At 42.1% G+C, this 223,747-nt stretch overlaps 2 protein-coding genes across 3 annotated transcripts in view; one reads left to right on the forward strand and one right to left on the reverse strand.

Annotated features, from left to right (window-relative positions):
* ACKR3 (atypical chemokine receptor 3) overlaps positions 1 to 51,533 on the reverse strand; it is an 87,395-nt gene extending 35,862 nt beyond the window's left edge. Inside the window, exon 1 of the mRNA XM_060783983.2 lies at positions 51,468 to 51,533. The gene's annotated coding sequence lies outside the window, so the exon portion shown is untranslated. The remainder of the gene's footprint in view (positions 1 to 51,467) is intronic.
* Positions 51,534 to 80,858: 29,325 nt separating this feature from the next.
* On the forward strand, positions 80,859 to 196,285 carry IQCA1 (IQ motif containing with AAA domain 1). 2 transcript variants are annotated; one of them, XM_060783944.2, is made up of 19 exons: positions 80,859 to 81,104; positions 83,221 to 83,548; positions 85,394 to 85,513; positions 88,498 to 88,689; positions 92,512 to 92,583; positions 120,352 to 120,557; positions 132,037 to 132,121; positions 133,507 to 133,653; positions 139,302 to 139,377; positions 143,777 to 143,883; positions 146,661 to 146,753; positions 153,618 to 153,688; positions 156,618 to 156,700; positions 163,637 to 163,744; positions 167,685 to 167,884; positions 186,587 to 186,673; positions 190,888 to 191,065; positions 192,490 to 192,728; positions 195,282 to 196,285. In XM_060783944.2, exons 1-19 carry the CDS (start codon positions 81,094 to 81,096, stop codon positions 195,441 to 195,443), a joined length of 2,565 nt encoding a protein of 854 aa, XP_060639927.2. In that variant the 5' UTR covers positions 80,859 to 81,093; the 3' UTR covers positions 195,444 to 196,285. The 2 variants fall into 2 exon arrangements, with proteins under 2 accessions (XP_060639927.2, XP_060639945.2); XM_060783962.2 differs by lacking the exons at positions 190,888 to 191,065; positions 192,490 to 192,728.
* Positions 196,286 to 223,747: the final 27,462 nt, after the last annotated feature.

The following is a 223,747-nucleotide window of genomic DNA, read 5'->3' on the forward strand; positions in this document are numbered from 1 at the left end:
TATTGTCCTCCCGACCCTGCTATATGCCTGTGAAACGTGGACTGTCTACAGGCGTCACATGCAGCTCCTGGAACGATTCCATCAGCGCTGCCTCCGGAAAATCCTGCAAATCTCCTGGGAAGACAAGCGGACAAACGTCAGTGTGCTGGAAGAAGCAAAGACCACCAGCATTGAAGCGATGGTCCTCCAACATCAACTCCGCTGGACCGGCCACGTTGTCCGGATGCCTGACCACCGTCTCCCAAAGCAGTTGCTCTACTCTGAACTTAAGAATGGAAAATGGAAAACATTGGTGGACAGGAAAAGAGATTTAAAGATGGGCTCAAAGCCAAGCTTAAAAACTCTGGCATAGACACTGAGAACTGGGAAGCCCTGGCCCTTGAGCGCTCCAGCTGGAGGTCAGCTGTGACCAGCAGTGCTGCAGAATTCGAGGAGGCAGGAGTGAAGGATGAAAGAGAGAAACGTGCCAGGAGGAAGGCACGTCAAGCCAACCCCAACTGGGACCGCCTTCCACCTGGAAACCAATACCCTCACTGAGGAAGAAGATGCAGAGCAAGAATAGGGCTCCACAGCCACATACGGACCCACAGGGAAACCCATGATGGAAGACCATCTTACTCGTCCAACGAGGGATCGCCTAAGTAAGTAAGTCAGAGATATAAAAAGACAGAAGTTATGTGTGAAAATGTTGTGCTATATATTTTAATGTCATTTTAAATGGATGTTTCATAATCAGGCAGACAGCCTGATTATGAAACCACAGAAAGCAGTCAATTCAGGCCACCTAATTCTAAAGAACAACATGGTTTTTCTGTCTCTAGACTGTATTTTTGTGATATTGAAATGAAATAAGAGAGAAAGCGGAAGGGAGGGAGAGAGAGAGGAAGACATCTGAATTAGAATTTGAAAATTGCTTCGCAATCACATCAATAAAATGTCAACAGAAAGAATTAAGTAGTGGGACCGCAAAGGATCTGTATTACATCTGGTACATATAGTACAAGGGGGTTACTGGCAATGTGGTGGGGAGAGACCTAAATTAGTTAACATAAATAATTTCAATCAAGAATCAACTCATATGGAGAAGCAAATGATATTAAACAGGTTGTTGTTGTTCATTCGTTCAGTTGTCTCCGACTCTTCATGACCTCATGGACCAGTCCACGCCAGAGCTCCTTGTCGGCCGTCATCACCCCCAGCTCCTTCAAGGTCAGTCCAGTCACTTCAAGGATGCCATCCATCCATCTTGCCCTTGGTCGGCCCCTCTTCCTTTTCCCTTCCATTTCCCCCAGCATCATTGTCTTATCTAGGCTTTGCTGTCTCCTCATGATGTGGCCAGAGTACTTCAACTTTGTTTCTAGTATCCTTCCCTCCAGTGAGCAGTCGGGCTTTATTTCCTGGAGGATGGACTGGTTGGATCTTCTCGCAGTCCAAGGCACTCTCAGCACTTTCCTCCAACACCACAGCTCAAAAGCATCGATCTTCCTTCGCTCAGCCTTCCCTAAGGTCCAGCTCTCACATCCGTAGGTGACTACAGGGAATACCATGGCTTTGACTAGGCGGATCTTTGTTGCCAGTCTGATGTCTCTACTCTTCCCTGAATCTACAATTTGGTGATGGATCTGGACATTGTATGTTTTTACCCTGTTTCCCCTTCTGCTCCCTCACCCATATTGTGTTTTTAGTAGTTGTATTTATATTTTTAATGTACCAAACATGCCAGGTTTGTAAGGAAACGTGACACTATTTCCTGTGCTGGTCAATGACCGAAATAAATGTTTTGACTTGACTACTCTTCACTATTTTATCGAGACTGGACATTGCTCTCCTCCCAAGAAGTAAGCGTCTTCTGATTTCCTGGCCACAGTCTGCGTCTGCAGTAATCTTTGCACCTAGAAATACAAAGTCTGTCACGGCCTCCACATTTTCTCCCTCTATTTTCCAGTTGTCAATCATTCTTGTTGCCATAATCTTGGTTTTTTTGACGTTTAGCTGCAACCCAGCTTTTGCGCTTTCTTCTTTCACCTTGATTAGAAGGCTCCTCAGCTCCTCCTCGCTTTCGGCCATCAGAGTGGTGTCGTCTGCATATCTGAGGTTGTTAATGTTCCAGCAATTTTCACCCCAGCTTTGCATTCCTCAAGCCCCGCACATCGCATGATATGTTCTGCATACAAGTTAAAAAGGTTGGGTGAGAGGATGCAGCCTTGCCGTACGCCTTTCCCAATCTTGAACCAGTCTGTTGTTCCGTGGTCAGTTCTTACTGTTGCTACTTGGTCCTTGTACAGATTCCTCAGGAGAGAGACAAGGTGGCTTGGTATGCCCATCCCACCAAGAACTTGCCACAATTTATTATGATCCACACAGTCAAAGGCTTTAGAATAGTCAATGAAGCAGAAGTAGATGTTTTTCTGAAACTCCCTGCCTTTCTCCATTATCCAGCGGATATTGGCAATCTGGTCTCTCGTTCCTCTGCCTTTTCTAAACCCAGCTTGAACATCTGGCAACTCTCGCTCCATCAACTCATATGGAGAGGCAAATGATATTAAACAGGATATAGTTGTATTTACAGAACTCATCAGAAATGCAAACTTTCCCTAAAACAGATGGTCGCTATAGAGAGGAACACAAAAGGGTTGTGTATACATTTTTTTACTAATCTTCGGAACAACTAATGCCAAAAGGATAGTTTCAACTGTGGCGTTCATACTATATCCTAAACAAAGTTGGAGAGGACAGTTTACAAACAGGGGAGTCTCTCAATACAATATTTCTCTGGGGTCATGGTATAGTAGCCAATGCAGAAATATTCTTAGCAGTACAACACACTTCCTTCCCCTGATCTTCTTTGAAAACCAAAAAGAAACCTATGGGATCTTGTTTTTATGGCATCTATATTGGCATTTTAGGGGCAAAACTACAGGCAGCAAAAGCTTCATTGGAAACGCCACTAGCATTTTCTCCTTTGACTGGCAATGGTGGGAGGGAGATGGAATGTTGAATTACTTCAGGCATACTTTTAAAAATCCAACATAAACCTGCCAGTTCCTACCCCAGTTTATTTCAGAGGAAAGGAATTTGACCATGTCTCAGTGCTGGCTTTTCCCAAAAGACAAACTCTGAGCTCATAAATATATTAGTTTTTTTTTTTAAGGGGGATCGTTTTGAAGGTGATATCACTGAACTGATACTATATTATTTGGGAGACTGAGTGAACAGTTTGCCAACATCTCAGCAAGTTAATGAAAAGTGTCTAAATGTGGCTGCTGCGGGCAAATGAGTGACAAAGATTATTTTAATATAAAATCTTACACACACACAAAACAGAACAAAATGTCCAAACCAAAGATAAACTCCAATTTTCAGTGTCTAAATTGGGTGAAACTAACCAAAGCCATGGAAGTGCAGGATAGGTAAGAAATGAATGTAATGTTAGCATGTTAGCATGTTTGTTTGTTTTTTTTAAAAAAGAGGTGAGCTCAATGTAAGAAAAAACGTGTGTGTTTAGGGTTTTTATATCCTGTCCCTAAGTCAAAAAGGCTCACAGGCTGTGTCTATATGGCAAAGTAAGCTGGACTCACCACTCACTGCTGCTGGGAGTTTACACAAAGCATATCTGGCATTGTAGAAAAAATGTTGCATTTCATAGAATCAAAGAGTTGGAAGAGACCTCATGGGCCATCCAGTCCAACCCCCTGCCAAGAAGCAGGAATATTGCATTCAAATCACCCCTGACAGATGGCCATCCAGCCCCTGTTTAAAAGCTTCCAAAGAAGGAGCCTCCACTACACTCAGTGGCAGAGAGTTCCACTGGTGAACGGCTCTCACAGTCAGGAAGTTCTTCCTCATATTCAGATGGAATCTCCTCTCTTGTAGTTTGAAGCCATTGTTCCGCGTCCTAGTCTCCAGGGAAGCAGAAAACAAGCTTGCTCCCTCCTCCCTGTGGCTTCCTCTCACATATTTATACATGGCTATCATATCTCCTCTCAGCCTTCTCTTCTTCAGGCTAAACATGCCCAGCTCCTTAAGCCGCTCCTCATAGGGCTTGTTCTCCAGACCCTTGATCATTTTAGTCGCCCTCCTCTGCACACATTCCAGCTTGTCAATATCTCTCTTGAATTGTGGTGCCCAGAATTGGACACAATATTCCAGGTGTGGTCTAACCAAAGCAGAATAGAGGGTAGCATTACTTCCCTGGACCTAGACACCATTCTCCTATTGATGCAGGCCAAAATCCCATTGGCTTTTTTTGCCGCCACATCACATTGTTGGCTCATGTTTAACTTGTTGTCCACGAGGACTCCAAGATCCTTTTCACACGTACTGCTCTCGAGCCAGGCATTGTCCCCCATTCTGTATCTTTGCATTTCGTTTTTTCTGCCTAAGGTGGAGTATCTTGCATTTGTCACTGTTGAACTTCATTTTGTTAGTTGTGGCCCATCTCTCTAATCTGTCAAGATCGTTTTGAATCCTGCTCCTGTCCTCTGGAGTATTGGCTATCCCTCCCAATTTGGTGTCGTCTGCAAACTTGATGATCATGCCTTCTAGCCCTTCATCTAAGTCATTAATAAAGATGTTGAACAGGACCGGGCCCAGGACGGAACCCTGCGGCACTCCACTTGTCACTTCTTTCCAGGATGAAGAGGAAGCATTGGGGAGAATCACACTCTGGTATCTTGCATTTGTCACTGTTAAACTTCATTTTGTTAGTTTTGGCCCATCTCTCTAATCCGTCAAGATCGTTTTGAATTCTGCTCCTGTCCTCTGTTAAGTTTGGTCAAGGGAACATGGGGTTTACTACTTGCAGAAAGCTCCAGAGTGACCCCAGAGTTTCAGATGTGTAAACAGCTATATTGAGCAGAATCTGACCTGATCTACTATCCACACATCCAACAAACCCACTGGTATGTCACCAACAACAACTAGTTCTCTGCTAGAGAATTGCTGCTGACTTCACATTCCTGGTGATTTCACAACAGAGCATCCAGAAATGTGATGTTACCTGCAAGCCTCTAGAAGGAAGTGGCCCCAATGCACCTCTGTCCCAAATGACCATGTAATCTGCCAAAGGACTACAAGGATGCTTGAAGGCTTCAGGGAGCAACTCCAGAGTGCTTTAGCTCAGCTTATTTAGGTAGGTGTAGACATGGCACTGTGTGTAATTTTAGTCAACTGGTCATTGAATTTTTGAAAAGCAAATACATAACAGCATTGTGTTTGCATTACACATTAATTTCCTCCTTTCTTTATTGATTTTGTGTCCAGGGGGGAAAACCTTCTGACTATATTTTTCTAGATGAGAAGACTTCCTGCAGCTACCATTATAGGAGGTGCCACTTGAATACAAAAAAAGTCACCCCCTCTTACAAGTTGCCCTTGCTAGTTGTTGGCATGAAAACTCTGGATCTTGGAATTCACTGCACTTTGAAACTCTAATCATGATCCAAGAGATGCTTTTGATTCTTATAGCCTTGGCCTTGTAATTGCTAACCTCGAGGGACTCTCAAAAAGCAAGAAATTGTTTTATAAAAATCTAAGGAAACTAGGCTTTAGGTAAACAGTCAGCAGATACACGATTTTTTTGGCTCATTAGCACAATGCGTATGTATTTAATTAAAAAATCTGTTTATTTAATTAAATACTCTGGAATTAAGTTAATTCCAGTGCCTATTAATTGCATTCCCCAACTTATCTGGAAAGGGCAAAACTACGGTGAGGTGGATCTGTAATTGGTTAAATGGACGAACCCAGAGGGTGCTCACCAATGCTTCCTCTTCATCTTGGAAAAAAGAAAGTGGAGTGCCGCAGGTTTCCGTCCTGGGCCCAGTCCTGTTCAACATCTAATGACTTAGATGAAGGGTTAGAAGGCAGGATCATCAAGTTTGCAGATGACACCAAATTGGGAGGGATAGCCAATACTCCAGAGGACAGGAGCAGGATTCAAAACGATCTTGACAGATTAGAGAGATGGGCCAAAATTAACAAAATGAAGTTCAACAGGGAGGAGGGAGCAAGCTTGTTTTCTGCTTCCCTGGAGACTAGGACACGGAACAATGGCTTCAAACTACAAGAGAGGAGATTCCATCTGAACATGAGGAAGAACTTCCTGACTGTGGGAGCCGTTCAGCAGTGGAACTCTCTGCCCCGGAGTGTGGTGGAGGCTCCTTCTTTGGAAGCTTTTAAGCAGAGGCTGGATGGCCATCTGTCAGGGGTGATTTGAATGCAATATTCCTGCTTCTTGGCAGAATGGGGTTGGACTGGATGGCCCATGAGGTCTCTTCCAACTCTTTGATTCTATGATTCTAGGGGGGAAAGCCCAGCAACCCCTCAGCTGATAGATAGATAGATGTGTATGCATACACACACACACACACAGTAAAATACTGTACAGTACTTGCATTACCCAATTGATACATTGACACAAGTTTTTCAGATTGATTTTTAAACTAAAATTTCTAGATTTTTATTTATTTATTTATTTATGGTATTTCTATCCCACCTTTCACCGCAACACGGACCCAAGGCGGCTTACAAACATTTATACATAAAAATAATCACTTCTTTTTGTTCAACTTCAATGATAATTAATTGATTTTAACTAATTAGTTTCCCACTCTGGCTTTGGAAAATGCCTCTTGGGTGCGGAGGAATATTGAGAGGGAATGTTATGTAATTCCAAAGACACACTTATCCATGGCAACTTCCTATACAGCTAATCTCTTCTCCTTTTCATGGGTATCAGGCATGCCATTTTTAGTCTAGAATGCAACGGATGAGAGCAATTTGAAAAATTTCGATTGGCATATAGGGCAGGGCGCAATCACTCTCTTTCTTCACTCACACTTGCACTGCTGCTTTTCCGATTCAGATTTCTTATACAAAATTGATTTGGCTTCAGTGGGCACAACTGTCAGTATTTCCTAATGCACATTTTTGTATCCTGTGCAGTTTTTCACGAACAACACAATAGAAATCCATAAAAGTATGAACCATGTGAATAGATAGACACCTCTTTTCACATAACAAATGAGACTATATGGAAGTCAAATATAGAAGTCAGCCAATTAATTTGATTGGCAGTAGGCTGGGAATTTGCTGTCATAGGACCTAATACTGTTTCACACAGGATTAGAGACAAACTGAATGTGCATAGGGTTTTCTCATGCAGGATAATGAGAGCGTAGCTGACAAGCACTCATCTGTATTTTTGCCAGGTGAAGCAATTTACAACTTCTTCACATGGCCCATGGGGATGTATTGTTTCTCCAGCAGTTACTGGGGAAACAGCAGGTGCCAGTGGCTGTTAATGGCTACCTTTGTCTTCCTTTCCAGATAGCCAAATGCCAGTCTTCATTTATTTACAATTTATCTCAAGGCACACAACAACAACAACAACAACAACAACAACAACAACTTAATGGAATTGGAGAATTGCAAGAAATAACGTTTTCCACCCTGGGTAGCCATTGCTAGTTTGCTGCTACTTTTCGACGTAAGATTTCTACAACACTTTACTAGTTAATGAATCCCACAGTTCATAAATGCCCCCATCACTGTTGTGTAAATGAAATGTGCAAGTTAGAATCTTTCTTAAAGTTAATCAGAAATCTCTCCTTAAATGTATTGTCGAAGGCTTTCATGGCTGGAATCACTCAGTTCTTGTGGGTTTTTTTCGGGCTATAGGGCCATGTTCTAGAGGCATTTCTCCTGACGTTTCGCCTGCATCTATGGCAAGCATCCTCAGAGGTGAGGTCTGCTGGAAATGGGGAAAAAAGGGGGTTTATATATCTGTGGAATGGCCAGGGTGAGACAAAGGGGCCTTTGTAAGTTGGGCTGGGTGTGAATCTTTCCACTGACCACCTTGATTAGCATACAATGGGCTGACTGTGCCTGGAGCAAACTCTTCTTGAAAGGTGATTAGATGTCCCTGCCTGCTTTTCTCTCTGCTCTTTTGCTGTTGTAATTTTAGAATTCTTTAATACTGGTAGCCAGATTTTGTTCATTTTCATGGTTTCTTCCTTTCTGTTGAAATTGTCCACATGCTTGTAGATTTCAATGGCTTCTCTGTGTAGTCTGACATGGTGGTTGTGAGAGTGGTCCAGCATTTCTGTGTTCTCAAATAATATGCTGTGTCCAGGCTGGTTCATCAGATGCTCTGCTATGGCTGATTTCTCTGGTTGGAGTAGTCAGTGCCTTTCATGTTCCTGGATTCTTATTTGGGTGCTGCATTTGGTAGTCCCTATGTAGACTTGTCCACAGCTGCATGGTATACGGTAGACTCCTGCAGAGGTGAGAGGCTCCCTCTTGTCCTTTGCTGAACGTAGCATTTGTTGGATTTTCTTGGTGGGTTTGTAGATTGTTTATATGTTGTGTTTCCTCATCAGCTTCCCTATGCGGTCAGTGGTTCCCTTGATGTATGGCAGGAACACTTTTCCTCTGGGTGGATCTTCATCTTTACTCTCGTGGCTTGTTCTTGGTCTTGAAGCTCTTCTGATGTCTGAGGTGGAGTATCCATTGGCCTGGAGAGCCCAGTTGAGGTGTTCAGTTCATCTTGGAGGAGGTGGGGTTCGCAGATTCTTTTTGCACGGTCTGCCAAGGCTTTAATGGTGCTTCTTTTTTGACTTGGGTGATGGTTGGAGTTTTTATGTGGATATCTATCTGTGTGTGTGGGTTTTCTGTAAATGGTGTGACCCAATTGTTGATCTGGTTTACGGATGACTAGAACATCTAGAAAAGGCAGTACTTACAAAGGCCCCTTTGTCTCACCCTGGCCATTCCACAGATATATAAACCCCTTTTTTCCCATTTCCAGCAGACCTCACCTCTGAGGATGCTTGCCATAGATTCAGGCGAAACGTCAGGAGAAATGCCTCTAGAACATGGCCATATAGCCCGAAAAAACCCACAAGAACTGAATCTCTCCTTAATCAACATAGTTAATTTGTTCATCTTGTCTAATTCACAGATCTTTATCAGCCATTGTTCTTGTATTGAAATAATTGTTCTTGCATTGACACAAGTCTCTGAGCATGCACAGTTCTTGCAGGGACATGCAATTCCTTACATGACCAATAATAGGAAGCATTTGGGAGTTGCAACATCTGGAGAGTCCTGATGTAGACTTGGGTAAATGGCCTGACTTTCACAATGGATATTCAGATTGCCCATAGAGAATTATGAGGGGCATTCATTAAAGATTTCCCCTGACCTACTTTTATCTATTACAGGATGCTGAAACCGCACATGTGTAATGATATAAGTCTCCATAGGTTACGTGCCAATTTACAACTCAGAACTGATAACGGTCATGCTATCTCTCTATTTTCCTTGGTCAGACCACATCTGGAATACAGTGTCCAGTTCTGGGCACCGCAACTGAAGGGAGATGTTGACAAGCTGGAATATGTCCAGAGGAGGGCAACTAAAATGTTCAAGGGTCTGAAAAACAAGCTCTATGAGGAGTGGCTCAAAGAGCTGGGCTTGTTTACCCTGCAGAATAGAAGGCTGAGAGGAGATATGATGAGATCCATGTATAAATATGTGAGGGGAAGTGATAGGGAGGAGGCAGCAAGCTTGTTTTCTGCTGCCCTGGAGACTAGGATGCAGAACAATGGCTTCAAACTACAAGAAGGGAGATTCCATCTGAACATTAAGAACTTCCTGACTGTGAGAGCTATTCAGGAGTGGAACTCTCCTGAGTGTGGTGGAGGCTCCTTCTTTGGAGGCTTTTAAACAGATGGCCATATGTTGGGGGTGCTTTGAATGCGATTTTCCTGCTTCTTGGCAGGGGGTTGGACTGGATGGCCCACAAGGGCTCTTCCAACTCAATGATTCTATGATTCTATGATTTTGCAGGTGCTGAAGTGGTGTGAGGTTTGTTAATGGACCCAGTGGAATACAGAGAAGTCATCAAGTTCCTACTTGAAAGGCGGCACACCAAAGGAGACATTTGATGAGATGAAAGAGGTTTATGGTGATGATTCCCCATCATATGATGTAGTCAAGAACTGGCATAGTCAGTTCAAATGTGGTCAGATTGTGGTGGAAACAGCTCCAATTTCAGGAGGACCTTTTCAACAGATGGATCACACAGGATGAAAGCTGGGTCTATCACTATGATCCTGAGACTAAAGTCCAGTCAATGCAATGGAAGCATCATGACTCACTGCCTCCAATGAAGGTACATGCCCAACTCTCAGCAGACAAGGTCATGCTCACAGTATTTTGGGACCAGCACGGAATAGTATTGGTGGATAGTATTGGAAGCAACGGGTGCCATGATCACTGGGGCATATTATGCTTCACTGCTGCGGAAATTGCAGGAGACAATCAAAACCAAGAGGCCTGGCATGCTCACCAAAGGTGTCTGCCTTCTCAAGACAATGCACCAGTTCACAGCTCACATGTTGCTCAAATGGAAGCATGCTCTTGAGGCTTTGAAATTCTACTACATCCTCCATATTCACCCAACCTCGCACCATTTGACTTCCACTTGTTACCAACAATGAAGGTTTTGAAGGGCAAGCGTTTTTTAGGTGATTTCCAAAGTCACAACGTTGTTTGTTTGTCAACTTCTGAGGCAGAGTTTGCCAGTTTGACAGAAGCATGTAAGGAGATGTTGTGGGTCAAGAAGTTAGTTGAAGATGCTGGTATTAGGTTGGAAGATAAAGTTCAAGTTTTTGTAGATTCACAAACGTGTATAGAATTAGCAAAGATGGAGTGTCTGAAAGCTAGGTCTAGATATGTTGGTGTTAGGCATGCGTATGTAAGAGAATTAGTTAGCGAAGGTGAGGTGTGTCTAAACTATGTAAGAAGTGAGGAAAATTTTGCAGATGTGTTGACGAAAGCTTTAGGTGAAGAAAAGTTTCTAAGGTTTTCAGAAATGTTGGGTTTAGTCAGTGCATGAGGAGGGGTGTCAGGTTTTACAATGTATTGTAATGTAATAAACTGAGTCATGCACTGCTAATAGGCTTCTGTTGGGAATGCTGTCATGCATTGATTGTATATGGGGAATCATTTGAGGAATGTGTTCTGGCCCACTCCAGGTGATTGTGAATGATGCAATCCTAGGTTGGGGTTGGGTCAATTAGTTGGTAACCAATCAGAGATTGCTATGTGTAAATGAATTGTATATAAAGAAACCATGTACAGTGTATATCTCTCCTTGTGCTGTGATGTTGTTTTGTTGAAGGCTATATGTAATTAAAGAACCTGTCTGCTAGGACAAGATATGGCTGCATGCTGTGGTGAGTCTGTAATATCATCTAGACTGGGGGAAAGACAATGGTAAAACTGACAATGGCCAGGCATGTGCTCAAATGTTTGTAAAAGGTTCCAGCGTGGCTGCAGGCTGTGGGAGCAGTTGACTGAAATACTGTGCAAGAAGAAGCTACTGGAAAGCGCTGAAGTTGTGCAACTGATCTGCTGCTGAACTGTGAAATTAATCTCAACAAGTTCCTTTGATTCTTATCCAGATGCTTTCAAGCTGGTTTCCTGGATTGCTGTCTTGCATCTCTTTTGCAGCGTAACAGTTTTTGACATATAAGGCTACTCAGCCTCCTTTCCCCTTTGTTCGATTTCTGTGAAAGAGGTTATAGCCCCCGATGTCTACATTCCAGCGATAGGAGTCATCTCACCAGGTTTCAGTGATGCCTATGACATCATATTTGTGGTGTTGTGCTAAGTTGGAGTTCGTCTTGTTTATTTTCCATGCTCTGTGCATTAGTGTAAAGACATGCGAGCCCCCAAGATATTTCCCTGAGCTGTTCATTTGGGATTATTGTGCTTTCGGTACTTGGTCCTTGTTGTGTTTGTGCAGCCCTCCATTTAGCCTTCTGGCGATTCCCTGATACTGTAGGTAAAGTACTGTTTGCAAGGCTGTTGTCACCCTCCCCCGGTGGACCTAGTTTAAAGTGCGCCTAATGAAGTTTGCGAGTCTGTGAGCAAAAAGGTGTTTTCCTACTTGTATGAAATGCACCCCATCCCTTGCCAGTAGGCCATCCTCCTGGAAAAGCAGGCCATGGGCGAGGAAGCCAAAGCGTTCCTCCTGACACCATTTTCTAAGACAGTTATTGACCTGTACTATTTTTCTGGCCCTTGTAGGACCGTGTCTTACAACTGGGAGGAGGGATGAAAAGACCACCTGTACATTAAATTGTTTAAGCCTTGTTCCGAGAGCTCGTTACACTTCTCATTCTCCTTCCTCACCTTGTCTCTTGTGTATTTGAACTGATTTGCTTGCATGCAAGTCTGTGTATGTATAACTGAATTATATGTTGTCGATTCTTCACAAGTCATTGCTCAGTAAGTCAGGTTAGTTGTCTATAAGAATAAGGTAGTTTTCGGAACCTGCAGATAGGCTTGGGATATTAGCTATGTTTTAAAAAGTAAATAAGGACTTAAATTGATTTTTTTAAAGGCCATTGTTTTGACCCCTCAAGACATCATGCATTCATGTGTTAAATATATTTGTCTATATCAACAAAGTGCAGTTCTGAAAGCCACCTTGGGTCCTATCCTAGAAAAAAATGAGGCATATAAATTAAGTAATAAATAAATAAATAAATAAATAATACAAATGACAACACATATTCTTTTGAAGGAGTGTATATTGCAACTGCTTGCACATATGTTAGCACCAAGAACAGAAAGAATCAGCATAATATGAGGAGAAAGTCTCTGTCATACAACAGAAGGGAAGAAAAAAGGAAGGAAGAAAAGAAGCAAATATTACACCATGTAAAACAATGTTTCTTCCTGGATTATAAATGCCATTTCCTAATTGGTTCTATAATAAAAACATGGAAAGCGTTATTAAACTGCAAAAACTTTGTGTTTGCGGGACATCCTGCAGTACATTTAGCTATAGTTTATCAATGAATCTCTCATAAGAGTCTCAGCCAATTTAACATAGTTTTTGGCAGCCATAAAAACAAAGGTTCTGGAGCATAGCAACTACTTTCAGAGTAAGTACCACACAAATAAACAGAGTAAGTACCACACAAGTACCACACAAATAAACTGTCAAATCAGGAACAGAACATTTTTCAAATTTTGTTACATAGCGTTGTCAAACAAACGGAAGAGCAATATACTTGACTAGAAAATCTGAAAATATAATTGATTAGAAAATCTGAGGAAAAAAAATGTAAAATTGAAAATGAAAAACTTTTCTTCTACATGCATTACACGGTAATAAGGAATAATAGATTGTTAATTACTCCAGCTTACTTATTGAAGAACTGAAATAAAAACAAGCAGGATATTATACATAATAACAAAGCTTTATAAAAGTGCTGACATGTATACTATTTACTGTGAAGCTGTAGCTGAAATATCACCAAAATATTCATTTTAGTGACAATATAAATTGCATGGCACAAACCAAGCATTATGCTTTTGAAGTAGTGCAGATAGCTTAGGGATTCCTTGACCCATACCATGGAGGGCACACCTGTGCATTTTAACAAGTATTTATAGTGCCTTTTTACTATTATGGGAATATTTTTAGAAGGACTTGCGATTCAAAATGAGCAAATATTATGGTATGAAATGTAACTCTCATAAATGCATATACAGTCAGCTCTCCACAGTCACTGGGGTTAAGGGCACAAGACCCCTGTGAAAATGAAAACCATGAATAAAAAAAGGCTAATATGTATGTATGTATGTATGTATGTATGTATGCATATATGCTCTCCAGCATGACTGTATGGCCAACCTCTGCAGCAAACTCAAACACAGAATCACACTCAATGACTGAGATTCCTAGAGAGAATGTTTAAACAAATCAATGAATAATTACATCCACACAAGTTCAAACCCACAGATGTGGAGTGCTGACTGTACTGAAAAATATAAGAGGCACTTTGTTTCTTTGCCTCTTTTGAAAACTGTTCTAGTGTTCAATGTGATTTTCCTGCTTCTTGGCAGGAGGTTGGACTGGATGGCCCACGAGGTCTCTTCCAGTTCTACGATTCTATGGAAATATTGCACAAATGTGTTAGAAAAATAGACTTAACTCTTTATATCACTAGCCCATGTAGCTTTGTACTCCTAAGTTGCTTTTAATGACTTAACTCTTACTGAGTGGAACTTTAACATGGAGATTTTTGTATACGTGCCCAATATTTTACTTTATCTGGATGATAACCCCACTTCCAGCTTATATGGTTTTATTTACTTCATCTCTCACTCTCCCAAAAGATGACTGACTTAATATATAGATAGATGGTAGGTAGGTAAAGATAGAGCTATATCACTGATTGATGCTGGAAATTTGGAGTTTTTCTAAGTTCAGTGGATACCGAGGGATGCCTGGCAAGCTTCGCTAATTGCAGATATCACAAACCAGGAATCAGGAACCTGGAATCTTAGCAGGTTGAAGGCAAATGACAGAGACTTCATTCAATTTGCCTCAAAGGGACACTCATACAGCATGGATGCTCAAAGGGTACAAGTGTAAAAGCATACGAAGACATTTTTATACACAAGAATTCTCATACATTAATATTGCTACATTTTGGAAACTTCCTCCCGTTCGTCTTCCATCTTGGCTGGAGAGAAGGGAGAGGGTAAGATGGGTGATCTGGTAAGTCCCGCAAGTCACGGACTTCAGGTGGCAGAGTATTCCAGAGTGATGGTGCCACTGCTGTGAAGGCTCTGTGTCTGGTTGCTGTTAGACGCAAGGTCTTGACACTGGGAATTTCCAATAGATCTTGGTCCTCAGAACGGAGGGATCTCTGGGGTTGGTAGGGGGTGAGGCAATCCCTCAGGTACATTGGCCCCAGACTATGCAAGGCCTTAAAGGTAAGTACCATCACTTTGAAAGTGATCCGGTGCTCAATTGGTAACCAATGCAGCTGTAGTAAGATTGGTGTTATGTGGCATCTCATCAGAATTCCCGCAAGAAGCCGAGCAGCTGCGTTTTGTACCAACTTGAGCTTCCGGATCACCGACAGAGGGAGGCCAATGTAGAGGGCGTTACAGTAGTCCAGTCTTGAGATGACCGTGGCCTGGATCACCGTAGCTAGGTCGTCCCTGGACAGGTAGGGGGCCAGCCGTCTGGCCTGCCGCAGATGAAAAAAGGTGGTTCTGCTAACGGCGGATACCTGGGCCTCCATCGTTTATATATCTGTGGAATGGCTGGGGTGGGGCAAAGAGCTCTTCTCTGCTAGAGCTAGGTGTGAATGTTTCAACTGACCACCTTCATTAAGGTTTCAACTGACCACCTTCATCAACCCATTGTCCTATTTCCAACAGACCTCACTACCTCTGAGGATGCTTGCCATAGATGCAGGCGAAACGTCAGGAGAAATACCTCTAGAACATGGCCCTATAGCCTGAAAAAACCCACAAGAACCTAGTGATTCCAGCCATGAAAGCCTTCGACAATACATCTTAGTGTATTGTTTATTGCTTGTTGTTTATATTGCTTTAATTGTTTTTAATTTGCTTTAGGTTTTGTATTGTTATATTGTGTGTTGAGGCCTTGGCCTTTGTAAGCCGCATCGAGTCCTTCGGGAGATGCTAGTGGGGTACAAATAAAGTTTAATAATAATAATAATGGGGGATATAAGGGGATATAAGTTGATTTTTTCCAGTCTGATGGCCATTCTTGTGTTTTCCATATTTGCTGGCAAATGGCATGCATCACCTTGACAGCATGCCGTTTTCCATATTTGCTGGCAAATGGCATGCTGTCAAGGTGATGCATGCCATTTGCCAGCAAATATGGAAAACACAAGAATGGCCATCAGACTGGAAAAAATCAACTTATATCCCCATACCAAAAAAGGGAAATGCGAAAGACTGCTCCAACTTCCGTACAGTGGCCCTTATTTCTCATGCCAGTAAGGTAATGCTCAAGATCCTGCAAGGAAGACTCCAGCAATACATGGAGCGAGAGTTGCCAGATGTTCAAGCTGGGTTTAGAAAAGGTAGAGGAACGAGAGACCAAATTGCCAATATCCGCTGGATAATGGAGAAAGGCAGGGAGTTTCAGAAAAACATCTACTTCTGCTTCATTGACTATTCTAAAGCCTTTGACTGTGTGGATCATAATAAATTGTGGCAAGTTCTTAGTGGGATGGGCATCCCAAGCCACCTTGTCTCTCTCCTGAGGAATCTGTACAAGGACCAAGTAGCAACAGTCAGAACTGACCACGGAACAACAGACTGGTTCAAGATTGGGAAAGGCGTACGGCAAGGCTGCATCCTCTCTCCCAACCTTTTTAACTTGTATGCAGAACACATCATGCGATGTGCGGGGCTGGATGAATGCAAAGCTGGGGTGAAAATTGCTGGAAGAAACATTAGCAACCTCAGATATGCAGATGACACCACTCTGATGGCCGAAAGCGAGGAGGAGTTGAGGAGCCTTTTAATCAAGGTGAAAGAAGAAAGCGCAAAAGCCGGGTTGCAGCTAAACGTCAAAAAAACCAAGATTATGGCAACAAGAATGATTGACAACTGGAAAATAGAGGGAGAAACCGTGGAGGCCGTGACAGACTTTGTATTTCTAGGTGCAAAGATTACTGCAGATGCAGACTGTGGCCAGGAAATCAGAAGACGCTTACTTCTTGGGAGGAGAGCAATGTCCAGTCTCGATAAAATAGTAAAGAGTAGAGACATCAGACTGGCAACAAAGATCCGCCTAGTCAAAGCCATGGTCTTCCCTGTAGTAACCTACGGATGTGAGAGCTGGACCTTAGGGAAGGCTGAGCGAAGGAAGATCGATGCTTTTGAGCTGTGGTGTTGGAGGAAAGTTCTGAGAGTGCCTTGGACTGCGAGAAGATCCAACCAGTCCATCCTCCAGGAAATAAAGCCTGACTGCTCACTGGAGGGAAAGATACTAGAGACAAAGTTGAAGTACTTTGGCCACATCATGAGGAGACAGGAAAGCCTAGAGAAGACAATTATGCTGGGGAAAGTGGAAGGCAAAAGGAAGAGGGGCCGACCAAGGGCAAGATGGATGGATGGCATCCTTGAAGTGACTGGACTGACCTTGAGGGAGCTGGGGGTGGTAACGGCCGACAGGGAGCTCTGGCGTGGGCTGGTCCATGAGGTCACGAAGAGTCGGAGACGACTGAACGAATGAACAACAACAATAATAATAATAATAATAATAATAATAGTGGGGCTGGGCACCGGGCTGTGGAGCATCGTTAACATTTAGCAAGAAGGAATGATGCCCTGCCTGCCTTCTGCTGCTGCTGGAGAAGTTAGAGGACGGGGCCAACAGGGGAAAAGAGAGAATGTTTATAAGGAAAAAGAAAGAAAATCCCTAAAAATTGCGGAATGACACAAATGTTATAAAACTTGGCGGGCTAAAAGTGAAAGATGTGTCCTCCAGGTATGGTGATTTTCACACCTCTAGCTCTAAAACTGAGGAAAGGGGAGCCAGGGAAAGCCCGCCGGTTGGCCAATGGTCCGAAAAGTTTCAGTTTTTTGGATGCAGAATGGAAGAGTTCATTTGGAAAGGTGTCCGTTTTTGGAAGGCATGAAAAAATGAAAATGTGGGGAGGGGGCTACAGAGGAAACAAACAGAAATGAATGGCGATTCTATACAGATGCAAAAGACTAGTGGGAAGTAGTGGTGGCAACATAGATGACAATGGGACGGCCAAGTGTAGACAATGTAGCCTTGATCCACCTAGCCCAGCTGGACACCAACACATCACTGCACAACCTGGTGTAAATAGCTGTCATCATAGTTTATATGGGGCCAATTAAGAGTATAATGCAAAATCAGAAATAAACAGTCTACCTACATACATTCCCATCCATTTTGCCTTAGACAGAAGCCAATCTGAGTGATAAAGTATTTTGATATTGTGTACAGAGAAGCAAGTTTCCATCTCGGTCTTCTCCATTTCTTTCTGGAAGGGCAAAAGGAGAGTAACGGATGAACTATTTCCCTGTGCTGTTAAAGCTTTGGCATAATTAGAAATCTTTCCCATGTAACTAATTATTGTAGATGACCCCACTTTGTAATACATTCACCTCATCTAAGCCTTTGCCCTCCAAATAAAAGTGGAACCTATGGATGTCATTGGTACTTCCATAATCTGCTGTCACTGACATAATTTACTTGAAAAGGCAATGGACTGTGACAGCCATTTTGTCTGGGATAAAGGAGGATACTGAGTGAGCATGAAATTCTGTCACCAGCAGTTATTGCACTTAGCTAAGAAAATCTTTAGAGTAACCAGTTTATAATATAATCATTATTTCTAAAAGGTTTCACTGCCACTCAAAATTACTTTGGAAAGAGGCTCCAATTAGTGAACTGTCGTATTGTGGCACTCCAGAAAATGTTAGGGCTACAAGGGGCCCACCAGATTATTGGGTCTGAAACCCCAATTATAATATCTGTCAGACTCTTGTCTGCATTAGGCGATTTGATGGGAGATCCATTGACAGGAAACAGTTTCAAACACATTATTAGCAAATAATTTATTAGTTTATTTTATAGTATGAAAATGAGATAGATCTCAGGGTTGAGCTGCTTATTTTCATTAGGTAAATGGAAGGTTCTTAAAATCACAATCATTTAATCACAAAACACCCACTTAGTACTAATCTTATCCTTCTTTACTAAGTGTAAAGGTGGAGTACATGGACATATTGGATTTCCTTTGCCAAAATTGAAAAATTGTTTCACCTTTACATGCTCGAATTATAGCTCTGACAAATTTAGTTGTGGGTAGATACCCGGTAAAGACAATCAGACATCCAGTTAGCAAGTAATTCATTGCATTTGAGAATTCATAGCACCATGCTTTGCATTGTTCCCTTAAAGTTGTGGGAGCTGGTTCATAGTGTAGCATTGTGATTGTGTGAAATGAGACTTGAATTCCCACGGAGCCACTGGGAATTCAGACTCCTTCAACCTGAGCCGAAGACAAAGGCGACACTCCTTAGAATCATAGAATCAAAGAGTTGGAAGAGACCTCATGGGCCATCCAGTCCAACCCCCTGCCAAGAAGCAGGAATATTGCATTCAAATCACCCCTGACAGATGGCCATCCAGCCTCTGTTTAAAAGCTTCCAAAGAAGGAGCCTCCACCACACTCCGGGGCAGAGAGTTCCACTGCTGAACGGCTCTCACAGTCAGGAAGTTCTTCCTCGTGTTCAGAAGGAATCTCCTCTCTTGTAGTTTGAAGCCATTGTTCCGCATCCTAGTCTCCAGGGAAGCAGAAAACAAGCTTGCTCCCTCCTCCCTGTGGCTTCCTCTCACATATTTATTAGGGCTGGGCGGTTTCGTTCGTTAATTTCGTAATTCGTTATTGATTCGTATTTAAATTAGCTTACAATCCGATATTGAGCCATGCAGGAGTAATTAAAAATTGAAACGAATTTTTTCAATTTATTTTGTAATTGTTTCGTAATTGTTTCGTAATTGTTTCAAAATCATTTCGTTATTGTTTCGAAATCGTTTCGTTATTGTCTGGTGCAAGTTTTATGGTTGTTGTTTGTTTTATCAGTGATAAAAAATAAATTATCACACCAACAGTCAACAACAGAGGGAGAGGGAAGCTTCAGAAGTTCACCCTGTCCCATTTGGAGGGTTTTTTAGCATATTGCGCAATCGCGTCCGCCATAACGAATCGATTCGTAATCGTTTCGAAATCGTTTCGAAATCGTTTCGTAATTTTACGAAATTTCATATATTTCAAACTTTTTTAAAGGAAAATTTCGGAATTCTTTTAAAAAACGAAACACAAAAACCCCCTAAAAACAAATCGAGTTTAGAAAAAAAAAATTCCGTGGTTACCCAGGCCTAATATTTATACATGGCTATCATATCCCCTCTCAGCCTTCTCTTCTTCAGGCTAAACATGCCCAGCTCCTTAAGCCGCTCCTCATAGGGCTATGCTCCTCATAGACATCTGTGGGCGCATGGCTGCAGATGGGATGGAAAAGCACCTAAACCCACCCCATCCCTTTAAACTTGCTTGATTAGAGAGCATTTTATGCCCAGCTCCTTAAGCCGCTTCTCATAGGGCTTGTTCTCCAGACCCTTGATCATTTTAGTCGCCCTCCTCTGGACACATTCCAGCTTGTCAACATCTCTCTTGAATTGTGGTGCCCAGAATTGGACACAATATTCCAGGTGTGGTCTAACCAAAGCGGCATAGAGGGGTAGCATGACTTCCCTAGATCTAGACACTGTGCTCCTATTGATGCAGGCCAAAATCCCATTGGCTTTTTTTGTTGCCACATCACATTGTTGGCTCGTGTTTAACTTGTTGTCCATGAGGACTCCAAGACCTTTTTCACACGTACTGCTCTCGAGCCAGGCGTCCCCCATCTTGCCAAGAAAATCTCAGGTAAGATTGCTATAAGTTTGAGTTGACCTAGAGGTACATATAACAACAATAATGAAAGTGGACTGCCAGCAAAAGTCCCATTTTAGCAAAATGATTTGCATGGATAACCTCTTCAAAAACTTTTAGTACTTATTGTGTTAGTACAGGCATAAGCAAACTTCAGTATTTAGTACAGTCTATGACAGTGGAATGAAAAAGTAATGGCTAGCACGGACAAGGGCAAACTTCAGCCCTCCAGGTGTTTTGAACTGGCTAGGATTTCTGAGAGTTGAAGTCCAAAACACCTGGAGGGCTGAAGTTTGCCCTTGTCCGTGCTAGCCATTACTTTTTCATTCCACTGTCATAGACTGTACTAAATAAAATGTTTATCCATAAAGAGAATAATCCAATTTATAGTGATGGATTTGCAGTTTATTTATTTACTGTATTCATATACCGCCTTTCTCATCCCGAAGGCAACTCAAGGCGGTTTATAATCGGCATAATTCAATGCCCACAACAACATAAAATATAATTAGAAACATTAACATATAATATAAACCATATAAAAACAATAGGAACAATAGGAACAATAAAACACAAGTCCTCGGCTTCTCATTACTAAAATCATTTTCCAGTCGCATCATCCAATCATTCCATGGATCTAAATTAGCCTTTTACACTGCATTTGCAAATGCTTGCTCAAAAAGCCAGGTTTTAACTCTTTTTCAAAATTTTAGGAGGGAGGGGGCCGATCTAATATCCCTAGGAAGGGTGTTCTGTAGCCCAGGGGCCACAGTTGAGAAGGCCCTGTCTCTCGTTCCCGCCAATCGCATCTGTGAAGAAGGCAGGACCGAGAGCAGGGCCTCCCCAGATGATCTTAGAGACCTAGATGGTTCATAGGGAGAGATACATTCGGACAGGTTAACAATATTTCCAGATCTGCAAAGAACTAATTAAGGACTTCTTTAACACAAACGATACAGCAGACGTATCGCCCCAGACAGTTTGGGACACCCTCAAGGCAGTTGTGAGAGGCAACCTAATTCAACAAAATGCCGTGAAGAACAAAAAAAGAAACAAGGAAGTGAAGGAGATCGTGAAACAAATTGAAGAAAATGAACAAGCCCTAAAGAAGGATCCGAAGAAATATACAATAACGAAGAAGCTGAATTTATTGAAAAAGAGAAAACACCACCTAGAACTGGAAACACTAGCTAAAAAATATAAATATATCAAACAACAAGACTTTGAAAATGCTGGTAAGCCCAGTAAATGGCTGGCTAGAAAGATAAGGAAAAAGAAACAAACAAAATATATAACAATGATTAAAAAGGGAGAGAAATTTCTCACAACGAACAAGGATATCCAGGAAGAATTTCAAAACTTCTTTGCAAGATTATACACTAAGGAGGAAATACATGAAGCTTGTGCGCCAGCTGCGCCCGTACCTTGGGAAGTCTGACTTGGCCACGGTAGTCCACGCTCGTTACATCCCGTTTAGACTACTGCAACGCTCCCTACGTGGGGTTGCCATTGAAGACGGCTCGGAAGCTTCAATTGGTCCAGCGTGTGGCAGCCATGATACTAACAGGGGCGGCACACAGGGAGCATACAACCCCTCTGTTGCGCCAGCTCCATTGGCTACCAATCTGCTACCGGGCCCAATTCAAAGTGCTGGCTTTGGCCTATAAAGCCCTAAATGGTTCTGGCCCAAGTTACCTATCTGATCGCATCTCCACCTATGAACCCACTAGGACTTTGAGATCTTCCGGGGAGGTCCTGCTCTCGATCCCGCCTGCAACACAGGCACGACTGGCGGGGACAAGAGACAGGGCCTTCTCGGTGGTGGCCCCTCGGCTGTGGAATGCCCTTCCCACAGACATCAGATTGGCTCCCTCTTTGTTGGTATTCCGGAGAAAAGTGAAAACATGGCTATTCGAACAGGCGTTTGAATAAGCAGTGCAATGACTTCAGGAATGGAACTACAACAGACGAGTTTGGATCATGATTCTAGTTATGAGATGCCACTTGAATGTTTATTACTATTAAATTGTTTAATTTGTTTCTGTGTTAATTGTTTTTAAGTATCTGTTGATGCCGCATTGAATTTTTGCCTTGATTGTTGCTTTGTTCTTGCTTGATTGTTGTAAACCGCTATGAGTTGCCTTAGGGCTGAGAATGGCGTTATACAAATGAAGTAAATAAATAAATAAATAAATAAATGAAGAAAAGATAACCCACTATCTAGCCAGATTAAAATTGGAAAAATTAACGGAAGATCAAAGGGAAGGCCTCAACAGAGAAATTACAACACAGGAAATAGAATGCGACCTAGACCCAAGTAAAGCGCCAGGACCTGATGGGTATACTGCAGTATTTTACAAAACCATGAAGAAATAACACCTTTCCTCAAAAAAAATGATGAACTTAGCGTTACAAACCAGTATAATACCAGATTCCTGGAAAGAAGCCGAAATAGTACTAATAAGCAAAGAAAAAGCAGATCCTTAAGAAACACAAATTTATAGACCAATCTCCCTACTAAACTCCAATTACAAAATTTATGCTAACACCTTAGCAAAGAGGTTAAAAAAGCTATTAAAGGATTGGATCGGAGAGGAGCAAGCGGGCTTCTTACCGAACAGGGGAGTGAAAGAAAATATAAGAACTATTGTAAATATTATAGAATATTATGATATTAATATCCAAAAGGAAGTGGCTTGGCTTTCTCTGGATGCAGAGAAAGCCTTTGATAATCTGAGTTGGACTGTCTTTAAATTACTTCTCGATGAAATAAACATTGGGTTTTTCTTTAAAAATGCAATAAATGCAATCTATACAGATCAGTCAGCCAGAATACAAATTAATAATCAAAGAACAGAAAAAATACCCATTACAAAGGGTACCAGGCAGGGGTGCCTGCTATCCTCTCTGCTATTTATATTAGCACTAGAAACACTCTTAAGATCGATCAGGGAGGACAGGGAGGTCATCAGGCTGAAAATAGCGAAGCAGGATTATAAGATAAAAGCGTTTGCTGATGACATCATCTGCATAGTAGAAGACCCTATCAAGAATATAAGGAAATGGTTAAACAAAATAGAGGAGTTTGGGGAGGTGGCAGGCTTTAAATAGAATAAAAACAAAACAATGATTTTAACGAAAAATATGTCAAAATTAAAGCAAGAAGAACTAAATAAAATGACCGGCTTTAAAATCTGCACCAAAATCAAATACTTGGGAATCTGGCTAATGGCAAAAAATGCCCAATTACTTAAAAACAACTATAAGGTAACATGGGCAAAAGTAAAGAAATACCTAACTAACTGGAGATTCTTAAAGCTCTCTCTGTTAGGGAGAATTACCCTAATTAAAATGAATGTTCTACCCAGACTTTTGTATTTGTTCCAGAACCTCCCAATTATAAGAAATGCCAGAATATTCGAACAATGGAACAAGGATGTGGGAAATTTGTTTGGAACGGAAAAAGGCCGAGAATTAAGTATAAAATCATGGTAAATAAAAAGGAGAGAGGGGGCTTCGGCCTCCCAAACTTTAAAACTTATTTTGGGGCTTGTGCATTACTCTGGATAAAGGAGTGGTCACTACTAAGAAATGAAAAAACACAGGGCTTAGAGGGATTCAATCTGAGAGTTGGCTGGCACGCATACATGTGGTATGGAAAAACAGGTATTGAAAAGAGATTCGAGAATCACTTTGTAAGGTCTGCATTAGTAAAGGTATGGGATAAATATAAGAGCTATTTCTACACCAAAACGCCACTTTGGATCTCGCCGATTGAGGCAAGGCAGAGAAGACTCCTTGGTTGGCACAAGTGGCCAATATACAAAGATTTACTAGAACAAAACAACATCAACAACACCTGGACCCTGAAATCCCAAACAGATTTGGCAAAAAGTATAGGGAACATAACATGGTTACAATATTACCAGATAAATGACACATTCAAACAAGATCAAAAGAAAGGATTTGAAGAAAAAGATACAATATAGGGAAAAATACTAAAACTAGAAAAGAAAAATATAACAAAAATATATAACCAACTGCTAGAATGAGAAACTGAAACAGAGGGAGTCAAAAACTGTATGATCCTATGGGCTAAAAACATAGGTAGCCAGATAAAAATTCAAAAATGGCAACATATCTTGCAGAAAAAAATAAAATATACCTACTCAACCTCATTAAAGGAGAACTGGCTTAAAATTTTTCATAGATAGTACATGACACCACAAAAACTAAGTTTGATGTATAAGGATTATAAAAACACCTGCTGGAAATGTAAAAAACTGGTAGGAAGCTACTTCCACATGTGGTGGTCATGTCCAGTTTTATATCTTCTGGAAAGATATAAAAGAAGAAACCCAGAAAATCCTAAAAAAAAAAAAAAGATCCCTTTCAAACTGGAAATCTTCCTACTAGGGCTAACAGAAGAAGACTTAAAATTAGAAAACAATGAGGACATTATCTTCACTTATATAACCACAGCGGTGAGAATTATGTTTGCGAAACACTGGAAAGAGGAACAGACGCCCACAACCGAGCAATGGCTCAACAAACTTATAGATATTAAAGACATGGACAAACTAACGTTCTACTTGAAAAAATGTTCAGGGAAACCCATGAAACAAACAGATTGGAAAGCGGTAGAGGAATACGAAATAAAGAGAGTGGAAGAAAGAACTGCTTAAAGATTGTATCATAGAGGTCAAAAAAACTACACTATTAAAACAACGGGTCACAAAGGCATTAGGATCTCAACCTCGAATAAAGAGGAGAAATGGGGAGACTATAAGCAACAAATAACAAAACCGATGGGACACAAAAAGGAAGTCAATTTTAACTTTGTATATTGTTCGATGTTATGTGTGGTTGTTTTTTTTTCTTTTTTCCTTTTCTTTTTCCTTTTCTTTTCTTACCCTTCCTCCCTCTCTCTTCCTTCTTCCCCCTCCTTCAGAAATGTGTGGATGCAGGTACAGAGGTGTAATGTAAGTGCGGGTGAATGTGAATATGCAAGGGTCTATTCTATTCCCATATTCCCATCCTTTTTTCTTTCTTTCTTTCTTCTTTTTATGTATTTTTACGTTTTAATACTTGGAAAATGTAATAAAGATTATTATAAAAAAAAGCAGTTGAAAAACCATCTGAAAATTAATCTTCATGTCTTCACATAGCCAATTCAACACTTCTAGCTATTTACTGAAGACAATTCTCCACAATAATAGCAATCCATACCTATGGCTAAACAGTTTGAGGACTTCTGAGTTAGATAATGCATTCCTCACAGGAGGACCTAACATGGAGAAAGAATCATAAGTACTCATCACCAAATTTGCCAGGAGTTCCAAAAAGCTGCAAGAGAAACTGTGACCTCTATGATTGAATCCAGACAAGACAGAGGTACTCCTGGTCAGTCGCAAGGCCGAACAGGGTATAGGGTTACAGCCTGTGTTGGATGGGGTTGCACTCCCCTTGAAGACGCAGGTTCGCAGCTTGGGTGTGACCCTGGACTCATCGCTGAGCCTGGAACCCCAGGGGAGTATTTGCACAGCTAAAGCTTGTGCGCCAGTTGCGCCCGTACCTTGGGAAGTCTGACTTGGCCACGGTAGTCCATGCTCTGGTTACATCCCGTTTAGACTACTGCAACGCTCTCTACGTGGGGTTGCCTTTGAAGACCGCTCGGAAGCTCCAACTAGTCCAACGCTCGGCAGCCATGATTTTAACAGGAGCAGAGCACAGGGAGCATACAACCCCCCTGTTGCGCCAACTCCACTGGCTATTGATTTGCTACCGGGCCCAATTCAAAGTGCTGGCGTTGGCCTTTAAAGCCCTAAACGGTTCCGGCCCAAGCTACCTATCCGACCGCATCTCTGCCTATGAGCCCACCAGGACTTTGAGATCTTCCGGAGAGGCCCTGCTCTCGATCCCTGCTCTCGATCCCGCCTGCTTCTCAAGCACGTCTGGCGGGGACAAGAGATAGGGCCTTCTCGGTGGTGGCCCCTCGGCTGTGGAACGCCTTTCCTACCGACATTAGATTAGCACCATCGCTAATGGTATTCCGCAAAAAAGTCAAGACCTGGCTGTTTGAGCAGGCGTTCGAATAATTAGTGCAATGAGTGATTAATGAACACTGGAATGGATCAATGGATGACGAATTTGGATCATGTTTTGGATGATGAGACGATAGTGAATGGCTACTGTAATAACCGTTAATTGTTTATTGTTATTAACTGTGCAATGGATTAGGTTGTTAATTGTTTTTATACTGTACATTGAATTTCTGCTGTCTCTTATTGTTGTGAACCGCCGTGAGTCGCCTTTGGGCTGAGAACAGCGGTATATAAGCAAAGTAAATAAATAAATAAATAAATAAATGATGACAAATCAATTACTGTCACTCTTGGTTCTCAAGGCCTATGATGTAAGGACATTGCAGCACCTTTCCCAGATTGTGATCTTGGAGTCCTCGTGGACAACAAGTTAAACATGAGCCAACAATGTGATGTGGCGGCAAAAAAAGCCAATGGGATTTTGGCCTGCATCAATAGGAGCATAGTGTCTAGATCTAAGGAAGTAATGCTACCCCTCTATTCCGCTTTGGTTAGACCACACCTGGAATATTGTGTCCAATTCTGGGCACCACAATTCAAGAGAGATATTGACAAGCTGGAATGTGTCCAGAGGAGGGCGACTAAAATGATCAAGGGTCTGGAGAACAAGCCCTATGAGGAGCGGCTTAGGGAACTGGGCATGTTTAGCCTGAAGAAGAGAAGGCTGAGAGGAGATATGATAGCCATGTATAAATATGTGAGAGGAAGCCACAGGGAGGAGGGAGCAAGCTTGTTTTCTGCTTCCTTGGAGACTAGGACGCAGAACAATGGCTTCAAACTACAAGAGAGGAGATTCCATCTGAACATGAGGAAGAACTTCCTGACTGTGAGAGCCGTTCAGCAGTGGAACTCTCTGTCCCAGAGTGTGGTGGAGGCTCCTACTTTGGAAGCTTTTAAACAGAGGCTGGATGGCCATTTGTCAGGGATGATTTGAATGCAATATTCCTGCTTCTTGGCAGGATTCTATGATTCTAAGTCTATCTTCCATTTATGCTCTAAGCAATTCTTTTATTCCCCCCTCCCCTTTTCTTCTTCTACATTTTACAAAGTATGTCCAATACCACAAAATGTGATCCTTAGGCTGTAAGGAGCATAACCTATTAGGCTATTGTTTGAGAACAAATGTAACACAGCCAACACTAACACTATTTGGTTAATAAAATGTTCACATTGTATAATAATTATCAAAGATATCCACAAATCCATCATCTTCATGCTCTGGTAAATAAGTAGATGTTTCACTGAAAACATTCCTGTTACAATGGTATGTAAGAAACTGGATAGATGCCTATTTGCGAGAGTTGTTTTTACTGTTATGCTGGGAGCCAAATACTTGAACAGGCTAATATTTCAAAGGAGACAGAAGCTATCTGAGGAATGAAGAAGAGCCCCCCCCCCCCCGCCTCTTTACACAGCAAATTGACATTTCTGTAAAAGTGTATTTCAAATGTTTTTGCTCTGAATGCTTTTGCTTTTGTATGCGTGTGTTCAAAACAAAACAAAAATTGAATGAAGGCGATCTGAACAATTTAATAATCTTAATGTGACTAAAAACCTTAAAGGTACAAAACCTAATGATAAAACCAAATTAAGAGTCAAGAAGCTGCAGAATGCATGAAGAGAGTACTTTTATGATCACCCATGTTAAATTAATCTGAGGGAGCATCTACACCGGGGTCTTCAAACTAAGGCCTGAGGGCTGGATGTGACCCTCCAAGGTAATTTACCTGGCCCTCGCTCAAGGTCAACCTAAGTCTGAAATTACTTGAAAGCACACAACAACTACAACAACTACTACAACAATCCTATCTCATCAGCCAAAAGCAGGCCCACACTTCCCATTGAAATACTAATAAGTTTATATTTGTTAAAATTGTTCTTCAATTAAAATATTGTATTGTTTTAAAGCAGGGGTCCTCAAACTTTTTAAACAGAGGGCCAGGTCACAATCCCTCAAACTGATGGAGGGCCGGATTATAATTTGGAAAAAAAAATGAATGAATTCCTATGCCCACTGCACATATCTGATTTGTAGTGCAAAATACACTTAAAAACAATAAAATAATTAAGATGAAGAACAATTTAACAAGTGTAAACTTATTATTATTTCAATGGGAAGTGTGGGCCTGCTTTTGGCTAATGAGATAGGGTTGTTGTTGTTACTGTTTTGTGCTTTCAAGTCATTTCAGACTTAGGTTGACCCTGATCGAGGGCCGGGTAAATGACCTTGGAGGGCCGCATCCGGCCCGCGAGCCTAAGTTTGAGGACCCCTGTTTTAAAGTTTTGATATGTGCAAATTCTTTTTTTTTTTTCAAATTATAATCCGGCCCTCCAACAGTTTGAAGGACTGTGACCTGGCCCTCTCTTTAAAAAGTTTGAGGACCCCTGATCTACACTGTAGATTGCACCTTCAGATCAATTTTACTGACATGGATCAATGCTATAGAATCTTAGGAGCTGTAGATTTGCAAGGCCTCTAGTTTGGGGGAGGTTAAGGAGTGCCGATACCTCACCAAACTACAACTCCCAGGATTCCATAGTATTGAACTATGCCAGTTAACTGGAGTCGAACTGAATCATTTTACAGGGTAAGTACACACAGGGTTACCAGATGATATAACAGACTGCCTACATGTGAAATAAAAGAAAATAAGCTTCAATGTTGGTATTGTCTAGCTTCAACCTTATGTCAAACATTAATCATTTCAGTTTTATTCCCTTCTCCACAAAAAGATATTGCATATTTCAGATGCCTAATTGGAGCACTGGACTATATTTTCCATCACAGAGCCTCTCACCATCAACTCCAAGTAAGGCTACTGTCAATCTTGACAATTCTTGATGATTTATCACTGTTAACCAGCCCCTTCCGTTGGAGGTCAAAGAACACTCGATGAGAAGAATGGTCCCTGGCTCGGGACGCCTGGCTTGAGAGCAGTACGTGTGAAAAAGATCTTGGAGTCCTCGTGGACAACAAGTTAAACATGAGCCAACAATGTGATGTGGTGGCAAAAAAAGCCAATGGGATTTTGGCCTGCATCAATAGGAGCATAGTGTCTAGATCTAGGGAAGTAATGCTACCCCTCTATTCCGCTTTGGTTAGACCACACCTGGAATATTGTGTCCAATTCTGGGCACCACAATTCAAGAGAGATATTGACAAGCTGGAAAGTGTCCAGAGGAAGGCGACTAAAATGATCAAAGGTCTGGAGAACAAGCCCTATGAGGAGCGGCTTAAGGAGCTGGGCATGTTTAGCCTGAAGAAGAGAAGGCTGAGAGGAGACATAATAGCCATGTATAAATATGTGAGAGGAAGCCACAGGGAGGAGGGAACAAGCTTGTTTTCTGCTGCTCTGGAGACTAGGATGCAGAACAATGGCTTCAAACTACAAGAGAGGAGATTCCATCTGAACACGAGGAAGAACTTCCTGACTGTGAGAGCCGTTCAGCAGTGGAACTCTCTGCCCCGGAGTGTGGTGGAGGCTCCTTCTTTGGAAGGTTTTGAACAGAGGCTGGATGGCCATCTGTCAGGGGTGATTTGAATGCAACATTCCTGCTTCTTGGCAGGGGGTTGGACTGGATGGCCCATGAGGTCTCTTCCAACTCTTTGATTCTATGATTCTATGATTCTCTTCTTCAGCTTTCACCAAATCCACGCAGTTTATGCTTTCTATCTTTGGGAAACTCCCTGGAGGATGTGCTTTGACAAAACAGTTTCCAAAAACTGTTCTCTCAGGGACATAACATTTTCTTACTGGGGAAGGTCAGCTCACCAATCTCCTAGCTGAAGAAAAAACATTCAGGGGGAAGAAAAGCTATGCAACTGGCCAACCTTCTGTGCTAAACCTATGGCGCAATCAGAATTTGTCATGGTTAAAAAGGAACAACACAAAAAGGAAGTGGAATGAGGTCAAGGAAAATTTCCTTGTTAAAAATGTAAAACCATCTGAAACTTGATCTCTGAAGACACAAATTTCATTTCATATGGCCATACAAATGGTAACTTGAAAGACTACATGTACTAGTAACAGTCTTCTGGCTAGATGCCTGGCTTGAGAGCAGTACGTGTGAAAAAGATCTTGGAGTCCTCATGGACAACAAGTTAAACATGAGCCAACAATGTGATGTGGCGGCAAAAAAAGCCAATGGGATTTTGGCCTGCGTCAATAGGAGCATAGTGTCTAGATCTAGGGAGGTCATGCTACCCCTCTATTCTGCTTTGGTTAGACCACACCTGGAATATTGTGTCCAATTCTGGGCACCACAATACAAGAGAGATATTGACAAGCTGGAATGTGTCCAGAGGAGGGCGACTAAAATGATCAAGGGTCTGGAGAACAAGCCCTATGAGGAGTGGCTTAAGGAGCTGGGCATGTTTAGCCTGAAGAAGAGAAGGCTGAGAGGGGATATGATAGACATGTATAAATATGTGAGAGGAAGCCACAGGGAGGAGGGAGCAAGCTTGTTTTCTGCTTCCCTGGAGACTAGGACGCGGAACAATGGCTTCAAACTACAAGAAAGGAGATTCCATCTGAACATGAGGAAGACCTTCCTGACTGTGAGAGCCGTTCAGCAGTGGAACTCTCTGCCCCGGAGTGTGATGGAGGCTCCTTCTTTGGAAGCTTTTAAACAGAGGCTCGATGGCCACCTCTCAGGGGTGATTTGAATGCAATATTCCTGCTTCTTGGCAGGGGGTTGGACTGGATGGCCCATGAGGTCTCTTCCAACTCTATGATTCTATGATTCTTTCAGCGGATTGGACATGAGGCATCTTGGTTTCATGCAACAATGATCCTGGAAAGGAGTGATCAATACACTATCAAAGCAAATACAGAAAATGAGATGATTTTTTAAAAAATCATGGAGAACAGTGAGATTAATAGAAAATAGGCTAATTCAACTAGCTGGCCATTCCTACTATACTGAAATACAGGTTGTATCCTGATTGTAGACTAGAGCTGAAGGTAAGACATTTAGATAAGGTAGAGTTGACTCCCCCTCATCATGCACACTCCTTTAGATGTAAACATCAGTCTTCCTCTCCTCACACCCTTCAACACGTGTTACATGACAGACATAAACTATCAACATTGCTGCCACAGCTATGTCTCTTTGGCCTTTAGGCCTCCTTACAAAATCATCTGGCCTTCTAATCTCACTTAAGGTGATTAATGTTTCTTGCCTGGCAAATGCCTTGCCAGCTCTGCCTTTTAACAGCACACCACGGGCAGAAATTCCAACATCTGGGCTATTTTTTTGTGGCAGAGATAAAGGAGAAAAAGTTGGTCTGCTTAATTTCTGCATTATCAAGCCACTGTTTAAAATGTATACTACATATGTAGGTGGACTGATACTATTCCCTGGATTGTTTCAAGGTGGGATGAATATGCTTTCCTTTGATACTGGAGGGGAGGGGAGTTCAAAATGGCATTCTCGGCAAGTCCTATCAGCGTACCAGTAAAATTTTCTGATTCAAAGTCAATCAGGAGATAGACTATGGAACATTAAAGCAACAAGAGGAACAACAATATCAGTACACTGTTCCCTCACTTATCGTGGGGGTTACGTTCCAAGACCACCTGCAATAAGTGAAAAACCATATAATAGGGACACCCCTCCCCTTCCCTCCTCACCCTCTTTACCTTCATCTTTTTTCTCCTTGTCGCCGCCTGGACCTCTTGCCGCTGCTTGGGCCCTGCGATTGAGGAGGCGGCTGAGGTGTCACAGGGCATAAGCAGTGGCAAGAGGCCGCAGTGGCAACCAGGAGGAGGAGGAGGACGGTAAAGAGGGCGAGGAGGGAGGAAGAGCCGCCCCCTCACCCTCTTCACCTTCCTCCTCTTAGTCGTCGCTGGGACCTCTTTCTGCCAAGCAGCAGCAAGAAACCCTGGCAGTGACCAGGGCTTATTATGAAAAAAACATAGACAAAGAATGTGCATTGCTCGCGTTAGATGCCGAAAAGGCTTTCGACAGAGTAAATTGGGAGTTCTTCCTAGCTTCGATGCAGGAAATCGACATGGGATATCACTTCATTAACTCAATAAAAGCGATATACAATACCCAGGAAGCCAAAATATGTATAAATGGGTCAACAACAGAGAACATAAAAACACAAAAAGGTACTCGGCAAGGTTGCCCATTATCCCTGTTACTTTTCATAATGACACTGGAGACACTGCTAAACAACATTAGGAATGATAATATACTTAAGGGAACGAAAATAAGAAAACACTCCTATAAGTTAAGAGCGTTTGCGGACAATATAATTTGTATGATAGAGGACCTAATAGAAAACTGGAAAAGTGGATGAATAAAATTGAAGAATTTAGCGCACTGACAGGATTTAATATAAACAGAACTAAAACAAAAATACTAACAAAAAATATAACGAAAGAACGTCAAAAAGTCCTTGAAGGAAAAAGTGGGATACAAGTAGTTGAAAAGATCAAGTACCTGGGCATAACTCTAACCACAAAAAAATCACATCTATTAAAGAATAATTACGAAACAAAGTGGAAAGAAATTAGTAAAGAAATGGCGAAATGGAGACACTTAAATCTCTCGATGCTAGGAAAGATATCAGCTATAAAAATGATGGTTCTGCCAAAGCTCCTCTTCTTATTTCAAGCTATCCCAATAATTAGGAATACACAAGTAATAAAAAAACTGGAACAGAGAAATTACGAAATTTATATGGGTAGGAAAGAAACCTAGAATAAAATTCACAAGTCTGATCGATGACAAAGAAAAAGGCGGATTGGGACTCCCAGACCTACAAACATATCACAATGCGTGTGGCCTCATCTGGATAAAAGAATGGGCCAACATTAACAAACCCAAATTATTGGCGTTAGAAGGACACGATCTACGCAGCGGATGGCACGCCTATCTTTGGTATGCTCAAGTCGCTGCTGCCAGCAAACAGGCCTTTTTCCATCTACGACAAGCGAGGCAACTGGCACCCTACCTATCTGACGAGGCTCTGGCAACTGTCATCCATGCCACGGTCACATCTAGGCTGGACTATTGCAACACCCTGTATGTGGGCCTTCCGATGTCTATGACCCGAAAGCTTCGTATTGTTTAGAATGCGGCAGCCAAGTTACTCTCAAGAACGCCCATGAAATGCCATATAACACCAGTGCTGCAACATTTACATTAGCTTCCAACTGAGTACCGTGGCCTGTATAAGATGCTAGTTCTGACCTTTAAAACTCTTTACGGCCAGGGTCCATCATACCTTAGGGACCGCCTCTCCTTTTCCCATCATCGGAGGTTGCAACGACCAGTCCAACGTGACTTACTCTATATACCGGGTCCTAGAGAAGTGCACTTGGAAAGTACCAGATGCAGGGCTTTCTCTATTTCTGCCCCTGCCTTATGGAATTCCTTGCCGCCCTACATGAGAGCCATGCGTGACTTAGGGCCTTTTACTCTCACACTTAAGACCTGGCTTTTTACTAGAGCATTCGATCTCTGTTAATTTTTAATTTTTGTATATATGTATTTTATCTTTTATCATTTAGCTGTAAATTGCCTAGAGCATTCTCGGATGGAGGGCGATTAACACGTTTATTAAATTATGATGATGATGATGATGATGATGATGATGATGATAAAAAAATGGACGGCTAATTTAGGACACACCATCGGAATATCGGAATGGGAAAAGATCTGGAAGATTAAACTAAAATTGATAAATTCTTACAACCTGAGAGAGAATTGGATTAAAATGATGTTTCAGTGGTACCTCACACCAAGTAAACTAGCAAAATATTATAAAAATGTGTCTGAAGACTGTTGGAAATGCAAGGAAAAAAAAGAATGTGGACCTGTGAGAAAGTCAAACAATTCTGGACAGAGATTCATGGGATAACAAATAAAATACTCGAATTAAGAAAAGAAATGAAAGCCGAGTATTGTTTACAAGGTATATTAGATTTTGAAGTGGAAAAGAATGAAGAGGAAGGTAAAGAGGGCGAGGAGGGAGGAAGAGCCACCCCCTTGCCACCTTTACCTCCTCCTGGTTGCCGCCGGGGCCTCTTGCTTCCAAGTGGCAGCAGGAAACCCCAGCGTCGACCATGAGGAAGAAGAGGAAGGTAAGGAAGGCAAGAAGGGAGGAAGAGCCGGACCCTCACCCTCTTTACCTTCCTCCTCCTGGTCGCTGCCGGGGCCTCTTGCTGCCATGGTGTAAAGTGTTCCCTCGCTACTTATATGTGTGTGTGTGTGTGTAAACCGCAAAGCAGCAAGTCTGCAGTGAGTGAACCATGCAGTAATGAGGGAACCCTGTATGGCTCTTTTTTATGTAGTTAAGGGGGATTGTGTCTCAAATATTTGGTGAAACCATCAGTTCTGAAGCCAAAGCTTTGGTGGGAGTAAACAACTATGTTCCTCACCCAGAAGGCTACTTAATTATAATGTATTTCTTTGAGGATACCCTGGAGAGCAGGCTAGATCAGATTCACATGCATCTGCAATATACTTTGAGATCATCCTTACAGAATGGGTGGAAGACTGAACGTAAGTAAACACACAGAGAGAGACATATTCTATTAAAACTAACATTTTGCTCACCACTACAACACCACTCTGATGGCCGAAAGCGAGGAGGAGCTGAGGAGCCTTCTAATCAAGAAGAAAGCGCAAAAGCTGGGTTGCAGCTAAACATAAAAAAACCAAGATTATGGCAACAAGAATGATTGACAACTGGGAAATAGAGGGAGAAAACGTGGAGGCCGTGACAGACTTTGTATTTCTAGGTACAAAGATTACTGCAGATGCAGACTGTGGCCAGGAAATCAGAAGACGCTCACTTCTTGGGAGGAGAGCAATGTCCAGTCTCGATAAAATAGTAAAGAGTAGAGACATCAGACTGGCAACAAAGATCCGCCTAGTCAAAGCCATGGTATTCCCTGTAGTCACCTACGGATGTGAGAGCTGGACCTTAGGGAAGGCTGAGCGAAGGAAGATCGATGCTTTTGAGCTGTGGTGTTGGAGGAAAGTTCTGAGAGTGCCTTGGACTGCGAGAAGATCCAAGCAGTCCATCCTCCAGGAAATAAAGCCCGACTGCTCATTGGAGGGAAGGATACTAGAGACAAAGTTGAAGTACTTTGGCCACATCATGAGGAGAGAGCAAAGCCTAGAGAAAACAATTATGCTGGGGAAAGTGGAAGGCAAAAGGAAGAGGGGCCGACCAAAGACAAGATGGATGGATGGCATCCTTGAAATGACTGGATTGAACTTGAAGGAGCTGGGGGTGATGACAGGGAGCTCTGGCGTGGACTGGTCCATGAGGTCACGAAGAGTCGGAGACGACTGAACGAATGAACAACACACAACACAAATATCAAAACCTACAAGTATTCATTCTAGTTTGCAGATGGAACAAGGAGATGACACTCAAATATACATAAGTCAAATATACATATATACATACTTGCTCTTTTGAAGTCAAAAGAGCAAGTACTGGATGCCTCTTTTAGTTTGCTTGTAAACTGTTGAGATTCCTGTCTCAGATTTGAGAAGTTCAGCGCTAAAACCTTTGCTTATATAGGCCATAGCCTACACGGGACAGATTAATCTGGGGTGTTTATGCCCCATATACCCTGTTGAATTCATGGCTAGTGACCAGGTGGTTCAGCCTGTCCTCTTGTCCTCATGTCACTGGCACCACTTGTTGCCCGCTACGGAGCTCCTTGCAAGTGTCTGGCTGTCTCATGCAATGCAATCAGCAATGATGAGGTAGAGCAACCTCCTCCTCTTGCTGGTCATATGGGCACCACATTCTGATATCTGCAGACACAACTGCAACAGACGGGCACTTGCAAGAAGCTCTTTGGCCAAGCGAGTGACAACAAAGGAAAAGCCACCCCTTTCCCCTTTGCCCTGTTGGCACTATCCATTCCAAAAGATAATTGGTCCAAACAGACCTAACCCAGCTGACCAGACTGCCAGAACGTATGCCAGAGTCTCCTGCAAATGTTGGAGTTTTCCCGAATTTTGCTTAAAGCTGAGCAACGTTGGGCAAAGGGCAGAAAGCCTGGGATACTCACCAGAAATTCCTATGCATTGTGTAGAAAACACTGGAGTTCAGGGTTTAATAATAATAATAATAATAATAATAATAGTGATAATTATAATTGGGAAGTGTCTGACGTGTGATCCAATATAGCAACAATTATAGTGATCTTGTTTGCTGTGTCCTAATCTTGTCGTGTTTCAAATAATAATAATAATAATAATAATAATAATAATAATAATAATTCACACTGGAATCCAGGGTTTAATAATAATAATAATAATAATAATAATAATTGTGATAATTATAATTGGGAAGTGTGATCCAATATAGCAACCATTATAGTGATCTTGTTTGCTGTGTCCTAATCTTGTCATGTTTCAAATAATAATAATAATAATAATAATAATAATAATAATACACACTGGAATCCAGGGTTTAATAATAATAATAATAATAATAATAATAATAATAATTGTGATAATTATAATTGGGAAGTGTGATCCAATATAGCAACTATTATAGTGATCTTATTTGCTGTGTCCTAATCTTGTCGTGTTTCTAATAATAATAATAATAATAATAATAATAATAATAATTTACACTAGTTAAGTTGCCCATGGCCTTCAAGGATATCTTATGGTCTACAGCAACTCATACATTGCCTATGATACTAGAATTGACCTGACAACTAGAGCCGTTGTAAAAGAAACCTGGGTTTAAATTAAATAAATAGCACTTTGCAAGGGAAAGAGTTAGAAATAATTTGGGGGGCATAACCAGTGGCGCAGTGTGTTAAACTCTTATGCCGGCAGGACTGAAGACCGACAGGTCGCAGGTTCGAATCCGGGGAGAGGCGGATGAGCTCCCTCTATCAGCTCCAGCTCCTCATGCAGGGACATGAGAGAAGCCTCCCACAAGGATGAGAAAAACATCAAATCATTCAGGCATCCCCTGGGCAACGTCCTTGCAGACGGCCAATTCTCTCACACCAGGAATCACTCCTGACACGACGGAAAAAAAAGTGTACCTGGCTCGCAAGCGGTAGTCTTTGACTAGTTAGGAGTGCAGTTAAGAGTCAGTTTAACATCTGGAACAAATGACTACTGGGGTCCATTTCAAACACTAAGCACAGAGGACTCCATCAAAAATGATGCCAAAGGGATTTAGCGCAGCAATCAGGAGGTGAACCATAATCGTTACTGAAAGTGTTGCAGGTCTGTTTACACAAAGGAGAAAGTACCTCTTATCATGTTTATGCTGAAATGCAGGAAAGAGGTGTACTATCAATAACACATTTTGATTTACTGGAAGTTCAAGACAGGTCAGTGTGTCTTAAACAATAACTTCAGATGGAGATTAATTATCCACTGGAGCAAGTGTTTACTTTAAGCTATTTGCTATGCAACTTCTGCCAGCACCACACAAACTGATATAGATGGATAGCAACTCACTGACAATACTGACACCTTTCAAAAGAGCATCCAGACACAGTATTAATTTTATTAAATGGTTTTGTGTTTACATTTTCTTTACTTGAACTTCAATAATGGTTTGAATAAAGTGCTAAAGGACAAGGAGGGTTTCTGTTTCCTAAAGAATAGTACACAGTGCAAGATTATTTAATATAGTCATTTCGAAACAATGGGACCTACCCTCGCTCTGCCAGGCAAGTTAGGATTTCGGAGCATTAGGAATGAGGAATGTACTATAATTCTGACCATTTGAATACATTTATTTCACCTGACATACAGGATTTACTCTTTTTCTGTTGTCTTCTTTTATCGTTGAGATATGCTGTAGTAGTTGGTTGTAAATGGTGCCAGTGGGCACCTTTCTAAAGTTGCCACCATATCCATCACATCCCAGCATGCAAAAAAGTACAATGCTTTTTTGCAGAGCACCACTCCCTCGAATTTACACTTCTTTGGGACAGGCTGCTTTGAAGAAGAATCATAAACCGTAAAAGGCTGAGAAAACCCATCCAAAAGTCACTGTTCAGGAAAAACAAATTGTTATCCAAGTTGTCCAGTGCTGAATGTCTGGCGGGCACTGAAAATATATTTTCAACTCTGTAAAACCAAGCAACTAGCACAGGGGATAGGTGACCACTTAAAGACACCATTTAGTTTCATAAACTGGTTTGTTGCATTGATATTTTTTTTCTTTTTGTTGTTGTTCCCAGACATAGTAATCTCACTTTAAGAGACCAGGAAAAGACCAAGAGACCAAGAAGCAAGAAAACTGAATTCAAAGCACCCCTGACAGATGGCCATCCAGCCTCTGTTTAAAACCCTCAAAAGAAAGAGCCTGCACCACACTCCGGGGCAGGGAGTTCCACTGCTGAATGGCTCTCACAGTCAAGAAGTCCTTCCTAATGTTCAGATGGAATATCCTTTCTTGTAGTTTGAAGCCATTGTTCCGCATCCTAGTCTCCAGGGAAGCAGAAAACAAACTTGCTCCCTCCTCCCTATGACTTCCTCTCACATACTTATACATGGCTATCATGTCTCCCCTTAGCCTTCTCTTCTTCATGCTAAACATGCCCAGCTCTTTAAACCGCTCCTCATAGGGCTTGTTTTCCAGACCCTTGATCATTTTAGTCGCCCTCCTCTGGAAATACTCCAGCTTGTCAATATCTCCCTTCAATTGTGGTGCCTAGAATTGGACACAATATTTCAGGTGTGGTCTAACCAAGGCAGAACAGAGGGGTAGCATGCATTCCCATTTTTTTGCTGCTGAAGTCGATAGGAACTGGTCTGCCCCAGGAGGAGAGACCTTGCGGCCCCACCAAAGAGGGATCACTACTTTGGTGAGCAAAGAGAAGTCTGATTTTTAGTAATTTTTATTTCCCTAAATTCCCAGAAAAAGTCTTACCAAAGTTGAAGAAGTGCCACCGAGATGTTTATTAGTGATTCAGCTGAAAAGGATGCAATGCAGCAATCTTTCACCAAGCAGAGCATGTGGTTACAGAAATAAATGGCATTTTTATAGAAAATACAGAGTTGTGAGTTTCAAAATTCCCACTCCCCGCCCCTTGCCTGGCTTGTTGGTGATTGGCTGGCGGGCTAACAGCTGCAAGGGGGCCTGGCCGCCCTCCGCATGCCTGGGCCAATCACAAGACTTCCGCGGTGTGCCTGAGCCAATCAGGAGGCTCCTACTGCCTCAACGCTCCAGAGAATCAGAATGGAGGGAGGCGGGATGAAGGGAGACAATGCATTCTTGAGTGGATTATGGAGTTTTAATGCCCTGCAGCTTATCGAGTCCGGAACTGGCCTGCCAGAGAAGCTAACTTTATTGTCTTGAGATGGGTCTGCGATAAGCATTGATTACTTAATCTGGGTTTTCCTCTTACGAACAGATATGGCACAAAGGGGAATGTCTTTAATGGAGAGATTTGAAAGAAAGATGGGCTGGAGGGGGGTCATTTCTCCCCATTGTTATATGATTAAAAGGTCTGCCAAAGGGAAATCCTCTTGGTGGCCAAAACTCCAAAGTCAAAAAGATTTCCTTTGTTATTTTCCATGCAAGGAATATCCTAAGATAAAGGTTTTTCATGATTGCTGATTGCTTTTTCAGAGGCAGGGGCACCTTCCTTAAGGAGAGGGGAATGGGGTAAAAAGGGTCAGGATAATAATGATAATAATAATAATAATAATAATAATAATAATAATCCTTTATACCCCGCTACCATTTCCCGCAGGACTCGGTGCGGCTTACAAGAGGCCGAGGCCAAATACATCAGAGACAAAAACACAACAACAACAATACAACAATAAATAACTCATAGCAAAGCAAAACAATAACAAAAATATCACGACACATTTAAAAACCTGTGGCAGGGCCAAATGTAATGGTTTAAATTTTTTTTTAAATGCTGAGCATGTCCAGGTGAAATAGGATGGATATTTTAGGGGTGTGCAGACAATTCTAATTCTCTCGTAAAGTGCATTTGGGACAAATTGCTTGTGATTCCTTAATCTGCGAAGGCACACTGGGACATCCATGTTTTCAAGCTCCTTCTAAAGACTGCCAATGTTGGGGCATGCCTGATGTCCTTGTGTAGGGAGTTCCAGAGTCATGGGGCCACCACCGAGAAGGCCCTGTCCTGCTTGCGATGCAGGCGGGATCGTGAGCAGGGCCTCTCCAGATGAATGAAGATATCGTGTGGGTTCATATATGGAAATGCGGTCACGCAGGTAGGTGGGTCCCAAACTGTTTAGGGCTTTGTAGGTAAGCACCTGCACCTTGAATTAGGCCTGGAAAATGAATGGCAGCCAATGGAGCTCCTTAAACAGGAGGGTTGACCTCTCTCTGTAAGGAGCACCAGTTAACAACCTGGCCGCCGCCCGTTGAACCAACTGGAATTTCCGGGCTGTTTTCAAGGGCAGCCCCATGTAGAGCGCATTACAGCAGTCCAATCTGGAGGTGACTAAGGCATGGACCACCCCGGCCAGATCCGCCTTCACAAGGTACGGTCGCAGTTGGCGCACGAGTCTCAATTGTGCAAAGGCAATCCCGGCCACCGCCAACGCCTGAGCTTCAAGCGTAAGTGATGAGTCCAGGAGGACACCCTAACTGCGGACCTGTGACTTCAGGGGGAGTGTAACCCCGTCCAGCACTGGTTGCCACCCTATACCTCGATCTGGTTTACGATCGACCAGGAGGACCTCTGTCTTGTCTTGTCAGGATTAAGCTTCAGCTTGTTCCTCCTCATCCAGCCAGCCACAGCGGCCAGGCACTTGTCCAGCACCGCACCCAAGAGGCTTCCTTGGAGTTCGGTGGAAAAGAGTAGTAGAGTTGTGCGTCATCTGCGTAGAGATGGCACCCAACTCCAAAACTCCAGATGACATCTCCCAGCGGTTGCATGTAGATGTTAAAAAGCATGGGAGACAGAATGGACAGAAGCAAATTGAGAAACTGCAAGTCACTTCTGGTGTGATAGAATTGGTTGTCTGCAAGGAAAATACACAGGGGATGTTTTACCAATCCTGTGGGAGGCTTCTTTCATGTCCCTGCAAGGGAAGCTAGAGCTGACAGATGGGAGCTCACCCCATCTCATGAATTCGAAGTGCTGACCTTCAGGTCAGCAGTTCAGTCGGCACAAGGGTTTAACCCATTGTGCCACCACTGCTCCTTAATAAGCTACTGAAGTATACCTTTCAGTCTTTCTGCCAAGATAGTTGTTCACAATTTATAATCATTGTTCAATAAAGATATTTCAACAATTTCAACAGAAAGGAAGAAACCATGAAAATGAACAAAATCTGGCTACCAGTATTAAAAAACTCAAAAATTACAGCAGCAAAACAACAGAGGGGAAACAAACAGGCACATGAAATCACTCTCAACAAAAGATTCCCCCCAGGCGCTTCCAAGCCATTGAATGCAAATCAAGGTGATCAGCTGAAACATTCACAGCTAGCCCCAGCAAACAAAAGTCCTTTGTCTCACCCTGGTCATTCCACAGATATATAAACCCATTTTTCCTACTTCCAACAGACCTCATTACCTCTGAGGATACTTGCCATAGATGCAGGGAAACGTCAGGAGAAAAACTGCCTCCAGAACATGGCCATATAGCCCGGAAAAACATACAACAACCCAATAAAGATATTGGTCAATAATTTGGTGTTAGGGTTGAATCCTGATCTTCCTTAGGTATTAGAGTAATATTAGCTATTCAAAATGTTTCAGGTATGCATCCTATACGGCTCCGGCCCAACATACCTGTCCGAACGTATCTCCTTCTATGTCCCACCTCGGAGCTTAAGATCTTCTGATCCCACCTTTATCACAAGTGAGGCTGGTGGGGACGAGGGACAGTGCCTTCTCAGTGGTGGCCCCTCGCCTGTGGAATTCACTCCCCAGGGAAATTAGGTCATCGACATCCCTCCTTTCCTTCAGAAGGAAGTTGAAAACATGGATATGGGACCAGGCCTTTGGGTAATCTGGCAGACTGACAAGGTAATGACAACCAGAGTTTGGAAAGGACCATGATAATGCTGAATGGACTTACGGATTTTTAGAACTTGGTGAACGTTAGCCACTAGATTGACTTTTCTTTTCGTTGTTATTGTATTAATTGATTGTTTTTAACTATTTGTGATTACTGCTGATATGTATTTTACTTGTTGAATTGTTGGCATCGAATAGTGCCGGTTGTAAGCCGCCCTGAGTCCCCCCTAGGGGGTTGAGAAGGGCGGGGTAGAAGTACTCGAAATAAATAAATAAATAAATAAATAAATCCTGTTTTAAGTATGGAATTCATTATTGGAGTGGCAGCTAAAGTTCATCTTCAAAATGTTTATAATATGAAGCTGGTAATCCATCTGTGCCCGGTGCTTTCCTAATTATTATTGTTTTTATAGCCTTTGATATTACTTTTACTGTTTCATCTGAAATTATTTCAATTTTTTCTGTCTGTTCTTTCTCATTTCTGTGTTGTATTTTATAAGGTGGATCTGTAATTGGTTAAATGGATGAACCCAGAGGGTGATTCTCACCAATGCTTCCTCTTCATCCTGGAAAGAAGTGACGAGCGGAGTGCCGCGGGGTTCTGTCCTGGGCCCGGTCCTGTTCAATATCTTTATTAATGACTTAGATGAAGGGCTAGAAGGCATGATCATCAAGTTTGCAGACGACACCAAATTGGGAGGGACAGACAATACTCCAGAGGACAGGAGCAGGATTCAAAACGACCTTGACAGACTAGAGAGATGGGCCGAAACTAACAAAATGAAGTTCAACAGGGACAAATGCAAGATACTCCACTTTGGCAGGAAAAACGAAATGCAAAGATACAAAATGGGGGACGATGCCTGGCTCCAGAGCAGTACGTGTGAAAAAGATCTTGGAGTCCTTGTGGACAACAAGTAAAACATGAGCCAACAATGTGATGTGGCGGCAAAAAAAGCCAATGGGATTTTGGCCTGCATCAATAGGAGCATAGTGTCTAGATCTAAGGAAGTAATGCTACCCCTCTATTCCGCTTTGGTTAGACCACATCTGGAATATTGTGTCCAATTCTGGGCACCACAATTCAAGAGAGATATTGACAAGCTGGAATGTGTCCAGAGGAGAGCGAGTAAAATGATCAAGGGTCTGGAGAACAAGCCCTATGAGGAGCGGCTTAAGGAGCTGGGCATGTTTAGCCTGAAGAAGAGAAGGCTGAGAGGAGATATGATAGCCATGTATATGTGAGAGGAAGCCACAGGGAGGAGGGAGCAAGCTTGTTTTCTACTTCCCTGGAGACTAGGACACGGAACAATGGCTTCAAACTACAAGAGAGGAGATTCCATCTGAACACCAGGAAGAACTTCCTGACTGTGAGAGCCGTTCAGCAGTGGAACTCTCTGCCCCGGAGTGTGGTAGAGGCTCCTTCTTTGGAAGCTTTTAAACAGAGGCTGGATGGCCATCTGCCAGGGGTGATTTGAATGCAACATTCCTGCTTCTTGGCAGGGGATTGGACTGGATGGCCCATGAGGTCTCTTCCAACTCTTTGATTCTATGATTCTATAAAGTATCCTCCAATATAAGCTTTTCTGGAACCTTTCCCGCCTTACTGTAAGAAAACGAAAAGAGGTGGAGGAAAGAGAAGCTTTCTTCTGTGTCCCCCTATCTAATCTGTGCCCAGGAATAGACATTTGTTTATATAACTGATTGGATTAAAAACTCCAGTCCTGAATTAGATGCATGCATCTTCAATTATGTATCTGAGACTCTGGAGTCCCTGTCTGGAGGTTTCAATTTTTCTACCAAGCCAAAGCAATGCCATTTAGTGTGATGACTTTAACATTTTATCTTCATTTACAAATGTTTGCTTTTTGTTGTTGATGTTCTTGCTTTTTACTGCAAAGTCAAAGTGATAGGATTCTTATTTTGAAAAGGAAATTGTCTTTGCAGCTCAAAGGCCAGGAGAAAGGTTCAAATCCAGAGGACCCCAGAGAGGACCAGTGATGCTAGAAACCCACAGACACTAATTTATACCCTAATGTAATAAGGGTGGTTGCTATGGAAACAGACTGGGATGGGGGTGGGATGACTAACAGATTCCAGCACTATTGTTAGATTTTTGTGCCAATTGTTAGAATGAAGGAGACGATTCCAGTCCTGTTATCAATGGTTTCCTCCATATTCTGACCAAATGGCAGTTTACAAAGAAGAAAGGAGTTACTAGCCACATGTTTTCCACAATAGTATAGCAAGAAAACTAATTTGGAGAGCAAAATAAGGGGAAGCAATGGGCAACGATGCTGAAAACTTAAATTTCATGTGGCAGCAGCTCTATTGTTCAGCTCTTTCCTTTGACTCTTCCATTACATTGTATAGCACACAATGCAGTTCCTGGACTCTATCGCTGCAAGCTGGAGAATGCTTGACCTGCTGGGCTCCCAGCCATTCTCCGGCAGCCAGTCTTTACAGCACTGCTATCAAAGGATAGCTGTTAACTTACTTCACAGGCCCTCAGATGTGGCACCACATCCCATGGCAATACTCTGCCACATTCAATGAGTGTGTGTGTGAATTGCAAGCCACACAATCACATATGGTTGTGTCACACCCAGCCCCTACTTGCTCTCTGCGAAGATAAATAAAAATTCTATAATGATTTTGTAAAATGAAATGTTCCCATTTTAAGCAAGTTTTTCCCTAAATCACCGTCACTACATTACGATTCTTTCCAACAACAGTCCCATATATATGCCTGTTGAAAAATCTAGATATTTTACCTTAGCTATAAATGAGACTATGCTAAGGGGAATAAAATATTCACCGCGAGGTCTCGGCGGTGACCAGGGGAGCATTTGCACAGCTGCGCCCGTACCTTGGGAAGTCTGACTTGGCCACGGTAGTCCACACTCTGGTTACATCCCGTTTAGACTACTGCAACGCTCTCTACGTGGGGTTGCCTTTGAAGACGGCCCGGAAGCTTCAATTGGTCCAACGTGGGGCAGCCATGATGCTAACAGGAGCGGGACGCAGGGAGCATATAACCCCCTTGTTGTACCAGCTCCACTGGCTGCCGATTTGCTACTGGGCTCAATTCAAGGTGCTGGCATTGGCCTATAAAGCCTTAAACGGTTCCGGCCCAAGATACCTATCCGACTGCATCTCGACCTACGAGCCCACCAGGACTTTGAGATCTTCCGGGGAGGCCCTGCTCTCGATCCTGCCTGCTTCACAAGCACGGCTGGCGGGGACGAGAGATAGGGCCTTCTCGGTGGTGGCTCCTCGGCTGTTCAGTAGTGGAACTCTCTGCCCCGGAGTGTGGTGGAGGCTCCTTCTTTGGAAGCTTTTAAACAGAGGCTGGATGGCCATCTGTCAGGGGTGATTTGAATGCAACATTCCTGCTTCTTGGCAGGGGGTTGGACTGGATGGCCCATGAGGTCTCTTCCAACTCTTTGATTCTATGATTCTATAAGTGTATAGTGGGTTATCCCGCACACGTTCACATTCCAAAATGTCATTAGAATTCCAGCCAAATTTTAAACTGTATCTACAATATGGAAGAGCATCAGTTTTTGTTCTTTATCTATATTTTAAAAATGTTCTAGGGAATAATAGAAAAAATGGGAAAGTCCAGAAAGAAGAAAGGGAGATCACCTAGTGCTTCTGCCAATGTCAGTATGTCATGATCAGGAAGAAAAAAGGGAACTCTGTGGCCACTAGGAGAAATAGTGGTGGTAAAGTAAGTTGTATGCAGCCCCTGCAGAGGAGATGCACTTTCTAGCCATATGAACAATGCTTCCAGATTCACCATAAATTTGTGCTAATCCAACATTGCTTCAGAGCATATTTACACTGAGCTAAATACCCAGTGTAGATGAGTGTATTTACCTCATCAAACGGGGCTTTTTTAAGCATCCTAAGATGCTTCCCTTCCAGTTCAGCCACTGATGTGCACACTGCCCATCTCACAATGTCACTCGACTTTTGGTGGAGGCCCTGCCCCCTATGAGGGAGTGATACAGCACGGGGGAAGTCCCCCATGTGATAAGGTCATATAAGAGCAAGCTGTGTGAACATTGTACGATGGCTCTGGAGACCACAGTTTGAATCCCCACTTACCCATGAAAATCCTATGGGTCCAACGTGCGGCAGCCAGATTGCTAACAGGAGCGGGGTACAGAGACCATACGACCCCTCTGTTACGCCAGCTCCACTGGCTGCCGATTAGCTTCCGTGCACAATTCAAAGTGCTGGTTTTCACCTATAAAGCCCTAAACGACTCCGGCCCAGTTTACCTGTCCGAACGGATTCTCCCCTATGAACCATCAAGGCTATTAAGATCTTCTGGGGGGGGGGGCTGCTCTCGGTCCCACCACCCTCGTAATCACGGTTGGTGGGGACGAGGGACAGGGCCTTCTCGGTGGTGGCTCCTCGGCTTTGGAACTCCCTCCTACTAGAGATCAGATCTGCTCCCTCCCTCCTGACGTTCAGGAAATTACTAAAGACCTGGCTCTGGAATGTGGCATTTGAGGACTGAACCTAGAATCTCCTCCCTGTGATGAACTATGATGAACTGTGACTACGAGTATGACTATGACTATGACTGGATTGACGATTTGGCTTAGGTAATTGTGATGATGATGTTCTATTGTACTTTATTGTACTATTTTAATATGTAATGACTTTGCACTTTGTTGTACTTATATATACTTTTATATATGCTGTAAACCGACCTGAGTCCCTCGTTGAGGTGAGAAGGCCGGTATAGAAAACTTCTAAATAAATAAATAATAAATAAATAAATAAACTTGGACAAGTTTTGAACAAATTTCAGCTTCTGAAGAAAGTAGCCCCCTCTCCCCGCCCAAAAAAACCCCCAAAAAACTATGTGATTTGCCTTAGGGTCACCATATGTCAGAAATGATCTGAAGGCAAGCAATGAAAACAATAATCGGATTATACTTAATACATCCTGTAAGGGAAATATAATGTGGATTTTGATTTCTAAAAACACGAGGCTACTTGCAGCTCTAAGACCTTCTTGTGTGAGGCATAACACATAGGCTCTCAAGTTTGCATAGGAAAGAAAGATAGAAAATATGACAATCCTATATAAGCCAAGCTTCAAATTATCATTTAGAGAAAGCACTTGGTAAAGTAAATTGAGGTCAATTTTTGAGTATTACTTAGTAATTGCCCATTCTGGGAGAAATGTATGGTATCCATTAAATGAATGAATAAAGACAATGGAAGACTCTGCAAAATTCTTCCTTTTCTTCAGCTTTGGGTGGTAGAAAATTTTCCTTTGCTTCTGGAATAATTGCTAAAGATCTTAGGTATACGGTTTATAGAATGAAGACAAGTGACTAAAATGCAAAATATACAGTATTTGAACTATAGGTCATGGAGAGATGAATTAGGTGGGGCTTCAGAAAAAATGTGTTCTAAGGAGGGCCTGAATTCTTGGCTTGTTTATGATTCTTTCATTCTCAGATTAAATGAAGTTGCTGTCCTTTGAAACTAGATGTCAGAATGCAACAGTTGGTTGCAGATGGCATTGTCAGAATCCAGGACATAAATTAAAGCTCTTTAGAGGGCCTACTGTCTGGGACCAGATGCTTTTGTTTAAATATTAGTGACATCTTTTTCTTTACTAATGTTTAAATCCCACTGCTTTGAAGATTAGAGGGAATATATACAATATATGACTTACCATATCTAGAATATGTTTGCTCGCACCCTCTCACTAGCTTCTCAGTCCAATTCCAACATTTGTTTGTTTATATTTGCTTTAACATATAATAACATGTTTTGCTTCAGCATATAAATGTGTGGTAGTACAAACACTGGGTTATAAAAATGAAATATTATCTTAACAGAGGTATCTCTCGTGAAAATGCTTATCCTGAATGAGTTGGGATCGATCTGTATGAAAGACTGCCTACTTTTCTTACTAATTTTATCACATGCCATCTTGATAGATGATACCCAGTTAAAGGTAAAGGTAAAGGTAGTCCCCTGACATTAAGTCCAGTCATGTCTGACTCTGGGGTGTGGTGCTCATCTCCATTTTTAGCCGAAGAGCCAGCGTTGTCCGTAGACACCTCCAAGGTCATGTGGCCGGCATGACTGCATGGAGCGTCGTTACCTTCCTGCCGGAGCGGTACCTATTGATCTACTCACATTTGCATGTTTTCGAACTGCTAGGTTGGCAGAAGCTAGGGCTGACAGCGGAAGCTCACACCGCTACCTGGAATCGAACCTGCGACCTTTCGATCAACAAGCTCAGCAGCTCAGTGCTTTAACCCACTGCGCCACCGGGGGCTCCCGGTACCCAGGGTACCGATACCCAGTTACAAAAGTGGAAACGGAACCATGCATTTATTGTTTATGTTCTACTTCATCAGACTTGGCCTATTGGATGCTGCTTGTTCTCCCCCTTTCAGGATGGATCCCATTACACAACACACATGTACTTCTGGCCATGCTCCATTCAGAAAGGGGAGAGCAAGCAACATATGCCTTACCAGCAATGGATGGAAGCCATGGGGGCAAAGGCAAGTTGTGCAATGCAGGGCATGGAGTGATAGCCAATACTCCAGAGGACAGGAGCAGGATTCAAAATGATCTTGACAGATTAGAGAGATGGGCCGAAACTAACAAAATGAAGTTCAACAATGACAAATGCAAGATACTCCACTTTGGCAGGAAAAACGAAATGCAAATATACAGAATGGGTGACGCCTGGCTCGAGAGCAGTACGTGTGAAAAAGATCTTGGAGTCCTCGTGGACAACAAGTTAAACATGAGCCAACAACGTGATGTGGCGGCAAAAAAAACCAATGGGATTTTGGCCTGCATCAATAGGAGCATAGTGTCTAGATCTAGGGAAGTAATGCTACCCCTCTATTCCACTTTGGTTAGACCACACCTGGAATATTGTGTCCAATTCTGGGCACCACAATTGAAAAGAGATATTGACAAGCTGGAATGTGTCCAGAGGAGGGCGACTAAAATGATCAAGGGTCTGGAGAACAAGCCCTATAAAGAGCGGCTTAAGGAGCTCGGCATGTTTAGCCTGAAGAAGAGAAGGCTGAGAGGAGATATGATAGTCATGTATAAATATGTGAGAGGAAGCCACAGGGAGGAGGGAGCAAGCTTGTTTTCTGCTTCCTTGGAGACTAGGACGCGGAACAATGGCTTCAAACTACAAGAGAGGAAATTCCATCTGAACATGAGGAAGAACTTCCTGACTGTGAGAGCTGTTCAGTAGTGGAACTCTCTGCCCCAGAGTGTGGTGGAGGCTCCTTCTTTGGAAGCTTTTAAACAGAGACTGGATGGCCATCTGTCAGGGGTGATTTGAATGCAACATTCCTGCTTCTTGACAGGGGGTTGGACTGGATGGCCCATGAGGTCTCTTCCAACTCTTTGATTCTATGATTCTATGATGGGTTCTACATGCTCCCCGCTGAGAGCCCATGGATTTGCCATGATACAAGGTGACTCTATGGGGTCTTTGTGATGAGGTCTATTGTGTGTCTTCAAGTCATATCAGAGTTATGGTGACCCTTATGCCGCCATAACTGTCGCAGGGTTTCATACACTTATTATCAGATTAACTGGCCACAGTGAACAGAAAAGATTGCCGAAGATGTCATAAATGACCATAGCAATAACTACTGCTTGCTGTTCAACCACTTCATCATCATCATCATCATCATCATCACTTTATTTCTTAATTAGTCGCTCTCCACCAAGGTGCTCCGAGCGACTTACAATTTAAAACAGTTTATACACAATATAAAACATTCAATATAAAAACATTCAACATAAAAACATTCAGCAGTGACTATGGCAAAATTTGATCCGGTTACTTAAATGTACAACCAAACAGCCAAGTCTTGAGCGCCTTTGCAAAGGGTCGCAACTCCGACATTGCTCTAATGTATGGAGGCAATGAGTTCCACAGAATTGGAGCATAGATCGAAAAAGCTCTACGCCTTGTAGCTTCCAAATGTGCCTCCCTAGGACCCGATATGTAGAGGAGATTTTCCTGGGTGGATCGAGGTGACCACTGATGGAGAAAAGGAATGAGGCGGTCCCTAAGATATAAAGGTCCTTGGCCATTTTGAGCTCTAAATGTCAGGATCAGTATCTTGTAAGAGATCCGATGTTCTATTGGTAGCCAATGCAGTTGTTGCAGAATCGGTGTAATATGGGATCTTATAGATGATCCCGGTAGCAGCCTGGCTGCCGCATTTTGGACCATCCGAATCTTCTGGGTCGTTGACTTCGGAAGGCCAGCATATAAGGCATTGCAATAGTCCAACCTCGTGGTGACTGTTGCGTGGATTACTGTTGCCAATGCTTCTACCGAAAGGTAGGATGCCAATTTCCTTGCCTGGCGAAGATGAAAAAAGGCCTGCTTACTTATGGCAGTGATCTGGGCCTCCAAGGTCAGCGATGAGTCCAACACAACCCCAAGGCTTTTAACAGTGTCAGACGGAACCAGAGCTTCCCCATCAAAATCAGGCAGAGACTGGATGGATTCTGGCGGCTGGCCGGGCCAGAGTATCTCAGTTTTTGCAGGATTGACTTTTAGTCTGCTTGCTCGTAGCCAACTCATCACTGCTTCCAAACACAGCTTAAAGTTCTCAGGAATCGCAGTTGTTCCAGGTTCGAGACGCAAGAGTAGCTGGCACCCATACTCTGTAGCCCTGTCCACTGCTTTTTTACCCTGCCAAAAGCAAGAGCTATTAAGAATTTTTTTACCCTGCCGAAAACAAGAGCTATTAAGAATTTTTTTACCCTGCCAAAAGCAAGAGCTATTAAGAAATGAGATATTAAGAAATTCTCTTTCTTCCAGATCCCTATTCAATTGTGAATGCTTATGATACAAATATAAATACCCATGATACAAAGATTTATGCAATCCCACCTTGAACATACTTGTTCTCTTCTGAAAATCATTGGAATCAGGGTCCTGCTTTGGTAGCATTTTTGACCACAAGTGTCAATGAATCCCCAAGTGCTCAAGATAAGGTTAAAGGAAAATCTTGCCTTTAGTCCTGGAGAACTGCTGGCAGTCTGAGCTGACATGTCTAGATGGCCCAAAGAACTAAGGAGGCTTCTTGCACTGAAGCAAAAATACAGAGCCAATTGAGTTTAGGTCATGTTTGATATGTGGAATTGATTTCAAAGAGAGATTAAAGTTTTAACTGCCTGAATCTTTCAGCATGGCTCATCAGAAGTAAGCCTCATGGGATTCATGAGACATTTTTCCCGTGAATAGTGCCTAATTCCGCCCTAAATATTTCAATGAATTGCCGAAGGGTTAATCTGGTTTGAGCTGACTGGATTACATGACAAGCAAAGAGGCCCTAAACATTTCTGCCCTAAATATTTCAATGAATTGCTGAACGGTTAATCTGGTTTGAGTTGACTGGATTACATGACAAGTGAAGAAAGAGGCTTCCCTTTAGATTGCTTTTGTGTTACAGTCACAAGGATGTGAATATGGTTTCCTTCAAAGATGTTTGCTTTTATTTAAAGGCTATAAATAAACCTTCTAGTGTGAGAAAACGAAAAAAAAGAATATCAATGGTGTGTGCCTGTTTGCTAGTGGCAGGATGTTTTTAATGATCCTGTTTCTTGTAAACACTGAATCCACTTTTGTCGTGTCCAGATGCAGAGGAGGGAGCTGTTTATTGTTCTAACACCAGCTGTCCTTTAAAATGGACATAATTTCCATAAGTCATTGACAAAGTGCAGATAAAGGAATCTACGCTGCAGACCAATGATTTGTTAAAGCCATTGAACAACTAGCACCTGTCCAGTTTTCATTATATTTTGTTGGGGGAGGAAAGAGATTTCTTCCCTCATAATCGTCATAAAGAACAATGGCTTCAAATATCTAAGGAGGCAGAGTGTGAGAAAAATCATAACAGTTTTAACACGTGCATGTAGGATTTATACATTAAGTCAAAAGCTGTCATGTATTCATTACTGCTGGGGAGGTTGTCATGGGATTTGGAGATTTGGGTTTTAAAATACTTTTTAATCGAATTTATTATTTTCAATTATAATTTAATCCACACAGTTAATTATATATATATATATATATATATATATATATATATATATATATATATATTAGGCCTGGGTAACAACGGAAAAATTTGTTTCTAAAATCGATTTGTATTTGGGGGTTTTTTTTGTTTCGATATTTAAAATAATTACAAAATTTTCCCTTAAAACAGTTCGGTATTTACGAAATTTCGTTAATATTTACAAAACGTTTGGTAAAAATGGCGCCCTTTTTTTTTCAATATTTTTTCAATATTTTTTTTAATTTAATTATTAATTTTTAATCTGGGATAAACTGAACACCTGGCATCAGATCCTGGGATATAAGTTCTGCCTGGAAGGGCCCTGTGATAATCCAATCAACTCTGGGGGTTTTTTTTGTTTTTTTGTTTTTGTACATCCCCCTGCCATTGGTATTCTGGATCATGTAGTTGTGCAGATTGCCCTAAACCTCCCTCTCCACTGCCATATACTCACGGGGAGTGGGTGGCTGGGAGTGGAGTGAGGAGGTCGGCGGGAGAGGTCGCCCCCGGCTGCTCTTGCCCCGCCCCCATGGATGCCCCTTCCTGCCGCCGCTGCCCAGTCACTCCAAGCTTGAGATGGAGCCGGGGGCAGGGACAGCTCAGCTGGCCACCACCCCACCAGTCTCCCTGATAACCGGGCCTGCCGCTCCTCCTCCTCTTCCTCCCCCCGTCGCCCTCGGCATCTCCGAGCGGAGCGGCCTGAGGAGGAGGAGGAAGAGAAAGGGTCGGAGGATTGGGGGGGGGAGGAACGGAAGGCCCCATGACCAGGGAGACTGGCGGGGTGGTGGCCAGCTGAGCTGTCCCCGCCCCTGGCTCCCTGTCAAGCCTGGAGTGACAGGGTGCGCCGGCAGTGGAAGGGGCCATCCACAGGGGCGGGGCAAGAGCAGCCAGGGCAAGAGCAGCAGGCTGCGCCGCTCGGTGGGGGCGGGGAGGAAGAGGGACCCTGCTGCTGCTGCTGGAGGCGGAGAAGGAGGAGGATGGGAGGAGGAGGAGCAGCAGGCTTACCACCAGCAGCAGGGTCCCTCTGGCCTCTGATAGCTTCCCGCGTCCCTCGCTCTCGGCGCCCCTGGCAAAATAAAGTGTTCCGCAACGGCTTACTTGCTAGTTGCTTCACGTAATGGTTGAGCGCCCCTGAGCCCGCCCAATCACGAGAACCCACAGGGCAATCAGCTCTGTGGGTTCTTCTGATTGGCTCCCGGAGCTCCCAGCAAGCATCTAGCCATCTTACGTATTTCCGAAATGGACGGAAATACAAAAATATTTGGCGCATGCCGTTTTGATATTTAAAAACACTTCCGGGTTTAAAAATAAGTTTTGTAATCGTTTTGTAATTGCTAAAATTAACGAATATTTAACGAATTACAAAATTAACGAACGAAACCACCCAGGCCTAATATATATATATATATATATATATATATATATATAGGCTTTGTTTTAAATGAGGACCAAAGTGTGTAGTTGTTAGTTGCCTTGAATCCCCAAGAAAGATGGGGTATAAATAAAGTAAATAAATAAATGATAAACTACCCATACCAAAGTATAAGTCTACATTTTTAGTTTAAAAAACCACACCACCCCACCCCAAATCTGCTTCAATGTGATTACTATACTTTAACCCTTATTTTAAAATTAGTCTGTTGGAAAAAGTTGATAAAAGGGATGAGCTTAGATCATTCCAAGAGAACCTAAAAGAAGCCCAGCTCCTCCTACTCTCCTCCCATGGCACCACTTCTAGACCTTTTGGCTTACCCTGGGCCAAACCTGCCTTTTGACTTATATATGTGATTGACTTATACATGAGTCTATACTGTTTGACACCACTTAAATTGCCTACAAAGTTCTGGAGAGACTTATTCTGCATAGAATTATGGAAAAAATAGACCCATGTCTGATTCCACAGGAAGCTGGCTTCAGGAAAGGCAAAAGCTGCACATCGCAAGTGCTGAGCCTGACTCAGCACATAGAAGATGGCTTTGAAAGGCAGCAGATCACAGGAGCTGTCTTCATAGACCTGTCAGCGGCTTATGATACTGTGAACCACCGCCTCCTCCTGAGAAAAATGTATAATATCACAAAGGACTACCACCTCACCCGCCTCATAGGAAACCTGCTACAAAACAGGAGCTTTTTTGTTGAGTACCAGGGCCAGAGAAGCAGATGGCGGAAATAGAAGAACGGCCTGCCTCAGGGGAGCGTGCTTGCTCCATCCATGTTCAACATCTACACAAATGACCAGCCACTGCCAGAAGGGACAGAGAGTTTCATCTATGCTGATGATCGTACCATTACTGCTCAAGCAGGGAGCTTTGAGATGGCAGAACAGAAGCTCTCCGAAGCTCTAGGTGCTCTAACTGCCTATTACAGGGAAAACCAACTGATCCCTAATCAATCTAAAACACAGACATATGCCTTTCACCTTAAGAACAGACAAGCATCCCGAGCTCTGAGGATTACCTGGGAAGGAATCCCACTGGAGCATTGCAGCGCACCCAAATACCTGGGAGTCACTCTGGACCGTGCTCTTACCTACAAGAAGCACTGCCTGAACATCAAGCAAAAAGTGGGTGCCAGAAACAATATCATACGAAAGCTGAGTGGCACAACCTGGGGATCACAACCAGATACATTGAAGACATCTGCCCTTGCGCTATGCTACTCTGCTGCTGAGTATGCATGCCCAGTGTGGAACACATCTCACCACACTAAAACAGTGGATGTGGCTCTTAATGAGACATGCCGCATTATCACGGGGTGTCTGCGCCCTACACCACTGGAGAAATTACACTGCTTAGCCAGTATTGCACCACCTGACATCCGCTGGGAAGTTGCAGCCAATAGTGAAAGGACCAAGGCAGAGACATCTCCAGTTCATCCCCTGTTTGGGTATCAGCCAGCACGTCAATGACTTAAATCAAGACATAGTTTTCTTAGATCTACAGAGACACTCGCTGGAACACCTCCGCAAGCGAGAGTCCAAAAGTGGCAGGCCCAAACACAGCATCTCAATCCGTGGGTGATACCAGATGAGAGACTCCCCCCTGGGCAGACAGAAGACTGGGCAACTTGGAAGGCGCTGAACAGACTGCGCTCTGGCACCACGAGATGCAGAGCCAATCTTAAGAAATGGGGCTACAGGGTGGAATCCACGGCATGCGAGTGCGGAGAAGAACAAACCACTGACCACCTGCTGCAATGCACCCTGAGCCCAGCCACATGCACAATGGAGGACCTTCTTGCGGCAACACCAGAAGCACTCCAAGTGGCCAGATACTGGTCAAAGGACATTTGACCAACTACCAAGTTTGCAAACTTTGTGTTTTTTTATCTGTTTGTTTGTTTTGTTCTGTTAGAAATGTTATACAATTGTCTGGCTGCTCCTGACGCGATAAATAAATATGCTCAAAGATCACAGCATGACCCAAGCCCCAGGATATGAGCCTGTGTCAGTGTATGGAGCCATACAGTGCAGTTCAAACTGCACTCTGTAATACAGCAGATCCAACCTTAAAAGCCAGGGTGCAAAGAAGAAACTTCAAAATAAGTGGAGATCCGCACAGCAGCAGTGGCTTGGACTGTGTGTTTGTTTTGTTCTGTTGGAAATGTAATACAATGGTATGGTTGCTGATTACACGATAAATAAATATTATTATTATTATTATTTATTGAACACCTTCGACTATTTTTAAAGCAATGGGGGAGGGGTTGATGATAACAAAATACTCAAAGGTTAGTCCTCTTTATTTTAATTGAACTTCGGCTGTATCTACACAATGCCAAATAATGCAGTTTGAACTGTTTTACATGGTCAGTGTATACCCATATAATGCAGACCAAACTGCATTGTTTGGCAGTGTAGATCTAGTCTCAAACATCACAACAAGATGGGATGTTGGGTAGCAAGATGCATAGCAGTGAGTCAGAATATAGTTTGAATGAAAACTCACAAAAAAAAACTGTTAAGGTCCTTCAACAGAATTGGTGGAGCAATAATAAAGAAGAAAATTCCTTAGGATGTGTGCAAACAGCTTTCACTAACTTGGATTTGTAGGTCTGCAACTCAAAGAATGCCTTCCAAAAATACTTTAGATCCTTCTTTAAAAACTGATTATTCATGCTGAGTTATCACAATGAAAGACTGTTCAGTTCTCACCGTAAGAGGAGTAGTAGTTCTCTGCTTCATATAAACATTGCTATTTATTGCATGAAAACACATATATCACCCACATTTTCACACATTTAGGCCTCATAGTCTGCCCTCTTTAATAAAGCACACTGCGGTGATTGTTGGCTCTATACATTTTGAATGCCTGCTGGGTGTTGAAGTGTTATTGCCTTCCTGAACCATACTAACGGGAAGCTTCCCACAGGAGTGGAAATAATCTGTCGGACAGATGGCAAGCTCAGTTCTTGTGGGTTTTTTTCGGGCTATATGGCCATGTTCTAGATGTTCTGCCTCTAGAACATGTTCTCATGTTCTAGATCTCTCTAGATTTCATGTTCTGCCTCTAGAACATGGCCATATAGCCCGAAAAAACCCACAAGAACTGAGTGATTCCGGCCATGAAAGCCTTTGACAGATGGCAAGCTGTTTAATCTCAGCAGACTGAAAGCCAAAACCAAGGTTATAACAACATCTGTTATAGAACTCCAATATGCTGATGACAACGTCATCTGTGCACATTCAGAAGAAGACCTACAAGCCACTCTAAACACCTTCACAGAAGCATACAAGAAGCTCGGCCTGTAATTGAACATCGAGAAAACCAAAGTGCTCTTCCAGCCGTCACCAACCAATCCATCTGCAATGCCAGAAATACAGCTTAATGGTGGAACATTAGAAAATGTTGACCATTTCCGCTATCTTGGCAGCCACCTCTCCACCAAAGTCAACATTGACACTGAAATGCAACACCGCCTGAGCTCTGTGAGAGCAGCATTTTTCCGAATGAAGCAGAGAGTGTTTAAGGACCGGGACATCGGTATGGAGACCAAAAGCTATTGTCCTCCCAACCCTGCTATATGCCTGTGAAATGTGGAGTATCTACAGATGTCACATGCAACTCCTGGAACGATTCCATCAGTGCTGCCTCTGAAAAATTCTGCAAATCTCTTGGGAAGACAGGCAGAGAAATGTCAGCGTGCTGGAAGAAGCAAAGACCATTGATGTGATGGTCCTCCGCCAACAACTCCACTGGACCAGCCACGTTGTCTGAATGCCTGATCACCGTCTCCCAAAGCAGTTGCTCTACTGCAAACTAAAGAATGAAAAACAGAATGTTGGAGGACAGGAAAAGAGATTTAAAGATGGGTTCAAAGCCAACCTTAAAAACTCTGGCATAGACACCGAGAACTTGGAAGCCCTGGACCTTGAGCACTCTAGCTGGACCAGCAGTGCTGTAGAATTTGAATAGGCATGAATGGAGGGCAAAAGAGAGAAACGTGCCAAGAGGAAGGCACTTCAAGCCAACCCTGAACGTGACTGCCTTCCACAGTCTCCACAGTCACCTATGTACCCACCACCAGGACACCGAACTTGGACGACAATCTTACTCAGACAACGAGGGATCGCATAAGTAATCTGGCTGCTTGGAAACAATCCAAAAAATGATAGAATGAGCTCAATTCGAGTTCAAGGTAAGTCATTTAACATCATAGTGATCCAAATATACGCTCCAACCACAGCTGCTGAAGAAGCAGAAGTAGTTAGTTTTATGAGGATCAGCAACACCTACTGGATAATACACCAAAAGGAGACATTATTTTCATTACAGGACATTGGAATGCTAAGTTGGGTAGTTAGATGACAATTAGGATCACAGGCAAGCATGGTCTGGGACAACGAAATGAAGCGGGACGCAGGCTGATAGAATTTTGCCAGGAAAACTCGCTGTGCATAACAAACACTCTCTTCCAACAACCTAAAAGATGGCTTTATATATGGACTTCACCAGATGGTCAACACCAAAATCAGATTGACAACATCATTTGCAGCCAAAGGTGGCGCACCTGGAGCTGACTTCTTATTGCAAAATTTAGAATCAGACTAAAGAGATTAGGTAAAACACACAGAGATCAGTTAGATATGATCTCACTAATATTCCTAGTGAAGATGCAGTGGAGGTGAAGAATAGATTTAAGGGACTAGATTTAATAAATAGAATACCAGAACTGTGGACAGAAATTCATAACATTATTCAGGAGGTGGCAATAAAGTATGTCCCAAACAAAAAGAAAACCAAGAAGGCAAGATGGTTGTATGCTGAGACACTAGAAGTGTTGTAGCTCAGCCAGCTGAGGATGATGATGCAGGGTCTTGAGGGTACAGGGCCTGTTCAGACAGAGGGGATATTGGAACAGGAATGCGATTCCCCAGTTGGGAGAACGGAGGACTCTCTGTGTGAAAACGAAACTATTTTGCAGAATGACAGACTGGAAGAAAGATTAAATAGAGAGGCGAGACTGCTTCTCAGTGGAAAAAATTCCAGGTGCAAGTCAGGCAATGGGAAAAAGTGGCCAAAGGGCAGAAGGAATGCTTTTATGCATTGCTGTCCTTATTAAGGGAGAAAACTGCTTTTGTTTTTTCAGATCATGCAACTTCACAATTAGAGCAAGGATTTTGTGCCTTGGTTCTCGCTTCGTCATGTCCTGGTCAAGTTTTGCTTTAAGTCTTGGGGATTTTACCATGAACTCAAGCTAATGTGTTCTTCTTTGATTCTTGGATCACTTAAGTGGATGTTTTATTCCTCATCTTTGGATTATTCAAGTTCATGCGTTTAGCCTGTTCCCTGGATTTATATCCATGTTTTAACCTTTGCATTGGAGTTTTATCTCTGGTTTTGTGATACTCTTTTTGTCTTACCTATTTGGATTTTTTACTCTTTTACTGTGTGTTTTCCCCCCAATAAACAGTTTATTAAAGAACAGTGGATCAAGCTGTTCACAGAGGTCGACATGGGCAGGAGCAGCCAGAAGGCGTGGAGGCTGCTGAGATGGTTGAGCAACGACCCCTCACAAATTAATACCCATGCCAACATAAAGGCAGATCAGGTAGCACACCAACTCTTGAAGAATGGGAAACCCAACCTTGCCACCAAAGTAGGAAAGAAGCCAATAGCTAGACAACCAGAGATTGAGAACAACAACCTCCATGAACCTTTTACATCTACTGAATTGGACATGGCTCTCAACAAATGTAAGAATGGCAAAGCAGCTGGCTTGGATGATCTACGGATGGAACAAATCAAGAACTTTGGTCCAAAAGCAAGGCGCTGGCTGCTGGTGCTGATGAACAACTGCACTGCATCCTGTCAGATCCCCAAAATCTGGAGGAAAGCAAGAGTCATCGCCATCTTGAAGCCAGGCATTTCCTTGTTTCTCTCCTAAATTTAACTTCAGGGGATGGTCCCAGCTTCTAAAATTGTGAGAGGTAACACTGATTGTGAAATGTATTACATTTCTATTCAAATTATATTGCAATTTTATGCAAATCTATACCCTTATTTTCCCTCTTGCTTATCACCCTAGGGCTCTATTAGTAACCACCATAACTCTTAAGCAGTGGATGAAGATCCCCTTATCCACACATTCAATATCCACAATTCCATTCACCCACACTCCAAAAAGATATATTCCCCCTCTGGAGTGTTTGTTGGCATCTCTAGGTCCTCTGGTACTATTCTATGTTATGCTTCTAACCCAATGTAGAAAAAAATAAAGGGTTTGTTACTACCCATGGTTTCAAGTATCTGGGGAGAGGGTGTTTTGGAACTTATTACCAATTGATATGGGGGCCGTAATGTAATTTAAAATACATCAGAGTAAGAGAAAAGAAAGGAAATGCTCTCTCTCTCTCTATATATATATATATATATGTATATATATATCCCCCATATATGCTTTGATCTGAAATTTGGCTTTGAAAGCTGTCCCAATTGAGGTAGAGTTTCACGTTTGGCAGAAAGGTTTAAAAAGAGGTTCAACATTGAACTGAAAACAGTCATTTCCATTCTCCCATTTGTCCAAAGATTTCATTACCCCGATTTCCTGGAAATCAGTAAAGTCGTTATCCACCCTTGTGCGTCTGTTTGATTCTCAAGTCTCCTGCCGGCAAGGGCTCACCCCAGGGCACAGACCATTCAAGATTTCCTGTGCTACATGGTATTTCCCTTTAGTACTTCTCCTGAATTGCTAGTTAAGTGCAAAAAGCACTTTATTGAGGGGAAACACCCACAGAGACTTGGCTTCTCATAACTTAGTAACACTTCCTAAAACTCAGACCCGCCCTGTTCCCCATGAACATTGTGTTCAGTTGCAATTTTCTACAGAAAATTGTGTCTGAAGTATACTGACATTCTACTTATTTAAGCTCAAAACTCTTTGGCATCTTATGGCTAAATTGCACAAACAGTTAATTTTCCTTTAGAGGAGCCATGGGTTTCTGTCTTTGGTGTGGGTTTGCTGTCTTTGCCATTTTTCAAAAGAAAAGGGGAGTTAAAACAGGCTCCTTCCACACCACTGTGTATGCTTGTAGAGATCATTCAATTATTTATACAAATGAAACAAGACTGTCCTTGGGAATTCAGGAAAAACATTTAAATTATGGCTATTGGTTGCATAACCCATTCCAGGGCTGTAATACAGCAATGAGAGTAATGAATATAAAGTGATAACTATAAGTGTTTCAGCGTTAAAAAGCTAACATTTCATCCAAAGATAGAGAGATCAATTAAAACTGATTAGGAGCTTCCCAGAGACCAAGTAACAACTTCACAAGAATGATCCACATTTCCAGATGCTCCACCAACACCTGTGATTCCTATCAGAATTATCAAGGTTTACCTTTTACCCCAGCTGCCCTGAAAATTCCAACATGTACTGCATATATCTTATAGAAATGGTACCAAAGTATCTCAAAAATCACTTGCTACATACTGAGAGTATGGAAGAAAAACAAAGCCTACTTTTACTCCAAAACGCCCAGATGGATATCCCCCTCTGAGGCCTTCCACAAGAAGGAACTACCCAGGAAGAGATGGCTTAACTACAACCAACTTCTAGTAAAAGAAAACAGTCAATGGCGCCTCAAAACAATGGACGAGCTTCGCGAGACAGAAGAAGAATTGGATTGGTTTCACTACCTGCAAGCAAAGGAACGCTATAAGGAGGACTGCAAAAAAGGATTCTCAGAGACGGAATCTATATGGGAAAAGATAATGAAAAAAGAAAAGAAAGTGATATCGACAATATACAGAAAATTATTAGAATGGAACAACGAAAAAGACCTGATAAAAGAATGCATGAATAAATGGGCGAGAGACATCGGAAGGACTATATGGCTCAAGGAATGGGAGCTAACTTGGAAGAAGAAAACCCAACTTACCAAAGCCACATGCATTATAGAAAACTGCCATAAGATGTTCTACAGATGGCACTTAACGCCGGCTCTACTATCTAGATTAAACAAAAACCACAATAATCTGTGCTGGAAGTGTAAGAAGGAGACAGGAGCGTACTATCATATGTTCTGGGAATGCAAGAGAATCCAACAATTCTGGTCGAAGGTACACAAACATGTACAAAAAATAACTAAAACAAAACTGGAAATGAAGCCGGAATACTATCTCCTTAATATGTCAGTCCCCATTAAGAAGAAAAATGAAGAAAAAATCTTCTTCTACCTTGCATCGGCGGCAAGAATACTTATAGGCCAAAAATGGAAAACACAAGAAGTCTGAGGAATGGATAAAAAAGGTGATCAAATTTATGGACCTGGAAAGGCTTTCGAGCCTAATGGAGAATCAGAATAAGGAAAGCCAAACAAATTGGAACAATTGCAAAGAATATTTAAAGGAAATTAAGAATTAAAAGCATAATAATAATAGTTAATAGACTAACCATCAATGGAAAAGGAAGAATGAAAGAAAAAAACAAAAAACAAATAAATAAAATAAAACAAAATAAAAACAAAGGGTACTATTTAGTACATCATCCTACTGTGGACCAAACGGAAGTGTCACGAACTATCCCTCCCCTCAAACCTCTCCCCCAACCCTTCCCTCTCCCCACACCTCCCCCCACACCCCCTGTTCCTTCCCCCCCCCCCATACTATCCCCTCAAACCCTATTTTTCCAAGCTTTCCTATAAATGCATTGTTCTCCCTCTTTCGATGTCACAAATTAATGGAAACCCAATAAAAATATTAAACCAGAAAAATCACTTGCTACATAGAAATCATCCTTCAAATCTGCTTCCGTGTGTGATTACATGATGTGACACAATGTTTGTTCCTGCGTTATAAATGTCATTTCCTAATTTGTTCTTTCATTAAAAACATGGAAAAGGTCTATTAAACTATAAAAACTTTGTTTTGATGGGACATCCTGCAGCACATTTTGCTATAGTTTTTCAATGAATATCTCATAGATTCTCAACCAATTCAACAAATGGTTGAGGCAATAACACATCCCTGTTTAACACCTGATTCCACCTTAAATGGGTCATTTTGAGAGCCATTGCTGTTCAAGACTGTTGCCATCATGTCATCATGGAGGAGTTGCAAGATGTTCACTACTTTGTCAGGGCATCCAATTTTTTGGATGAGAGCACTGTGATTCACTATATCAAATGCCTTTGCAAGGTCAATGAATGCCATGTACAGAGGTTGATTTTGTTCCCTGCATTTTTCTTGGAGCTGTCTTGCAGTGAAGATCATGACGCTGCTGTCAACTTTTCTATTTCTGCCCACCCTCAGGGTGGCATACATGACCAGATGTAGTATTGTGCTTTGAGTGTAGAACTCAAGAGAAACTCAAGAGGACTACCGGCATGAGGGGCGAGTGCAAGGCACTCCGCATGGCCAAGGCCATGCAGGGGGCCTCTCCACTCACCTCTCATGCCCTCCGGCCTTGGAAGGCATGAGGGACAAAGCGCAAGGCCCTCCGCATGGCCACGGACATGCAAGAGGCCTTTTCCGCTCACCTCTTGCACCCTCTGGCCCCGGAAGGTGCAAGGGGCGAGCACAAGGCCCTCCGCATGGCCACGGCCATGCAGGGGCCCTTCTCTGCTCGCCTCTTGCGCCCTCCAGCCTCAGAAGGCACGAGGGGCAAGCGTAAGGCCCTCCACATGGCCATGCAGGGGGTCTTCATCACTCGCCTCTTGTGCCCTCTGGCCTCGGAAGGTGCGAGCACAAGGCCACGTCCATGCAGGGGGTCTTCTCCGCTCGCCTCTCATGCCCTCCGGCCTTGGAAGGCGCGAGGGGTGAACTCAAGCCCCTCCACATGGCCACGGCCATGTAGGGGGCCTTCTCTGCTCGCCTCTCATGCCCTCCGGCCTCGGAAGGCATGAGGGGTGAGTGCAAGGCCCTCCGCATGGCCACGGCCATGCACGGGGCCTTCTCCGCTCACCCCTGCCGGCCTCAGAAGGGGCGAGGGGCTCCCAGCCCTCTTTCCCTTCTCCACACATTTACCAACGCCATGGCACATGCACCCAGGGGACAGCGTTGGTAAGTGCCTCTCCAGACAGCTGTGCCTGCACCACTCACAGGGCAGCAAAGAAGCCTCTCCAGAAATTGAAGCGATTGAAGGTACTGCAATTCTAATCTAATGTATATGCCTCCCCCAGACCAATCTTTAAAATTGGTTTACAATGCAGTTGCACCAAAAGGCAAGAACATGTTCAATAAATATAAGGAACCCATAATCTCCCCTTTTTTTCTTTGCATTCAAAGTACGTAATTTTTGACTAAAGGTTGCACAGCTTGTGGTATTTTCTGTTGCTCATGGAAGTCCTCTATGCCAAGTTTGGTTCAATAATATTATTGGTGCAGCTCAGAGTGCTCTTTGGTGTCTGGTGAACTATAAATCCACACACCTGCAATTCACGAAGGTCTGGGTCTACTTTCCCTAAACCCCTCCAGTATTTTCTGTTGGTCATAGAAGTCCTGTATGCCAAGTTTGGTTCAATTCTATTATTGGTGGAGCTCAGAATGCTCTTTGATGCCTGGTGAACTATAAATCCACACATCTGCAATTCCCAAAGTTCAGGGTCTACTTTCCCCAAACCCTCCAGTATTTTCGTCATGGGGATTCTATGTGCCAAGTTTGGTCCAGGTCTGTAATTTGTGAGGGTCTCATTGGGCTGTGGAAGTCAGAGTTGAATTGGTTGAAGGCACTTCACATCCCTTCATCCATTCTCCATACTCCCCCAAACATATTGTTTTTATCATTAATCACTATGCTTTAATTATGTGGATCTGTAATTGGTGGATCTGTAATTGGTTAAATGGACGAACCCAGAGGGTGCTCACCAATGCTTCCTCTTCATCTTGGAAAGAAATGATGAGCGGAGTGCCAGAAGCAGGGTTCCGTCCTGGGCCCGGTCCTGTTCAACATCTTTATTAATGACTTAGATGAAGGGCTAGAAGGCAGGATCATCAAGTTCGCAGACGACACCAAATTGGGAGGGATAGCCAATACTCCAGAGGACAAGAGCAGAATTCAAAACAATCTTGACAGATTAGAGAGATGGGCCAAAAACTAACAAAATGAAGTTCAACAGTGACAAATGCAAGATACTCCGCTTTGGCAGGAAAAATGAAATGCAAAGATACAAAATGGGGGACATTGCCTGGCTCGAGAGCAGTACGTGTGAAAAAGATCTTGGAGTCCTCGTGGACAACAAGTTAAACATGAGCCAACAATGTGATGTGGCGGCAAAAAAGCCAATGGGATTTTGGCCTGCATCAATAAGAGCAGAGTGTCTAGATCTAAGGAAGTAATGCTACCCCTCTATTCCGCTTTGGTTAGACCACACGTGGAATATTGCGTCCAATTCTGGGCACCACAATTCAAAAGAGATATTGACAAGCTGGAATGTGTCCAGAGGAGAGCGACTAAAATGGTCAAAGGTCTGGAGAACAAGCCCTATGAGGAGCGGCTTAAGGAGCTGGCAATGTTTAGCCTGAAGAAGAGAAGGCTGAGAGGAGATATGATAGCCATGTATACATATGTGAGAGGAAGCCACAGGGAGGAGGGAGCAAGCTTGTTTTCTGCTTCCCTGAAGACTAGGACGCGGAACAATGGCTTCAAACTACAAGAGAGGAGATTCCATCTGAACACGAAGAAGAACTTCCTGACTGTGAGAGCTGTTCAGCAGTGGAACTCTCTGTGGTGTGGTGGAGGGCTCCTTCTTTGGAAGCTTTTAAAGAGAGGCTGGATGGCCATCTGTCAGGGGTGATTTGAATGCAATATTCCTGCTTCTTGGCAGTGAGTTGGACTGGATGGCCCATGAGGTCTCTTCCAACTCTTTGATTCTATGATTCTATGTACACTTTGTAACAATAAAAATACATCCTGAATATCCGATATTTACATTTCAATTCATAACAGTAGCAGTTATGACGTAGCAACAAAAATATGGTTGGGATTCACCACAACATGAGGATCTGTATTTAGGGGTCACGGCATTAGAAAGGTTGAGAACCACTGCTATAGGGTGACTGGATATTTTACACTGTTTCAGTCTAGCAAAAAGTAATGCCAAAGTTCCTCTATTGATTTGTCAATAATAGGACAGCCTGAGTTTAATGGAAGGCTCTATACAATGAATCATCCCAGGTGAGGATATATTAACCAGATTATGCAGCTGTACTACCATATATATTCATATAGAAGTCAAGAGTAGGTTTGTGGGCCTAAAGTATGGATTTTGATGCATGATTAAGCGTGCTTCTAGGCATCACTTAAAAACCCACATTGAAGCAGGTTTAAAAAACCTGCTTCAGCATTGGTTTAAGTCCCCATGTCCCCATGAAAAAAACCCGGGCTTTCCCGAGGGGAGGGAGGGGTCTACATGCCATGCTGACAACTATTGGGATGGCATGCAGTCACCCCAAAGCCTGCCAAAACAACCCCAAAAAAGTTGTAAAACTTACCCGGCTGCTATTATGGTTCTCCTTGTATCCTTCTGGTGCGACAAAATGACATATTAGGAGATGGGAGGAGGGGTGTGTGAAGCTCCTCCCCCCTTCCTGGTCTCCTGGTACATCATTTCCTTATGCCAGAATCATAGAATCAAAGAGTTGGAAGAGACCTCATGGGCCATCCAGTCCAACCCCCTGCCAAGAAGCAGGAATATTGCATTCAAATCACCCCTGACAGATGGCCATCCAGCCCCTGTTTAAAAGCTTCCAAAGAAGGAGCCTCCAACACACTCCGGGGCAGAGAGTTCCACTGCTGAACAGCTCTCACAGTCAGGAAGTTCTTCCTCATGTTCAGATGGAATCTCCTCTCTTGTAGTTTGAAGCCATTGTTCCGTGTCCTAGTCTCCAAGGAAGCAGAAAACAAGCTTGCTCCCTCCTCCCTGTGGCTTCCTCTCACATATTTATACATGGCTATCATATCTCCTCTCAGCCTTCTCTTCTTCAGGCTAAACATTGCCAGCTCCTTAAGCCGCTCCTCATAGGGCTTGTTCTCCAGATCCTTGATCATTTTAGTCGCCCTCCTCTCTACACATTCCAGCTTGTCAATATCTCTCTTGAATTGTGGTGCCCAGAATTGGACACAATATTCCAGGTGTGGTCTAACCAAAGCAGAATAGAGGGGTAGCATTACTTCCCTAGATCTAGACACTATGCTCCTATTGATACAGGCCAAAATCCCATTGGCTTTTTTTGCCGCCACATCACATTGTTGGCTCATGTTTAACTTGTTGTCCACGAGGACTCCAAGATCTTTTTCACACGTACTGCTCTCGAGCCAGGCATTGTCCCCCATTCTGTATCTTTGCATTTCGTTTTTCCTGCCAAAGTGGAGTATCTTGCATTTGTCACTGTTAAACTTCGTTTTGTTAGTTGAAGTTTAACTTCAACTAACATACAAGAAGCATACAAGGAGGACCATAATGGCGGTTGGGTAAGTTTTAACAACTTTCTTGGGGTTGTTTTAATGTTTTAGGGGAGGGGGGAGCCATCTTGGTTTTTCAGGCTCCAGGGGCCTAAAAAAACTCAGTGAAACTGAGGCAGGTCTGAGTGAAACAGAGGCAGGTCTTAGTTTTAAGGCGTGTCTGGATGGGTCCCTAGTCAAGGGTCATTTTGTGAAGTGAGAAAATCACCAATGCCACCTTAGGGGCTAGTCACCCTTAACTGCCTCTGCTACCATTTCCCCACCCAGGCATTCAAAAAGAACAGAAGCAGTGCCATGGCATACAGCGAGGGTGGGTAGGTTGGTCAGTGCTTCTTTTTAGGTTCCCCGGTGGCGCAGTGGGTTAAAGCACTGAGCTGCTGAGTTTGTTGATTGAAAGGTCGCAGGTTCGATTCCGGGGAGCGGCGTGAGCTTCCGCTGTCAACCCTAGCTTCTGCCAACCTAGCAGTTCGAAAACATGCAAATGTGAGTAGATCAATAGGTACCGCTCCGGTGAGAAGGTAACGGCGCTCCATGCAGTCATGCCGGCCACATGACCTTGGAGGTGTCTACGGACAACGCTGGCTCTTCGGCTTAGAAATGGAGATGAGCACCACACCCCAGTCAGACATGACTGGACTTAATGTCAGGGGACTACCTTTACCTTTAAAGATGAACTAAGCTTCCGCCTTGCTCCACTCTACTCAGAGATGTTTACTTTTTAAGTATGAGTTAAAAGGCAGTACTTACATAACCCATGGATAAGTTGCCCAAGTTTGAGTTGATTTTTGACTGAAATCTCTAGACTTATACATAGGTATGTAGGGTAGTTTCTTATTGTTTAGTAGACATTTTTTAACAAATGGATGTCACTTGAAAGTATGGTAACAACACAACAACACTTATAAGGGTTAAGAGATAATTGTAGAATACTGGGCCATGGAAGAATTAGTGGAAGGATAAAGTGTTCGATCCACTGGCTTATGGCTCATGTAGCATATGAATAATCTCTGCAACCTCTTGCAACCATCTGTGCTTGGGACAAGCCATCTGAGAGACAATGAATACAAAGGCAAACCTCCCCTACATAGACATGAATTCCCTAAGACCTTGGTTATCCAAACATAAAATTACCATTAAAACCATTTATCTAAACTCTCTGTAGGCGTTTATGACTTCCATGGAGGCTAAGGATAGCAGAATACAGCTTGAAATGATAAATATATTGTCTGAATTCTTGTCTTTCATCCTCCTCTAAGCAAAACTCCCAGAAGAAACAGGCATTATCATAAGCAAAGAGAACCCATTAATTCATCCTTTGTGTATTAGCTATATAAACAGCGTAATTTATTGCCCCAAATAAAATCCATGTAGTAAATTCTGTGTAGGCCCCAGTTTAAAATATATGGGGAGCCAACTTGACTTACATGCATGTAGTAGTGTTTATGGATGAGATCAAAATTACATATTGTTAATTTGTCAAACAGTGCTATTTGCTTTAAAGGCATTCCCATGATAAACATATGAACAGTTGTATAGCAAAGAAATATGTTACAAAATATTTTACAGTCATTTCATTTTATCCTATTTCAAGAAAATGCTCGTATTCCTCAGGGATTGGGGTGACTGATATAATCTAGTCTAACATATGAGAATTTAGGCCAATCTGCCTCTCTGAAGCTGATTTATTTATTTACATTTATTTACAGTATTTATATTCCACCCTTCTCACCCCGCAGGGGACTCAGGGCGAATTACAATGTACATATACAGGCAAACATTCAATGCCTTAGACACACAGCACATATAGACAGTCAGTCAGAGGCTATTTAACATTCCAGCTTTTTCTGGCTACAAGAGGAGCTGTCGCTTCACCGTCTATCTGCGACACTGATGAAGTACTTCCACATTCCCCGCATGCTCGCTGATCTTTATGGCCTCGTAAATTAGTTAAATTAGCCTCCCCACAAAGTGGTACCTAAATTTCCTACTTGGCAGATGCAACTGTCTTTTGGGCTGCAAATGTCGACAACAAGCTACACAAATTTGGTTGGAAGCTCACTATGAACCGGGCTGTCTTCGAACTCATGACCTTTTGGTCAGTAGTGATCTTAATGCAGCTGACTCCCAGCCAGCTGAGCCAAAGTCCCGGTGATTGAACTTCTGGAGCCCTTACAGTTGGAAATAATTGGCATATTATTGGACAATGCTGTGTGTTTGGTATTGGTGGTACCACTGATTTAGTGCATTGCTGCACAATACTGTCATTCACAAATAGGAGGTCTGGGGTACATCCTCACTGCCTTCTCCCACTGTTGTAGGATGGTGGGGACTTACTATCATGAATAAATGATAGTTTATGCAATTCAGCCCAAGAAAGGACAACCCCTCCATTTTTATCCACCTGAGTATAGCTCCATATGTAACTATGGCTGTTAAATTCACCAATTACTACCATCCTTTGGTGGCTATCAGAGATCTCAGGAGAGGAGAAACGGAACTCTTAATTTGGGGGTTTGTGTATAGAGGCAATTGTAATGTTACTAAGCTCTATTGCTATAACCGCTATATTGGGGGACATGAAAGAAGCCTCCTCGCAGGATTGCGGGACATCCGGGCATAGGGCAACACTTTGTAGACGGCTGATTCTCTCACTCCAGAAGCAACCAGAAGCGCAGAAATGACTTGCAGCATGCAAGCAAAACAACCAACGGACCTTTTCAGGACCAACCATGACAATAATCTCCATCAACATTGAAGGCATGACAGCTGCCAAAGAACAACTGCTCTATGAACTGTGCCAAGATAAGGAACCTGACTCAGCACATAGAAGATGGCTTTGAAACGCAGCAGATCACAGGAGCTGTCTTCATAGACCTGTCAGCAGCTTATGATACTGCAAACCACTGCCTCCTCCTGAGAAAAATGTATAATATCACATTGACTACCACCTCACCCGCCTCATAGGAAACGTGCTACAAAACAGGAGCTTTTTTTGTTGAGTTCCAGGCCAGATAAGCAGATGCCAGAAACAGAAAAACGGCCGGGGGGGGGGGGGGGGCTGCTTGCTCCATCCATGATTGGGCAGCCCCTGGGTTTTTCCCACCCTGATGGGAGGGAATTCCCAGCCACATCATCAGAGCCACTGCCAATCACAGAGTGAGTTGTTCTGAGCCCTTCTCCTTACCAATCAGGAGCGCAGGCAGTGTTGAGGGCTGTGAAGGGCTGTTACTTCTGTGGGGGAAAGAAAAAGTGTTTTTCAAGATGTTTTGGATACATCTGTTGTAGGGGAAACAGACCATGTTTCTCATGAGAATCTCCCAGGGATTGACTGTTAAAGGAATGTAGAGGAGACCAGAGGGTTACCGATAACCCAGTGTTTGTGGCTCAGATGGGAGAGTGTGAAGCAGAGACAGATTCATTGTTCTCAGAAACTAAATGTTGTAACTCATCAGTTTCAGCAGTCAAAACAGCTAGGGGCATCGTATGGCCATTAGGGTTCACCGATGAGTTAGACTCGGACGGGTTATGGGCTTCCGAGGCCATATGGGTTTATGGGCTTTCCTGGCATTCAAAGTGATACAGGCAAAATGAATGGCCAAGAAAACGCAATTGCCTCTGTTAGTGATACAGGTCAAGAGAATGCGATTGCCTCTGAACGTCAAGGCCAGGGGGCAGAAACAACATAGATAAGGGTTCAAGTTAAGATGAACTGGCAGAAAATTCTTACGGAACAACACCTGGCAATATGGAACTAAGCAAGGGATTACATTTACAGATTAGGGCAGATAGTCAGCTCCCTAGATCAACAAGGCTCTGTGGGAAACAGATATGGAAACTCCATGGAATATACCATGACTTCATGTCTGTTTATTAGCAGTCTGTGGGAATTCTAAATTCAGTTCAGGCAACGTGGCATTCGACTGAGAAGCTAGGCCTGAATTTTCTGGTTCTTGATTCAAGTCAAGCCTTGGTTTTGAATTTAAGCATCCTGGAAGTTTTCCATGTTCTTGTTTCTGTATTCCTGTTCCAGCTTTACTCAGTACATATTTTGCTTGTGGACTTAAGCTGTATTTGTGATTTTTGGACTAGATTATCTTTGGACTAGATTACCATTGGATCTGTAAGAGACATCTGGATTCCTGTTTGATTATCACCTATTGCTAGACTTTATTCCTGATTTATCATATACTTTTTAGGTGTTTTTACAATAAACTGTTTGCTTATACTCTGGACTCGTGTATGGTGCTGTGGTCATAGGCGTCTCCAAGCCTGGGGTGCAACACTGAAAGATAAACTAAGGGAGCTCAGGTGTGGGAAATAATGATGTTTAGGTAAGAGGGAGACTTCTTAAGGAATCTGAAGCTTTGCTTGGTGTGGAGATCAGCTGTGGAATTTCATGTATCAAGTCGCCTATCTATGAAGCTCCGAGGCATGAGTTCTGGGTTTTGGATCTTTTTTTTTTCCTGTTTAAGTTGTATGTCACCTATTTGGATTACAAATCTTGTTTCAAATTTTGAAGCCTTTAGGATTCTAGTCAAGTTCAAGGTTTCAAGCATTTGGGATTATAGTCAGTCAGCACCAACCAGCACCAACCAGCCAACTGAGGACAAGGGAGGGAAAAATTCAAACTTAGACAATGTCAACAAAGGATACCCTCTGCTGTATAAAACTCATTGTACAGTCCATGTTGGGCATGCTTATACTTTTGAGCATCTATTCTTGGCCAGTGACTTCAAGGATACCATCCATCCATCTTGCCCTTGGTCTGCCCCTCTTCCCCTTTCCTTCCATTTTCCCCAGTATCATTGCCTTCTCAAAGCTTTCCTGTCTTACATGGCATGGCCTGACTTACCAGGCCATGGAGGTTGCGGTGTGGGGTGTTCCCCCCCCCCCGCCATTTGGCCTTAGGGGGGCTTCTTCTTCCCAGAAGCCCCCTCACCCAGTGGGAAAGTTCCCGCGGTTTGGATTAGGTGGCCCTATCAGCTGCCGGCCACGCCTCCTGGCAGGAGAGCCCACAGCTGGCCTCTCCCCCCTCGTGGGCACCCTACTTAAGGCTGCCCTTGTGCCCACCATCAGCACTGGGCCGGCAGCAGCTGATCCACCCACCCACCCTGCATGGTTCCGGGAACTGTTTGTTGTTAGTTTGTTTTGTCAGTTGTCACAGTTACCTGTTCTTGCTGTTGTTCATGCGTTTCATCACAACTCTGGTTGGCGTGGGCATGGGCCCTGGATCCGGTTTGGTATCCCCCCCTCAGCGGTGAAGGGGGAACGTCTGGTGTCTCAGGGGTGCCGAGTGCATTGGGCCCGGTATTGTGCCGGCGGCACCCCTGTGTGACTTGCGGTATCGGACAGCAGTGGGCTGCCCGATCTTGATCCAGGACCCATGCATGGCTGCCAACCCTTGTTCCTGTTATCAATAAATGAGTTGTGGCCATTGTTTATCCCAATACCTGGTGTGAGTGGTTTTTTCTTGGGTTGGCGGGGGGAGGTGTATCACCCGTGCACACGCAACATTATGTGGCCAAAGTACTTCATCTTTGCTTCTAATATCCTTCCCTCCAGTAAGCAGTCAGGCTTTATTTCCTGGAGTATGGACTGGTTTGATCTTCTTGCGGTCCAAAGCACTCTCAGAATCTACCTCCAGCACCACAGTTCAAAAGCGTCTATCTTCCTTTGTTCAGCCTTCCTAATGATCCAGCTCTCGCATCCATAGGTTACTACGCGGAATCCCATTGGTTTAACTATGCAGATCTTCGTTGCCAGTGTGATGTCTCTACTCTTCAATACTTTATTGAGAATGGTTATTGCTCTCCTCCTGTGCTGGTACAGCTGTACCAGGAGCTCCAACTTCCTTTTCTTTCTTTGAGTATTTGCATGTATTCCAAAGTTCCATGCATTTTGCAATAAGGTGGCTTCCCTTGGTTTGCAGCTACCTGCCTATCATTGTTGGGTTTTTTAGTTCTGCCCCTTTCCCCAGAGTTCAGGAAGGAAAGGGAGCCATTTTAGCTCAGTCTTACAGTTGAAAGCTTAGCTACAGGACGTGAATCAGCTCCACCTGTAGAGAAGCTTCGTTCCTTATGAAATTCTGGGGGAAAACAGTTCCAAAGAACTCCAGCTGGAGAATCTACAAAGCCTTGACTGGTAGGTATACTCGGGACCCAAGAAGCAGTTTGTAGCCGGGAGTAGAGCCCACACCAGCAAAGTTTAGAAAGTAGAAAGGGTTTTCCTCTAAAAGTGTAGAAAGGGTTTTCCTCTTAAAGAAAAGAAACCGTTCACAAAGCCTGTTGCCTGTCCCTTGTGGACAAGATTAAGAAAGCCACCAGTTGATTCAAAGCCTTGAAGTATTTGTTTGACCTGTTGAAGATCTGAGAAGTATTTGATTGTTTTGTTGAAGACCTAAGCAATAATAAAGGACTTTGTTAAACTTTTCAAGCTTTTAAAGACTCTGTATAGGAAAATCCTTAGGGCCACTCATTCGAGGCACCCTGGCTTCCCGCTGGGCACAAAAAGCACATCCTGTTCAAAAGCCAATTGCTATAGGCCCAGCGCGTGACAGCACACCTCCCAATAATTAAATGTCTTCTGATTTCCTGGCTGCAGGCTGCGTCTGCAGTAATTTTTGCGCCTAGAAATACAAAGTCACTGCCTCCACGTTTTCTCCCTCTATTTGCCAGTTATCAATCAGTCTGGTTGACATCATCTTGGTGTTTTTGATGTTTAACTGCAACCCAGCTTTTGCACTTTCTTCTGTCACCTTGGTTAGAAGGCTCCTCAGCTCCTCCAGTGGCATCATCTGCTTATTTAACGTTGTTAAGGTTTCTTCAAGCAACTTTAACTACAGCCTTGCATTGGTCAAGCCCTGCATGCTGCATTATGTGTTCTCAATACAAGTTGAATAGGTTGGGTGAGAGTATACAGCCCTGCCATACTCCTTTCCCAATCTTGAACCAATCTGTTGTTCTGTGCTCTATTCTTACTGCTGCTACTTGGTCGTTATATAGATTCCTCAGGAGATAGACAAGGTGGCTTGGTATCCCCATACCATCAAGAACTTGCCACAATATATTATTTGGCTGGAGTTACACTTTAAAAATGTGCCTGTTTTGATTTACAAACAAATTCCAACTTACGAACAAACCTAGAAAACCTATCTTGTTTGTAATTTGGGCACTGCCTGTATGTGAAACATGTTTAGACTTGGACCCCATCTTCAAGATATCTCATTGAAAATCATAGAATAGAATAGAATCAAAGAGTTGGAAGAGACCTCATGGGCCATCCAGTCCAACCCCCTGCCAAGAAGCAGGAATATTGCATTCAAATCACCCCTGACAAATGGCCATCCAGCCTCTGCTTAAAAGCTTCCAAAGAAGGAGCCTCCACCACACTCCGGGGCAGAGAGTTCCACTGCTGAACGGCTCTCTCAGTCAGGAAGTTCTTCCTAATGTTCAGATGGAATCTCCTCTCTTGTAGTTTGAAGCCATTGTTCCGCATCCTAGTCTCCAAGGAAGCAGAAAACAAGCTTGCTCCCTCCTCCCTGTGACTTCCTCTCACATATTTATACATGGCTATCATATCTCCTCTTAGCCTTCTCTTCTTCAGGCTAAACATGCCCAGTTCCCTAAGCCGCTCCTCATAGGGCTTGTTCTCCAGACCCTTGATCATTTTAGTCGCCCTCCTCTGGACACATTCCAGCTTGTCAATATCTCTCTTGAATTGTGGTGCCCAGAATTGGACACAATATTCCAGATGTGGTCTAACCAAAGCAGAATAGAGGGGTAGCATTACTTCCTTAGATCTAGACACTATGCTCCTATTGATGCAGGCCAAAATCCCATTGGCTTTTTTTGCTGCCACATCACATTGTTGGCTCATGTTTAACTTGTTGTCCACGAGGACTCCAAGATCTTTTTCACACGTACTGCTCTCGAGCCAGGCGTCACCCATTCTGTATCTTTGCATTTCATTTTTTCTGCCAAAGTGGGGTATCTTGCATTTGTCACTGTTGAACTTCATTGTGTATGTAGTTCCAAATACAGACACTCCCATATCCCCCAAATTCCAAAAAAAACTTCGAGTTCCAGCCATTTCTGATAAGAGATACTCAATCTGTACCCAAAAATCTGAAAAACAAATTACAGGACACTCATTGTCCCAAGCATTTTGTGTAGGGGATATTAAACCTGTACGACAAAACTTTTTTTCCTTATAAATGTCTTTCCCCTTTTGCTGCAATTTGTAGGATTGGCAGTTAGCTCTGTTCTTCATCATGAGTGCGAGTTTTGATTTCAGGTCCACAGTAGTTGTGTTGCCCTGAGGCAGTAACCTTGCCTAATAATCTGCCCTTCCTGACAAGTTCGGTTTGCCTTGTAATGAATCTGGAGGCTACTGGGGTTTTGGCTGTCTGGAGAGCAGAGAGCTGATTACAATGACTTAAATTGGGATTCATGGTCACTTCAGGGAAGCCTGACATTAAAAAACTGATTTCATGCCACAAAATTTTGCTAACCAGTAATATCCCCAGGTTATGTCTTTCATGCAGTTGCTTTAGATGGCTTAAAAAGTACTATAAACAAAACCAGGTCAAACTTCATTTGGCATTGCACATTGTATTCCCTCCATGGGAAAACAATGGGGCTTTCTTGCCTCCATAATCTGTACCTTCATATAGGATGTCAGTCCAAAACAGATAGTGTTATAAATCTTGCACTCAATGCAAATTTCAATTAACATTTACCAGATGTTTGGGGGCAAAAAAGGAAGACTGAAACTAGACCTTTGGCTATTAACCAAGTAATTTATTAGCACAAGGTTCAGAAAACTATTTGGCTTAACATTTTGCAAGGGTCACTGTATATATTCACAATAAATCAACACCAGAACAATGTCAAAGTTTAATCAGTTTGGAGGTTAGAGGTCATTTCTGTATTATAGTAAAAAGTAAATATCAGGAAATTAGAAACTAAACATTGATAGCTGGAACATGTGCAATGCTCAGTATTTTCTGCAACCTGCAATCACTTAGGTTTAATGTTTTTTAAAAAATATTGTTGTTCATTCGTTCAGTCGTCTCCGACTCTTCGTGACCTCATGGACCAGTCCACGCCAGAGCTCCCTGTCGGCCGTCACCACCCCCAGCTCCTTCAAGGTCAGTCCAGTCACTTCAAGGATGCCATCCATCCATTTTGCCTTTGGTTGGCCCCTCTTCCTTTTACCTTCCACTTTCCCCAGCATAATTGTCTTCTCTAGGCTTTGCTGTCTCCTCATGATGTGGCCAAAGTACTTCAACTTTGTCTCTAGTATCCTTCCCTCCAATGAGCAGTTGGGCTTTATTTCCTGGAGGATGGACTGGTTGGATCTTCTCGCAATCCAAGGCACTCTCAGAACTTTCCTCCAACACCACAGCCCAAAAGCATCTATCTTCCTTCGCTCAGCCTTCCCTAAGGTCCAGCTCTCACATCCGTAGGTTACTACAGGGAATACTATGGCGGATCTTTGTTGCCAGTCTGATGTCTCTACTCTTTACAATTTTATCGAGATTGGACATTGCTCTCCTCCCAAGAAGTAAGCGTCTTCTGATTTCCTGGCCACAGTCTGCATCTGCAGTAATCTTTGCACCTAGAAATACAAAGTCTGTCACGGCCTCCACGGTTTCTCCCTCTATTTTCCAGTTGTCAATCATTCTTGTTGCCATAATCTTGGTTTTTTTGACGTTTAGCTGCAACCCGGCTTTTGCGCTTTCTTCTTTCACCTTGATTAGAAGGCTCCTCAGCTCCTCCTCGCTTTTGGCCATCAGAGTGGTGTCATCTGCATATCTGAGGTTGTTAATGTTTCTTCCAGCAATCTTAACCCCAGCTTTGCATTCATCAAGCCCCGCACATTGCATGATGTGTTCTGCATACAAGTTAAAAATATATATAAATAGCAATATTACTGCCTCTTTGTAAACAGAATAAAATACAACTGATGTTTTCCTGCCAGATCGTCCTGAGGAGTATGGATAAATGCAGTTGGAAGCATCCTTATTGATTAATCACTTCAGAAAGATTATTTCTGTACAAAGCAACTATCAGAAACATAGAAATTAAACAGTGATATTTGGAAAATGTGCCGTGTTTAATATTTTTGCAACCTGTGGCCATTCAAATGTAATAGTTTTTAATGTGAATAAAATTGTACAGGTTGAGCATCTCTTATCCAGAATTTCAAATTCCAAAGTACTCCAAAATTGTCCATATAGGTGGCTGAGGCAATGATATATTTGCTTTCAAATTGTGCCTCATGTGCAAAATTATTGAAAATATTGTACATAAATTACCCTTAGGTTATGTTTATAAGGTGTATGTGAAACATCAACACATTTTGCTTTGGAGTTAGGTCTTATCATCATTTGCAAATTATTCCAAAATCTGAAAAAATATTGGATATCCCAAATTCTGTTCCCAGGTGTTACGGATATAGGATACTAAATATGTTCTGCCTTTTTTTACTGTGGTCAAATGAGTTCTTATTGCATAATTGTTATTCTTAAATAACAATTGAAGAATGAAGATCAACGATATCTTTGGCAGGGGGGAAACACAATCCCAACCACTGCCCACCAATATAATAAAGATAAGCGACACACTGAGCAGGGGGACAAGCTATATCACCTCTGGTCACCAGTGTGAAGTATTAACGTTCAGCTGGACACTACTTTAACAAGGATAAATAACTATGACGAGGGGGAAAAACTCTCTTATCCCACCTCAGTAATATTGTCGAGTGACCAACTGTATTAACGGTGTTAATTACTGATGTAATTGGTAGTTTCGCCGCCACCACCTCAATTAATGTCTGAGGAAAACATAAGTGTGAATGTGAAATAGGTAAAGTGGATTCAAGCTCTTGCTCTTCTTTAAAGACTGCTTCTCTTGCTGACTGGACTGAAATTAAGTTGACTTTAGGCTTGCTGAGATCTATTGAGAGTGACAGACCGAGGCAGACACCAGTTTAAGATGAAAATTAGAAACAGGTTTATTTTAAACTTGGTGAACAAATCAACTCTTAATAAGAGTGGTACATAAGCGTAATGCGTTTCAGAGGCTTAGCTGGTTAGACAAACAGTCTTCTCTTAAGACTTTAACTTTTGTTTCTTGTGAGTCCCTTGCTTCACACTGTTCACTACACTGACACAGTGTATCCCTGAGAACAGCCTACTGACTGCCTCACAGAGCAAACCAGGCTTTCCTTCACTGACCCTACTATGTACAGTGACTCAGGAACCTTTGCCTTTCCTATGCTCTAGCCCCAAGGCTCACTTCAAAAGTTCTCTCTCCCTGTCTAAATTCCTCTCAGCTCCCTCTTCCTAAAATACTTCTTCACTCTACGATGTTTAAAGCTCTTTTCTCCTCCTTGTCAAAAGACACAGCCTTTTTTCCCTCTAAAAGCTAGCTTCTCCCCTGACTGCTCTAGCCAATCGAGAGTCGGCTGACTCCTCCCTCTTAGCTTTCCTGCCTATCTCTCAACATGTCAGCTACTGACTGCAGGCTTTGGCCTTCCTGACAAAAGGTTAGATTCACCACACACACCCTCTCTGCTTAGAAATCTGAAGAGGCATTTCTAAGACTCTGGGCCTATGCTATAATTGCATTTCACAGTATATGTTTTAATGGGATAACTATACTGTAGGCAAACTCGACTAGAGTGCCGTACAATGTGCTTCTATATCTATGATGAAAGGCATGTGTTTGTATTGTCTGTATGTATGATAAAATCCTGTGTGTATGTGTTTTAAAAATATGTGCTGAGGATTCAAAGAAATACACTGATGACCACATCTCAGAATGCTAATAATATAATTAGTGTGAAAGAGTGTGAAACAATTCTTTGAAGGCATAGAGTCATAGAATCATAGAATCAAAGAGTTGGAAGAGACCTCATGGGCCATCCAGTCCAACCCTCTGCTAAGAAGCAGGAATATTGCATTCAAATCACCCCTGACAGATGGCCATCAAGCCTGTTTGAAAACCTCCAAAAAAGGAGCCTCCACCGCACTCCGGGGCAGAGAGTTCCACTGCTGAACGGCTCTCACAGTCAGGAAGTTCTTCCTCATGTTCAGATGGAATCTCCTCTCTTGTAGTTTGAAGCCATTGTTTCGCGTCCTAGTCCCCAAGTAAGCAGAAAACAAGCTTGTTCTCTCCTCCCTGTGGCTTCCTCTCACATATTTATACATGGCTATCATATCTCCTCTCAGCCTTCTCTTCTTCAGGCTAAACATGCCCAGCTCCTTAAGCCGCTCCTCATAGGGCTTGTTCTCCAGACCCTTGATCATTTTAGTCGCCCTCCTCTGGACACATTCCAGCTTGTCAATATCTCTTTTGAATTGTGGTGCCCAGAATTGGACACAATATTCCAGATGTGGTCTAACCAAAGCAGAATAGAGGGGTAGCATTACTTCCTTAGATCTAGACATTATGCTCCTATTGATGCAGGCCAAAATCCCATTGGCTTTTTTTGCCACCGCATCACATTGTTGGCTCATGTTTAACTTGTTGTCCACGAGGACTCCAAGATCTTTTTCACACGTACTGCTCTCGAGCCAGGCATTGTCCCCCATTCTGTATTGTTAGTTTTGGCCCATCTCTCTAATCTGTCAAGATTGTTTTGAATCCTGCTCCTGTCCTCTGGAGTATTGGCTATCCCTCCCAATTTGGTGTCGTCTGCAAACTTGATGATACTGCCTTCTAACCCTTCATCTAAGTCATTAATAAAGATGTTGAACAGGACCGGGCCCAGGACGGAGTCACTGGACAGAGCCCAGGACAGAGTCTCTGAGTCCCCTGAGGGGGAGAAAGGTGGGGTATAAATGAAGTAAATATAAATGTGAGAGCTGTTCAGCAGTGGAACTCTCTGCCCCGGAGTGTGGTGGAAGCTCCTTCTTTGGAAGCTTTTAAACAGAGGCTGGATGGCCACCTGTCAGGGGTGATTTGAATGCAATATTCCTGTTTCTTGGCAGGGGGTTGGACTGGATGGCCCATGAGGTCTCTTCCAACTCTTTGATTCTATGATTCTATGATTTTCAAAGTTAGCATCGCACAATTAAACAGGAAATAAAACTTCCAAACCATACATTTGACGCCACTTTAACTTCCATGGCTCAATGCTGCGGAATCCTGGGATCTGCAGTTTGAAGAAGCACCAGAGGAAAGACCTTGTAGCACTACAACTCTCTAGAACTCAGCATGGAGCCGTGCCAGTGGAAAGTACACGAATTGTAAAGTGTGGATGCTCCCCTAGGCGTTGGGAGGGGGACGTTTTCCTTCCAGCCAGCCGCTTTCTGCTGTGTGAATCTGTCCACACAGCAGCAGCCTCTCCTTGTAGGTTGAGAAGCGGGGGGCGTGCCAAAGCGGGGAGGAGGGGCGGGGCCAGCCCTGGGGTTTCCTTAGCAACCGCCCGGGGAAGGGAGCAGGCTTGGGCCTGGTTGCTAAGGCCCCGCAGGAGGAGCCTGCAAAGTAACAACAACAGCGGCAATTGCAGGCTGTATTGGCGGGGAGTGGGCTTCATCTTCCCTTTGTCATCCTTGAGGAGACCCGAAAGGAGGGTTAATCTATGCTCCATAACTCCTACGCTTCCTCAGGAACGTCTTCCTTTGCATTCTGAGCTCAAGGGCCTTGGCTTCTCTCCTCTCCACCATGTCTCATAAGTGAGTTAAGGAAAGGCTTGGGGCCTGAAGCATTTGGGGGTTTTTTTAGGGGTGGTGGTGGTGTTTGGAATACTTATAAGGAGATATCTTAAACTCTTTCAATACTGCCATATAAAATCCAGATTATCTGCTTTGAACTGAATTATCTGGCAGTTATCTAGACTCAGATAATCCAGTTCAAAGCAGATAATCTGGATTGTCTGCCTTGATATTCTGGATGTTATGGCAGTGTAGAAGAGCCCTTAGAGATAAGAGTCCAATGCCCATTCTACACTACCATATAATCTAGATTATCAAAGCAGATAATCCATACTTTTTGCTTTGAACTGAATTATATGGTCCCCTCTACACTGTACTATATCCCAGTATCTGATCCCAAATTATCTGTTTTGAACTGGGTTATATGAGTCTCCACTGCAATATAATCTGGAGTAACCATAATATGGGATCCAGGCATGTGGGGGGGGGGGGGGCTTGAGGGGCTTCAGCCCCCCCCCCCCCGAAATTCTCATGGTGGTTCACGAAAAGGCCTTATTGGTGCATTATTTAAACTGTTATGTTTATTCATATCATGATCTGATCACCATAATCAATATATCCCATATGCATGGGGATATTGGGGTAATGATACAAAAGGTTTGCTAGGATAGACCCTCTTTCACTCAGACTCAGCCCCCCCTCCTCCGAAACTCAGCCCCCCCGAAACCCCCCCCCTGAAATTTTTTTAGCCCCCCCCCCCCCCGAAACGAAATCCTGGCTACGGGCCTGATGGGATCAAATCCTGGGATATAGGGCAGTGTAGAAGGGGCCAACTATTTTCAAAGTAAGCATCGCACAATTAAACAGGAAATAAAACTTCCAAAAGGGCCCCCGGTGGCGCAGTGGGTTAAAGCACTGAGCTGCTGAGCTTGTTGATCAAAAGGTCGCAGGTTCGATTCCGGTGTGAGCTTCCGCTGTCAGCCCTAGCTTCTGCCAACCTAGCAGTTCGAAAACATGCAAATGTGAGTAGATCAATAGGTACCGCTCCGGCGGGAAGGTAACGGCGCTCCATGCAGTCATGCCGGCCACATGACCTTAGAGGTGTCTACGGACAATGCTGGCTCTTCGGCTTAGAAATGCCAGAGGGCCCCTCCACACAGCCCTATATCCCAGAATATCAAGGCAGAAAATCCCACAATATATGCTTTGAACTGGGTTATTTTAAGTCCACACTCAGATACTGTGGAATTTTCTGCCCTGATATTCTGGGATATAGGGCTGTGTGGAAGGGCCCTCAGTCTACAGTGCCATGTAATCCAGTTCAAAGCAGATAATTTGGATTTTATATGGCAGTGCAGACAAGGCCTGAGCAGATCTAAATAAGACATTGTTGTGCAATGGTGTAACATATGATCAAAGAGTTGGAAGAGACTTCATGGGCCATCCAGTCCAACCCTCTGCCAAGAAGCAGGAATGTTGCATTCAAATCACCCCTGACAGATGGCCATCCAGCCTCTGTTTAAAAGTTTCCAAAGAAGGAGCCTCCACCACACTCCGGGGCAGAGAGTTCCACTGCTGAACGGCTCTCACAGTCAGGAAGTTCCTCCTCGTGTTCAGATGGAATCTCCTCTCTTGTAGTTTGAAGCCACTGTTCCGCATCCTAGTTTGCAAGGAAGCAGAAAACAAGCTTGCTCCCTCCTCCCTGTGGCTTCCTGTCACATATTTATACATGGCTATCATATCTCCTCTCAGCCTTCTCTTCTTCAGGCTAAACATGCCCAGCTCCTTAAGCCTCTCCTCATAGGGCTTGTTCTCCAGACCCTTGATCATTTTAGTTGCCCTCCTCTGGACACATTCCAGCTTGTCAATATCTCTCTTGAATTGTGGTGCCCAGAATTGGACACAATATTCCAGGTGTGGTCTCACCAAAGCAGAATAGAGGGGTAGCATTACTTCCCTGGCAAAAAACAAAAACAAAACTATTGGAACTACAGTAAATTGCATAAATATGTATGCCATAATAGCTCTGCAGAGCTGTGGGTTTTATGTTCATTTATATATGTGCTAAGTATTCTCCTGGCAATGTGTATCTTTAGTACTTGTTTTAAGAACTAAAGGGTTTTTTTCTTTCAATTAGCACTTACAATAAAATATGGGCAGATGCCCAGGAATCCCTCAACAGTCTGCTGCAGAAGGAGATTGAAGAAAAGTCCCAAAGGCCACTGAAAGATCGCTTAGTAGTGTTTCAAATGCTAGCTACTTTCTACATCAAATATGTGCAAATATTTCGGAATTTGGAGGCTGCTTATGACCAGATTGTTCACCCACAAAAACGCTTAATTATTCGGCAAATGCTGGATGGCGTAATGGGCCGTATCTTGGAACTGAAGAATGAAATGGTGGGCTTGGATTACTCTGAATATCATTACTTTGATGACATTTTACAGGATCTTAAACTGTCTCCTGTAAGTATATTGCTAACATGATTCTGGCAATTATATATTTTTTGGGTTTTTTTTAATTTTCTTATCTCTCTGTTTTGGAAAACACTGCATCTTTCATCTTATGTGTTATGTGAAAATTTGGTGAGGTGCCATGGGTTTTCCCACAATTTCAGTTGGTTACTTTGATTCCTTCACACATGCTGTTAATTCAGGGGTCTTCTACGCTGCCATATAATCCAGAATATCAAAGTAGATAATCCACATTATCTGCTTTGAACTCGATTAAATGAGTCTACACTGCCATAAAATCAAGTTCAAAGCAGATAATCTGGATTTTACTTGACAGCTCACACAGACATTCAGCATTCTCTACTATAGACTATTTCCTGATAGGCATTAACAACACAATTCCAATAAAAGAACTTTTGGTGGACAAACAATGGCCAGGAGACCATGCGCCTCTCTAAAATTGGGAAACTATACCATAAACAGGGTCCCCGGTGGCTCAGTGGGTTAAAGCACTGAGCTGCTGAGCTTGTTGATTGAAAGGTCGCAGGTTCAATTCCGGGGAGCGGCGTGAGCTTCCGCTGTCAGCCCTAGCTTCTGCCAACCTAGCAGTTCGAAAACATGCAAATGTGAGTAGATCAATAGGTACCACTCCGGCGGGAAGGTAACAGCGCACATGACCTTGGAGGTGTCTACGGACAACGCTGGCTCTTCGACTTAGAAATGGAGATGAGCACTACACCCCAGAGTCAGACATGACTGGACTTAATGTCAGGGGACTACCTTTACCTTATACCATAAACAAAGTGAAAAAATGGCGATTTAACCCAAAAGTTACCTATAAAGAGACAAAAAGAGATAAAAGAACAAATTATTCAATATTTTAACCTGGAATGAAAAAAGCATAGTTTGGGATGCCTTCAAGGCAGTAATTAGAGAAAAATGTATAACAACCGAAAAGGGCATAAATAAAAGGGAATATGAAAGATTAAGGAAATTGAGATCTGAAGAAAAAGAAGCGTTCCAATCATTCAAAAAGGCCAAACAGTGGGGGGAAAGAGAAATGGAAAGAGATTTTTTTTAAAAACAACTAGAAAACTTAGAGGAAATTGAAAGTACAAAGAAATATCTATGGGTCAAGAATGACTTTCAGACAAACTCTATAAATAAATAACACAAAGAAGTTAGCAAGTGTTCTAAAAAAGAAACAAGGGAAAACAAAGATTATTAAATGAAAGATGGGAAGGGCCAAATAAAAACAGGGGGGGGGAGTTGTGAGGAGGGATTTCCCTCCTTGTCCCCCCTGTCTCCTCAGCCATTATTTCCTCCTGCTAGGAGGATGCAAGGAGGAAATATATGGCAGTCAGGTACATTTTCTTTAGCTTTTAGCTTCGGGGCGACTATATGCCATCCCAATTTTAATTGGGGTGGCATGTAGCCCCCCGCCCCAAAAGCCCGGGTTTTTTAGGGTACAATAGGGACTGAAATCCACGCAGAAGCGGGTTTTTAAAACCTGCTTCAGCACAGATTTTAGTCCTGTCTGGAAATGCCCTCATATGACCCAGTTCAAAGCAGATAATCTGGGATCAATTCCTGGGATATAGACTAGAGTAGATCCAGCTTCAGAGAGGATTGACGGGAAAAGAAGAAATAAATCCCAGGGAGTATACATTCACGTCACAGAAGGATCCAGATAGGGAGACAAGGAAGGACACTTTGGGTCACTCACACTATCTAACCTTATTACTGGTGAATGCTCTGAGGTATCCTTTGTTCCTCAATGGTAAGCATTGTTGCACTGTTAACAGTATTAATAAAGGATCAACATGGTTTATACAAATGTTTTCCCTTCCCCTATAGGAAAACATTGAAATCCCCATCCCAAGATATTTTATTAAAGAGAAAGTAAAGGTGCTGAAAGAGAGAGAGAGAATCCTTGCTCAGATAATGATGGATGCTGGAATATATGATGATGAACCTGTGAGTATATCATAATTCAGAGGTTTCCAAACATTTCCAACATATTAGTGACACACTTTTTAGATATGCATCATTTTGTTACACAATAATTCAGTTTTACTAGCAAACTGAAGATTAAATCAACCCCTTACCATAGATACATACATAAATTGTAATAATGAAATGAATTGAAATACAATGTATCTCATGAAAATCTTTTCTTCTGTTTTTTAAAAATGCATGATCTATTGCTTATTTCACATAGACTCAGGTTTCTCGTTACTTTTGCGTGACACACCAACACACTGCAGTTGACATACTAATGTGTTGTGACTTGCAGTTTGGAAAGATTTGATAATCAATCCTACAATAACTCTAGATGCTGGTCATCCAAGCAACAACTCAGCTCCATTCACCTCTGAGATCTCTGGTCTCAGTTGCCTGCCTTGCAGTGTGGTCCAGTGTCTCCATCCCATTGCTACAGAAATACTGAACTTCTCAACTGAGGGAACATTTTTGGATTTGAAAGAGGCAAAACTGTATTTTATTTATATTTACTTCATTTATACCCCACCTTTCTCCCCCTCAGGGGACTCAGAGCGGTATACAACTCTAGTGCAGTTCAATAACTGGTAAAATCAACAGTAAAAACAATAACATACCTCCTCAATTAAAGCAGTTTCTAAATAGTCAGTAAACACATTAAAAACAGTAAACAGATTAAAACATATAAAGTTCATAGTTTATTCGTCCAAGATCCTTGTTTATAATCCATATTCAAACTATCAAAGCCCGTTGTCACTTATTCTTGTGTGCAAAGGACACTAGAAGGGATGGGGCCTGCCTGATGTCACTGGGGAGGGAGTTCCACAGCTGAGGGGGCACCACTGAGAAGGCTCTATCTCTTGTCCCCACCAATTGCGCTTGCAAAGAGTGTGGGGCTGAGAACAGAACCTCCCCAGATGATTTTAAAGTTCTAGTAGGCTCATACAAGGAGATACGTTTGGACAGGTAAGTTGTACTAGGGCTTTAAATTGGGTTCAGTAGCAAATCAGCAGTCAGTTGTGCTGACACAACAGGGGAGCCCTGTACTTGATGCTGTTCCTTTGGTTCTTTGATAGCAATTAGCACATAGGCCGGAAGGAGTAGGAAGTTAAAAATATCTACTGCAGACAAGATAGAGGAGGAGCGAATGGATAAATAAAAACAGATAGAATGACTGTAACCACAAAGAAGAAGATTGGGAAGATCTACACAGTATTTTTAAAACTCTTTTATTTATTTATTTATTTATTTATTTATTTATTTATTATTATTATTATTTCTCTCTCCACTCTTCTTTCTCTACATTCACTTCTGAGATTTCTCAGTTTTTCTTTTTTAAACTTTCACTGTGTAAAAAACCCCCAATAAAAACTTATAATGTCTACTGCAGAATCACAGAAAAACTGAATGTGTAATCATCACCAGCTTCACAGCTTCCTGGTAGGCTTTCAATTTAAAGGGTCCATTAGAATAAGTAGTGGGAAGATGTGAACACAACAATGGACAGGGTATAGGGATTTTATCTTTGAAGATCCCCACCGCTATCACCAATTGCAAGGAGGTGCTTGTGTGTTGCTGAGGTTGGCAACGGCAGACCCTAATAATGGAGGTATTTTACCTCAGGCACTTTTTAATCTCACCGCTGCCACCAATTGTACAGATGTGGATGTTATTGAGGGAATTTAACTCAGGCCTCAATTGTGTAGAAGAGTATATTATGGAGGAGGCCAATTATTATTTGTAAATTAAGGTAACTGCCACCAACGTGAGGTATTTGAGGTACCACCGATGAGATCTGGTTCTACAGACGCAGATTAGTTGAGATGAGACGGTTTTCAACAAAAGATAACAAGTTTATTGTGTACAAAGCTTATGGTTGCAGGCTGCTAAATAACTTACGGAACTTTGAATATCACGTGGTTTATAATACAGTCCACTCTTCCAGATAACACAGCTTGTGGCTAACTTTCACTGGGGTGAAGCTCTCTAGTGAACAATGTTTCACTACTATAAATAGCCTTTCAATTTGATCTTCCCTCGATCAAATCTCTGATCTCTAGTCCTTCCTTAACTAGGGATCTTAACTAGGCTTCCTCTAGTCTTCTTTGACCAAAGAATCTGGCCAGGTTTCCCTTCTCAGCCCTCCCAGCCTGAAAAACACCAGCCGCTCACACACAAGTCTCTCTCTCAGACCTTTCCAAGCCTCTCCTGCTGTTTTTTTAAAAAACGCACATAACTTTTCCTGCTTGGCTCCGCCCTCTTCTCCCTCTCATGAGCTAGCCAGCCTCGCCTCTTTGGCAACGCTCACTGTGGATTCAAACCAGATGACTCCAGTTTTAGCTACTGTTACAATCACAAATACATACTCTAACAGTTAAACACAAACATAATAACAATGACTTCTGCACAAGTAGCTATTAAATTAATACAAATAAAATTCATTATATTAAAATGATCTCATTTATTCCATACTATAGAATTCTAACAAAATAAAAAGAGTTACTTACTATGGAAAAATAATATTGTTGAAATTTGCAATTTCCTGCTTTGAACTGATGTAATGATTTGTAGTGTTTACCTCCACTGTGAGTTAAGCATTACAGTTTTATTTATTTTTTTCCCTTCCTAAATTGAAATCTGAGCCAAATATGTCCTCCTCCTTGCTGCTGTCTTTGGGAAATGTAATTTCATTGAAATACAATCCAAGGATTCTGGTGTGTTGATAATGTTTTCCACAGATGCTGGCCCCATAACATTCTAGCAGGAAGAGAGGATGGGAGTAGAAGATGCATTTATGGGTTGGTTGTGATAGTCCTCAGAATTCCCACCGAGAATTACTTATTCTTTGATTGTCCTTTGGGGTTAAAGTTGTAAGGAAAGTGGTTTCCATTTTAAGAGGTTGGATTTGGATTTGCTTAAAGGTATATATTTTTCTCTTACTCTCCTGCACTATGTTCCAGCGAAAGCAAGTGAAAGTCATGCCCTTTGAAGAAGCTGTTAGAGCCATTCAAATAGCTGAGCGAGCTCGGCAAGGCCGACTCAGGGCTACGTTCATGAAGCAAATCTATCTTGAAGAAAAGAGAGAGAGGCTCGCCAGACTTCACGGCACAAAAGGTCCAGATCTGGAAACTGCTGCAATATGTATTCAAAAGGTAAGATACCAATTGCTGTATAAAGTTGCTGTATAAATGTAACAAATAACTATGGTAGATTGATAAATAGACATACAGATCGATGGTATTCTGTATTTAAATTTAAGTTGGCAATATCTCCCAATTTCACTGTGTAATTGGCTCTGTCCAGAATTTATGAAATTTTGGAGTAATTTGGAGGATATTCCAAAACTCCAAGAAATCCAGGAAATACTAATGAGGAATATCAGCTTATTCTGTTGTCCCCAGCTGCCTGCTAGTTTATCCACCATCACTTCTTGAACTTTTGAGAAGAAAGCAGAGATGGATGCTGGAAAACATCCTTGAAAGTACTGATTGCTATCAATCCTAAATATGATTCTTCCTGTTTCAGTGAACTCAGCCAATGAAAATAATACTGGAGTTCCCAGATGCCTTGATAGCACATCGCAAGTGCTGAACCTGACTCAGCACATAGAAGATGGCTTTGAAAGGCAGCATATCACAGGAGCTGTCTTCATAGACCTGTCAGCAGCTTATGATACTGTAAACCACTGCCTCCTGAGAAAAATGTATAATATCACATTGACTACCACCTCACCCGCCTCATAGGAAACCTGCTACAAAACAGGAGCTTTTTTTGTTGAGTTCCAGGGCCAGATAAGCAGATGTCAGAAACAGAAAAACGCCCGGGGGGGGGGGGGGGGGGGCTGCTTGCTCCATCCATGTTCAACATTTACACAAATGACCAGCCACTGCCGGAAGGGACAGAGAGCTTCATCTATGCTGATGATCGCACCATTACTGCTCAAGCAGGGAGCTTTGAGATGGTTGAACAGAAGCTCTCCGAAGCTCTAGGTGCCCTTACCGCCTACTACAGGGAAAACCAGCTGATCCCTAATCCATCTAAAACACAGACATGTGCTTTTCACCTTAAGAACAGACAAGCATCCCGAGATCTGAGGATTACCTGGGAAGGAATCCCACTGGAGCATTGCAGTGCACCCAAATACCTGGGAGTCACTCTGGACCGTGCTCTGACCTACAAGAAGCACTGCCTGAACATCAAGCAAAAAGTGGGTGCTAGAAACAATATCATACGAAAGCTGACTGGCACAACCTGGGGATCACAACCAGACACAGTGAAGACATCTGCCCTTGGGCTATGCTACTCTGCTGCTGAGTATGCATGCCCAGTGTGGAACACATCTCACCACACTAAAACAATGGATGTGGCTCTTAATGATCACGGAGTGTCTTCGCCCTACACCACTGGAGAAATTATGCTGTGTAGCCAGTATTGCACCACCTGACATCTGCCGGGAAGTAGCGGCCAATAGTGAAAGGACCAAGGCAGTGATATCTCCAGCTCATCCCCTGTTTGGGTATCAGCCAGCACGTCAACGACTTAAATCAAGAAATAGTTTTCTAAGATCTACAGAGACACTTGCTAGAACACCTCAGTAAGTGAGAGTCCAAAAGTGGCAGGCTCAAACCCAGCACCTCAATCAATGGCTGATACCAAATGAGAGACTCCCCCTGGGCACACAGAAAACTGGGCAACTTGGAAGGCGCTGAACAGACTGCGCTCTGGCACCAGGAGAAGCAGAGCCAACCTTAAGAAATGGGGCTACAAAGCGGAATCCACGACATGCGAGTGTGGAGAAGAGCAAACTACAGACCACCTGCTGCAATGCAACTGAGCCCCGCTACATGCACAATGGAGGACTCTCTTATAGTAACACCAGAGGCACTCCAAGTGGCCAGCTACTGGTCAAAGGACATTTAATCAACTACCAAGCTTGCAAACTTTTGTGTTTTGTCTGTTTGTTTTTTTTTAAAAAAAATGCAATACAACTGTCTGGTTGCTCCTGACACAATAAATAAAATTGGTAGAAAAAGAATGATACACGACTTTTCTGGCTATCAAACTTCCCTAACATGCTCCCCTTCCCAAAAAAGTATTGAGATCTATTGAACCTGTTTCCATGCTAGAGTTTGACTCCACTCAAGAGACTTAGTACTATCATAAATTTATATGAGCTGTTTGTTACTACAATGTGTTTAGCTTGGCTTCTAAATAATAGTATTTGCTTCCCACACTTTAGGAAACAGTTATGGATTGTAAGAAGTATTCTAGGCAGCTATAGTCTTAAATAATCAAATGTACTAATTTGCCTGGAATTAATGTCTTCAATTTTTATAACCAATGTCAGAAATGTTTTGAATGAATTACCTCTATTTTTAGTGAAAAAATAGAATATGATACTGACGTCATAACTTGACAAGTGGTAGAGAACAGCAATGTTTGTGGTGTGTGTTGTTGTTGTTTATTTGTTCAGTCACTTCTGACTCTTCGTGACCTCATGGACCAGCCCATGCCAGAGCTCCCTGTCAGCCATCACCACCCCCAGCACCTTCAGAGTCAAGTCAGTCACTTCAAGGATACCATCCATTCATCTTGCTCTTGGTCAACCCTTCTTCCTTTTTCCTCCCTTTTCCCCAGCATCATTGTTTTCTCTAAACTTTCCTTTCTTCTCATGATGTGGCCAAAGTACTTCATCTTTGCCTCTACTATCCTTCCCTCCAATGAGCAGTTGGGCTTTATTTCCTGGAGGATGGACTGGTTGGAGCTTCTCGCGGTCCAAGGCACTCAGAATTTTCCTCGAACACCACAGTTCAAAAGCATCCATCTTCCTTTGCTCAGCCTTCCCTATAGTCCAGTTCTCACATCTGTAGTGTAAGAAGACAGTATGCATATTTTGCTCTGTGGAATATCCCTAAAGCCAGGATCACTTTGGTAGAATTCTAAAAAGGAAGTAACTGAAATCATGGTTCTGGGGCCAGGCTTTTGGACAGCAGGCATAATATCACTTTGGATGTGGAATTGGACTGGAATGGCTATATGGTTGACAAATATTTTTCATTGATTTTAATTTAACGATTTATTTATTGTTTTAAACTGTTGTTCCATTGTTGTATTTGCTTGTATGCTGCGGCATTAAACTGCTGCCGAGTGTGAGCCGTCCTGAGTCCCCCCCTTGGGGGTTGAGAAGGACGGGGTAGAAATGCTGGAAATAAATAATAATAAATAAAATGGTCTCAACTTTTATTTGGAAAAGATCATTTTTGTACTTGAATCAAGTTGTTTCTGATTCAGTAACCTATCATAAGATTTTCTTAGCAAGATTTGTCTGCCTTTCTATGAGGCTGAGAGAGTGTGACCTACCCAAGATCATCCAGCTGGTTTCCATGACTGAGCAGAATCTGCGTAATTCTCTTTGATCATAGTCCAACATTCAAACCACTAAAAGTGCTAGCTCCTGCATTGGAAAAAATAACAAAATATCATACTTTTATAGAATATGTTGTTATATGCCCTATAAGTGTCTTCCAGTGCCATAATCTTTAGCTAATTTTAGGAATGTGAAATTTCTTCTGGATGAATATCCAATTATTATATCAATAAAAACTAATTATTCATATTTCAAAAGTATGCTATATTTTGCTTGTGGAAAAAGGAAGGTGGGTTCAGTTTATTTAATATATATCTTTAATTGTATCTGCATAGGTATTATTGTTCTAGTTATATAAAAAGAAAAAGATTAAAATGAGTGGAAGAAGAGAGAAATGTGTAGAACTGCAGGCTAATTACTAGAATAATACGATATAAATTGCCATAAGTTGTGAAGGAAACATTGACTACTAACAATGACAATCTGTAAATCACAGTTGCTAGATTGGTGGAGTCTGACTTTCCTGCCTTCATTTATTTATCTCCTTGATACTGTGAAAAAAGTCAGAAAAATGGCAACTGATATTAAATTTCTGATTAAAATGCAGTATTGGCGTGGATACTACCAGTGGAAGAAAACTCTGAAAATTAGAGAAGAAGAAATGATATTTCTAGGAATGGTGAGTCTTCCTTTATATTTTTTCATCATTGTAAATAATAATATATAATATTCAATAATATAAATGAAGTTACAAGGGAAGGTTTTATTAGATACTAGCTTGGGTACCCAGCAATGCCTGGGCTATTTGAAAAAAGCATTGTTTGTTTTTGGATGTTAAGTAAGCTCATTTTGGTAATGTGTAATGCTATTTTTTTATAGAAAAGCCAGTCTTCCTTTCGTTGTTTTATGAATATTCCCATTAGAAAATGCATAAGGATGTGGGTGAACTATAATTCCCAAAAATCATGAGTCAATCGACCCAAACCTCTCCAGTATTCAAAGTTGGCGACATTGGGTCTGTGTGCTAAGTTTGGTCCAGAACTGTCTTCTGCTGGGTTCAGTGTTCTCTGGATGCGGGTGAACTTAACTCCTGGATTCCAAGGTCAATCACTCCCAAACACCAGTATCCAAAGTTGGCCATGCTGGGTCTGGGTTGCACTCCAGAGCAGGATTCCCTTGACTTAAAACACCACACAGCTGAGTTAAAATAGCAAGCAGTGTATTGCAGATAACAAAAGCCAAAGCAATACAAAGTAATCCACAGTAAAAGGTAAATCCAAATTGGGTAGGAAGGAAAAAGGAACAAATATTGCAGAAGAATAGTCCAAAAGAGTCCATGAAACTAGATTCTTGATTTCCAAGACAATAAATAGCAAGGTACTTGAACATGACTCAGTCAGATGCAAAAGTCCAGGAACTTAGAAAGAGAACTTAATGTGAATCCAACGATGCTTTGTCTGCTGTTAGATTCTGTACAGCTATCTCTACTGTGTTTCCCAGACAGCCAAGAACAGATTTTTCATCAGCCTTGGGTTCACTGCTAGCCTCTGGTGTAATCTGACTGAGCACCTTAGAGTCTGATTTGTTTGTCTTTCTGCTCAAGGGCTCATTAACTTCTGCACCTGGAGAAGATAACTGACCAGGCTCAAGGCCTTGAGTATCCTCTTGCAGCAATACAGGCCTTTCTAACTCATCAACTGAGTTACATTCAGGCCCAGGTCATAGACCATCATCCCCATTTCCTTCAGGAACATTCCCATCAGAGAAGTCACTTTGAACATGAACTACATTGTCATTCCCTACATCCACAGCAACCTGATCATTAGACACACAAACCACATTGTCACTCCCATCATCCAGAGCACCCTGCACACTAGACACAAACACAGGCTGACATACAATACTCTGTGTGCCCAAGTTTGGCCTAGATCTGTCATCTGCTGGCTTTAGTGTTCTCTGAATATGGGTGAACTATAACTTCTGGATTCCAAGGTCAGTCACCTCCAAACTCCGCCAGAGTTCAAAGTTTGCCAATCTGGGTCTGTGAGTCAAGTTTGATCCAGATCCATCTTTGGTGGGCTTCAGAGGGCTGCAAAGTGAACTACAACTCCCACCCAAGTGGATCAGTCCCCCAAAACCTCTCTGGTATGTTCTGTGGGTCATCAGGCTTCTGAGTGCCAAGTTTGGCCCTGACCTTTCATTGGTGGGCTTCAAAGTGCTCTTTGAATGCAGGGTAAACTATAACTCCTACCTGGGTGGGTCAGTCCCCTCCCTCAAACGCTTCCAGTATGTTTGTTGGTCCTGGTTCTGTGTGCCAAGTTTGGTCCAGGTCCATCATTGGTGGGATTCAGAGAGCTCTTTGATTGAAGGTGAACTACTTTTATTACTCACTTACTTACTTAAGTAAGTAATACATCCCAGCAACTACAACTCCCAAATGTCAAGGGCAATCACTCCCAAATTCTGTTTGTATTCAAAGTTGGTCATGTTTGGTCTGTGTGCCAACTTTGGTCCAGATCCATTGTAATCTGGGTTCAGTGTGCTGTCTGGATGTAGATGAACTATAACTCCCCGAAATCAAGGCCAATTCCCCCCAAACTCCTCCAGTATATTCTGTTGGTCATGGGGGTTCTATGTGCCAAGTTTGGTCGAGATCTGTTATTGATGAGGGTCGTAGTGGGCTCTGGAATTGGGAGCCCATAGGAAATCGGCCAGAAAAATACTCTATTGCATTCATACACACACACACAAACATACATACATACAAACATTCACTTTGATTATATACTAGCTTGGGTACCCAGCATTGCCTGGGTTATTTGAAAAAAATCTTTTTAAAAATTTTTTTTACAAAATGCATAAGGTTGTGGGTGAACTACAACTCATATCATGCCAAGTTAACCACCTGAAACTCCATCAGTAGTTAAAGTTTGTCATGTTGGGCATATTTGCATCATTGGTGGGGTTCAGTGTGATCTCTGGCTGCAGGATAAACTACCGCTTCCACCATGGCGGGGTTATTTCCCTCAAATCCCTCCAGTAGGTTCAGTTAGTCATAGGGGTTCTGTGTGCCAAGTTTGGTTCACTCATCGGTGGTGGTCACAGTGTCATAGAATCATTGAGTGGGAAGAGACCTCATGGGCCATCCAGTCCAACCCCTGCCAAGAAGCAGGAAAATTGCATTCAAAGCACCCCAGACAGATGGCCATTCAGCCTCTGTTTAAAAGCTCTAGATGTGTCTCTAGATGTAAGTGAACTACAACTCCCAGAAATCAAGGTCAGTTCCCCCCAAACCACTCCAGTATTTTAGTTGGTGTTCTGTGTGCCAAGTTAGGCCCAGGGCATCATTGGTGGGGTCCTGAGTGCTCTTTGATTTCAGGTGAACTATAAATCCCAGTACCTACAACAGCTATAAATCAAGGTGAATTCCACCCAAATCTCTCCAGTGTTTTTCTTAGGTCATGGGGGTTCTGTGTGCCAAATTTTGTCCAGGTCCATTGTCACGTTGTTCTGACTTGATACAGGGTGAACTAGAACTTCCATCATGTGGAGTCAATCTCCCAAACTCCTCCAGTATGTTTAACTGCTGATTAGTCCTGCTCTGTTTATTGTACAGACAGAGTTAAAAAGAGTAGAAAAGGGTTAAGGGAGAGGTGGTGGGTGGGATCATGCAAATTCCACACAGATGGAGAGAGTAGGAAACATATTACCTGTTTCCTGTGGTGGAGGAAACACATACATCTAGGATGAAATTGTCCCCAAATGGAAGCATTCCTTGGGTGGTGGGCAGTATGGTGTTTGGGGAGGACATTGGCAGGGGCTGGGCTACATGTTCAAGGTGCTTGATATAACATGCAATGTCATTGGAAGAAGGGCTTTGAGTGGCTCCTCGGCACAGTGGGTTAAAGCAGTTTGTGAAAGTGGGAACCTGCCTGTGAAAGTGGGGACCCCAGCCACAAACACAAATACATATTCACTTTTATTAGGTATATAGACTAGCTTGGGTACCCAGTGATGTCCGGGTTATTTGAAAAAGGCATTGTTTGTTTTTGGACGTTAGATATATTACCTAACATCGAAGAACACTTAGGTAATTTGTAACACTATTTATTAGAAAGAAGCCAGTCTTTGTTTTTGTTTTTTAGGAATGCTCACATTAGAAAATACATAAGGAGGTGGGTGAGCTACAATTCCCAAAATCATAGGTAAATCCTTCCCTAAACTGCCAGTATTCCCAGTTGGCCATGTTGTATCTATGTGCCAAGTTTGTTCCAGATCCGTCATTGGCTCGGTTCAATACTTTCTTGATAATGGTGAACTACAGATCCCATATTCTAAGGTCAACTTTCTCCAAACCCCGCCAATATGCAGTTGATCATGTTGGGTTTGTGTGCCAAGTTTGGCCCAAATCCATTACTTGCCGGATTCAGTGTTCTTTGAATACAGCTGGACTATAACTCCTGGATGCCAAGGTCAATCACCACCAACCCCCCCTCCCCCCCCCCCCCGTATGTTCTGTTGATCATGGGGCGGGGACATGTGCCAAGTTTGGTCCAGATCCATTATTCATTGGGGTCGCAGTGGTCTGTGGAACTGGGAGCCAACAGAAAAGCAAAGAGAAACATTGCCACAAACATACATATATACAAACATTCTCTCTCTCTCTCTCTCTCTATAGATAGATAGATAGATAGATAGATAGATAGATAGATAGATAGATAGAATATTATATATAGAGAGAGAGACAGAGATTGGGGGAAAAGATTCACAAGGAGTAGTAACAGATTCACAAGGAGTAGGTTGTAGGTTCACGGATGAGAGGAAGGAGGGAAAGGGTTTTTTAGGATGGGTTGTTGTAGGTTTTTCCGGGCTATATGGCCATGTTGTGGAGGCAATTTTTCTCCTGACGTTTCGCCTGCATCTGTGGCAAGCATCCTCAGAGGTAGTGAGGTTTTTTAGGATGTTGTAATGTATCTGCTTTGCTGGTTGTAATATTTGTTTTTGCTTGTCACTTGTATACAATAAAACTTAAAAAATTGTATACAATAAAACTTTAAAAATTGTACATAAGAATCTGTATATATAATAAAGAAGAGTGTTTGTATCGGACAGAGGAAGGGCGGAAGGTGTATGTGGCAGCGTTCTGATTGGCTGCCGCTGTGGTGCTATTTGCATATGGTCTCTGATTGGCCAGCTTCAATAGGAGCCCCTGGTGGAGAAGAGGGTTCATGGCAGAAACGGGGCATGACAGAAGGAAATTTGCATATGGTCTCTGATTGGCCAGCCTCAATTCCAACATTCCGAGATGACAAAGAGAGGAAAGGAAAGGCCAAAGGGGGCTGGGTCAGAACACTCCCAATACAGACCGAAATAGGCACACAGAGCCCCCATCACCCACTCTACATCCTACTGCAGTTTGGAGGACTATGAACCAAGGATGATGGGACTTGCAGTACCACCACTCACATTCTGAGACCGCTGTTAACCTTATCCAATGACTGATCAGGACCAAACTTCGGACAGAGACCTCTCATGACCCACTTTACGTCCTGCTGTGGTTTGGCCGGGGATGGACCGTGGATTATGGGACTTGCAGTACCATTTCTCAATTCTTCATACCACTGCAACCCTAATCCAATTACCAATAAATACTAAACTTGGCACACTGAGTCTCCATGATGCATTCTACATCCAGGTGCAGTTTGAAGGAGGATGCACCATGGACGATGGGACTTGCAAAACCTGCACTCCCTTCCTAAGACCATTATAACAGCCAACAATGATGGATCAGGACCACAATTTACACAGAGAGCCCGCATAACTCACTCTACATCCTGGTGCGGTTTGGAAGAATTTGAAAATGGATGATGGGACTTGCAGTCACTTCACTCCCTGAGACCACTGAGACCCTCGCCAATGACTCATCAAGACTAAACTTGGCACATGGAGCTTCAATGACCCACTCTACATCCTGGAGCAGTTTGGAGGATGACAGACCATGGATGATGGGACTTCAAGTACCTCCACTACCCAAGACTGCTGCAAAACTAATCTAATGCTGCAAAACTAATCTAATGCTGCAAAACTAATCTAACATCTAATGACCAATCAAGACCAAAGTTGCTACACAGAGCCCCCATGACCCACTCTACATCCTGCTGCAGTTTTGGAGAAGGGTGGACCATGGATGATGGAACTTCCAGTACCTTCACTCACATTCTGAGACCTCTGCAAACCTCATCCAATGACGGATCAAGACCAAACTTGGCACATAGACCTCTCATGACCCACGTTACGTCCTGGTGTTGTTTGGAAAACTTTGGAGATGGATGATGGGACTTGCAGTATCTTTGCTCACTTCCTGAGACCACTGAGACCCTCACCAATGACTAATCAAGACTAAACTTGGCACATGGAGCTCCAATGACCCACACTACATCCTGCTGCAGTTTGGAGGAGGACAGACCATGGATGATGGGACTTCAAGTACCTCCACTCCCTTCCAAAGATTGCTGCAACCCTCTTCTAATGACCAATCAAGACCACACTTGGCACACAGAGCCCCCATGATCCACTCTACATCCTGCTGCAGTTTGAAAGGGGATGGACTTTGGATGATAGGACTTGCACTACCTTCACTCACTTACTGACACCACTGCCATCCTCATCTAATGACTGATAAAGACCTAACTTGGCACACAGAGCCCCCATGACCCACTCTATATCCTGCTGCTGTTTGTAGGAGGATGGCCCATGGATGATGGGACTTCAAGTACCTTCACTCACTTCCTGAAAATAATGCAACCGTTATCCAAAGACCAATAAAGACCAAACTTGGCATACAGAACCGCCATTACCCACTTTCTCTAATAACCCGGGCAACGCCGGGTCTCCAAGCTAGTAATATAAATACAGTTCTGTATCTCTGTGTTGTAAAACTTGATAGTGAAAACTTGTTGGAACATCAAAACAGGCATAATTAAGAACCTTACTTCGGACATTTATGGTGTACAACTGACCTAATTGTAAAAGATAATAAATATATAGCTTCAAGTGTGGGACCCCAAGTGAAGGATGGGTAAAACTAAAAGTAGTAGTCTGCTGCAACAAGAGACTGATTACAGCAATGGTTCCTTTGGCTCCTCAGACACTACAATTGCACCAAAATATCTTACCACAATAAATGCAGAAATCACCATTAAGAGCTGTGGGGGAGTTTTATTTCTTATCACAGTGTGTATGTGTGTATTTAAGATATACTGTATATAAAAGACAGACATACACTGTCCAGTCACTCCAGGGGGCAGTGCATGCTTGCAGAGGATTCCTATATAGGGCTCAGTAAAACTATGCCTTCTCCTTGCTTTGTGCGCAGTTGGACTCTACTGAGCCCTGTGGCTTAAAAGACAGTGGAAGGCCAATTATAGTGTGTCTCACTTCTGGACCCCTTGAACAACATTCCCTTCCAGGTCACACTGAATTTAGAGAAATTGTTTTCAATATTCAATGAAATATTGAGAGCAGTACCACAGATGTATGTGGAAGACAGCATTGCAAGCCAGCATTGCAAGCCATTCTAGTGAGGAAACAAAATGGGTAGGAGCAAAAGGAAACTGGCTGGCTGCAAAATAGCTATGTCATGAACTTCGATTTAAAGGAGATAAATGTGAGAAATTGAAGGAGGTCATATCACCAAGGAGGGAAACAAGCAAGCAGCTGAAGTTTGTAGAGAGAGTGGCAGAATAGTTAATGTTCCGAATAAGTTGAGGCTGTGAGACATTAAAAATAACAAAATGGGTCTGCGGCTATGTTCAAAGCAAAAGAAAGAACAAGGAAGTTATAAGTCTGCTGTGTGGAAAAGATGAATACATGCTATCAGGTCAGAAAGAGATGGGAGAATGTCTTAGTTCCTGCTTTGCCTCAATTCTCAAACAAGCGAAACTGCTTAAACTGGCAAAAATAGATCAAATGATGATGTTTAGGGCTTGTAGGCCAAGGCAGGTTGAAGATATGTTATAGAACATAGACTGAAATGAATTCCAGACTTTCAGAGACAGTGTCAGAATTGTATGTGTGTGTATCAGGAGTGGAGAGCTGTCTGATGTTAGAGGGCCCAGTTGGGTTTGAACATGCCTCTATTTCCCCCTTCCCCATCTTTGCTCTCACCCACCCCATTTAGATCTAGGAAAACCTCTTTTTCAATAGAAAGCAACTAGGAGGAAATTGCATGTCGGAAAAAATGCTTTTTCCTGGGTCTAAAATGGCAGAGGGGTGGGTACAAATATGGTGACATTTCTTCTCACATCCCCATGGATAATGAGAACATGGATAATGAGAAGTGTGTGTATGTCTTTGGCGGGGGAGGGGTTATGCATGATTTATTTTATTTATTTTGTATCAAAAGCATGGCATACATTAGTACTGTATAAAACTGATAAAAATAGAAATTGCACAAGATGGAGGATTCTTTTAAGTAGTGCCATTTTGCCAGGTTGTCTTTTGATCTGCCCACTCCACTTCTGAATCTGTTCAGGGGCTTCCAAGTTGCCAATTCTTGGTTTGCCCCTGGTGGCAGACCCTTGAAGAGGGGCATCCAATTGGTATTTCCTGATTTAGCTGCCATAGGGATACTTTTGCAGTTGCTGAGGGAACATTAAGAGGAGTGGTGGTTCTCATGAAGCTTTTCCTTGATTTGAGTCTACTAGGTGGAGGCTTTCCCAGTATTCAACTTTTTTTTATCTTATGGTTGGCATAAGATAAGATCTTATGGTTGGCATAATTTCCTGTTGCAAATGGGGGGGGGGGGGTAATGCTAGCTAGCTTGTAGAGTTTATTAACTGGTGTAAGTTTGAGACATCCTGTGTTTATTCTGCATGTTTTGTTTAATGCTATGTTCACCTGCTTGGCATGGGCAGACTTGTGCCAAACAGGGCAGGTTTACTCTGCAGTTGAGTAAGACAAGGCCAGAGCTGATATTCTTATTAATTTTGGGTCTTCACCGCATGTGCTGCCAGTAAGTTTCCGCAGGATGTTATTGCCTGCAGCTACTTTGTGCTTGGTGTTAATCCAGTGTTTCCTATATGTTAGTGTTTGATCTAAGGCAGTGTTTCTCAACCTGGGGGTCGGGACCCCTGAGGGGGTCGCGAAGGGGTGTCAGAGGGGTCGCCAAAGACCATCAGAAAACACAGTATTTTCTGATGGTCATGGGGATTCCATATGGGAAGTTTGAGCCAATTCTATCATTGGTGGAGTTCAGAATGTTCTTTGATTGTAATGAACTATAAATCCCAGCAACTACAACTCCCAAAAGTCAAGGTCTATATTTCCCCAGGCTCCACCAGTGTTCACATTTGCGCATATTGAGTATTTGTGCCAAGTTTGGTCCAGATCCACCATTGTGTGAGTCCACAGTGCTCTCTGGATATAGGTGAACTACAACTCCCAAACTCAAGGTCAATACCCACCAAACCCTTCCAATGTTTTCCGTTGGTCATGGGAGTTCTGTATGGCAAATTAGGTTCAAATCCATCGTTGGTGGAGTTCAGAATGCTCTTTGATTATAGGTGAACTATAAATCCCAGCAACTACAACTCCCAAATTACAAAATCAGTCCTCCCCCAACCCCCCTAGCATTTACATGTGGGTGCATTGGGTATTTGTGCCCAGTTTGGTCCAGTGAATGAAAATACATCTTGCATATCTGATATTTACATTATGATTTATAACAGTAGTAAAATGACTGTTATGAAGTAGCAACAAAAACAATGTTATGGTTGGGGGTCACCACAACATGAGGGACTGCATTAAGGGGTCACAGCATTAGGAAGGTTGAGAACCACTGATCTAAGGTGACACCAAAATATTTAAGATGGAAACAATGTTCAAGCTCTTGACCTTTGCAGGTAACTTTCAATTTCCTGTTGGCTTCATGGTTCCGTAGATGGAAAGCACACACTTGTGTCTTGACAGGGTTAGGCTTCAGTTGGTTATCTTTGCAGTAGCTAGAGAGCTCTTTCAAGGCATTAGTCAGTTGAATTTTGACTGTTCCAAAGTCTTTTGCTTGTGTTGTTAGGCCAAGGTCATCAGCATACCCAAAAACATTGCTTTTAAACATGTATGTATGATGATCAAAAGACAAACCTGTCACACTGTTTTCTTGGCAAGATTTGGTCAGAGTGCATTTGCCTTTGTCTGCCTTGTGTCTTACCTAAGGCCATCCAATGGATTTCTGACCCTGTTTTCCAGAGTTGTAATGCAGCTCTAAACTTCCCTCCCTGAGATATTCAGAGAGAGAGAGAGAAGAAATGAATGTTGTCAAAAAAGAGACCAAGGGGAATCTCCTGGATAGTGATGCCCCATGTATTTCTAACAGTTCATTAAGCAGAATTCAAAACGATCTTGACAGATTAGAGAGATGGGCCAAAACTAACAAAATGAAGTTCAACAGTGACAAATGCAAGATACTCCACTTTGGCAGAAAAAAACAAAATGCAAAGATACAGAATGGGGGACAATGCCTGGCTCAAGAGCAGTACGTGTGAAAAAGATCTTGGAGTCCTCGTGGACAACAAGTTAAACATGAGCCAACAATGTGATGTGGCGGCAAAAAAAGCCAATGGGATTTTGGCCTGCATCAATAGGAGCATAGTGTCTAGATCTAAGGAAATAATGCTACCCCTCTATTCTGCTTTGGTTAGACCACATCTGGAATATTCTGTCCAATTCTGGGCACCACAATTCAAGAGAGATATTGACAAGCTGGAATGTGTCCAGAGGAGGGCGACTAAAATGATCAAGGGTCTGGAGAACAAGCCCTATGAGGAGCGGCTTAGGGAACTGGGCATGTTTAGCCTGAAGAAGAGAAGGCTGAGAGGAGATATGATAGCCATGTATAAATATGTGAGAGGAAGCCACAGGGAGGAGGGAGCAAGCTTGTTTTCTGCTTCCTTGGAGACTAGGACGCGGAACAATGGCTTCAAACTACAAGAGAGGAGATTCCATCTGAACACGAGGAAGAACTTCCTGACTGTGAGAGCTGTTCAGCAGTGGAACTCTCTGCCCCGGAGTGTGGTGGAGGCTCCTTCTTTGGAAGCTTTTAAGCAGAGGCTGGATGGCCATTTGTCAGGGGTGATTTGAATGCAATATTCCTGCTTCTTGGCAGGGGGTTGGACTGGATGGCCCATGAGGTCTCTTCCAACTCTTTGATTCTATGATTCTAGTGTAAACATTTAGAAAAGAAACTCAGGATGGGTTAATGGATTTATAGTTGGGATATACTTAAAGCTGCTTATCAACTGCTCCTTTTATGTCAGGTAAGAAGAACTGACAAGTATGTTCTGTGTTGTTCAGTGCAGGATGAGCAGGATGAAGAGTAGAAGGAACGCTAATCAAATTTGAGGATGATACTGAACTGGGGGAGAAATAGGGTGATTCTTGGCAAAATGGAAAAACTGAGCCAGCATTAGCACCCCCCCCCCCAAAAAAAAATTCAGCAAAGAAAAACGTAAATCAAATACATCACTTCTCAACCTTTTGGCTAAGATCAAGTAAAGTGTAGTAAATCAAATGCATGTTTTGTGTGGTTATGTAATTTTAATTAATATCACTGCTTAATTGTTATGTAATGGATTTTATATTACTGTTTTATATTGTTGTTTTGATATTGTTGGCATTGATTAGTTGCCTGTGTTAGCCGCCCTGAGTCCCCCCCTCGGGGGGGAGAAGGGCAGGGTAGAAATGGTCTAAATAAATAAATAAATAAATAAAATAGGAGGAGAGACACTTGGCTTGACAGCAGAATGTAAAAGAAATCTAGGACAAGTCTAGGCAATCTTTCTTTGCTTAAATGTTACAAAATGGAGCCAGAATCACAATTTGCCTTCCAAGGCTTCCTCCCCTCTCAAATCCGTTCTCTTTCTTTCTCTTCTCTATATTTAACTCTGCCTTCTCTCTATGCCATTTGGGTATCAGGAGAAGCGAAGACTGCTTTTGCTACAAGCCTGAACTGATTGCTCATAGAGGAATTTTGAAATTAGACAAGGGATTGTTTAAAATTAATTTGAGAACCAGAGGTTAACCATTCCTCAGCAGGAACTAGTCAATCACAATCTAAATGTGAGTACAGAGTAGCTGCTGAAAAGACTTAATGCTTCCGTAGGATGCATCACAAGAAGTAATGATACCATGGTCAGACTTAAAGCACTTTGTGCATGACTCTTTTAGAAAAATATTAAATTCCATACAAAAAAACAACGTGATATAAAACAATATATACTCTCATAACTATTCTTAAAATTTATTAGGAAACATAGGACTCATAGAATCATAGAATCAAAGAGTTGGAAGAGACCTCATGGGCCATCCAGTCCAACTCCCTGCCAAGAAGCAGGAATGTTGCATTCAAATCACCCCTGACAGATGGCCATCCAGCCTCTGTTTCAAAGCTTCCAAAGAAGGAGCCTCCACCACACGCCGAATTCCACTGCTGAACGCCTCTCACAGTCAGGAAGTTCTTCCTCATGTTCAGATGGAATCTCCTCTCTTGTAGTTTGAAGCCATTGTTCCACGTCCTAGTCTCCAAGGAAGCAGAAAACAAGCTTGCTCCCTCCTCCCTGTGGCTTCCTCTCACATATTTATACATGGCTATCATATCTCCTCTCAGCCTTCTCTTCGTCAGGCTAAACATGCCCAGCTCCTTAAGCCGCTCCTCATAGGGCTTGTTCTCCAGACCCTTGATCATTTTAGTCGCCCTCCTCTGGACACATTCCAGCTTGTCAATATCTCTCTTGAATTGTGGTGCCCAGAATTGGACTCGTGAAATAATAAACACAAATTCAGTGTCATTTTTTTTTAAAAAAGCCTGAATTGGAATACATTTTAATGGTTGTGCTTGTGTTGTGTTTTGTGTTCATTGTAGTTTTCAGAAACTGATCAGTCCATGAGGATGGTGTGTGAAAAGGTTTCTCGGGTTATTTAACAATATGTTAACGGATAGCTACATTTCTAGTCTGACCATTACAAATGGCTCTTTGAAGTCAACAATAAGGCTGATGTAGCCCTCGGCAAAATGTGTTTCAGACACCTGTACTAGAGAAAAACCTCCATGTATCATAGGATATGGTTGGGGGATCATGTAGGCCTCTCTAGATCATCATCTATTGGATTACAATTCTCAACATCCCTCAATATTGACTATGCTGAGATGTATAGTCCAGCAACATCTGGTGAGTCAAAAGATTTCCACCCTAGCTTTCAGTTGGGGAGGGGAGTGGAGCATTGAAATTGAATGAACTGTGCTATACATTACCTAATTCAAGCAAGTAACATTTTTAGTAACTAATGTTCCATTTGTGACAGTCCTGTTAAGGGGTAAGGATCTCTTACTAGCTCCAAAATTATACTTTATAGCAGCTTATTTTTATTATGCTACTTTTTGAATACAGTATACTTAAAAGTAGCTATTCTGTGTAAAAAGATATTATCAGGCCATAAATAAGCATGTATCATGTTTCTGTTAATGTGTGTTTCCAATAAAAATGTTTATTTGATCGAATGGCTTGAATAATATATTCTATGTAGTGCCATGTTTCTGCTAGTTGAAAAGTTTGAGAAAGGTTCTCATTATAAATAATGTGAGTGGTAGCTAAAGAAATAATTAGATTGCTTATAGCAAAACTTCAAGCTTTATAAATAAGTAGAGCGTGAATGTTCTTCAGCTTCTGTGAACAGGCAAATAACATGGCTAAAGGGGTATCAAAAGTCTTTCCCATTAAACATACATCTTAAAATGCCATTTTGTCTCTTTTGGATGTTCTACATTTATTCTCTAGAGTTTGGTCCTATGCTAATGATCTCATTAATCCAAACTTGCGATTGACCCCATCTGTGTTTGTGCATGTGTGCATGCATGTGACTACAGTGCACTCTTATTTCACAGGAAAATAGAACGATTCCCTGAAAGGTATGCACCAAATAAAAGGATATGTCTGTCAGCCATCTTTACTTGCCATTTTAAACTAGATTACTAGAATCATAGAATCATAGAGTTGGAAGAGACCTCATGGGCCATCCAGTCCAACCCCATTCTGCCAAGAAGCAGGAATATTGCATTCAAATCACCCCTGACAGATGGCCATCCAGCCCCTGTTTAAAAGCTTCCAAAGAAGGAGCCTCCACCACACTCCGGGGCAGAGAGTTCCACTGCTGAACGGCTCTCACAGTCAGGAAGTTCTTCCTCGTGTTCAGATGGAATCTCCTCTCTTGTAGTTTGAAGCCATTGTTCCACATCCTAGTCTCCAAGGAAGCAGAAAACAAGCTTGCTCCCTCCTCCCTGTGGCTTCATCTCACATATTTATACATGGCTATCATATCTCCTCTCAGCCTTCTCTAGTTAAGGATTGTAATACTCTCTTATGATGAACTCTGGTGATCAAGTGTTTATTGGTTTTATTGGTAAAACCTACGCAGATGATATAGTATGCTTTATTGAGAACCCAATAGAAAATATCAAGAGCTGGATAAAAAAAATCCAAGACTTCGGAACCCTAGCAGGATTCAATTTAAATAAGCAAAAACCAAAACTGTTAGTTAAAAATATGGAAAAGGAAACAGAAAACACCCTACAAAAAATAACCGGGATCCAAACAGTAGCCAAGGTAAAATATTTAGGAATTAACATTACTAAAAGCAACGCAGCCTTAATAAAAAACAACTACGTAGCGCTATGGGAAAAAATCCAAAAGGACATGGAAAAATGGGGGAAGCAAAACTTATCTCTCCTGGGCAAAATTGCATTAGTGAAAATGATAATACTACCACAGTTATTATTTCTTTTTCAAACTATCCCGGTCATCAGGAATAACTTTCTTTTTAAAAAATGGAACTCAGATATTTCCAAATTTATATGGGCAAATAAAAAACCGAGGGTTAGCCACAAAATCTTAACAGATGACAGAAAACGGGGAGGCCTGGGCCTACCAGACTTAAGAAGTTATTATGAAGCTTGCAATTTAGTAGCCATTAAAGATTGGACGACACTCAAAAATAATCATACACTAACCCTAGAAGGCCACGATTTAAGAGCCGGGTGGCACAGTTACATATGGTATGACCAAAGGAAAATAGAAAAAAATTTTACAAACCACTTTATTAGGGCCTCCCTAATCAAGACGTGGGAGAAATATAAAAATAGATTCTTCAGATACACCCCACTTTGGATTTCGCCAGTCGAGGCAAAACATAAAAAAGAATTAGGGACGGAAATTTGGCTAACCTATAATCAGATACTGAAGAAAACTGAAGAAGGGAAAATAATACCAAAATCTCATGAAGAACTCCAAAAACTAAACCCCAAAATTACATGGCTAAATTATTTTCAAATCAGGGAAGTCTTTAAAAAGGACGAAAAATTAGGTTTTGAACAAGAAAGGGGAATATGGGATACAGTCATGGAGAAAAACAAAAAACTAATAAAATTATTATACAAACAATTACAAATATGGAACACGGAGGAGGAACAAGTTAAAGAATGTCAAATAAAATGGGCTCAAGATTTAGGATATAATATTATGACAGATCAATGGGAAGAAATTTGGACAACAAAAATCAAATATACTATGGCCAGTGATATAAAAGAAAACTGGTTTAAAATGTTCTACCGATGGCACTACACGCCAGAAAAAATAGCAAAATTTCAAAAGAAAAACCAAAAAATCTCGGATAAATGCTGGAGATGTGAAAAGAAAGTAGGCACTTTCTTCCATCAATGGTGGAAATGTGAGGAAATTAAAAATTTCTGGAAAAAAGTTCACCAGGCCACACAAAAAATCTTAAAAATAGAATTCCCACAAAGGCCAGAGACCTATCTATTAGGGATTACCAAAGAAACCAAAATGAACAAAAACCAAGACAAAATCCTATTTTTACTAAGTACAGCAGCTAGATTAGTGATAGCCAAAAAATGGAAACAAAAAGAACCACCTACCCAAGAGGATTGGATTGTAAAGGCATTTGACATCATACAAATGGACAATTTGTCTCAAAGAATAAACGGAGTGATCAAAAAAACAGACTGGACTGGCTTCAAGGACTATCTAAAAACAAAAGAAATTTTAATAATAATAGACCTGACTAACTTCTAGAAGGAAGATAGAAAACAAATATTGTCAGTTGGAACAGGAAGAAACCGAGTACCATGAAGATGAAGACTCTTGGAGAGACCCTGGGAAGTCATCGCTACGGACAGAACTGTTGGTGATGGGCCCCATCTGCCCCCCCCTCTTCCCCTCCCCAACCACCCCTCTCCCACCCCTCTCCCAGAGACCCCTCCCCCCTCCATCCGGCCCCCTCCCCACGCCCCTAAGTCTCTCCCTGTCACACCCCCCCCCTCACGATGTTGTCAAAAATGGAAACTCAATAAAAATCTATTCAAAAAAAAAGTGTTTATTGGTTTCAGAAGCAAACTGGAGACAACCCTAAAATAAGACCATGGTTTCTACATTCTTGGGGATGCCCTAGCTATTCAGAAGTATATAAAGCCCTGTAAGGTTGCCAAATCTTTGGAATATTGAAGACATGGAGATGGAAAAATACTGGCGCTCACTTATTGTTTAGAAAGGAAAAATTCTTTCATTGAGAACGTGGAAATTTTCGCTGAATGCCAAATATAGGAAATCCTCTTTCAGCCTTTGTTTCTTGATGTGGATATGCAGCTGCCAAGTGTTTTGCCAAACCTCTAATCTCTATTGTTCTGTATGGAAAATTTTCACTTCTGTCCTAGAAGAAGAAAATCGGGAATGGAATAAAGACAGTGGAAACTGAACAGTCTGCGTGAGTGAGGAAGTTATGTCTTTAGTTGAGGACACTTGACCTCTGTGATACTGAAGGTGTAAATTGAGAAGAAGATTTCCCTGGAAGAGAACCTAACAGGGGAGGAAAGTGTCTGAATTCAGGATGGTTAGTTGTGACAGAGTTGATACTTCCAGTTTATTTGGGGGGTTTTGCTCAGTTGCTCACCGGTTAAACTACTCATGTTACAGCAATAGCCATAAAGGTAGTATTTCCCTATTTTAGAATTAATACTGTGAAAGCAGTTCAACAAGTACTGAACTGGAAAAGGATATTGTTAAATTTTGCATTATAAGAGACAGCAGGAGCAGTGTAGGTTTGGATTCGTGACATGGATCTTGTGGACTAAGTGTGCAAGATGTTGCTACCATAGAAATAAGGACTCACCCATTAATAATAGAAGGCATTCGAACAATCAGGTTTTACTTTATCTGGATGTCTGTCCAAAGCCCTGTCTCGAATCCCCCATGAATCCTGGAGCCTCTCAATATTTCTTGGAATGAGGGAATCAAATCCAGTGCAAATTCATGCACTGAACCATTTCAAGATTATTTTTTGAAGATTTTTTTTAAAAAAATCATTGAAGGTAAAGCCTTTTTATTACAATGCTATCATTGTATATGAAGAACTGTAGCTACGAGTTAATCAAGACTGCAGTTTGCAGCTTGCAGTGCTATAGTGTTATTTTTTCTTAATTTTCAAGTGACCTTGATATTGAAACAGTATTATATTGCCAATGACCATCATGCATGAAACTAAACAAATGCCCATTTTGTTTTTTGAGAAATGGAATATCTAATGAAATAAAAAAGAACAAAACAGAGAAGCTCTTTGAATATGCTTGATGAGGTGGAAAGGATTCTTCTGTAGACTAATGTCCTTTTTTGCCTTATCAATTTAAACAATGGTTTAAGACAAAACCCATCAAACATTAGATAAGCATTTTAAGTTAATGGGCTATATAGTCCTATCATTTGGCAAACACACAGATCTCATATTGCAGCCTATTTTTATGGTAACATCAGTTATTAATAGGCATATTATTGCTGACAGAGGACGTAGCTAAATATGTGAATTTGTTAGCCAGTTTTGGGTCATTAACTATAGAAAGCTTGTGAACATAATGGTTTCTGTTCATATAGGAAGCCTTCATTAAGATGTATTATTCTTCTGCTGATGTGACCATCACATGCTACTATATATGCAGTCTGCATTTAGTATATATAAATTTGTTTTCTAACGAGTAGCTCTCCATAGGGGGTGAGTTAACAAATTTAAATTTGCACAGCCAGAAAAAATATTAGTGTGGCAACACTGAAAACTGCATATTGGATGTTCAAATACAATACCTCCCAGATTTGATGTATCTCTGTAACAAGAGCAGGTACAAGGATCAGCCATTGCTTTGCTTTAGATTGCCTGGGTTCCTACATTAGTGTGTTGTATACAGAGATAGTTGAAGATATTCGAAGGTTGATGGCGGTGGGGGGGACAGAAAGATGAAGAATGGGTCCCAGGATCATAGAAACAGTTCTACTTCCATCTTCCATTCTCTCATATCAAAATACAGAGAAATTGCAAGTCAATCAATTTCTGAGCCCTCTTAGTAACTCCTTTTAGAATCTTGACATTGTTTACTCACACGTTAACTTCCACATTTGTCTTTCAGCCTCTATGATTTTTCTCTGTAGACTGAGAGCAGTACTAATCAGTGGTAAGATGTATTTTTTGATTTTGCCAGACTTTGCGCGTAGCTGTTAATATCACACTGCCTTAGGGATTTCTCGTTCATAAGAATTGTCCTAAGTCAAAGCAGACGAGGTAATTAACAAGACATACTTTGTCTCGTTAATTGTAAAGTTCTGAGAAACCAATGGAACGTAAACAAAGTCAAATCTCTCCAAGATGCTTTGATGTTTTTGAAAACTACATAAAAGGTTAGGTAGAGCATGTGCTACAGTGTAAGAAGAGTACTAGCAACAAGTTCAGGAAGCTGCCCATTTTTGTAGACAATAGTAATATTACAGAAAATAAAATTCAGACCAGAGGAACAGAAAAGATCACAAAATATTAAAACTAATATATGGTCATAATAAGGAATTTGAAAAATGGAGTTTGGCAAGCATATTCCCCATTCCCAAAATGCAGTTCAACAATAAGTGCTCCTTTAAATATATTTGAAGCAGGAAACTATCTGGAATCAAAGGACTTGAGAGGACAGCTATGAAAGAACTATGCAAAATCTTAAAGCATCATAAAACCTGATCAGGGTTGTTGATGATAGGGTGAATTTATGGGACTATCACAAGTCATCGTTGACATGGCAGCATTTATTTATATAGGCAATTTTTATCTCATCTTTGCCCACTCAAGGGCTTAAGGCGGCTAACAGCATCTATAAAATATAAACAATACAAACATTAAAAGCAGTACATAAAAACCAGATTTTCGACAGTGCTAAAAACTAGGTTCTTGTGGGTTTTTTCGGGCTATAGAGCCATGTTCTAGAGCATGGCTCTAGAACATGGCTCTATAGCCCGAAAAAACTCACAAGAACCTAGTCCTAAAAACATTAAAATGTGTATATTGGCATAAAACTATAGAATCCTAAAATCAAAGGTTCCTAAAAGCCATTCGAGTGCCATCATATATCAGTAAATCCAATCAGCTGAAGGCTTTCTTTAAAAAGAATGTTTTAGGACTTTTCCTGAAACCGAGGAGGGTATGGGCAGATGTTATCTCCCTCGGGAGGGCATTCCACATTAGGGGTGCAGCCTCAGAAAAAGAACCTTCCCTTGAAAGCTTGAGGTGTAGATTGGAAGAGGTTATTGACAATGGGATTTTGGCCTCCATCAATAGGAGTATAGTGTCTAGGTACAGGGAAATCATGCTACCCCTCTATTCTGCCTTGGTTAGACTACACCTGGAATATTGTGTCCAATTCTGGGCACTGCAGTTGAAGAGAGATATTGACAAGCTGGAAAGTGTCCAGAGGAGGGCGACTAAAATGATCAAGGGTCTGGAGAACAAGCCATAAAGAGCTGGGCATGTTTAGCCTGAAGAAGAGAAGGCTGAGAGGAGACATGATAGCCATGTATAAATATGTGAGAAGAAGTCACAGGGAGGAGGGAGCAAGCTTGTTTTCTGCTTCCCTGGAGACTAGGACGCGGAACAATGGCTCCAAACTACAAGAAAGGAGGTTCCCTCTGAACATTAGGAAGAACTTCCTGACTGTGAGAGCCGTTCAGCAGTGGAACTCTTTGCCCCAGAGTGTGGTGGAGGCCCCTTCTTTGGAAGCTTTTAAACAGAGGCTGGATGGCCATCTGTCGGGGGTGCTTTGAATACAATGTACCTGCTTCTTGGCAGGAGGTTGGACTGGATGTCCCATGAGGTCTCTTCCAACTCTATGATTCTATCATTGTCGACAGCAGGATCTCCTCGCTGGATCTAAGAGATCTCCCAGGGATGTAGGGAAGGACACACTATCTCAGGTAGCCTGGACTAACACTGTGTAGGGCTTTAAAGGTCAGAACCAGCACCTTGAATTGGGCTCAGAAACTGACAATTAACAATAACAACATATGAAGGGTTGAGTGTAAGGGTGAGTGTTTTTGCCCAGATTGCTGAATTTAGTATGGAGTGGGGGAAACATGGCTACATGCTGTCTGACTCTTTTAGCAGATATGTAGGTATTGATCAGGGATGTTGTTAGATGGGACTGTAACAACATCATGTGCCACACCAGTCCTGTGCTCAGTTGCTAGTTTATTTTTCAAAGGGTGTGTGTGTGTGTGTGTGTGCGTGTGCGTGTGCGTGTGCGTGCACACACATAATGCACCTTGAAGCAGTCTTTTCTTATACTACCAGTTTATAAATGTTAGGGAATTTATTGATTGCTACACCCATTCATTGTTTCTAGTGGTAATTGACTTGGTGTTAGTGAAGTGGATCAGCTTGGAAGGGGCAACCAGCCACACATTTATGAGTGTTCATATGTTGATTAGAGGCTGAATTTTTGTATGGATTGATGTGTGATTATACAACAAAAGACAGAAAACGGTAAATATGTAATTCGTGCAAATTAGGGTTTGCCTTGGGGTTGCCAAGGCAAACCCTAACTTCTTGTGTGCCAAGGTACACAAGAAGTTGGGAACAAGATCTGAGAGTCTAGGATTTAAATCAAGCCTGCATCTCCTCCAATACTACTTCTGTCAGAATAACACTGGGATCCCTTTGGTTACACTGACATATCCTTGAGGCCCCTTCTACACTTCCATAGAATCCTGTTCAAAGGAGATAATCTGGATTTTATATGGGAATGTAGAAGGGGCCTGAGACTAGCAGATCTCTATCCAGTATAAAACAATCATTAGATTGTGCTGCTGGATTTTCAGAAACTTCTGTAACTGCAGCGGTAGATAATAGGCTTGGTTGATCAAAAAAAGTTTAAAACTAGGAGGCAATGGTGGTTCGATTTGGAAGTCAATTCCGAATTTTTCTGAAAAAAAAGTCGGAACTTTCCAAAACTTCTGAATTGCTTCGTTAATGGCGGACGCAGTTGCGCAGTATGCGGAAAACAGCAACTGGCATTGGGCAAACTTCAGGAGATTCTTTCTTCCTCATTTTTAGACCAATCCTGAAACTTGCTACACTGGTAGAAAACATCCTCCTCTGTCAGCATACCAAATTTCAACCTGTTCAGACTGTCACAGATTTTTAACAATTTTTAAAGTAATTTTAGTAATAATTTATATTACAATAAAAATAAAAGAGCTACCTTCTTGAATTTTATTGAAATGTCAAAATGTTGAAGGAATGGGAGATGTAGTTTTTTGTTGTAATATACAAACGCACGGCCCTCAGAGAGGAGCAACCCAACCCAGTTGGGTTTATTTGGAAAAAGTGCTAGAAAAATTCGAAGTTGGCCACCAATTTAAAAGGGCAGTAGGGGCAATATACACCAATCAAAGAGCAAGATTAAAAATAAATGGTCAACTATCAGACTACATTGACATACAAAAAGGGACAAGACAAGGCTGTCCGTTGTCCCCACTATTGTTTATTATGGGATTAGAAATTCTAAATGTAAGGATAAGGGAAGAGAAAGAAATCACTGGTTTAAAGATCAGCGGCCAAGAATTAAAAATTAGGGCTTATGCAGATGATATAGTCTGTATCCTAACCAACCCACTACAAAGTATTAAAAAACTATTGGATACAATCCAAAGATATGGTGACATATCAGGATTTATCATAAATAAGGAGAAATCTAAATTTTTAGTAAAAAATATAGATGTTAAAAGTCGCAAGAAATTGGAGGCCGCAGCAGACTGCGAGGTGATAACGAAAGTAAAATATCTAGGAATATGGCTTTCAAACAAAAATATCAATCTATTCCAGGACAATTACGTTAGAACATGGGAAGACATAAAAAAAGATCTCACTAGATGGCAAACAATCCCCCTAACTTGGATGGGCAGAATTGCAGTAATAAAAATGATGGTACTCCCCAAAATGTTATTCCTGTTTCAAAATATACCTATTATTAAAGGAACAAAAATCTTTGAGAAATGGAAAAGAGATATTACTAATTTTATTTGGGCTGGGAAAAGAGCGAGGATAGCATACCAAAATTTAATTGATGATAAAGGAAGAGGGGGGCTAAGCTTACCCGATTTAAGGACCTATTATGAGGCTGCAGCAATGTCCTGGCTGAAAGAATGGATAAAATTAGAAAACAAGACCCTACTAGATTTGGAAGGATTTGGATTACGATTCGGCTGGCACGCATATGTGTGGTACAATGGAGATAAACTAAATAAAGATTTTAATAAACATATAATTAGAGGGGGACTATTGGATATTTGGAAAAAATACAGTAAAGGTATGGAACCAAAAACCCCCCTTTGGCTGAGGCCACTAGAAGCAGTCTCAAGACCAACCTTAAGGGTAGAAACAAGAACATATAAAGAATACCTTATTAGAGAAAATGAAAAATGGAAATTAAAAGGTCGGGAAGAATTGGAGATTAATGATTGGTTTCGATATCACCAACTGCATGAAAGATACAAAAAAGATTTGAGGATTGGATTTGCAACCAAAGAATCAGAATTGGAAAGAATTTGGAAAAGGGGGGATAAAGGGTTAATCTCTAGATTATATAAATACATACTAAGTTATAACATGGAGGACAACAGAGTCAAGACAGTAATGATATCCTGGGCCAAGGACCTAGGCAGACCAATAGAATTGGACAAATGGGAATACCTATGGAATAAAGAATTTAAATTTACTTTATCGGGTTCAATCAGGGAGAATCAATACAAAATGTTTTACAGATGTTATATCACTCCAGCTACATTGGCTAAAATAGACAAATCACAACAAGGTATTTGCTGGAGGTGCAGGAAACAGAAAGGGACATTTCTCCACATGTGGTGGACCTGTGTGACCATACAGGAATTTTGGGATAAGGTAATTAAGGAGACAAATAAAATGTTACATAACAAGATTAAAAAAAGCCCAGGACTGTGTCTGCTAGGTCTACAGAGAGAAAATAATAATCAAAAGGACCAAGAAATATATCAATATAGCTTTGCAGCGGCAAGACTGACCATAGCCAAAGATTGGAAAGGGGAAAAAGGTCTAACCAAAAAGGATTGGAGGGAAAGAATGCGAGAATATATGCTAATGGCCAGATTAACTTATAACAGGAGGAATAAGAGTAATGAGGACTTTCTAGAAAAATGGAAGTTGGCCTTAGCATATCTGAATAGAGAGTCAGTAACATAGAGGTGCTCCATTAGGAATTTAGGTTTACCATGAATAAGGATAGATAAATAGGCTTAAAGGCTTCATAGTGTTTCGGTGCGGGAAGTCATGGTGAAGGGTGCACGGGTGTGGGGACGAGGGTTTAGTTCGTTCAGGATAGGGATTTGGGGTTGAGTGTAAGGTCTGGGGTATGTGTGTAAAATGCCATGTGCTGATTTCCTGTATGTTATGAAAAAAAATAATATTAAGCTCTGACTGAAAGCAGTGGAAAACAGCCAGAAATAGCAAGTTTATGTGTATTAAGATATGTAAATGATAATAATTTGTACATAACGTCAAAATTAACTGATTGATTGAATAAGGTAGATAGGCATGTACACGTCAAAAATATTGGTACCTGATTATATCTGTTTTGCCATGGTTTGCTTTTCTGTTATGTACCATAATCAAAATAAACAGTTTTAACCAAAAAAAAAAAAAAAAGAGAGAGGAGCAACCCACAGCAGTGGCCCTGTGTTGTGTCTCAGCTGGAATTTCATTTCTGATGGGGGATGATGGGGTTCAGATTCACAGTCAGGTGCAAAGCAATGATGTCCCTGTGTTAGACGAAGACCAGAAACAGGGGGCAGAAGTTCAGTTGTTTCCCACAGCAAGGGATGACGCTGTTGAAAGTGAAATTGCTGATAGCCAGGTGCAGGATTCAGGAAGGGAGGACGGTTCTCAGCCAGATAGTTCTCAGCCTGATAATGAGGGGAAAAGCACTAACGAGGGAATTGACCTTGATGAAGCTGGAGGATTAGATTGAGCTGATCGGTTGGAATTTAAGGTTTGAAGGAGTGTCAGGATCGCCAGCAGGCGAGAGAGGGAGGCTCGGGCCATAGGAACGCCTTCATGTTCTTCCAAGAGTATTAAACAGGCTGTTTGAATATGCCTCAGTGTCAGAGCAACTCCTGCTTCAACCAAGAGACTTTGGATTCACCTTGCAGCTTTCATGTTCATGTTTTGGGACTTTGTCATGTTCTCATGGGACTTTGCCTTGCCTGTGTCTTCATGGATCTTGTTTGCTGTGTTACCTTGGATTGATCTTCTGAAATATACTTTTGCCTTTTTGAACTTTTTATCTTTTACTTTAATAAACCATAAAGACTACTGCTGGTGTGTTTTTTGGTGTCTTAAGCAAGGTGATTTTACCCTGATGTGCGACACCCTGGGCCTTTTGAAAACATTGGAAATGAGTGTTTGGAGTCCAATGGTGGCTTGAAGGAATGAATGGGAGATGTAGCTGTTTTTGTGGAAATATACAAACACAGAGCCCTCAGAGAGGAGCAACCCACAGCAGTGGCCCTGGGTCTTTTGAAAATGTTGGAAATGAGTGTTTGGAGTCCAATGGTGGCTTGAAGGAATGAATGGGAGATGTAGTTTTTGTGGAAATATACAAACACAGAGCCCTCAGAGAGGAGCAACCCACAGCAGTGGCCCTGGGTCTTTTGAAAATGTTGGAAATGAGTGTTTGGAGTCCAATGGTGGCTTGAAGGAATGAATGGGAGATGTAGTTTTTGTGGAAATATACAAACACAGAGCCCTCAGAGAGGAGCAACCCACAGCAGTGGCCCTGGGTCTTTTGAAAACGTTGAAAATGAGTCAGTTCTTGTGGGTTTTTTCGGGCTATATGGCCATGTTCTAGAGGCATTTCTCCTGACGTTTCGCCTGCATCTATGGCAAGCATCCTCAGAGGTGAGGTCATGGCCATATAGCCCGAAAAGACCCACAAGAACTGAGTGATTCCAGCCATGAAAGCCTTCGACAATACGTTGGAAATGAGTGTTTGGAGTCTAAGGGTGGCTTGAAGGAATGGGTGATGTAGTTTATAGCTGCCTCCAGTTTAACCTTCCACCATTGGAGTTTTTTGTGGCAGTATACAAACACACAGCCCTCAGAGAAGAACACACAGCAATGCCCCAGGCCCTTTTCAATACATTGGAAATATGTGTTTGGGGGCTTGAAGGAATGGGAGATGTAGATTTTGGTGGCAAAATACAAACACACACACACAATTACACACACAATATTCTCTCTTCTGGCTCGTGGCTCCAAACAAACAACAATACAAACTCTCCCTTTTGCCTTCCCTTCTTCTGTGCTCCTTCCACCCATGCCACTCACCCACACACCCCAAGACCCACACGGCCCAGCCTAACCCCAACAACAACACACAAGAAGTGGCAAGGCAGGCAACAACCACTCTCCCAAAACTTTCCCTTCTCCTCTTCCTGCCCTGCAATTCTTCATCCACCCCAGGCCCACACCAGTGCCAAGGCAACAGCTCCACAACCTCCCCTCTCCTTTCCCTGGCTGGAAATTAGCCTCCCAGCCACGCGCTGCCGAAATCTCTCCCCTCCCCAAAACGTATCCCCTGTTTGGCTGGGGGGCAAGCACTTTAGGCTTCGCCTCCCAGCAGGCTAGATTGAACCAAAAAAAGGGCAAAGTGGTTCAAAATTGTAAGGGACTTCTGGCTTCATGTGACAAATGCAAGATATTCCACTTTGGCAGGAAAAACGAAATGCAAAGATACAGAATGGGGGAAGCCTGGCTCGAGAGCAGTACGTGTGAAAAAGATCTTGGAGTCCTCGTGGACAACAGGTTAAATATGAGCCAACAATGTAATGTGGCGGCAAAAAAAGCCAATGGGATCTTGGCCTGCATCAATAGGAGCATAGTGTCTAGATCTAGGGAAGTCATGCTACCCCTCTATTCTGCTTTGGTTAGACCACACCTGGAATATTGTGTCCAAATCTGGGCACCACAGTTCAAGAGAGATATTGACAAGCTGGAATGTGTCCAGAGGAGGGCGACTAAAATGATCAAGGGTCTGGAGAACAAGCCCTATGAGGAGCAGCTTAATGAGCTGGGCATGTTTAGCCTGAAGAAGAGAAGGCTGAGAGGAGATATGATAACCATCTATAAATATGTGAGAGGAAGCCACAGGGAGGAGGGAGCAAGCTTGTTTTCTGTTTCCTTGGAGACTGGGACGCGGATCAATGGCTTCAAACTACAAGAGAGGAGATTCCCTCTGAACACGAGGAAGAACTTCCTGACTGTGAGAGCCGTTCAGTAGTGGAACTCACTGCCCCGGAGTGTGGTGGAGGCTCCTTCTTTAGAAGCTTTTAAACAGAGGCTGGATGGCCATCTGTCAGGGGTGATTTGAATGCAATATTCCTGCTTCTTGGCAGGGGTTGGACTGGATGGCCCATGAGGTCTCTTCCAACTCTTTGATTCTATGATTCATACAAAGAGCCAGAAGTCCCTTCAGAAAGCTAAAATTTCCAATTTTATTACAACTTCTGCGATATCCGGACAAACCTATCCATCTCTAGTAGATAAAGATGAATATGTTTTCTGGAAATATAATAAAAACAGTCAGAGAGCTACGTTTTTCCTTCCTATGTTGGTTTATGATTAACAACACTTTCATGGGTTAAGCTTTAACAGTGATTTTTTACTAAGGTGTTTTACACTATATAGAGAGAGAAAGAGAGAGAGAGAGTAGTCTCCTAAGGGAAAATGGATTTTCTCACAGAATCTTACCAGCTGCAAGAAAAAATGTAAAAAAAAAAATAACTGGCTAAACAGCAGACATAAATGAACACATTTGAAACAATACTTCTTTAGAGCTGATGGGTGTGAATATTAGGAAATACAATTTAAACAGCTTTGGCATGGATATGGATAAACTGCAATCTTACCTCTGTAAAGTGTCCTATGAACATTTTTCTGTACTATGATATTGATTATTGAACTTGAATGTTTATCTTCTAGCATTTTTGTTTGTTTTTGGGAAACCATTTTTGAGTCTACTTTGTTTTTGAAAGAAAATTGTTTTTATAATTAATGTTTCTTTCTGCAATGTATATTAATCCTAAAACCAAGGCTGGATCTACACTGCCCTATATCCCAGGATCTGATCCCAGATTATCTGCTTTGAACTGGATTATATGAGTATATATTTATCTGCTTATCCCAGATAATCTGGGATAAGCAGATAAAGCTTGAGATGGTTTTAAACAATTGATTTTAAATTCGATATAAATGATTTTAATTTTTTTTGTATATTTATAGTTTATGTCCCGGTGTTGAATGTTTGCTGTATATATGTTGTGCTCCTTTCTAAGTCCCCTGTGGGGTGAGAAGGGAGGAATATACATGTTTTAAATAAACAGATAAACTGTGATCGGGTTCTAGGATATAGAATCATAGAATCTAAGAGTTGGAAGAGACCTCATAAGCCATCCAGTCCAACCCCCTGCCAAGAAGCAGGAACATCGCATTCAAATAACCCCCGACAGATGGCCATCCAGCCTCTGTTTAAAAGCTTCCAAAGAAGGAGCCTCCACCACACTCTGGGGCAGAGAGTTCCATTGCTGAACGGCTCTCACAGTCAGGAAGTTCTTCCTCATGTTCAGATGGAATCTCCTCTCTTGTAGTTTGAAGCCATTGTTCCGCGTCCTAGGGCAATATAGGGCAATATACCTCCAGCCAAATTAACCATGCACTGTTTGCTATGGGTCCTTCTAGACAGGCTCAGATCTCATGTTTTCTGCATATAACTGGATTATATGAGTCCCTACTGCCAGATAATCTGGGATAAACAGAAAGCCTGGGATCAGATCCTGGGTTATAGGGCCTGTCTGAATGGGCCGTATGTCTGTTTATGGGTGCAGGTGGGTTTTTTTTTTTACCTCAAAGTAATACAGAAGTTTTCATTAGGAAAAAGTCATTGATTATTGCTATTGATTATGATTCTGTTTCCTGGTTGGTGGTTTTTCTCTTACAGACTCCATCTATTCACTTTCATAAGCCTAGCCCTTCATTGCTGCGTGCCCAGAAAGTGGATAGTTTAAGGTGTGAAATTCAGGACAAGCATGAATCTGACTTCCAGGAAGCTCTAGTTACTATTAAAGAGCGAGTTAAAGAAGTTGAAGGCCCTGACATCAAAGAGAGTCTCCAGGACCAGATCCGCCAGTGGTTCATTGAATGCCGGTGAGGAGCTAGATATGTATAAAAGTACATCAACACAATACTAGGAATGTCACTTATTTCCATTGATTCCATTGGAATTTGTGTGCTGCTACATATAGGACAAATGTATAAAGATGTTTCAAGCTAGAGGCCAGAACACTTTTGTTTGTTTTTGTTTTTGTTTTTTGGTCTCATCATTCCCTCCACATATTCATGGTAGCTTTTGCCATGGAAACTCAGATCTGAAAATCCACAGCAATATGTCAATCAATCAAATCATTTATTTCGGTCATTGACCAGCACAGGAAATAGTCACATTTTCATACAAACTTGGTATGTTTGGTACATTAAAAATATAAAAATAACTACTGAAGCACAATATGGGTGAGGGAGCAGGAGGGAAGGGGAAACAGGGTAAAAACATACAATGTCCAGATCCATCACCAAATTGTAGATTCAGAGAAGAAGATTACTGGACACACAGTTAACTTTTGGGACTAGTCATTCCCTGACGGATTTTGTATGCTGCTGCACAGAACTTTGCAATATTGTAGGTTGTAGCTGAATTAATATCTGCAAGTAGCAGGGAGGTATAAAATTGTCCTGAATGGCTTGGGTGCTTGTATATCAGAGGTAAGATAAGCCTGGCACGGATATCCCTGTAGAACGGACAGTGAAATAGCGCATGTTCTATTGTTTCTACTTGACCCGAGTCACAGGGGCAGAGTCTCTCTGGGAAAGGGATCTTCCGGTAGCGGCCTTCGAGTACAGCTGATGGGAGAGCGTGGCATCGAGCCAGGGTGAAAGCCCTTTGATGAATGGGAACCTCTAAGTTTGTTAAATATGCCATAGGGGAGGCAAGATATCTGCTGTCTTCATTGATAAGCAATATGTAGATTCCTTTTCTTTTGCTCATCCTTTTACAAATACTGTTGTTCTGCTCCCCCCCCCCCCCCAATTTCACCACTTTCTTTGTCAGTATCTAGTTTGATGTATAAAATACCTAGAATATTTTAAAGAAGGTTTTAGAATGTTTTCAGACAATTTGTATTTGTTTTGTGTAATGCTAATTTAGGACAACTGTAACATTAATTCCACGAAAAATCTCTTTGTTGATCTCTAAAACTTTCTTTATTAATGTCTTGTTTTAATTGAAATGGTAAGCCTTTGAGTTGTACTTTCAGGTGTCAGGTCAAGATATTAAATGCTTAATCATATATTTATAAAACATACACTTTTCCCCTGCACATAGAAAACAGGCATAATAGATAAACATCCTTCTCATGGACACATATGCAGGTGAGACATTTTATGGAGGATCATTCAATGCGAACTAGCTGTCATACTATGGGGTGAATGTGGTTATTTCTAAAAAGATACCCACTCCATGTGAAATTCTACAGTATGTCTCCATAATATTTAGTATTATAAAAAGACATTTAAAATCCATTAGCATCTTTAACATGCGTTGTAAGGAGGAATTTTGTCCGGCGAAGTATTCAAATGTATGCTAAAACTGCTTTTTTCCTGTTAATCTGAAAGGTTCTATTGGATTCCTTTGTCGTATTTTAATGATAACACAGACACCAACATCTGAATTTTTGCTTACTGAGTTTGATTCTAGAAAGAGGATGTAGTATAATTAAGCCCATGTGCAGTCAAACTATTTTATAGGGTGTTGTTGGATTTACAGGAGACAAGAGACGCCGAGGTAGCTTCTGTGCAATGGCAAACATTGCCACCCTTCGTGTATATTAGAAATGTATGAATTTCCTGACATTAATGGGGGCTTTGGAGGGGTGAAGGCTTTGGGAAGGATTAACCACAAGCCCTTTCATTCATATATTTTCTATACTTGTTGAAACTAATCATCATCATCATCTTTATTTATATACCACCCTATCTCCTCAAAGGGACTCAGGGCAATTTCCAACAAAACATGGCAAACATTCAAAGGCAGAATACTCTAACAAAGAAAAATCAACAACCCCTCCCAAGACCCCAAAAGAATATTCACAACTATAACAAAATTAAAAATGATCACAGATAAACAAAATTAAGTGATAACATAACCAATCAACCCATTCAAATCTAACATCAAAAAGATAAAGACAAAGATAAATCTCTGTCATGAACTTGGGATCATACAGACAAATGAATTGTGCTATCATGGCTCAAACCATGTGCGAACTTGACCTCACTACCTCTGAGGATGCTTGCCATAGATGCAGGCGAAACGTCAGGAGAAAAATTGCCTCCAGAACATGGCCATATAGCCCGGAAAAACCTACAACAACCCAGTGATCCTGGCCATGAAAGCCTTCGACAAAACTTAAGAGTTGTTTCTCCTTGAATCATAGAATTGGAAGAGACCTTGTGGGCCATCCAGTCCAACCCCCTGCCAAGAAGCAGGAAAATCACGTTCAAAGCACCCCCGACAGATGGACAGAAAGGCAATACTGTTCTCACAAAGAGCTGTCCAATTGAAGCCCATTTAAAAGTCCCAATCCCTTTCCCCTTGCATCTGGTTCTTTGCTGCTTATCATGAAGCTGCTGGGAAAAGTGAGTCTCTCTCTCTTTCACATTCTCTTGGTGCAGCTGCAGCTGCTTTGACCTAGGAAAAGCTCGCAGTCGCCCACATTCCTCTCAGGAGAAAACTCTGGCAGATTCTCATGGGAAGAAATGTCACTTTCTCTAAGATCCTGAAAACTACCAGGAGATTCACTAACACTGGTTGATGTTCCTGGGTTATGCATGTCTGATCCTCATTGCTTTTATTATAAAAACATGGGGCAAGTTGATTATATAGCAAAACATTTGTTTGTGTGTCAGAAACATCATTAAATATGTGGGGAGCAAATTTTTTCCTACCAGGATAAAGTCTTCACTCTCTAGTCAACTGTTGCCATATTTTTAGGATACAACCAATCGGAAGCCGATATGTATAACCCGGGAACAAAACAACATAAAACTCCTGTATTTTCTGAGTGTAGGAACATACAGAGATTGGAATATCCGCATTTTCCAGCCAGAACCTGGGATATTTCCACAACTGAAAATGTCGCGTTTTTAGAGCTTTGTAGAGATTCCTCCCATGTTTTCAGGGGATGTCATTTGACCACCCGCCATTTTGAACTGGGAGTTCCTATGATAAAGGCATTGTGTGGATGGGCCCTAAGTCTATGGTCTCAAAGATGTGCTTGAATACAACAGACTAAAACAAGACCCTTATCATTTATTCAGGCTTTATGGAACAGGGCAGAAACCACATCTTACTTACCTTTCTTATTGTTTCTTTAACCTTGTCTGCTATGCTAAAATGAGTGGAGGTCAATAGATATGAAATACCTTTATCTGTTACACGGACTTCCTGGCAATCCAAGTAGATAATGTTTGTTTGTCTTGTGCTTTTGTATATAACCGCTATCCGTTTCTGTTTGTTTCATTTGTATGGCTCTGTTTTTGTTTTTGAGCCCTTCTGAAAATGGGGCTGTAACGATGCCACCAGTTGTAGGGACGTTACTGACTTGTCCGGGTCTCCTACAATTTGTAATGAATCTTCAAAAACAATAACACAGTCACTAGCCTGTAATATTTTGTTTATCTTCCTTTGATGTGTAGCGTGGCTTGACTCGAAAGGCTTGGATTTAAGAGAAACTGTAATAAGTTTATTGAAGTATAGAAGCTTAATGGTTTCAATGTTTCTTAACTCCTAGAGCTACATTCCTTTAGTGGTTGCATTTATAACCTTTCATAAAACAACTCTTAAGAGGACTGTTCTTTCCACTAGACAGGTTTGAAACTTATTTCCTTCAAAATGTGTTTCTTTCCTTAACAGATCACTCCAGGTACTCGCCTATTCTTTCCCTCTGTTATCTCTGTTACAGTAAAGATTTTTCTGGGGTTCTCTTCCCCTTTTTACTCAAACCCTAACTACTAATCTAAATAAGTCAACTTGACCTATCTAAACCACACAGGATAAAAACCTAAATCTTCCTGATTCTCAACACAGTAAAACCAGCTTTCCCTGCAGTTCTCTGACCACAGACTGCCTGCTCTTGCAGTTGGCTCCTCCCTTTTTACCATGGCAACCCATCTCAGAGTGAGGTGAGCTGGCTACCATCCCCCCAGTTATGCTATTTTAAATACTTACCCCTTTAAACAGCTACCTACAATTACACATGACTGCAGGTTAAAATTCACACTTCACCACAGGAGCCTTTCCAGATTAGCTGTTTCATTCTTTCATCCGAATGAATGAACATTTTCATCCTGTTGGCCAACATGGGAGGGATTCCCATGCTCCCCTTCCCCTCCGTTTTAGGGCTAGAGGGTCTCACCATTTCACTGATCCTCAGGCTCTCTCCAGCATTCATTTGAGTTGTTAGGGTTGGTGGGATAAACCCGTCTCTGAATCTGGATAGGCAAAATGCAGTCTGTGGCTCATTGATGCTGTTTTTGCAGCCCTTGACTCTTTTTCAGGCTCCATTGTCTTTTTTAATGGGTAGCAAGGCCTTCCTGTACTTTTCAACACACAGTCACTTAGAAAGAGAGTCTCTCAAAGAGAGAGTGTGTGTGGCCTGCAGGCCCAAAATACCCATGACTACCAGGACTTGCAGCCGAGCGCTGAGCCCTTCTACCGCGCTTCATTATCTTTACATATGTTTATTTATTTATTTATTTTATTTGCTTTATTTCTATACCGCATTTTTCAGCCCAAACAGGCGACTCAATGCGGTTTGTTGTAATATGCTAGAATATATCTTAATAAAAATTAATAATAATAAAGAAGAAAGTCAGGAAGGGGAATGTTTGCCCTTTCAGAATTTATTGGACTTCAGCTCCCATGAATGCTTACTGTTTGCTCTATGAAATAGGACTGATGTGAGCTGTAGTCTAAGCACATCTCCGGGGGGCATATGTTCTTCAGACCCACGCTAGAGAATTAGGTTTGGACTGGTAATCCCAAATCTATCATCATGATTTATAGAAAACAGGAAAGAAAATTGTATTTTTCTCATTTGCTTCCTCGTAAAACACTCTTGCAATAAGAGAGATTTCCCTATTAATCTTATAGCACACATTCTCCCAACTCTTAATTCTTTTGTCTCCTTTGACCAGTGTAACGCCACTATCACCACCACCCTTCCATCACACTTCATCCCAGAAACTCACCAGTCCTTGCTAGACCATATGAGTGTACCTTTTCTTCATATACAAAAATGCATAAGGAGTCTCCACAAGTGAAACATTTATACAAAAGACACAAAATGTTTGGGAGAGTCCCCGTTTGATTTGAAAATAATAAGACATTTAAATATCTCAGATGGCTGGCTGAGAGAATGTGAAACTGATAGATAAAAAATTCAGAGCTATCATTTTCCTTTTCAAAATTCAGATTAGTAGGAACTAATGAGATTGGCATCCCAGGACATTATAATGTGTTTCTTGGACAGCAAAGCTAACAGAGTTTTTCAATTAGCAACATTGATAAATGGGCTTTCAAGTATTACAATATAACTACCTCCTAACTGAAGACATCTGGTTTATTCTTTCACACTTCAGTAGTCACAGAAAGGATGCCAAAATTCTGGCTAATAATTCTGGAAGCTTTTTTGATCTTCACTGATCAGCATCCTTTAAAAATAAATAAATAATGTATTCTTTATCACTAAATTAATGAAAAGCTCATTTGTCATCCTTTAAACACATGGCTTTATGTAGTGCAGACCCAGGAATTGAAGGGAAATCTTTGTCGCTGGTCTTTATATGCATAAAATTTAATCAGTTGATGAAACAAGGCCTGGGTGCTTTTTTGTTTTTGTTTTTTTTACACAGAGGAAGCAAAATGCATCCCTTAACATACAGTATAATGTTTTGATATTGTGGAACATGCAGCATGTGCCAAAATTTTAGGACAACAAGCTTAATCTGGCTCCCCCCCCCCCCAACAATGCATTTCTTAATCAGCTTTCCTGTGTAGCAAATGTGCTTGTAACATCTCATAATGAAAATGCCTTCTGAAGCGTAACAATAATGTAATTAGCAGAACACTACTATAAGGCTTAAAAATGCCATTTGCAACTCAAAATGTAGACTATAAAAGATTTAATCCAAGCATTCAATATAATCTAAAATAATAAATGATTCCTCAAAAAATTGTGAAAAAAAGCCTATTTAGAACATAACTTTGCAGCAGTTTTCAAGAAAATCAATGACATGGCAGCATTGCAGTTGTTAATTGAAGTTTGTTATCCATATTTGTTCCACCAATACAATATGTATAACCGGATAAAAGGTGTGTGATAGACTTATATGTAGCATAAGTTGTAATGGAAATTTAAAAATAATGATAAGAAATATGATTAAAGATATGTTTGATGTTTATTTACTGTTAGATTGTATATAATATGTTTGTTTTTTTAAAAAAAGAATTAGCATCTGTTAATCTTGTTAACAGAAGCATTGGGATTCACCGAATGTTGTTGTTGTGTCCCAGTTTGTCCACTCCTGCACTACATGTCTGACAATTGTTTTCTTTATCTGATCACATAATACCTAAGATCCAAAGAAGAACACAGTTTAGTTTTATCCCATATTAACATCATAACTGCATTATCACAAAATTACAATGTCACAACAAATTCATAGATATTAAGGAAGTGAGCCAGAAGTGAATTCTGTGTCCATGTAAACATAGAATCATAGAATCATAGAATCAAAGAGTTGGAAGAGAACTCATGGGCCATCCAGTCCAACCCCCTGCCAAGAAGCAGGAATATTGCATTCAAATCACCCCTGACAAATGGCCATCCAGCCTCTGCTTAAAAGCTTCCAAAGAAGGAGCCTCCACCACACTCCGGGGCAGAGAGTTCCACTGCTGAACGGCTCTCACAGTCAGGAAGTTCTTCCTCATGTTCAGATGGAATTTCCTCTCTTGTAGTTTGAAGCCATTGTTCTGCGTCCTAGTCTCCAAGGAAGCAGAAAACAAGCTTGCTCCCTCCTCCCTGTGGCTTCCTCTCACATATTTATACATGGCTATCATATCTCCTCTCAGCCTTCTCTTCTTCAGGCTAAACATGCCCAGTTCCCTAAGCCGCTCCTCATAGGGCTTGTTCTCCAGACCCTTCATCATTTTAGTCGCCCTCCTCTGGACACATTCCAGCTTGTCAATATCTCTCTTGAATTGTGGTGCCTAGAATTGGACACAGTATTCCAGATGTGGTCTAACCAAAGCAGAATAGAGGGGTAGCATTACTTCCTTAGATCTAGACACTATGCTCCTATTGATGCAGGCCAAAATCCCATTGGCTTTTTTTGCTGCCACATCACATTGTTGGCTCATGTTTAACTTGTTGTCCACGAGGACTCCAAGATCTTTTTCACACGTACTGCTCTCGAGCCAGGCGTCCCCCATTCTGTATCTTTGCATTTCATTTTTTCTGCCAAAGTGGAGTATCTTGCATTTGTCACTGTTGAACTTCATTTTGTTAGTTTTGGCCCATCTCTCTAATCTGTCAAGATCGTTTTGAATTCTGCTCCTGTCCTCTGGACTATTGGCTATCCCTCCCAATTTGGTGTCGTCTGCAAACTTGATGATCCTGCCTTCTAGCCCTTCATCTAAGTCATTAATAAAGATGTTGAACAGGACCGGGCCCAGGACGGAACCCTGCAGCACTCCGCTCGTCACTTATTTCCAAGATGAAGAGGAAGCATTAGTGAGCACTCTCTGTGTTCGTCCACATGAGAAGATCTTTGAGAAAAATCAACCCTTCATTTTACAACCTTTAAAACAACCAGATTTCTCTGGTCTCTGAGAGTCTCTAAATCAGTGGTTTTCAATCTTTGTAAGGCTGTGACTCCTTAATACAGTTCCTCATGCTGTGTCCCCCAACCATAAATTTATTTTTGTTGCTAACTTCATAACTGTAATTTTGCTACTGATATGAATTGTAATGTAAATATCTGATAAGCAGAATGTATTTTTCATTCACTGGACCAAATTTGGCACAAATATCAGATATGCCCAAATTTGAATACTGGGGGTTGGGGCGGGGGATTGATTTTGTCATTTGGGAGTTGTAGTTGCTGGGATTTACAATTCGCCTACAATCAAAGAGCATTCTGAGTTTTACCAATGATAGAATTGTACCAAACTTGGACCAACAGAAAATACTGAAGGGTTTGGTGGAGATTCATCTTGAATTTTGGAGTTATAGTTCACCTACATCCAGAGAGCACTGGACTAAACTTGGCAAGAATCCTCAATATGCCCAAATGTGAACACTGGTAGACCTTGGGGAAAATAGACCTTGACATTTGGGAGTTGTAGTTGCTGGGATTTATAGTTCACCTACATTAAAAGAGCATTCTGAACCCCACCAACGATGGAATTGAACCAAACTTGGCATACCGAATTCTCATGACCAATAGAAAATACTGTGTTTTCTGATGTTCTTTGGCAACCCCTCTGACCCCCCGACCCCCAGGTTGAGAAACGCTGCTCTAAATCCTTAATCATCACTGTCTCTGTTACTTGTTACAGACCTTTTGTGCTCTTTGTACATACAAGGTCAATCCTTTCAATTCAGACCAAAGGAAATTATGGGGCCAGTGCTCAAGGCACTATCAATACTAAACAATATTTCATTAAACCCTTTGTAAGAAGAGAATCCCCTTCCTTTAGTGGGTAATAGTCTGTTCACTTGAAGTTCAAGACTAGAACAGATATGGAGAACACATTTGAACAATAGTAGAAAATGACTGTTAACTTCTTCATGGGTTGTTGTACACATGAATAGCTAGTAACATTGAATTGGTCATTCTTCAATGTGTAGCGTGACTTAACTTGGAAAGCATTTGTAACAGAGACTGGACTTTATAAAAACCGTAACAAGTTTATTGAAATGTAGCAGAAGCTTGATGGTTTCAATGTTTCTTGACTCTTAGAGGCACATATCTTCAGAGGTTACACTTATAACATTCCTTAAAACAACTCTGGCTCTTCTATTCTCAATAACACAGGGTAGCAAATTGTTCGCATAAAAATAGTGCTCATAACTGTACAATTAAAAAAACTATTTTGACCCTAAAGGACCCTAAAGGAATTATTTTGAATCCTAAAGGAATTTATTTCGATGCCCCGGTTTTGGCATGGTACATTCTCCCAGAAGACACTGGTGCAAATGGAATATATTTCCATTCCTTTGCTGATGCTTGGTTGTTGGCATAAACACGTAATAGCAATACCAGTCTTTCATAGCAGTAAGCCAGTATATATTCATCACATCCCTCTTCATCCAAGTGCCCAGGATGGAAGAGGCTCCTTCATTCCCAATTGCATGAATAGGCAACCTGATGCTGAGACATTATAAGACTATGACGCCTATAATACCTGAATTCTTACTTTGAGAATTGCCACCTGGTTGCCACCATATCTTATTTCCCTTCCATGGGTGTGCAACTATTTGTGGGACAACGGATTTTGAGTCAAGATTCAGAGGAACTCTTTTTGCACTGAAGCACTTCTACCTTGTACTTTTGCATATCCTTCCCAAGTCAGGACAGAACAGCAAACAGCATGTCAGGTTCCCCACTACAGAGATTCAGCTGGTGTACATATGTTTTAAAATTGACTAATTACATAATGTTGAGGCACAGTGCAATAGAGCATGACACGAAAGCCCGGCATCTGAAACCAATGCCTCATGCTGGGATGGCTTTCCCCACAGAGGATGACAGATTAATAGTGGGAACAGCTGAAATTGCTGAAGAATTGACTTGAGGGCAATCAAGGGCTGCAATGAGTCATTAGTTATGCTTGTTTTTAACAACACATTTCTCTCTGATGTGGCCTTACAATAAAGCAAGCCAAATCATCTGTAGTTCTGTTTTAATTCCAAGAGCAATTTTTCAAACAATGGTATAAAAGTCTCAAATACTACTACTACTATTACTACTACTACTACTACTACTAATAATAATAATAATAATAATAATCTGGCCACACTTTTGTTATTTGAGTGAACTACAAAACTAGACTTGTGCTATGCACCTATTCTTCATTGTTAGCAATATTTCTGTAACAAATGTATTATTTTCCTCTCATGGTCAGGAAACATTTATTTTGAAACAGCTTTTAAAAACACAGAGAGAAAATTTGCTTCCTAGTCATGGATTTAATGCTGAGAGAATGATTTTTAAAAGTGAGGGAAATATATGTTTGTCAATAGATGAAATATCTCACATTAAAAGGGATCTGTATATCATCCAATTTGATATTTATGTATAGCAAGAGAGAGCTTTGCAAAGCCATTGTTGTGGTACGGGAGAACTTCAAAGGACACATTAAAATGTCATTAGTTAGCACAGGGTTATTATGAAACAGAGGAGTTAACTTAGTAAAATGATGCCAAATATGAGAGTCTGGCTCAATAGTCTAGTACAGGGGTCCACAAACTTTTTAAACAGAGGGCCAGATCACAGTCCCTCAAACAGCTGGAGGGCCGGATTATAATTTGAAAAAAAACAATGAATTCCTATGTGTGTGCTGAACATATCTTATTTGTAGTGTAAAAAAGACTTTAAAACAATACAAAAATTTGTCTCACCCTGGTCATTCCACAGATATATAAACCCATTTTTCCTACTTCCAACAGACCTCATTACCTCTGAGGATGCTTGCCATAGATGCAGGCGAAACGTCAGGAGAAAAATTGCCTCCAGAACATGGCCATATAGCCCGGAAAAACCTACAACAACCCAATACAAAAATTAAAATGAGGAACCATGTTAACAGATATAAACTTATTAGTATTTCAATGGGAAATGTGGGCCTGCTTTTGGCCGATGAGATAGGATTATTGTTGTTGTTGTTGTGTGCTTTCAAGTAGTTTCAGACTTAGGTTGACCCTGAGCGAGGGCTGGGTAAATGACCTCGGAGGGCCGCATCCGGCCCCCGGGCCTTAGTTTGAGGACCTCTGGTCTAGTATATGAGATTATCTAAATGGTGCTTAATAAAGTAAAAGTTGTAGCGCTTTGGTGAAGGCATCTCAGGGACCATAAAATACATTGGATCTTCCTATGATGGCAGAAAAGAGTTCTGTCTTCAGAAGGGTAGATGAGTTGTCTGATGTAGAGGACCTGTATCCCTTCCTCTAATATATGAAGGTGTGGCAGCATATTTGGGCTCGTTGACTGCAATTGTTTTTTCCTTTCCTAGATACTTGTCAAATATCAATAACTAGCAGCTTGGGGACTGATACCAAGTCCATAGTGTAGACAAATAGCATGAATAGCATTGCCCAAGTTGAAATAAGTTTGAAGCCACATCTTGGAGATGTATAACTAATTCCACCATACTACAATACACCTTCAATTGTCTAGTTTAGCTCTCTGCACCACAAATTCGTGTAACTAATGAACACCATCTTGCTTGTATTACTATAGGATGCTGTGAATTAAGAAATTGAAATGGTACAGAACATTTGCTTCCATACAGGCATGTTACAGGAAGGTTTCCTGACTATCCTGATGAACAACAAGGAGGTTCAGCTGCTCTTTTTTCTGAAAAAACTCCAGAAGAGGTAATGTTAGTTTTAGTCATTCATGCAGAAAAAAGGAAATTGGGCTGGGATGAAGATTAGTGTTAAATTTGAGTTTTGCATATATAATTTAGTATAATTGAGAAAATCAATTTATTTTCACATTTCAGTTTTGTCTAGAAAAATGGCTTTGGGGGAAAAGGGGGATACTTTTTCTGATTTTTAAAAATATGTTGCCAGACCTTCACACATATTACATGTATGTGTCTATTAATTTATTTACTGATATTAATTATTTACTGATATTTTGTATTGTGTATATCTAAACTGTTGTAAACCGCTCTGAATCGCCTAAGGGCTGAGAAGAGCGGTATACAAATAAAGTAAATAAATAAATAATAAATATAAATAATACAACAATCTTTCCTTTTGAATGGAAGAATTCATGGTACAAAGTAAAATAGTACAGAATGTGTTTAAGAATTTATTTGTACTGATATCAGATAGTGAAGACTTCAGGATAAAAGATGCCTGATGTTCCAAGCCATATGATTTTTAGAATGATAACCGTAAATGTCATTGTGACCTTTTGTTTTGTAGGGAAAATTAATCTGGCACAAAAGCAATAAAATGTTTACATTACGCCCTCAGCTTAATGTTGGAGACACAAATTCCCTACAAAAGTGGAAAAACTGAGTATTTTAAGCCCCACCTCCAACATGCATACTACAGATTAGGTGAAGCAAAAAAAAAAAAAGGCTACATTTCATTCTCAGGCTATAGATATAGATAGATAGATAGATAGATAGATAGATAGATAGATATTTAAGTCCCATTTTTCCATATAGTCTATTGACTACTCGAAACTAAGTAAAAGTAGCTTGGAGTCTATAATCTCTTTGAAATTTTAATCCATTTTTTTCTATTAATCTAATAGTTTAATAAAAGGTAAAGGTTTCCCCTTGACATTAAGTCTAGTTGTGTCCGACTGGGGGTTGGTGTTCATCTCAATTTCTAAGCTGAAGAGTCAGCATTGTCCGTAGACTTCTCCTAGGTCACGTGGCCGGCACGACTACATGGAGCGCCATTACCTTCCTTCTGGAGCAGTACTTATTGATCTACTCACATTTGCATGTTTTTGAACTGTTGCATTGGCAGAAGCTGAGGCTAACAATGGGAGCTCACTCCGTCCCGTGAATTCGAACCGCTGACCTTCCGGTCAGCAAATTCTGCAGCTTAGTGGTTTAACCCGCGGAGCCACCAGAGCCCCTTTTAATAGCCTAAGAGTAGCTGCTAAATTACAACACAGATTTGTGGTTACTGATGTAGGTCTCATGTAAAATGCTGTATCTACACTAAATTGATTGTCATTCTTAAAAGCTATGTTTAAACATCTAGGCAGTTTTCGTTTCTTCATTTTCTATTAGGTTGCTGCTGAATTAACTGCTAAGGAGGAAGAAGAAAAAAAGAGGAAAAGCAGAAGGAAGGGTAAAAAGGAAAAGAAAGAAAAGGGGAAAAAGAAAAAGAAAGGAAAAGGAAAAGAAGAGAAGAAACCGAAGAAGAAGAAAGGGGAGGCAAGACATTTGGATGCTTCACTTAGACATATACCCCCCCCCCCCCAATTTATTATAAAGACCCTGAAGCCACCCTGCATAACTGTTCTCATGCTTTGTGGCAAGCATGGAAGGACTGGAGAAGCATTTGGCTATGTGTCTGTAGCAAGATGCATAGTGATTACATCAGCACTGAGATCTTTGGCACATCCCAGATCTCTGTGCCAATGTTCTGTCTGGCTGCGAGAATGTGAATTGCTGCAAAACAAGAAATGGCTGTGCAGGGCAGACTCGGGGACCTTATAGTAAGGAATGTGTTTTAGTTACCAAAGGGGGAGGGATGTGTGTGTGAGAGAGAATTCAAACTGCCACAGTCCCGAAAAGAGATCAGCCATGTCTGAAAGGGGCACCTACATATGTAAGCATCCAGAAGCACCCTCTGGGGCACTGTGGGTGTTTTTCTTTTCTTTTTTTTTGCCAATGTTGAGAAGCCCTGAAAGTCCAAATGCAAAACATGCAAAAGGGGCACCTCCACGTAAATGTGTAGAATGCTTAGTTGAAAGTTGGCAGTCATCTTGCATTATGAAGAATCATTTCTATTGAATTCAATGGTTAATTCTCCCATGCCAGTTGCCCTTATAAAAGGTTTTGCCCAAACCCAGTTTGGGGGTGGGAGAGGAAGGAGAGGAAAGAGTTTTCAATTGCATCCTCCTCCAGAAGCATGTCCACCTGTGTAGTGATCAATTTTAGCCAAAGCCCTCCACTGGCTTATTCTTAGTAGATGCTCAGAATTACAAGTCATTTTTGTTGCACTCAGAGATTTATTTTAGTGTGAATGAATTAAGTTTTGTTTATTTCAATACACGTTGGAGTGCAGCATTCAACCTTTGTGAGTACACAGTGGAATGGGAGCAGCATGAATTGGGATAAGGAAAAACACAAACAAATTTGCTTGTTGGCTAAAATCAATTGAAGGGCTGAATTAACATAAATATAATGATATTAGTATATTGGTACACAAGACTTTTTGTATGGCAATTCCTCTGCAATAGGTTGCGCTTTCTGGAAAGTTTGTTGAATGTTTAATTGAGAGCCCCCTTTTTAAAGGAAAAAGGTTTTTTGATCCAACATACAATTGCAATGAAAACCAAAATTGTGCCCCAGAATGTGCCCCAGTTCAGTTTTCTTGCTTTGTAGGCTTCCTTTAAAATACATTTGTTCCATAGGTAAAGGTAGTCCCCAGTCATGTCTGACTCTGGGGTGTGGTGCTCATCTCCATTTCTAAGCCGAAGAGCCAGCGTTGTCTGTAGACACCTCCAAGGTCATGTGGCCGGCATGACTGCATGGAGCGCTGTTACCTTCCCGCCGGAGCGGTACCTATTGATCTACTCACATTTGCATGTTTTCGAACTGCTAGGTTGGCAGAAGCTAGGGCTGACAGCGGAAGCTCACGCCGCTCCCCAGAATCGAACCTGCGACCTTTCGATCAACAAGCTCAGCAGCTCAGTGCTTTAACCCACTGTGCCACCGGTGCATACACAGACACAAAACAAAACACATTAAAATCAGTGATAGACTGTCCTGGATGTTCTCAGATGGTTAGATTAGGTCAGGGGTTCCCAAGTTTTGTCAGCCAGCGGAGCCCTTTTCAAAGCAAAAGTTTTTGTGAAGATCCAAGAAATGTTTATATATTATATATTATATTACATACTATGTATATATATGAGGCACTGGCAAGCTTTTTGAAGCATTGTGTTTTAAAATTTGAGAGATAGGCCAGGCCAATGGTAGATGGATGGATAATGTTTGTGTGAACTAATTGAAAAAAAAAATCATGAACAAATTCCTAAGCGCACTGCACATCTTATTTGTAGTGCAAAAAAAAAAGGCGATAAAGAAAGAAAGAACAGGGACCCCTCCATCTCTACAGTACCAATTTGAAACCCCATCAGCACCTCTTGTCTCTACCCAATCCGCTACACTCTCCCGCCCAAGGACCCTCCCTCTGTTTAGCCCTCTCAGCTCCCCTGATGACTCCTTCATTTCAATGACATTGGTGACATCTTCACATGACATTCAAAGTAGGTCATGATCTAGCTCCCCTTGTTCAGAGAGCTGACTAGCCACTAAACCTAATTCATGGAGGAAGGGGGTTCTGGAGGGAACGGGCACCACTGAGTTTGTGTGGGGGAGGAGAAATGCTGGTCACCAATATGCCAGGGAGGAGCGCAACAGAGTTCTTGCGGCCCTGGAGAAGGTAGGATGTGGTAGACTCCGTGACAGACCCCCTGGACTTAAGATCCAAAGAATCATAAAATCATAGAGTTGGAAGAGACCTCATGGGCCATCCAGTCCAACCCCCTGCCAAGAAGCAGGAATATTGCATTTAAATCACCCCTGACAGATTTAGTTTAAAAACCTCCAAAGAAGGAGCCTCCACCACACTCCGGGGCAGAGAGTTCCACTGCTGAACGGCTCTCACAGTCAGGAAGTTCTTCCTCATGTTGAGATGGAATCTCCTTTCTTGTAGTTTGAAGCCATTGTTCCGTGTCCTAGTCTCCAGGGTAGCAGAAAACAATCTTGCTCCCTCCTCCCTGTGGCTTCCTCTCACATATTTATACATAGCTATCATATCAGATATCAGATTGGCCCCCTCCCTGCTGGCGTTTCGGAGGAAAGTAAAGACCTGGCTGTTTGAACAAGCATTTGGTTAAACAGTGTAATTGAACATAGGAATATGGAATAATGGATGATGAGACTGGATTCTGATTTTACTGTTGAGGCGCTAATGATTGTTATACTGATGTTTTATGATTTATGTTACAGTTGTTTTTAATTGCTCTATACTTGTCTCGTGATGTTTTGTATCGATGTTGTTAACCGCTTTGAGTCGCCTGAGGGCTGAGAAAAGTGGTATATAAATAAAGTAAATAAATAAATAAATATCTCCTCTCATCTTTCTCTTCTTCAGGCTAAACATCCCCAGCTCCTTAAGCCCCTCCTCATAGGGCTTGTTCTCCAGACCCTTGATCATTTTAGTCGCCCTCCTCTGGACACATTCCAGCTTGTCAATATCTCTCTTGAATTGTGGTGCCCAGAATTGGACACAATATTCCAGGTGTGGTCTAACCAAAGCGGAATAGATGGGTAGCATGACTTCACTAGATCTAGACACTACGCTCCTATTGATGCAGGCCAAAACCCCATTGGCTGTTTTTGCTGCCACATCACATTGTTGGCTCATGTTTAACTTGTTGTCCACGAGGACTCCAAGATCTTTTTCATACGTACTGCTCTCGAACCAGGCATTGTCCCCCATTCTGTATCTTTGCATTTCGTTTTTCCTGCCTAAGTGGAGTATCTTGCATTTGTCACTGTTGAACTTCATTTTGTTAGTTTTGGCCCATCTCTCTAATCTGTCAAGATAGTTTTGAATCCTGCTCCTGTCCCCTGCTATCCCTCCCAATTTGGTGTCGTCTGCAAACTTGATGATCCTGCCTTCTAGTCCTTCATCTAAGTCATTAATAAAGATGTTGAACAGGACCGGTCCCAAGACGGAATCCTGCGGCACTCCACTTGTCACTTCTTTCCAGGATGAAGAGGAAGCATTGGTGCGCACCCTCTGGGTTCGTCCATTTAACCAATTACAGATCCACCTCACCGTAGTTATGCCTAGCCCACATTGGACTAGTTTGTTTGCCAGAAGGTCATGGGGGACCTTGTCGAAGGCCTTACTGAAATCCAGATACGCTACATCCACAGCATTCCCCGCATCTACCCAGCTTGTAACTCTATCGAAAAAAGAGACTATTAGCAATGACCGCATTTGTTTCTAAGTGTTTGCAGACAACTTCCTTAACAATCTTTTCCAGAATCTTGCCTGGTATCGACGTTAGGCTGACCGGACAGTAATTGTTTGGGTCATCCTTTTTCCCCTTCTTGAAGATTGGGACCACATTGGCCCTCCTCCAGTATGCTGGAACTTCTCCTGTTTTCCAAGAACTCTTAAAGATGATTGCCAATGGTTCAGAAATGACTTCCGCTAGTTCCTTCAATACTCTTGGGTGTAGTTGATCTGGCCCTGGGGACTTGAACTCATTTAGAGCGGCCAGGTATTCCTGTACGACTTGTTTCCCAATTTGGGGTTGGATGTCCTCAAATCCCTCATCCACTCTGTCTTGCTGAGGTTGAAGATGACTTTCTTTTTGTGAGAAGACCGAGGCAAAGAAGGCATTAAATAGTTCTGCCTTTTCCCTATCCCCTGTCAGCATTGCCCCATCTTCTCCTGGAAGAGGCCCTATCGCCTCCTTGTTTTTCTTTTTTCTACTGACATAAGAAAAGAAGCCCTTTTTATTGTTTTTAATGTCCCTGGCAAGCCTGAACTCGTTTTGTGCTTTAGCCTTCTGGACATTTCCCCTACAGGTGTTGGCTATTTGTTTGAATTCTTCTTTGGTGATTTCTCCCTTTTTCCACTTCTTGTGCATGTGTCTTTTGTGTTTTAGCTCTGTTAGAAGTTCTTTGGACATCCATTCTGGCTTCTTTGCACTTGTCCTATTTTTTCTCTTTGTTGGCACAGACTGCAATTGCGCAAAGATAGTATAGGATGATATAAACAAGGACAAATAGGCCAAGAGAGAGCTTTAATCCTATAGCTGTGACTATATAAAACTCTGTAGTTTCACACTGATGTGGCATTAGGGATTGTGGAAGGATGGATGTTTTGTTTTGTAATTCTACATATAAAATATAGTTGAGGGTGGCATTTAATTTCGTTTTGCGATGTACAAAAACAAAATTATTCTATTCTGGGAGACGAGAAGGTTCTGATGGAAAAATTCTCTTCTTCCACTTGTGAGAAGGAAGTATTTTGCTCAGAATGGGTTGTATCTGTTTAATGAATGGACTCGACCACTTGTATGGGTTGAGCGAGAGCTCTTATTGGACAAATATAGTCTGTTTTAGGTGTGACTTGTAGTTGATTTTTCCCTAAGTATCCAGTTTGTTTTTCCATTTGATTGGAGGAATATTGTAGTTTAAGAAAGGTTGACTTTAAATCTGTAAGTTTTGTGTCTCTCACTCGTACATTTTTTTTCTAGTCTGAACCACACTCACACAGTTGATATTTTGAAAAAAGGCAACCAAGCTTTTTAGTAGCATTTGTGCTAGTGCCCAAGTTGTCACTATTTCCCCCAGATCAAGACCACAGCCCAGGCAGTAGTAGTTCACAGGCCTTCCATGCCTTGTGATGGACAGATACGCCTTCTTCTAAGAGGCAGGTGGGCTTCTGTTGTGAGAACGATACTTTTGATGCAAAGACCATCCATGTAATAACTCACAACTTTAAAAGCACCAAAAGAACATCAAGCAACCAGATGTTTTATGATGAATTGAATGTGCCCTTGCCTCCAAACTTGATGTGCTGGCTAAAGCTTTCCAAACACCTGTCAGGTTTTGCCACACAGAGAGCATGTTAACATTAGCTGGTGAAAGATCAGAGCATCCTAGCCATCCATGGAAACAGAGCACTAGGATTCTAAAAAAAAGGGAATCTTGTGTATGGCATTATGATGCAAATTACTGATCCAAATTACTAGGAGTATTAATAACCGTTTTGTTAAACTACCTTTCTTTTTAATTCACTGTGTTTTTAAATTTCATGGCAAATCAAGGAAGAAGAAGAAGGATGGAAAATGTCCCCCAGTAATTTTCTTCCAATAATGGAAGATGGAAACAACAAATACAAAGGCAAGTAAAAGAGCTTGAAATTATAAACTTGCCTATCACGTTTTATTATCATAACCTAACCATTTTAAAATGAAGATGTAGAGTGGAGCTTAAACAGTAAAATGGAAGAAATTTTTCAGTGTTCCTTACCTTAGGGTTTGTTTACCATAATATGTAAGCAAGGTGCTAGAAATACAAATAGTAAAAATGTTAAATTAACATGCTTCCATGGTCAGGGTGCATGCTTCATTAGATATTTTTAATAGCATTCTAAAATTTATGTTCAAAATATGTGGCTGGGGATTTCAAAGCTATTCAAGAGGATATGGTGTGGTGGATTTCTTCATCAAAAGATTCCATTTATCATGAAGACTTGATGGCAAGAGTGGGAGTCATTTTTTTTCAATCTGACTGAAAGCAGATGTGCCCATATTCCTAGAAGTTGAGATGGTTGCTGTGTTTTTAAAGAGTAACCTTGATCATCCCTTGTTCCATAACTTAAGAAATATAAATAGATCAACTCGAAGAAGCCAGGGAAACCAAATGCAACCTACCAGTTCCATGGCAGTCCACCAGATGCTCACTAATCCTTTTGTATTTGTTGCAGGAGAAGGGGACACATACACTTATGTCCATGCACACATGCATACACTGGCTGCATTCCAACATCCCCTTTGTATCATTGTCCACATGTGGAGATGTGCTATACAAGCTCTACACAAACATTGTACAGAATAGAAACATTGTGCAATGAATGTCAGTTAGGTGCTATTGGAGGATGCACAATGCATAAGCTACAACTGCCGTGCAAAATACAAGTTAATTGCAGCGCAAAGTACAGAATGAACAACCACAATGCAAATTATAGTGTGCACAACCACAATGTGCAAGTATAATGTGCAGTACACACCAGGCAACTTGAAAAGACAAGGCATGGAAGAACATATGATTTTATGGGATCAGAAAATCATAGAGTTGGAAGAGACCTCATGAGCCATCCAGTCCAACTCCCTGCCTAGAAGCAGGAATATTGCATTCAAAGCACCCCTGACAGATGGCCATCCAGCCTGTGTTTAAAAGCTTCCAAAGAAGGATCCTCCACCACAGAGAGTTCCTCTGCTGAACGGCTATCACAAGTTCTTCCTAATGTTCAGATGGAATCTCCTTTCTTTTTTAAAAAATGTTTTATTATTTCCTTATTGTTTACATAAAAAGAGTGGGAACAATGGGTATGTGTGAGGTAAAGTAGGAAAGTGAGAAAGTAGAGTAGAAATAGGGTGTGGGGGGGAGGGAAGCAGGGAAAGGGGGGAATGGGTGAGGTGCTTCCAGGATCGCCCAGGATGTTCCGGTTAGTTATTATATGTATGTATATGTATATATATTTTATATATAGTTCTTGTCTTTACTTGTTTTTGTCGTCGGTTTCCTCTTGATACTTCTTTTGAATTTCGGCTATAGATCTCTGATATATATTTCTTTGTTTTCTTCTCTTACGAATTCCAGAATTTTTTTCCAATCTGTTTTTTTTATTTTTTGTTTTGTTGTGTTGTGCGAAATTTTTTTGGTCAATATGTCCATATTTATTATGTCCATAACTTTTTTCATCCACTGTTCCACTGTAGGTATTTCCTTAGTTCTCCACAGTTTGGCTAGAGTCATTCTCGCATCTGATATTAGATAAAAGAATAGCTTATCAGTATTCTTTTCCATTTTGAAATCTGTTATCCCCAGTAGTAGTGTTTCTGGTTTTGGGTTAAATTTTATGTTTAGAATCAGCTCTATCTTCTTATGAATTTGATGACAGAATTTTTTTACTTTCCTGCATTTCCACCACATGTGGATAAAGTTGCCTTTGTCTTTTTCGCACTTCCAACACGTGTCTTTTGTTTTGCCTTTGCTTATTTTTGCTATTATTTCTGGGGTTAGATTTTATACCAGCTCTCCTTGAGATATGTTGCATACGTGTATCTTTTTTTTTTTTTTTTTTGCCAGATCTCTTCCCAATCTGCCAAAGGTATAGATCAGCCTGTATCTGTCGACCAGTTTATCATAATGTCTTTTACTTGTTCCGTTTCGGTGGTCCATATTAATAGTTGTTGGTATATTTTCTTTATTAGTTTTGAGTCCGTTTTTAGTATTTTGTCCCAGAATGTGTCCTTTATTTTGAAACCTATTTTGTTGTCTATCTTGAAATTTTCTTTAATTTGGTGATATTGAAACCATGAAATGGTTGGATCCATTGATGTTAGTTCTTCTTGTGATTTGAGTGTTATCTCTTGCATTCTTAGTTTTAATAGTTGGTTGTATGTCAACCATTTTTCTCTGGGGAGTTCTCTTTTGTGATAGACTTCATTGGGTGAAAACCACAGTGGTGTCTTCGTATTTGTTCCAAGTCTGGATAAGGACAGTGCATATCGGATGGTTTCTAAAATTTCTTTCAGTTTTTGCCTTTCCTCTCCAAAGGTAGGCGTGCCATCCCTGAACAATATCAAAGCCTTCTAAAGCGAGTATTTTCTTCTTTTTTTCAATGTTGCCCAATCTCTTAGCCAACTCAGAGCAGCTGCATCATAATACAGTTGAAGTTCTGGTAGGCCTAGGCCTTCTCTTTTTTTTTGACATCAATTAAATTTTTGGAGCTTATTCTATGTTTTTTGCCTCTCCAAATGAATTTAATTATCTCTTTTTGCCAATCCTGTATCATTTTTCTTGATTTTAATATTGGGAGTATCTGGAATATAAATAAAATGTCCGGTAGGATATTCATTTTTATTACTGCTATTCTACCCATTATGGAGAGGTTCAGATATTCCCACTTTGTTAATTTTCTTTTTATTTCTTGCCATTTTTTTCGTAATTATTTTTCGTTAAGCTACCAGAGGAGATTATTACGCCTAAGTATTTTACCTTTGTAACTACTTTGATTCTTGTTTTTTCCTGGAGTTTCTCTTTTCTTTCTTTACCAATATTTTTGGTGATGATTTGTGTTTTATCTCTGTTTAGTTTTAATCCAGCCACTTCTCCAAATTTCTCTACTTCTTGCAGCCATTTATTTATACCAATTAAGGGATTGTCGGAACCCAGACGCCTTAAAGAGCCAGACTCAATAGTATTTCCAAAAGTAGTGTTTATTTAACAAAGCAAAAGGGACTCAGAGACACTTAACTCAATGTCTCTGGTCAAAACTCAAACGTAGCAATCAGTTCTAGTTCAAAAGGTAAACTGAAGCAATCCGTATTATCCGGAGAAAAGATTCGGATTAAAACAAAGTGCTCCAAAAGTCACACAAAATAACACAGCAAGTAAAGGGTTAACAAACAAAGAGCCACAAGGAAGAATACGTAGTCAAAGTCCGAGGTCGTAGCAAGCCAAGTCCAAAGTTGCGAGGTTCCAAAATCCACGTAGGCAGTGTCATAGTCAAAACAGGTCCAAAGTCAAAGAAGGGAAATTTGCACTCACGAGAATCCAAGCAGAGTCAAAACACACACGAACGGAAGCAGCAACCAACCAAGATGGCGACAAGGCAACAGTGACCCCGTTAACACCAGCGGGGCTAAATCACAATAAGCTGGAATCCTTGGCTTGCAGATCCCATCTCTCTGCAATTTTCGACAAGAAACCTTCCTGATCTACTAGGGCACCTGACAAACTGTGAAAGATCAGAAACCGTGCTGTAGAGACATTACCTTACTTAATTTGAGGGTACTCTCCAAGGTCATTTTAAACCTACTCTTAAGATTTGCAAGCAAGAAACATCACAATCTTTCTCTCATAATTCTTACTAACAAGTGTCCAAGAATAAATCTTGATAATTAGAGAAGCAATATATCGTTAGTAAAAAAATTAAGTGATCTTATAAATATTTGTAATATGCCAAATGATGATTAGTCAGTTAAAAACAAAGTCAGACAAAATCATATTTCCATGTAGAAAATTGGTTATTATAGAAGCCTAGAGTTGGAAGATACTATGAAGGCCGCTCAGTCCACTTCTCTGCCATGCAAGAATACACAATCAAAGCACTTCTAAAATGCCCTCTTGAGCTCTGATTCAAATAGGCCTTCTACATTAGTCTTTTTCTTAAAGGTCATTTTATAAAAGACCTTTAAGAGGTTCTGCATTTGAATCTGTTCTGGTTATTTTTTAAATAAATCTTAATTATTATATATATCTTTAGAGGAATAGCAATGGTCATTGTTCACTCAGTGGTTGCAGGTTAAGACTTCACTCATTATAGTTAAGTTTGATTTTTCCATTTCAGGAGGCCGGTTCAAACATTAAACTTTATGGCCGTTGTTAAGGCCTGTTACCAGATACTAGCAGTATAAACTTCAGTGTAAAGCTGTGTTCTTTTTTTTTTTTAAGAAAAACAAAAAGCCATTCTCTTTTCCAAGTGTTTCGTCTCTTCTTTCTTGGGTTATAGATATTTGGCAGAACAGAGACGAGGCTTGGAACTTCTCACAGGAGTATGACCCAGAACTGATCAAAGAAGAAAAGAGGAAAGAAGTAGAAGAAGAGATCAGAGTGCAGGTGAACTTACACTAGAAGGATATATATATATATATATATATATATATAAAAAAAACAACAAATGGCTGTTGCCAGGGTAGGTTCCTGTACATAAGTAAATGCTTGTCAGGCATACATACAGAACATACAGAATATCAGTCTGCTTTTATCCATTCACTCTAAATGAACTATACTTATCTGAGTGTGTTTGCATGAAGAGGTGGAATAAAAAATGAAGCTGAAAAAGAAGCACTAGACCTTTATATGAAACTTTGACATTAATACCTTCAACTGACACATTTCCTTTTCTTTACTTTGCTCTCTTCATCATTTCATTATTCTGGTTACATAATACATTAATTTGTTTCTTTAAAAAACAGAACTGTCTTTTTACAGACAATTAATAACCAGATCCTAATGCCTGCATGACAAAATAACACTTGGAACTTGTTGACTTATCCAGGAAATCTTTTAAGTATGAACTATATAATGACCTTAATTCCCCATATGGCCAAAATTCTAATATCTGGTAGAAACTGAATGGGCAATTTTCTTTCCTGGAATATTTGAGGGAACTTGTCCCCTTGTACAAACCTGGAAGACAATTAAGGTCCAGTGGGGAGACCTTGGAATTGACCAAGGCACTTTCTTTCATGCACCTTAAGAGGACCAGGGAGGGCTCGTTTTCAAGGGCGGCCCCTATCTTGTAGAACACACTGCCTGAAGAGTTAAGAAAATGTTTTGTTAAGCCAAAGAAGTTATAGGAAAGCTCTGGATTTTTATCTTGATTCTAATGTTTATATGATTTTAATTGTGTTTCCTGTTTCAAATATTTATGATTTTATGGTTTGTTTTAACTTTTGTACTATATGTTTTTTTGCTCTGTTGTAGCCACCTTGGGTCTGTGCACAGAGAAAGGCAGAATATAAATTTCTCAAATAAATAAGTAAAAAATAATTTCAGGAAATTAATACCTTTTTCAAGGCTAATTCCGGCCTGCATTATTTCAGTATAGAACTAGCCTGTGTGCAGAATTTAGCAATTCTGATTAAGGAATAAAGACAGCAGTGGCTTAAAACTCCTCTAACTGGGCTTAATAACCTGCATGCAGCGTGCAGTCTCTCCTGGCTTTCTTAATAATATTCTGTCACTTCCATTCCTTATCACATGTTAAGAAAAATCATGGGATACTCCAGATTTTGCCCAAAACTCTGAAGCAACCTTGTGGCCTCAGCCCCAGTATGGACAGGAGGGCTTGGTCTGATGCAGACCAGTCTGCTGTCCAGCAATATAATCTTCCTTTCCTTGCACTCATTATCACAGAGAAAGGGGGATAGATAATGCCAGAGTTGCCGTCACTGCCGCTGTCAGATAGCTGCGGAGTGGCACTGGCAATGGTGGTATGAACATTAAGGTGAGTCTAGCAATGGCAAAGCAGTCTTGACCTGAATGGACCCCACCTCATGGTCCAGCATGTTGGGGACAGAATATGTGACCACCTCTGAGGTCAATCTGTGGCATTTTTTCTCTAGACTATCCCTGGATTAAGCAGCCATGTAAATAAGGTCTAGAGAAATTGTAGCTTTTATTACAGGAACTCCATTTTAAGATAAGAATGATAATCAGGGTGCTGGAGCCCCCGGTGGCGCAGTGGGTTAAAGCCCTGTGCCGGCAGGACTGAAGACCGACAGGTCGCAGGTGCGAATCCGGGAAGAGGCGGATGAGCTCCCTCTACCAGCTCCAGCTCCTCATGCGGGGACATGAGAGAAGCCTCCCACAAGGATGATAAAACATCAAAAATCATCCGGGCGTCCCCTGGGCAACGTCCTTGCAGACGGCCAATTCTCTCACAACAGGAGCAGTTGCTCCTGACACGACAAAAAAAAAAAAATCAGGGTGCTAATGTAATTGTTCTCCATTCTAGAGAAGAATGGAAACCTGATTAGGAAGGAGAACAGGTGAAGGCAAAACTCCTAAGATTATCAATTTACACCACAGAGGGGATACCGTAAATAGACAAGAAGGGACATTTTGGATCAATCAAACTATATAAACCTATTACTTCTGCCCACTCTGAGTCATTCTTGTGTCAACATCATCATTTGTGATTCTGACGTTACAATATTTTAACTTGGCAATTTCACTTTTCTGTGTTATGAGGAAAATACGGGTTCAAAAGAGTTGCTTCCTTGTTGTTGAATGGATCTGACACTAATCCACGAACAGATAGACACACACACACACACATTTTGTGTTTATGATTTTGAACTTTCCTATTGTGGCACCTGCCTCACTTGCCATTGGCTCTTATCTATTGTGGCCCTAGTTCCACCTATACCTGCATTCAGCAGCACTACCCTCTTCCCTAAACAGCTTCAGTTGATAACAGCTGCCTTTGGACCTTTTTAAAAATTTCCTCATGTCTAGAAACTGTGAGTGGTAGCAGAAATACTGCTTGAAATTCCAATCTATATTAAATTTAGTGTGAAGGTATGCTCAGGAATATCTGAGGTCTGAGGTCTAGTACAAACGAAATCCTTCAGATTGAGTTTCCAAAACTGGTCAAGAAATTTTATAAAGTCATGAGATATTTAAAGGGAGTAGAATGGCATGCTCATTCTTGTCCCTTTAATATTTTGTAATATTTGTAATATTTTCTCAAATAGATTACGAACACAAAATGCCAAAATGGAATAATTGCATAGGCATGTTTGCCTTTATCCCTAATCCAAGATTTTTATTCATTCATTCATTTAAGCACAATATTCCAAATTCCACGTGTATATTTGCCCAAACAGGTTGATGAACTAATGCGTCAGGAATTGAAGAATCTGAAGTTAACTGTAGACAGAGAGACAGAGAAAAAGGCAAAAAAGGGGAAAAGGGGAAAGGTAAGTAAAACATTATATCTTTTTATTAGTTGACTACGAGCCAGGGCTGATATTACTGCTGGCATCTTAACAACACAATTCCCCATGTTCCTTAATTAATTAAGGAACATGACTTTACATGAGTCTTTTTCAGCTCAGCTGTATAATGCATACATACAAGAGATGCCAGGCATCTTCAAGGTTAAGAAAACCCCTGTCTGAAAGTTTGGAACACCCTCCCCAGGGAGATTAGACAGGCCCCACATTGTCCTCCTTCCATATGGATCTGAAGACTTGGATGTTTAAACAAGCCTTTGAGAGCATTTAGTGGGCACTGCATCCCATCAGTGTTCCTCAGCTACAATTTTACATTCCCCCTCGGTGGATTTTCACCTTATCATGGTGAGGGGACTTGCGTGTTCCAATGAAGCTGCGAGCACAACGGCTGGAGTTGTGCACTCCCAGGAGTAGCTGCGAGGAAGGTTCCAGACCAAGCACAGTCCGAAGACCCAAAGACTTCAACAGCGGAGCAGACGGAGGATAACATGGTACATGTTACAATGGCTGTGAAGGCGTTAAGAAGGCTGCAACAGATTAAGAAGCCACGGTCATCTTGGTAAACTATGCCACCCGAGGAACCTCTGTGAAGACTGTGTGTTGATCGGTGTGCACTGACCTCCACACATTTAAAAAATTCACGCATAGGCGTCTTCCAAGGAATTTTTTTTAAAAAAAACAACCAAAGTCCCATGGCGATCAGCAAGTGGCTATGGGGGCAGGGCTGTGACATTTGGAAGCCCCTAGTCACAGACTGGCACATGGGTGGTGGATACAGACTCAGTCGTTCTACCTCAAAGTCCAGGACAGTTGAGTAGTTCGGCAGCTGTATCCATGACTGAGCAGCCCTTTTGAGGATCCACTCTGCTCACCCCACACGGGGAAGGGGCTAGAAAAGGTGCCCTAAAGATAGTCTGCCTCTCTTATCCCTGACTGGACTACCACGCCTAGTGGGGTCACCACCCTGTGGCCAAAAAAGAAAAATGAAATTCAGTACATGGAATGTACTGACACTGATGGACAACATTGACAGTGAATGCCCGAACGCAGAACTGCCATCATTGCAAGGGAGCTGGGATGCTTTAACATCAACATAGCAGCACTTCAGGAGACCCAGAGAGCAGGAGCGGGAAAGCTGAAGAAAGAAAAAGGAGGCTACACCTTCTTCTGGAAGGGACTGCCTGAAGAAGACCAAAGAATGCACGGAGTTGGCTTTGCTATCAGAAATAATCTGGTGAAACCGAAGCACCCACTGATTTAAAAGCCAAGGATTGCAGGAGTGGTTTTGGTAATGGGGCGGAGATGTATTTGGTAATGAAGACTGAAACTACCTTATAATGACACAATTGTTTGACAGCATGTGGCCATTATTAGAAGTGTTTGCACAATATACTGTATGATGGTTTGAGGTTTTCTTGCATGTACAGTAGAAACCATATGCATCCACTTAAGCCAAGTACACTTAACTTCTAGAGTCTCGATACCGTGGAGGTACAGAACCTGTTCGACATATGGGGCCAACCAACGATCGACCTGTTTGCCTCGCCGGAGAACGCCCAGCTGCCTCTGTTCGGAGCCCGCCTGCCTCGAGACGAATCCAGAGGATGTCTCGGAGATGCATTCCTCATGGACTGGTCGACTGGACTCTATCTCTTCCCACCGATTCTGCTACTCCTTCGGGTGACAGAGAAGATCGATTTGGCACAGGCCAACTGTATCCTCATCGCACCGGAGTGGCCGAGACAGGTGTGGTTTCCTGCTCTCCTTCGGCTGGCCAGCGATCAAGTGTTTCGCCTTCCCCCCAAGCCAGATCTGCTGTCAAGGGAAGGCGGCCTCCGACGGAAAAAAAGGCTACATTCCCTCGATGTCCGGAGGGCTTTGCTTTTTTATAGACAAAGAACTTCCTCCTTGCGTAAGACGCCTAGGCCGTTTGTTGCCTATGCGTCGGACAAAGTGGGGTTACCAATATTGTCGCAACGACTCTCCCGATGGATCGGCTCAGCCATTGAACTGTGCTATGAGCTGGCTCATAAGCCCCCTCCGACCTCGATTCGTCCGCGGTCGACGAGGGGCATGGCCACCACCATGGCCATCCTCAAGGGTGTTCCAATAGACTTGATCTGTAAGGCGGTCATTTGGTCTAACCCAATGACATTTGTATCACATTATCGTTTAGATACCCGTTCTCGGAGAGACACTGTTTTCGGGCAGATCAGTTCTTTCTACCTGCCCGACTTAAACCCTTAGAGACTCTCATATTTCATGTAACAAGTTACCTACTCCGTCCCCTGATGTGCTTGTAGGCGCCTCCTCAGATTCCGTTTATAATATTTTCTATTGGTTATATGTGCAACATTCATTCAAAAGTATCTGCCTGTGGGTACAGCATTTCACCTACATGTTTCCTCACAGTTGTTTCGATGTGCTTATGCAACTGTCTCATACTTACCGTATGGTTTTTTCCCCTCTTGTGTGTTTGACTTGGGGAAACTGTTTATGGTTTTTCACTATATCCTGACCAAAAAAATACCTTTCTCCAGCAACACTTAAGGGGTCACCTGTGTTTATACCTTTGCCATACCCTTTATGATATGGTTGGTAATCCTGCCAGATATTTCTTGCCTAAGATGCCTGTGTCAGTACTATCAATAAAATTATGTTTGGCCCTTAACTGGTGTCGGTTTGTCTCCCACCATCTGGGACCTTAGCTTGCTAGATCTCCATGTGTGTGCATTCACAGAGGCCACGAAGAAAAATGGTAGGTTACTCACCTGTAACCATCTTTCTTCGAGTGGTCCTCTGTGAATCCACACAAACCCGCCCGGCTGTCGCCTCTAACAAACCTCCCCTTTTCCTCGCTATAGCGGTGTAGGAACTGCGGAGCTTCGCGCGGGGTGCCTTTTATGCCCAGCTGGGTGGAGTTACCGCCAAAACTTAAAAGTTTCAACTTGGGAAGTTTTCCGTTGGAGCCTATGCAGGCGCAGATACTCCGTATGTGTGGATTCACAGAGGACCACTCGAAGAAAGATGGTTACAGGTGAGTACCATTATTATGGGTCCTTGCTATCCATTGGTTACAGGATCAGTATGGATACCAAAATTGCTCAAGTCCCATTGCTGTGCCAAAGTAAAAAAGGTGTCTCTTATATAAAATCAAGCTTTGCTCTTTTAATATTTTAAACATATTTTCAAGCCCTGCATAGTATCTGTAGATACGGAGAGCCAACTATACATATATCATTTTATGTTTATCAGTAAGTCTAAGAATTTTCTTGCCAAAAATATAGCCCACATGTTTTCAACAAAATGCAAGGCAAGAAATAGAATCTGCAAGAAAACTACAAATCAAAATATTTTCTTTTTCTCTACTGAGCTCTTGGCAGTTGGTTGGTTTGTTGTTGCTTTGTAAAACTTTGTGTTAATTAAAAAGGTTCCTCGGTCCCCATTACACTGTATATTTAAAATGACCTTTAAATTATTGTGGTGGAGAAATTGCCTTGAGGAAGTGAACAGTTGACCCATATGCTGAACACATGTTCATTAGACAATGGACGTCTTAAGTGGAAATAATTTAATCTCCATGATGTGATCATTATTAAAACGTGGAAAGATAATGGGTTATTTGTAGAAATCCTCAAGTAAAATTTGGGGGAAAGTGGGGGAAGAAACATGTGTTGCATACTATTAGTGGATATCCTCATGTATATCGTGAGTATTATAAATATGCTATGATCTCCCAGATGTTTGTATATTTTTATTTTTACATTATTAGTGTTATTGTTAAATGCTAGCTTGACCTTTAATTTGGATAAGAAATGCTTTCTGACAGTGTTGACACCTGATTAAGAGTGGAATCTGTTGTTGCATCAACAGTTCTTCTGGGCATTATTTGACTGGTAGTAGTTATTCATATGTTCTCTGTGTTATCAAAATGAACGTAGTTGTCCTCATCCAAAGTTGTTTGGTTTTACTACTGTTTTTCACTTTATGAAGCACTACCATATTTTGCAGTGAGTCATGTAATCTTATGATGGCTGAGAATTTTCTGGATTGTTTGGCCTCTTACTTTAACATCACATGCTTCCAACACACACAAAAATCCTATCTAAACACTGGCATTTAGTACCGTTGTCAAATAGTACCCATCATAGTCCACAAGAAATCCAGAAATTTTTGGGACATTCATCCGGATTTTATAACATCGAAGACAGGCATCCAAGAAACAATCAAGGGAAACTTTGCATGCAGACACTGTGACTACTGTAGCCAAATGTTAAATATTAAATATTTTACACATCCAACTCATAATATCACAGTTTCCCTACAAGATCATACAACATGCTCTTCAGAGAATTTAATATATGTAATTAAATGCCCCTGCAATTTACTGTACATTGGTATGACAACCAGACCGCTGAGAACATACATTTAAGGCCTACCAAGTTTAAGAGCATTTGCACGCAACAGAATCTCTTGCAGCAGAGCCAGTGATTACTTAATGAAATGTAAGTCATGTAAACATTACTTTGACTATCTTATATTAGTTATTTATTTGGTTTAATGTTAACATAACAATAGGGGTGCTATAGTATATCTATCTTATGTATGTTGTTGTTCTTTTCATACAATGTAATTGTAGTGCCAGAGACTTGTCTCCTTTTGAAATATTAAGAAGAATTCATTACCTGAAGAAGGTGTTTTCATCACCAACACTGAAACAAGGAACTACACCCGGATACCTTGTTGTAACTTGGTCACCATTTAGAACTCCTCTCTGGCAAAACTTTGGATGCCACAAATAGTCCTTTGAAATATCTACAAGTGATTGGACTTCTATTTTTATCTACATGAATATGAACATTTATCTATGACAAAGAGAAGTTGTTCCTCTTTATTGTGTATATAAGTAATAAACCTGTCATATGACATCATATTTGAAGTTTCAACAACAATAATATAATACTTTGTGTATCAGAATTTTCTGGCACAGCATATGTTGCAGCTGGGATTAATTTTTCAAAATATAATAATTGCCTAGTTCACATAGTACCATCCTATGGCCTTATAAGATGGAACAAAGGGAAGCAGGGAAGTTCATATAGGCCCCTCTACACTGTCATATAATCTGGTTCAAAGTAGATAGTCTGGATTTTATATGGCAGTGTAGAAGGGGCTATATATTGCTAAATGGCTACCCTGAAATGGGGAGGACAGCTGTATAGTAAGAACTTATGAACAAAACTTTACATAAGAAAAATAAGTATTTCCAGAACTTTACAACGTAAATCATCGCCTTCTCCTGAAAAAAAAATTATAATATCACAAAGCACTACCACCTCACCCACTTCATAGGAACTCTGCTGCAAAACAGGAGCTTTTTTGTCGAATTCCAGGTTCAGAGAAGCAGATGGCGAAAACAGAAGAACGGCCTGCCTCAGGAGAGTGTGCTTGCTCCATTAATGTTTAACATTTAAACAAATGATCAACCACTGCCAGAAGGGACAGAGAGTTTCATTTATCCTGACAATCGTACCATTACCACCCAAGCAGGGAGCTTTGAGATGGTGGAACAGAAGCTCATTGAAGCTTTAGGTGCTCTTACTGTCCATTACAGGGAAAAACAGCTGATTCCTAATCCATCTAAAACACAGACAGGTGCTTTTCACCTTAAGAACAGACAAACATCTCAAGCTCTGAGGTTTACCTGGGAAGGAATCCCACTGGAGTATTGCAGCACACTCAAATACCTGGGAGTTACCCTGGACCGTGCTCTGACCTACAAGAAGCACTACTTGAATATCAATCAAAAAGTGGGTGCTAGAAACAATATCATACGAAACCTGACTGGCACAATCTGGAGATCACAACCAGATACAGTGAAGACATCTGCCCTTGCACTTTGCTACTCTGTTGCTGTGTATGCATGCCCAGGGTTGAACACATCTCACCACACTAAAACAGTGAATGTGGCTCTTAATGACACATGTCACATTATGACAGGATGTCTACGCCCCACACCACTGGAGAAATTATACTGTTTAGCCGGTATTGCACCACCTGACATCCGCTGAGCATTGACATCTCCCAAGGCATTGACATCTCCGGCCCATCTTCTGTTCGGATATCAGCCCCATGCCAACATCTTACATCAAGAAATCATTTTCTAAGCTCTACAGAGATACTCACAGGAGCACCACAGCAAGCGAGTGACCAAAAGTGGCAGGCTAAAACCTGGAACCTCAAGCCATGGCTGATACCAAATAAGAGACTCCCCTCTGGGCAACTTAGAAAGCCCTGAACAGACTGCTCTGTGGCACCGCAAGATGCAGAGCCAACCTTAAGAAATCGGGCTACAAAGTGAGCCCACAACACGCGAATGTGGAGAAGAGCAAACCACAGACCACCTATTACAATGCCACATGCACAATGGAAGACGTCCTTATAGCAACACAAGAGGCCCTCCAAGTGGCCAGCTACTGATCAAAGGACATGTAGTATAATGCCAAGTTTTTAAACTCTTGTGTTTATTTTAAATACATTACAACTGTACCCTTGGTTCGCTTCTGACAAAATATATATGCTTTTGTGCACACACATGCAAGCCTAGGGTTAAATGTGTCTTGCTTAATTTTTTTTTAAAGTCAGGTACCAAATGTCCTGAAACACTAGACTATTGTGGATAAAGTACAAGCATTTTTCATTATATATATAGGAAGGAGAACAGTGTTAAATAACTATAGATATGGTTACATTTTGAAAGTCTTTTGTAAACTTTTACAAGATGGAAAAGTATTGCCTTTGCTAACTATTACCATTTATGATCCTTAGAAAAAGAAAAAAGGTAAAAAGGGTGGAAGGAAGAAAAAAGCTAAGAAGGAGAAAGATCTGACTCCTGACAGGTAAAAATTCACCTGCTCCTCTGAGATTCACATTGGCACCTCTCTCTCTCTTTCTCCCACTCTCTTTCTCTCTGGCTTTGTTCAAATACAAAAGAGAGTCAAAGTTGGTATGCATAAACCTGAACCTGGTAGCTCCAATCTCTTGGCAATTATGTGGAGAATCTAACATTGGTTTCTTTGTAAATGGCAGTCATGTAGAGAGAAATGTAGACATGGAAATGTCAACTACCAATTTGCCGATAGTTCATTTCAGGTTAAAGGTACTATGGGTCTTAATCTTATGTATTTTTATCATATGTGTAATGGTTCTTTGAAGAACTGTCATTAAATTTTATTCTTTGTGGCAGGTGTAGAAACACCTGGTAGTTTCAAATATCTATCAGATTTTTCCATCTGTTTTTAACATCTCTGAAATAGGACACAGCCTGTCCTTCTGTAATAATTGAACAAAGTAGCATTTCTTCTTCTACATGACACGAATAGTGAAATATTAAGACTGGAAAAATGCCTGCTGTTGTTCTGTGGATTTGTTTTACATTGCTCTGACTGTGAGAATATTGGTGTAAATAATACCATCAACTACTCTGGAGCAACATTATACCAGAGTAGGGGCTTTCAGATCAAAGTATTGGAATTCTTTTACTAGTAGTATTGTCAAAAACCAGAATTCTCAAATGGACCCCCAAATCCATGGCTTTAAGGATACCCAGAATACGTTCCCCCACTTCCAGGCAACTTTCGAATGAACTCACTAAAGTTACACAGAGTACATACACATACTGTCCAGGGACTGTCTCACCATGTGGCCCAGGAAAAGACATAACCTCACAATATCCCAAGAGTCATAATGGGGTTAGGAAGAGCCATGTGGATTGGAACACTATCAAACCTCATCCCTGGAAACACTTCCCAATTGCTAGATGACTGAGGACTCCAATGAGGCTTTGCCAACATCCCTGGCACCCATTGTGTGGCTAGCAGAAACCCATTGTCTTGTTCTGGATGGACAGGAACAGAGCTATCAACCTCTTTAACAGCAACTCTGCCTTCATTCTTTTCCTCTCATACCCCTCCATGGATGGACCAAAAACAGTCACAATCGATCTATGGCAATATTCCTGCTTCTTGGCAGGGGGTTGGACTGGATGGCCCATGAGGTCTCTTCCAACTCTTTGATTCTATGATTCTATGATTCTACCTGTTAGGCTAGGAAAAGCCTAGGAAAGTAGGCCCAGGAAGCTCGGCAGCCATTTTGGAAAGGGTGCCGGGGGAATCCATTTTAGATACTCATTTCCTGAAGGGGGCGTGTTCCTAGCTTGGAGGGAAATGAGGGGAGTTAGTGATTGGCTGAGAGAGAGTGGGCAGAGTCTAACTTAGAAAAGAAAAAAATGACTCTAAAGGTGTGTTTTAAAACCCTGTCAGCTCAGATTGAGTGGGTGTCAAAGGAGAAAGAGTTAGGAGTGGAGAAGAGAAGAGTGAAAGAGGGTTGAAGTTGGTCAGTTAGCTAACAGAGATAGCTAGTGAGAAGATTTTACAGCTATTAGGGAAGATAGCTGGTGGAGGATGTAGAGATAGATCCAGGAAGGGACTATCTGTGGTGGAGTTTAGAATTGCTTGGCAGAGAGAAATCCTGTCAGTAGTTTCTGGAGGGGGAAGAGGGGTGTTTATGTGCAACTAGGTTAGAACTGCTTAAAGAAACCACATGCTTTTAAGTCAATACTTCTGAACAGCTACGCTTATTACCTGTTTTGTTCAAGTTCTCTTAAATAAACATTGTTTTATTGTTCACAACATCTGCCTCACGTGTGCTTCTGTGGGTGAAGTTTTAAAAGCAGATTCCTGCAGCAATCAAGAGTTTAAAGGTGGCAGCGTATATTTTAAAAGAGTAATCTTTTCAGTGTTATCTCAGAACACAAGCCTGAGTGCTAATCCAGCACACTCTTGCCTAAGATACTTCAAGTAAGCCAAGGGCTTAACTTTCCTTTTAAGTTTGGTGAGTGCCAGAGCTCCTTCAAAAGGTTTCCGGCCAGAAGTTTTTGCCAGCATAGGGAAGCTTTTTGATTTGGGGGTTTTTAAACACTGAAGCCACATCCAATCACAAGTGGTGTACAGCTGGTGGGATTTATATTGCCAAAATAGCTTCTACCTTTTATATTTGGTTTGCAGCGGTTGGGATTATTATCACAAATAAATCTCAATATTTTATAAATGGCTATTAAGGTTCCTGGGAAAGAGTTAGTTCCTCTTTTCTCTCTGACCACACTGAATTGTAAGGTCGGGAAGGGGCTCATCCTATTTCCCAAAATATTCCAAGTGACTACTTACAATATTATCTTTTATGAAAAGAAGTGTGTAATTAAGAATCCAAGCATTTTCCTGTATATTGCATCCTATTCATATTTACTTAGAAATTAGCCCAACGAGGTTTAATAAGACTTACTCCTAGGTAAGCATTCATAGAATTGCAACATTAATCCTGCATTTTCCAAATATGAAAAAGCTATCCCTAGACTGTAGAATGCTCTCCTGGAAAAGATTTGACGGAAAAACATGCATTCTGAATTTTAAGAATAATTAAAAGCCCATCTGCTTCAGCAGGCCTACCCAGATAATTTTACGCTCTGAATGTTAAATGGACATTTTATAGGTATAAATGATTTTAATGTGTGTTTTAATCTTATGTTTATATGTTTTAATCTATGTGTTTTAGGTGGTTTTATGTATTTAGTTAGCCATTTTAGTTTAACTCTCTGTTGTGCCCTTCCATGGGATTTGCGGAAATGTGGGTAAGAAATAGAATATGGCCATTTTTGTTATTGTTGTTATTGCAAATTAAATTCTTAGCTTTGGCCATGGAAAAAATGTTATAACTAGAGAGAGCCCTTTTTAAAAGAAAAGATCTGTACTTAATTTTTGTATCTTTGTGTAGGACCATTGATTCCCTTTACCAGGAGCTAGTAGAAGAAAGGATATTAATAAAACCTAAGAAAGTGAAACTCAGCGATTATGTGGGTAAAGTATAGACTTTTTATACCAGTACAAATGCATCATATTTCAGAATTACTTTAGATGTTTATCACTTACAATGTTAGAAAACTGCCTTAAGCATCAGAGATAAACTAAACAAACAAGACCATTTATTGTAATGCTGATTGTTCTCTTCATTGTCATGTTGATGATTTAAGTGTAGTTTCAAATGTATTTTAATACTGTTTGTTTCATGACACCAAATATTTAATTGATTTTTCCATTTTTATATATGCGTATAATGCATTTGTTCGGTTTTAATTACATTGTGCCATGTTTACTGTTAGCTGCCTTGACTCCCTGTATCAGAATAAAGTCAGGGAAAAAATAAAGTAAATAAATAAAATAATCTTAGTAGCACTTCTGACCAAGAATATAATCCAAATATTGTTCTCTACTGTTCACACTGCAGCCTTTATATTTCTAATTCTAGTACATTGTTTTTACATCTAGCAAGTGCCGATCAAAAAATGAAGGACTGCACCAATAACATTTTTATCCATTTTTTAAAAAAAAATCTTGTGAAGTAACTGCTGAATACACATTCATCACATCTGTATAGATTAGGAAACACACAGACTACAAAGACTGCTTTAGGAATTTTTCACGATGCTTCCCTGATGACTATATCTGGCCCCTTTTCATTACAAAAAGTACTGATACCAGCCATGCCCTGGCCAAATCCTTTATGTGCTTTTAAAACTCTGTGTAAATAAAAATAACTTCAAAGACAGATCTAAATATTAGTGAACATAGACATGTCTCCAAAATCCTAAACATTTGCTTTTTACTTTTCTATCTGGCGGAGTACCATGAAATGGCACATTGCTCCTACTAGAGTTTCTCAAACTGAGGGTTGGAACTCCTGAAGGGCTCGTGAGGGGGTTTCAGAGGGGTCACCAAAGACCATCAGAAAACACATATTTCTGATGCTCTTACGAATCCCTTTGGAAGAGAAGGCTGAAGATCTCTCTGCCTATCCTCCTTTTTGGAAACAGAAAGCGAATCCTTCCACCAAAAGCCCTCCCCCTGCTGTGATTGGCCAGCCTCTCAGCTGGCCTCTCAGCCAAGGGGAGGGCTGTTTCTGAGACTCCCAAGTGGGGAGGGAAGAGCATGCATGCTGGACACATGGCAGTATGGTTTGCATGTGTGGGGGCGAGGGAGTGCGCAAGGCTGGAGGGAGGCTCCCAGGAGTAAATCTCTTAAAGGCAGGAGGGAAAGCACATGTGTGACATGGGGCTGAGAGTGGCCCAGCAGCATCAGGAGGAGGAGGAGCAACAGCAGAAGCAGCTTAGGTAATTTGTAATGCTATTTATTAGAAAAATTCAGTCTTTCCTTTTGTTTATTATTAATACTCCCATGAGAAAATGTGGGTGAACTACAACTCCCAAAATCATGGGTCAGTCCTCCCCAAATCCCACCAGTATTTACAGTTTGCCACGTTCAGTCTGTGTGCCAGGTTTGGTCCAGATCTATCAGTTGGGTGCACATTGCTCTGTCAATGTGAGTAAACTATAACTCCCAAATTCTGAGGTCAGTGCCCTCAAAACCCCACCAGTATTCAAAGTTTAAAATGTTGGGTATGTGTGGCAAGTTTACTAATTCCATCACCAGTTTGGTACAGAGTGCTCTCTGAGTGTTGGTTAACTACAACTCCCAGAATTCTGGTCTGGATGAGGGCGAACAAACTGAAACTAAATCCAGACAAGACAGAGGTACTCCTGGTCAGTCGCAAGGCCGAACAGGGTATAGGGTTACAGCCTGTGCTGGACGGGGTCGCACTCCCCTTGAAGGCGCAGGTTCGCAGCTTGGGTGTGACCCTGGACTCATCGCTGAGCCTGGAGCCTCAGGTTTCAGCGGTGACCAGGGGAGCATTTGCACAGCTTAGGCTCGTGCGCCAGCTGCGCCCGTATCTTGGGAAGTCTGACTTGGCCACGGTGGTACACGCTTTGGTCACATCCCGCCTCGACTACTGCAACGCTCTCTACGTGGGGCTGCCCTTGAAGACGGCCCGGAAGCTTCAGCTAGTCCAACGCGCGGCAGCCATGGTGTTAACGGGAGCAGGACGCAGAGAGCATACAACGCCCCTGCTGTCCCAGCTCCATTGGCTGCCGATTCGCTACCGGGCCCAATTTAAGGTGCTGGTATTATCCTACAAGGCCCTAAACGGTTCCGGCCCAAAATACCTTGCAGACCGCATCTCGGCCTATGAGCCCACGAGGGCCTTGAGATCATCCGGGGAGGCCCTTCTCTCGGTCCCGCCTGCCTCACAGGCACGTCTGGCGGGGACGAGAGAGCGGGCCTTCTCGGTGGTGGCCCCCCGGCTGTGGAACACCCTCCCTATTGAAGTTAGACAGGCGCCCTCCTTGATGGCCTTTCGTAGGGGCCTGAAAACATGGCTCTTCGAGCAGGCCTTCAGCTGAGAGTATCTTGAACGACACTGGAATGGACTAGGATTATGAATTTTGGCTATGACCCCAGGACTCGACGAAGCGGATTTTTAGTATAAGTATATGTCATGTTGTATTGTCTGTTTGTATTGTCTTGATTTATTGTATAAGGTCCTTTTTTGTTGTTGTTCACCGCCCCGAGTCGCCCTCGGGCTGAGAGGGGCGGTCAATAAATGCAAAAATAAATAAATAAATAAATAAATAAATTCGAAAACAACCCCCCCCCCCAGCCCCACAACTATTCAATGTCATGCCAAGTTTGGTGCAGATCCATTGTGGGCTGGGTTCGGAGTGCTTGTTGATTGTAGACAAACTATAAATCCCAGCAACTACCAAATGCCAAAATCAACCCCACCCCCCAACCCCACCAGTATTCAAATTTCAGCATATCAGATATTTGTGCTAAATTTGGTCCAGATCCATAGTCGTTTGGGTTCACAGTGCTCTCTGGATGTAGATGAACTGTGTCTCCCCTAAATCACTGTAAATTCATCCCAGATCCCTCCAGTGTTTTCTGTTGGTCGTGGGGGTTTTGTGTGAGAAGTTTGTCCCAATTCTATCGTTGGTAGGGTTCAGAATGCTTTTTGATTGTAGATGCTTTCTGATTGTAGATAAATCCCAGCAACTACAACTCCCAAATGTCAAGCTCTATTTTTCCCCAAACCACACCAGTACTCACATTTGAGCATATTGAGTATTCATGCCAAGTTTGGTCCTGATCCATCATTGTTTGAGTCCACAGTGCTCTCTGGATGTAGATGAACTACAACTCCAAAACTCAAGGTCAATACCCACCAAACCCTTTCAGTATTTTCTGTTGGTTATGGGAGATCTGTGTGCCAAGATTGATTCAATTCCATCATTGGTGGAGTCCAGAATGCTCTTTGATAGGTGAAATATAAATTCCAGCAACGACAACTCCCAAATGACAACATCATTTCAAAAACCCGGGTCAGGCTGGACTTCTGTCCCCACACTGGCAAAAAACCTCAAACTTTCCTGACCATCCAGCAGGGCACTCAGACACCAACACCCCCCTCCCCTGAAAAGCCTTAAAAAGTAAAAATTACTTACCCGGCTGCCATTACCCTGATTGCAGCCCTCTTCTGGTGCGTAGAAATGATGCGCCAGGAGAGGGGGCTGGCAGCAGGGTAATGGCGGCTGGGTAATTTTTTTAAACTTTTTTGGGTTTTTAAGGGGGTTTGGGGAAGGGGTGGAGGGTGTCTTGGGTTTTCAGGGCTCCATGGACCCAGAAATTCGGAGACAGTTGTGTGGATTGGGCCCACAGCTGGAAAGAACTGGATCTTCTGAAAGACCTGGATCTTTCCAGGTGTCAAATTAATTCAGCATAAAGCAGGGTTTTCCTGCATGAATTCATTTTTACCTAAAGCATCATTTGGATACCTCAGGAAAAAACACAAGAGCTCGTGCATTTTGCTCAAGTTGTCTCCACTCTGCTCTAAAACACATGTGTCAAGGCCCATGGAGTGAATCCAGCCCATGATGTCATTTTATGTGGCCCTCCAGATGCTGGACTATTATTATTATTATTATTTTATTTACTTCACTTGTATACCGCTCTTCTCAGCCATAGGCGACTCAGAGCGGTTAACAACCAGTATCAACAATACAGTACAAAATCATTAATCATTTAAAACAGTAATATCCATTAATTAACATCAGAACTTCAATACAACAATATAGGAAAACAACAATCCATCACGTCTCATCAATAGAATCAGCATCCAATCTCGTTGTCCATTAATCCATATTCCAATAATCAATCAATTGTACTGCTTAGTTGAAAGCCTGTTCGAAGAGCCAGGTCTTCACTCTCTTCCTGAATGCCAATGAGGAGGGGGCCGATCTAATGTCTGTGGGAAGGGCGTTCCACAGCCGGGGGGCCACTACTGAGAAGGCCCTGTCTCTCGTCCCCGCCAGGCGTGGTTGTGAAGCCGGCGGGACCGAGAGCAGGGCATCCCCAGACGATCATAACGTCCTAACAGTAGACTATGACTACTGTAATCCTCATCATTACATATCAAAGACTAGAACTGAGGAGAGTTGTGATACAGTAATATCTGGAAGGTTGCAGATTATTTTAATCAGGAGAGTAGGGTTTGAATTTATATCCAAGGCTTGTGGATAGGATGTCTGACATTAAAATGTTATTTAACTTTCCCCAGCCTCGGAGCCACAAGTGCTGTTAGTTTGCAATTCTCAGTCCTTATGATGGATAATAAAAAGGGATGGGGACCCAAATTGGGTAAAAACTAAAGAGCACTGACTTCTATGTAAAAGAACTATAGTTGGATCTCAATATCCACAGTTTCTCTGTCCATGGATTCAGTGGACTTCAAAGGCAACTATAAGACTGATGTGGCCCTCAAAAAAATTGAGCTTAACACCCCTGCTCTAAAAGAAACGCTTGTGTATATTGAGAAAGGGAAGAAGAAGTGAAACTGAACTGAGCCAAAGAGTAGGAACTGGTCCGCAGCATTCGTCTAAACATAAGAAGGCTGATACCTCTTCCACACAACTGAATAAAATCATCATCATCATCATTTAATAACTTATTAATCGCCCTCCATCCGAGAATGCTCTAGGCAATTTAAATTATAAAAGATAAAATACAGACATACAAAAATTAAAAATTAACAGAGATCGAATGCTCTAGTAAAAAGCCAGGTCTTAAGTGCGAGAATAAAAGGCCCTAAATCACGCATTATCTGCTTTGAACTAGAATATATGACAGTGTGGACTAAGATATCCCAGTTTAAAGCAGATATTGTGGGATAATCTGCCTGGATATTCTGGGGTATAGGGCTGTGTGGAAGGACCATGAGAGAATGAGCTGTGAGAGACAGCCTCTACAATGCTCTCCAGCATCAGGCATTCAACATCACATAACCTCCAGGCATAGTGATTCTGTTTAGCCATCACTGATAATGAACAAGCATGCATCATCCATAGTTCTATATATGTGTAGACCCATATAATGCAGTGTACAACCATATAATGCAGTTCAATGCAGACAAACTGCATTATATGAGTCTACACTGACCATGTAAGGCAGTTTCACAATTTTTCAAACTGCATTATATGACAGCGTCGATGGGGCCTATGAGAAACAGCCAGAATCCACAATGCAGGGAAAGGCTTATAGTATTTTACTGCATGGTGCCTGGAGCTAGAAGACTAGTGGAATTTACTGATTATTTAGTACTCCTGTTCAGATAAGGAATCATCCCTTAGTTACTTACTTACTTACTTACTTACTTAGGCAATCCCTCGTTGGACGAGTAAGATGGTCTTCCTTGATTACTATTTTTGTGGGTTTGTAGGTGGCTGTGGAGCCCTATTCTTAACCCGCATCTTCTCCCACAGTGAAGGCATTGGTTTCCAGGTGGAAGGCGGTCCCGGTCGGGGTTGGCTTGACACGCCTTCCTCCTGGCACGTTTCTCTCTTTCACCTCCACTCGTGCCTCCTCGAATTCTGCAGCACTGCTGGTCACAGCTGACCTACACCAGGGGCGGTCAAGGGCCAGGGCTTCCCAGTTCTCAGCATCTATGCCAGAGTTTTTAAGGTTGGCTTTGAGCCCATCTTTAAATCTCTTTTCCTGTCCTCCAACATTCCGTTTTCCGTTCTTAAGTTCAGAGTAGAGCAACTGCTTTGGGAGATGGTGGTCAGGCATCCGGACAACGTGGTCGGTCCAGCGGAGTTGATGGCAGAGGACCATCGCTTCTATGCTGGTGGTCTTTGCTTCTTCCAGCATGCTGACGTTTGTCCGCTTGTCTTCCCAAGATATTTGCAGGATCTTCCGGAGGCAGCGCTGATGGAATCGTTCCAGGAGTTGCATGTGACGTCTGTAGACAGTCCACGTTTCGCAGGCATAGAGCAGGGTTGGGAGGACAATAGAATCATAGAATCATAGAATCAAAGAGTTGGAAGAGACCTCATGGGCCATCCAGTCCAATAGCTCTATAAACAAGCACCTTGGGATGCTATAGTTCTATATATGTGTAGACCCATATAATGTTCTATACATAGAACATTATATGTACACATATAGTTCTATATATGTGTAGACCCATATAATGCAGTGTACAACCATATAATGCAGTTCAATGCAGATAAACTGCATTATATGAGTCTACACTGACCATGTAAGGCAGTTTCACAATTTTTCAAACTGCATTATATGACAGCATCGATGGGGCCCATGAGAAACAGCCAGAATCCACCATGCAGGGAAAGGCTTATAGTATTTTACTGCATGGTGCCTGGAGCTAGAAGACTAGTGAAATTTGCTGATTATTTAGTACTCCTGTTCAGTTAAGGAATCATCCCTTAGTTAATCTGCATTCTTTAATCTTTGCATGGATTGATCCTTTGTTAAGATTTATCCTTTTTCCTCCTAATATTATAATAATGCATTATCACATCTTAAACTTACCTTTCTTCCCCATAGGTGAATACAGCTATCTGGGGACTACACTTCGACAGGTGAACGTAGAGCCAATGCCCTCTCTCACAGATGTTAAACAGCTCATAGCGCTGTATGGAATATTGCCCTTAGGTAAGATTGCACAAGAAGCTGCCAGAGGGCAGGGTACCTCGCCATCTTTCTTACCTGTGGCAATGACGGATTTGATGTGGGTTGAAAGCATTCTGAAGATTTCTTTTTCTGATTAAGTATTCTGAGCTGAGAAGGCTTTAATAGCAGACTTAAAAGAGGAATTTGTGTACTATTGTGTTTAATAGCACACAAATTTCTTTGCCAGTTTTGTTTGCATGTTAACTGTTTGGGAACTGCAGCACATAAAACAGAGTCACTGGGAGAGCGTAATAGAAAATACAAGCTCCAGTGATTTAATTTAATCAAATTTGGGAGAAAGGCAAAGGCTGCAATTTACCTTTTTACAAGCCCACTAATGTGTCTTGCTATTAAACAATGGAAGCACTTATGGAATTAGTCAGAGCTCATTTCATATATCAGAGAGAGTGCTTTTAATTGTCCTTGTATGTCATTACATGCAAATCATATAACGAGATACACCTAGAATAGAAAGGCTACATGGTTCAAGTACACTATCATTTTCTATATATTATATAAACGCTTAAGAGTCAAATAATCTCAAGAGCCATCTAGTGAGCATTCTGTTTTCCAATGGAATTGCCTCCTCAACTGTATATTTGTTGCTCTGAAAGCTTTGAGACTGTGTCCAGATCAAGAAACGTTTTTAGTTTAAATGCCTGTGCTTGATTGTTTACACCAGCAACATTTTGATCAATTAGTTGATAAAATTATAAAATTTCACATCTTTATTCAAAATGTAAGTACCTTAATGAGATATTTGATGTTTTGATATACCTACAAACAACTTCAATAAATGTAAGCAAGTTTGCTAAATTAATGTAAAATTAACATTTTTCAATAATAGACATGAATTAACATCTCATGGGTTCTTCAAAATTGCTAACAAAGTATCCTTTACAACAATCTTTTTTATTCAATAAAAAGACAAAATAGAACACAGAAATTATATGTAAAACTACCAAAATCTGCATCTGTTCAATGCCCACTGCTACTGAACCACAGTTATCTTCTGACCTTCAAATATTGCCTCCTCCATGGAGTGTAGTTTTCTAACACTGCTAATTGTAAATCTTCTAATAATAATATATAGATCATATTTTGGAAAAACTCTCCAACCATACCTCCTCGTGGACAACAAGTTAAACATGAGCCAACAATGTGATGTGGCGGCAAAAAAAGCCAATGGGATTTTGGCCTGCGTCAATAGGAGCATAGTGTCTAGATCTAGGGAAGTAATGCTACCCCTCTATTCCGCTCTGGTTAGACCACACCTGGAATATTGTGTCCAATTCTGGGCACCACAATTGAAGAGAGATATTGACAAGCTAGAATGTGTCCAGAAGAGGGCGACTAAAATGATCAAGGGTCTGGAGAACAAGCCCTATGCGGAGTGGCTTAAGGAGCTGGGCATGTTTAGCCTGACGAAGAGAAGGCTGAGAGGAGATATGATAGCCATGTATAAATATGTGAGAGGAAGCCACAGGGAGGAGGGAGCAAGGTTGTTTTCTGCTTCCTTGGAGACTAGGACGTGGAACAATGGCTTCAAACTACAAGAGAGGAGATTCCATCTGAACATGAGGAAGAACTTCCTGACTGAGAGCCGTTCAACAGTGGAACTCTCTGCCCCGGAGTGTGGTGGAGGCTCCTTCTTTGGAAGCTTTTAAACAGAGGCTGGATGGCCATCTGTCAGGGGTGATTTGAATGCAATATTCCTGCTTCTTGGCAGGGGGTTGGACTGGATGGCCCAGAAGGTCTCTTCCAACTCTATGATTCTATGATAATATCATACAAGTTTTATTATCAACATTCTTAACAGTGTGTTATAAGAAAAAAGGGGGGATTACTTCTATTAAGCAGCTACCAATTTTGTTGTCCAACATTTATTTTAACATTGCCCTTTCTATCAGTGATTTTTAGTCCCTAAACATTGTTACAAGCCAATCTATTGCACACAGAGATTTCAGTTCTTGTGTTGATTTATCTTTCAGAAACAGATGAATTTATCCTGTTCCTTCTGATTCCTCTTCTTCTAGATCATATTTGAGATTATTACAGAATTCTTTTGCTTCTTGCAGTGTTGTAATCTATAGTGTTTTCTGTTGCGTGTGCAAGTGCGATACACCTCCCACAGCTAGCCCAAGAAGTACGCTCACACATGATATTGGGATGAACAATGGCCACAACTCATTTATTGGTAACAGGAACAAGGATTGGCAGCCAAGCATGGGTCTTGAATCACAATCGGGCAGCCCACTGCTGTCCGATACCGCAAAAGCCAGGGTGCTGCCGGCACAACACCGGGCAAACGCTACTCGGCACCCCTGGGACCACCAGGCATTCCCCCTTTCCGCTAGGGGGAGGTACCAAACCAGATCCAGGGCCCATGCCCCATGCCAACAAGGAGTTGTGACAAGAAGCATAAAACAAACAAGTAACTGATAACAGGTAACCAGGACAAGGTAAACAACAACAAAAGTTAAGCACCGATGAAAACATAAAGCGCATGCAGGGTGAGTGGGATGGATCAGCTGTTGCAGGCACAGTGCCTGCTGGGGAGCCTGGGCAGCCTTATATAGGCTGCCCACGAAGAGGAAGAGGCCAATTGACCCGCCGGCGGGAAACCCTCCCGCCATCCGAGGGGGCTTCTGGGAGGAAGAAGCCCCCCCTGCGGCAAGAATGGCAGTGGGGGACGCCTTGCACTGCAACTTCCTTGGTCTGATAAGTTGGGCCATGCCTTCCGGTGATGTGTATTGTTTTAAGTACTTGTTCTCTTCTTTCACTTGGCACGTACAGTAAAAAATGTACAGGAATCCCTCAACAGTCTGCTGCAGAAGGAGATTAGGGGTGGGGACTCGAGACAGGGCCTTTTCTGTGGTGGCCCCCCCGACTCTGGAACGCCCTCCCAAAAGATCTTAGACAGGCCCCTACATTGGCAGTCTTCAGAAAGAACTTGAAGACCTGGCTGTTCCAATGTGCCTTCTCAGATTAGGAATCTCCAATACCAAGTCCTAGAAGCACTTTAGTAGAACTAAGACTGCTGCACACCGCATACTGCACTTTATAATCCTACATACCTCCTGCCACATCAGCACTTTTAATCTTGTACCCATTACTCTGGCCCGGCCCAGTTTTATAGTGTCTTGATGTATTGTTTATTGTTTGTTGTTTATATTGCTTGACTGTTTTTAATTTGCTTTAGGTATTGTATTGTGTTTTGAGGCCTTGGCCTATGTAAGCCGTATCGAGTCCTTCGGGAGATGCTAGCGGGGTACAAATAAATTAATAATAATAATAATAATAATTGAAGAAAAGTCCCAAAGGCCACTGAAAGTTCGCTTAGTAGTGTTTCAAATGTGGTGAGATGTGTTCCACACTGGGCATGCGTACTCAGCAGCAGTGTAGCATAGCGCACTTTCTACATCAAATATGTGCAAATCTTTCGGAACTGCTTTGAATTTGATTATCTGAGTCTGCACTGCCAGATAATCCAGTTCGAAACAGGTAATCTGGATTTTATACAGCCGTATAGAAGGGGCCTTAGTCTCAAGCCAGCTCGAAACTGCAACGTATGATCAGTGTAGGTGGTCCCCAAGTCTATTCTGAGAATAAGAGTTAGAATCAGGGAATAGCTGAATGCCTCCATATACCAGAGGAAAAGTTAAAGTACTGAATGCCCCTTCAATTACAAATACAATGTTCTTCTATATTGGGAGAACTCATTTCTCAGCTTTCTAAATTTTCTGTATTTTAGACTTTAGTCTAGTTAAAATCATTTAGATTTTACACTTTTAAAGAAAGAGTCCAGGTTTGATTTCCTAACCTAGAAGTGATCTTAAGATGTCCTCAGTCCCACTGATTTCTTGCTTTATTAGTATTTATGGGCAATTAAAGTAAAACAGTCCAAATTGTATTTCCATAGGTTCTCAATCTGTACATGAGAAAGCTCCTCTAGTGAAGACTTTGCTCTTGGCTGGACCAGTTGGAGTGGGGAAAAAGATGCTTATCCATGCACTGTGCACTGAAACAGGAGCCAACCTTTTCAATTTATCTGCATCTAACATTGCAGGGAAATACCCTGGCAAGGCTGGGCTGCAGTTGATGCTTCATATGGTTTTTAAGGTAAGACATGGTTTTTCCCTTATAAAAATACAGAAGCCTATATTTTAGTTACATATTAAGCCCTAAATCTAATTGCTAGTCCATTGTTTATTTATTTATTTATTTATTTATCGTGACATCCGCAACCAGAACATTGTATTACATTTCTAACAGAACAAAACAAACAAACAGATAAAAAAACTACACAAATTTTGCAAACTTGGTAGCTGATTAAATGTCCTTTGACCAGTATCTGGCCACTTGGAGTGCCTCTGGTGTTGCCGCAAGAAGGTCCTCCATTGTGCATGTGGCAGGACTCAAGTTGCATTGCAGCAGGTGGTCAGTGGTTTGCTCTTCTCCACACTCACATGTTGTGGATTCAACTTTGTAGCCCCATTTCTGAAGGTTGGCTCTGCATCGCGTGGTGCCAGAGCGCAGTCTGTTTAGCACCTTCCAAGTCGCCCAGTCTTCCGTGTGCCCAGGAGGGAGTCTCTCATCTCGTATCACCCACGGATTGAGGTGCTGGGTTTGAGCCTGCCACTTTTGAACTCTCGCTTGCTGAGGTGTTCCAGCGAGTGTCTCTGTAGATCTAAGAAAACTATTTCTTGATTTAAGTCATTGACGTGCTGGCTGATACCCAAACAGGGGATGAGCTGGAGATGTCTCTGCCTTGGTCCTTTCACTATTAGCTGCAACTTCTCGGCGGATGTCAGGTGTTGCAATACCGGCTAAGCAGTGTAATTTCTCCAGTGGTGTGGGGCGCAGACACCCTGTGATAATGCGGCATGTCTCATTAAGAGCCACATCCACTGTTTTATTGTGGTGAGATGTGTTCCACACTGGGCATGCGTACTCAGGAGCAGTGTAGCATAGCGCAAGGGCAGATGTCTTCACTGTATCTGGTTGTGATCCCCAGGTTGTGCCAGTCAGCTTTCGTATGATATTGTTTCTAGCACCCACTTTTTGTTTGATGTTCAGGCAGTGCTTCTTGTAGGTCAGAGAACGGTCCAGAGTGACTCCCAGGTATTTGGGTGCACTGCAATGCTCCAGTGGGATTCCTTCCCAGGTAATCCTCAGAGCTCGTCTGTTCTTGTCTGTTCTTAAGGTGAAAGGCACATGTCTGTGTTTTAGATGGATTAGGGATCAGTTGGTTTTCCCTGTAATAGGCAGTTAGAGCACCTAGGGCTTTGGAGAGCTTCTGTTCAGCCATCTCAAAGCTCCCTGCTTGAGCAGTAATAGCACGATCATCAGCATAGATGAAACTCTCTGTCCCTTCTGGCAGTGGCTGGTCATTTGTGTAGATGTTGAACATGGATGGAGCGAGCACACAACCCTGAGGCAGGCTGTTCTTCTGTTTCCGCCATCTGCTTCTCTGGCCCTGGAACTCAACTCATGATATTATACATTTTTCTCAGGAGGAGGCGGTGGTTCACAGTATCATAAGCCGCTGACAGGTCTATGAAGACAGCTCCTGTGATCTGCTGCCTTTCAAAGCCATCTTCTATGTGCTGAGTCAGGTTCAGCACTTGCGATGTGCAGCTTTTGCCTTTCCTGAAGCCAGCTTGCTGTGGAATCAGACATGGGTCTATTTTTTCCATAATTCTATGCAGAATGAGTCTCTCCAGAACTTTGTAGAGGTGGCACAGCAGGGAGATTGGTCTGTAGCTTTTTGGATCATTACGGTCTTTGCCTGGCTTCAAGATGGCAATGACTCTTGCTTTCCTCCAGATTTTGGGGATCTGACAGGATGCAGTGCATAGTAAACCCACTGAATTGAGCATATACCAACACTGATAAAAATTTGATTAATTAGTAATTTTTTTACTCTATATGGGCTTAACAATTTGATGCCATCCTGTATTCAAAATTATTTTGATCTTGTAATAATGCATAAAAATCAAATCACAGTATTAATAGTCGTGAAAAATAGATTGTTTTGCTCACCGTTATTGCATTTTTAAGTGACTTCCAGGTTGACTCTGTTGACTGAATCCTAGGATTTTCTTGGCAAGATAATTACCTGCCTCTCCTCATGGCTCGAGATGGGTTACCACATAATTAAAACACATAAACATTGTAAACATTCTCTAAATTTATGTATTTCTATAAAATATGCATATTAAAATGTATTTCTATAAAATACATATTAAAATACACAGAACAGAGATTAAACACAAGACACAAGTTTAAAATTTATACTTAAAACTGATAGATGCATTCAGAGGCAGTTGGTCATTGCCATCCTCTTAGGCTTATTATTATTATTATTATTATTATTATTATTATTATTATTAAACTTTATTTGTACCCCGCTAGCATCTCCCAAAGGACTCGATGTGGCTTACAAAGGCCAAGGCCTCAACACACAATATAACAATACAAAACCTAAAGCAAATTAAAACAATTAAAGCAATATAAACAACAAGCAATAAACAATACACTAAGACACAATAAAACTGGGCTGGGCCAGAGTAATGGGTACAGGATTAAAAGTGCTGATGTGACAGGTGGTATATAAGGCATTATAGGACAAGTGCAGTGTGCGATGTGCAGCAATCTTAGTTCTAATAAAGTGCTTCTGGGACTTGGTATTGGAGATTTCCTAATCTGGGAAGGCACATCAGAACAGCCAGGTCTTTAAGTTCTTTCTGAAGACTGCCAATGTATGGGCCTGTCTAAGATCTTTGGGGAGGGTGTTCCAGAGTCGGGGGGCCACCACTGAAAAGGCCTTGTCTCGTGTCCCCACCAAACGCGCTTGCGACGCAGGCGGGATCACGAGCAGGGCCTCTCCAGATGACCAAAGTGAACGTGTGGGTTCGTAGATGGAGATGCAGTCATGCAGGTAAGATGGTCCCAAACGGTTCAAGGCTAAGAGAGTGTCACTTATCCAAGGTCACCCAAGTAGGCTTCAGTGACTGATCAAGGACCTCCCACCATCCTAGTCTAAATCCTAGTCATTTGATGTCTATCACATACCTACATGCTCTTTTCATCTTTGTTGTAATTCTAAACACATATGTTTCCATTATTTTCATACACCTTTTAGGCAGCATTCCTATTCATACTTACACAGGAAGTATGGAACTCAGCTGGACTTATTTCTAAATAGACATGAATAAGTCTGCACTGTTGAAAGGTCAGCAATTTGTGAGTCCCACAGTTAAAATTGCAGCCTTAGTCACCGTAGCCAATAGTGAGAGAATCTGAGAGTTGGTCCAAAACACCAGGAGGACCACATGTTGCCCATCCCTCTTTTTTAAAAGAGAACTTTTAAGAAAGGAATAGAAGTGAGACATTTGTACTATTTTACACTACAATTTGTTATCCAAAGGCATCAGGTCTCAGCAGGGTCCTAGCTCTCTCTAAGACAGGCCCCTTCAACCTGTGGCCTTCCAGATTTTATGCTTCACAACTCACAGAAGCCCTAGTCAGCTTGTTCAAAGATTAGAAATTTTGGGAGCTAAAATCCAAAACACCTGGAGGGCAGCAGGTTGAAGCAGCCCGCTCTAAAGTGATCCAACTGTTCTGTATCAGTTGATGGGATGGGCTTATATACAGTAATCAAATGCTCCCTTTCTATGTTGTTGTTGTTCATTCGTTCAGTCGTCTCCGACTCTTCGTGACCTCATGGACCAGCCCACGCCAGAGCTCCCTGTCGGCCGTCACCACCCCCAGCTCCTTCAAGGTCAGTCCAGTCACTTCAAGGATGCCATCCATCCATCTTGCCCTTGGTCGGCCCCTCTTCCTTTTACCTTCTACTTTCCCCAGCATAATTGTCTTCTCTAGGCTTTGCTGTCTCCTCATGATGTGGCCAAAGTACTTCATCTTAGCCTCTACTATCCTTCCCTCCAGTGAGCAGCCGGGCTTTATTTCCTGGAGGATGGACTGGTTGGATCTTCTCGCAGTCCAAGGCACTCTCAGAACTTTCCTCCAACACCACAGTTCAAAAGCATCTATCTTCCTTCGCTCAGCCTTCCCTAAGGTCCAGCTCTCACATCCGTAGGTGACTACAGGGAATACCATGGCTTTGACTAGGCGGATCTTTGTTGCCAGTGTGATGTCTCTGCTCTTTACTATTTTATTGAGATTGGACATTGCTCTTTTCCCAAGAAGTAAGTGTCTTCTGATTTCCTGGCCACAGTCTGCATCCGCAGTAATCTTTGCACCTAGAAATACAAAGTCTGTCACGGCCTCCACATTTTCTCCCTCTATTTTCTAGTTGTCAATCATTCTTGTTGCCATAATCTTGGTTTTTTTGATGTTTAGCTGCAACACGGCTTTTGCGCTTTCTTCTTTCACCTTGATTAGAAGGCTCCTCAGCTCCTCCTTGCTTTCGGCCATCAGAGTGGTGTCATCTGCATATCTGAGGTTGTTAATGTTAAAGTTTGTTAATGTTCCCTTCCTATAATATGTTAAAAACAACAGCCCGTGAAGCTGTAACCTAGTCTTACCTCTGAAGTCTTCATTTCTATGTGTGGGTTTCTGTGTGTGTGTGTGTTTTTTTTTTTTACCTAATTAGAGAAGTGTTTAGTTATATATCAACTCTCCCATCACCAACTGTAGTCTGCAATAGTCCACTTAGACCACTTTAGTGAGAACTAGCTATAAGTACAGGCAATCCCCGAGTTACAAACATCTGACTTACAAATGACTCATAGTTAAGAACAGGGGTGAGACAACAAGAATTGAGAAAAATCTATCCCTAGGAAGGAAATTGATTCCTGAAAGAGTTTTCACAAGTAAAAGGTGTCTCCACTGAAGCTTTATCACCAATCCTTGTTTCCACAAGTCATTTTTTTTCAAAATCCAATTATTTTAGAGACAGAAAGTGAAGTAAAATCTTCTGAACAGGGGTACAGACAGCAAAACAAACACCACGGGATGTTAACCCTTCCCCTATGCTATCCAGAGCTTTTGTATATATTTATTTATTAACATATTTCTGGTTTGATCTGCACTTAAATAATGTACCTGTTCTGACTTATATACAAATTCAACTTATGAACAAACCTAACTTAGGGACTGCTTGTATCTGACACATACTATATTTCATTTGAATATTTTTTGATGTTCTGTGTTTAGCCAATGGAAATACTTGTACATCTCAAAATACCAATTATCCCCATACTGGCAGTATTTGTAAGGCAAGTATAGGTTTGGGACATGATAAAAACTATGGTATTTCTCACACTTAATGAAATACATAACATTTCCTGAACTGTGCGAATTATCATGTGTTGTTTTATAATTCACAGTGGTAATGAAGTAACTTAGTTCTGCTTCAAGTTATCAATTGTTTGTACAAATAAAGAGATTAGCCTTAAATTGATTCCCAGGGAGTAGAGATTGACCATTAGGCAGCTTTCTATTCTTAAATGAGCAGTTGGCTAATGCTAATTATTACATCAAAGATACCTTAAGTAAGTAAGCAGTCATGGGACTAATATGCTTCACAGTTAAACTATCCTGCTTGTTTTTAAATGGTTCTAAAAGTTACAATTTTGGTCACAAAGCAAACAGCAAAACAGATATTATACATACCATACCTCCTGCCTTCCCCAAATAATCATGGGCATTTAATAATTATTTTTTAAAGAAAGAAATAAGGAATTTAAGTCTCATTAACAGCATCAAGAGGGTTTGCAGTTCATGAACTTCAGTTAGATTGCATCCCAGCAATTAAATTCATGCTTCTTTAATCAGAGATTGTTCTCACAAGATGCCTATACACTGTGGAATCAATGCAGTTTGATACCACTTTAACTACCGTGCATCAATGCTGTGGAATCGTGACAGTTGTAGTTCAGCCTTTTTTAGCCTTCTCTGTCAAACTGTGCTGGTGCTCCATCAAACTTCAGATCCCAGAATTCCATAGCATTGTGCCATAGCAGTTAAAGGGGTGTCAAATTGCATTAATTGTAAGTGTATATTATCTAATCCTTTATACTAGATTAATTCTAGCCATTGGCAATACTTTCCTGAGTTACCATTTTTATAAACCATTACTTTAGCAATTGCGCAGCAATTGTGCTCTGAGTGAACATTGTTTCTAAGAAAGCATACACAATGATACCTTTACTTAAGAGCTTAATTCATTCTGTGACTGAGCTCTTAACTCAAAACACTCTTATCCCAAAGTTAATTTTCTCATTTAAATGCTATTAACCCATTCCGAACCCTCCCTATTTTTGTTACATGTTTTAAAATAAGAAAATGTACTTCATAAATAACAAAGAATGTATAAAACATAATGATTAATAATAATAATAATAATAATAATAATAATAATAATAATAATCTTTATTTATACCCCGCCACCATCTCCCCAGTGGGGACTCGGAGCGGCTTACATGAGGCCAAGCCCGAACAACAAATTACAATAAAAATAAAACCAAAACACAACCGAAAACACAAACAATAAACAGCAACATCATAATAAAATAAAATATGTAAATACATAACAATATAAAGTTACAATAGATGCAATCACAATGACAATGGGCGGGCTGCATGTAATGATTAAAAGAGAGACTAATTAAAACTAATTTAAAACTTGGGCGAGATAAAAAGAGACAGATTATTTGCAGAGGAGAGCTCATTATAGCAGGGGTTGTGGAATCAAGCTTTCCCACAGAGGGGGATGACATATACTCCAATGACAGAACGTTGAGGCTAAGCAGTAGTGTGGGATTGTATTTATTTATTTTATTTTATTTATTTAAACCTTTTATACCCTGGTCTTCTCAACCTCTATAGAGGGACTCAGGCCGGCTTACAGCGTAAATTAATACACAAATACCTTTAAAAACATAATCACATCAAAAAGTTAAATACAACAGAATAAATACACAAACCAAGTCGCCAAGATAAAATCACGTTCATCTCAATCCGCCAGTGTGGTTAGTAGTTGTTAGCTAATTGCTGAACTTCCCAATCATTCTGAGAATGCTATGTCCCAAAGCCAGGATTTCACTAGCTTTCTGAAGGTCAGGAGGGAAGGGGCAGATCTAATCTCCATCGGGAGAGAGTGCCACAACCGAGGGGCCGCCACCGAGTAGACCCTGTCTCTCGTCCCCACCAGACGCGTTTGTGAAAGTGGTGGGACCAAAAGCAGGGTCCCTCCAGAAGATCTTAACAACCTTGATGGTTCATAGGTGAGAATCCGTTCGGACAGGTAAACTGGGCTGGAACCGTTTAGGGTTTTGTAGGTCAACACCAGCACTTTGAATTGTGCTCGGAAGCTAATTGGCAGCCAGTGGAGCTGATGCAGCAAAGGAGTAGTGTGCTCCCTGTACCCCTCTCCTGTTAGTAATCTTGCTACCGCACATTGGACTAGTTGCAGATTCCGGGCAGTCTTCAGAGGCAACCCCACGTAGAGAGTATTGCAGTAATCTATACGGGATGTAACCAGAGCGTGTACCACCATGACTAAGTCAGACTTCCCAAGGTACGGGCGCAGCTGGCGCACAAGTTTTAATTGTGTAAAAGCTCCCCTGACCACTGCCAAGACCTGGGGTTCCAGGCTCAGCAATGAGTCCAGGAACACTCCCAGGCTGTGAACCTGCACCTTCAAGGGGAGTGTAACCCCGTCAAGCACAGGCTGTAACCCTATGCCCTGTTCGGCCTTTCAACTGACCAGGAGTACCTCTGTCTTGTCTGGATTTAGTTTCAATCTGTTTGCCCTCATCCAGTCCGTTACAGCAGCCAAGCACTGGTTCAGGACTTGGACAGCCTCCCTAGTAGCAGGTGGGAAGGAATGACAGAGTTGGACATCATCTGCATACAGATGACACCATACCCCGAAACTCCGGATCTCTCCCAACGGCTTCATGTATATGTTGAATAGCTTAGGGGAAAGTACTGAGCCCTGCGGGACCCCACAGAACAATGGCCATGGAGTCGAGCAGGAGTTCCTTGAGGGTACGACCCTCAAGGAAGGACTGGAGCCACTGCAGAGCAGTACCTCCGAGACCTATTCCTGCGAGGCGTCCCAGAAGGATACCGTGGTTGACGGTATCAAAGACCGATGAGAGGTCCAGCAGAACCAACAGGGACACACTCCTCCTGTTCAGTTCCCAGCGAAGATCATCAACTAAGGCGACCAAGGCTGCCTCAGTACCATGTCCCAGCCTAAAGCCAGACTGCGCCAGATCCAGATAATCAGTGTCTACCAAGAAATCCTGGAGTTGCGAGGCCACCACACGTTCCAGGACTTTGCCCAAATAGGGGAGGTTGGAGACTGGACGATAGTTGACGAATTGAGTGGGGTCCAATGATGGTTTTTTCAACAGTGGTTTTATAACACCTTGTTTTAAGCTGGATGGAATGTCGCCTTCCCGAAGGGAGGCATTAACCAACCCCTTTACCCGCTCTGCCAAACCCCCTCTGGCTTCCTTTACAAGCCAGGATGGGCAGGGGTCTAAGATGCATGTGGTCACTCTTGCTTCTCCAAGAATCTTGTCCACATCTCGAGCTGCACAGATTTAAACGAATCCATCAAAACCGGACAAGTGGGTGCTTGTGTTACATCCTCAGAGACTGCCGTTAACATGGTGTTAACGCCTGACCGGATCAAAGCGACTTTGTCCATAAAGAACTGCACAAATGCTTTGCAGCAGGCTGCCAAGTCGTCAGGGGACCCATCCCGAATGGTGAGATTCAACAACCCTCTGACTACATGAAACAACTCCGCCGGACAGTTCCTTGCGGACGCAATATTAACCGAGTAGAAGGAATTTTGTGCGGCTTCTATTGCTGCGCTATATGCCCTTGAATAAAGGCATAGGCTTTTTCGGCTTGACTCGCTAGGCTTTTTCCGCCACACGCTCTCTAGCCTCCTCTTTGTTCGCTTCATCGCTGCCAATTCCTCGTTGAACCAAGGAGATGGTTTAGCTTGGCTACTTAAGAGGGGGCATTCTGGAGCGATCGTGTCTATTGACCTAGTCAATTCATTATTCCAAAGAAAAACCAGAGCATTGACAGAATCACCTACTGAGGTGACAGGAAATTCCCAAGAGCCGTCAGGAATCCCTCTGGATCCATAAGTCTCTTGGGGCTGACCATCCTAATGGGTCACCACCCCTGCGGAGGTTAGGAGGTGCAGAAAGCCTAAACCTGATCAAGTGATGGTCGGTCCATGGCAACGGAGCGATGGACAGCTCTTCCACACTGCCACCATCTTCCAACCCTGACAGAAAACCAGATCTAATGTGTGTCCTGCACAGTGGGTAGGGCCAGATACTAGTTGGGACAGCCCCATAGTTGCCGTGGTGGCCATGAAGTCCTGAGCCACCCCTGAGAGAGTGGACTCCACGTGGACATTGAAGTCCCCCAGCACTAAAAGCCGCTGGGACTCCAATGCCAGGCCTGAGACCACTCCTGCTAACTCAGGTAGGGAGACTGTAGCGCAGCGGGGTGGTCGGTACACTAACAGAATCCCTATTCTGTCCCGGTCTCCTAGCCTCAGGTGGACACATTCGAATATGGTTGATTGTGGGATAGAGCACCTGATCAGGGCAATGGAATCTTTGTAGACTATTGCAACTCTGCCTCCCCGCCCCCCAGTTCTTGGCTGGTGCTGCACAGAGTACCCTGGAGGGCAAAGCTGGGTGAGATTAACCCCCCCCCCCCAGCCTCATCCAACCAGGTCTCTGTAATGCACACAAGGTCTGCCTTTTCATCAAGAATTAGATCTTGAATGATTGATGTTTTTCCATTGACAGAGTAGGATTGTATACCTACTGTCCAAAGGCGCAGCGGAAGAGCCAGGTTTTAAGATCCTTTTTAAAGGTTTCTAGGGTAGGGGCTTTCCTAATTTCTCCAGGTAGTGAATTCTAAAGTCGGGAGGCCACAGAGGAGAAAGCTCTCTCCCTTGTGGAAGAGATGCATAATAAAAAAGAATCTAAACAAATAAACTTGCTTGGTTCCATTCAGCCACTGTGCAGAGAAGAACATTTGAGGCAACAAAATGTGTGTTGGCCAATGTAACAGCAAGGCAAAAACATTCACATGCAACAATAAACTTTTTGTGTCCCAAACCCCACTTAGATAAATTGCTTAGATTCAGTGGGGCTGTTCAAGTTCAGATTAGCAATTAAATTTGGAGCAGTTTATTTTTCATTTAAACTAACAAGTTCAGTCTCTTTTTGTGTTTTTAATTATGGAAATATTTTTATATCATCCTATAGCTAGCATCTTAAATCAATGCCAAAAAAGTTTAACAAAATGAAACAGACAAACTCAAAGCCATTTTAAGACCCACAGTCCAATGAACTGAATCCAAAAGACATTAAAATATGTAACCTCATAAAGTTTCTTGCTGCATAGTCCCAATTGCACATAAGAGGAAAAGGGAGGCAGATGGAGAGAGAAGGAGGAAGAGGGAGGAAGAGCAACCCCACTGCCATGAGGGAGCAAGGGCGAGGCATTCAGAGAAGGAGGGAGAGCACCACCACCACAAGAGGAAGAACAGGCAGCTGCGGGAGAGGCATGGTGGAGCGGAGACTGGGGAAGGCAGATGGGAAGGAGAGCAGAGGCAGCGCTGTACTCTCATGCAAGTGTTTGCGTGAGTGCTTCCTTTGGCACAAGTGTACCCTCTGGCCTGCTTGTATGTTAAAATGGTGCTTGAAAGTTAAAATGAAACCCAAGCTGAGGAGCAGCGCAGAAATTGAAAAGTACATATGTTGGAACACTTGCAAGATGGGGTTCTGCTGTATAACCAGGGTTGTTTTTCAATTGCATAGAATTCAACATTTCCAAAATAACAATTTACACCATGTTATTGCAGACCAGTAGGATCGCATTTGGTGGCTAAAATGACCACATCAGTGGCAGGACTCCATTTGACTCCTGACAAAATCCCTTTTTAGCAATAGTGCCTACAACATTGTCTAGCCGATTTAGCAATGATATGAGGATTTTCTCATTGAAATTACCAATGAGATCTTGGTTTCATTAGTATGGCTGAGGGGTCCAATCAGGACTGTAACCAAATATTTTGAAAGTCTACATAAATAAGCTCGACTAAGAATAGTTAAATGAAAAGTATATTAAGTTTAATTTTGAAATGCCTTAACAAAGCAGCCTTTTCCCTCAGTGTGTGCCTTGTAGGTAGTCCTTGAAGCTAAAGCTGCTCAAAAGTGTCTGGCTTGGGGCCCTTCTACATGAACAGAAAATGTGGGCCCAATAGGGACTCCTAAATGACAGCAGCATGGAGTCCCCACTGTCCAGCTGCACTGAATAAGGTTCATGACCCCTGGACAGGAATCTCAGTAGGTATCCCCCCCACCCTTCCTCTCATGTTGTTGCTGCCCCTAGTTACTTTACAGTTGAAAGCTCAGCAGCCTTCTACTAGGTCTCAGCCATCACAAAGGAGACTGGGAGGAGAGAGAGGGGAGACCTCCAACCGCTGGACTTGTGGCTGTAAGATAAGCAGTTGTGTCACTGTTGGGGACAGCCACAGCATAAGCAGAGGTAATGGAGTGACAGCCATCTCATGTCTCTGGGCCACCTGAGCCTAAGGAGCATGAGATGGCTGACAAGGCACCTACTGCTGGTTCTGCTTAGGAACTAACCCAGCTCTTTTGATAGTGCTGGACTTGGGAGGATAGTCAAATCCTAGGTTAGTGTAACTGGGGGGAGGGAGAACTACGTTAAGTGGCTTTGCCCTGGGTTAATCCAGATCAGCTGTGTGTGGTGTTTAGCACACCAACCTAAGTCGTCAGTGTAGTTGTACCCTTGGGAGCTGCCCATCTTCCTCTCTAGACTGCTGTGCAGAAGGCTTTCTCCATGTACCAACAGCCATTACTAAGACTTTTTACTCCAACCAATGTCTGTTCCAAATTATGTACTACCATTCTTAAAACCTTTGTCCATATCTCTTTCTGTCTGCATCAGAGGCTGACCTCAGTCAACTGCTGCTGCTGCTATTCTCTGTTCTGAAAAGTTAAAAATGGAAAAAATGAAATCAAACATAGTCCCAATTGGTTAAGGATATTAACCAGCTTGCTTATCAGTCTTTTCTTGTATTTGTTAACTACATTAAAATATTCCATTGTAAGGATCAAGGGGAATTGAACGGCATTGAAGCTTTAAATTAGCCATTTTCATTGTAAAGATACCTACTTTCTTCTCAGCTGTTTTACTGAAATGCAGTTGGCAATAGAAGAGCTATTTCTATTTCCTTTTGAAGTTGACTGGAGAACTATTTGCTCATTCCAGTGGCCACCATAAAACTCAGGCTTGATCTACATTGCCACATAATGCAGTTTCAGAATGCAGATTAACTGCATTGAACTGAATGACATGGGTCTATGCTACCCAGAGGGTGCTCACCAATGCTTCCTCTTCATCTTGGAAAGAAGTGACAAGTGGAGTGCCGCAGGGTTCCGTCCTGCGCCCAGTCCTGTTCAACATCTTTATTAATTACTTAGATGAAGGGTTAGAAGGCAGGATCATCAAGTTTGCAGACGACACCAAATTGGGAGGGATAGCCAATACTCCAGAGAACAGGAGCAGGATCCAAAACGATCTTGACAGATTAGAGAGATGGGCCAAAACTAACAAAATGAAGTTCAACAGTGACAAATGCAAGATACTCCACTTTGGCAGGAAAAACGAAATGCAAAGATACAAAATGGGGGATGCCTGGCTCGAGAGCAGTACGTGTGAAAAAGATCTTGGAGTCCTCGTGGACAACAAGTTAAACATGAGCCAACAATGTGATGTGGCGGCAAAAAAAGCCAATGGGATTTTGGCCTGCATCAATAGGAGCCTAGTGTCTAGATCTAGGGAAGTCATGCTCCCCCTCTATTCTGCTTTGGTTAGACCACACCTGGAATATTGTGTCCAATTCTGGGCACCACAATTGAAGAGAGATATTGACAAGCTGGAATGTGTTGAGAGGAGGGCGACTAAAATGATCAAGGGTCATGAGGAGCGGCTTAAGGAGCTGGGCATGTTTAGCCTGAAGAAGAGAAGGCTGAGAGGAGATATGATAGCCATGTATAAATATGTGAGAGGAAGCCACAGGGAGGAGGGAGCAAGCTTGTTTTCTGCTTCCCTGGAGACTAGGACATGAAACAATGGCTTCAAACTACCAGAGAGGAGATTCCATCTGAACACGAGGAAGAACTTCCTGACTGTGAGAGCTGTTCAGCAGTGGAACTCTCTGTCCCGGAGTGTGGTGGAGGCTCCTTCTTTGGAAGCTTTTAAACAGAGGCTGGATGGCCATCTGTCGGGGGTGATTTGAATGCAATATTCCTGCTTCTTGGCAGGGGTTGGACTAGATGGCCCATGAGGTCTCTTCCAACTCTTTGATTCTATGATTCTATGAATGCAGTTAATCTGCACTCTGAAACTGCATTAAATGACAGTGTAGATCCAACCTCGGGCAGCAAGCTCATGACATATCTTGCAGATCTGATTGATCTGATAAAAGATTTAAGATATGGCAGTAGAATTTTTGGGAAAAGATAACCCTGGCTAATTTAATTAATTTATAAACAGATTGCAATCTCAGCCTAACCAACTGTAGAATATCCTTTTTAGTAGAAAGCACTAAAGAGCTGATCATATAGGACACTCTCTAAAACCAAATACAAAGAAAAAAGAACCTTGACTATCCTGAAAAACCAGTACTATCTTAACTGAAGGCAATATTAGAAAGGTTAAGGAGCCATCTGCTGGTGACTTCAACAAAATGAAGTGTTTAGCACTGCTACTAAAATTCCAATTATAAATTAATTGCATAGTCCATTTAATTATCCATCGATTCAAACTACCAATGGATAGTTCAAATGAAGTACTTTCATCGGAACACACAGTCTGCCACATATGTGCCAACAATTTCAATTAAATCCTGGTGGATTATGGGTGTCTCATCTGGTTCAAAACGAATTGCAAAATATCAGCATATTGACTGGGTCAAGACAACCTACTTCACAGAATAACACTGTTTTCTGTATAGGGAAGTCTTTCATTTTGTGAACTTGAAAGCAAAGAACATTCATACAAATCACCTATCACGGAGTTAATAAAATGCAGGATCACTACATATTTTGTATTTGTGTAACTATATTTTCCCACAGCTAATCTAATTTAAGAACCCAGTTGACATGATCACTAAAAGAAAAGGAAAAGACTCAAAAAGAAGACTGAAATATTGTAGGGTCTGTTTAACAATAATTATTATGCAGCAGAAGCTTCCCTGTAAAGAAGATCACATTTACTTTTTCAACCATAAGAAGAAATGTAATTTACTAAAGAAGAAAAATGGTTGCAGGAAGAAAAGGAAATAGAGGACTTTCAAAGGCCATCTATTTTTAAAATACATGATTTTCAATTGATTAAAGCTAGCAGTATTAATCATATAAATTGGGAGATTAATTAGTGAATTTATTACGCATGGCTAAAAATGTAGAATTCTCTCGGTTCTTCCCCTTTCATAACAATACTGTTGAGTTCTGTAAGCAATATGCTCATTTTTCTACCACTTAAAACATCAAGGAAAATCTGATCTTCCAAAAGTAATTCTTGTTCCTATTTGCATGTTTTTCCCAACTTTCAACATCTCAATGTAAGAAAACTGCTTGTTTTTCTATCTTGAAATTGCCATGGTTTCAGATTAACATTTATTTCTATTAGATTTCTATTACATTAATTGTGTAGTGTCAATAATTCTTTTTGCATGGAACAATGTGTATTTCTTTCTCCTGCTGCATCTTATAAAAAGCACAAAAATAGGAAAAGGTATAATTGATTTTTTTTATCCTGACAGCAACAGCTTATTTTGCTGATCCAACAACTGCAGTCATGAAGCCAACATTTTTCATATTTGAAAATTATTACAGAGCAATAGGGCCATGTTCTGGAGGCATTTCTCCTGACGTTTCGCCTGCATCTATGGCAAGCATACCTCTGAGGATGCTTGCCATAGATGCAGGCGAAATGTCAGGAGAAATGCCTCCAGAACATGGCCCTATAGCCCGAAAAAACCCACAAGAACCTAGTGATTCCAGCCATGAAAGCTTTCGACAATATATTATTACTAGGCCTGGGTAACAACGGAAAAATTTGTTTCTAAAATCGATTCGTTTTTTGGGGTTTTTTGCGTTTTGATATTTAAAAGAATTCCAAAATTTTCCTTTAAAAAAGTTCGATATTTACGAAATTTCGTAAATGGTAAAAAAATTACAAAACAATAACGAAACAATAACGAATCAATTCGTTAATGGCGGCCACGATCGCGCAATACGCTAAAAAAACTTCTGAAGCTTCCCTCTCCCTCTGTTGTTGACTGTTGGTGTGATATTATAATTTTTTTCACTAATTAAACAAAAAACAACTATAAAACTTGCCCCAGACATGCGGAAATAATAACGAAACAACCTCAAACCAATAACGAAACGAATACATAACGAAATACGAAGCATTTACGAAACGAATTGAAAAATTCGTTCCGTTTTTAAGTTGCTCCAGAATGGTTCGTTATCGCTTCGTTAACAAAAAAATAACCATTTTTTAACGAATTACGAATTAACGAAACGAAACCGCCCAGCCCTAATTATTACAGAGCAGTTTCAGGCAGCCTTGTTTTCCTATCCAATAAATTTTGTTTGCATATATTATGGAATAGGAGTCAATAGGAAGCCAGAAGGGCCTTTTCTGCTGAATGTCCTGCAGATGCTGCTGGTCAATTATCATAATAGGTCTTCATAGAAACCATGTTCCAGTAGCATTCTTTCCTGAAGTTTCACCTATATCTGTAGCCAACATCTTCAGAGATCTGGAACATGGCCATACAGCCTGAAAAACTCACAGCAACCTATTATAGCGTTGTTTTCCATATGTACAGAACAGGTAACATAAATAGCCAATTACTATTATGAATTTAAAAATGTACCTCTCGGGGCCTTGTACATTGTGGATATAGCCGAGATCCATTAAAATTAATGTATTTGTTATTAAGCTTCACAGCAACCCAGTGACTCTGGCCAGGAAAGCCTTTGACAACACAATTCTATAATGAGATTTTATACTCTCTCCAAAATGAGACTAAGCAGATTATTCTGATATGTTGTTCAACCTCATAACCATCACATCTCAGCAGCTTTCTGGATATCTTTTAAATACACAGTTCTTGTAGCTGCCACAAGGTAGTGCTCTAGAATTTTGCTTTATTTTTTGACCAGTCTACTAGGATCTTTGTAATATGTGAATAGTGTTGATGAGGTTAGGTTTTCTGTGAGGTTCCTGTATGACATGAGAGAAGCCTCCCACAAGGGTGATAAAACATCAAATCATCCGGGCGTCCCCTGGGCAACGTCCTTGCAGACGGCCAATTCTCTCACACCAGAAGCAACTTGCAGTTTCTCAGGTCGCTCCTGACACAACAAAAAAAACCATCAAATCTACCTCAATTTTGGCAATGTAATTTAGCAAAAAAAAAAAAAAAAGGTATGCATTAGACTCAAGTAAATGTGGTGTATCACTATTTATTCCAACTAGTTTTTAAGTATTTTGCAATATCATCTTCATTACTGTAATATAAGTGACATAGTAACCAAAATATTACCTGTGTAATTTAGTCTTCCAATTTAAAAGGTTTAAAATGTGTTGCCATATTTAAATAATGAAATAGCTGATTATTTCAAAAAGGTAACACTGCAATGATAGATTTTAAATGAGATTTTAAGCCACAATAAATGTCTCCCATTTAAGACACCATAAGTCCATTCTAATATTCTTGCTTGAAACATATCATTCTTAATATCTATTAAGTTTGAGGGTTTTTGCATTAATATCAGAGCTGGAACTACTTCACCAATATCAGATATGTGGAAGCAACTGAGCCCATTCTCTATGAAAATCAATGTGGAAGAATAGAATAGAATAGCACTTGGAAAGCACCAGACGCAGGGCCTTCTCTATTTCTGCCCCTGCCTTATGGAATTCCTTGCCTCCCTATTTGAGAGCCATGTGTGACGTAGGGCATTTTTACCCTAGCACTTAAGACCTGGCTTTTTACTAGAGCATTTGACCCATGTTAATTTTAATATTTGTATTATGTGTTTTATCCTGTATAATTTCTGCTATGTAAATCGCATGGAGCATCTCGGATGGAGGGCGATTAATAAGTAATAAAGATGATAATGATGATTTGTCATTGTGGTATTTCACAACGAAATTACATGCCCCCCCTCCACACACCACAAAACAACACACCCATCTCTCCACCCCCTCCCACCACCACACAGCCCCCAATGCCACATCAGTGCAAAACCATGGAGTTCAACATAGCCACAGCTCTAGGATCAAAGCTACAATTCAGTCTGTTTCTCCTTGTTTTTGTCACCATGTACCACCTGCCAGATAACAGTAATTCAAAAAAAGAATATGCCGGGTGAGAAGGATCCCCAAGAATGCTCTGAGCTTTTTTAAGGCTGTGGGATCTATAAAGTTCTTCCAAAGAGGAGAGAAGGCAACCACTGATTCTCTGTACAGAAGAGATGACTCTTTGGAGCACCTTTCTATCTGCCACTGTGCAGTTACCAAAGCATGCGCAAATGCAGTAGGTTAGGACACTTTTAAGAAACATTAACAACCTCAGATATGCAGATGACACCACTCTGATGGCCGAAAGTGAGGAGGAGCTAAGGAGCCTTCTAATCAAGGTGAAAGAAGAAAGCGCAAAAGCCGGGTTGCAGCTAAACGTCAAAAAAACCAAGATTATGGCAACAAGAATGATTGACAACTGGAAAATAGAGGGAGAAAATGTGGAGGCCGTGACAGACTTTGTATTTCTAGGTGCAAAGATTACTGCAGATGCAGACTGTGGCCAGGAAATCAGAAGACGCTTACTTCTTGGGAGGAGAGCAATGTCCAATCTCGATAAAAAAGGTAAAGAGTAGAGACATCACACTGACAACAAAGATCCGCATAGTCAAAGCCATGGTATTCCCTGTAGTAACCTACGGATGTGAGAGCTGGACCATAGGGAAGGCTGAGCGAAGGAAGATAGATGCTTTTGAGCTGTTGTGCTGGAGGAAAGTGCTGAGAGTGCCTTGGACTGTGAGAAGATCCAACCAGTCCATCCTCCAGGAAATAAAGCCCAACTGCTCATTGGAGGAAGGATACTAGAGACAAAGTTGAAGTACTTTGGTCACATCATGAGGAGACAGCAAAGCCTAGAGAAGACAATTATGCTGGGAAAGTGGAAGGAAAAAGGAAGAGGGGCCGACCAAGGACAAGATGGATGGATGGCATCCTTGAAGTGACTGGACTGACCTTGAAGGAGCTGGGGGTGGTGATGGCCGACAGGGAGCTCTGGCGTGGGCTGGTCCATGAGGTCACGAAGAGTCGGAGACGACTGAACGAATGAACAACAACAACAGGACACTTTCTATAGTACAGGGATAGAAAGTCTCCATCAGTTTTTCATTCAGTTGACGGTTCCTTAGGAGTCAGTACAGTTTCTGCTGGGCCCTCTTAACCAACGCTGTTGTATGGGTGCCCCAGGTCAGATCCTCCTTCACAGTGACACCCAGGAACTTAAAACTGGCCACCTGCTCCACTTGGTCCTGATTTATGACCAAGGGCTGAATTTCTGGTCTGTTTTTCCTATAATCCATGATGAGCTCCTTGAAGCTGATCCTATCTGCATTGTATTGCTTGAAATAGAAAGCTATAATCTTTAAAAGTCTTCCTTTCCATTTTACCATTTAGGTAGCTAAACAACTACAACCTTCAGTCATATGGATTGGCGACACAGAGAAAACATTCTACAAAAAGGTGCCTAAAGCAGAAAAAGAGGTAAATCCAATATCTATGGCAGGGGTCCTCTGCCCTTAAGCAGAGGGCTGGTTCACGGTCTCTCAGACTGTTGCGGGGGGGAGGGAGAGGCAGACAAACTATAGTACACTGCACATATCTTATTTTTAGGACAAATAAAATGAAAGAACAATACAGTATTTAAAATTAAGAACAATTTTAACCAATTTAAACTTATCAATATTTCAATGGGAAGTGTGAGCCTGCTTTTGGCTGATGAGATAGTCAAGTTAATTATGATGGTCGTTGTTGTGTGCCTTCAAGTCATTTCAGACTTTGGGCAACCTGAAGTCTTACGTTCAGGGTGGGGGCTGGATAAATTAGCATGGAGGGCTGCATCTGGACCACATTCCTTAGTTTGGGGGTCCCTGTTGTAACTGATAAATGTGAAGATGAAGTTGAGAAGACATCTATATCTGTCTGTATCTGTTCTTGTGTGCTTTCAAATTCTTTGAGACTTGGGGTGACTCTAAGTCTAGGGTTCTGGCAGCGCAACCAGCCCTTAGTTTGGCAACCCTTGAACGGTGGCCATATCTGTTAATCCAGGGCTTCATCCACCATCTTGTATTGTGGAGGCAATTAGACAGAGTTCAGCCAAGACAAGACCACATTGGCCCCCTGGACTTCTGAGCTTGGCAAGGGGCGTGGCCCAAATGGCGAAGGCTCCCCAGATGGCCAGGCCATGTGGGGAGCTCTCCACTCAACCCCATCCCTTCTGAGCTCAGCAGGGGGGCAGAGCCAAGCAGGGAAGGCTCCCCGGAGGGCCAGGTTGTGCCGGGAGCCTTCCACTTGACCCCTGCTCCTTCTGAGCTCAGCAGGAGGTGAGGGCTGAGCGGTGAAAGCTCCCCAGATGGCCAGGCCATGCGGGGAGCTCTCCGCTCAACCCCATCCCTTCTGAGCTCAGCAGGGGGCCAAGGCCAAGCGGGGAAGGCTCCCTGGAGGGCCAGGTTGTGCCGGGAGCCTTCCACTTGACCCCTGCTCCTTCTGAGCTCAGCAGGAGGTGAGGGCTGAGCGGTGAAGGCTCCCCAGATGGCCAGGCCATGAAGGGAGCCTTCTGCTCGACCCCCCACCTCTTCTGAGCTCAACAGAGGGTGAGGGCCAAGCAGCAAAGCCTCCCCGGACAGCCAGGCCATGCGGGGAGCCTTCTGCTAGACCCCTTGACCCTTTTGAGCTCGGCAGGGAGTGAGGGCTGAGCAGCAAAGGCGCCCTGGATGGCCAGGCCATGCAAAGCGCCTTCTGCTTGACCTCCGCCCCTTCTGAGCTCAACAGGTTGAGGGCCAAGCGGCAAAGGTCCCTGGATGGCCAGGCCCCTGCCGAGCTCAGAATGGGCGAAGATCAAGTGGAAGGCTTCCAAAAAATGGTGTGCCTTCTTCCTCATGTGCCTTAGCCTCCAAACTCCTCCTTCTGACTTCCTGCAGCCCTGTGGGAAGAGGAGGAGGAGGAGCTGACCAGGAGCACTTGGCTGTTTAGTTGGCACAGGGGCCGGCAGTCATTTTGGAGAGGCAAAGGAGGCAGGACCAACCGAGACGCCTTCACGCCCCCCAGAAAATGGCCTCAGGTTGGGAACTGTTGAACTAAGGCATGTACCACCATATCCAGATCTGGCTTCTCAAGGAACGGGAGGTCCATAATAGCTCCTAGCCGTCACAGGTACCCCATCCTGATATTAGCAAAGGTGCCCATATCAAGGAGGAGAAAAAATTCAAAATCCATCATGTATTTTATTAGACCTATGCATCTTTGTTGAAGAAATACGTTAAAGAAGTACAACAAACACCTACCTCTTCACTGGGCATAATGGGAATGATAAAGCCATATCAGTTTATAAGGCAAAGAAGAAGGTAAAGGCAAAGTTGCAGCCTCTGCGGATCTTTGGAAAAACATGGAACCACCAAATCCTCTATTTTGTTTCTGTATGTAGAAATCTGACTTACTTTTTAAAATCACTGACATGTAAAATGGTCATTACCCAAAGAACATGTAAAATGGTCATTACCCATGGGTTTCACTGAACACATATAGTTTTGTCAGATTTCAGATGGATCTTATTTCCAAACATCATTATGTGGCATCTCCCTTTGTCAGCAAATTTGCCAAGCAGCAACCTATCAATATAATCTGAAAGTGAATTACAATTCTGCACAGTATAAATGCTTTTTGTTCTACATTTAAGAAATGCTTTTTGAAACAGTCTTATTTTTTCTGCCTCTAGGTTTAATATTTGCAAATAGATATTAATCATTTTTTAAAACCTCATAGAGATATTGAAACTTCATGTCAAGTGACTGTTGCCCTCTGCTGGCTCATCTTTGTTTGACACACTGATACTACCACATAAAGTAATGTTTATATTTTCTCAGAAAGATTATATACATTTAAAAAGCAGAAATTCATGCTACAGAAGATGCGTCCTTAGATGTTTAGTAGCAAAGATAAATTCAAATATTGGCACCATTTCCATTTAAGTAAACTCAAGCTGTGTTGGTAACATTTATGTATAAACCTTTACAGGTCCCTAGAATGTAATCTAACCAAAATTAAGCCTTTTGCTTTTCATATATTTCAAAGTTGAAGTTTAAGATACAATTAAATTTCTATCATTGATATCAATAAATCCATTGACTTAATCGTGTCCTTATTGAGTCAGAAATATGAACTTACCACTTATATACAATTATTATTATTATTATTATTAAACTTTATTTGTACCCCGCTAGCATCTCCCGAAGGACTCGATGCGGCTTACAAAGGCCAAGGCCTCAACACACAATATACAATACAAAACCTAAAGCAAATTAAAACAATTAAAGCAATATAAACAACAGGCAATAACAATACACTAAGACAAAATAAAACTGGGCCGGAGTAATGGGTACAAGATTAAAAGTGCTGATGTGACAGGTGGTATATAAGGCATTATAGGGCAAGTGCAGTGTGCGGCGTGCAGCAATCTTAATACTAGTAAAGTGGTTATGGGGCTTGGTATTGGAGATTTCCTAATCTGGGAAGGCACATCGGAACAGCCAGGTCTTCAGGTTCTTTCTGAAGACTGCCAATGTAGGGGCCTGTCTAAGATCTTTGGGGAGGGTGTTCCCGAGTCGGGGGGCCACCACGGAAAAGGCCCTGTCTCGTGTCCCCACCAAGCACGCTTGCGACGCAGGCAGGATCACGAGCAGGGCCTCTCCAGATGACCGAAGTGAACGCGTGGATTCATAAATGGAGATGCGGTCACGCAGGTAGGATGGTCCCAAACCGTTCAGGGCTTTGTAGGTAAGCACCTGCACCTTAAATTGGGCTCGGAAAATAAACGGCAGCCAGTGGAGCTCCTTGAACAGGAGGGTTGACCTCTCTCTGTAAGGGCCCCCAGTTAACATCTTGGCTGCTGATCGTTGGGCCAGCTGGAACTTCCGAGCCGTTTTCAAGGGCAGCCCCACGTAGAGTGCATTGCAGTAGTCCAATCTGGAGTTGACCAAGGCATGGACCACCCTGGCTAAATCAGCCTTCGCAAGGTACGGTCGCAATTGGCGCAAGGTGCGTTAATATGTACCTTATAGCAGTAGCAACAGACTTGCTTTATGAAGCCTCATGTACCTGATCCGGGGTAATGTGTCCAGTTTATATAGACAGATGTCTTGAAAAGAGTGTGGCCATGAAATGTGGCTTAAATGGTTTTTAAAAAATAAGTGAGATCATTGTAAGTATTTGACAAGTTCTATATACTGTTTAGTCCTCAGAATGAACCGGATTTGGATCTCTTAGGAGGATGTCTGACTATTATTAATAGCAATTTTTATATTATGGCCGAACTATACAGGATTAGGGCCAAACTACATAGAAAGTATGATGTAAAAATGTGGTTTCAGCTTGCATGTATTTCAGGGAAATAATTGCTATATGAGATGTGTGTGTTAATGTATTAATATCTAGTTAATATCTTGTTCTTTAGTTATTGTTATTCCTTCTAGATCAAACTTACTTCTGATAATAAGGTGAAGTAACATTCGTAAGTTAGTGACTCAATGCAAAACTCCATTATGCCAAACTTTCTATTTATGTCAATTTATCCACCAAATCTATACCAAGATAACGTCCTGCAAGCTTCTCTTTAGAGTGCAGGTTTCCAGACAACATACAATCTCAAGTTTATATATCTTCTCTTTCTTTTATCACACTTTTATTTGTATTTGATCTGGAAGATACAACCTAAACGCCTGAAAAAGCAACTTGCCAAACGTTTGAAAACTTTAAAAATGGAAGACAGAGTACTGATCATGGGAACTACTAAACGACCTTTTGACGCAGACCTCAGACCTTTATGCAGAGTTTACAAGAAAATAATTCTGGTTCCAAGGCCAGACTATGCCTCACGATTTGGTATGGATATGAAAATGAGTTATTGAAAGCTTTGCTTGTGTAAATCTAATTTTGGCAAATGTATCTCAAAGTTTTGAAAACTACAGTTTGTTACTTTCATCATTAAAGAATTGTGATGCAGACCCAAAAATGTACATATCTGGCATGTTAGTATACTGCAGATGACAATCTCGTGAACATATTTTTATAGGTGGAGTGAATAATAGTCTATTACAGGACTGATAGCCATGTATAAATATGTGAGAGGAAGCCACAGGGAGGAGGGAGCAAGCTTGTTTTCTGCTTACCTAAAGACTAGGACGCAGAACAATGGCTTCAAACTACAAGAGAGGAGATTCCATCTGAACATGAGGAAGAACTTCCTGACTGTGAGAGCCATTCAGCAGTGGAACTCTCTGCCTCGGAGTGTGGTGGAGGCTCCTTCTTTGGAAGCTTTTAAGCAGAGGCTGGATGGCCATTTGTCAGGGGTGATTTGAATGCAATATTCCTGCTTCTTGGCAGGGGGTTGGACTGGATGGCCCATGAGGTCTCTTCCAACTCTTTGATTCTATGATTCTATGGTAATTTTGTGAATGGTAAAGATACTGTCCAGAATCTAGAGAGTGCCATGGAGTGGATTATTCGCAAACCAGATTATGCACTCCACCTCTCCATGTGCAGTCCTTGCCCAGTTCCTTAAAAGCCACCCCAGAATGGCATGCACTGCAACACAATGAAATGCAGGAGTGATATTCGTAATCCATTTCCTCTACAGCAGTCTCCTATATATGAAAAGGGGACCGCACAATTCATTGTGCAAAGGGTTTGTGGGTTGGGCGGAAGTTGCCCATGTTAAAGCAGCATGCAGGTGCATGGCGGAGTGGGTTTACTTGGCATGGCAGTGACAGCTTCCTCACAAGGGCATTTGCGCCTTGTGGGGAGGTGGGAATTGCCAGTCAATCATAGAATCATAGAATAGAATCATAGAATCAAAGAGTTGGAAGAGACCTCATGGGCCATCCAGTCCAACCCCCTGCCAAGAAGCAGGAATATTGCATTCAAATCACCCCTGACAGATGGCCATCCAGCCTCTGCTTAAAAGCTTCCAAAGAAGGAGCCTCCACCAGAATAGAGGGGTAGCATTACTCAGATTGAACTTGCTTTAAGCTCATTGGCTCGCAGGCCAATTAGAGTAGCCCAGATGCAGCCTTCATTCTGGTTGAGAGATAGCAAATTTCAGCTTCCTGCTTACCTGGCCTTTACCTTCCAAGTGCCATTTCCTGTGTCTACAAAGAGATCCTTTCCACATAGTCCTCGGAAACTTTGCTCTTAATTCCTACTATTGCAATCTGTCTTTGGCATAGTTAATATTGTTAGTTTTCTGAACATACAGTTCATTCAGTAATTAACTCATAACTGTGTTTTTATTTGCTGGCACTGGATAGTTCTATGGAAATACTTCATTCAACAGAACAGTGGGGTTATCACCAAACAACTGAATATCAGTTGCCTGGCCCAGGTGTCCGATGGTTATACCCAAGGACAGCTCCTCAATGCGGTTCAAGCTGTCCTAACTGAACGACGTCTGATGCAACTGAATAAGAAGCCACTGGTTGCAGCTGAATTCCTGGCCTGCTTAGCTAAGCAGAATCCTGTATACAAAGAAGAAGAAGAAACATTCAAGGTTGAGTTGCTCTCTTGAGAAATCTGTTATCTCTGCTTCATCAAATAGTAAATTAGGGTTCATGATTTTGCATAGCACATTCAAAACAAGTTTCTTTTTACAAGAGCTAGTTATGCATTTGGAATAATCTATTAGCGAAACACCAATCTTCTCTCCATTTTTGACCTTGCTTACCTTTTATTATTATTATTATTAAACTTTATTTGTACCCCGCTAGCATCTCCCGAAGGACTCGATGCAGCTTACAAAGGCCAAGGCCTCAGTACACAATATAACAATACAAGACCTAAGCAAATTAAAACAATAAAGCATAATAAGCAACAGGCAATAACAATACACTAAAACACAATAAAATAAACTGGGCCGGGCCAGAGTAATGGGTACAGGATTAAAAGTGCTGATGTGACAGGTGGTATCTAAGGCATTATAGGGCAAGTGCAGTGTGCGGTGTGCAGCAATCTTAGTTCTAGTAAAGTGCTTGTGGGACTTGGTATTGGAGATTTCCTAATCTAGGAAGGCACATCGGAACAGCCAGGTCTTCAAGTTCTTTCTGAAGACTGCCAATGTAGGGGCCTGTCTAAGATCTTTGGGGAGGGTGTTCCAAAGTCGGGGGGCCACCACGGAAAAGGCCCTGTCTCGTGTCCCCACCAAGCACGCTTGCGATGCAGGCGGGATCACGAGCAGGGCCTCTCCAGATGACCGAAGTGAACGCGTGGGTTCATAAATGGAGATGCAGTCACGCAGGTAGGATGGTCCCAAACCATTCAGGGCTTTGTAGGTAAGCACCTGCACCTTAAATTGGGCTCAGAAAATAAGCGGCAGCCAGTGGAGCTCCTTGAACAGGAGGGTTGACCTCTCTCTGTAGGGGGCCCCTGTTAGCATCCTGGCTGCTGCTCGTTGGACTAGTTGGAACTTCCGAGCCATTTTCAAGGGCAGCCCCACGTAGAGCGCATTGCAGTAGTCCAATCTGGAGGTGACCAAGGCATGGACCACCCCGGCCAGGTCAGCCTTCGCGAGGTACGGTCGCAGTTGGCGCACGAGTCTCAATTGTGCAAAAGCCCTCCCAGACACCGCCGACGCCTGAGCCTCAAGCGTAAGCGATGAATCCAAGAGGACCTTATGCGGATTTGGAGTAATGTTGTAGACCTATTGCTGTAAAAGCTGGGGTACAACCTTAGCTTTAGGTTGTTAAAAACCACTTATTGTTTCTGCCGATATCCTCCAACTCTGAAGATAATATACGTTCTTTTGAATACATTTTAAAATGATTTTATAGTATTTTGATATCATGCAATCTTTTCACAGTCCAAGGGGTTATTTCCACATTGGTAGCCCAGCCAAGAACTTCTATGGTTTTTTTTTTTTCATTTGAAATCAGAATCCAATCAATTGTATTACAAATTAATATGTTTTGCTGTGGAATATTTCTGTGATGGAATTGGGCACTACAGTATAAAAAGTCATGCAAAAACAGATTGACCCCTCACTCAGGCATGTAGCCGGGGGGGGGGGGGGCTCGGGGGGCTTCAGCCCCTCCCCCCCCCCCTGAAATTCTCATGGTGGTTCGAGAAAAGGCCTTACTGGTGCATTATTTAAACTGTTATGTTTATTCATATCATGATCTTATCACCATACTCAATATATCCCATATGCATGGGGGTATTTGGGTAATGATGCAAAAGGTTTGCTAGGCTAGACCCTCTTTCACTCAGACTCAGCCCCCCCCGAACCCCCCCTGAAATTTTTTACCCCCCCCCCCGAAACGAAATCCTGGCTACGGGCCTGCCCTCACCCCAAGTCTTTGAATTGTACATGCTTATTCGAGAGTTCCAGAATGAAAGATGCTTATCCCTTCCTAGGTTTTTTGGGACAAATAAGCCATTGCTTTGGTATTAGGAAAAATACTTAGAATTGTAGGGATGCTGTAATGCCCCAGTGTCAAGACCAAAGTACTGCTGTTACTTTAATACTGGCATTTCAATGTGAAATTTCATGGCCATGCCATGATATCTTATAAGAACCTTTGTAATTTCATTTCACTTATTTTATTATGATAATCGTTTGTTCATCTCTTTTTTTAATATGCTTTCATGCTAGAGGTAATGTGTGATTGACATTCCCAAGTTAGGTTTTTCTTTCAATATGAGGAAATTTTGCAACAACAAAACATAAATTCCCTTCCCTACTGAGATCTGAGAGCCATGTTCACTTGTGCACCTTGCCACACTGCCAAATTTAAAAGGTAATTTCAACAAGAGTTGCATACCCTACGAAATAGGGTTGATCACAGGGATTGTAATGATATCATAACTATAGCAACTTGAGTATCAAAGCTATGTATTGATGTTAATGAGCCACTTCAAGCAGATGATTGCTACTGTTCTTGTTATAATAGCGATCTTCAGAGAACTAAAGATTGTGATGCTGCTTCTCCATGAGTGATCCACAATTAGGATACTTTTAAGAGAGAGAAATGATTATTGCAGACAGAAAAGGAGATGTTACTTGCATACTTTCAGACTCCCTAAAATGTATTTCCATTTGATTCTGTAGGCTTGGTATGCGAAGACTCCTCTCGGAAAAGCACGGATCAAGTCACTGACAGAGAGCGAAGAATCTGCAAAGGGAAAAGGAAAAGGAAAAGACAAAGGGAAGGATAAAGAAAAGAAGAAGGAAGGCAAGAAGGGTACGAAAAAGAAGAAGAAGAAGAAATAGTAATTGAATGGAAAATTCCTCTTAATACTCAGACCAGTTAGAGAACCGTAGCTATTTCTTGAAAATGTTAATCTTTGCTTATTTTTCTGCCGCTTATATTTATCAATATTTTGTGAAAAGTTACATGCCAGGACAACAGTGTGGCATTTGATCCCTCCAGGGTGAACTAAAGGCCACTGAATTTCATTCTTAGTCGTTTTGAGATAGTAAATAACAGTTTGTCAGTAGTTATAATTAAATTAATGGGAGTCTGCTTTAAACTCTATTGTATATTGAGACAGTTACTTGTGATCGTTTGTGGCAGGAGTGAGCAATTTGTGATCTTTCAGCTGTTGAATTGCTGTTCCCATCATACCCTGCTTCCACCTAGGCTGGCCAGTGATGATGGCAATTGCAGTTCAGCAGCACTTTGCCTATCCCTGACCTCTGGGCATGATGCTTCCCCAAAAGAAATCCCCATAGCAATCCAGCAAATCTTCAACTCCTTTTTCTTGATGAGCACATTGGCAGCTCTCCAGAAAGGCCAGGAGTTCTCATGTGCCAGAGTTGTGAAGCTGAAACACACACACAATGAGAGCTGGATAGAGAAATAGAAAGCGTCCATCGATTCCCCATCTCCAGTCATTCAACACATCCTAGAAGGGAGATATAGAAACTTTGGAACATACAGATCCCACATGAGTGGGATCTGTATGTACCATCTACTTATGCCTTACCAAACTTTTTTCAGTTGTCGGAATGATACTTTTCAATGTATGTTTCAATATGATTACGTTTCAGTTAAAAAAATAAATATACTATTTAATGTATTATACTTTCCAGTAAAGTGTGTGGAGCTCAAATTATTGTTTTCTCTTTAATCTGGCAAAGTCGGTTTAAAACATTCAATAGTGATACCTTGAGTTAAGAGTTTATTTTGTGACTGAACTCTTAACTTAAATTGCTCTTATCTCAATGCAATTTTTCCCATTGAAATGCTATTAATCCTTTCTGCCGCCCCCGGAACTTCCTTTCCCCATTTTTGTTACATATTTTAAAATAAGAAAATGTACTTTATAAATAACAAATAATGTATAAATACACATTTATGTGGAACAATAAAAAGAAAAGATCAACTTTAAAATGCTAGAAGCACAAAGTTGTGGCACAATGTTAGAGGCACAAAGTTGCGACAAGGAAACACAAAGTGAAGAGGCAGAAGCATCATTTTTTTCATATTGTACTCACTACACCCTCCCTTCCCCCCTCTCTTGCTCGCTCTCCCTCTCTCTCTTCATGAAGCCAAACATACCAGGCATAAAAACCACACAAAATCAAGTAACCCAAAGTTTCTCAAACTGGACAAGAGCAAAGTTGTCCTTTGGTTTGGTTTGTCTTTAGCCTTGCGGACCTTTTCCCTACAGGTGTTGGCTATTTGTTTGAATTCTTCTTTGGTGATTTCTCCCTTTTTCCACTTCCTGTGCATGTCTCTTTTGTGTTCTTTGGACATCCTTTCTGGCTTCTTTGCACTTGTCCTGTTTTTTCTCTTTGTTGGCACGGTATGCAATTGCGCCTTAGGTATTTCACTCTTGAGAAATTCCCATCCATCTGTAACTCCCTTGTCTTTTAGTATCTGTGTCCACGGAATGCTGCTCAGTGTTTCCTTCATTTTTCGGAAATCAGCTCTCCTAATGTCCACAATGTGGGTTTGACTTGTCTTAGTTTCGGCCTTCCTTTGTACCTCAAATTGCAGGAGCACATGGTCACTTGCCCCTAAGGATCCTACCACTTCAACCACATCAATCAGGTCCTCCGCATTTGTTAGGATGAGATCAAGAGTAGCCAATCCCCTTGTTGCCTCTTCTACCTTCGGGACCATGAAATTGTCTGCAAGGCAAGTGACGAATTTGGAAAACATTTAACCTCCATGACCAAGTTGGACTGGTTTTTACATTATGATTTTTCTAAGGTTTTTTTTTCTGCTGACACACCATTTCCTTAGACAACTTTTTAAACATAACAGGAACTCCTCTACTGTTTGAATGTGAACCAACTTGAGTGTATGATTCTCTTTAAAATGGCTATAATTTAAAACCTTCATCCTCTTGCAAATATGTTACAGAATGAATGCCCATTTGTACAAGTGCAATGAAATTCATTGAAGAGTGTTTCTAAGGGGATGTGTTTTTTTCCTTTTCTTTTACTGATTACTGCTTTAAAACCCAGTGCAATTATTCAAATACATTTGGCTGAAAGAAGCATTTTATTTCACTCGAGCTATAGTAGAGTAGTCCAAGGTGACTGGAAAAGGAAGCTGTCATGTTCTCATTTGTAAATGAGACTGATCTACCAAATTTTAGTTAAATTATTTATATGTTCTATTATTATTAAATTACTGGGCATTCACTGAAAGAACAATCATAAGGCAAGTAATTATGATAGTGATAATGTGAATGTCAGACTTTCATTGCAATTATTCTGAGCTTCATCATGAGATAATTTACCAATAAATTAAGTGAGTTAACTACTTCCCTCCCCTTTCCCAAATCAGGAGAATCGGCCACAGTGTTGTGAGGTTAGCCGTCTTGATCACTATGAATGGATACATGACTAGGAATTTGCCCAAAGTTTTGCTCAGTGCAAATAAAGGGTTTGTAAAATGAAGCCAAGACTTTTGGTGAACTGGAATCTCTCTCCATCTCTCAGAGATTACACTTTCAACATTTATTGGTGTGTGGCGAATTCAAGATCAGATTTTAGAGGCATACAATGAGCTTAGGACTGAATTGGTTGGAACAGAAGCAGCTTGGAGTGGGTTCAGTGGTATATAGTGTTCTTGATTGTACATGCAACTGCTTTGCTGTGCATTTGCCTTTCCTATTCACTACTTGTCTAAATTCTAAATAAAGCAAATACTGTTCAAATATTAAAGCCAAATTCTTACATGCACCTGCTATTGAAAGTCCATGAGGTGTACTTCTGAGTAGGAATGTATGCATTTGCTCTGCAAGTCCCTTAATATAGTAAATTGTTATCCCAAGGAAACTAACCTGGTAAGCATGTATAGAAATGCAGGCTAAATACAATTAGTTTTACTGTTAAAGACAGGCAAAGAGTATCTAACATTAGTCAAATATTGCGTCGTGTCTATTACCACAACACAGTGTTGTGTCTATTTTCACATAGTTAGGTTCTAATGGCAGTGCAATTGAGAGGCTACGGGCCACTTAATCCAGGGTCCGAATTATGCTTTGGACTCATCCTGAAACAACTGTGATGGTGGCCACATGGATCAGGCTGGATGCTCTGCAGCACCATTAAAGCCAAAGCTGTTGGCGTTCATTCTAGCCACGTGTTCTTTCAGGGTCAAACTATGTCTCTCTTTTAGGGGTGGAAGTAGCTGTGTTCAATAACACCATGTTGGTGTCCACATGGTCAAACTCTTGTCAGTTTGTCTAATAATGAGACGGGATCTCCCTGCCACGACTGAGTTAACTTGAGACTCCGTGGCCACTCGCTGGGCACATCCTTGACCGGTTTACCCCGCTGGATGCAGAGGCTGTCGATAGGATCATGAATGCAGCTAGGCCGACCACCTGCTCCCTTGATCCGTGTCCCTCCTGGCTAGTAAAATCTTGCCTGGAGGGATTACGTGAACCTCTGTTGAATATAATAAATAGCTCCCTTCAGCAAGGAGTTTTTCCAGAGGTATCTCCGCTGCTGAAAAAACCAGACTTAGATCGTTCGGTTCCCTCTAGCTACCGCCCAGTAACGGACCTTCCGTTTCTGGGCAAGGTGCTTGAGAGGGCAGCAGCGGAACAGTTGCAGCAGTTCCTTAATGACACAGCCGGACTTGATCCCTTCCAGTCCGGTTTCCGTAGGGGGCACGGGATGGAGACTGTGCTAGTTGCCATCACAGATCAGCTTTGCTGCCAGATGGATCAAGGCGGATCAGTGCTGCTAGTGTTATTGGATCTCACAGCAGCATTTGATACGGTCGATCACAATCTATTGACCCACCGCCTAGACATGACTGGGGTTAGGGGGATACCCCTTAAATGGGTGTCCTCCTTCCTCCAGAATCGGGGACAGCGTGTGGTGAGGGGAGGGATGGTTTCCGAGAGATCTCTGCTAACTTGCAGGGTCCCACAGGGAGCTATTCTCTCTATTATTTAACATCTATATGCGACCGCTTGCCCGACTGGTGCGGAGCTTTGGGCTTGAGTGCCACCAGTATGCTGACGACACTCAGCTCATTCTGAGGCTGGAGGGCCGGCCGGACTCTGTACCCGAAAATTTCCATCAGTGCCTTGAGGCCGTTACTGGATGGTTGCGTGCCAGCAGGTTTAGGATGAACCCAGCGAAGACGGAGATCCTTTGGCTGGGCCGTCCAGGTAGGAGGGAGATCCAGCTGCCTACCCTGGATGGCGAGACACTACATCCGTCACCTTCTGTAAAAAATCTTGGTGTCTAATTGGACCCTCTGCTCACAATGGAGGCCCAGGTCTCTGCTGTGAGCAGATCTGCTTTTTCCATCTACGTCGGGCTAGGCGACTGGCTCCCTACCTATCTAGGAACGACCTGGCTACGGTGATCCAGGCGACGGTCATCTCGTGGCTTGACTACTGTAATGCCCTCTACATTGGCCTTCCTTTGTCAGTGATCCAGAAACTGAAGCTGGTGCAAAATGCGGCGGCTCGTCTTCTCACCGGGGTGCCGGCGAAGTGTCATATCACCCCAATTCTACAACAGCTGCACTGGCTACCGATTGAGTACCGGATTGCTTTCAAGGTGCTGGTATTAACCTTTAACCTTTAAGGCCTTATATGGTCTGGGGTCGGCGTACCTGAGGGCCCGCTTATCCCCCTACCAACCCCAGAGATTACTTCGGTCCGAAGACCAAAATTTGCTTGAAGTCCCCAACATCCGGACTTATCATCTGTCCTCGACTAGACAGAGGGCCTTCTCGATTGTGGCCCCTTATTTATGGAATGCCTTGCCAGTTGAAACCCGATCTATCCGAGACCTACTTGCTTTTCGGAAAGCCTGTAAAACCTTTCTCTTCTGACAAGCTTTCGATGGGTGAATAACTCGGGACTATGTCTGTTCTTGGTGGGATGGGCATCCCAAGCCACCTTGTCTCTCTCCTGAGGAATCTGTCCAAGGACCAAGTAGCAACAGTAAGAACTGACCACGGAACAACAGACTGGTTCAAGATTGGGAAAGGCGTACGGCAAGGCTGCATACTCTCACAGAACCTTTTTAACTTGTATGCAGAATACATCATGCGATGTGCTGGGCTTGATGAATGCAAAGCTGTGGTGAAAATTGCTGGAGGAAACATTAACAACCTCAGATATGCAGATGACACCACTCTGATGGCCAAAAGCGAGGAGGAGCTGAGGAGCCTCCTAATCAAGGTGAAAGAAGAAAGCGCAAAAGCCGGGTTGCAGCTAAACGTAAAAAAAACCAAGATTATGGCAACAAGAATGATTGACAACTGGTAAATAGAGGGAGAAAACGTGGAGGCCGTGACAGACTTTGTATTTCTAGGTGCAAAGATTACGGCAGATGCAGACTGTGGCCAGAAAATCAGAAGACGCTTATTTCTTGGGAGGAGAGCAATGTCCAGTCTCGATAAAATAGTAAAGAGTAGAGACATCAGACTGGTAACAAAGATCCGCCTAGTCAAAGCCATGGTATTCCCTGTAGTAACCTACGGATGTGAGAGCTGGACCTTAGGGAAGGCTGAGCGAAGGAAGATCGATGCTTTTGAACTGTGGTGTTGGAGGAAAGTTCTGAGAGTGCCTTGGACTGCGAGAAGATCCAACCAGTCCAACCTCCAGGAAATAAAGCCCGACTGCTCACTGGAGGGAAGGATAGTAGAGGCCAAGATGAAGTACTTTGGCCACATCATGAGGAGACAGCAAAGCCTAGAGAAGACAATTATGCTGGGGAAGGTAGAAGGTAAAAGGAAGAGGGGCCGACCAAGGGCAAGATGGATGGATGGCATCCTTGAAGTGACTGGACTGACCTTGAAGGAGCTGGGGGTAGTGACGGCCGACAGGGAGCTCTGGTGTGGGCTGGTCCATGAGGTCACGAAGAGTCGGAGACGACTGAACGCATGAACAACACAACAACATGTCTGTTCTTGTTTTTATTGTATTTTAAAGTTAATTGTATTGTTTTAATCTACTGCTGTAAACCGCTCCAAGCCAAATTGGGAGTATACAAGTCAAATAAATAAATAAAGTATCAAGTCACCATCTTCTGCGGAGTCAACATTTCCCTGCTTCTGTATTACTCTTAACAGTGATAGAAATCATGAAGGATTCCATGGTATGCGGTCCACCCTCATATTGACCAGGCAAATATGAAATCATGCTGTCATACATGCAAAAGTTACTGTCTCAGTGCAGGTTATATCCTGTACATACAGATGTTCACTGACAATTTGGCATTTTGTTATACATTTTGTTAACTTCATACAACTCCACCATCAGTCAGCTCTATGGTCAGTATATTAGATGCTTTCTTTTCTTTAGCCACTAATAAAGCACAATACCTATGGAACACATTGAAATGTTTGGACCATTAAAGTTCTTAACATTTAAAAAAATCAAGCAAACTGAGAACTAAAGGCTTTTAGGCTTAATGCAACTATTCATTGTATTTTAGTCAAACATTTCTAAATGCTTCAGCACTGCTTTCAAGATGGGGTTTTCATTTTCTCTGAATGGAGAATGGACAAAGCTATTTGATCTTTGAATTTTCTTACCAAACATAGCAGCACAAATGCTTTGTTGTCCCAAGCAAAACTTAGACTAGATCGTATTTGCAGAGCAACAATGCCATGAGTCTAAACTAATGGCATTCATGTGATACAAGGAAACATTGCATTAAAATAGAAGATAGAAAATAGTATACCTTTGTAAATGTCATGAGGTCAGACCACATGTTTCTGTTCCAAAGCCCTAAAGTGTGTCGGCTTATATATAATGCTGTCTAGGCTGAAATCCTTTCTAAAATATGTGGCTATCAATGTCAACATTTCCTTTGGGCATGGATAATATGTTGCTGGAGATCTGGGATGGCAACCTCATTTCTCTTCCCTTGACTACAGAACCAAATTTGCATATTGCTTAGTGGCCTGGAGGATCCTGGAAGCAAACCCCACTGAATACCAAGATCCACAGGACATGATTACGGTGTTCCTGAAAGATGCCCATCCAATCTCACTTTAAAGACTTCCAAAGAAGGATGTTTCACTAATCTCTAGGGCAGTGTTTCTCAACCTGGGGGTCGGGACCCCTGAGGGGGTCGCGAGGAGGTGTCAGAGGGGTCGCCAAAGACCATAAGAAAACACAGTATTTTCTTATGGTCATGGGGAATCCATGTGGGAAGTTTGAGCCAGTTCTATCGGTGGTGGAGTTCAGAATGTTCTTTGATTGTAATGAACTATAAATCCCAGTAACTACAACTCCCAAATGTCAAGATCTATTTTCCCCAGACTCCACCAGTGTTCACATTTGGGCATATTGAGTATTTGTGCCAAGTTTGGTCCACATCCACCACTGCGTGAGTCCACTGTACTCTCTGGATATAGGTGAACTACAACTCCCAAACTCAAGGTCAATGCTCATCAAACCCTTCCAGTGTTTTCCATTCGTGATGGGAGCCAAGTTTGGTTCAAATCCATAGCTGGTGGAGTTCAGAATTCTCTTTGATTATAAGTGAACTATAAATCCCAGCAACTACAACTCCCAAATTACAAAATCAATCCTCCCCCAACCCCACTAGCATTCACATTTGGGTGTATTGGGTATTTGTGCCCAGTTTGGTCCAGTGAATAAACATGCATCCTGCATATCAGATATTTACATTATGATTTATAACAGTAGTAAAATGACTGTTATGAAGTAGCAACGAAAGTAATGTGATGGTTGGGGGTCCCCACAACATGAGGGACTGTATTAAGGGATCATGGCATTAGGAAGGTTGAGAACCACTGCTCTAGGGTCATGTATTCCACTGTCAAACAGTTGTTACAGTAAAGAAATGCTTCCTAATGTTTAGATGCAATCTTCTTTTTTGTAATTTGAATCCATTGCTTTCTGTTCTTGTTTCTGGAGAAGTAAAAAACAAGCTTACTCCATCTTCTACGTGACATCCCTTCAGATATTTAAACCTGTTAAAAGCCACTTTAGAATCATAGAATCATAGAATCAAAGAGTTGGAAGAGACCTCATGGGCCATCCAGTCCAACTACCCTGCCAAGAAGCAGGAATATTGCATTCAAATCACCCCTGACAGATGGCTATCCAGCCTCTGCTTAAAAGCTTCCAAAGTAGGAGCCTCCACCACACTCCGGGGCAGAGAGTTCCACTGCTGAACGGCTCTCACAGTCAGGAAGTTCTTCCTAATGTTCAGATGGAATCTCCTCTCTTGTAGTTTGAAGCCATTGTTCCGCGTCCTAGTCTCCAAGGAAGCAGAAAACAAGCTTGCTCCCTCCTCCCTGTGGCTTCCTCTCACATATTTATACATGGCTATCATATCTCCTCTCAGCCTTCTCTTCTTCAGGCTAAACATGCCCAGTTCCCTAAGCCGCTCCTCATAGGGCTTGTTCTCCAGACCCTTGATCATTTTAGTCGCCCTCCTCTGGACACATTCCAGCTTGTCAATATCTCTCTTGAATTGTGGTGCCCAGAATTGGACACTATATTCCAGATGTGGTCTAACCAAAGCAGAATAGAGGGGTAGCATTACTTCCTTAGATCTAGACATTATGCTCCTATTGATGCAGGCCAAAATCCCATTGGCTTTTTTTGCCGCCACATCACATTGTTGGCTCATGTTTAACTTGTTGTCCACAAGGACTCCAAGATCTTTTTCACACGTACTGCTCTCGAGCCAGGCGTCCCCCATTCTGTATCTTTGCATTTCATTTTTTCTGCCAAAGTGGAGTATCTTGCATTTGTCACTGTTGAACTTCATTTTGTTAGTTTTGGCCCATCTCTCTAATCTGTCAAGATCGTTTTGAATTCTGCTCCTGTCCTCTGGACTATTGGCTATCCCTCCCAATTTGGTGTCTGCAAACTTGATGATCATGCCTTCTAGCCCTTCATCTAAGTCATTAATAAAGATGTTGAACAGGACCGGGCCCAGGACAGAACCCTGCGGCACTCCACTTGTCACTTCTTTCCAAGATGAAGAGGAAGCATTAGTGAGCACTCTCTGTGTTCGTCCACTTAACCAATCCACCTCACCGTAGTTTTGCCTAGCCCACATTGGACTAGTTTCCTTGCCAGAAGGTCATGGGGGACCTTGTCGAAGGCCTTACTGAAATCCAGGTACGCTACATCCACGGCATTCCCCGCATCTACCCAGCTTGTAGCTCTATCGAAGAAAGAGATCAGATTAGTCTGGCATGACTTGTTTTTGATAAATCCATGTTGACTATTAGCGATGACTGCATTTGTTTCTAAGTGTTTGCAGACCGCTTCCTTAACATCCCTTCAGATATTTAAACCTGTTAAAAGCCACTTTACATATGTTTCAGTGAGCCTTATCTCTAGGTCAGCAGGTATCGGATTGCAGCCTTATCACATTGAGAAATGTTCCCCCTGGTAGGGCAAGGGATCTCTTGGTTTTTGGATATTGTTGTTTCTCCTGATTAAAAACAAGCAAGTAATACTGACCTTGTGTTGAATGTAAGATGAATGTATTGCCAGCTCTTAAGTTTCCATGTGTGAGTGTGATAGGGAGGCAGAACTTGAAATGGGACTGCTGATGATATAAGAGGGGCAATTAAAGAGATGGTCACCCATGCTTTCCCCTCTCAATGTGATAAGGTCTTTAGGGTGGAAAAAATATAAAAGTAACCGCCAGGGAACTAGGTGATAGAATTCTGGATGTGCATTGCATATAAAGCTATCTGTAGCCTCCAGGTCAGAGAACATTCCTGGAGAACGCCAGCATTTTATGATAAGAACAGCTGTCTGCTTTAGTCAGATCCAACATGAGGTCATGAACTAGGTACACTGAGTTCTAGAAGCCTGCATACAAAGTGTTTGTGCCAATTACAGCCCAAATGATAGATTAAGAATTGATGTCATGAAGATTATAGGCAAATATATGTGTTCATCACTTCATGACTAACAATGGAGGCTATAACCTCTTCCACAGAAACAGAACAAAGAGGAGGGGGAGTAGCCTTATATGTCAAGAACAGTTACGCCGCAGAAAAGGTGAAAGACTGCAATTCAGGAAACCAACCTGAAAGCATCTGGATAAGAATCAAGGGAACCGGGACTCAAAAAGATCTCACCCTGGGCATCTACTACAGACCTCCAAGCCAGGATGAAGAACTCGATGAAGCCTTCTGACAACAGTTAACCAAACAGGCACAAAGAAGAGACATAGTAGTCATGGGCAATCAGGGCCGTAGCCAGAAAAAAAATTCGGGAGGGGTTGAAATTTTCGCCAGGGGGGTTGAAATTTTCGCCGGGGGTAGGGGTTGAAACCTGCCTCCTAGGTCACACTGAAGCAAAGAGCACAGCAGGGACAGAGCAGCCTTCAATAGCCTGCAGCTCTGCCCCTGTCAACCACCTCCACCAAGTCTGGCCTCCTTTATTTATTTATTTATTATTCAAACTTATATGCCGCCACTCCCCTGGGGCTCAGAGCGGCTTACAAGAACAGGCTAAAATCTAACACAAAAACAATTTAAAGCAATTTAAAAACAGCAATATCAAAAATCAAAGGCCCTGCGGAAAGCTGATAAGTCCCGCAAGGCACGGACTTCAGGTGGCAGAGTATTCCAGAGTGATGGTGCCACTGCTGTAAAGGCTCTGCGTCTGGTTGCTGTTAGACGCACGGTTTTGAAACTGGGAATTTCCAATAGATCTTGGTCCTCAGAACGGAGGGATCTCTGGGGTTGGTAGGGGGTGAGGCGGTCCCTCAGGTACATTGGCCCCAGGCCATGCAAGGACTTAAAGGTGAGTACCATCACCTTTAATGAGAGCATTCAACCCCTCCCCCCCCCCCAACTTGGTTATTTCGCTACATCGGCTATTGCTGCAAGTAATGACAGTGTGAATAAATTGTCAATATTTGCTTGAGATAGTGCTTGCAGACTTAGCATGGGGATTTGGTTAACCAGTTGAAATTCATGAGTAAACGAGGTTTTAAAAAAATTCTGAAACATTTCGGGGGGGGTTGAACCCCTAACACACACACACCCCCTCGCTACAGGCTTGTGGGCAATTTCAACTATCCTGATATTACCTGGAAAACAAACTCAGCCAAGAGTAAAGTCCAACAAATTCCTTACTTGCCTTGCAGACAATTTTATGGTCCAGAAGGTAGTTTGGCAACATGGGGATCGGCTACACTCGATCTCATCCTAACAAACGTGGAGGACCTGATCAATGCAATCAAAGTCGTTGGATCCTTAGGAGCACGTGACCAAATAAAAACTCTTGGACCATGGGATGAGGGTGGAGAAGGGGGACATGGAGGGGGAGTTCCAATGGTCAAGGGGCCCCATAGAAGTAATATCAGGGAGGGGTTGTTCATTCATTCAGTCGTCTCCGACTCTTCGTGACCTCATGGACCAGTCCACGCCAGAGCTCCCTGTCGGCCGTCACCACCCCCAGCTCCTTCAAGGTTAGTCCAGTCACTTCAAGGATGCCATCCATCCATCTTGCCCTTGGTCAGCCCCTCTTCCTTTTGCCTTCCACTTTCCCCAGCATAATTGTCTTCTCTAGGCTTTGCTGTCTCCTCATGATGTGGCCAAAGTACTTCAACTTTGTCTCTAGTATCCTTCCCTCCAGTGAGCAGTCGGGCTTTATTTCCTGGAGGATGGACTGGTTGGATCTTCTCGCAGTCCAAGGCACTCTCAGCACTTTCCTCCAACACCACAGCTCAAAAGCATCGATCTTCCTTCGCTCAGCCTTCCCTAAGGTTCAGCTCTCACATCCGTAGGTTACTACAGGGAATACCATGGCTTTGACTAGGCGGATCTTGGTTGCCAGTGTGATGTCTCTACTCTTTACTATTTTATTGAGACTGGACATTGCTCTCCTCCCAAGAAGTAAGCGTCTTCTGATTTCCTGGCCACAGTCTGCATCTGCAGTAATCTTTGCGCCTAGAAATACAAAGTCTGTCATGGCCTCCACATTTTCTCCCTCTATTTCCCAGCTGTCAATCATTCTTGTTGCCATAATCTTGGTTTTTTTGATGTTTAGCTGCAACCCGGCTTTTGCGCTTTCTTCTTTCACCTTGATTAGAAGGCTCCTCAGCTCCTCTGTATGGAGAAGGTGGTGAAATGCTAAGAGGAAAAAGGCAGATCTGCTCAATACCTTCTTTGCCTCAGTCTTCTCCCAAAAGTAGTTTGGTGTTCAACCTGAGCAATACAGAGAAGATGAGGTAATAGGGGAAATGCAACCCAAAATAAGTAAAGAAGTAGCCCAGGAATATCTGGGTACTTTAAATTAATTCAAGTCTCCAGGATCAGATGAACTCTATCCAAGAGTCATTTCAAGAGTCATAGCAGAAGTCATTTCAGAACCACTGGCAATAATTTTTGAGAATTCTTGGAGAACAGAAGAAGTCCCAGCAGATTGGAGGAGGGCTAATGTCCCTATCTTCAAGAAGAGGGAAAAAGAGGACCCACACAATTACCGTCCAGTCAACCTGACATCAGTACCAGAAGAGATTCTGGAGCAGATCATTAAGGAGGCAGTCTGCAATTACTTAGAAAGGAATACCTTAATTACTAAAAGTTAACATGGATGGACTGACCTTGAGGGAGCTGGGGGTGGTGACGGCCGACAGGGAGCTCTGGCGTGGGCTGGTCCATGAGGTCACGAAGAGTCGGAGACGACTGAACGAATGAACAACAACAACATGGATTCCTCAAAAACAAGTTATACCAGACTAGTCTTATCTCTTTTTTCGACAGAAGTACAAGCTGGGTAGATGCAGGGAATGCTGTGGATTGAGCCTATCTTGATTTCAGCAAGGCCTTCAACAAAGTCGTCCATGACCTTCTTGCAAGCAAACTAGTCCCTTTGGGGAGATACAACAGTATATAAATAAAGCTTTATTATTATTATTATTATTATTATTATTAATCTAATCAAATGTGGGCTAGACAATGCTACTATTAGGTTGATCTGTAATTGGTTAATCTGTAAAAGGGTGCTCATCAATGGTTGCTCTTCATCCTGGAAAGAAGTAACTAGTAGAATGCCACAGGGTTCGGTTGTGGGCCCAGTACTGTTCAACATCTTTATTAACAACTTGGGTGAAAGTTTAGAGGGTGTGCTTATCAAGCTTGCAGATGACACCAAATTAGGAGGTGTAGAGAAATGTTTATTATAGAGTGTTTATTATACTGTATTTAAACTGTATTTAGGTTTTACATTAGTTGCTATGGCCTAACTGTGAGGGATAGGTTGCCATGGTAACACAGCCTCAGAGGAGGTGGGCGGAGTTTAAGGAGAAAAAGGTTTGAAAGCGTCAGTTAATTTCAGTCCGGTGGAAGAGACCCGGGGAAGAGGAGAGCCAGTTAGGGCTCTGTTGTGAAGCTGTGAGAATTCAGTAGTTCCTAGAATTTGTGAATATTTCTTCAGCAAGAGAGCTGAAGGTGTTACCTTGTTAGATTGCTTAGGTTAAAGGAATCTAACAGAGGGGGTTTTCAGGATTGCCAGTAAGGAAAGACTGGTGATCAGTGGTTTGTTCCGAGTATAGGGCAAACCGTGTGGATATTCACAATAGGGAACTCTGAAGTAGTATAAGCACTTCACTAAAGAAGAAATTTGTAGAATTGTATCATCAGAAGCATGTATCTCAAACCAGCCATTTTGTAACATCAAGCCTTGTGCCAAGTTCAAATTCTCAAAACTGCAACAATTACGTTCTGTTAACAATAAAACTTGCTCTCTTTGTGTTTCAAACCTGCCTCCTCCATTGCTTCTATGCTTGGTGCATTCCACACTACCAAAATCACTTCACAACACAACTAAGGATAAACAGAGACATAAACCAGCGTCTCTAAACATATTGGTGGCAGCTTAATTGATATTTAAAAGAAGGTTCCTCACAGAATATTGGTGACATTAAAGAAGATTAATAGTTCCTCACATAATTTTTGGTGGCATCTGGTGAGATTAGCGCTGCTTCTTTACATTTTTGGTTGACAAGCGGTGGGATTAACGCTTCGTTACAGGAGGGATAGCTAATATTCCAGAGGACAGGATCAGAATTAAAAATAACTTTGACAGATTAGAGAGCTGGGCCAAAAATAACAAAATGAATCTCAACAAAGACAGATGTAGGATACTATAAGGTAAAGGTAAAGGTAAAGGTAGCCCCCTGACATTAAGTCCAGTCATGTCTGACTCTGGGGTGTGGTGCTCATCTCCATTTCTAAGCCGAAGAGCCAGCGTTGTCCGTAGACACCTCCAAGGTCATGTGGCCGGCATGACTGCATGGAGTGCCGTTACCTTCCCGCCGGAGCGGTACCTATTGATCTACTCACATTTGCATGTTTTCGAACTGCTATGTTGGCAGAAGCTAGGGCTGACAGTGGAAGCTCACGCCGCTCCCCGGAATCGAACCTGCGACCTTTCAATCAACAAGCTCAGCAGCTCAGTGCTTTAACCCACTGCGCCACCGGGAGCTCCCGTAGGATAATATACTTAGGCAGAAAAAATGAAATGGAAAGATACTTAATGGGTGATGGCTGGCTCGACAACAGTGCATGTGAAAAAGATCTTGAAGTCTTCATGGACAACAAGCTGAACATGAGCCAACAGTGTGATGCAGCAGCTAAAAATCCAATTGGATTTTGGCCTGCATAAATAGGAGTATAGTGTCTAGATCAAGGGAAGTCATGGTCCTTTTGTATTCTGCTTTGGTTAGACCTCACCTGGAATACGGTGTCCAATTCTGGACACCACAGTTCAAAAGAGATTTTGACAAGCTGGAATGTGTCCAGGGGAGAGTGGCTAAAATGATCAAAGATCTGGAGACCATGACGTATGAGGAGCGTCTTAAAGAGCTGAGTCTGTTTGGTCTGCAGAAGAGAAGGTTGAGAGGAGACATAATGATCATGTATAAATATGTGAAAAGGTGTCATAAGGAAGAGGGAGCAGGTTTGTTTTCTTCTGCCCTTGAAACTAGGACTGGGAGCAATGGGTTCAAATTGCAGGAAAGGAGATTCCACCTAAACATCAGGAAGAACTTCCTGAACATGAGATCTGTTTAACGGTGGGACTCTCTGCCTTGGAGTGTGGTGGCTGCTTCTTCCTTGGAAACTTTTAAACAGAGGCTGGATAGCCATCTGTCAGGGATACTTTGATTGTGCTTTTCCTGCATGGCAGGTGGTAGAACTAGATGGTCCATGTGGTCTCTTCCAACTCTATTAAGTTCTAGGATACTATCATTTCAAGTGATACGTTACATAAATGGATGTGCCATCATAGATCACAAGATACAAATTGGATTTTCTAGGTTTTTCTCTCATAGCACTTAGAATTAGCTCACCTATAGAGCAGGCAACACGCAAACCTTGATCTGCATGGATGTAAAAAGCCTGAGGTGTCAAAATCTTGAGTTGGCTTCAGCCTCAGGGAGAAAGCCCACCAGTTACTGGGGAGCACACACAGGAGTTTGCAAGTTGATGGTAACCAAGGATACAGTGGTCAGGGGCGGCTCGTCCATTACACAAAGTAAGCGGTTGCAGAACACTTTTTTTTGCCAGGTGCGCAGAGGCACCTCTGTAAATGCCCCTTGACCGCCACTTGAGGAGCGACCCCTCAGCTCACAACAGCCCTAGCAGTCCAGCGGGAGCCTCGGCTTTCTTGCCTCGCTGCCAGGCGATCCTCTTCCCAAAGGGGCCGGGCCCTTGAGCCTCACCTAGCCCCTCTCGTTCCTGCTCCACCTGGCCACCGGGTGCGCAAGCAGAGCCAGCACTCAATCGTTCTCCGTGTTCAATCCCTTCCCCATGACCGGTTCCCTTTCCCGATTCCCCGGCGCTCCACCTGCCTCTTCTCCTCTCCCCAATCTGCAGGTGGGCCAAGGGGCGGAGCTGCCACGCCTGGCCCGCTTCGGGTCCGGAGGCGTGTTTGAAGACCCCAGTGTGTGCAGCAAAAGTCGCCTCTTCTCCTGACTTTCTCTTCAGCCATTGGGACCAAGAGAGAGAGAGCAAAAGAGAGAGCCCCTCTGGCTGGAGGTATCTCCCACCTTTGTTTTTGCGCCTACCTTCAGGAAAGGTGGGCATCTCCACCTCTCTCTCTCTCTCTTGGTCCCAATGGCTGAGGAGAAAGTCAGGAGAAGAGGTGACTTTTGGTGCACACGCCGGGGTCTTCAGGCACGCCTCCGGACCCAAGGCAAGGGAGCAAGTGCGGCAAGTGTAGTTACTGGGATGTATAGTTCACCTACAATCAAAGAGCATTCTGAACTCCACCAATGATGGAATTGAACCAAATATGGCACACAGAAATCCCACAATGAACAGAAAATATATATCAATGATTAGTGGGGGGGGGGGGGGGGCGCCAAAATACTGTTTGCTTAGCGTTGAAAATTACCTAGGGCCACCTCTGACAGTGGTGGACAGCCCTCCCATCGCCTCCTGTGAAAATCTCTGCAGGAGTCGATGCTTTGTTGCAGTGCTTCTTGACATGGATATTAGGCCTGGGCGGTTTCGTTCATTAATTTTGTAATTTGTTAAATATTCGTTAATTTTAGCAATTACAAAACGATTACAAAACTTATTTTAAACCCGGAAGTGTTTTTAAATATCGAAACGACATGTGCCAAAAATTTTTGTATTTCCGTCCATTTCGGAAATACGTAAGATGGCTTGGCTAGATGCTTGCTGGGAGCTCTCCTCTCTCTCCTCTCCTTAGCCAGTCAGAGGCAGAGCCTGAAAGAGGAGGAGGAGGAGGAGGAGGAGGAGGAGGAGGAGGAGAGGGCGGGGAAGGCGCCAGCTGAGCAAGCGAGCGAGAGGGCGAGCGACCCTCAGCGGGAAGGCGGCCTGTCCCTCCTTCCTCACCTTTGCGGTGGGTGTGCTTTGTTCTCCCAATTCCTTAGCGGAGGGCTGTGCTTCATTCTCCCAATTCCTTAGCGGAGGGCTGGGCTAGATGGCCTTTGGGGAGCCCTTCTCCCAATTTCGCATTGCTTCGGAGGAGCTCGGTGGCAGCGCTTGAGGGCCCGCCAGAGTGAGTGGCTGCCTTCCCTCCTTAATAATAATTTCTCCTCCCTATTCTACTAAATTAATAATTAAATTTAAAAAATATTGAAAAAATATTGGAAAGAAAGGGCGCCATCTTTACAAAATGTTTTGTAAATATTAATGAAATTTTGTAAATACCGAACTTTTTTAAGGGAAAATTTTGTAATTATTTTAAATATCGAAACAAAAAAAAAACCCAAATACAAATCGATTTTAGAAACAAATTTTTGCGTTGTTACCCAGGCCTAATGGATATAAGTCTGACTCTGTTCACCAAGTCTAAAAACATAAGGCCCACCCAGTTAACTGTACAGCTGAAGATACTCACCATGTAACTCCAGCATCATGATCTCTCTCCCTCAACACAGATATATCACTGTTTGACAGAGGAAAGAGAAGCATTCATACACGTCTCATTGTTAAGGAGCCAAGGTTAAATCCCCAGGGAACTACAGGTTAAGAAAAGGGACACAGTGGTTCCTGCTGAAACTCAAAGGCCCCTTTTGAATTCAGTGCTCAATCTTAGGATTTCAAGGGCAAACTGGTATGCCAGAGACTGAGAAGCCCCAGCATCAATAAGCCCACAAGGGCTTGTCCTCCTTCCCAACTGGGGTTCCTTTTGAGCCACTCAAGATCTCCGTTTCAGCTCCGTGTCTCAAAGCAGATTTAATAGCATGCCTCAACATCCTATTCAGATACACTTGAGTGCAGCTCATTGTCTAAATACCTATTAAGAAAACAGAACATGCCTTTTTATCTCAAGCAAATACAAAACGCTGTAATACAAAGTGAAACTGACTGTTCTATTAACATCTATCTTGCATCACGAAGTTTCTAAAGGGTGGAAATGTTATAATTGACTTTTCTGCTAGTAGCAAATGTCACTTTTTCCTTAATCCTTCATAAGTCAGTAAGGTGTTTCAAAAGCCTCCAAGGCTACCACCACAACAGGACTTACAAATTAGCACATTTTTCGCTTTTCATTAGACACAATACAGAAATCTTCTCATATTAGGGTTTCTCGCCTCATTATTGAAAGTACTAGTACTTTGGAACTTCTGGTTTCAAATTATAATGTGCTCAGCTAGGGTCTATTGTAAAATCAGCACTTCAAAAACTATCACATACTTGTTCCTCTTTAAGCACTGGAAATATTGGAGTCTATTTTAAAAAGCCTTATGGAGTCTGTCTAGCCTTGCAAATCATCGCTGCGCTATGCTGAGTTCTCTTTTATTTTCTGAGGGCGCCGAGCCATTATTGTTCTTTCAAAAATAAAAAGAGATCGTTTCTTGCTGTGATTAAAAATTACTTAAGGTAACAGGCTGTATTAAAACTCCAAATCATTTAGGGCTCTCCTCTCTAGCATTCGCTTTACAAGTTTCTGGCCCTATGAAATCTACTGGATTGACCTACCCTCCTAGTGAGCAGGTGATATTACACAAACCTCCCAGGAATGATAAATGGGGGCTTCAACACCAATCTGATCAGTGCCCAGAGGGAGGGAGGGAGGGAGGAAGAGGGCTCTCTAAAGATGGCACTGCATATCCCAGCCAGCCCCATGCTGCCTGACAGAACTATTCCAGCGCACAAATCAAAAGAAGGTGAAAATGTATGTAGCTCTGGCTAATTCCCAACTACTCTCTCCTCTAAACACGAGGTGTTGCCAGAGTTCATAAGCCATTTCTTGCAAAGATCCTTTCTTGTCATATAATGCAAACATGAGATTCTTCTTCTCCCTAAAAATCCAGTAAGGACTGATTATTCTTGGCATGTGTTTTACTGATGGAGCACTGCATGCTCTCCCACTGGCCTTTTTGAGTCAGGCTGGATCTCTATCTGGGCTCTGTCTCCTCAAGCTTGATTTTTTTTTTTTTTACGAGAGAATCATAGAATCAAAGAGTTGGAAGAGACCGCATGGGCCATCCAGTCCAACCCCCTATCAAGAAGCAGGGACATTGCATTCAAATCACCCCTGACAGATGGCCCTCCAGCCTCTGTTTAAAAGCTTCCAAAGAAGGAGCCTCCACCACACTCCGGGGCAGTGAGTTCCACTGCTGAAAGGCTCTCACAGTCAGGAAGTTCTTCCTCGTGTTAAGATGGAATCTCCTCTCTTGTAGTTTGACACCATTGTTCCGCGTCCTAGTCTCCAAGGAAGCAGAAAACAAGCTTGCTCCCTCCTCCCTATGATTTCCTCTCACATATTTATACATGGCTATCATATCTCCTCTCAGCCTTCTCTTCTTCAGGCTAAACATGCCCAGCTCCTTAAGCCGCTCCTCATAGGGCTTGTTCTCCAGACCTTTGATCATTTTAGTCGCCCTCCTCTGGACACATTCCAGCTTGTCAATATCTCTCTTGAATTGTGGTGCCCAGAATTGGACACAATATTTCAGGTGTGGTCTAACCAAAGCGGAATAGAGGGGTAGCATGACTTCCTTAGATCTAGACACTATGCTCCTCTTGATGCAGGCCAAAATCCCATTGGCTTTTTTTGCCGCCACATCACATTGTTGGCTCATATTTAACTTGTTGTCCACGAGGACTCCAAGATCTTTTTCACACGTACTGCTCTCGAGCCAGGCATTGTCCCCCATTTTGTATCTTTGCATTTCGTTCTTCCTGCCAAAGTGGAGTGAAGATTCAAAAAGGAGCCACCATCCAAAACAGCACAGCAATTGTGGCAACAGTGTTTTGTATGTGTGTGGCTTTAAACAACAAACAGAGCTACTACCACACTTTGGTTAGAACTTAATATATGGAACTGACAAAGCTTATTAGGATCCCTAGTGTCTTGTCTTATGTCCAGTGGACAGCTCCAGCATCTCCAATGTAGGATCTTCATGCATTCACCCAGGGCAATTGTTAGAGCGGTGTCTTCTCTAGTTCTGATAAACTTGTTTCCAGGTAATTCTATCTTCTGTCTACTCTCACATACAGAACTATAAAAGAGGTATGTCTTTGCTGCATGTAGAGCTATGAGTCTTCCCTCTTGCTGCTTCCACTGTGTGAACTTGGACAAGTCACAATCTCTCAGCCTAAGGTGAAAGCATTGACAAAACTCTTCAACAATAGAATTTTCATGGCAAGGTTTATTCTGAAGAGTTTTCACTTCACGCTTTCAAGTCAATTTAGAGTTTACTTGAAAGCAACGACAGCAAAGAAAAAATGTTGGGGTGTGGAATTCAGAAGTAAGAGCACATATTTGTGTCTATATCTCAATCTATCTCTACCACTGCAAAACGTAGACTGAACAGACTACGGCAAACGGCTCTTACAGAAACATTAGAGACCTGAGAAACAATCAGGCAATTCACCCATTCCATACCATAGGAAGATCTTTTATTATTCAATATAATAATATAGCAATAACAGTAATACCAACATATACTGTATTATTCACCAACGATGTGTAGCAACATGTGAAATAATGTTTCTGTTTAATTAATATTTTTCAAAGAATTCTTGAGATGATTTGGTACATATGACATTATGCTCTACTATATTTCTTTAATTTATTCAATTATTGTTATTTTTCTTGCATCGTGTTATCTTGCTGGCTTTGCATGAATGCTTCTAAGTATCATTGACATGGAAGTATGTAAGTGTGTGTGAAGGCTGGCAGGTTTCAGATGCATATATTAGTGTATTTTATTTGTAAAATATCTACTAGTCATGGCTGAGCCAAGCAGATGGCAAGCCACAGAAAAACAAACAAAACATGCACATGTATAGCCATGTATAAATATGTGAGAGGAAGCCACAGGGAGGAGGGAGCAAGCTTGTTTACTGCTTCCTTGGAGACTAGGATGCGGAACAATGGCTTCAAACTACAAGAGAGGAGATTCCATCTGAACACGAGGAAGAACTTCCTGACTGTGAGAGCCGTTCAGCAGTGGAACTCTCTGCCCCGGAGTGTGGTGGAGGCTCCTTCTTTGGAAGGTTTTAAACAGGGGCTGGATGGCCATCTGTCAGGGGTGATTTGAATGCAACATTCCTGCTTCTTGGCAGGGGGTTGGACTGGATGGCCCATGAGGTCTCTTCCAACTCTTTGATTCTATGATTCTATTCTATGATTCTACATGTATGCAATCATGTTAGTTCATATGGTTATGTACTCAGTTTAAAAGTATTTGCCTGCCATATGCCTCTGAAACTAGCAACTTCTTATAAAGACATCATAATGTTGGGTGACTGGCAGGCCCGTAGCCAGGATTTCATTTCGGGGGGGGGGGGGGGGAGGCTGAATTTTTTTCAGGGGGGGTTTCGGGGGGGGCTGAGTTTCGGGGGGGCTGAGTCTGAGTGAAAGAGGGTCTAGCCTAGCAAACCTTTTGTATCATTACCCCAATACCACCATGCATATGGGATATATTGAGTATGGTGATCAGATCATGATAGGAATAAACATAACAGTTTAAATAATGCACCATTAAGGCCTTTTTGCAAACCACCATGCAAAGCCCCCCCCCCCCCCCTCTCGGCTACATGCCTGGTGACTGGTATCCTTCTTGAAATGCGAGAACCCACAAAGGAGAATTTGGGAACATCCCAATACAGAATGCTTTTCTATTTTACACAAAACATTGGCAAAACATTTGAATCAGATGTATGATGACAATAATAATCTTGTAATTTAAACATTGTTCCAATGAGGTATGAAAGAGGGGAAATACCCAAGGCATAAAATGACAACCCACAAGAGAGCAGATGCTCAGTTTGGCAGGTATTGACTACCGAGTTTTTAATATTGCTCTGTGACCACAAGGACTAGTTGCTTTCCACAGTCTGGGAAAATTGGCCTGATAGACACTAAATAGTGGCCATGCTGCTCATAAAGGATGGCCGGCTCCATAACCTCCAATCTCAGCCCTCCTGTGGTGCATGAACTGCACCTCTGAAAGGCAGGGGAGATGTTTCAGTCACAGGCCTGTGCCGGCCAGCTTTGAGCACGACATCTCTGTGGCTCAGTTCTTCGCACCAGGTAAGCCTATAAATACGAGGAAATACTTCCTGGGGCAGAATATCAGTGACCTATGACTGAGTTTACGTTGCTTTTTATTTTTCAGGTCATAGTATAGAGAAAGTCCAGGTTTTGCAAAGAGCCACAGGAAATTGAAAGGGTCTCGCAAGGGCCAACATGGACAGGAGTTTGGTCATGTATTTGACAACTTTATGCTTCTACGAAAGCGGCCTTTGATAAACCTGAAAAATCAAGATGGGGTTTTTCTTAAAATAAACTGCCCATGGACAAGGTATAAAAATGATAACCCAATCTTCTGTTTAAAACGTAACAATTTCTGTTTCATTTTGTGCCTTTCATTATTTATTTTAACCATTCCTAATATGGTGCTAGCTCTGCTAAGGGACACTTCTGGACCTGATTAGTAATCATGTGAAAGATATGAAGGGGGAAGGGGTCTTCATATTTTTGTCACATATCTTCATCACAGTAATTCATATTTCCTTGCAGCTGAGTAGATTATAACTATAAGATTCTTTTGAAGTTAAGAGCCATAGTGCTGAATGCCAGTCAAGTATTTATTTATTTATTTATTTCAGATATTTATTTATTTATTTCAGAGCAAGGAGTTTTTCCAGAGGGTTTAAAAGAGGCGGTGGTCTCTCCCCTGCTGAAGAAACCAGACTTAGATCCTTCGGTTCCCTCCAGTTACCGCCCAGTTTCGAATCTCTTGTTCCTGGGCAAGGTGATTGAGAGGGCAGCAGCGGAGCAGTTGCAGCAATTCCTAGACGACACAGCCGGACTAGATCCCTTCCAGTCCGGCTTACGTGCGGGGCACGGGACAGAGACTGTGCCGGTCTCCATCACGGATCACCTTCGATGCCAGCTTGACCAGGGCGGGTCAGCGCTGCTTGGGTTATTGGACCTCACAGCAGCATTTGACACAGTCGACCACAATCTTTTAACCCACCGCCTTGCTGTCGCTGGAGTCAGGGGGACAGCTTTAAACTGGCTGTCCTCCTTTCTTCACAACCGTGGACAGCAAGTGGAGAGGGGGTGCCTGGTCTCTGAGAGGTCCCCTCTATCTTGTGGGGTTCCTCAGGGGGCCATTCTCTCCCCTCTGTTATTTAACATCTATATCCGACCACTTGCTCAGCTGGTTCAAGGTTTTGGGCTTGAGTGTTATCAGTACGCCGATGACACTCAGCTGGTGCTGAAGATGGAAGGCCGACCAGACTCTGTACCCGATTGTTTCCATCAGTGCCTCGAGGCCGTGACTGGATGGCTGCGTGCCAGCAGGTTGAGGGTGAATCCAGCAAAGACGGAGATCCTATGGCTGGGTCGACCGGGCAGTGGGGACATCCAGCTGCCTACCCTGGATGGCGAGGCGCTATGCCCATCGTCATTGGTCAAGAGTCTGGGAGTCCTTTTGGACCCTCTGCTGACGATGGAGGCCCAGGTCTCCACCGTGAGCAGAACCGCCTTCTTTCATCTGCGGCAGGCTAGACGGCTGGCCCCCTACCTGTCCAGGGATGACCTAGCTACGGTGATCTAGCCTACGGTCATCTCAAGACTGGACTACTGTAACGCCCTCTACATTGGCCTTCCTCTGTCGGTGATCTGGAAGCTCAAGTTGGTACAAAATGCAGCTGCTCGGCTTCTTGCGGGAATTCTGATGAGATGCCACATAACACCAATCTTACTACAGCTGCATTGGTTACCAATTGAGTACCGGATCACTTTCAAAGTGATGGTACTTACCTTTAAGGCCTTGCATGGTCTGGGGCCAATGTAAAAAAATTCAGCCCCCCCCCCCCCCCCCCGAAATGAAATCCTGGCTACGGGCCTGTAGCGGGGTACAAATAAAGTTAATAATAATAATAATAATAATAATAATACGTACAAGATTACCTTCTTCCATACAATCCGCCTCTTAGAGCATTCTGGGGGGCAGCTATTGCAACTAGCCAAACCCCAACTGGCAGCTGTCATCCAGAAGACATTCATCGGCCACCCCAAGACTGTGGAATGATCTCCTAGAAAAGCTCAGCTGTCAAAATTCAAGATACAACTGTAGACCTATCTCTCTTCTGGCAGGCCTATCCACTTAATTTTAAGCTGTACATTTTATTCACTACATTTCATTTTATACTGATATGATCAGTGAGGAGAGGCTACTTTTCACACAAATGTGAGCTCATTTTCTCTCATTAATTTTGATCTAATCCAAGAAACCATGCGAGTTCTAACCCATTAGCTTACAGGCGGTCCTTGAGTTACAAACATCTGACTTACAAAATGACTCCTAGTTAAAAATGGGAGTGAGACAACAGGAAGTGAGAGAAATCTACCCCGTAGAAGGGAAATTTACACCTGAAAGAGCTATCTTGGAGAAAAGTGTCTCTACTGAAGTGTTCTCTCCAATCCTTGTTTCCACAACAAGCTAAATTTTTCAAAATCCAATGATCACAGGAACAGAAAGTGAGTTGAGATCATCTGAACAGGGGCACAGGCAGAAAAACAAATGCCACAGGGGTGTTAACCCTTCACTATGCTACCGAAAGGTAAAAGTCCCCCTGACATTGTCTAGTTGTGTCTCTTCTGGGGGGTGGTGCTCATCTCTGTTTCTAAGCCGAAAAGCCAGCATTGTCCATAGACACCTCCAAGGTCATGTAGCCAGCATGACTGCATAGAGCGCTATTACCTTCCCGCAGATGTGGTACCTATTGATCTCCCCACATTTGCATATTTTTAAACTCCTAGGTTGTCAGAAGCTGGGACTAATAGTGGAAGCTCACCCTGCTCCCCGGATTTGAATCGCCAACCTTTTGGTCAGCAAGTTACCTAGCTACAGTGATCCAGGCCACGGTCATCTCAAGACTGGACTACTGTAACACCCTCCACATTGGCCTTCCTCTGTCGGTGATCCAGAAGCTCAAGGTGGTACAAAATGCAGCTGCTCGGCTTCTTGTGGGAATTCCGATGAGATGCCACATAACCCCAATCTTACTGCAGCTGCATTGGTTACCAATTGAGCACCGGATCACTTTCAAAGTGAAGGTACTCACCTTTAAGGCCTCGCATGGTCTGGGGCCGATGTACCTGAGGGACCACCTCACCCCCTACCAACCCCAGGGATCCCTCCGTTCTGAGGACCAAGATCTATTGGAATTCCCAGTGTCAAGACCTTGCGTCTAACAGCAACCAGACGCAGAGCCTTCACAGCAGTGGCACCATCACTCTGGAATACTCTGCCACCTGAAGACCGTGCCTTGCGGGACTTACCAGCTTTCCGCAGGGATTGTAAGACATACCTGTTTCGACAGGCTTTTAATGTTTGATATTGTTGTTTTTAAATTGTTTTAAATTGCTTTTAAATTTTGTTAAAGGTAAAGGTAAAGGTAGTCCCCTGACATTAAGTCCAGTCATATCTGACTCTGGGGTGTGGTGCTCATCTCCATTTCTAAGCTGAAGAGCCAGCGTTGTCCATAGACACCTCCAAGGTCATGTGGCCGGCATGACTGCATGGAGCGCCGTTACCTTCCTGCCGGAGCGGTACCTATTGATCTACTCACATTTGCATGTTTTCGAACTGCTAGGTTGGCAGAAGCTAGGGCTGACAGCGAAAGCTCACGCCGCTCCCCGGAATCAAACCTGCGACCTTTCGATCAACAAGCTCAGCAGCTCAGTGCTTTAACCCATTGCGCCACCGGGGGCTCTAAATTTTGTTAGATTTTAGCTATTCTTGTAAGCCGCTCCGAGCCCCAGGGGAGTGGCAGCATATAAGTTTAAATAATAAATAAATAATAAGTTCAGCCGCTCAGTGGTTTAACCCTCTGTGCCACCAGGGGGCCCTTATATATATCTTGTAGGCTTGGGCAGTTTCGTTCGTTAATTTCGTAATTCGTTATTAATTCGTATTTAAATTAGCTTACGATCCGATATTGAGCCATGCAGGAATAGTGTGAGGAGTAATTAAGAATCAAAACGATTTTTCCAATTTTCGTAATTATTTCGTAATTATTTTCGTAATATAATATAATAATATATAATATATAATACAATATATTATAATAATATAATATACAATAATATATTATAATATATAATAATATAAAATACAATAATATAATATAATAACATGTAATATAAAATATTATAATATTATAATAATATATATTATAATATATATAATATAATATAATATAATAATATAATATACAATAATATAATATAATAATATTATAACATAATATTATAATATATAATATAATATATATTATATTATATATAATATAATCATAGAATCATAGAATCATAGAATCAAAGAGTTGGAAGAGACCTCATGGGCCATCCAGTCCAACCCCCTGCCAAGAAGCAGGAATATTGCATTCAAATCACCCCTGACAGATGGCCATCCAGCCTCTGTTTAAAAGCTTCCAAAGAAGGAGCCTCCACCACACTCCGGGGCAGAGAGTTCCACTGCTGAACGGCTCTCACAGTCAGGAAGTTCTTCCTAATGTTCAGATGGAATCTCCTCTCTTGTAGTTTGAAGCCATTGTTCCGCGTCCTAGTCTCCAAGGAAGCAGAAAACAAGCTTGCTCTCTCCTCCCTGTGGCTTCCTCTCACATATTTATACATGGTTATCATATCTCCTCTCAGCCTTCTCTTATTCAGGCTAAACATGCCCAGTTCCCCAAGCCGCTCCTCATAGGGCTTGTTCTCCAGACCCTTGATCATTTTAGTCGCCCTCCTCTGGACACATTCCAGCTTGTCAATATTTCTCTTGAATTGTGGTGCCCAGAATTGGACACAATATTCCAGATGTGGTCTAACCAAAGCAGAATAGAGGGGTAGCATTACTTCCTTAGATCTAGACACTATGCTCCTATTGATATATAATATAATATAATATATAATAATATAATATAATATAGTTGTTGCTGGTTTTATCACACCAACAGTCAACAACAGAGGGAGAGGGAAGCTTCAGAAGTTCCTCCTGTCCCATTTGGAGGTTTTTTTAGCATATTGTGCAAATCGCGTCCGCCATTAACGAATCAATTCAAAATTTACAAAATTTCGTAAATTTCGAAATTTTTTAAAGAAAAAATTCGGAATTCTTTAAAAAAACGAAATGCAATGGACCCCCTAAAAACGAAACGAGTTTAGAAACAAATTTTTCCGTTGTTACCCAAGCCTAATATCTTTAGCTACACTTAAAATATGTACCTGTTTTGACTTGTGTTCAAATTCAACTTAAGAACAAACCTACAGAACCCGTCTTGTTTGTAACTTGGAGACTGGCTGTATAGCAAATTACTATTAAAATTTGATGTTTTAAAAAACATGCTCCTCCTCTCTCCCTCCGATATGCTTTGGCACCATGAAGAGTTTTACTCCTGTGGAACAAAGCAATCCAATCCGCAAACCACTTACAGCTATTTATAAGTACAATGATGGGGGTAAAATTAGTTGTGTGTTAAGTTGTTCTTAAAAATGGGGGGGGGGGGGGGTGTCCCTGTTTGGGGTAACTCTTCAAAGAAGCCAGTCAAAATTATCCATTTGGCGCAGCTGTTTCTCAACTGATGCTACATGAAGGTTACATTTCACGGAGACATCACACAGTTTGTTCAGAGCTGTGCAGTCTCCCATCTGAAGTGGGAGGGTCCCACATCAAGGCCTTTATTCTCATTCCTCTGCATGACACTTCTAATCTCCTCCATTAGGGCAAGCATGTGCCTCTGCTCTCCCCGGTCTCCATCCCCATCTAGCTCCGCTGTCTGTACAGGGGGACTTTCAAGTGAAACTTACTCAGTGCTATGCTGCACTTTGTCTTGGAGACAAAGGTAGTGAGAAGAAGGCTGGTTTTCCTGCTTAGCTGTGGCCAGGTGTGAAGTGAATCTGTCTTCTACATACTAAGATTCACTTTGAAATCACACTGGGAAAAGTACCAAGAGAGAGAAGAAAACGAAAGGAAAGAAACACCCAAAAGATGACTGAGGAAAGCTGTGCACACGTTTTTCCAAGTGTTCCACAGTGAATGCTGTACACAATCTTTTCCATTTGCCATTTTGGTCACAAGCATTACTCTTGACAGGTTGCAGCAGTAAGTATCTGAGG

Source organism: Anolis sagrei, chromosome 1, assembly GCF_037176765.1.
Source record: "Anolis sagrei isolate rAnoSag1 chromosome 1, rAnoSag1.mat, whole genome shotgun sequence".
Lineage (NCBI taxonomy): Eukaryota > Metazoa > Chordata > Lepidosauria > Squamata > Dactyloidae > Anolis > Anolis sagrei.

Bases quoted from the DNA above. Each gene is read 5' to 3' on its own strand.
- IQCA1 (XM_060783944.2), top strand. The intron at 139,378-143,776 runs GCAAGTAAAAGA...CTTGGGTTATAG, and splicing joins TGGAAACAACAAATACAAAG to ATATTTGGCAGAACAGAGAC. The intron at 167,885-186,586 runs GTAAGACATGGT...TTTACCATTTAG, and splicing joins TGCTTCATATGGTTTTTAAG to GTAGCTAAACAACTACAACC.